This window comes from Mixophyes fleayi, chromosome 3 (assembly GCF_038048845.1).
Source record: "Mixophyes fleayi isolate aMixFle1 chromosome 3, aMixFle1.hap1, whole genome shotgun sequence".
Classification (NCBI taxonomy): Eukaryota; Metazoa; Chordata; class Amphibia; order Anura; family Limnodynastidae; genus Mixophyes; species Mixophyes fleayi.
In genome coordinates, this window is record NC_134404.1 from 144,581,486 (window position 1) to 144,869,843 (window position 288,358).

General features: G+C 40.1%; 4 protein-coding genes across 9 annotated transcripts; 1 reads left to right on the forward strand and 3 right to left on the reverse strand.

The window, feature by feature from the left end:
* Positions 1-10,138: 10,138 nt before the first annotated feature.
* CILK1 (ciliogenesis associated kinase 1) lies at positions 10,139-59,272 on the reverse strand. Of its 5 annotated transcripts, XM_075202498.1 has the most exons (15): positions 59,159-59,272; positions 58,931-59,070; positions 48,707-48,937; positions 42,484-42,538; positions 40,646-40,767; positions 35,653-35,732; positions 34,636-34,768; positions 33,077-33,248; positions 26,282-26,449; positions 24,466-24,774; positions 19,901-20,094; positions 19,517-19,665; positions 19,119-19,229; positions 18,702-18,815; positions 10,139-13,275 (listed from the first exon to the last, which is right to left on the reverse strand). In XM_075202498.1, the coding sequence occupies exons 3-15, from the start codon at positions 48,805-48,807 to the stop codon at positions 13,118-13,120; spliced, it is 1,866 nt and encodes a 621-aa protein (XP_075058599.1). In that variant the 5' UTR covers positions 48,808-48,937; positions 58,931-59,070; positions 59,159-59,272; the 3' UTR covers positions 10,139-13,117. The 5 variants fall into 5 exon arrangements, 4 of the variants coding, with proteins under 4 accessions (XP_075058599.1, XP_075058601.1, XP_075058600.1 ...); XM_075202500.1 differs by lacking the exon at positions 59,159-59,272 and having other exon boundaries at positions 19,901-20,073; positions 58,931-59,084; XM_075202499.1 differs by lacking the exon at positions 59,159-59,272 and having other exon boundaries at positions 19,517-19,662; positions 58,931-59,077.
* A 26-nt stretch (positions 59,273-59,298) lies between these two features.
* On the forward strand, positions 59,299-105,712 carry FBXO9 (F-box protein 9). Of its 2 annotated transcripts, XM_075202502.1 has the most exons (13): positions 59,299-59,480; positions 66,709-66,786; positions 67,471-67,623; positions 77,029-77,086; positions 85,516-85,615; positions 86,623-86,753; positions 87,157-87,271; positions 89,984-90,102; positions 91,358-91,448; positions 91,625-91,720; positions 95,958-96,051; positions 96,582-96,736; positions 102,542-105,712. In XM_075202502.1, exons 1-13 carry the CDS (start codon positions 59,478-59,480, stop codon positions 102,648-102,650), a joined length of 1,302 nt encoding a protein of 433 aa, XP_075058603.1. In that variant the 5' UTR covers positions 59,299-59,477; the 3' UTR covers positions 102,651-105,712. The 2 variants fall into 2 exon arrangements, with proteins under 2 accessions (XP_075058603.1, XP_075058604.1); XM_075202503.1 differs by lacking the exon at positions 66,709-66,786.
* Positions 105,713-108,665: 2,953 nt separating this feature from the next.
* Positions 108,666-157,884, reverse strand: GCM1 (glial cells missing transcription factor 1). The gene is made up of 5 exons (XM_075200401.1): positions 157,786-157,884; positions 146,419-146,671; positions 138,844-138,956; positions 120,180-120,308; positions 108,666-111,064 (listed from the first exon to the last, which is right to left on the reverse strand). Exons 1-5 carry the CDS (start codon positions 157,882-157,884, stop codon positions 110,510-110,512), a joined length of 1,149 nt encoding a protein of 382 aa, XP_075056502.1. The 3' UTR covers positions 108,666-110,509.
* Positions 157,885-175,289: 17,405 nt separating this feature from the next.
* ELOVL5 (ELOVL fatty acid elongase 5) lies at positions 175,290-213,760 on the reverse strand. Its single transcript, XM_075202504.1, has 8 exons — positions 213,679-213,760; positions 211,631-211,697; positions 206,281-206,468; positions 188,674-188,751; positions 185,696-185,867; positions 179,744-179,868; positions 179,026-179,160; positions 175,290-178,007 (listed from the first exon to the last, which is right to left on the reverse strand). Exons 2-8 carry the CDS (start codon positions 211,686-211,688, stop codon positions 177,876-177,878), a joined length of 888 nt encoding a protein of 295 aa, XP_075058605.1. The 5' UTR covers positions 211,689-211,697; positions 213,679-213,760; the 3' UTR covers positions 175,290-177,875.
* Between the last annotated feature and the right edge of the window lie 74,598 nt (positions 213,761-288,358).

The following is a 288,358-nucleotide window of genomic DNA, read 5'->3' on the forward strand; positions in this document are numbered from 1 at the left end:
GGCAGCTGACAGGACATAACCACCCCGTCAAAAAAAAAAGTTAAATGGTTAAATAGCACTTTAACATGGAGGAAACTAGTATGTTGCTTACTTAGCAGAGGTAAAATTATACATGAGCCACAGACTACAAAAGGAGCAGTAACCCAAGTGTCAAAGCTGTCACAGAAAACCGTAGAATACCTGCTTTTTCCAAGCAACAAAATTTGAACAAATCATCTCCCCGTATCACTAACAATAAATTCTTATTCACTATAATTTTACTTTAAGTGACATCAGTATGTCAGGGATTTGAAAACTCCATGCATATGTAAATTACCTCATCATGAAAAACTCCACATGTGCAAGGCTGTGTCAGTGGTGGAACATTTAGGGAGGCTTCAAAAACACATTGTATTCAAGGAGACTTATCTGCAGGTTCTACTTACCTTCAGCTGAGCTTTACATCCAATGCTGTCTGGTCTGATCTCTTCACTGGATTGCTATGTTGCTTATTGGGATTACCCTACCTGCCAAATAGAAACCTAAAGCGCAATTTAGGAACTTTTTGATTTATTTATATGGTGCATTCTGTAACAATTTACCAGCTAGACTGCATTCATTCTCTTTTATATATAGCTGCATTTATATTATTTGCTCAGCTGGAGTGATATGAAAAATCAGTGTGTATGTACCATTTCCCCACCTGACAGCACATTAAAATATGTGCCCAACAGCAGAATCCCAAAAATTCTGGGCATTCTGTATGTATAGCAGATGTGACTGTGTGAGTATAAGGCAGGGTGCTGTGCATTCACATTAAAACATTGAGCTGTGTGGGCATAAGATATAAATAGGGTGGGTATGAGGCATGTTATGATAGGTGCTTGGTACATATGTCTGTTGAATTTGGCCTCTGCTTTGCAACAAAATAGAATACACAAATATATACCTCTTATTAAACAGCGTTTATAGCTGGAAAATAGCTTAAGCGGATATTGTGTTACACCACTCGCTGATCATACCTGGGGTATCCCACACTCCTAGTATCCCAGTTATATGGACACTTACGCCTGGCTGGCTAGCACTGGGGCTGGTCATAGCAGTTGTAATGGAGCAAAACGGATTTATTTTTGTATTAACAGTGCTGATCCTGCCTCCATAGGTTGAGCGGGTATTGAAGCACTGCTCACCCTCTCAATGAAATAGGACCAATGCTGGTAATAAAGACAAAAGATGATCATCACCACCACACACTTATTTTATTTCTTATAATTGACTCAGTGGTTGCAATCTGGGGCAGGTAATCATAACATGGAACTTTGCAGCTTTGCAGCATGGGAGGCCCAGTTATAATTCTAACCAGCATTCAAATTCTCTGGTTGTTATAGCCTCATCCACTTTACTGTCTACATGTCCATGTGTACCATTTTAAAGAATGAATGCAATAGGTGTTCTGACCCTAATAAAATACTGCAGCTAGACTCTTACAGAATCAATGTTTTTACACACACAGGAAACCATAATGCAGCACACATTGTTTTTTGCTATATGTTGAAGATTTATGAAGATGTATGAAGATTTTTGTACTTACGTTTAATCTTTCTCCGATTACAACTGGGGAACACTGCTACCACGGGGTTGTATGAGGGCACATGGAGTTTGCTGTTGACTCCTCCCCTCTGCAACCCCACAGACCTCAGCAATACTAAAGTCCCAAGAAAAGGGCTCAACAACACAACAGTAGAACAGCAAAAGGGAGGGGGAACACAGTGTCCCCCAGATGGAATCGGAGAAAGATTTAACGCAAGTACAAAAATCTTCTTTTCTCCTTCATCCACTCTGGGGGACACTGCTAGCATGGGGACCTTCTAAAGTAGTATAAAAATGGTGTGCACGCTCTTTGAGCGGGATCATTTTTCTTTCAACAAGAAGGAGAGGATTTCCTTTTAGGAACTAGAAGAACCTTCTTCTTCGTTCTTGTTTTAACAATTGGCATTCTGCTGGGTGCTTTTTTAGCATTGAAATCAACGTTATATCTAACCATATCAGCACAGACTCTGGGACCGCTACTAAGTGCCTGTCTGCATTATAGACAGCCAGACATTCCTGCTTCATGTGAGTAACGGCTACCAATTTTATTTTGCTTGCACTTTTCATCATCACCAACATTTTTGATTTATAACTCTGGACATTATATTTCCTTTTTGCGGTTCATATCAATTGTCATTGCATATTATAATAGCTTGCAAATGCACTCTAACCCCATTTGCAATCACACAGAGTTTGCCGGAGCGTATTGTGGATCTATCCATAATAAATTGTTATATCTTTCCTTTACAAGCGCCCAGAACCTGACCATTTTTATACGTATCTAACATTGTTGGGAGTTTAGGGGTCCCCCACACATTCTCAGGTTCGCATTTGGCTACTTCATATATTTGGAGGAAGCGCAGCCTATCCCTCTTTTTTCAACCTTCTAAAGTAGTCCCTAAGGCAGAGAATGCTCTGGTCTACCAGCCCACAAAACACTACGGCCGAAACGGGCATCCGCAGACGCAAAAATGTTCAACTGGCAAAACCTTGTAAAGGTATGAACTGAGGACCCAGTCGCCGCCCCACACAGCTGCTCTGTAGATGCTCCATGGCGAGCAGCCCAGGAAGCCCCCACAGCACGGGGTGAGTGACCAGAGATTCCTCATTGAATCCATTTCTTTCATTTTGTCACAAAACCATTTTTTATTTGAGGGTAACCAATACCTCCAAGTTATGGGGACGGCCATGGGGACGCGCTTTGCCCCCAGCTATGCCAACCTATACGTGGGAAGTTTTAAAGAGTCCCGCGTGTGGGCTGGCGAGTTTGGGGCGGACCTCGTCCTCTATGGCCGGTTCATAGACTATTTGTTCTTTATCTGGAGGGGGGGGGGGGGGGGGTGAATCACGTGCACAAGCTTTTGTTGAATATATGAATCAGAATGATTGCCATTTGAAATTCACATATAAATATCATAAAACCAAGATGGAGTTTCTTGATTTGTTTTTGGAGATTAGTAATGGTATGATCTCTACCTCAACGTATTTCAAGCAGGTAGACTGTAACAACTATTTACACTATTCAAATTCTCATCATCCCAAATGGAGGAAGAATATCCCGAAAGGACAGTTTTTACGTTTACGTCGCAACTGTTCAGATGAGGTAGTCTTTCTCCAACAGGCTGAAATTATGTCAAGAAGTTTTCTTGAACGTGGGTATTCCCCATCTTTAATTAATCAAGCACTTGATGAAGTCACTAAAGTAGATAGAACAACTCTATTAACTTATAATGGATTGAAAGCTGAATACAACAATACAGAACCCAATTCCTCTATAGCCCTAAAAAAGAATTCCAATAGGAGGATGGAATGGGCATTTATCTCGAAATATAATAAAGCATCCTTTAAGATTCAACAAATTATTAGATCAAATTATTCTATTTTACAACAGGATCCACTCTTAAGGTCACTGCTACCTAAAGACCCAATAGTGGTTTTTAAAAAAGCTAACAATTTAAAAAACGTATTGGCCCCAAGCTTTCCGAGACAACAGGATAGTAGTAAGAAGAGAAAATCTGGAATGAAACCATCTGGTGAACCAAATCCGAACTGGATTCCTTCCATCCCGGATGGCTCATTCAGATGTGGGGGCCAACAATGTATTACATGTAACTATATCTGTAATAGAGTTACCTTTGTAGAATCAAAAGAGGATGGAAGAAAATTAAACATACGAGGATTTATTAATTGTAATTCAACCTTTGTTATCTACTTGTTGAAATGTAGTTGTGGTTTGTATTATGTGGGACGCACGACCAGAAAATTAAAAGTAAGGTTTAATGAGCATAGAAGGAATGTTATGAAGGGACTCAGGACACATAGTGTGTCCAGATATTTCTGGGAAAAACATGATTGTAACCCCGAACATTTGTCTTTAATGAGTTTGGAGTTTATAAAACCCACTCCGAGAGGAGGTGATAGGTTTAGGGCTCTATGCAAACAAGAAGCCTATTGGATTTACCTGTTGAATACACTATCCCCAACGGGTCTAAACGAGTCAATAGAACTAAACCAAATAGTTCAACTACTGTGATCTTTTTTGATAACATAGGGTTGATCAATAATAGCTAAGCTTAATAACTTCGGTTGGTCTATAAGCAGAATATGGACCTTTAGACGCAGATATGTGCTTTTGCACGTTTTGGGTCATCTACTAACAGGACAGAACAAGTGATTATAACACACTCTTTCCTATTACTGGAGGTTGATTTGTGTTTATCAACTGTTTTGATATTTATTATGTATAAAAAAACTAATTATTTAGAATCAATTAGAATTTATGTTTATATTTATGTTTGAATTGAATATATAACATTAGAAATTGCTTTTTGTTTAAGAATATGCTATAATGTTAGATGAATCAAGCTAGATGCTACTGATCAGAATGGCAGTTGGAAGGATTTATATTATCTATATTATTTATATATATTATATATTTTTTTTAATATATTCCTTCCATATTTTCTCTATCTGATCCGGTCCCATGTGACAACCGAGAAACAATTATTAACTATGAGCCGCTATATTGAATATGATTGAGTTCCCCCTATGGTATGCTATTTCCGCCACACTCCTTACCCATCTTCTGGATGCATAACGGATAATTGTTGTAGATACTAGGATTTTGTATCCTGGTATAAATTATAAACTATTAATTCTCTAACAGAAAGAATTGGTGCTAATTATATTAGTCTGAACTTAGTGTTAAAAAGACTAAGCTAACGGCATACTATCCTGATACCTTTGTGTACTCTCTAGATTTCCGAGAGGGTTAATAGGTTCGCATGGCTAAGATAATTGTATTATTCGATCTCATGTTGTTACATTTTAAACACCAAGTAAACATTTGTGACTAATATGTTATTAAACAAGATACGAGTGAAGAACTCCTAACGAAAAACATCAAGCTAAATGTATGGTTTTGTCATCATATGTTAGAGGTGCACTGCCAGCAAGCGGTGTTCTTTTTAGTGGATTGAATCGGTCTTTGCAATGTGGATTGATCGCTAATTGATGTCAGGTGAATGTGATGTAATGATTTTTAATTATCTGTATTTAGACTATTTAACATACGAATGGACAACTAGAATACTATCTCTGAGGAAGTTGTATTAATACAACGAAACGCGTAAGATAGGTGGTCTAGGACTCCAGAGTGACCGCTACTCAAATGCAGAATTGGCATATGGATCTCACACTAATAGTAGAATAAATATTGGAATCTCAACTTTTGCACAAAAGGTTTATTAAGGATCTTGGAGCGGGGACCATTGATGCCAAATAGCACCGCAAGAGACCTTCATCATTAACCACATATCTTACCAATAGGACGGAACGAAGACTCCCGACATATGTATATACTTAGGAACCAGGATCCTGGTCTGTAATGCGGGAGAAGGATTCCAACTGTAACACACCGGCGGCACGCTGGTAACGGCGAGAGCAGCGCCGATCGAGCGAGATATTTTAACCTCGGCATCTGGTAAGCTTATGCTTTCTACACTACGGATGACATTTGTCTGTATTTCTATGGTTATACATATGACTGTCTTGGATAAAGACATATATACCACTTAACACATTAAATATTAACTAGATTGGTTCAGGGCATTTATATCCTTAATTGGTGACCAAAAGCGCGTGGTTACTAAGACATCACGGATTCAATGTGTATCCAGTATATTTCTATCAATTCTGAATCCATCACGATACGAGTAGGACTCAATATACTGTGAGCTCATATGAACAATTTTTGATTCAATATTGGTTTGTGACCATATGTATATCTAACAAATTTGGGGAATCAATGTTACTACATAGGTGCACCTAATGTATGAGTTTCCTCTGGTCAAAAATAGGAATATATTTGCATGTATTTTTAAGTATGTATATGAATTTTAAATTGTTTATTAAAGTTTTAAAAAATCCACATTGCATTCCCTGGTTTTTGGAGGACTAATTAAATCTACTGCATCTTTGTTTGCTGTATTATATTGATGTGACGGGGACGCAGACCCCGTGCAGTAGATTTTTGTCCTTCCATCTTTGCCCCAAGAGTTTTACTTTGTTGTTTTTGATTGGACTAACAGAGAAATAAGGTCCAGAAGGAGCAATTCCTTCTATAATGGCCGGAACTACCCTAGGCAAGAAAGTAGGTTTGGTCCTATGAACCGCCGTATCCTCATGGAATGCCAGATAAGGAACCCTAAAAGACAAGGCTCCAAGCTCCGACACCTGTTGAGTAGATGCAATGGCAACCAAAAACACCGCCCTTCACGTCAAGAAACACAGATCAGCCGACTTCAGGGGTTCGAATGGAAGGCACTGAAGAACCTCAATAACCAGGTTCAAATCCCACAGTGCCAACGAAGGAACGTTGGGTGGCTGATAATGAATCAATGTACAAACGTCAGGGAGGAAAGCCAACCGATGCTGAAAGAAAATAGAAAGCGCAGAGACCTGAACCTTCTATCAACTCAGTCTTAGTCCCATCTCTAACCCATGCTGAAGAAAGGCCAGAAAACGGTTAATCTGAAAGAGGTAGGGTATGACAATTCTTCTCGCACTACTGTTCATAGATCCTCCACCCCTTGTGATAGATACAGTCGTTCCGAGCCTTTATGAGGGTCTCCACTACCCTGGAAGAGAACCTCCTCGACCACCAGAGGTCAGCTTCAACAGCCTCAAATGGTTCTTGACTGAGATCGGGCCTGAGAAGAGTCCAGCAGAAACAAGATGTTGGCAAATCAGAGCCGCCTGAGCCAATTCGGTGCCACCAGAATGACCGGAACACCTTCCAACATACCCAATCTCATGGACATTACATCCACCTCCACTGCCAGAGAAACTCTGGTTCTTGCGCAGAATCTTGGAACGTAGTGATTGTCTCTGGATGCCATGAGATACAGATCGGACAGGCCCCATTTCCAGACTAACTCCTGAAACACCTGAGGTTGCAGTTCCCATTTTCCCGGAAGAATTGCATGCCTGCTGAGATAACCCACTTCCAGTTGTTCATTCCTGGAATAAACCCTGCTGAAATTGCTGGAACGAATTTCTCCGCCCACAAGACCAGTTCCACTACCTGCATAGCTCTTGCACTTCTTGCTCCTTCTTGGCAATTTATATATATATATATATATATATCACTGCAGTGGCATGGACGGATTGAAGGTGGACTGGTTTTCATTGAAGGAGAGACTGAGCTCCCTGGAGGGCTAAAATCATGGCTCTTGCTCGAGAACATCTATAGTCTGAAGCACCTTCCTGCCTGTCCAAAGACCCTGGAGACGAAGCTGGAGAACAATAGCTCCCCAGCCCTTCAGACTGGCATCTGTGGTCACCAGAATCGAAGACCACAGGACAAGACATTGGGCCATCATCAGAAGCTCTTGAACTAGCCACCATTTTAGATGTTGATGTGTCTCCCTGGAGAGTCTGATTCATTGGGTCTCCAGATGAAAAAAGGGTAAGCCAACCATTGTCTTAGTGAATTCCACAGGAATGAACAAGAGTGGAAATGACCATATGGGAGGGTTTCGAACGTCGATACAATCAACCCTAGAATTCTCATGTCCAAGCGCATGGAAGGACTCTGGAGACAGGTCTTTTGAAAAGTGGTAGCTATTATTAACAACTTCCTAGAAACCTCATCCTCTGTGAGGGCATCAACTGGTATCTGGAATAATTATCAAACCGTGCTGCTCCAGAATTCAAATAGACAGGGTCAGATGCTGATAGAAAAAAGGATCTGATAAGGATTTGAGGAGAAAATAGTCCAAATGCAGAATAATGTTCACTCCCTAGGCATGTAAATGTGCTGCCATTAATGCCATAATCTTTGGGAAAACTCTCTAGGATGTGGAAAGCCAAAGGGGAACGCCCTAAATTGATAATGGGAGCTTTCTACTGTAAAAACAAAGGACTGATCCCATCCGAGACTTGCCTGCTCATAGATGTCGGTTTAGCCCCTTGAGGTTCAGAAGTGATGGAAATGAACCGTCCTGTTTGGGCACCAAGTGTTTCTGCCACTCTGGACATGATCCCCAAGATCCAAATATCTCTGGTGGACCCCGCTCACTAATATTTGAATAATTTTAGGTGGCCCCCTACCCCAGCTGTCTCGAGGAGAGGAAGGTCCCGTCGTGCAGATTATTATTTTATTTTTTGAGATCCTGCGATCTGGACGTATTTTGGTGTAAGTATCGCTTGCGACTGTCCTCCGCGTTGAAAGGGGTCTACCTCTATTGTTGGGCTGAACTTTATAGCCCGTGTTCACAAGAAAGGCTTTCCAAAAAGACCCAATACAAGGAGTTTGTGGTTTAGGGACATTCACCGGCAGGAAAATACTTTTACCTCCAGTTCCTTGGCTATTTATACTGCCCTCTTCTGGACCAAAACAGAGAAAAAGTTTCAGTTAAGTGCGCATACATAGCATTATGAGTTTATATAAATACACATCTCCTAACTCTACAGGGCTAAAAACACAGAATTGTACCCCAACATAATCTTGTGTTAATATATACAACAGAATAATCCTCACAATAGAAGAATCTCAACAATAAGTTGATAACTTGAAGGAATCAGTAAAAATTCTATAGATATCTATTTGTATAGATATGTGGAAGGCAAAACTGATGTAAGGCACTCATCCCTCCAGAACCACGTCTAGTGCAGAGTACCCGCAGATAGAAAGCAACCTGTCAGTCACACACAGTATACTGCTGATCTGTAGCAGTGTCTGTGAGGTAAAACTGCTCAGGAGTTTTATCAACTGTCCAGTTTTGTGAATTGGCTTCAAAGAAAATACCATTTTGTGAAGGGGGAGCAGTTCCTCCTCTGTTTTTAACCACTATAAGTTATTATTTAAAAAGAAAAAGACAGACCATAAACAATCACAGCACAGAGATAATATATTGTATAATCACTTTAAATACAGTAATTTACATTATTACCACAGATATTTATAAGTGGAACATATTGTGAAAATTCACCTAAGTGCAGATAGAGTCTAGTTACAACCCCATATGCCCTTTGCAAACACATATAAGCATACAAATCAAATATATACACACATATAAATATTTGTATGCTTATACGTGTTTAAAAAGGGCATATGGGGTTGTAACTAGACTCTATCTGCACTTAGGTGAATGTTCACAATTACAGCTAAGCCAGCAGCAGTTGTATTCTGCATTATTTCAGTCAGGAGACCATCTGAGGTAAAGTCTAGCTGAAGTGTGTGTGTGTGTGTGTCTCTACATTACACTCCCCGCACTGGAGTGTTTTGCTTTGGGGAGGATTAGCCTACCCGCTCACTGGAGGCTTTTGCTTATTATAGGTTTCCTTTGTTTCTTTTGCGTTGCAGTCTTTTAATCTGTGCTCAGAATGTGGCCAGATGAAATCCAAGTCCCTCCCTCCGCCTCAGCGGGAGACTTGGTATTTCCCTGAAAATGGATGCTCCTCAGATGAAGTCCCCGTGCTCTATGCCTGAGGAAGCTGTCACTTCCTGCAGGCTCATTCTTTTCTATCTTCTTCTTGCTCTTGTTTTAATAAACAAAATTTTCACTTAAAAACTAAAGGAAGCAGTATAAAACATAATACTAATCCACTCCTAACCTCATTGACATGTCAGTAACACTAAGAAAATAAAATCTAATCTAGCAGCAGTACTAAAGCCCAACTCCTTAGGCACTTAAACAAAACCGATGTCTGTGGGGTTGTAGGGGGAAGGAGTCAGCAGCAAACTTAGTTGTTAACTATTTAAGTGCCAACTCCATGTGCCCTCATACAACCCCATGGTAGAAGTGTCCCCCCAGAATGGATGAAGGAGAAACAAACATTTTATAAGCCAGGGAATGGTGAGCAATGGGTTAATTATAGGATGGGAAATTGTTAACCTAAAGCTTTAGTTGAACATCAGTCAAGCCTAGCTATCCATAATCATGAGACTAGCAAGTTTGGGTTAAAAGAGAAAACATGTGAGATAATGTAACCCAAAGAACTGTTTATAATAGTATTTTTGTGTATGGTTCTGATATGTAACTATACAATTTACAAGTGAAACACCTAAGCAAAAAACAGACGACTTTTATTGTAAGATTTGTAGAAAGTGACACATACAATATAAAACATAAAAAAAGAGTCATTGTCTAGAAATGCAAACTATCAAAGGGCAGTTGAAGTGCCACCATACAAACCAGCTCCTCCGGTATAAAGACTACACAAAAACCAAAACAATTAGAAAGTATAGACACGTAATGCATGGTTATTGTCAATGTCATCAAATAAAATGTAAAAGTTTTAATAGTAGGTAAACATAATCATGATTGTCATTACAAGCCACAGCATCATTAACTCATATCTGGTCTTTTTAGGATCTTGGGGGGAGGCACAAAGATTTATGCTTGCTTATGTTCCCTTAGCTGGTCAATTTGTATACTTGCCAACAGTGAAAAAGGCCAATGAGAAAATCCAATTTTTAGATTTATTCTGAGTGGACACTTTCTGCTCTATTACTATAACACCCCCCCAATAAAAAGAGAATGCAAGGAAGAAATATCCCCGCAACTGTTCAATAATGAATAGTAAATGTACTATATAATTCCTTAATTGCTAATTAGCACAATAAAAAAAAATGGCTGGCAATATGATTAATACAGAATATAAAAGCATTTGCCTTTTAATTTTAGTGCCAAATATCTAAAACTTCAATTGTGTCCTGAAGGACTGCTGTTGCATATTAAGCCTGTGGTGTGAACAAAAAGCAAATATTTGGCAATAAAGTCCTGTAGCTAGTAAAAAGAACAAAACATAGGTTTTATCCATTATGTAAACTTATTATAGAACTATATAGAAATATTTAAACAATAATGCATTAGTTGGCACATCTGAAAAAAGCAATTCATATACTTGCAGATTTAGAAGTATATAATGAAATAAATATATTCCTATGTACACATTTTGCATCTGGCTACTTATTTCATTTTACAAGTTGTCATGTTAAGATACCAGCTTTGTCATATGCCTCCATTTATTAAGTGACACAGCCAATATATACAGTTTAGTGTCTGAAAAAACCCCAAATAATCTTTATTTAAAGCCATTCTAATCTGGCCCTCTTCATTTATTACAGGTTATGGACAAACAAATGCCAAAACTATTCACTGCTTCATGGAGAATCTGATTGTAAAATTTAAGCTAATTGTAAGGAAAAATCCCAATGGCACTGCTTCAATTAATGTTTTGTTAAGGTCATTTTAAAATGAGAAAGTGTTTAGTAATGTGCTATCACTAGTTGTATGTACCTAAAATAATAAAGACCATTGGATTCTCCGTTTATTGAAATTGTGTAAGAAGGAAAAACAATATTTACAGTAAGCTTGAATGCAATAATGCTATATGGAATAATATAGTCAAGGTCCTACTCTACAATAGAGGTCTGTGCAATGTAGTCTCAACAAAACAAATTGAAAGCATACATAAATCTGGAAACACACACAGTATATGCAATTATCGTGCAGATCACACATTTCATGACCATTTGTTCAGATACTGCAAGTGTGTGTACACTACTACAATCATGTTTTATCGTACAAAAACACACTGCATATGTTAATTTGTTTTTCTAAACTCCTAAAAAAATCACAAATCGACAATGTCAAGCAAATGTGGACGTACTAATGACCGTCTATCCAACATATTGCGCAGCGTAGGCAGATATCTTTTGTGTGTGTACGGAGTCCCAATCTTTTCAGCAAATGGTTATGAGAGATGAAGATCACAGGTCTGAAGGCAAATCATGCATGCTCATTGGGACATTCAATTGTTTGTAAAATAGCTACAGAAATTTCATTTGAAGTAAGATTGCATAGGTGTGTACCCAGCTTTAGGTTACTTTTTATTCCAAAGACCTTTAGACACCACCTATATCAATATTAAAGTGGAGTAAATACATTGATTTGATTGTACTTTGCTTCAGGCCCCCTGAAAAATAGTTAGTGCACGTGACGTTTGGAGACATATAAACTAAAACAAGCAAAAAAAAAAACAAAACTGTGCAGTTGATGTATAAAATATATTTTTAAAGACCATTCCTCAAAATAAAGCACTTCAGGTCAAAGAAAATTGTTAGAAAAACAAAAAGAAAATACAGGCTGGCTACTAGTTTTTTTGTTTTTAAATATAGGGTACATGTAAAATATGTAAAGTCAAATAAATTTTTTTTACCTGGTGCTGACCTTTTGTGGTCAAAGTACTCCAAGTGGCTCATCACAGCCTATATTTACAGCCGAGAGATACAACATAATCTCACAGAGTTAGTGAACAACTAGTAATCATTCTGATGTTTACCCTTATGATTTTGTACAGTTTAGGTCTCAATTGTGTAGAGGTGAATCGTATAAGCCAGTGGTGTGACTAATTTTTTTTTTTTTTTTAGCTCTATAAGGATCTGCACTGCATCGTCCAGCAATGTTCTGCAGACCATTAAGTACTGTGAAATTAAAGGACATCCCTGAATATAAAATATTATTTTTAGGTTTTTTTTCTTTACCATCAAGTACAACAATAACCAGATTACTTTAATTGCTTCTTGCTAGGAGTGTATTCACATATGTATTCAAAGCAACCTGCCTACCTCTCTCTTGGTGATAGATGCATGTATGGAAATCCATGCCTGGTAATAAAGGCAACCATATGAGAAAAACATTATCCCCTAAAATAACACTATATATTCTTTTAAAAACAAAAACTTATAGAAACCTTTGGGTTGCAAAAATATAATTTTTACCAGCATGCATTGTATGAGATGCTCACATGAGCGCTGAAAAGCTATTCCCTATCTTCTTTCATTCACTTTGTTGCAGTAGGGAAGAACTCCAACGGTGGCGTGGTGTCCCGCTTTTAGATCAGTAACGTGTGTATCAGTGATAGGAGATCGGTTTTATCAAAATGTGCTTTGCAAAAAATAAATAAAAATAAGGTCGCTTCTTCAAAAGGGTAGATACTGCAAGTTTGGCATTCGGAATATAAAAAGTGCTTTACTTTGCTATCTGCGGCCACCATATTTGGATATCCAGTCTGTTCTTCCATGGATTGGCTGTAGAGGGGGTGGTGGTTTGGGAGACCGAGTAGGAGAGCTTTTGGATGAAGAGTTGAAGGTAGACTGTCCTAGACACAGTCCAACAGATTTCAGAGACCCAAACTCTAAATAGAAAAATAAATGAAATCATGGTTTTAAAAACCGCATTGATGTATTTTTAACTTTTATTCGGTTTTAGGACTTATTTTGTTAAAACTTTATTGATACATGTTATTGAGTACCAAACTCTTTGAAATAAATGCAAAAAAAAAAAAAAAAAAAGATTCAGTAATAAACCTTTCAGTACAAATTTTCATGCAATGTTAGTAAATGATACCTATTAAGAAACATAAGATGAGCTAAATGTGTTACAAAAACAAATTAAAAAAAGCTAATTGATTTACAGGTATTCAATACTTTTCAAAATCCTCTTAATATGAATACACATTTGAGGAAAAAGTTTTTGTATGAAGTGATATGAAGATGTATGTTCACCATCACTGATAAATACATTCCACTGCGCTGGCACATTGTAAAGTATCATAGACTGTCAATTTAAAAAAAAGGACAAACTGACAAAATTCAAAATAAAGACAAATGTATCTGCTATTGTTTCCAGACAAAAATTGAAGGTCAAATTCCCAGTCAAACTTGAGCAGAGCTTGGGAGAACCTCGACTCTCAAGTCACTGCAAGAGAATCCACTGCCTCACAGACTCATTAGACAAGTTGCTGCCATAATATGCAGGCTTAATGATGTAGGTCACAGGTGCCTCAATTTGTAGTATACCTAACAAGAGTAAGTTACACAGATTTTGTGAGTACATATTAAATTTAACTCAATAACAATTTACTGTATTATTAAATTCAATTGACTTTTTTTTTGAGTATCTTATTTTTTTAATAAGGATTAACTGACCTACAGGGTATCTTAATGTATATGTACACACCATTAGGGGTTCATACAAAGTAAAAATGAAAGTCTTATTTTAATTGTTGGGAGTGAACTTTTTCATATTGCTTCATAAGATCAAGACAAACTATGTGACCTACCTACTACAGAGTGGAGCTAAATGACTGCAGGCAAAGGAATTACTAGGTCCTAGCACCAAAAGCCAGACTTTGGGTCAACTTTAAAAGAATAGGATTTTTGGACCCACTCTAAAATACCTTTTAGTTCATTGGGGTATACTGCAAAACATTGGGGTATAGTAGGTGGTCCCGGAATCAGAGGCGCTTTAAAAACTTAAAAGAAAAAGAAAAAAAAAAAAAGTGTCGAGTGTAGCCCCACACCTACTATGCCCCTCTCATAGGAAGATACACTTTATTTATTTATTTATTTTCTTAAAATAACACAACCCAAAAGAGGGCCTACCAAGGTCAATAAGAACAACAAAACAGGCAACCAGCACATAAACAGAGCAAGGGTAGGTGCGCAGTTTCCCCCAATGAACTAAAAGAAAATAGAGAAAGGGATTTTACAAGGAGTACAAAAATATTATCACCTTAATGGGGGACACTGCAAAATATTGGGGAGATTCCAAAGCTGCCCGAAACAGCTGCTCGCAAAACCTTGTAGCCAAAGCTAGCATACTGAGATGCAAAGCCCTACAACCTGTAGAATTTCCCAAAAGCGTGAACAGACGACCAGGTAGCATCCCTGCACAACTGTTCAGCTGAAGCTCTGTGATGTGCCATCCAGGAAGCACCAGCAGCCCTGGTCGAATGAACTGTCAAGCCCCCTGGCACCGGCTTAGCCAACTGAACATAGGCCAGTCTGATAGTTGAAGTGATCAATCTAGCAAAGGACAGACGCTTCTACGCATAATACAGTACAAACAAAATCAGTAGTTTTGGGAACCGCCGCAGTACGGTCCACATAACACTGAAGAGCCCAGACCAAGTCCAGAAGCAACAAGGATGGATCTGAAGACCACGAAGAAAAGGTCAGCACCACAATCTCTTGGTTTAAAACAAACCAGTAGACCACCTTTGGGACAAAAGAAGGGCTTTGTGCAAAGCACAGCCCGTTCCGGATGAAACACCAGAAAGGTGGAGCACAACACAATGCCCCCCCCCCCCCCAACTCAGACACTAGGCTCACTTAAGAAACAGCCAAAAGGAAACCAAACTTCTAGGCAAGATAACTGAGATCCAGAGACTCTAAAGGTTCAAATGGCTCATTAATAAGGGCCCTGATTACCAAGTTAAGGTCCCATGGCTCAATCGTGTGTACAAAGGCAGGTTCAGGATGAAGAACCCCCTGCAGGAAGGTCTGAACATCCTTCATACCAGCCAACTTGTGGTGGAAGACAACTGACAACGCTGAGACTTACAGCTTCAAAGAGGGTAAGTGTAAGCCTTTATTTAGACCTGCCTGAAAGAAGGAGAACAACCTGGAAAGATTGAATCGATAAGTGTGGAAATGTAGCCCCTCGCACCAGAGTACATACACTTTCCACACCCGATAGTAATTTTCAGCACAAGGAGGTTTCCTGGGCCTGGTCATGGTTTTCACGACCGATGGAGAGAATCCACCGAGCCCGATCAGGGTCTCTGTAATCACACCGTCAAAACCAGTTAACTTAACAAGTGGCAACGAAGAGGTCCTTGTATGAGAAGTCAGGATGGAGAGGCAGCTGGAAGGGAAGACCTACGGCTATCCCTAGAAGGTCCAAGTACCATGGGGCCAGTCTGGAGCCACTAGTATGGCTGCCACTCATTTGCTCTTCAAATTCTAAAAAGAGGTAAACAAGATGACAGCACCACTGAATCACCATGGCATAGACAAACCCTGTGGTGGCATCCCAGGATTTCACGCAGAACAGAGGAACCTTGAAGTTCAGACGGGACACCATGAGATCTAGGTCTGGCTGACCGCAGCGCTGAACCAGAAGCTTGAACACGTTCCTGTGAAGGGACCATTCTCCCAGATGGATTCTGTTGCAACTGAGATAATCTGCCTCCCAGTTTTCCACTCCTGGTATGAAGATGGCCGATATCACCGGAAGGTGACCTTCTGCCCAAGACATAATCTTTGACGTCTCCTTCGTGGCCATGGTGCTGCAGGTGTCCTCCTGATGGTTCAGGTAAGCCCCTGCTGCAACATTGACTGGACCTTCAGCAGCTTGCCCACCAGAAACCTCTGGGCTTGGATAAGCACGTCATGAACTGCCCGAAGCTCCAGGGATCCAAAGAGGGTTACTCCATCAAATGATAATGCCTCTGGGGTCTGCTTGGAACCTGCATTCGCGGACCAAAAGGCAAGCCACAAATAAACCGACATGCCACTATAATTAGTGATGAGAGTTTGGATGCGACCAACATGGCATCCAAGGACGACTGACCCAGAAATTCACACACCTCTCTAATATGAACTACCAGTACAAGTTATCAGCCTGTGGGGCTGTCGTCACAGAGACCCTTACTGTTCATGCCTGAATTGCATTGTTCACTCAGGTTGTAGACATGCCAGGTCTGAAAAGACTAACTGCAGCTTCCTAAGCCGAGCAAGACATCACATTTCTTGTCCGTAACGTCCTTAAGTGCGAATTCACCCTGCACCATGATAGTAGTGGTCCTAGTCAACCGGTCAATGGGTGGATCTGGTAGAGGATAAAGGGATCTGAACATTCCTGGTATATGAAAACGGCAGTCCGGCTTTTTCCATGCCTCAGATATCATATCCATTAGTTGGGGAGGTGGAGGGAAACAGATAACCTGCTTCTTTTGCCTCTTGAAGAGGGAGAACCCAGCTGAATCAGATTTCTGGGACCGCAAAAAACCTAAGGTCTGGCAAACTCCTAAAACAAAGTCATTCACGCTCTGGGCGGTGAATGAATCCTCCATACTACCCGAGTCCTACTCCTCAGAACAGTGGCGGATCCGGGGGGTGGGGGGGGGGGGGGGGGGCGATCGGGGCAATCGCCCCCCCTAGCAGACACTTGCTGCCGACAGCTGCACAGTATGTGCAGGTCCGTTCTGCAGTGACAGGCAGGGACAGTGTGCTGCCCGGCTGCTCTGATTACACAATCAGAGATGCCAGACAGCACACTGTCCCTGCCTGTCACTGCCGAACGGACCTGCACATAGCGTGCAGCCGCCGGCAGCCTTAGGTGTCAGAAAGGGGGCGGGGCCTAAATCGCCCCCCCTAAATCGCCCGGGGTACAACAGTTTTCTAGATCCGCCCCTGCCTCAGAATCCCTTATTAATTTGCCTTTCATCTGAAGAGAGATCAGAAGTAGAATCTAATGCCAGAGCCGCTTGTGGTACATGATGTTTACTCTTCATCCAATGGAGTGTGCTAAGGAGATGTTCCAGTTAGAAACAGGCCAGTAGCTAAACCTTGGTCGAACTCAGCGAGGGACTGCACTCCGCTTGGGACACATCCGAATTGGGGGGTACCAACTGGGAGCTTGGAATATGTGGTGCAAAAATAGAACTGGAAGAATCTCCTACCTCATAGCGAAACATTACCCTTGTGAGTTCAGCTATAGACGTAAGGGAGTGAAGCAAAGCTGTTTCATCAACAACTGCCGGCTTAGACAGAGGCAGCCGCTGTTCTCGGAGTGCTGCCTCACACGCAGCACATGTGGACAGTCTGACCCGTAGGCCCTAAGACAATTTAGCGTTACACTTTGCACACGTATAATGCAAAACAGACTTTACAATTACAGGATAACAGAAAAAGGGACTTCCAAGAAAGATTCTACTGCAAACACCAGATGCACACAATATATGTATGCTATAAACTATATATCTACGTGCAAGCAAAATTTTACAAATGGCTGGTCACACTATTCTATAAACCATTGTTATGTATATTAGCAGGCTCACTCACAACACTCACATATTGCATACCACACAGCGAAAGTATAAAGAGTGTTAAAAACTGTCCTATAAGGAGGAGCACATCAGGTGAGACATGTAGATATACTGTGTCTTGTAATATGGCATCTCCGCTGAGGAAGCAAGCCAAGAGGAAAGGAGGAGGGAGAGAGACCTTCCCTTCCTATCATCAACTGGAACTGGCATGTGATTGTTGTCAAGGGGGGACATGACCATAGCAGCTGTCACTAGGCCTGCTGCGGTCACGGCTGCCAGTGCTGGCCGCCTGCACCGAGGACTGTACGGATGCCATGTAAATGCAGCTGTGCAGAAAGCCCGCAGAGCTCAGGGAGCCGGAGTGGGAGAAAGCTATCCACTCCTGGGAAGGTATTCCTGAGCCCAACACAAAAAGTAAAAATAAATTAAAATGAAAATAAAAAGGTCCAGCCCTGAGAATACACGCCTATCTCCCAGGCCACTTAAAATAAACTGAGGAGTATTTTCCTATGGGAGGGGCATTGTAGGGGTTGAGGTACACTCAACACTTTTAAAGATTAAAGTGCGTCTGACTCCAGGACCACCTACTATTATTTTAATTGTTTCAAACGCCAATAGGTACTAAGGAAAGAAATGTTTGAGCGTAATGTAGTAGAAAATAACAAAACACCTCTACAAAGAGTTAGCAGACTCCACGGAATGCTTTGTTTTTTTGCTATAAAACTTACTGGGAGATGGCTCGGTAAGAGGTGCTAAACGAGTCCTCTGTCCAACACAACTCATTTCTTGCTTTAAGAAAGCAGGAATGTAGCCAGTAACTGAGCCGCTATCTCCAGACTGCCCTGAAATGAGAACAAACATGTTTATCTCCCAGTCTGCCATTGCTAATCAAGAATGCACACAGAAAGGGGTTACAAAACTACAGACTATTTACAAAAGGTCCCCTTTAGTGTGTAATTTTACAGGTTTTCAAGAATCCTTTAAACTACCTTAATATAGTTTGGCATACAGAGAAAGATGCCACTGTTCTGCCCTTACAGTGTTGACAAAACATGAGAAAGTATGTCTGTTATTCAAAATAGTTTACTAAAGTATATATTGAAGGATATATATATATTGATGGAGAAATAAGTACAAGGTTTTACCTGCTGGTGCAAGGGGAGGTTTTATTGGCTGATTAATGTTTGGCCATTGGGTATATATATTAATTGCATCAGTACTTGGGGTTTTTCCAACACTGTTCTTGATGGTGATCCCTAATAAACAAGACATAAAAAGTGGTGTGAGTATGCTAGAATAAATTTGTCACATGAACATAGCATAGTTTGAAGCCAAATTAATTATGCAACGAATAAGAGATCTGTCCATGTCGCATCAGGTTGCAAGGCAATAAAGTTTCAACCCGAACTAAAGTAAATAGTCTACTAGAGAAGGTTGTGACTTTTGAATACATTTCAAATAATAAAATAAATCCTATTTTAAAAAGAGGGAAAACAGGGTATAAGGAATCATTTGCTGAAAGAACCAAAATAGTTGTACTGACCAGGCAAATACCTGGCGTGCTTCAGATAATGTTGCTTAGCCGATGTTCTCCTGGATGCTGCAGTGTCTTGCCGAGAGAATGAGGAATGCACCGGTCCAGCTGTACCAATGTGGTCCTCCTGCTTCAAGTCTAAAATGCTCTCAAAGCTGCTTTAGCGAATCCAAAATAATGAAATAAAAAGATAATAAAATGATGTTTTAATTTCAAGAATACTTAAACTCCGAATCAAAAATAAACAACCACCCATATATCATATTCCTTGCCTTCCTAGAAAAGAGCTAAGGCCAAGAGAGCCTTCACCTTCTGGTCACACACAAATATTTAGATCTATATACGTAAGGAAATAAATAAAAAAATGAAAAAAAAAAAAACCCCTCTATTTACCTACAAAGACCTTCATCACTTGGTCTGCATTTGTCATTCTTCATGTCAGTTCTAGCAATAGAAGAACGAATATCCAGGTCTTGCATGTCGTCCCATTCATCGGATCCTTTCAGTGTTCTGGTTACATATCCCCATCGTCGCCGATTCTTTGTGTTCAGATCCACATTAGTATTCTGTAAAGTGGAGGCAGCTTTCTGAAAATGGAAACAAGTTGTTTCGTTTTCTTTTTTTTTCTGATTAATCTATAATATTTGGCTATGGGTTGATCACATTTCTAGCAACAGATTATTTAGCTTTTTGCAAAGATCATTCTGAAAAGTTTCTCTGAATTCATCGGGGAACACTAGGATATAGACGCTTAGCTGGCGTTTTGGCACTTTAGATTTCGCTCTAAAAAGTCTGAAAGCCTGTCCCTCTATATCGCCGCTGCCTGCTGGGTTGCTCTGTCCTTTTGGGGCTTTGTTAAAAAAAAATAAAAAAAAATTACTGAGCAAAGGAGGAACCGAACGAGAGATGAAACAATGTTCTCCAACAAAAAACAAAACGTAGAACTCTTTTAGAAAATAAATAAATAAATAAATAAAAATGTAGAGATTGGGAGTCCAATATCCCCCAGTGTACTCTGTAGAGGTTTAATGAAAATATAAAAATTCTGCTTCCTACTTCATCCTTATGAGGGACAATGAAACACTGGGGGTGACCCAAAGCTGCCCATACATGCTTAGACGTTGTAGAGTAAAAACAGTCAACTTTTAATACAAAAATAATGAATTTGTAAAATCATTGTGAGGCAGACCCACTATGGGCCCTTTGCCATGTTGAGAATAGCCATGTAACACAACTTTCTTGGCAAGTCCAGTGCTACCAATATAGCCTTCTGTTTACGTTCTCTACGACCTGCAGAAGCAATGCTTCCAAAGAGAACAGGGAAATCAGACGAAAAGGCCAAAAAGACAGACATGGCGTCTACCCACCATGCCTTAAGATCCCTTGTCCTTGAGAAGAAGCACGCCACCTTTGTAGGACGGAGATGCCACATGTCTACATCTGCAGACCCCATCTTTCCACAATCTGCTGAAAGACTTCCTTCCAGGTGAATTGACCATTCTCCAGAGTGTGGGGCATGTCTGTTGAGAAAATATTCTTCCCAGTTTTTCAGACCCGGAATGAAAACTGCCACAATAGCGGGGACATTCCTCTCTGCCCTCCGCATGCTCCTGCCAGCTTTCTCATGGCAAGGGAGCTCTTGCTGGTCACTAAACTGCCTGAGGTTGCTGTCCTCTCTGCAGACGAGAAGCAGAAGAGTGTCTTCTGGAAGACGGAATTGTAGCTTTCCTTAAGGAATGAAAGAAGAAAATCAAGTAGCATTGATGGATAGAAAAGAATGCATTCTTCCAATGGCCATGTTATTAACCGTATCCAGTTCTGGACAGAAGACCTTCCCAGAGAAAAGTACAATGTTTAGCATTGCTGAGTCACAGCGCTAAGGTCCTGTGTAAGATTCCAACCAGGGACCTATCAATGTGGAGTTTGCATGTTCTCCCCGTGTTTGCGTGGGTAACTTCTCACACTCCCAAAAACATACTGGTGGGTTAATTTGCTTTAGACAAAAGTGACCTTATATGTGCAGGATAGGGAATTTAGACTAAGCTCCAATGGGGTAGGGGCTGATGGGAATGATAACATTCTCTGTACAGAACTGCATAATTTGATATGCACTAAATAAATTTGATTATTTACTATTAATAAGGGTATGGACTGCAACGTCCATTTGCATAGCCCCAATATTCCTTGCATCCACAGCAGTTTTCTCCAGGTATTTGGACACCATGCCAAATGTGCTCAACCAAAGTTAACAAATTTGATTAACTAGTAGATGCGGTAAGGCGTTCTAATTTGAAAAGTGTGTGCCGAGTATGATCCGAGCGGCTGACAGACGGACATCGCTCAAGAAGGAAGGAGTCTGCATTGCTAAGTCCTGGAATTTCCTTCACAGGAATCTATAAATGCACATGGGGAAAGGCTATTAGATACTGAAGAAGGGGAAACTAAAGCAAAATCCATGACATTTAATCCTGAAATAGTGGACGCATTAAACATATTAATAAAACTATGGCTATGTGTTACGAGCCGCGGCGATGTCCAGCCGCCGCGACTCTCCTACCTCCGCCCCGGCCGTCGCTATGACGACCGGGACGTCACTTCCAGGGGCTCGTCGGCCGCTGCCATAGCAACGGCCAGACGCTCTTCTGTCCAGCACCGTGTCCCGGCATTACAGATCAGCCGGGCACGTGCGCAAGAGCGGGGCAAGCCTGCGGGCTAATACTATTAAGGGACAGCCTGTGGGCAATTAGAGTATTGGGCTTTCATTGGTCTGTTTCAGTATTTAAGGCAGGGAGGGCTTAGCCTCCCTGCCGGTTATAGCTTCCAGTTCCTGTGTCGCTGCCTGCTGTTGCTCTCCTGTACCTTTGGTGGTAACCTTTTGAATTGATTTCTGCCGTGTATGACCTCTGCCTGTTTCCTGGATTTGCCTGTTTTGCCTGTGCCCTTGACCTTCTGGCCTGTACCACCGTTTCTGCTGTATTGCCCGTGACCTCGACCCTTGGCGTGCTTCTGGACTATTCTTCCTAGTAAGTGACCCCTGACCTCGGCCTGACCTTTGGAACTGTTGCCTGCCATTATCTCTGCCTCTGGGTTCCCCACAGCTGATACACACCACACGACCCTCTGTAGTCTGCAGCCAAGTCTGTCCCCACCACTAGGGGCTCCAGTGAACACCTGACTATAGAGTAGACTCCGGGTGGTGTTGTATTGGTTGGAAGGGTTCCTGACACTATGGATACACAGATTTAATAACGACAGGCTAATTACAAAAAAAAAAAAAAAAAAAAAAAAAAAAAAAAGGCCCGATCAGCAGGCAGCTTCATGTGTACACACTATACCTGATTTTTTTTAAAATGAGCTTCTCCCTATGTACGTCAAATGCAAATGCATCCACCTCTAAATAGGACCCGTAACCTTCACTATAGCTAGGGCTGGTATATTTTACAGGATCAAAATAATAATAATAAAAAAAAATTAAAAAAAAGGTCAATGTCTATTTTAAATAGCAAACATAATAATCATTAAAATCTCAGCTGAATATAGGACAGTAAGAACTGTTTAAGCACCTAAGGTTCGAGTTAAGGGAATGGACCTATCAACTTAGTTTCAGGAGATATGAAGAAGGGAGAGTAATCAAGTAGTGAGTAAAGCCAGTAGGATGTTGCATAGGAGAAGGTATTAGTAGCTGTTGGAGGACCACTTTATGGATTACTGGTAAGCCCTCATATAGGAGTACTGTGTAAAATTATTGAGGTCCTATCTCCAAAAATACATTAATGAAATCAGAAAAGGGTTACTAAAATGGTGCATGGGCTGCATATCAAAACTTAACTGGAAAGGGGCAAACATTACAAAAGTTTTTCCTTATGCTGCTTTTCAGTCTTTCAAACAGAAAGGTTGATAAATCCATGAAACAGTCTATTGGCCCCCAAAAAAAAAAAGGCAGACTAGGTAGACCTTTGGATTATTTTCTGCTGCCATCTATGTATCTATAATGTGCTCCCTCAGGAGAGAAGTGGTGAAAGTCTACCCCAACGCTGTGTTGGTATCACCAGGCCATTTTTCGCCACAAAAGTGAAGTTTTGGCTGACTGTTTTCTGGAAAGTTAGAGCAGTTCTTTAGGAAGGATAGTGAAGTATTTTTTCATTTATGGGCAATTTGCAAACGCTGTAAACAATAGGGGAGATGTAGAGAAGCTGCTCTCAGTCTTCCTTTCTACAAGGAAACACCAGTGGCAGCAGAGGAAACCGCAATCTCGGAGAAATTACTCTTTCTGTACTCGGCAAGAGAACAGGTGTCCTTACTATATTCGAACTGGGAGTCTCCCAATGATGTTAATCATGGTCACTGAGCTTGAGTGAGTCTGTAGGGATGTAAAATATGCCCCAGCAACCCTCTAAATAAGCTACATTTACTTCGCTCACAGAATTAAAAGTAGTGCTTAAACAAGTGTGGAGCGGGAAAACTAGTGTCAAATGCGCCTTTCTGAAACAGCATTCATACATCAGTTTGATGGAAGCCTCTCATCAGTACTCTGTGCTTTTAGGGAACCCCGATTCTTCTTCATCTAAATAGCTTGTCTATTTGGCTTCCTGCTTGCCTCCATTCTCCACCATGACACTGCACACTCAGCCCTATGCTTCAAACAAAATAAACACTCATCACCTGCTACTGTTAATATTACAAGGCTATGATTGGCTACAGGTTTGTCTATCCATGCCCAATTCAGAAAGTAGGACATACCAAACAAACAGGAGATGAAGATTGAACATAATAAGTGTGCCCAAACCCTAGTGAAACATAACTTATGTGCATGATAAAAGTATATTTTTAAACATGAAACTTAATATACCAACTACAAAAGAAGTATAATTTGATTAATTACATTCGGATTTACAATACCATCATAAACTGCCTGGATGGTTATGGTTGCTTATGCTATATGATTATCTGCTACTTACAGAGGGATGTGCTCTGTTACTTAATTCAGGCAGAAGTTGGTGGTTTACTGAACCGTTCCCTTGGGAGACATCAGCAGAATCTGTCATAGATGTGTTTAGCTTGAAAGGATGTCCACTTGACTGGCTTTGCTGTAGAGTGCGAGTTGAAAGTCGAGCATGATATTTTGGTGGCGGCTGAGGCGGTGGTACAGGTTTGATATGTAGTGGAATTTTTTTTTCTTGAAAGTCTTTCTGGGGTTTAATTAACTCTTGAATTCTTTGAGGTGTTCCAAGAGTCTGACCCACATGAAAATAAGGGTGTCTAATGGCCTAAAAATAAATAAATATTCCAGAAATTATATAAACATGTATGAGTTGAAACAGGTCTTTGAAAAAAAAATGGATAAATTAGACTATGCACTACAGAGATCCTTTAATCTGAAAAGCTTGGCACACAGTAAGTACTTCAGCTGTATATTATATGGATGCTCTGAAGCTCTTCCTGTGTGTTAGAGAACCTGTTAGGGGGTCACAATGGGATCTTCAGGAAGCCGTAGATGGAAAACTGCAGCATTTGAACAAACCCATGCAACATCATCCTTAAGCTTAATGAAAACCTCTGCTCTCTGCAACATGGTACAGCATTTATCACTTCCCCAGACACAGCAAGGTGCTGTTTCATTCACTGAAGTGGCTGCTGCTATGCAACAAGTGAAAACTATGTGATTTCAATATAAAACTTCAGAAGGTTCATAACATTAAACAACTGTGGTTTAATTGGTTAAAACAACCCTCACATTTTCTTGACAAGGCCAGCAATTTCAATGAAATAGCGCAGCATCCTTTCCATGGTCTCTTCACACCCATGTTAAGAAGTAACTTACACTGAATGAAGGCATGGGGCTGTAGTGGTTGTGACAAGACAGAGAAGTATATAGGTGGCACAAAATAAAAAGAAATTGTTGTAGGGGGCTAAGTGATATGCCACAAAACAGTATTTTTGTGGGCGTGGGAGGTTACAGGTGGGCACAGCTATATATAGGTGGCACAGAACAGGGCTGCTCTGTGCAATATACAGTAATGATGGTCATGAGGCAGGAAAGGTGGTCACATGGCTGTAATGGTGGGTACAGGAGAGTACTGTGGTGGGTGTAAGCTGGTTACTATTACCATGTCTTATGCTAGGTAAAGTACAGTATGGTGATATGGAAATGTATGTGGTGGACATGAGAATCTATTTGGGCAAGAAACTGATGAAAACAAGACTTTTTAAATTTAGGTATGCACCAATTACATAATTTTGTATTTGGCCAAACACCCAATCCTACTGCAAAGGATTCTGCAGATTTCTGTACAAAAACTGAAATCTAATTTGCATATTCAAGTTACCTAGTGGCAGCATAACGGAAATTTTTTTTTTTTTTTAATCTCTGTAAAAGTGAAAATTCTGTGTATCACTTTCAAGTATTGGGGAAGATATTAGGATTCAGATTCTGTTGGCTGAATCCTGGATTTGGTGCATTCATAATTTTTATTTACAAAATAGCTAAAAAAGTCCAAGAATATTTATGGCAAAACCATATTACAACAATGGTATTCTATATTTAGTTTCTCCTGTAAACTAAAGCCCAAGACCTGATGTTCTGCTGGTGCAAAACCTAGATGGCTTTATGAGATGATCCTCATATCTGGGTGTGATCTGCTTTCCGTCCAGGAACATTATTAAAGACCTGAGACGCCTGACATTTTAAAGTCAGATCACCTGTATCTTAAATTGGCAAGCAAAAACAAACTAAGCCTAGGTTTATTATCTCTGACTAAGGGGAACAGTGCTCACCTTGCTTGCTGTTGGTCTCTTTTTTGGGTCCCATTGTAGCATATCTCGCATGATCTGGATGCCATCAGAGCTTGCATTGGGGATTAATGTCTTTAGGTTATTTGGTACACACTGAGGCCAGCGAAAATTCATTGCACTGGCAAGCTGGTAGCCTTCGAGCCAGTCAGTCTGTATAAAATAAATTGAATTAGGACAAAAATTAGGCAAGACGCAGTATTTTATATGTTAGATAAGTCTGTATGTATCAGAGCATCAAAAAATAGACAAAAACCAAAAAAAACACAAACTTATTTGGCCTTTAACCAAGAGAAATAAATGTGTAAAAATTAAAAGCTCATTAGATTTCAAAATGAAGAAAAACAAAACAAAAAGCAACTCATACAACAAGTTTGAATATGAGGTTTGTTTAAGCTTTTTGCCAACAGGGGGTCTTTGCCAAATTATTTTTTAAATTTTTAAGCTACACTAAGCTGCAAAAAAAATAAAATAATTTTGTAAATTGTCAGAATAAAATGAGGATTTTTATACATACAATAAATCTGTTTCTCCAATTCCGTCTGGGGGACACGGCTACTATGGGGTTGTATGAGGGGAATGTGGAGTTGGCACTTAACTTGTGAACTGTATTTTGCTGACAGACCCCTCACCCCTCTCCCCTATGCAAACCCCTGTAGCTCCTCAGTGTAATTCTAAAGCCCCAAGAAAGGGGAGACAAAAAACAAATACCAAACAGCAGAAGGGAGGGAAGGCAGTGTTCCCCAAATGGAATCAGAGAAGCAGATTTATTGTAAGTATAAAAATCCTATTTTCTCTTTCATCCAATCTGTGGGACACTGCTACCATGGGGATATACCAAAGCAACCCCCCTTAAGGGAGGAATCGCTCCGACACCCCTGCACGTAAAGCACTATGGGCAAAGCTGGCATCTGGAGCAGCGATAACATTGAACTGATAATATTTGGTAAAGGTGTGGACCGAGGATCAGTTGGGCGCATAGCAGAGCTGGCCCACAGAGGCCCTATTAGGCGCAGCACAAAATGCCTCTACCGAGCGGGTGAAATGGGCGGCATTGCAACTGGACTGGTCCGTACTAACAAGTATGCTTGATGACTGATGTAAGCCATCTAGCAATAGTTTGCTTAGAAGCCGGTCAACCCAATTTATGGGGATCAAACAGTTAGAAAAGAGAATCTGTGCAGCTAATGCGTGCAGTCCACTGGATGTAAATGGGTAGAGCCCTGACCACAACCAGGGACTCCAAGCGGTTAGGTACCCAGGATGTAGATGCCTCCTAGAACACCGGAACCACAATTTTTTTTTGATTGAAGTGGAATCTCAAAACCACCTTCAGTTGAAAGGAGCACAGTACTGCCCTATCGTAGCGAAATATAAGGTAGGGTTCCTTACAGGAAAGGGCCTCCAAGTTCTGACACTCTAAAGGCCGAAAAAATGGCCAACAAAAATGCAACCTTCCATGTCAAGAACCTGAGTTCAGCTGACAGTAACAGTTCAAAAGGGGAACCTGAAGCATGCTGAAAAAAGAATTATGAAGCATGCTAAGAAACAAGTTAAGATCCCAAGGTGCCGTGGGTGGAACACTGGGGGACCGAATATGCAGAACCCCCTTAAAAAAGGTCCGAATGTCCAGCATGTCCACCAGACACAGCTGGAAGTAGACGGAGAAGGACGATAGTTGAACCTCCTGGAAGCTGATGCGAAACCTCCATCTAGACCAGGGGTAGGCAACCTGCGGCTCTCCAGGTGTTGTGAAACTACAAGTCCCAGCATGCTTTGCCAGTAGATAACCAGCAGAGAGGTGGCAAGGCATGCTGGGATTTGTAGTTTCACAACACCTGGAGAGCCACAGGTTCCCTACCCCGGATCTAGACCATCTTGAAGAAAGGCCGCAATCGGGGGAAGGAGAATGGAAGCAGTGTGGCAGACCCGCCGTTCACACCATTTGAAGTAAGTGCACCATATCCTGTGGTAGATATGCACTGAAACGGGTTTCCGAGCCTGCAGTAAAGTGTTCACAACCCTAGAGGACCCTTAGACCACCAGAGCTTGACTTCAACAGCCATGCCATTAAATCCAACCAATTGCGAAAAGGTCCATGGCGCAGGAGGTCATCGAAGGGGCAGAAGACACTCCAGACCCATCACCATGAACAGTATTATCTGCGTACCAGACCCGGCACGGGCAATTGGGAGCCATCAGTATTACTGGGAGCCCTCCCTGTTTGATCTGCTGGAGCACGGGTCAGGGGGACGACATTAGAGTTTGGAGGAAAGATATCCAAACCGGAATTCCCAGCTCATGGTCACGACGTCGATGGCAACCACCAGGGGTACCTTGCCCTTCAGCAGAACCTGGGAACAAGACGATTGTGTCTAGATGCCATAAGCTCCAGGTCTGGAAGACTCCACTGCCAGACCAGCAACTGAAATACCTCAAGATGGAGTGACCACTCCCCTGGTCGCACCGCGTGCCATCTCACGCAATGGGCCTCCCAGTTTAACACGCCTGGGGTAAACACTGCCGAAAGTTTAGGAGACATATAGTTCTACCCAAGACAAGATCTGGGGAGCCACTCGCATCGCTCTGGCACTCCCTGTCACGCCCTGCTTGTTGACATATGCCATTGTTTGCATTGTTGGATTGGAGATGGACGAGGGACCCCTCAAGAAGGGATGGAGCCCCTTACAGGGCCATCAACATGGCTTTCAATTCCAAAATATTTATCGTAAGGGAGGCCTCCCTTTCTCTCTAAAGGCCTTGAAGGCGGAGATAAAGAACCACGGTGCCCCAGACTTGGAGGCGCCGGAGCAATAGACCTGCCTACACCCAGGTGGTCCTGGACAGTCCACCACTGCAGGGATAACAGAGCCTTGTGAGATACATCCTATTGAACTCCCAACAAATCAAGTTAAGAGTCTGACCACTGTCTCAGGAGATCCCACTGAAAGCATCTGGAGTGAAACTTCCGTAAGAGATTTTCTCGAAGGTCAAGACCATTTTCCATTAAAAAAGAGTCTCATGCAAAGGATCATAGATGAGTTGGCTAGAGCCCGGCTCACTGTGGAATGCAAGGACCAGGACTTGTCCTCTGGAAGGAAGTTTTTCTCTTCTCTGGTGTTCATGATGAGACCCAAGAAAACCATTCGCTGGCATGAAATGAACTGTGATTTCTGCAGGTTTATAATTCAGCCATTGCACTACAGAAACCGGATGATGAGAGCCAGCTGCTGATACAGAAGGTGCTCTGAAGGGGCCTTGATGAGAAGGTCGTCCAGGTAGGGCACTACCCCCATGGAACGAAGACAAGCTGCCATGACCGCCATTATTTTTTATGAACACTCTTTGTGCCATGGATAGGCCTTAAGGAAGCACCCTTAAAGGATAGTAGGAAGCACCCACGGTGAAGCAGAGCAAGTGTTGATGTCCCTCCCATAAGGGGATGTGAAGGTAGGCCTGTGGAAAATGTAGATTCCAGGAATTCTCCCACTTACAACCCATTGATAACTGATCGAAGAGACTCCATGCAAAATCTTTCTACCCGCAGGTGCAGATTTAGAGACTTTAAGTTTAAAGTGGGTCGGAAGGAGCCGTCCAGTTTTAAAGTCAGATAATTGGATATGGTCATCGCAAATTAATATCTAACAATCCAACTGTCTATGTCTGAAGTTATGCAACTAGTAAGCTATGACGTGGAGGAGCGTAACTAACCACAACACATGCAAACACTTGTGCATGCATTTACACGAACACATACACATGTAATTAGCTCACATTAAAATTAGTTGCAACACATAGCTATTTGTAAAGAAATATAGCAGAGTTTATGGTTTAATATTATAATGTTATATACAGGTTAGTGAGATCTAAGGTTCAAGTCACAGGAAACATATCATGTCTGGTATCATTCTAATCCCCTATTTATCCGCAGACGTCTGTTTCAAATCGCCGAAAGGATCGCACCTTGCATATGCTAGTTATGGATGATAGGGAATAAATGATCTGAAATGGTATTGTCTGTGTAACGTAAATAGACCAGTTTGAACTAGTTCTTGGCGGGAAGATTAGTATGCATCTTCTAGAGAGCGGACTCCCACTCTTGGATGGAATCGTTTGAACTGACCAATGACCTGCATTACAATGGACTTTCCTTAAGCCTGAACCTATGGAAACATGCCAAATAATCTGTATTGTTTTCACTGTGTCACCGAATGTATAGAAGCAGGGGCCTTGGGACCAGTATTCAGTCACTTTGACCACAGATTTCAGGACTGAATGACTGTATGCTGGATCCATAGCGCCTGCAATAGGAACAGCTGTACTTATTTTATTTTGCGTTATTACTCTGCTACTTTTTGCTATTAAATCACATTGTGCTTTGGAACCACATCACTGGAAGTGGACAATCATTATTGGATAGCCACTAGACGCACATAACACCAGTTTGGGAACGGGAACAGGAACAGGTGGAAGAAGAATTTCTGGAGACTCTGACCTACTGGGACCGGGCAGATGACCCCCGCGTAAAGAAGAGAAGGGATATAGTGCATCATCAATTGTCTTGTTGTGGGGTTGCGGGGCAGGGAGGTTGCAAAGAACAGACGAGAGTGCTGACTAGAAAGCTTGATCATGTAGCCCCTTGTCATGATCCCCTAAATCCAGCAGTCTGCAGAGGACATTATCCAATGATCCTTGAACCACCACACGCTCGTGGAGAGAAGGGTGATAGTCAGGCAGCCAATTTCTCCGGGAGCTTGGGTGCGGGACGCCTGGTGGGGTAACAGGACCTGCCTCTTTGGGAATGTCCTCTGGAACCAAAGGATCTGCCTCTGGTCACCCAACCTCTGGCGGAGAAACCACCCCAAATGGGATGGTGAAACAAGAACTGAACCTCGGTGCCCTTGGTTTAGGTACATTAATCGGGTGGAATGTGCTCTTATTACTCATGGTCTGACAAGTACCCAGCCGAAAAGAACGGAGCCCAAATAAGGAAGGGTCTCCAGGGATCTCTTTGATTTGGCATTCCAGGACCTAAGCCAGAGAGTCCTTCTGGCTGCCACTACTGATGCAGACACTGAAGATGACATTGGGGTTGCATTTTAAGCAGTCTTGTACAGATATCCTGAAGCCTCCTTCAGGTGCAGGGCAAGGGGAAGCAGGTCTGAGTTCTGTAACCCCATTGCCAGCTGGTCAGCCCGTGTTTCCATAGCCCTAGCAACCCATGCAGATGACGTGGGTCTGAGGGAGACGCCTGCTGCCATGTAGATGGATTTTAGAAATGCCTCCTGAAGGGTGGTTGCACCTGGTACTAGGAGAGTGATATGCCACGGCACGCCAGACGAGCCACAGCTGTGTCCACTCTTGGTACTTATTCATAACAAGCCAGAACTCCTCCTGTAATGGGCACAGGTCCATGAATCTCCTTAGCACTAGAACCTTGCGGTCCGGCTGTTTTCAGGTCGATTCCGCAATATCCTTCAGTTCTGTTGATGGAGGGAAGCAGAATGAGTGTCTGCTAATCTTTTTAAAAAGACCTTGGTCCGCTGCTCTGTGCTCCTCTTGGTCCAAGGCACTGTCAGCACAAGGTCCTCAATGCCTTGACTTCTGTGAGAGTCGTCCAGAACCGTAACCTGTGTGGAGTCTGGCTCAGGAATAAGCTCACCGTCCTCTTCAGTCGTTCCTTCTAAATTGGAGCCCAAAAGAAGAGGCTGGGTTGTTTCTGGACAGCGGATATCTAGAGGAGTCCAAAAACCAGTTTAACCTGTCTAGGCCCTGGAATGAAAATGCAGACCATGCAGGTTCTCCCACTGAAGGGTCTTGGGAAGCGAGCAAAGATGAAGGACCAGCCGGTCTCAAGTCTGCATTCTCAGTTACTGCTGATAACATTACCCCTGCAGGGTGAGCAACTACCAAGGTAGAGGGGAAAGCTGCAACAAGCACTATAATTTCTGCTGGATGGGGCGAGAAGCTGTACTAGTGTCGTAACTGACTGCACCAGAAACATTGCCCACACTGGTTCCTCCACCAGCAGTGGCGTACCAGTAAGGGCCTGCATGGCCTGGGGCCTTGTCTCTCAGTGCACACAAAGCTCCCCCGGGTTCTGTTGTCCACTGGGTAATTTAACTTTGCATTTGGAGCAATTAAAGTATTTAGCTCTACATGGCTTTCCTTTGTCAGACATTTTCTCAGCAAGAGAAAGTACAGAAACAGAATAATGCAGGAACAGATCAATCACACAACACATGCTAGTTTATCAAGGATACTATCTTATCTCTGACTATTAGTAAAAAGATGTATCTCAATAACTTATATGAAGTGATATATATATATTTACAGTATAACCCAGAGAACCCATTTTGAGAGCAGAATTCAACTTTATATGCTGCTAGCACAAAAACGAAAAGATACAATATACCTATGTTATTAAACAGTATTGCCTGTATTTTTAAAAGTATGTGCAAGAAATGAACATCTCATCCTCTATTATTCTCCTAAACATGGCTTCAAACATGGCAATAGGGACAAAGGGATGTTTCAGTGATTTTTTTTAATTTTGTGCCCTCGATCAGCAATCTTTAATCCAATGTCTGTTGCTGCAGGATATAGGTTTAGATGTTTGTTATGATGTAGGAGAAATTCTCCAGTACTTAATACTTAACAAAACTGTAAAGGGAAGTCAGTGATGGTGCATATTGGTTTCATATATAAATACTTTTTGCTTTAGTCATTTCAAGTTCAGCAGACAGAGCTGCAATAATGTAAATACTGAATTGCTCATACCTTCTTTGGAGTCCCTAGAACCTGACAAATCTTGAATATTGTATCTATTTCACTGGAGCCTGGGAAGAGAGGCCTTAGAGTGTAAATTTCAGCCATTATACAGCCAACAGCCCAGATATCGATGGGAGAGTTATAGCTTGTAGATCTAAGTAGAACCTCCGGTGCCCTGTACCTGTGAATACAGTCGAAATGTGCTATGAATGGGAGTATCTTGTTATGTGGGTATAGTTGTGCTAGAACAAAGTAATCAACAAGACTTGTGGTTGCAACATTAGAGTAATGATATGGGATGGAAGTGGAGTCTCAATGGCAATAAATACAATATGGGTAGGATTGGAGTACATTAAATGGAACAAAATTAAGTGGGGGATCTACAACAAATTATAGTAAGATGTGGGGGTAAAAAAAAAGCAACGTTAAAAATAATATTTTCCCTTTTTACAGAAAAATTTACAGCAATTTTAATTTTACATAGAAAAAGCAGTTAAAATACAAGAAGCCTTTTACTAAGCACATTAAGAGTCATTCAACAAACATATAAAAGTGCATCCTGCAGTACATGCTATTTTAGGACATCATGAATCTAATTAAGCTCCAGTGGAGCATGTGAATGAAACATTCTGTAATTGTAAAGCGCTCCGTAAAATATTGGTGGTATAAAAAAAAAACAACAAAAAAAAAACGCAACACACTAGGTGCAAACTTGAGTTTGAACAGAAGGGCTTGTAACTGAAAGTGGTCCTTTCCCAAGTCAAACCTCAGATCTATGGCAAGTATCTGAGGCAAGTTTGGATGACAGAGGAAGAAAATCAGTTTTGAATTTCTTCTGCTTCAGGCAGACAATGAAGGTCTTGAGGTCCAATGAATGACTTAGTCTTCTTTGGCAAAACAAAAGACATGTCTGTAGAAAATGAAACAGCACTCATGCAGGGATACCACGGTTATGACCTGGGACTCTTGCAAAGATTGGAATGGCAGACTGCTTGTCCGATTAAAAAAAGAAATGGATAGAAAGCTCTTTTAACTCCAGAAGAAGGAAAGAATTGCAAGGAACCAGCAATCCTCTTGTTAGCTTTCTAAACACCCTGGAGGAGCCCGTTTAGTCAGATGGACGTAGGAGAAAATTTCTCACAAGAAAATGCATTGGTTGGGTGAACAAATGTCTTCATATAGTAATAATATAATTATATTGTCAGAGCTACTACTAGTTACCGGGTTAGTAGCATATTAAATGAAGAAGTTCCACAAGAAGCAGATATGGGGAGGGGAGGTACATCTAGACAAGACGATACTGCCATTATTACGGCTTCAAATTATGGGGGAGTTAGACAAGCTTGGTGTATGTTCAGCTGTAAGAACATATTGTTATAGCATCTGGCGATACTAAAAGTGACAATTATAATATCTCCCATCAATCTCATCAAATTGAAGAATACAGAATGAACATGCGATTTTAATGGATAATTCTTCTGTTGAAGCGCTCACCCAAAAGGCTGGCATGTAACATAGATATGAAATTTCTGTTACTTCTATTACTTGCTATTTACTTAAACATTTACCATCTAGTTGACACATAATCTGTGTAAGGTGGTCGCGATCTTGTTTCTCGAGCTAGTCCAAAATCTGCTATTTTCACAAGTTCTGGTCCCATGCAAAGGAGGTTTTCAGGTTTTAAGTCTCTGTGAAAGAACCCTGTAACTCAAAAAAAAAAAAAAAAAAAAAAATCTGTCAAAAAACAAAACAAAAACGGACCACCATCTTATTAAAGCAAAGACAATGCAAAGCAGAAATCACTACAGAAAAGGTTTCTAGGCTGAATGACCACGATGGAAGTTTTAATTCAGCAACATGTGACAAAATAAAAAAACAGATCTTTAATAGGATATAAAATGTAATTTAACAAATGCTTGCCATTATGCTGGAATCTGAAATGTTGTGCAAGCTTTTTTTGGGGATAAAAACAAAGGAAAAATAACTAGACAATATATATATGTGCTAGAAGAATTCCAATCTTCCTTAGGAATTAAGAGGTTTACGATCCTGAGGCTATGTGGTTATTTAAATCTTTCTCCTGCCTTCTGCTGTTTCATGACTCAGACCAAAAGGCAGATGTGCACACAGGCTATTAAATGTACACACTAACCATTTAAGAAGCTCAGACTGACCAACCAACCAGACCGGCAACACAGACACCGAACCATGCAAACCCACAACCACTCCAACACAGTACGCAATGGCAACAACAAGCAAAGAATTATCTTTAGCCTGCCCTTCAGGTAGCCAGATTTCAGTATGATTAGCCATACACATACCGGTATGCACAAATATGACAAATCTGGGTGGAGCTATATTATCCTTGTTGTACAAGCAATGCATATATGGTTACATGATGAGTGTACAGAGGGCGTCCTATTATATATGGCACGAGATGTAGCCCATTCACTGTAAAAATCTGCATGCATAACTGTTGCGCAGTAACAAGTCTTATTATGAGCCATTGTGGCATATAAGTAACAACCAACACAAGTACAACAGTTTTTGAATTAGATACTAACATTTTCCCCAAAAAAACTTACCGTATTTGTGTATAAAAGCAAGCCCTTGAAGTATCTGGTACATGATGTTACGGATGGTAGATTCAGGAAATAATTTGTTCCTGTTGAAAATCAAAAAGGAGCCTACAATTACTGTAATGGCAGAGATATCATTGCTCTGAGAATGGTTATATGAAATATGCTACTGGTTATAAAATAGATTTTTAAATAATAATAAAAAAAAATAGTCCTTTAAATGTCTAGATATGTGGCATGGATGGATTCACACAAATATGATGCTTCCTTGTGTGATTATTATTTAGCTGGCAACCATCCTAATTTTCCAGTTTTTATAGATTCCTGCAAATATTCCTACTGTTTAAAGAATAACTGCAGAGTACCGGTTCATTTGTTCTATGTGCAATTCTAAAAATCTGTTTACACATCAGTTAATTTGAGATGGTCACATATGAAATGCATGAAAAAAATAAAATAAAAATGGAACTATATGCCGATCTACCACACACAAACAGTTGCAAGTGTTTTCACAGTGCAAATGCAGCCTGGACTATTCTTATGCTTTTGGTGATGTGAATGTATTGAAATACAACTCATGAACACATTTAGATAGCGGCAGCAAATTAAGTAGCGCTTTACAACCGAGGACGAACAGAGTAATAAACAATACTGGGTAATACAAAGAAAAGGCTCTGCTTGCAAGCTTACGATCTATGGGACAATGGGAGTTGGATACATGACGTTGGGTCTACATATTGTATTTTTATCCAGGCATGTAGAAAAGGTAAAAGTGATTTGTATGCTATATGATCCAGTCACACAGCAATGTTGGTCAGGGGTTCAGAGGGTTGTTGTCTTGTGTGAATTGAGTAAAGGAGGGTAATAGGATAACCTTGTGAGATTAGGAGGGTGGTTGAGGAATGTTATAAGCTTGCCTGAAGATGTGGGTTTTTTCAGAGAATGGTTGAAGATTTGTAGACAAAAAGGAAAGTCTTATTGTGCAAGGGAGGAAATTCAATATAGTGGATGCAGCTTAAAAAAAAAGTGCTGTGATCGGGAATGGGAGGATGTAAGGAGAGCGGAAGAGATGAAGATCTTGTGCAGAACGGAATTGTCGAGCTGGGAGATGTTTTGAGAACAGATGTGTAGGTGCCGCTTTGTTTATAGCCTTGTATGTTAGTAGAAGAAGTATTTTATATTGGATTCGGTAAAATACAGGCAACCAATGTAGCCAGATTAACATAATGGCCTTTCTGGGCTATACCTCAGGGGCCTTCGGCAGCTGGGGGCCTATAACAAAGATTTTTACTTAATAATATCAGCGATCTGGTTGGGGGTGGCCTCGCCTCAGACTGTCACTGCCTCCTATTCATTCAAACTTAGGCAGGAGTAGCTCAGTGGTAGTCATTCTAGCGATGACCATCATGCCGACAACAACTACAGCCACAAGCAAATTTCCGAATGGTCTAATTTCAACAGGGAGTTAATACAGATATGTGAAAAAAGTGACTCACAAGAGTTCCGGCATCAGAACATACCACCAGTGAGATTTACGTCGCTTCAAAGAGCGACAGTTACATTCATGCTATTAAGGGGGCAATGCGGGGACCTTTACAAATTACTGGCAGCCTCACAGTATCCTTAGCCCAAGGGAATACGTTGTCTTAATCCGGTCCTGAACATTGCACCTTGGCAAAATCATGTTGCATTGGAGGGGAAAGTAAATTTAAAATGTGGGGACAGATTTATAGTTGGGGTAGAGCATGTGCTAGATCAACTTTAAATTTTCGTGTAAAAATAAAGCTATCAAGTATTTGTGTGCTACATGAAAAAGCAGACAGTTTTTTCCTTAAATGCAAAATATTAAACTCATTTGCACTCCTTGCACTGTAACATGGTTTGTCCAGGATCAAATTTACTCCATTTTTTTTGTCTTGCTCTCCATAATGACTTAGGCCCCTAGTGGTTCAGCAGAGAAAAAATGATTTACAAGGAAAAACAATCTAGCTGCTGCGTGCAAAATAGATTGTAGGGGTAAGAGTCTGTTTTGGGGAAGACCAGTAAGGAGGGAATTGCAAGAGTGAATGCAGGAGATAAGTGCATGAATTAGAGTTTTTGCAGTGTCTTCTGTAAAATATGTGCGAATTATGGAAATATTTTTTAGATGTATGTACCAAGTTGAGATCCCAAGATGAAGTGGGCGGAACATAAGGTGGTTGTATATGCAGGACGCCCTGCAAAATGGTCTGTATATCCGGCATATCCACCAGTCGAAGATGGAAAAACACAGAGAGCCGACAGCTGCACTTTTAGAGAACCCAGGCGGAGGCCTGCCTCCAAGCCATTCTGGAGGAAGGCAAGGTGAAAAGAAGCCATGTGACGGGGTCGACTTTCACACCACCTAATATAGGTGCACCAGATGCAGTGGTATATTTTTGCAGACACTGGTTTTCGAGCCTGCAACAGTGTGTTTAACGCCCTGGGAGAGAACACTCTTGACTGCCAGTGGCTGGCTTCAAACAGCCACGCCGTTAAAGCCAGCCAAGGCAGGTCCTGGTGTTGGTCCCTGAAGAAGGTCGTCTCGAAGAGGCAGCTGAAGTCCTTGATCCACCGCCATTAACAAAATTTCTGCATACCAAACCTGATGCGGCCAAGCGGGAGCCACCAGAATTACTGAAGAAGTCCTCCCCTGCTTGACCCGTCTGAGGACATGGAAAAGCATCGGAATGGGGGTGAGGGGGGGCAGGTACTGCACCCCGAAGTCCCAGGGCATGGTCACGATGCCGACGGGCACAGCCAGCGGGTCCCTGGCCATTGAGCAGAATCTAAGAACCCGCCGGTTGTGTCTCGACACCATGAGGTTCAGGTCTACGAGACCACACCTCAGGACCAGCAGCTGGATGACCTGGAAATGGACAGCCCACTCCTCCGGGATTATCGCAGGAAAGCATAGATAATAATCTGGAATTATGCCCATGCTAAGATCCGAGATGCCACCCTCATTGCTGCAAAACTTCTGGTCCTGCCCTGTCTGTGGACGTAAGCCACTGCCGTGGCATTGTCGGATTGCAGACGAACTGGGGATCCCTGAAGGATGGTCTGGGCCTCCTGTAGGGTTGGGAGGGAGGTCTCCAGACGCGACCAACGACCCTGAAGCTGAAGATGAAGGACCACAGCCCGCAACCCCTTCAAACTGGCGTCTGTGGACACTATGATACAGGAACACGGGGCAAAGGACCAGCCTATCTGAATGTTCCTGGACCATCCACCACCGAAGAGACACCTGTGCCGCAGGGGACAACCATATCAGGTTTTTTTTTTTTTGGTTTTTTTTTTTTAAGAGGTCCCACTGGAAGCAGCGGGAATGTAACCACCCGCAGGGATCATTTCGAAGGTGACAACATTTTGCCTCGAAGGCGCATGGATGGTCTGCTGCAGGCCAAAACTTGTGATGTTGTGTTCTGTACTGATTGGATCTTGTCCTCTGGGAGGAAAACTTTCTGGACGCTGGTATACATGATGAGCCCCAGGAAGGTCATCCTATGACAGGGAAACCAACTGGGATTTGTGCCAATTGATTATCCAGCCACGGCGCTCCAGGTTGTTGATGGTAAGTGCCAGGTGCTGGTGTAGCAGTTGAACTAAGGTAGCCTTGATGAGCAGGTCGTCCAGGTATGGAACTATTCTCACTCCCATTGAGTGAAGACAGACAGAAATGACCGACATTTTTGCAAATACCCTTGGCGCTGTTGAGAGGCCGAAGGTTAGCTCCCTGAATTGGTAGTGAGAAGAACCCACTGTAAAACGAACTAGGGCCTGGTGTCCCTCCCAAATGGAAGATGGGTATCTGTGATGTCTATTGACTCTAGGTACTAGCCTGCTCCCAACCCATTTATTACCAATCGGACGGACTACATGTAAAACATGTTCACCTGCAGATAAAGCTTTAGCAACTTTAAATTTAGAATAAGTCGGAATGTGCCATCCGGCTTGGGAACCAGAAAGAGATTGGAGTAAAACCCCTGTCGTTTCTGGTTCCCAGGAACAAAGTCGATGACCCCGGATGAAAGAAGAGAAGCGAAACAAAGAAACATCTCCTGTCTTCTTTCCAGGTCGCAGGGTGGTTGTAAAAAACAGACGAGGGGCTGGACCTGCAAGATCTATTATATAGCCCCTTGTCATGATCACGCGAATCCATCAATCTTTGGAGGACACTGATCTTTGAACAGAAGTAGACATCCTTCCACTCCCAATACCATGACAAGAGGTGGATGAGAAGCAGGTTGTCAGCTTCTCTGGGAGCTTGGATGAGGGATGTCTCGAACAGTAGGAAGACCTACCTTTGAGAGAGTATCCCCTGTTTCAGAACGGTCTGGTCTTGGTGGCTTGGCCTCTACCAGAGGGTCCCCCCGAAAGGGCTGTCGAAATGAACCAAATCTTTGTGTTCTTTATTTAGGTACATTTACAGGAGGAAATGTACTTTTGCCACCAGTGGCCTGGCAAACACTATTCTCTAATTCAGGACCAAATAGAACGGCGCCTGAGTAAGGCAGAGTTTATAACGATTTCTTTGACTCTGTATCTGCATTCCAGGACCTCAACCACAGGGTCTTTCTGGATGCTACAGCCGACGCAGATGTAGAGGATGAAATGGAGGCTGCGTTTTGGGCAGCCTCGTATAAGTATCCTGAAGCCTCCTTGAGGTGCAGGGCAAGGAGAAGCAAGTCTGAGTCCTGCTGCCAACTGGTCAGCCCATGCTTCCCTAGCTTTTGCAACCCATGCAGATGAAAACATGGGTTTTACGGAGATGCCTTACTCATCTCCCTAAACGGTTGAAAAATTATTTACACTTACATCCAGACTAGAGTAAATGTAAAGATTCTCACTATAATTATGCTGTAACATATTTTACAAAGTAATATTGTGCATACCACTGTCAAATAGCATAATCTCTTTATATAGTGTAAACAAAACAAAAAATAAAAATAATGGGTAATCAAGTTTTAGAAATACATACCGATCTTTCATTAGCTGGTACAGATTTTCCTTCATGTATTCAAATACAAAATATAGGTGATCATTTTCCCTGATTACTTCCTTCAGTTTAATGACATTGGCGTGATTAAGTTTTCTCAGTGACTAGAACGAAAACAAATTAGTCAACCAGCAAGTAATTCACAATTACCATTGCTCACAATTAAATTGATACTATTGACTGAATTATTTGTATTTTAGTATTTTTTTTTTTTTTATACACGGCCTGCATATTCAGCAGAGCTGTACAATGAGGTAATTGAATTCAGGTTTATCTATTGCTACACAGATGAGCTCACAATCTAAATTTCCTGATCACAGCAAACATACACATATGCTTAGAATCATGGAACAGGAGCCAGCTGACGAGACCTTGAAGAAACGCCATATAAATACAAACACCCAGCGCTGTCCTAAAGCAATGCTAACCACTGCTCTGATCTCACATAATAAATATGCAATTTATATTTTTTTCAGGAAATCTGGTATACTATGCTAATACAGTTATATTCCTGTCTTCATCTCTTCTAAGACAAACACAAAACACCCATCCTGTAACATGTTTATTTGTGCAGATAAGAATTTATGTTTTAAAATGATCTAAGTAAAGCATTCAAAACATTTGTATTACAGTTCTCAATGTTGAGGCAAAGCAGAGGTTTCTGATGCCCCCAAGTCCTTTGCAGGGAATGATGGGGGGGCGCACACACACACAGATGTCCTCTTGTGTGGAGTTGACTATCCATGGGCTATATAACATCTATTAGCACAAAGAATGTTTTATTTTAGTTACTACTTAACTACAAAATGCAATTCTATTTGTTTTATTTATTCCTCGGCCTATACTTCAATATACTTTTTATTTGGCCCATCATAACTGGACCTGAATAACACGCCTACTTCTGGTTTTCAGCATTTGAAGATATATACTGTGATAACGGTGTCTGGTGCGGTGCATGAGAGGATTTTTATAATTTTATTAAGTCAATTTCTCCGATTACATCTAGGGGATACTACAACCATGGGATATAAAAGGCAATGCTGGAGCTGGACATTTAGGCACTAACTAACTAAAAGGAAAAGCTCCTCTCCTCTATACACCCCCATTGAAGGATACACAACTTTTTACTAACAAAGCCCAAAGAACAGGACGATTAAGGAACAAGAGAAACTCACTATCCACAAACATAACCTTGGAACAATATAACTGAACCAATGAACATAGAGGGAATGCAGTGTCTCCCTAATGCACTCCAAGAAATGGAGTGCATATGTACAAAAAGTCTTTCTTTTATTCATACCAGAGGACATGGCAACCATGGAGATATTCCAAATCTAGGGAAGGGTACCCTCAGACAAAGCTGCGTAACAAAACCTTCTGTCCAAAGCAAGCATCAAAGGAAAAATGGTAGAATTTTGTAAATGTATGATAAAATCCTGTAACCTACAGATAAGAACGAACCATTTAATCAGTCCCTTGGCTGTCCTGTCTTGAATACTCTGCCTGCTACCCTGCAGTAATGATCCTAAGCAAGCAGTCTGGAGGAACTGGCCACAGTAAGACACCATAAAAGAGGTACTGCAGCAGCTATAAACACCAAAATTGGATCCAAGTGCCAGTAAAGGAGCCTGGTGGCTGCAGAAACTACTCTCCTACAACTGGTGTGCAGTTGGCGAATGTCTCTTGGCTGAATAACCACAGTAGGCATGGTCAGTAACAGTAGGTTACTGGTGGTAAGAGGGACTCCAAAATCAATCAGTAAATCCATGCTGTCACACACAGATTAACTGAAAAGTCAATAAGCTAAAATAGAAGATCACCTTTAGCTCTCGAAGATTCATACATTCCTCCCAGGAGTAAAATTTTCTTTTCATTCTGTTGTGTAAAACAAGGCATGAATTAATTTTTGTAATACAAACATACATACATTCATTGTAGAATGGCCGCATAGTTAGTGTGTATAGCTCTAAGTGTATAGTTACAAGTGTAAAAAAAAATTAAATAGCATAATTCGGAGTTCTAACAAAGTTAAACAGGAGAAGAACATTCTGCCTATTACCACAGCAACACAAGAACAGTCAGTATTCACCTGAAACTCCATAATCTACCGCTGATGTTTCCATCTCTCCCTGGCTACAAGCTTGACACAATATGAAGAATGTTTTGGACTCTGATCTTATTTTGTTCTCACCTCATGAAAGTTTGTTTTATCTTTCAGTTTATTTTCACTGCAACATGCCCTCTGTTTAATCAGCCTGCTGTACTACTTGCTCAGTCACTCCCTACCCATGTTACAGCTGTTTCAGTCCTCTATCTCATCATTACACTTTCAATTCTATTCAAGGCTTTCTCTGCTATCACAAGTATAAAGAAATTAAACTGAGTTTGAACCAGTCTCCTCTCTCACAACTCTGCAAGAACTCATCTACTGTATCACCTGTGCATTATTACTCTCCATTCAACACATCCACCCCCTCCCCCACATCATTACAACATGCTATACAGACATCAGGGAATAAATTACATCTACTGGAGCCTCACTCTGCACTACTTCTCTGATTGCACAGGACATTGCAACTAGGTACTCTTTTATTTTACTCAAATCCCAGTGTTTGCCAAATTATTTTTCTTCCTCTCCTTTCATGGCATTATATTTAGGACTATATCATTCCTCACCCATCCTGCAACACACACCTCTGTCAACATTGCCCCTTCATTACTTCACGCACCTCTAGTTAACAGTCATGAATTGTTGTCCTATTTAAATTCAATAGTTTTAAACAGCCTCACCTTGTCGCCAGAAACTAAAAGGACACACATCTTCCAATCATCTTTCCTATCTTTCTTCCTCCCTGCTTCTATTAGCTGGATATATATCACCTAATCCAGCTCCCCCTCACTTCTCCCACACATATATCTGAACGCTACAGAAATCCAGCAAACCTCAAACGCATCGCCTCTCCCCTCTCTTCCAAAGTCCTTTAAATTCCTTCCTCTCAAACAACATCAACCTTCTAGCAAGAACAGAAACATGGCTCACGCAATAAGATACTGCCTCATCTGGAGCCCTTTCAGATGGTGGCCTCCATTTCTCCCACACCCCCACAGTGCACCTTCACAGTTCTACCAAATGTCCCATCACTCACGTTCACATCTTTTGAAGTTTATACGGTTAGGATTTTTAACCCATTCTCTATGTGTATTGCTGTCATCTATCGCCCCCCTGTACCACACAAACATTTTCTTGAACACTTCTCTGCATGGCTCCCTCACTTCTTATCCTCTGACATCCCCACCAGCATCATGGGTGATTTCAACATCCCTATTGCTAATCCAAGTTCCACTGCTGATTCCAAACTATTCTCTCTAACATCCTCACTTGACCTCTCCCAGTGGATTGAATCCGCTACTCATCAGGATGGCCACTGTCTTGATTTTGTTTTCTCTAGACTATGCTCAGTTTCTCATTTCCTTAACACCCCTTTCCCCCTCTCGGATAATCACCTTGTTAGCTACTCGCTCACCCCCAGGTCTTTACCCTTCCTAGTGTCAAACTCTTCCAAGTCTCCTCACACCTGCAGTAATAGTAACTCTAGTGATTTTCAACAGTTTTCCACCTCTATTCAACACCTTCTCTCCCCAATTTCTACATTCTCCTCCCCTGATGGGGCAGTACCTCATTTTCACCAAACCCTAGCAAATGCCCTTGATCAAGTGGCTCCAGCGACTCTCCATACTCTGCGTAGACTTCGTTGCCAACCGTGGCACACTAAAGGTAACACAAACTCTACAAAAACTCTCAAAGCAGAACGTCACTGGCATAATTCTTGTACCTCTAATCATTTCATCACATATACTGCTATCTACCACTCCTATCGAAATGCTCTGGATGCTGCAAAACAAACATACTTCCAAGCTCTCATTGATATTCAGGCTTCTAGCCCCAAATGCCTTTTTAACACATTTAAATCTCTTCTCATTCCTCCCACCCCAAGCCCTCTGACTACTATCAGTGCCCAGGATCTTGCTTCCTATTTCAAGGACAAAATAGATAAGGTCAGACTTGAAATGGTATTATCTCCCTTGACAAGCAGTCAGCTCAATTCCTTTGTAGCACCCTCTGACACACTCTCTTCATTTGATCCCACAAATGAAGAGGAAGTTTCTACTCTCTTCTCATCTTCCTACTCTACCTCCTGTTCTTTCGATCCCATACCCTCACAAATTGTGGAATGAGCACTTTCTTCTGTGCCCATTCCACCTCTATCTAAAATCTGTAATCTCTCTCTCTACTGATATTTTTCCATCACTATTTAAGCATGCAGTGACTACTCCTATTTTGAAAAAACAAAATTCTGACCCAAACTCTCACTCAAATTACTGCCCCATCTAGCAGCTCCCATGCCCCTCCAAGCTTCACTAGAGAATAGCCTACACTCGCCTAACACACTTTCTTACATCAAACAACTTACTGAATTCTCTTCAGTCAGGCTTTCGCTCCCAACACTCCACAGAGACTGCACTGACCAAGGTTTGGCAATGATTTGATCACAGCAAAAAGTGAAGGCCATTACGCTCTTCTAATTCTTCTGGATCTCTCTGCTGCATTTGACACTGTTGACCACTCACACAAACGCTATAATACCTAGGTCTTGAAGGCACTGTCCTATCCTGGTTCTCATCCTACCTATCTAATCGCTCTTTCAGTGTTAAAGGAGGTGGATCCAGAGAAATCAGTTGGAGTACCACAAGGCTCAGTCCTAGGTCCTCTGCTATTCTCCATCTACACCACTCTTGGAAAACTAATAAGCTCCTTTGGATTTCAATATCATCTCTATGCGGATGATACACAAATCTATCTATCCACTCCTGATCTCTCACCATCTGTGTTGTCTAGCGTTACCAACTGTCTTTCTGTCATTTCATCTTGGATATCTTCTCACCAACTCAATCTTTCAAAAACTGAATTAATAATATTCCCATCCATAAACAGAAGCTTCCCGCCTGACATTTCTATCAGACAGGAACATGACCATAAATCCCACCCCGCAAGCTTGCTGCCTAGATGTAATCCTTGTCTCACAACTATCCTTTGTTCCCCATATCGACTCTATATCTAAATCATGTTACTTACATCTAAAAGAACATTTCCAGAATACGCACATATCTCATACAAGACACTGCAAAAACCTTAATTCAAGCACTCATCCCTTGCATCAACTATTGCAATTCTTCCCAAATTCAGACTTGAACCCCTACAATCTATTTTGCACGCAGCGGCTAGATTGATTTTCCTTATAAACCGTTCTTCCTCTGCTGAGCCACTCTGTCAGTCTCTACATTGGTTGCCTGTTCTTCAATGAATCCAGTAGAACAGTCTTCTACTAACATATAAGGCACTCAACAAAATTGCACCAAGATACATCTCCTCACTTGTCTCAAAATATCTCCCAACTCGACACTTCAGTTCTACACAAGATCTCCACTCTCATCACATCCTCCCATTCCCGGTTACAGGACTTATTTCAGGCTGCACCCTCCTTCGCACAATAAGACTTTCCTCTAGTCTTCAAACCTTCAACGGTTATCTGAAAACCCACCTCTTATTAACTTATGATATTCCTCAACCAGCATCTTAGGCTACCTAGGTTACTCTATTATCACCCTCTACACAGCAGACACAAGACAAAAACCCTCTGACCAACATTGCTGTGTGACTGATCACACAGCCCACTCAATACTTTTTACCTTTGCATTCTAGCTGGTCCAATATGAAATATGATGTAGCACATGCCCTTGTGTTTCAAACTCCCATTGTCCCATAGATTATAAGCTTGCGAGCAGGGCCCTCTTACCTCTCTCTCTGTCTGTCTTACCCAGTATTGTTTTATTAATGTTTGTTCCCAATTGTAAAGCGCTACGAAATTTGCTGGCGCTAAATGTTGATGATGATACATTTTGAGTGATTTATGGACAAAAAAAACCCCCAAAAAACACAACACCCCAAAAGAGTTCTGAAGGAAAGCCATGCAGGGTAGACTTCCCATAAAAAGGTTTAGCATTTGGCGCTAGATTCAGTCAAATAGTTATTAATCTCAATGGATAGTATACAACCTCCATAAAACAGTCCAAATAAGAGATGTAATCTGCTTTTTTCTCTTTTATCTTCACACCTCTAGAGCCATGATATTAATTCCACATAAAAAGAGGAACATCACATATAGTGAAGTACAAATAAAATGTTTATGCTTCCACCTTGAGAGGAATACCATCTTTCCAGTGTGTGCACCCAATAATTGTGACTCTCCTTGGGCCCCCAACGGTATGATGTCTACATCTAAGCCAGGGGTAGGCAACCTTAAACACTCAGCCATTTGGACCCGTTTTCTTGAGAAGAAAAAAACCTCGGAAGCCACAAAACACTTATTATGCAGCCCCCTCTTATATGTCCCATTTTTATTAGGACCTACAAGAGGGGGCTACTTTTTTTTTTTATTATTATGTAGCCCCCCTCTTGTAGGTCCTATTTTTTTTTATTATAATGTAGCCCCCTCTCGTAGGTCCCTTTTTTATAATGTAGCCCCCTCTCGTAGGTCCCTTTTTTATAATGTAGCCCCCTCTCGTAGGTCCCTTTTTTATAATGTAGCCCCCTCTCGTAGGTCCCTTTTTTATAATGTAGCCACCTCTCGTAGGTCTTTTTTTTTTATTATACAAACTTTACCTCCCACTATTCATGAACAGGTTAGCGTAACAGGGGGCAAACCTGGTCCCCATGACAACGCCAACTTCTTGCGTGTAGAATTGTTCTTCAAAATAAAAATAATTAGCAAGGCTAAATCAATCCCCTTCTAGAGAAATTATTTCAAATCTTCCTCATCTCCAAGGGTCATACTGACTGCCTCGATTCCCTTTTTTGGGTATAAGTTTTGATTTTTACCATTGTATTTTCTCTCTCTTGGCCATTCTAAAAAAGAAAATGAAGAAAAAGCAGGTTCTCTCCACTCTTCCCCAAGACAAGCATATCTATTGATGTAAAAGATGTTGTATCATCCCTATAATTTATTCTCTACCTTCCTCCCTACGGTCAAAATCTTTATATCGATAATTTTCACTCCATTTGCTTTTATTCACATAATCATCTCCCCATTTTCTCCTGTACATCTAATTATCAGTTTGATTATCTATTTTTCTAAACCCATTATTATATTGAACAGATCCTTCTCCTGGGGGTATATTTATTAAACTGTGGGTTTGAATAATAACCTCCCGCCATATTTCCGTATGGTCCTTCGCTTCCATTATATCAAAGTGTCTTTGGAAGATCTAACTTAAATTTTTTCCGTTGCCCATTCCAAGAACCTGAGGAGAAGGTTTAAGAAAGGAGGAGAAACAAGAAAAACCATACATTAAGACTGAATCTCATCTGCTTAGATGTAGGCATAATACCATTGGGCGCCAAGGAGAGTCACCACTTTGTCACAAGTATTGGTTACACACACTGGAAAGGTGGTATTCCTCACAAGGTGGAAGCATCAACATATTATTTGTACTTCACTATATGTGATATTCTTCTTTTTATGTGGAATATTACAGCTCTATAAGTGTGAAGCTAAGAGAAAACAAAGCAGATTATTTCTCTTATTTATTATTATTATATGTAGGATGTGGTAAAACCTAAACAAACATGCCAATTCTTGGCTAAAGGTCAATACATTTTTCACTTCAGACTACATAAGCCAGATAATAAAATCTATTTAAAGAAACTTCATATACCCAATAGCCAGTAAAAGTTGGGTATTTACATATGATTACTGTATCAAGCAAACTAGTTAGGAATGGTAGGAGATACCCAATATAATTTACTAACATAACAAAAACACAAATTATAATAATGGCAATTCAGTATGCACAGATGGTTATTTTTCCAATACTGAAATTAATAACAAGTAATATAAGTAATTAAAAACGATATGGCAACTTGTAACCAAGACAAACTAAGTATATTCCCAAGAATACAATGAATTGAAAAGCCAATGGTTTTACTTTTTAATAGCGACCAGCTCTCCAGATTCTGTGCTTCTTGCAAGAAGAACGGAACCATAGGTACCATCTCCAAGCTGTTTGAATGTTGTGTAACGGTTCATGGTGGCAGATCAGGGATGGAAGGGACATTTCAATAGGAACAACGTATTCCACTAGCGACGCAGTGAATCTTCTGAGTAGAATCACAGTGAAAGGAGGCAGGTTGAATACAGGTAGTCAGATATAGCCATTCTGTAAATAATAGTTGAAAAAGGATTAATTAAAGCTAACAGATATAAATTAGCTCACTAGTGAACAATTACCGTGTATAATTTTTATATATATATATATATATATTTATTTTCTATCTCACACACAAAAGTTAAAGGTTCATGACTACATTGAAAAATATTACTTCAAAGCTGATTAGGTCTACATTGCCATATACAGGATGTTGCATGTATAACACTATATTACAGTATAGAATCAAAGCCACTGAAACATTACTTATATTAACATTTCCTGTTTTACTATTTACCACAAAAATAAAACAGCTAAAACAAATAAATGAAAGGAAAAGATAAGAAAAGCTGAAAATTGAAAAGGAGAGCAAATTATGTCGATATCAAAGGGAGGGTTATTTTTCAAAGATTAAAAAAATGACAGTGCAAATGTGAACAGTGCATATTGTTTAAAGTATTACCTTAGGTTTGGTAACATACTAGACATGAAGAAACAGAGCTGTACATTAATATGTATCTGACTTGCTGTAAAAGAAATCTCTGTGGAAACCAAATAGCACATTATGTGTTGCCTCACTTAGCAACGCATACTTTAGAATAAATGGAATACTCTTGGGGTATGAACATCAGCCAAAGTCAATAAGGAACAAAGCAAAGTACATTATTTATTATCATACATTTGTAAGGAGCCACAGTGCCGCGCAGCGCCGTACAGTAGGTAAAACAGGACATACAAGGTAGACAAAAAAAATGCAGACATGAAAACACAGGGTATTAAGGACCCTGCTCATTACAGCACTTACATTCTAGTGGAAGAGGGCATACCTGAAATAAGAGGAGCAAATGTGGTTCAGAGTGGATATAGGGACAGTTATGGGGGCGCATTAGTGTGAATAGTGTTATCGGTTGATAAGGTCTCCTCTTTATAATAATTATTAATAATAATAATAAATTATTATTATAAAAAAAAGGATAAGGATGCGTTTTCAATGAGCATTTAAAGATATGAAGGCTGTGGAAAGTGTGCTTGAGCATAGTAGGGAATTCCATAAGTGGGGAGCAGCACAGGAGATGTCTTGTAGGCGGGAGTGAGATGTGGTTACCAGAGACAAGGCACAGGTCATAGGTAGATCTAAGAGAGCGGGTTTTTGACATCAGATTTGAGATGTATACAGGGGTAGTGTTGTTGAGGGCTTTGTAGGCAAGGGCGAGTAATTTGAATTTCATCCTAGAGGACACAGTGAGCTAGTATAGGGATTTGCAAAGTGGTGCAGCAGATGTGGAGTGGCGAGAGAGGAAAGATCAGTCTTGCAGCAGCATTTAGGATGAATTGAAGTGTGGATATATGGGTGTCAGGAATGCTAAATAGCAGTAGGTTGCAATAGTAAAGATGGGAGAAGATGAGAGAATGGATAAGAGTTTTGGTAGCATGTTGAGTAAGAAAAGGGCGTATTCTGGTAATGTTTTTAAGGTGGGATCAACAGGACTGGGAGAGAGTCTGGATGTGAGGAAGAGGAATACAGTAGAGGGCGAAGTTAAGTGTGACACCAAGGCAGTTGGCTTGGGAGACTGAGGAAAATGTGGTGTTATTGAGAGTGAGGGAGATTTGAGGGCAGGTAGTACAGTACTTTAAATGTGAAGAGCACACTTACAGAATCTCAAGCATAGTTAAACAATGTATGAAACATTCAATATGAAAGGTTACAGTTGAGAAAATAGGGCTGCAGAGAAGCAGGTGGCATTAAAGTAGAAGCAGAAGCCTATATATTAGACTCCAAAAAAGTACCGGTAATTTTTTCAGCTAGTCCATATTCAAACACTTAATAGGCCCCAAATGCAAACCTTTAATGGGTTGCATAAAAAAAGATGGTACATATTTTGAGTTGTCTCACATAGTGAAGGCAGCCATTTCAATGGCTTAGCTAATATTCATGAAAATAAAATCCTCAGTACTTTCACTTGTTCCTAGTCATTTGAAAGGCTGCACTGTCAAACACTGGTTCAGCATTAAGGAGAGATTTAAGAGTAGAGACGGGGGAGTTTAGACAGGAAAAGGTTGCAATAGTCCAGGCAAGAAGTGATGAGAGTGGATTAATGTTTTGGTGGCACAAAGGGTCAATTCCTTTTGAAGCACCAGAAATGAAAGACAGGAGTTTGAGAAGAATTGGATGGGGGGGGGGGGGGGGGGTGTCAAGGCTCATTCAAAGGATTTGAGGAATAGAGAAGATTGTAGTGTTGTAAAAAGGGAGGGAAAGTTGGGGAGAAGTGGGGACTCCTGAAGGATAGAAGACAATGAGTTTTGTTTTGCCCATGTTTAGCTTGAAAAAGCATTGACATCCAGAAGGAGCTGGCGGAGAGATAGTTGGAGATCTGCAAGAATAGGGAGAGGGAGGACAGGTATAGCTGGGTATCATCGGAATAGAAGTGGTACTGTAAACCAAAGAATCGGATTAGCTTACCAAGAGAAGAAGAAAGTGGCAAGATGAGTGTAGATGAGTCTCAAGTATTTTTGAGGCAAAGGGGAGAAAGATTGCAAAAAGGTAGTATGACTATTGCTCCATCCCTAACCCAACATCAGTATCCACATACTGTTTATCCTAAACATTCATTTGGTTTCCATATAGACTACCTGACAACAAAAAGGTATAAAACTAGGCTTGCTCTATAGAAACCAATTCTGTATGTCTGACTACTACTGCCAGACAGCACATTACACAACAGTGCCAACATCAAATACAGATTATATATGTATTTATAAAACATGTACATATTCCTTAGCAAGCTACAAACCATTAAGTGTATGAAATATACAGAATTAATAGAATGTAAAGACCCTGACAAAGTGTGGGCTTTCCATCTACAAATACAATAGGGGCTAGACAAACACAAACAAAAGGGAAAACCAAAACAATGTTGTACTCAGTATGAAATGATGTACATAAAATTGGGTTTTGGATGAAAGCTGTTCAGCTGGCAATTTGAACAATTAGCAACTTTCACTTATTAAATAGTTGTCATCCCCTCCACCCTACTTAAATGTGCATATTAGACCAAAACCTCTAAACTAGTTTCAGCAGCTATATTCTGCTCTACATCAGTATCTAATTAACAAGTTTAGAACCATGTTTGCCTCCATAGATGGCTCCCTACAGTCATATGCCCAACATTAGTGGGTTTACACACACACACACACACACACACACACACACACACACAGCAACAAAAGTGGCGTTATCCTTTAAGAATAGTCTTTTCAAAGTTAATGATATTGACTAAAGATAAGTCCATGAAATCAACCTTTCCTAAATTCTATTTTCAGAAAATCATTTTACCAAATACAATAATATTGCCTAGTTTTGCTATGTCTTTCAATTTAATTCCCCTTATTACCAGGAGAATCCATTTACATCTGCAAAAAAAAAAGTCATACCTCCAACATTACAGCCACATCGGATAAAAGTGTCAAATTTTACTTGAAATAACATTTAATAGGAGCACTCCCAAGCAGGTGACTCTTCTTACTTGTATCCTGAAATGGAACCAGGAGACATCTAGAGCCAGAGAGTTTGTGTATATAATTTGAGGAACTAACATAAAACACTTGCAAGTACCTGGGTAAATATATAACCAGTTTAAAATGTGGCTCAGCAAACATTATTTGATTGTAGACTGACCCGCGCTATCTCTCCTTCCTCTGCACAGGTTCCAGTGGTAAAGTGGAGAAGAGTGAAAAGGTCTGTAAGGGGCATGCTGACCATTTATGACTTTTTTTTTATCCCCACTTCAACAGCTCTCTACCCAGCAAGTGTGGATGCGGTAGTAGTGCGAGTTAACAGTCCTTGGAACGCACCTCCAGTGAACATAACAGTAAGCGAAGAGCTGTGCTTATTTGATGATTATGAACATTTTAGAAATGTTCAATTTTTTCACCACCCTAAGCAGCGTTAGACACGCCGCCTCCATGGTAGAGTATCCCTTTTTAGAAATGTACTGTCCATACCTATACGAACCACTTAATTATCATTTCTATTTTTTCTTTATTTCTCTTTTCAATATTTTATTATTTGTTGTACTAGCATTATTTTTAAAAAAAAATTAATTAGGAGGACCCTGTGTAAGCTACCGTCCCATCTCCATTCTTAATGCGGACATTAAGATATATGCAAAGATCCTTGCTACCCGTCTGAATGGAGTCCTTCCGGATCTAATCCACTATGACCAGGTGGGTTTCATCCCGGGTCACCAGGCTAGGGATAATACTCGCCGTGCGATTGAACTTGTCCTAATTATTAACCAAAGACGCCTCCCGGCCATGATGCTCTCACTGGATGCCGAGAAGGCGTTTGATCGAATTTCTTGGGACTTTATGACCCTTGCTCTAAAGGCGTACGGCTTCACGGCTGAATTTCTGACCGGGGTATCTGCCCTGTATAACTCTCCCTCAGCTAGGGTCCTGCTTAATGGTTCTCTATCCGACCCTCTTTCCCTCTCCAACGGGACGAGACAGGGCTGCCCCCTTTTGCTCTTAATCTTTGCACTAGTGATAGAACTCTTGTCGGCGATGATCAGACAGTCGGCATCGATCTCAGGCGTGACAGTGGGGCCGTGGGAATTCAAGGTTTCTCTCTTCGCAGATGACATACTTCTTTCCCTGACGAACCCTCAGGAGTCTTTACCCGCCTTATATGAACTTATGGATGAATATGGCCTCCTTTCAGGCTATAAAATTAAATTTGTTAAATCAGAGGTCATGCTCCTCCACACTTCCCCTTCCCTTAGGTTCAGTTTACAGACCAATTTTGCACTACGCAGGCAGTCAAATAAGATCAAATACCTTGGAGTTTATATCACTTCGACCTATGATAGATTATATCGGGAAAACTCCCCCGCTTCCTCCCTTCTGTCTAAAATTAAACAGGACTTGGAAGAGCTATATCATTTCATGGCTGGGGAGGATTATCACTATTAAGATGAACTTGGTCCCTAAACTTCTTTATCTTTTTCAGACTCTTCCGGTGAGGGTTCCCGACTCTGTGTTTAGAGCATTCCTCCTTCCTAAAGTTTATATGGCGTGACAAGCCCCCTAGAATCTCGATAGCAGTGCTCAAAAAGCCCAGGACTCGGGGAGGCAGAAGCTTTTCAGACATTAAATTTTATTATTTGGCATTCCATCTGACCCATCTAAGCAACCTATGCCCCTTACAAGTCCATAGCATGGATGGACCTGGAGACCCACTATGTTGGGGTCCCTTCTAAGGCATCACTCTGGGGCCTGGCTAATGTGGATAGACCACCAGCGGCCTCCTCTCTTCAATCTCTTAAATTCCGTTTGTCCCTTTGGGACTCATGCCGGGTCAAATATATCACCTCTGACTCCTCTTTGGGGCAATCCATACTTCCCTCCTTGCAATTCAACACAGCAATTTAAACATTGGATGAGGGCGGGAATACAGGTGGTTTCGGACCTGGTGGTCAATCAAAATTGGGCTTCTATGTCGGAACTTCATCACAGTTTTGAACCGTTTCATCTGCCTTTTTTTTTTTTTTGAGTACTTCCAGGTCCGAAACTTTGTCCCCCCAGAAGGTTCTCCGGGCCCTCTCACTAAAAGGGATGATCTCCCGGATCTATAATTGGCTTATAGACTATACTTTCGATACCCCAGGCCATCATGAGCGGGAATGGGAGAATGACCTGGGACCTCCTCCAGATGACTCATGCTGGGAGGTGATCAGGGAGGGGATTGCTAAGAGCTCGATCTCTACCCTAATTAAAGAAAACAGCCTACAAAGTGTACTATAGGTGGGACTATATTCCTGATAAGCTGTCTCGAATGTTTCCTACGGCCACTCCGAGCTGCTGGAGGGAATGTGGCCAGAAAGGTACGATGCTACATATATGGTGGACCTGCCCTCGCATAGTTCCTTTTTGGAACATGGTTTTTACACTCAAACTCTGTGTCAGAACAGATAAGCAAGGACCCCTGGTCATTCCTTCTCTCTCGCCCTATACCTAATGAGAGCGCGTCTTCTAACAAGCTTATCTCCCATATCCTGGCAGCTGCTAAATCCCTAATAGCAAAACATTGGAAAGACCCGAGGGCTCCCTCTATGCAGGAGTTACGGTCTTACATAGGGCATGTCGCAAGCATGGAGAGTATAACATGCTACCTTCATGATAAATCATATCATTTCGATAGGGTGTGGGCCCCGTGGTTAGTACTAGAAAGCTGCAGCTGTCTATCCAGTACGGCTCTCCCCCCCCCACCCCGCCCGCAGATGGAATATAGCTCTTGGGTCGTCTCCGGATCCCCTAGGCTGGATACGGCGTGCTGCTGGTGAGTAACGGTTGTATGCTACTTTTCTTTTTGGTGGCTAATGCAATAGTGTAGCCTAGCTTTTTCTAGCAATGTTCCAGGTTGGCTCGTTTACTTATTAGCGATGTTGTTAACAGTACTTGTGCCTTTCTACCTCCCATCCCTCTTTCCCCCTCCCCTCGCCCCCATTCCCCATCGATATAATTGTATAAAATTACAGAGGAGACACTTTGAATACGAATACTTTTATGTCAAATATGTTGATTGTATTTTTCCTGTTGTTTCCTCTTTAAATAAAGATTTAAAAAAAAATAATTTTTTTTTTTAATTAGGATGCATACACAGTGTTCTCCCCAGAACATTTTGCCTCCGGGTGGCATTAAGTAGCAGTCAGGTGGGGGCAATTGTAATACTATGCAATAGTATTGAAACATTTTGGAGGTTATTGCCCATACCTGCCAGGACTGGTCTCACTGGTTTAACACACACACTGCTAGCTGTAGTGCTCACATTGTGCCTGTTCTAATAGGAGAAACAACGGTTTATTCTAATAGAACTCCAAGAGCCAGGTGGCAAGTAAAAACAACCAGGTGGAGCACTCGGAAATAGGTGCTGGGGAGAACATTGATACATATTATTCACAATGATTTGATTTAAGTCTCTGGCTTTCACTTCTCTAGAAATTAATTTGGTACATTAAATTCACATTGATATTTTTTAGAGTTAATTTGTACTGAACTATATAACCCAAAGTAAAGGATTGTAATATTTTACACTCAAGCTAGTATCAATTGTTATTTTGCATACAGTAGTGGTTCCAAAATTTGTTTTTTTATTTAAATTTAAAAAAATAATAATTCAGCAATGTGCAAAAGAATGTGTACACACGTTTCTTGCTATTAAAATGCATGCGCACAGCAATCACTCATGTCCTTTCTTCTGAATATCTCTCCATTACATATAATTAATCTTAAACGATAGCTTTTCACAACGAGGCTGAAGGTAGCTTCTTATTCAGCCAGCTTCTTATTCATTTCCTATTCACTTCTTACCGCGTTTCCCCGATAATTAGACCTACCTCGATAACAAGACCTAACCCTACTTTCCCTGTACGCTCCAAATTAAGCCCAACCCCCGAAATAAGCCCTACCTAAATCCCCATTTTGTCCAGTCCCTGTGCTTCAATCCTATGCCCCCAGCTCCGCCCCCCGCATGAAATGGATACAATAAGCTCAGTCAAAAGGTGGATGAGGGAAAAGCTAAGAAGCGCAGGTCTGGATCAGGTCGGCAACCCTTATATCCAGAGCTGGAAGACATCATTGGTGAAAGGTGTTGCTTGTGCGCAGGGCTGATATTCAAGCATTTGCCCTTCGAAATGGACCCACAAGGATTCAAAGAATCACAACACTGGTTGGACGGTTTCCTTCAGCAATATGAACTGTCTCTAATAAGATCAACAACACTGTTTAAGCTGGAAGATGTTGAAATAATTAAACGTGCACTTGCATTAAGTCCTTTGTTGACGGGATCAACTTTTCTAAATACCACACCTGCAATATGATTGTTATGGATGAAACTGCAGTGTTTATGGGTCAAAGATCTCAAACGACAGTTAATCACAGGGGTGCCACGTCAATCTACATTCCCACCACAGGCTACCTGTGTTTTGGCAATTTGTCTGGATGGAAAGAAAGCCACACCTCTAATAATCAGTAAGGGCAAGAAAGATAAGATTGAACGTGTTTCAGGCATTTACGTTCCTGAAACCGAAAAAGCCTGGTGCACACAGGCAGTTATAAGGTAGCGACTGCATTCAATTGTGCCACTTGTTTTGCGAGGTGACCAAAGAAGTCTGCTAGTCTGGGATTCAGCCAGCACTCAACGTGCTAAAGACATGAAGATCTTCCTTGCAGAGAGAATAGATCAAGTGATGATCCCCGCAGGAATGACTGCCTATCTCCAGACTCTTCATACTGCAATAAACAAGCCATTCAAGGACCATTTGCGCATGGAAGTCAATGACTACATTGAAAATAGAATGGAAAGAAATCAGCGTAGAAACTTTGTGAAGCCCCGTCTGCAAGAGGTCATCCCTTGGGTGAAGAAGTCATGGGATAAAATTACTGACAGATGTGTTGCCAATGCAATACGAGCAGGCTACCTGGACAAGACATGCTCATTTAAGGAGAGCTATATTGCTGGACATGACAGATTGGGTCCACTTCTTCTGCAGGAAATGGAGGTGCAAGAAATCCAGGCCGGAATTCGGGGTATGGACACTTATGATGATATTGTTGAAGAAGATATGACCATTTTTGAAGTTAGGTTTTTTTGTTCACACTTACCTGTTTATTGAAATTGCTGTCAATGTTAAATAAAATAAGACCTACCTGGAAAATAAGCCCTATACATTTTTTTGGCCCTTCAAAAAAAAATAAGACAGTGTCTTATTATCGGGGAAACACGGTTGTCACGCTCCAGCTTCTTATTCAGAAAAGCTTATTTTTAAAGGATTAAATCAATTTTAATCACTGATTTCACATCAAATTAACACTAAAGGGGGTCCCTTATACAATATGCATTAGTATTTTGCCTGACCCAACAAGGTTATGGGCATGAAATCATGGGGCAAAGTGACCATATTTTATCATTTTGAAGAAGTAGCTGCAGTTTTTCAAGGGTTAAATGCCATCGGGTCAGCAATTTGACAGTGGGAATCAACACAGGCATGGTCAGTTACATATAAAACATGTCTTTTGCCTGGCCCAACGCTGTTTTGGGCATGCAATCAGGTGGCAAATTGGGCACATATAGGATTTTTAATAAGTAGCTGCAGTTTTGAAAGGATTGATTTTTTTTTTTTTTTTATTAAAAATTTCAACAAAAATAATTCCCAAATCACTTTTTCCAAAATAAAATAGACTATATACAACATCAAGGTGTAAAATGGACCAATAGGAACAAAACTACACATCATAACACCCAATTCTCCTACAATCCCTCCACAAATGAGAATTATATACATCAAAGAAACATGACATCTTTTAACACAATTCTCTGCATTACACCCTGTTACCAATCTATATTACCACCCACACACCCTTTACAGTCAGGAAATGAAAACAAACTTTAAATGTATGTAAGCCTTATTAAAAAAAAAAACAAAAAAAAAACAATTTCCACAAAATCTGATAGTGAAAGAACAAGATAGATAGTGAAGAATTGAGAGACTGCCAGATATTAGCTACTGACTGACTATCCCTGTGTTGATTCCCGCTGTCATATTGCTGGCCCAATGGCATTGAAACTGCAGCTACTTCTTCAAAATGATAAAATATGGTGACTTTGCCCCCTGATTTCATGCCCCTAACCTTGTTGGGTCAGGCAAAATACTAATGCATTTTGTAGAAGGGACCCCCTTTAGTGTTAATTTGATGTGAAATCAGTGATTCAAATTGATTTAATCCTTTAAAAATAAGCTTTTCGGAATAAGAAGCTAACTTCAGCATCTATAACATGTCTATGTTGTTAAAACCCAATAAAAACTTAATTCATAAAAAAAAGAAGCTAACTTCAGCCTCGTCTTCTCACATGCATATATGAAAAATCCTGAGGACGAGATGCAAATAAACATTGTGTGTATGGAACAACAGAAACACAGTGTTTACAGAGTGAGCTCTAGCACTTACCTTGTGTAGTTCTTAAACAGTTCAATTTCTCTTGTCCCTTCACCAACTCTCTGGTTCCGGTGTGCGGCTCTCATTCCTCCTCCTCTCTGGTTCCGGTATCCCTTCATTACTTCATCGGTTCCATGTCTCCAGCTGCGGAGCTATAAACAAGTCGCATTGTGTTATTAGACGTTGCAAAACCAGAGACCAACTCCGCCTCTCGGCATACACCCCGGGAGCCAGTCCTACCTCTATGCGTTGGACACTTGTCTAGTCAACCTTCCTCTTTCTCGCTGGTTCCGCAGCGGGGCTCTCTTACCACTGGTTAACTTTCTCTTTGGTTCCGGCGATTTTATCAGTGACAGTTTCTCCTCTCGCTGGTTCCGGTGTCTTCTCTCCTGCGTACAGTGGTGTGTGTCTGCTCTCGGTGCTGTCTTCACACTCGGCTCCCGGGTGTCTCCGCTTAGTCATGGCCGCCGCCCTCAGGTCCCGCTCAGACTCCCGCTGCGTCCTGCGTTTCTCTGACCGAGAACTGTGCTGAGCTACGAGGAACCCGCAGCCGCCCAACATGGTAATTCCCGGGGGAGTCAGCTGTAATGTATCTATAATAGAGCGGTGTGAGGCTCTCTGTGTACCAAATACCCGGTACTCACGTGATGAGAACCGTCCAATCAGCCGCGGTAAAGGTGCTGATTACACCCGTGTATGTGAGTGTCGCTCACTCTGTTTATACTGAGGTGTTGTGACAAACCCAAGTGTCTGAAAGAGTTATCTCTGTACTTACTGTCACTTTCTAATGCCGTCAGTCAGTCACAGGCGCCCCCTAGTGGCTTTATGCAGTCTCCTTTTGAATACACTTTAATACCTGCCAACCTGTTAAAATCGTTATCAGCGACACTTTGCTGCTCAGGTGGACATGTGAGCGCTACACTCTTCATGTAATGTTTCTTTATGTGGATTTTTTTTTTTTTGTGGTGTTTTGTACATCGTGTAAACTCCCTCTGCCACCCTTTTCCCCAAAATAAACTAAAAAAAAAATGCAATAGGATAGCATTACATACGTAGAAAAAGAGACCTTTTACTGCCAATATAGAAAAGGGACATCATTGCCAGGCATGAATCTCTAAAGCCTGGAAGTTAGGGACTACAGGCAATGATAGAGTTTTGATGCAGGACGGGTTTTGCACATTTGAAATATGTTTATCTTTGTAACAAAGATTCTTACTAGTTAGCTTGCTAAATTGCTGAAATTTTTAAACTGCACTTGTCGCCTAAAGACAGAATAGGCATCCCTGATGTATATAAAAATACAGCCTATCCCTTCAATAGAAAATGTATAAAAATACAGCCTATCCCTTCACTAGAAAACAGTGCCTCAAGAAGATTGGTTTTAAAGTGCATCAGCAATGTTGCCCCCCAGCATTGAGCTCTAAAAAAAAAAAAAGGTGTGGATAGTGTGGTCTAATGAACAATGTCTTTCTGTTAATCAGAAAATTGAGAACTGGTTAACTTATTACGTACATCTTCCTGAACGTGAGTAAACAACCCCATTGCCCCTTTGCTGCCAGAACAGTTTGGGGGGCATGTATTTCACACAGTGTCTTAATGTACAGCTATTTGGATTCAGGTATAATCAGGGGCGGGCTGGGCAGGGGGTTATTGGTCCCTTGGTCCCCCCCTCCCCGGGGATGCATGTTTTTCTTTCATATTACTTGCGGCCGCATCACAAAACAAGCGATGTGGCTGCGTTAGCGCACAGGCGGCCCCATCACATGACAGGCATTGCGTGTCATGTGATGCGGCCGCCTGTGCGCCAACGGGCTGAACTGTGCCAGCCCACGCCTGGGTATAATGTATGGCAGACAACTGTATTGAAGATGCAATCCCATCTAAAAATGAGGTGTGTTTTTTTAACATAAGATACATGTAGTTGTTTGTTTTTCCTAAGGGTTTAGATTCAAGCTATTTATGGTATGCAGAATGCTAAGTGTTATGTGATTACTATAGCAACCATAGTCACATGACATAAGATGGCCTGAGCAGAGAGTCTTTAGAACATTCATCAAATAGCTTGGCAGCAGAATTGCTCAGACGAAGATCAGATTATGCTCTCCTGGGAACAAGCAGAAACCAAATGTTTCCAGGAAACATCGTTTTTAGGGATTTTTTTGTGCATTAGGAGCAATATAAATGGATGGTTTGCAAAGGGAGAACCTCATCAGTGTTCTCCCTAGTACATATTTTCAAGGTACTCCACTCGGCTGTTTTTACTCGACACCCGGATCTTGGTACTGTAGGGTGGCAAGTAAATAAAACCAAACCATTGTTTCTCTTGTTCTTACTGGAACTATGTGAGCACTACAGCCAGCAGTGTGTGTTAGACCAGTCCAGGGAGGTGTAGGCAATATCCTCTGACATTTTTCAATATTATTGCAAAGTATTACACTGCCCCCACCTGGCTAGCATTAAGAAGATGACCTTTCCCTTTATGTTAGAAAGTTACACAACTTGATTTTAAAAAAGAAACAAAAAAATTATCTGTCTGTAGGTTTATACTTTTAAACTGAATCCACTTTCTTCTTCCTGAAACCATGCCTTGCCTTTAGTGGTATAGAGCATCATTTTACAAAAAAACAAAACCATCTATAGATAGGAACTTCATTTGCAAAGGGTACACATCCTTGAAAGATTTCCTTTTACTTATGTAAAAGAAATAAGAAGGGGATATCATGGAAATACATCCTACACTGCCAACATGCTTTGATAACACTTGGCAGTATGGGTGTAAGCACTAGTTGTTGTTTGCTAGATTTTATTTGGCTGAAGCTCCATTTTAAAAGATCATGGATAATGTCAAGTGTTAAATCCCTGTGTTGTTACTGTTCCTTATATACCAATTCCAGTATGTTTAATGCCACTCCCAGGCTGTTTTCAAAGTGGCTTAATCATTTGTCTTGTCCATTCTTCTGAATTGTGTACCCACATGGTCCATTGGTACAAGTCTACCTCTTTCAAATGGCATTATCTGCACATATGATTGTTGTCAATCATTTCTTGAGTTGTTAATTACATGGGAAGACCTTGCCAGGTACTTAATAAATTAGTCACCTCAGGGTGATGCCAAGTTGGACATACGCCTGTTTGTGCAGCGTCAAGTCCCCAAGCCACACACTTATGTTGGACATATGTACACGTGTGCCTCCTTACACCTGAAGAGGCAGAATGGGGAAGGTAAGGGGGGTCTAATGAGACACAGTACAGTAAGGGCGTGTTTGTGCAAATGCAGCTAAGGCAGACCAGCACAGAGGTCCTTACACGCCCTGTCAGGAGGCGTTTCTTTTACACCTGCTAGCGGGTAGATGCAAACTAAAACTGATGATGGCAGTGACCAGCACTGGCTAGACACTGTTGATTGAAAATTCACCTCTGAAGCTGAAAGGTGCTTTATTAATTAAAAGTACATATATTATAGGATTTTGTGGGCATATTTCAAAAATATATATTTTTGCTTATTTCTTTCTTAGGTGAGAAGGAATGTTATATCTGCTGTGTTCTATGAAGCCAAATAATGAATGTGTTTTTCACTATCAAAATAAATGTTAATACACTTTTCTTGTGCTTATTACATGGTTGTGTGTATACGTGTGTGGGTATATGTATGACTGATGTAAGCCTCAATCATACCTGGTGTGTATGCTACAGGTGCAGAGCTGGATGCATCTTGAGATGCTGACTACTCAGAATATGAGTGCAAGTACGCTTTTCTTTTACAGCTGGCTTTTTTGACTGCAGATTACACCCAAAATGTGTCCAACTTGGCATCAGACCCTCATTAACAAAAAACATACAATGTCTATCCTATGTTCCTGGTTGCTATTTTAAGTTAATAAATCTTCCTATTAGCAGCCATGTGTGTTGCACCCGGCTAACCTCTTTTGACTGTTTATGTTTAACATTAAAAGTAGATGTCATCCTTTTAATAATGTCTCTTGTGGTCATTAGTAGTGTGACATACAATTCTGTAATAGCCTTACTGTAAAATATTTGCCTAGTTTTCAACTTTTATTACCTTACTAAACCACAGCCTCCCAGCTGTGAATGCTTTGCTTGCACCTGGTTACATCCCATGCTGGTCTGTGTGAAAGAACAGAATTTGCTTCCCTGTACAGTGTCACAAACAGCACACACTAAGCCTGTGTGCTTTTCATAATGCGTTTCTTCTAAGTGTTCTCTGTCACACGGCTGCCGGCTCACTTAGTGTATTCTGGGGGCTGTACTCCCCAGGTATATATGTTATATGCAGTGATGTAAAAGGCAGCTCATCTTGTTCACCATGGTGGTCACTTGAAAGTACACTGTGCATGTGCTGAGACAAGTGAGTTTCTCAGTATTCAATTATACTATATGAATTCCATGTATTTTTCCAGCTTGATTAAATTGGGCTAAACAGTGTTTAAAATCAATTATTTAGCCCAAATGGAAAATAAATTACCAAATTGGAGAAGACCATTGCATTGAGTGAAGCAGGCTATCTTGGCAAGTGTGCTTTAAGCACATTAAATATAATTGAAGTTATCCTAGTTTATAAGTGTTACTAAACATTTGAAAGAGCATAAAGTAAATATGGGGCCACCAAGTAATGAAAAGTTGACTACTCCTGCAGGCCATACCCAACATGCATAACATTAGCTATCTAATCTTCGCTTTGTGTCTATAGACCACCTAGACCCAGTACACAGTTTCTATTCCATTATTTACTAGCAACCATGGTGCACATGTTTGTCAGTCCACCTCTTATTGTACTCTGCCTTTTATTAGGAAGGTGGGTCAGGGCACCCCCTTCATCCTCACACACCTCAAACGTAATATTCTCAGGGGACAAGCAATGAACAGGATCCTGCCTCCCATTGCTGCCACCTCCTGGTTTCTGCTGCAGAGATTTGCGCACTTGCTCAATTTCTCCCCTTGATCTCTTTGGCTCTGATTCTGGACCAGCAGGGGTGCCGCATGATATCATCACATTAGGCAGCTTCATGCTGATTCCTGGGGGTTGATGCTCTTTCCTGGGCCTAGGATCACCTAAAAGCCAATGGAAGGTAGTCTGCCTACTTCTTATTTCATATGTCTGCACTTCTGGCTGATCGGATGCTAGGACCTTCTGCTGTTAGTCCAGTACTCAATGCAGTATGAACATGGACTATTCTGCCGCTGTAGCTTATAGGATACTGATGTAGACTTCTGCTACTCTTCTATAATACAGATTGGTACCATCACCCACACCCTTTTTCTCCATTCTTACTTCCTTCCCTGATTTGACTCCCCTGTGTATGTGTGTGTTCACTTTTCAGGACACCACACCCAACTTCAGAATGAAACCTTCCAGCATGGATCACTTTTCTTTTTTTTTTTTTTTGGTACCTGGCATCATTGTAAGTTTAAGCTGCTCTCTGGCCAATATGACCACTTGGTACCACATTAGAACAACCTCAACCTGCACTGGCTGTTGATTTCTCTGACGTTCCGTAATGTAGTCCTTGGAAGTTCCCTGTGGCCTCTCCTAGCTATCTGATTTAGGGTGCTTGATTATTTGACTGCTGGAGTACCCCTTAAGGTTATCTGCTCACCTTACCTAGCCATTGCATAAGAGGTAACATTTTCCTCTTCCATCGGCTCATGTCACTGTTGGATTCTGGTTCTGCGGAGGAAGGTCTCAACCCAGAATGTGGACCAAACTATAACTCTGAGATCCTGTCTGAGGCCGAACACAATGCGGACAAATCCCCAATGTTATGGTGGTGTTTGAGACCCTAAATGTGAAAGACAGGTAGTCTTCTGCCAGCATTGAGAAGGTTATGTTAAAATAGCAATGGCTTATTTTTTACTTTTTTTTATTTTGTTTGTTTTTGTTAACAAGGAGGTAACCAACATCACGGCAGCTAAATGGACATTATTTTCAGCCTTTTTTTACCCTTTTTGATTGTAGTGAAATTTATGGAAACACCAGTTGTCAATCCTTCTATATGTTAGTTGTCTAATAACACTACCATAGTTGTCCCGGATACAGTGGCCTTTAAAGGCACTGTGACCAAGTGCATGGATACATTCTATAAGGATAACTTTTCTCTGCGTTATTGCCCCTCATTTGCCATTGCCTGCATTAGAAACTCATTTGGGCTTTTCAACTTAAGTAAGCCATCTGTAATGCGGTGCCCCTTCTCACCTGAGATCAAATTGTGGAGACCAATCTCTATAGTGTTTTGACCTGGACACCCTCTTTTCTCAGGAGGCAGAATATAATGTATAGCCATTCAAGCAGTTCGAAGGTTCTCTTTGTGGTGGGATGTCTTGGTCTGTTACATTTTGGATCTGAAGTCTCCTGATGTGTTTATGAGGACCTTCAGGTTCAAAATAGAATCTCTTTGCTCTGTTATGACATCCATAGAGCAAGGAGGTATTCCTTTTCTGCATCAAAATAAAGAAAGCCTATTGTCATGTCCTAGTCTGTCCAGTGATTTGTTTTCTTGACCAAACACATCCAATTCATGGCCTTTCAACGACGCACCCATTGTAAAACAACCCTGCAGGGTAACTTGGAGCAAGTTTAATCTGACAATGCCACTCAAGTAGCTTGCATTAACCACCAGGAAGGCAAAAAAAAAAAAGCAGGAAGGAGATGGCTACAAGCATTCTCTGATGGCAGTGACAAGCCTCCCAATGATCTCAGCCATTTACATCCTAGGGGTGGAAAATTTGATTTTGAAGTCTGTTTAATTTGACAAATAGCATCTTCATCCAGATGCATTAAGGCAGCTCAGTACCAGGTGGGAGGCACCAGACATGGACCTCATGGCGTCTCTTAACAACAGCAAAATTCTGCAGTTTGTGATTATGTTGTGACTATGGTTATACCCTGGAACTGTCAAGAGTTTGACAGTGCCAGGAGTGAGACTGTCTCAGCAATTCTCATAGTCCATGTGGCCAATGAACTTCTGGATACTCCTATCTTTACCAGAACTATTAGCCTTGGGGGCAATTGTCCTCCCCAATCTATCACTCATGGCTTTAACAGCATGGCCTTTGACACCATGGTCTTAAATGTTGCTTGTCTGATGCTGTGATTAAATATATGCTCAGAGTGAGGAAATAGTTGGCCATATAATTGTGCCACAAGGTTTGGAGTTCTTCTCTTGGTGCAAACAGGAATCCAACACACCTAGGGCTTTTTCCTTTTTGCGCCTTTTGGAGGTCCTTCAGGTTTGAGCCTTAGTTCCATGAAGGTTCAGTGCTGGCAATACTTTTCCAGCATTTTCTCACTTCTCTGCATCATGTTGTCATCCCATTGATTGATACTTCTGTCTCTAATTATCCCCTTAACTGATAATCCTAGAGGTTCACATACTTTTTCTGACAAATTTAATATTGGATCATTTTCATCATTAAATGAATGAATAAGTATATCCTTTATGTGTTTGATTTATTGGGTTCTCCATCTTTTTATGACTTTGAAGGCGAAGAACTGAACACATTTATGGTCATATTTATATAGAAATTCTTAAAGGTTCACAAACTTTCTAGCATCCACTATTCTGCAACGTCCAAAATTTGTTCTGAAGAATGCAAAGTTCAGTGGGTTGTATATTGACTATACAAGTATCAGGAGTGGAACCATAGACATCCTTCAAATACAATGGGGGGGGGGGGGGGGAGTTAATGTAGGAATTGAAGTGTCCCATTAAATAATGATTGACTAATTAAAATATGGGGATAAAGTAATTATAACACTTTAATTTAATTGCTAGGCGGAAGGTGATGAAGAGTGTTATCCTGACATCCTGAAGGCTGAGGAAAATAGAAGATCTGGAGAAACAAATCTTCAGGTTATTTGCCTTTGTTTTCACCTCTCCCAATGCATTAACAATTTTGTGTATTTCAGAATTAGTATTACTTGTTTGCAAATGCCAAGGTGCATGAAATACTTTCACAGGTCAGAGAAGGAAACATTAAGCATAATTCCACTCAAAACTGAATTTTCAATCCTTAGTAAACCTATCCCACAAGATTTCTTACCTGGAGCCTAGAGTTCACCTGATCCAGCTTGTCTCCTGATGTCTTGCATGAGCCTGCCACTGCCTAACTTGCTTCTACAGGCTCCCATTAGCAGTGTATTGTTTTTGGACAATACTAACTGTCTGAAAAAAGATTGGGTTAGCAGAAACAAGGAGCATGTGGCAGACATTGCCGTATTATCCCTGCTCCTGTTGACCAGGACTTTTTTCAACCAGGCATCATGTTGTCGACAACAACAACGGCAAAATACCTAGATTAAGTAGAAAGTAAGCTTTTGTGACTGGGCTTTAGTATATTCTACTATATCCCAAATAATTTTCAGTTTTGCCTGGACTTATTATTTACAAAACTAAACGTAGTAGGGCCATGTCGACTGATGACAAAATAAATTCTACTTACTATAGTTTTGTGGCTCCAGGAGCTACATGCACACAACAGAATAATATATAAATACCTATTATTTTATTTTATTCTTTCACCTGCATGCCCATCAGGAAGAGCTACAGATGTTCCGAGCTCGTTGGATGTCTGAACTTGCTCCAGGAGTGAGTTCTTCAGGGACAGAGCTTCGCAAAGCAGCAGTGAGAGGGTCTTTTGGGAAGGCCTCAGATACCAAAGCAAAGCAAGAATTGGCTAAGGAAGAGAAGGTAATTGTAATATTTTATTGGTACATAGCTTATCATGGTACAGGGATTTGTTTAATTGCTTTTTTCTTTCTTTTTCTTTTTCAATTCAGTGGGTGTGCATTGCTATACTATATCATCCTGCTTGTCTTGACTTTATTTTGGTATTTTCTTTTTTTTTCAATAATGGTTTGTATTAAAGCTTTTAATTACAGGGTACACACATAAAAGAAAAAGTACACATTTTAAAGAACAAAGGGTAGGAGGGGAGGGGAGGGGAGGCAGTACAAATCGATACATGTCAATAGCATAAGAAAAAAAAAATGTACAAATCCCAACATCGTAATAAATTACCAATTGTTGAATATATAGCCTGGGTAACCACTTCCAGATATTACTGTGACATATTGTGAGGGGGCCTCGAAGCGGTTGATTAAACTGACGTTTTGGAGACAAATCGGTTCCAATCAAACCATATGATGTGGGGAGATGAGGCAGAAGAGGTGTAGGGTATTCCCATGGTTTCCATGTCACAGCTTAGCTGGACCTTAGAGATTATTTTAGATATGGAGGGTAACGTAGTTGATTTCCATGCTTGTGCTATCACTGCACGAGTAGCTTTAAAAATGTGGCCTATGACATATCGATTCCCCCAATAAAACTTGTGGAGGAAAAAAGTGTAGAAGTGCTACTTCTGGAGTATTAGGGATCAGAGTTCGGGTGACCTTAGCTACCAAGATATATACCTCTGCCCAGAGAGCACGTGCCACGGGACAACTCCAGAAGACGTGGAATATGTCCCCTATTTCCCCACATTCACGCCAACAGGCCCTAGTCTGGGGGGCAATCTATCAGGGGTCATATAAAGTCTGTGGAGCAGCTTATAGAGCATCTCCGTGTGGTTCAAACACCTCGACATTCGATGGGCAGTCTGATAAATTCTATTCCATTGATCCGGTTCAAATTCCCGCCAAGATCTCTCTCCCAGGCTAATTGTGAGGGGGCTTTCACCGCCTGTTGCCTTATGTTGAGGTGAGTGTACCAAAAGGAGACAGCTGCTTTGTTAGTTCCAGTTGAGAGTCTGGAAAACAAGAGGGCTGGAGGGTGTTGTAAGGGGGTGTCTTGTGTGCAGACTGCATGTAACCAATGCCTCACTTGGAGATATTTATAGAAATCTTGATTAGGGATTTGGAATTTTTCCCTCAAATCAGAGAAAGATAATATGGATGTGTCAGAGTGAAGCTTTTTGACAGTAGTAATGCCCCTTGAGCACCACAAGGATAGATTTAAATTAGGTATGAGTTTAGCTAAAGCAAGGATAGAGAGATTAGAGGTAGGAAGGGAGACGGAATTAGATGCCTTTAGAAATTTGTCCCAAATTATAAGCGCATCGCTCGTAAGACGTGGTAGGGTGGCCTGAGTGGGTCTCCAGGACTTGGGGATCCAAAGGAGATCAGCCAATGGGAATGCATGATTAAGGCCTCTCTTCAGGTCAACCCAGGGTTTGTGGGAACCTGGAAGAGACCAATCTCGGAGCTGAGCTAAGATGGCTGCTTCCTGGTATTTTACCAGATCCGGTAAGGCAAGACCCCCCTGTCTTTTTTGGACGGGACATGGTAGTATGGTTAAGTTTAGGTGGTTTACCCTTCCACACATAGAAGGTAAGTAGACCACGTAGTTTATCCATGTAGCTTTTGGGCAGCTTAAAAGGCAAAGTCCTAAATAGATACATCATTTTGGGTAGGAGGGACATTTTAAACGTGGCTATCCTGCCCAGCCAGGAGATCTCATGATATTGCCACGATTTTACTAAAGCGTTTAGTTGTACCAGCAGTGGAGTGTAATTAGCCTCAACCAGGGAGTCTAGGAGGGGAGTGATCATAATCCCTAGATAGGGCATAGAGAGGGACCTCCAGGAATATGGATAGGCCGCCTTCAGTCGTACCAGGAGAGAATCTTCTATATTGATAGGGAGGGCGTCTGTTTTGGACGTGTTCAGTTTGTAAAAGGAGACTCTTCCGAATTTCTGTAGCAAATCATGTAAGGGTGGCAGAGAGGTCTCCGGACTAGTCACATATAGCAAAATGTCATCTGCAAATAGACATAGTTTATGGGTGGTTGCGGCTAAAGTGATGCCTGGGAGTTGAGGGTGTTGTCTAATTTGCTCAGCCAGGGGTTCAATAGCTAAAAGGAAAATGAGAGGCGAAAGGGGGCAGCCCTGCCTAGTACCGTTAGAGAGTGTGAATTTATCTGATGTAAAACCATTGCTATAGACCGCTGCAGAGGGGCCCCTATACAAAGCTAATATAGATTGAAATATTTCACCGCAAAAACCAAATCGAGCAAGGACCTTCCCCATATAGCCCCAATGGAGCCTATCAAAGGCCTTTTCCACGTCTAATGACATAACTAACAATTCATGGTGATATTTATTGGCCTGTTCTATAATATTGATAGTTCTACGGGTATTGTCTGATGCTTGTCGACCGAGGACAAAGCCTACTTGATCTGGATGGATCAAGGTCGGAATGAGGGGGCTAAGCCTATTAGCGATTAGTTTAGCATAGATTTTTATATCTGTATTAAAAAGGGCGATTGGTCTATAGTTCTGGCATTGGGTTGGGTCCTTGCCCGGCTTGGGAATCGTGACAATGCGTGACTCTAGCATCTCTGGCGGAAAATTCCCTTGGCGAGTGCCTGCGTTATATAACTGTTCTAAGAGTGGAGTGAGTTCAGTCTGAAATGTAGCATAAAAATTGTTGATGAATCCATCTGGTCCCGGAGCTTTATCTTTAGGAAGGGATTTTATAATATGCACAATCTCGGACTGTGTCCAAGGTGCATTCAAAGTGGTTAACGAATCAGTGTCCAGAGATGGTAGTTTTAACTCACTTAAAAACTCTTCAATCAAAATCGAAGTCTGTTGGGGAGAGGAATCGCAGTCACAGAGATTATACAATTTAGAATAGTAGGCCGCAAATTTATTAGCTATATACCTCGGATTAGATGTTCTAATACCCGATTCGTCAGTTAAATATTTAATGCGGTTTTGAGCCCTCTGACCTCGCAGTTTTCTAGCAAGCAGTCTCCCTGCTCTATTTCCTGATACATAATATTTCTGGCGTAATCTACTTAAGGCCTGCTGGGTGCGGAGGAGTAATAATTTTTGTAATTGATTCCTGGTTTGAGATAGACGGGCCTTAAGATCTTCTGAGGGATGGGTTTTATTTTGAGACTCAAGAGAGGACAACTCCGCCTCCAACCTCATCTGATTACTCAGATACGCCCGCTTAAGTCTGGCTCCAGTCTGAATGGCTGTGCCACGCATTACCGCTTTGAGGGTGCACCAAAAGTTAAACACGGATGTGTCCTCAGGTGAGTTAGTGTCAATAAACATGTCAAGCGTTTCTTTAAGAGCAATCTTTGCTTCAGGTGACGTCAAAAGGTATGGGGCCATACGCCATGAGCCAGGGGGAATTACCTGCTGAGGATATCGCCAGGTCCAGACTACCGGGGCATGATCAGACCACGATATGGGGAGGATCTTAATTGATCTGGTATTCTGAAGAGACCATTTATCTGACAAAATCAGATCAATTCTGGAATAAGAATTGTGCACAGAGGAGTAATACGTATAATCTCGCTCCATTGGGGCATAAGTCCTCCACACATCGTAAAGTCCGAACTCTGCCAGGAGCTTAGCAAAGGTAGCTGAGGGGCCAGTTATATTGTCCATTGTACGGGTAGATGGTTGCGATGATCTATCTAGTTTAGGATCAGTTACAATGTTAAAATCTCCCATAAGGATAAGAGTACCCTGTTTATGCTTTTCAATATCTCGTAGTGTGGTTCTAAGGAAAGGAATTTGCCTTGAATTGGGAGCGTATAAAGAGACAAGCGTGACTAGCTTATCATCTAGCATACCCACTACAATAAGATATCTTCCATTTTTATCTTCGAAACTAGACTTGGGGACGAAGTTAACTTTGGAGCTAACCAGAAGGGCCACCCCATTGCGTTTGAAAGGGGCATTTGCTGTGAAGCACAGCGGGAATCTGTGGTCTTTAAAGGTAGGGGGGGGCTCTAGTCAAAAAATGTGTCTCTTGGACTGCGACAATATCTGCCTTTTGCTTATAGAAAAAGGAAAGTGCTAAAACGTCTTTTAGTCGGGGAGTTGAGTCCCCTTACATTCAAAGATAGGAACTTAACCATTTTGGCTTACTGAAAGACTCTGAAAACCTCAAGCAGACTTCAGGATTAGTAAGGAGAGAAAAGTACTTGCCTAAGAAGGGGAGGGGGCGGCGAGGGAAAGGAGAGGAAGAGAAGGGGGGGGAGGATAACAAGACACAAAAACAAACATAAATAACCCCAAAATTGGGATTAAAGTAGTTGCCAGAGGGGGAAGTCATCTGGCAAAATCAGTAACTATGGGGACATGGCCCTAGGAATGAAGCACCCACCCAAAACCACAACACAATTGAATATTATGCAAATAATCAGCAAAGAGAAACCTAAACAAAACATAAATAAAAAGTCAAAGGTTATCACCCGTAAAGTTAACATTTACTAGAAACATAGGAAATCTTGCTATAACTTTGAAGAAGGTATACAGAGTCTAAATGTAATCATCATATAAAGATATCAACTAACTGTAAATAGGTATAAGGTATCAGCAAGAAATACCATATAACAACATTCGAAAAATCCCAATCAGCGCTGGAACTGCTCACCGACCAGAGATCCACGATCCAACTTCCCGCAGGAGTCTCGCTCATAGGATAAGTAAGGTCCATAGTTCACAGTAGTAGTGCCCCGAGAGCCTAAAGGGCCTAGCGTAGAGCTGAGACACTCCAGGATGCAGTCGGTCATTAAGTAAAAGCAGTATCAGAAGTGAAGAGTTCACCTAGCCTTTTCCAATCCCAGCTGACTAGACAACTTGGGATCAAGACCAAGAAGTTGTCGCTGCCATAGAAGTTTGAATGTCCCAGGACTGCAATAACTCACTGCCATCTTCTACCGTAGCTATCACGTGGGTGGAGGTATTGCGCTGAATAATGAGTTTGACTGGAAAGCCCCAGCGGTACTGAATTTGGTGTTCGCGCAGTGCTCTCGTGATAGGTTGAAAGGAGCGACGCTTGGCTACAGTGGCTGGGGAGAAATCCGGGAACAGTTGCAAGTTTTGCAGGACTTCTTCCGCTGCCTGCGATCTGGCTGCACGTAGGATCTTTTCTTTAATATGGTAGAAGTGGACCCTCATAAGTGTGTTGCGAGGTGAGGACTCCAGTCCCGCTCTCGGTTTCGGAAGTCTGTGGATACGGTCCAGCAGCAGATCGTGATCAGAGGCTTCAGGGAGGAGTTTTTTGAACAGGTTTTTAGCAAAGTCTGGAAGTTCTGAAATGGAGACAGATTCAGGAACACCCCGCAGCTTTAGATTATTCCTCCGGGAGCGATCCTCGACGTCAGCCATCCCAAAGACATAATTTTCAGGTTTCTCATGAGACGTGATGAGCGCATTATGGGACGCTACAAACTCCTCCATCTTGTCTTCAATGTGAGAAGTTCTCCCTCCCATTTCCGTCACTTGCGCCTTAACTTCTCGGATCGAGGAGCGCATTTCGGATAGGACCACAGTTTTAAACGAGTCGAATAAAAATTGCATAGACTTAATGGTAGCTGGGGCATCTTGGGCTGAGGAAGATGGGGACTGAGTCGGATCTGGCGAGGTTGCTCTAAATCCCGGGTCTTCTGGACCTTTGTGTTTGGGAAGCGCCCCTGGAGATGGGGAGGACTGGGGTTTAAAGAACTGTACCGCAGAAGGCGTCTTTGTGGATCTGTGTCTTTTAGGAGCCATCGCGAAAGCAAGTCTCAAGAAGCGTGGAGGTGGGACTGGATAGTCTAGGTAGTTCAGAAGATCGCGCTGGAGATTTTTTCGGCAGTTGAATGTTGTGAGAGGCTAATCAGGCATGATCGTGTTAGAAACGATACGGGTGATAAAAGGCTTACGGGGTCCCGGGTGGGTGATCATCTCACGGTCTCATTTAATACATCTCCATGTATATCGTGTTTGCAGACCTGGTGCCTCTATATAGAACCTAGATAGGCGTGTTGAAAGGCTTAGCAGGATCGTAACCTTTTACTCTCCAGACAGATGGGGACCAGCCCTCACCAGTATGATAAGCAACAGCAAACCTGCAACCGGAAGTGCCCGACAGGGACCTCAATAAGCGGTCTCCCTCTTATGGTATTATTGCATCAGTGATAGTAGCAGTTGTAGCGAACACTGTAGATGGCACTGTAGTCAGGCTCTCAATCGTGGGCTAAGGCAAGAAGACAACTTGTATGCCCTTTCAGTATATTCCACGCTGGCACATTTGTATATTGATCCCAAGGGACCCTGATTAATATTTAGTGTGGGCTCCCTGCAGACACCCCCAATGGAGCACAGCCGTGCACTGACCTGAGAGGGGGGCACTGGACAAGTTCCACAGTGGATGCTAGGTGCGCTGCTCGTCGCTACTCCAGCCCAAGCGCCACCTGTAAACCGGAAGTGCGGGAGCCAGGGACTTCTGGTTGTCGCTGCCGGGAGAAGCGGTGTCCAGAGGGCCTCGATGGGACAGAGCTGTATATTGCCCTGACCCAGGTCCACAACGAGGGAGAGGCGCTGTGTTTCTAGACTCCGGTGCGAGTGCCACCCGCGAACCGCTATTTTGGTATTTTCATCATCTTAAAATGTTTTACTTTGGGTGAAGTTAACTAAGGTGATAAGTTATATTTGCCTTTGATGCAGCATTTCCATGAGGCAATGTTAGGCTTGGTACACACTAAACAAAATTTCTCCCAATGCGATGTCCTTAACGATTTTATCAATGAGCAAAAAAAAAACTAATCCCAATCAGCATGCCGATTCATGTGTACACACTCAACACATTTTACACGATTTACCTTCAGATCTGTGCTCTTTATCTGTCATAACCATCGGCTGAAAAGTTTGTGAGTCTGCACACTCCATAGAGATCTATGGGTACTGCTAGTCATGCGTGCATGCACACTGCAGAATTGGAGCAATGTTGTTCCATCATTAAATGAGATTTTTAGTTCAGTTCAAAAATCAAATGAAACGATGCAATAAGCTGCAGCCTTCTTCTTAAGGCTTGTACATATAGAGCCTGATTTTGAGTTAGAAGCAAAGAAAAGGAGCAAATTTTGCACCTGGACAAACCATGTTACAGTGCAAGGGGTACAGATTGACTTATTTTTTTGCATGCAAGAAAAATGCTGGCTGTCTTTTCATGTAGCACACAAATACTTGATAGCTTTATTTTTACACTGAAATTAAAGTTTATCTATGACATGCCATATCCCAACTATAAATCTGTCCCTACATTTTACATTCACCTCCCCCCTAACAGGTGTTTCTCTAGCATCCATGGGGGACACTTGAACACTGACGTTTAGAGTTTTGCCATTGTGCAAATTTGCTCCTTTTCTTTGCTTTGCTCCTACCTTAAAATCAGGCTCATAGGCTTTAAATCAGGCAGTCAATATGTGTTTTTAAAGCCTGCTAAACACCGTTTAACATTGATAGTCCAAAAAATAATGCAAGCGTTTGGACCCATAAACACTCGCTTTCTGACAAGCATTCATTGCTCTGCATCAAGTTAATGTCAATATTACCTACAGCATTCACGAACTTTAATGCTTTCTATTTATGTTTTGTGAACATGCTTGTAACGCTCTGTTAAAATATATATGGTTTTAACAGGTGTCTCTCTATCATCCATGGTGGACACTGAAGTAAACTCCAGTGTCCACCATGGATGATAGAGAAAGTGCGAAAGCTGGAGCATTGGACACTTTCAAATTTATAACTACATTAAAGCTCCTCCCCTCTATACACCATTGACTGTTTTCCAATTCTCAGTCTTTTCAAGAGTGGGGGGGTGGGGAGAGATAGACCCTACTGCTACCTGCTCCTGCTGGAAATAGTGACTGGTGATCCCCATGCTTCCAGTGCCATCAGAGGCACGGTAACAATGGAAGTGGTTTAGTGTTTGCGATCCAGTCCCTGACACCAGGACTGGGTAAGGGGGGTGCCCTTGTTTCTAGTTAGACACTGTGTCCAGGTATGGGCTTCCTTTCAGCTTTCACTAGGCACTGGCTGGGTAAAAGGACCGTCTGTGTACAGTAGCCATCTTTGATGCTGGGCCCTGGGGGAGGTGAGATCCATTCAGCATCCCTGCCCTAGTTGGTCTTCCTAGCTGGGCAAACCCACCTTTTGTTCTGTACTCCTGTTGCTGTCCTTTGGGGCTTTGTTAGAAAAGTACTGAGGATTGGAAAGCAGCCAATGGGGTATAGAGAGGGAGGAGCTTTAATTTAGCAGTAAATTTGCAGGTGCCCAATGCTCCAGCTTCCCACTGGTTAACCTAGTGTTCAAGTGTCTCTCTTTGGATTCATCAATTTCAACATTTATATAGTGCCAGCAAATTCCGTAGCGCTTTGCAATTGAGAACAAACAGTAATAAAACAACACTGGGTAATATATACAGACAGAGATGTAGGAGGGCCCTGCTTACAATCTATGAGTTCAGAGAAAAGGGACAAAAATCCTATTGTTTCAAGGCTTATGTACAAGTCTTTATTAAGGTAGTGTTCCTTTTGAGGGACCTGCTATATTGGGAATAATGCATACCTTACTGTAAATTGTAGGGATATTAGGGGTCACCAAGGAGATTGCAGTTTGTTATTGGTAATTTCTTCCAGCTCCATCCAAATGTTGAGCTTTATTTATTTGCTGGTTTTGTGCTACAGAACCAAGATGGTAGTGCAGCTTTGCAGTTTTAGGTGGAACTCCTTAAATAGAGCAATATTTTGATGTGTAATTTGCATAATTAGTAATGTCCATTCATTTTGTGCTATTTTTTTATTGCATAATTTTTTGTCCTATCAAAAAGAGCTTGTGATAGTACAGTAGCTAGAAAGGAACTAAATTAGAAACCGTGCTTGTGTGTTCCAGTAATTCAGTATTTTTAATGTATGTCACCATATGTGTTCTTGCATGGATGAAGCCTCTGTGCTGCAATTTTCTCATTATTTTCCTACCTATGTTTCCACTTGGCACCGTTAACAAAACTTTAAGTAGCTATAACTTTAAAAGCATGTTGTCCTTGTTAGTATGACTGGTATTATGTGTTTTTATATTTTTTATTTTCTTATAAATGTGAGCATTATTATTATTATCTTTGACTTATAAGGCGCCACAAAGGGTCCGCAGCGCCGTACATTACATATACAGAAAACAGAGAACCAAGACACAACATGATACAAAAATATATACAAACACAGGTGGCAGGGGGGGTTTAAACTATGCTTCTAGTGTCTCTTGACATAAGTATTTATTTTTAATGTTTTTACCCACTTCTTCCCATACAGGCAAGAGAACTTTTTCTTCAAGCTGCAGAACAAGAGCAAAATGGGGCTCTCTATGAAGGTATTTGTTTAATTCATGTATATAATGTAATCACTGCACTGTGTTTTATCAGTTATTGTTCTAAGGAAAATAGGGATTGGATAAAATGGTGTGGGAAATTGGCAGACTAATTCTCTTGTCAGTTTGCACATCTATGCAAAAAAGATAGCTACCATGCCTACATGGTTCTTGTATATTGCCCAGCTATTTAAGACGAATGTCAGCATTTAGCAATCATTCATATAAGCACAGTTTGAAATAGTATTTTTATTTTCAATTTCCTTCCTCTTCCTTTTCTTGTATTATTGTCACCCTTCAGCTTTCAAATCCTTTAAGGTGTCTATGATTTTATTTGTAAAAAATTCATACATTTTACAGTAACTGTAAAGCTGTCTTTTAGTATTTACCTTTTTATTTTTAAAATCTTAGTACTTCTTGTTTTGTTCCAAAAGCAGTCACTGCCTTTTCTCTCGCTGCCACATAATTTATCCAATAAGGGATTTCAAATGCCCAGCATGTACATTTTTCTTGCAGGAACTTGGAATTAAGTTACATCAGGTGAATGAAGCAACATGCTTTGCTGCATTGAAGAAAACAATATTTCCTCTTTGCAACGATAAGAAGAGTTTTTACTCACCTTAAAATCGATTTCTCTGACTCCATTGGGGGACACTGCGACACATTGGGTGTAGTAGTTGGGACTAGGAGTTTAGGCACTAACCAAGCATATGAGAAAAAGGCCAGCAGGGCAGAAATATAACCTTAAAACTTACCAACAGAACCTTTTACAGAGCAAGGGAGGGTGCGCACTTTCCCCCAATGGAGTCGAAGAAATCGATTTTACAGTGAGTAAAAATCTTCTTTTCTCTTTCCTACCACTGAGGGACACTGCAAGACATTGGGCACATACCAAAGCTTTCTCTAAGGGAGGGATTGCTCTTGAATGACAGCGCAATACCCTGCACCCAAAGCTTGCATCCGCGGATGCGAAGCCCTGTATCCTATAAAATCTTGAACAGGTATGGACAGACGACCACGTCTCCACTCTGCACAACTGCTCCGCTGAAGCGCCATGACGCGCTTCCCAAGAAGCACCAACAATCCTGGCAGAATGAGCTCTCAAAGTCACCGGGACAGGCCCGCACATAAGCCAACTGAATGGTGGAAGTAATCCAGCGAGCAACAGACTGTTTGGAAGCTGGCCAACGCTGCTTATGCGCATCATAAAGAACAAAGAGATCCTTAGTCTTAGGGATTGAGGCTGTGCAGTCAACATAACGTTGAAGAGCACGGACCACATCCAGTAAATGTAGCAAGTCATCTGAAGAAGGACGAAAAGCGGGGACCACAATCTCTTGATTTAAATGGAATCTGGACACTACCTTCGGAACAAAAGAAGAGTTGGTACGAAGCACCGCTCTATCCTCATGGAAAGTCAGGAATGGAGGAGTGCAGATGAGCGCTCCAAAATCCAAAACCCTATGAGCTGAAGCGTAAGCCAAAAGAAACACAGTCTTCCAAGTAAGATGTCGTAAATCAACTGAATCTGGACGTTCAAGTGAAACTCGGGTAAATGTATTGAGCACCAAATTGAGGCCCCAAGGCTCCACAGGATGAATGAAGGGGGGGTTGCATGTGGAGAACCCCCTGAAGGAATGTCTGAACATCCCTGTAGGCCGCTAGCTTGTGCTGAAAATAAATGGAGAATGCCGAGACCTGAACCTTAAGAGACCCATGGTGGTGCCCCTTATCCAGGCCAGCCTGCAAGAAAGCTAACAGTCGAGGAAGGCTAAACCTAGATGTGTGGAAACTCTGGGATTCACACCAAAGAATGTATGCCTTTCAAATTCAATGATATATATATAGCCGAGGAAGATATCTTTCTGGCCTTGATTAGGGTACCAATCTCCTCCTGCGAAAAATCCTGGCTGTCTCCAGCATGGCCCCTACGCTGTGAGTTCTGCCTTGGTGATTTATGTAAGCCACGGCCATGACATTGTCTGACTGAATCTGTAGAGGTCTTCATGACAGAAGACTTGATAGGGAGTGTGGTTTCCTGGGGGGGACCAGAGACCCTGGAATCTCAGGGACCCTGTTACCCCACCCCAACATAACAGACTTACGTCTGTTGTAACCAAGGTCCATGACCAGGTTCGAAGAGACTGTCCTCTTTCCAGATTCTGTCTGGATAACCACCACGCCAGGGAAAGGCGAGTGGGTCTCGACAGGCAGATGATCTGCCTGTCTAAATGTACCTGGGAACCTGACCACTTCTGAAGAATCTCCCTCTGAAGAGGGTGTGAAGGAAATTGCGCAAAAGGTACCTCGAACACTGATGCCATCGTTCCCAGGAGCTTAGTGCAAATAAGGAGAAAGACTTCTCTGTGTCAGAAGGGACCTAGTTTTGCGCAGTTAAATATGCTCTCTGGGCCAATGTGTTGAATATGAGTCCCGGGAATCGCATCTGCTGCGCCGGAATGAGAGATGACTTGGGTAAGTTCAGAACCTGGCCGTGTGCTTCCAGAAACTGAATTGTGATCTGGATGTGATGTGTTAAGAGCGATGCCGATGGAGCTTTCAGGAGGAGATCATCCAGATAAGGAATTATCTTGACTCCTCTCTGTCGTAGAAGCCCCTCCATGATGTTGGTGAACACTCGGGACGCGGTCGCTGGACCAAAAGGTAGGGCCCTAAACTGAAAGTGGGAGCTACTTGCCACAAAGCGGAGAAAACTCTGGTGTCCCGTTCATATTGGAACTTAAAGGTAGGCATCCTTGATGTCTATGGAGGCTAAGGACTCTTCCTGCTCCATTCTGACTATTAAATTTTTAAAGTCTTACCTGCTTGTTTAGAGACTGCAGATTTAAAATGGGACAGATGTCCCTTCCGGTTTTGACACCAGGAAGAGGTTGGAGTAAAACCCCTGACCTCTTTCCCACTGAGGGACATGGACGATAACCCCGGCTGCCAGCAACTTCTGGATGGCTTCCTGAAGTGCCCTGCGCCTGAGGGGACAAAAGGGAAGGGCCGTGGTGAAGAACCTCTGCGGTGAAAATTGGACTAGGATTACAACATAGCCCTGGGACATAATTCCCCGTATCCAAACATCCGTGGTGGATGCCCACCACTGGCTTTGGAAGTGAAGAAGATTCGTCCTCCACCATAGGTTCCCCAGGAGGAAGTCTGTAACACTCTGGGTTTATCAACCGGTCTAGCGGATCCTCGCCTAACAGCGCCCCTACTTCTGCTATACGTTCACCTGGGGGCAGAGGACTGACCTCTCAACGAGGTACCCCAGTATTCCCCATAGTCTATGGGGAATACCCATCACAGCATGGGAAATCCCCATAGACTATAAATAGACCTTGTGGCTGGATTCTATTCAGTAGCGTCGGTTTGCTTGTACACTGTACAAACAGAAGTTTGCATCGTCTGTAAACTGGGTTTATTATTTTTTTCAAGCATGTTCCGCATTTGGAGTACAAATATGGGGCCCCTCCTGGACTGAAGAAAAGAAGACTGCAAGCCACAAGGGGTTCTTTGGCCAAGAAGAACAGAATATATTTGCAAGCAGAGACTTTTCAAGCTGGACTTTTGGAATTACAATTTATTTGGGACATTTCAAGCTGGACTTTTGGAATTACAATTTATTTGGGACATTTCAAGCTGGACTTTGGAATTGCAAAATATTTGGGACATGGTTCAGGCCTGGACTTTGGAATTCCAAATATAATTGGACATGGTTTTCAAGCATTTTTGGATTAAAAGCTGCTGACGAAAGAAGCAGAATTCAGATTGGTCAGTATTTGGAGGTTTTCTTATTTTTAATAAATTTATGTGGGTGTGTATTGTATTTATTTGGGTTTTATTTTTATTAAATGTATGTGGCTTTAAAGAGGGTGTTTGTGATTTTGTAAACATTTTGCTTGGTTGAACTACAGGTCTCAGCCAGCCATGGGTATCAGGGCATGTTGGCACTTGTGGTTCTCCATGTGCCAGCATGCCCTGGCTGCCATGGGTATGGCTTGTAGTTGCACAAACATCAGCATGCCCACACTGTTTATGGCAGCCCGGGCTGGCTGGGACTTTTAGTTCCACAAAACAAAATGGCGTCTTTTTTTTTTTTTTTTTTTATACATTCTATCGCCGTTATTACTCTACACCCATCGCCCAGTGGTGTAGGAAGATCTCTAGTGCTTTTAGCACTGGGCTGGGTGTCCCTAGAGGGGGTGCCCGCTCATTTTTTTTTCCGGCGAACCCCACTCCCTAGGGAATCCAGCTGACAGCCTGGGGTTGGTTAGTCATTATGGCAGGGAGATCCCTGCTGCGTGTCCCCCTGCCATAGTGCCACCCACCCCAGGCTGATTTGTCTAGTGCTGGTTATGTCAAAATCGGGGGGGGACCCCACGCAAATGTTTTCCCCGATTTTCATGTAACCAGCAGTAGGTTAATTGTGCTCAGACAGGGGTAGTCCACACTTTTTTTTTTAAAAAAAACAACAACAAAAAAACCCCTTTTATCTACTTTTAAACATTTGACAGCTGCTAGACCTCCGGCTCTACAGGTAGGGACAGGGTAACAGTGATGTGTTTACAATCATGCTGCAAGGATGCAGCGTATTGTATGTAGCGATTTTTAAAGCAAACTCGGGAGAGTTTGCTTAATCGCAGCTTCATACATTTGAGACTTGTATAGCTAGAGTGGCAAACAGTCCGGACTTTGATCTCTATCGATTTTGGAAATAGCAATTTTGACAGAAACACTGGCGATTTTACATGAAATCTCGGCTTCATACATCAGCCAGTTTTAACTCTCCTGAGAAAATCGCTGGATTTGCATAATCGCACCTTGATACATTTACCCCCAGATCCTCCGCATCCACTGACTGGCAAAATTAGCCAATAATTCTTTATCCCCAATGGAATAATTCCTCTCTGCTGGTAAAAATTTACGGGAAAAGAAAGCACAAGGATAAAATTTCCCCTGAATAAACTTCTGTGAAAGGAGAGCTCCAACTCCCATCGTAGATGCATCAACTTCAAGAAAAAAAATGGCAAGGAGAGATCAGGTTGCTTTAGAACAGGGGCAGCAGAAAAAGTCGTCTTGAGAAAAGAAAATGCTTCAAGAGCTTCTGGAGGCCACCTTTCTTGGTAAGGGCCACTAATGGAACCACAATAGTAGAATATCCAGAAATAAAATGGCTGTAATAATTGACAAAACCCAAAAAGCTTTTTCAGGATCCATCCGCAGGCCAGTTCCAAACACAATATACCCTAAAAAAAAAGGTAATTCAGAGGCTGCTTCAAAGGAGTATTTTTTTCAGTTTAAAATACAAATTATTTTTCTGTAAGCAAGAAAGAACTTCAGTAACTTGGAGACGATGAGACTGGAGATCCTTAGAAAAAATTAGTATATCATCGAAGTGCACTACTACAGACAAATACAACAAGTCACGAAAAATTTCATTAACGTAACTTGGAAAAAATCTTGGCACCCTTGATAAAATCAAATAACTCAGTAATTAATAGAATAGGAAATCGGATTTTTAAAGTGATGTTATTCAAACCTCTATAATCAATACAGGGGTGGAGTGTTCCATCTTTTTTCTTTACAAAAAAGAACCCAGCTCCAGCTGGAGAGGTCTAATAAAGCCTCTTTGTAGATTTTCCTTAATGTAATTAGTTGTAGCCTCTGTTTCAGGCAAAGAAAATGGATAGACACGTCCTGTGGGTGGCATTTTATCCAGAATTAGATCAATGGGACAATCCCATGGACGATGAGGAGGCAACCGTTCAGCATTAGATTTATTAAAAACATCAGCAAACGAAGAATATTGTGGTGGCAACGTCATTTTAGAGTCTGATGCATGTAGAGTACTCAAAGGCTCAACTTGGGTAAGACATCTCCCTGTACAGGCTTACAGGCTTTCCCCCATACAGTAATTGAGAAGAAGGCCAATCTAATTGTGGTGAGTGAAGGTGAAGCCATGGTAAATCTAGAACAATCGGACAAGTAGCCAAAGGTAGAACAAGGAAAGAAATCTCCCGATGAAGGGCTCCTGGAAGCTGAAGAAATGACCCGTCCTGGTTCATCAAAAATTCTCCTAAAAGTAGAACAGTCATTATAAAGATTATCATTCCGTTCCCACAGAGGGGAAGCCCAGGCCAAAGCTTGTCCAGATAAAAGAGAAATAATATATGCAACTTTAATCCTTGAGGAAAGAAAATTAAATGGAAGCATTTCAAATTGAATGAGACATTGATTCAGAAAGCCTCTGCAAGCTTTAGGATTGCCATCAAACTTAGGAGTTGTTGACAAGCGTAAAAACCTTTGCATCCGAAGAGATCTGGAAGTGGGCCTTGCTAAGACAACTAATTTAATACAACCAAACAAAAGGAGAGCAGAGCAAGTTAGAATATTCTTTGTCTCAGAGACTCTTTCAGAGTTTTGCCTTTTTAACAGCCAGAAAATTGGGCAGACATATGGAAATCCACAGGTAGACCTTTTTGGTAATCCTCCTCCAATGCTCAGATCCCAAGTTTCGAGACCAGATTGTGGTCCCTAGGAGCATAAAGGATGGACGCATTGTAATTCCAATCCTGCACAAGCTGCCCCCGTCAATGTTGATTGTGGTACTGCTGGGTTGCTAATAAAGGGGCCATTAGCTTCCCCTACCCAAAATTAATTATAAGATTCCCTCAGCCCATGTACTACATCCAAATACCTCAGCATTGTTCATGAAATCAGTGCTTAGCAGAAAGACCATAACAGATACCCTCATCTTTCTAAGAGGTCACTTCAGCTCGCTATTTCTTGGCTAAAAGTTTTATGAGGGCTTGGCAACGTCCACCCGTAGATATTACAGCATCCAATTTCCTAAGTTGACGGAAGGATGACTTTACATGACGCTAATAAAAGAGGAGTCCCTTTCCGGGGCAGTAGTACCCAAGTTCTGAAGTACATGGGATTTTGACATTTTACTGTCATCCCTAGAGTCCCTTGACAACATCTCCTTATTGATAATCTTACTCGCTATGAAGCTACTTTATTGGCCTTCACACTGTCTGGCAGAGGTGCTGAATGGCTCCTTATACATATTATGGACCCATCATCATTAATTTTTATTTATATAGCGCCAACATATTCCGTAGTGCTTTACAATTGGGGACAAACAAAGTAGTAAACAAACTGGATAAAACAGACAGAGGTTATATATTATTATTATTATTATTATTATTATTATTATTATTATTATTATCTTTTGTTTATAAGGTACCACTAAAGAGCTGCAGCGCCGTACCAGACTACTAATATGACTACCATATTATTCTCAAAGGTAGAACAAATACATATTAGCAGAATCAGCCAGTTATTGAATTTGACCTTGTTACAGATCCCATTGAACTGAGCTTGTGCATAGTGGCATGTTTAAGCCCCTATTTACAAAAAAAAAAAAGCAACCACCATGTACTGGCTATTCTATCTGTATTTGTAGGTGTATTTGGCAAGGGGAGTAATAAAATTATGGCAACTGGATTCAGCCAACTCACATGTGCCTCTTCCAGCAGAATATAGCAGATGGCATTACACATTTGTTATTCCTCTGCGAGGTTCACATTTCCCGTTACTGATTCCTTGGAATGCCTGATCTTAGGCTAACACTATTGGGAGAGAGGGAGGGCACAGTTGGTAGGTGGCAGTTCCTTGTTTCCTAGAATAAAAAGAGTTTGCAGATTGTAGATTCCTGCGTACTCCCTTTTTTTATGCCTAATTTATGCCTCATGAATATTAATGGAAAAGTTTTAATTATGTCGCTGGTCCCTGTAAAGCCAATAGTCTATATTATCATAAATATTGGTTAAGCCCACAAAATGGGTGCCTGTGACTGTTTGTTATAAGTGCACATTACCAATTATAAAGTGCTATGGAATATACTGGTGCTGTATAAATAAATGTTGATGTTCAAATGCACTTTATATCAGTGCTTTTTTTTTTTTCTTTGAATTACACTTTAAGATTTAAATGGTCATTGGGAAACATTCAATTGTAGAGGTATGCTGTATTGGAAATCATTGTATTTCATAAAATAAATAGAAACCTAATTAATGTAAAGAAATAGGATTACTTAATATTAAAATATACATTAGATGTGTTGAAGCGTTTTAATAAAAATGCCACAGAGTTTTACTATAGAAAGTATTGTAAGGGAAAATGTAATTCTTGATTACTCACCGGCTTAAGAACCACCTGACTCTGAGAGAAGTTCATACTGCCCTCATTAAGTTCAATGTGTAATCAGGTCAAAGTTCTATAGCCTCTCTTTTATGTACACTAGTTCTGTGTTCCAGGAAGCACTTCATACACAAAATGAATTGATCGGTAAGAGCTGTTATGTTCTATGTATTACCTAAAATGTATTGAGCTTACTTTATTCTCTTGTATTTTTATAGCAATCAAGTTTTATCGTAGAGCCATGCAGCTTGTGCCCGACATTGAGTTTAAAATTAATTACAACTGGTCTCCGGATGGTGAAGGAGTAGGAAAAAAATTGTATGTACCAAAAACATACATTTAGTGTATTTTTATTCCATGTAATATTTTCAATTGTGTTTTTTAATCAAGATATTTTTGGCTTTATAACTATAGCTTTCATTTTGTCTGTTTTTTATTGTTAAATCTTTTGTAATTTTCTAATGTTCAAGAAGTGTCCTTCACTGATCTGATCATAATTTATTAATCACTCTGCTTTAATTTGTGAGGTCTGCTATACAGGTAAATGCTTGAATGTGGGGTATTTAATTGTTCCCTTGTAAACTGTTATAGTGGTGTATTCATGCCTATTAATAATACAATGCGTCATTTACAGCAGTGATTCCTATAGGAAAACAACAATTCTCAATTGGCTCTATAGAGAGATGACCGTGCAGTGCACATGTACGTGTTGTCAAAGTGGGTGACAGAGCAGGGATTAGGGAAAGTAGAACATGTTCTACTATTTCCTTGCCCCTCTCCACAGAGATGATCAATGATCTCTGAGTAACCTTTTATTTACCTGTCAAAAAGCATAACAGATGAGACTTAATTACTTAACACCGTGTGCTTATAACCTAAAATCAAAAGCAACACAAAGGTAGAAAAATTAGACATTTTTTTTAAACATAAGTATATTGCTCAATTTAATTCCTATTTGGATTCTAATTAACTTTCCTTCATTTGACATATCCTAGTATGTTGCCTGAGGAAATATTATTTTAACATATCAGATATGAAACCTGTTCTACAAGTAACACTAGAGTGTAGATGGTGCTAATAGCAACCAATTAGGTTTTGTAGTTTTTAATACAGTTTAGAAAATAAAAACAAATGACAAGTAGCTATAGGCAACACCACCTCTTTTACATGTGGAACCACATTCATTAATGTCCCTCAATAATGTTCATATGCATATTATTCTGCAATCAGGGAAACATTTGATTGTTTAACAGACAGAATGTGTTTCTCATGAGCTTCTTGTTTTACATATAAACCCCATTATCTGTGTTAATTATCGCTTACAGCATGGAAGATGCCAATGACGACAGCAAGATGGCTGATCTGTTATCATATTTTCAGCAGCAACTGACATTTCAAGAGTCCTCGCTTAAATTGTGCCAGCCAGAGTACGATGTCAGCCAGGCTAATATTTCAGGTGTGTTTTAGCTTTCTTGTTTTTCCAGTTGTATGACTTTCATGCAGTCTCTATAGTACTACCGCTATTTCAATACTTTTCTCAGAACATAATGAAAATGTTTTGGCATGCCCAGTAAGCTTGGTCCATGAAAAGTGACCACTTAGTGTCACACATGCCCTATAAATCTAACCAGGGGCGTTCTGTTTGATAATAAGCAACACAATGAAATCTCACTTGCACTTCCTAACCAGAGAAGGTTGCAGTACACTTTAATGTAGTATTGTTTATTTTGCTTCAGTTTACCATCTGTGTATGCTTAAGGAGAAGATTATGCAGTGCTACTAAACCTTACAATGGTATTGCAGGCGAATGACTTTCTGTAGTGTGAAATGTTTTCTGTTTTTCTTTCTGTGTGCCTTAGTGCTCCCTATGGAGGTGCTGATGTATATTTTCCGTTGGGTGGTTTCCAGTGAGCTTGATCTCCGATCATTAGAGCAACTATCGTTGGTCTGCAAGGGCTTTTATATCTGTGCAAGGTATTCCACTCGAGAATAATAACATTGTACGTGTGCAGGTGCATTTGTGTATAAAAATAACTATATTCCTTTAAAGAGCAAATAAAGTGACTATTTGACATTAATATTAAGTAGGGGCTTAGTATTAGAGAGCTGAATAATGTATATAGGTTGCAAATTTTTGAGGAATTAGATGCTTCTCTGAAGAGCACGTAGGACGTGAGTGACAGATCTGCAGGTTTCTCTGCAGATATGTTCTGTGTGGAAATATAAACAAGGTTGGGCAGTGATGTCACAACAGCTTAGACTGTTAACCTGTATTGGATCCAGTTAAGACCTTAAAGATGTGATAGTGGTATTAACTTTATGCAATCGAGTATTGAGGTAATACTTAACTTTTCAACAAAGCTGGATTGGAATGTTTACAGGTTTACAATTAAGATTGTATTTTACCTATGATTCTCGACTTTAAAATTAGATCTTGGGGTTTAGTGTTTAATACTGTGCATTTCTTAGCGGGTTTCCATTGTCAGATTAGTTTAATAGCTTGTGTATGCCCCCGTGCAACCTTTAGTATACAAAGTACATTACTTTATCCTCCTTTGCTTTTCAGCCATGTATTTATATAATCAGATTTGTTCTATTTTTTTTGTCCAGGAATGTCATGTTGCAACCCTTCTATTCAATCATATTCACCCATATGATCATTAGGCCAGGCTTATTGCAGAACCTCCTCCCGTGGTTCCAGTAATATAGATTACACACAAAAAGAACCAAGAAGCCACAACTCAGTCAGATGAAGGAAGAATGGCATTGGTTTTATTCCAGCCAAAGTGTATAATATTTTTGGAGAATTTTTTTCCTTCATCTGGAGTTTGTGACTTATTTGCTCTATTTATGTGTAATTTTCCTGGAATTTGGCACAGCTCTGCTGTTTGCTTTGAAAAGAGTTTTCCACCGGAATTAAAAAAATGTAAATGTAAGCAGTGTATCTTACAAAAGCTGTAAAAGGACATATACAAGCCATTAAATGAAAGGCATCTGAAGGAGGGAAATTAGATTTATGCTTAATCTCTACAATGTTGATTAACTGCACTGACAGTGTGGGCCGATGAGAAAGATTTAACGGCGAGCATAAATCTCTTTCCTTTAATGGATCAACCTGTCACATGTTGGGAACGTGGTAAAGCAGTCTAAATAATAAATAAATAGGGTTGGACAAAAAAAGCAGAATGGAACATTTAAAGAGAAACTGCAATGTGCTTGTGTTGATGTGTAGTGAAGTCTAAAATGTAGAAAACATCTATAAAGACGACCAAATGAGTGCATAACAAATCTACTCATTTGAAACCTTGCATAGCACTGAGGGAATGTTCATAGAGCAAGTGGAGTGAGCGGTAACATAAAGGAACTGAATGACCAGGAATAAGCAAAATGTATTATATCAATAAGATAGAGCCCTGACAGGTCTTTTCACTAGTGGAAAAAGGACATGAAAATAGAGTGTGGCTTCCTGAAAAAGTGTCCTGTGTATGAGTATTTCAGAGCTCTCACCTCATCCGGGGAATATGGTACAGTCTGTAGCACCACATCATCCTAATTAAAACACCAGCAATGGGGGTTTACAGGAAAGAGCACTGAGTTCACACACAATTTGCAGAACATATTGTTACCATGAGTAAAACTGCCTCAGCAAGATGTATGAAACCAGATTGAGGTCACACAGGGGATTGGAGTACACCTACACTAGTACATGTACATATTTTTTGTGTTGTATAAGTCAAAAACAAAATAGATGTGAGATGGTAGGAATTTAGATGTTTTCATGCACATAACAGTAAATGTTACTGCCTGGAAGAATACATGCACGGTCCAGAGTTTGGACTGAAGTTTCATATAGTCAAACATAGCCCTGGAAAATTATCATTAAGGTAAGGTGGGGTGGAGTGAGGAGAACTGCATACCATAACCAGAGTGATAAGTATGGTCTGTAAATCTTACAGCCTCATCTTGTTTGTTACCTACGGGAGAATGGGAAACAGAGGAATTAAAAATACTGCTAAAGTGCCAAGTGAGAATTAACATACTGTTGAAAGCCACCTGAGGATTTTTTTGTCCTTGTATAATAGACCGAGCAGATAAAAAAAATTCTGGGTAGAGATTCCATTCCCCTGAATCTCTCTGAAGGTGGATTTCTTTTTCTAGTCCCAGAATAAAGATGGCTGAAATATCCAGATTAGTAAAACCTGCTCACCCGTACAAAAGAGAAAAGGAAGGGGAATGAACAATATATGATCACTATAGTACAATATATATGAGGATACCATCATAAGACCTAGTTTCAGCTGGTACACTGTGAAAGTGCCAGGTGATCAGTAGCAACCAAAGGAAAAGTCACCAACATGTGTTTCTCAACACTTTTAAAATAAAGTTTTTTGGGTACAGTGCAAAATGGTCAGTATGTTTTACTGTTTGCAAAGTGCCTTTGTATATGTCTCTCAATAAATATGAGTTTTGGTGTTTCAAAACCAATTTAAAAAATACATAACATGGTCTCTATTTTGACATATTTTAGACATAAGAAGGTATGGCTTTGCTAAAATTTGAGATTATTCATTTTTAAGTATAACTTCATCATGTAACCTGTATAGAAGGTTCAGTTATGTACATGTTGCAATAAGACTCCTGTCTGACCATTGCGCCAACAAGTTTTTTCATCCCCTTATGTTTCAGGGATCCCGAGATCTGGCGCTTGGCATGCTTGAAAGTGTGGGGCAGAAACTGTGTGAAACTCGTACCTTACACCACGTGGAGGCAGATGTTTCTAGAGAGACCACGTGTCCGATTTGATGGTATACCTTAATGTTATGTTTTCGGCTTGGTAATGCTAATATAATCATGTTAATGGCCTTGGTATTAAACATTTGTTTATTTTGCTTCTGTCAAATTTCTTAGTCTAATTTGTTCACTAGATGAATCCCCATAAGTAACGTGATTGGGTCTTATGCAGTTTTCACCTATAACATTCCACCTTTGCCATAGAGCACAATATGCTTGCAGGTTCTTGGATGCCCTCATGACCTGAGATCACAGTTGTAGGGACTTAACCAAGTTTCAGCTTAGGAAAGGGATATTGGAAACTAAAATAAGGTCCCAGACAAACTGTGGTCAGAGTTGTAAACCACAATCAGGGCTGACTATGAGCAAGAGAATAACCAGGGACAAGCCAAGGTCAGGGCAGATGGCAGAAAATGATTATCCAGTAAGACAATCTAAAGATCAGAGCAGATAGCGAACATGGAAATCAAGTAAATTTAGCCTAAAGTCAAATCGAGCAGAACACAAAGCAGAGGTCAAGAGCCAGGAATACAGAAGCAGCAGGATCAGCAGCATAGTTGCTATCACTGTCAGAGAGAATCTATAAAGGACAGGGAGCCAATCACAGCCCTGCTATGCCTATAGCCAGGCCATCTGAGAGTTGTCGTCAGCAACCTATTGTAGCCTGGAAAGGAAGATGGCGGCAGCTCACCTCTCTCTTTATGTGAGCTGCTGCTGGAGCAACCAGTGTGGCAACTTCTGACACTGACCAATTCCCCCTCTGTGAGAAGAGATTGAAAAGCATTTTTATGTTCCTCAATATCTAGTCATGAAGATCTTCTCGCATATAAAATGGTAAACATTTATGGAAATTGATGTTGGAACTAAAACAAATGTTGCACACTACTCGACTAACACATCCCACCTACTTTCTTGCTAGCTCAACTACAGCCGAGCTTAGCAGACATACAGCAGCATCTACAGGTTCAGATATATTTTTAGTAGATTGTGGAACACAGTTATTGGGAGCTACTTATAAGGAGATATCTATTTTATATCCAGAGAACCTGACAGAAACTAGGTTTCTTTAGCTATATTGAGAAATCTCACTGTGTCAAAAATGCATGTTGACTAAAGCTCCCCAAAAGCCCTCAAGGCTGCATTATGTTTTTTTAGGGTTTTTTATTCTAAAATGCGCTGAAAATATGTATATATTAAAATAAAAGCTTTTACAAATATCTCACATTTACAGTTATATATAAAAATAAGAATGATGTGATTTTCAAACAGGTGTGTATATTAGCAAGACCACATACATCCGCCAGGGTGAGCAGTCTCTGGATGGATTTTACCGAGCCTGGCACCAAGTGGAATATTTTAGGTACATTTTCTGAACATTTTCTTTTTCTTAAATTCTTTACCTTCATTAGTTATAAATAACCGTTTTGAATTCCACATTTAATTAACATGTAAAATGGTACGAACTGTGTATTTGATTTTTTCATTTTCTTCTTTCGGTGTTCTCCAAACCAATCTTTTGTAATATATTTACCATAGGTATATGAGATTTTTCCCTGATGGTCAAATCATCATGCTCACCACACCAGAGGAGCCCCACACAATTGTACCTCGTTTAAGGACAAAAAATGCAAGGTATACTCTCTCCCCCCCCCCCCCCCCCCCCCCCTTTGTCTGAACCAAAAAACATTCTGTGTGCATGTGACAAAATTACATTTAAAAGTATATATAAAGTATAAATTAGGAATTGTCGTAGAATTTCTTCTTTTTGGTTCCATTAAAGAAGTTTGCAAATATTTTGTTCTGGCCTGTTCCTTCTGGCTGCTCAACCACACAAGTATACCAATCTCTCAATAAAAGATATTGCTCCTTAGACATCATTATCATCATAATCACCATTTATTTATATAGCGCCACTAATTCCGCAGCGCTGTACAGAGAACTCGCTCACATCAGTCCCTGCCCCATTGGGGCTTACAGTCTAAATTCCCTAACACAGACTCACACACGGAGACACAGAGACTCACACACACACACACGGAGACACAGAGACTCACACACACACACACGGAGACACAGAGACTCACACACACACACACACGGAGACACAGAGACTCACACACACACACACACGGAGACACAGAGACTCACACACACACACACACGGAGACACAGAGACTCACACACACACACGGAGACACACACACACACACACACGGAGACACACACACAGACTAGGGTCAATTTGTTAGCAGACAATTAACCTACCAGTATGTTTTTGGAGCGTGGGATGAAACCGGAGCACCCGGAGGAAACCCACGCAAACATGGGGAGAACATACAAACTCCTCACGGATAAGGCCATGGTCGGGAATTGAACTCATGACCCCAGTGCTGTAAGGCAGAAGTGCTAACCACTTATCCACCGTGCTGCCCATGATATCTGAATAATGCAGCCACAGCAGTCATACCTATTCACTGGAGGTCCCCTGCTCCCCCTTCTCTTAGACAGTGGATAGAAATAATTGACTTCTATATGATGATGGATGATCTCTCCCTGTTTAGTACTGATCTTTATACTGATTATGTTTCAACCTGGGCTAGTTGGTTTGACTTTAGAGATTCCCAAGAGTCTGATCCCCTTTCTGCAACATGAGACCAAATTTGAAATAAGAAATTGTGCAGTCTCTAGGGCATGTTTGGTGGGATAGCTGGCTCAAGCTCTGACGGTTCATTACTATTATATCATTTGTACACCATTCTACCTTATTTGCTGATTGGATACCACACTATTCTGTGGCTCAAACCCTTCCCTTCCTCTCCCCCTTTCCCCCATGTTTTACATATTGTGCACTCTTTTTGCAGACTGAACTGTATAGAGTTCTTATGTTTGTCTTGCTCTGTTTTGTAGGATGATTATGATGTCTCTATGCTGTGTTATGTCTAGAATGTATATCTTCAAAAAAAAACAGATTATATAAAACAGAATAAATTATTCAAAGAATATGAATTATCCATAGAATATGAATACAAAATTAGTTTAGACGAAGTGATTGTAGTATCATTTGTCTATTGGTTATGAAACATTCTCATAAAGCCCCATTGTATTATAGACTAATTTAAAATAACTAATAGATATGAAAAAATCATAACCACATACAGTTTGCAGAAAACTAGCTATAACAAAGCTATCATCATCTATTTATATAGCGCCACTAATTTCACAGCGCTATACAGAGAACTCACTCACATCAGTCCCTTCCCCATCGGAGCTTACAATCTAAATCCCCTAACATACACACACACACAGACTGAGAGAGACTAAAGCAATTTAATAGCAGCCAATTAACCTACCAGTATGTTTTTGGAGCGTGGGATGAAACCGGAGCACTCGGAGGAAACCCGCGCAAACACAAATAGAACATACAAACTGCACACATTTATAAGGCCATGGTTAGGAATCAAACTCATGACTCCAGTGCTGTGAGGCAGAAGAGCTAACTACTCTGTGTGTTTGTTAAAACCTCAAATTGCACTGGTCTACTACACCAGTCCAATTACTCAGAAAAATAGTAGTTGATCTGTCCAGTTTCTAGTATTAGCTACTGCATAAAAGCAGATTTTGCATGAGCAAAAAACGGCACCAGGCAGATAGAAATGTAGTGTACATTCATCTCTGTATATTGAACTCTGTGTTTAATGGGCAAATACTATGTATGTCTTTTATCGAAAACCATATCTTAAAGAAGATGGTTCACCCTAGTGTGTAGTTGTGGTAATTGGCATAAGTTACTTTTCTTTTTTCTTTACAGTTCTTAAATTGATAAAAAACTGTTTGAACCTTGCTTGCATCCTATTAAGATCTTTACTCCTACACAGACTGAAAAAGCAAGGGTTGGTCCTTGCTAATGTCCTAATTACCTCCCACATTTTTCTTGAAATGTTAGTCAAAGTTTTACCCTTCCATTGCTGCAAACCTGTGTATTTGTTTACACAGCATACATTAGAATCATTATGACACACAATCCCCCTATTTCTTTGGTTCCCAGTGATTCACTGACACAGTAAAGATAACATTAATTTACTGGTAAACAAGTCAATAACTACAGTAAAGATAAAGGGAGGCAGACCTTTACTATTCACCTTCCTGAAAACACTGCAATGGCTGCTAGCCTTGCAGAAATATCTGAGCGAGCACAGTCCATATACTGTTTTGTGTCATGAACATTTTCACCTTTATGGGTAAGCTTGTGGATTTGCTGGCCAAGATGGTAATGTCTGCAGGGATGCATACATTTACACTATTCAGTTAGAAGATCATGGAGTGTTCCTTACTGAATATATTGTAAGCTTGCAAGCAGGGCCTTCTCACCTCTTTATCTGTTTTACCCAGTTTGTTTATTAGTTTACTATGTTTGTCCCCAATTGTAAAGCGCTATGGAATATGTTGGCGCTATATAAATAAATGATGATGATGAATATAAATTGGGCACATGTGTGCACCTACTTTTGCACCCACATTCAAAAACAAGATTTCATTAGCAGGATGAGATTATTTAAATGAGATCAAAGGACGGCGAGGGAGTATTTATGGAGATGTTCCCTGTTTTGCAGGAAAACCAAGCTAGTTTTTTTTTCTCCCCGCAAAAGGATTTGATTTTTTATCATCTGAGCTGGCAGTGATTGGGGTTCATTGTATACTTTTCTTTTTGTAACTTCCAATTGCATTTTTATGAAAAAGCTTACTTTGTCATACAAACATTTCAATAATAAACATTCCTCATATCCCTTCACTCTCATTTGTTTAAGACATAAATGAAGTTAAACTGAGGTGGGTTTTAGGAGAAGATCATAAAACATGAAATTAATGAAGGTAGTGGTACATTAGTTTTTGTAGGCAGAACTTTGAAGTGAAGTTTTCACTGTATCCACCATAAGATAGATCTGCAAATATCAAAACTAGACGCATCGCAGTTCCAAGGACCAGAAGGACCAGGACATGGTTATACACCTTGCAATGCACTTACCATGTTAACATGCTCACCAGTTACTTTTTCCCAGTTATGTGACCAACTCTGAATAAGGAGATGCTGGTCCTGCTCCTTTAGCTTTAAACACCCCTTGCAGTTAACTGCTTTAACGATTTCAAATACTCCCAACAAAATGCTGGATAGCCTTATGTATTTACTAAGTGGGGAAATAGCTGGTGGAAGTAACCTTGCCTTATTCAGAGCTAGGGTTATTGTAGTATACAAAAAAGATGAAGCTAACTAGAATAAAGAATTTTATTTTATTTCCCCTTAGATTGTACGCTCCTCTGAGCAGGGCCATCTCTCCTCCTGTTTCCACCACTTCTAACTCTGCTCTTCAGCTACTTAGCCCTCCTCCTCGAGGGTCCTCCACCCCACGTCCACTCTCGCTCCCTCCTCCCCCCTGGGGGTCTCCCTGTCTTCCGCGCCCTCCTTCTTGGGCCCCGTCGTTTGCGGATCCTCCCTCCCCCTTCCCCGCCCTCTCTAGCTGTGCATTGAGCTTACTGAGTTGCTGTGCTTACTGTTTACTGTACTGTGCTGTCTCCGATTGTATTGTAATTTGTTTGTCTCTGTACGGCACTGCGGGCGCCTTATAAATAAAAATTAATAATAATAATTGTCCTAAATATTTTATTACTGGTTAAGAACATATGGTATGTTGGACAACTGGGCAGTGAAACTTTTTATTGTTATTAATTATGACATTATTTGATTTTTGTTTTCCTTTAGTCTAAAAGTGTAACTTTTCATATTGTCTGTTTCTACCAGTGTGCATTGCTTGCATCTCCTAGCCTGCAAGTGGCTATGTCTGCAAAATTGATGGTAATATTTTATATTCCATAGAACTGATGCAATGTTGCTTGGCCATTACCGTCTGTCCCAAGATACAGATAATCAAACCAAAGTTTTTGCAGTCATAACCAACAAGAAGGATGAGGTATGTGTAACTGTGATGGCTTTGATATGTATTTGCAAGAAAGTAGCAGTGAGGTACAGGAGCCACTAGTCCACAAGAAATGGAAATTGGTGGTTAAATAACTAAATAAAATGAGTCAACCACACAAAGATGTCTACTATACAACGAAGAAGAAAAGAAAGTATGAAAGTGCAGGAGAAAAGCAGTGAAAAGTTTGCGTGTAGACCTTTATTTTAAATGTCCCCTTCTAACATTCCTCCATTACTCTTTGCTTCCACATAAATTCTTGCTCACTTTTCTTACTACCCCTAATCCTGTTTCTCACCACTGTATTTTCAGCTATTTTTACTATTTAATGCAACATTTGTTTCATGGAATATACCTGGGTGCCAACTAGTGCCCCTTTCTTTACTCCTATTTTAGTTTTACAAGCATTTTGTTTTTTATAATCTGAAATATAAAATATATCTAAGGATTGTACTCTGTGTCTGTTAACAAAATCCATATGTTTGTTCTGTATTCTCACATTACATATTCTATTTTGCATGCAGAAACCAACAGACTACCAAAAGTATCGTTATTTTCGTCGTTCCCCAGTGCCGGAAACTGACCACAGTTTTCATGTGGGGCTTCAACTATGCTCAAGTGGTCGCCACAAATTCAACAAAATGGTTTGGATTCATCACTCTTGTCATATTACTTATAAGTAAGTTTGAAAAACATAGTTAATCCATTTGTGCAACGTAGTGAGCAGCCCTACATTTCCATGGCTGTAGAAAGACACTGAAAACATTACAAACTCTAGACTTACAATAAAGTGCTTTTGGTTAGTTTAAGTTATTATTCTAACATATTCCAACATATTGTGCAACACTGTAGACTGAAGGGATCATGTTACAAACAAATTACAATTACATGAAACTGAAGATAACCATAACCTGCTAAGACAAACTTGCAATCTAGAGTTTGGGGAACACTTGATAATTAAGTTAGGGAAGAACATTTCTAGCTGCTGGTGGGGAAAGTGTGAGTGGCTACTGTAGGTTAGAGCAGAGTTGGTTATGGAGGAGAGGGATGGCTGAACTGAAGAACAAAGTCTCTAGGGACCGATTAAAGATTCTGAAGGTTGAGGGGGAGAGTCTTATAGAGTGAGAGAGTTCCATAAAAGGGGTATCTTGTTGGAATTGTAAAAAAAATGTGTTTTGGAGATGTTGTGCAGATAAAACCAGCATAAATTGAGAGGTTTTCAGAATGTGAGAAATAAAGAAGAGTACGGAGTCATGGGTACCGTTACCTTGTGAAGTAGGTGGAACGATGGTGCCACTAACGGTTGATATGAACAGAGTTTTTTTTATCTATTTAACTTTTTAAATGACTTTGATACCCATGAGCAGATGAAAGGTAATCTGAGATTGTTTGTTTATTAACATTTATTTATAGAGCACCAGAACAAAACACAGTAATAACACAAGGTGGGGTATTCACAAATAGATAAGATGACCCTGTTTACAAGTTATAGATGTTGGCTAATGTAGAGGGAGTGAGTTCAGTTGTGGGAAGGGAAAACTTGGTGTCCCCCGCATGTAAGTGATACTAGAGTCCATATGTGGATATCTGTCTAACAGGAGAAGAGGATAAACAAGAGAGGCATATGGAAGTGGAGAAGTGGGTTAGTAGGTAGAAAACAGCACTGTTTCCAGGGTATTCTTTGAGAAAGTGAATGATGATTTCATGTTTGAAGGCAGAGACAAAATACCTATGGAGGGGGGAAGGTTGGCTAATTTTCTTCTACAGTTACTAGGCTGAAAGAGCTGAGCATGGAGTTGTAATGCAATGTCATGCCTGAAGTGTGATATATGTATATATTTGTTTCTTTAGTTGTTTGTTTTCTTTTTGTTAAAGTTGTATGTGGTAGTATATCTAGAAACCAGTAAGCAAATTTGTCTGGCAGATATGACCAAGCGGTCTGTAAATGTCTGTAATTATGACTAGGGGTGCCTAGATTTGTATTGTGTGAACTTAAAAAGAGGAAAGTATAACTTCTCAAAATAATTTTGCTGGCTCACTTCACAGTAAAAGTGTCACAGAAAAAAATCCTCAAGTATGTTTGCAAGGATTCTGTCTACATGTACTCATTAAACAAGCCCCTCATTTGTGTCACAAGCAGAATGCCCTTTCTGATCCCTTTCTGATCATTGCAATTAACCTCTGAGCCAAGTTTGGCACTTTTGTGGGCTGATCAACACCACTGTCCTTAATTTGTTTCTGTGGTACCCACACAAATTATACCTTAAGTTTTTTGGGGTTTTTTTTGTCAGAAAACTTTAAATTTGTAGAAGATCCCAGCAGTTTGCTTATATTCTTGCCACAGAATAATAAAAACTACCCAAAGTGGTCGAAAAAGTGTTTTTTTGTTTTTTTTTTAATTGAAGTGCAAGATCTTGAACTAAAAGCAAATGTGTGTATTGTATTTATGAACACTACCAAGAAATACTTTGTGGTTCTTGTTTTGGCATTAGTCTACCTTTCTAAAACATCAAAAAGCAGGGTCCTTCCTTCTCTCATTTAAGGATAAGCCAAGCCAAGATGAGGAAGTTCTGTGCTATCCTCCCATATGCTTGGACGTCTTCATTATCTCTGTAGTGCAGGGGTTATTGTTTGTGATCACACAGTGTAATCAGATTAAGATTAACTAATAAGGAACTATCTCATTAGGAAGCGGGTATTTTCTTCTTTCAAACTAGGGTGCTCCTGAGTTTTTAGTTACCCTAATGTGGAAGATATGGCACTTTTAGTGCCCTTTCTCCCATTCCTTGGCTCTTGATTATTTTTCTGTAGGCAGTGAGACAGGACTAAATGACATCATCATGTGATAATGTGATTATTCCATTAAGCCCCTCCCCAATCCACTACCAGCAAGAAATAGCTGAGGGGGACATGTAAGTATAATTTTAACTTCTTTTGAACCCCCTGTGTGCTATTGACAAGTCCCACTTGTCCTTATCATTGATGGGGTTAATTCTAACATATATTATACCCTAGAGCAGTGCTCTGCAACCTTTTCTCACCTACGACACACCATTGCACAATATGAAACGTTCTATAGGAAGTGACTGCAGATGTCCCTGTTCCTGTTGCCGCTGCTTGCCAACGTTGTTGTGCTCTCGATTTACAGTTATTGTGGGAGAGAAAGGAAGAGACGGCAGCGATCAGTGGTTAAGAGAAAGAGATAGATAGATATATATATATATATATATATATATATATATATATATATATATATATATATACATACATACATACATACATACATACATACATACATACATACATACATACATACATACATACATAGAGAGAGAGATATATCTCATAATATATGAACATGAACTCACCAGAACGGGATAACCACAGCAAGTAACAGGAAAGGGGCAGTGCTAGCTCCATACCCAGGGAAAGGATGAGGAGGGCAGCACTTCTGGGTACAGTTGGAGGGGAAGTTAGGAAAGGAACATACGTGGGAGAGAGGATCTTGTGCTTTTTTTCCTGTTGCACCGACGCTGCGCACTTGGCAATATCACTGTGCCACGACACACTGCTTGTAGAGCACTGCCCTAGAATATTATATGGTGTACAATAACATATTTTTAGATAATGTGTAGCTGTTTCCAGATCTAAAAAAGTGTGTACCCATTTTGTAATAATTAAACAACCAAGCAATCATCTTCAGCTATTTATATAGCGCCACTAATTCCGCAGCACTGCACAGAGAATTCGCCCACATCAGTCCCTGCCCCATTGGAGTTTACAGTCTAAAATCCCTAACATTCTCGCAAAGAGACTAGGGTTAATTTGATAGCAGCTAATTAACCTATTATTATCATTATTATTATCTTTGACTTATAAGGCGCCACAAAGGGTCCGCAACGCCGTACATTACATATACAGAAAACAGAGAACCAAGACACAACATGATGCAAAAATATATACAAACACAGGTGACGGGGTAAAGCAAATCAGATTATTTCTGGGACAGATGGTGAAAGGGAAGGTAGAAATCAGCGAGAAGAAAGCCGAAGCTTAAGAAAACAGGGAGACCGGGGCTAGCGAAGCAGGCCAAGAGGTACAGAAGGTGATGGAAAAGTAGAAGGAGCACACAAGGAAAGAGGGCCCTGCTCATGAGAGCTTACATCCTAAAGGGAAAGGGAAGACACAAATAGGGTGGTACTAACTGGGGGAGAGAGCCAGGACAAGGAAGTTATGAGGAGGACTGATAGATTTGAATAAAGAAATGAGTCTTAAGGGCACGCTTAAAGCCTTTGAGAGTAGATGCTAACCTGAGGGAACGTGGAAGATCGTTCCACAGCAGAGGAGCAGCCCGGGCAAAGTCCTGAAGACTACTAGAGTGAGAGGAGGTGATCAGTGAAGTAATGAGGCGGTGGTCACAGGCAGAGCGGAGGGGGCGGGCCAGAGTGTAGGAATGGAGATGAGATTGGAGATGTAGGGAGGGGAAGATTAACTAGGGGCTTTAAAGGTGAGGGTTAGGAGTTTAAATTTAATTCTGTAGGGTATGGGGAGCCAATGTAGTGACTGTTGGAGGGAGACTGCAGAGACAGAGCGGCGGGAGAGAAAAATGAGGCGGGTAGCAGCATTGAGGATAGACTTAAGAGGGTCAAGGCGAGAATCAGGTAGGCCAGAGAGAAGGAGGTTACAGTAGTCAAGGCGAGAGATAACAAGCGAGTGAACAAGGGTTTTCATAGCTTCCGTGGTGAGAAAGGGACGTATCTTAGATATTTTCCGAAGGTAGAAGTAGCAGGATTTTGAGAGGGACAGAATGTGAGGTTTGAATGAGAGGGAGGAATCAAGGATGACCCCCAAGGCATCGGACTTGGGGGTCAGAAACGAGGGTAGTGCTATTAACAGAAATGGAGAGGGGGGGAGGGTGTAGAGTCCTGGAAGGGGGGAAGACTATAAGCTCCTAGTATGTTTTTGGAGTGGAAGAAAACCGGAGCATCCAAATGAAACCCCCGCAAACACGGGGAGAACATACAAACTTCACACAGATTAGGCCATGGTTAGGAATCAAACTCATGACCCTAGAGTTGTGAGGCAGAAGTGCTAACCACTAAGCCACCATGCTGCAGTGAAGAGTGCTTCCTCTAATTCATCAATAAAATCCAAAAGTTTAAATTAGTTATCTTATATATGGCCACTAAGTGATAATTAGTGACCATTTATATATCTGCCGATTGAAATTTATAGCTGGTCCCACTTGTGGATCTGTTTTGCATCCAGTGCAGGAATGTCAATCTGTACCTAATAAATGGCAAGCAAAAACAGACCATAAATTAGATGTTAGTGTGCCTATCTCCACATTTAGAATGACCGATATCCACCTATTCCACTGGCTAGTTCAGACCAATGCAGAGACGTAGATGCAAAGTTCAAAGCTTGTTCCAGACGTCAGTTGTGAACTTTGCTACTCTTTCTGTAATAAAAACTTGTTCTATATACGTTTTGAACTTTACTATACCTTCTCTACACTGTTGTTCTCTGCAGCATACTGACCTAGCCACTAAATAGGTGGATATCGGTCATTATAACTATGGAGATAAGCACTAAAGTGTAATATATGGTCATCTTTACTTTGGATTTAACCATTTTCTTTTTACTTTTCTACCATATACCTTATTGTACATTTTATTACGTGGATAGTTTGTCCTTTGTCCATACTTCATATTTGGTAATAAAAAAAACATTAAATAAAATCAATATCACCCATGGGATAGAATATCAAACCTATAAAAGGTAATATTTGTGTTTTATATGTCTGTGACTCCAGAACTAGTCTATGGAGAAACTGGGTGCAATAAACTTTAGAAGAATTTAAAAGGTTTGTATAGATGTTTCCCAATAATGCAAAAATATTACTACATTCCCTTCAAAATTAAAGTATAGTCCCTGAAAAGTGATTGGTTTACAAGGTGAACAAATGACCGAAACTATAACATAATACAGTGGTGAGGGAGAGGCCCATGTGACCAGACATGCTATGCAATGTTGTGACTTAGGTGCTTTGAAGTGTGATGTGATAACAGTTCATAGTTTTAGAAGGCTCCTTGCTGTCCCACTTTCCATGTATATAATATAGGTAAAGTCATACCTTTTTCAATTGTATATACAATATGGACTTTGACTCATCATCTCTCTAAATATTTGGCTCCTGTTGGAAAACAAAGATTGTGTATTTTAATTCTAATGCACACTACCTGCATAATATATAAAAAATTAATTTTGCGAAGCACGCGATAATGGATTATTACTGGATCATATGATGAAACATATTCATAATTAAAGTACCTAGTGTTTGGAGTAAAAACATCTGTATGTTTTAGCATTTGGTATCATCGGGCACACTACAGCCCTAATTTTAATGTTTCATGTAATTCTTCATGTGCATTGTATTTTACTTGGAATGGTACTCTATTTTCATTAATTGTTTCTCTTACAGATCAACTGGAGAGACATCAGTCACAGCATTTGACATTGATAAAATGTACACACCACTGTTCTTTGCTCGTGTGAAAAGCTTCACTGCTGTATCCGAGAGACCTCTGTAAGGTCTTTCTTTCTTCCTTTCATTCTTGCATGGGTTATACTGTTAAAAAATGAACATTGGAGCATACTGCTTAGATTTATATGTGACTTTTGCTGCAAATAGTAGGTGCTTTTGATTTTGTTTTGGGGCATGTAGGGACAGACTTGATTTTCTAAACTTGAAATATTGTTTTTAATCATTTGTGCATTTTGTAAAATATTTTGATATTTCTTCATTTGTTTCGCTCACCAATCTTGTGTACACTTCTTTTTCCCACAAAATTAAGGCTAACGAACATTCGTATTCTCCAGTCACCTTTTAAAAAAAATTGTCAGGGCTAACAGGAAAGCAGCAAATGATTGGATAACCAATACACACATTTTGAAAATTCTTCAAACATTATGCCTAGAAAATAATATTTTTGTTGTGTTACTTTGGTAACAGATGGTCACAGGACCCTTATGCTGCAAAGAAGTTGGATTGGTAACTAGAAATGTTTTTTATTTAGGAATGTCAGTCAGGAATTGATAAATCCTCTGCATAGCCCCCAATAATAAATTCTAAACTAGGGTTGAGAAATATATAATATATATAAAATTGCATTTAAAATGTGGCGGTGGTCAGTAAATAACTATTGCCCTTGGAATATATGAACACGGTTGTGCACAATATTCCCATGGTTTCTAAATAGAATCATTGGGCAAAACAAGCGAGGGTTGTCTTTAGCCTAGCACGGGCTAGGAATTCATTTTGCCATGGAGCCTCCAGTTATATTTGTATGTTTACTTGCCTTTTGTTACCTCTGCTTGTCATTTCCAGATAAGGTAAAACTATGGCTCTGGAAGGGAAAGTAAGACTTGAACACAGTTACATGGTTCTTTAACTCACCAAGGGCTGTTTTGGAAATATTTCACATATAATATTTTCTTGCTGTTGTTGTCATAGGTTAATGTTGCTCCCTTTTCTGGAGTACTAATTCTTAAACTTGTCTTCAGGTCTTGTTCATGTCCATGTTTTGTGGCTGTCCTCATAGAAGCATAGAAAAAGAACAAAGAAGAGAGTAGTGTACCTCCTTGTGTAGTAGTTTAATATTGAAATAATATCTCCCTTTTGGATTTAGGTATTTAGCCTCTTTCAAAAGTAGAAACATCAAAGGGTACCTCCATCACTCTAGGCCTTTTGGAGACACTAGAGGGTTTTATATGTGCCCTGGATGTCTATTACAGCCCAATTAGATTTCAGCCCCCATACCAGAAGTGTGTATACCTCTTTGTTTGTTACAGGTGTGAGACTTTTGAGAGCTACATGCCTATTGAATTTTTACATTTCTTTTGTGATTTATTGAATACTTCTCTATCCATTTTTGAATGAAGTGATCTGGTGCTAATTTTTTTGTCTATGCTGTGAGGAGATCCACAAAACATGCCTTGTTGCTGAGAACAGGTTTGAGAACCACTGCTCTGGGACATATAGTTTGATGTATATTTTGTTGTGACTAATGTGTAATGAGCACACACCTTTTAGATACTATGCAAAAGGCCTGGACTAGTGCCCTCTGACTTTACGTTGCTCAATCTCATACTTTCTGGTGACACTAAATAGTCATTAGGATAAAATGTCTTTATATCCAGATCACTTAAGAGAGCAGTTAAAAACAGTATATAATAAAGTTGCAGGGAAGCATTTTACCGTACAAGGAAAGAAACCTTTTTGTTCTAGGTGGTAAAATGAATTTGATAAATCGATTGACATGTATATGGCAAAGATTATCTATTATAATAATGATATAAAGGCAGATTACCCAAAAGTATCACAATTCTTTTTTCTTTTTCTTTTTCTATTTTTGTTGTTGTGTACTCTGTAATCTAAACTTGCAATAGAACACTGATAATTATATAATAATGGAGGAAAATATGTAATACTATCTGTAATTTCTATGGCTTGTGCTTTATAAGATTAATATGGTTTCCTGGTGCATGTTTCAGAAATTAATGTTTCTTCTCATCCCAAAACAGCTAGAAATATGAATAAGGAGCAGTAAGGTGTAAATACATTATCAACTGAACTCACTTGGCCTAAAACCTTGATGACAAGACCCAGTTCTTGAGCTCTATTAACAGGCCCAGGTTAAAATACATGTCTCACTGGCTATGGCCTCTTGTTTTTTATTGATCTACATATGCTCGGATAGTGATAGAATTCATTCCTGTATATGCAAGGAACTGGAGTTTTTCAGCACTCATTTATAGCAGTGGTTCTTAAACCGGTGTGGAACCTTAAACAGAGTATGATAAAGCTGATGGTACTTACCCCAACAAGGATTACCCGACCGTCAGTTTTCCTACATACTTGTGAAGCTGAATGTTTATTATAGTGATTTGCAAGAATTCCGATCATATAACAGGGCAGCAGCTGTAATTGACGTAACTTATAAACCCGAAAGCATTATTTATGCTCTTAAAGGGATAATTTACCCCTTGTCGGGGTAAGTAGTATCGGGTTGGTGGTAGTCTGTGAATTGACTACCACCGTCTTAAACTGTGAGGCCTGCTTTAATCTTGGGTGAGGCCCGTATGCCTTCTGTAAATAGCAATGCCCAGACTGAATGCCAAAATACAATAGATAGACACAGAGCTGAAATGCCGAGAAGCAGCGATGGTATAGGTACAATATGATTTATAAATAGTGATTCCATGCATATAGTGTGTGTCTTCATGTATTAAGAGCCCATGTCTGAAGTATAAAAAATATTCTGCTATGTACAGACACTGCTGCATCTGCTAGACAAGAGAGTGATTGTATTTGTACACGCCTGTAATTGTATCGCTATCATTTAAAGTGACTTTTAATAGGGTGCAGGTGCTGAAATTCATGGTGATGCGAGTGGTCTGGTGAAATAAGTTTGAGAACCATGAACCTGTAGGATGCTCCTGTTAAAATGAATCTGTACTTAAAATAATAGAGAATTTAATTCTCAGCTGGCATGTGCATCAGGTGTTTTTGTAACACAGTTCAGGTAAATCCCTCTGTCTGTTGAAATTGTGCTTAAACTGTCAATTCTACAATAAACTTCCTTTAAAAACATGTCTATTCTTTCTTTGGTATATGATCATTTAATCAGCGCCTGTAAGTGTCTTTTAAGAACATTATTTTCCAATTATAATTATTTAAGTAATACACTGCAAAATGATTAGGATTATATCACCCTATGCCATTTCACACTACACAAACCACATGGGTCAGCTAAACTACATTTGTGCTACTAAAGAATTGGGTTATTTTGCATGGGAGTGCTAAACATTGAGGGTTCATTGCAATGACCAGCCTAATCCGTCCTTCTGGTTAAATTCATTAAGAAGACCTTGATTTACTGATAATCTTTGCTTGTGATGCTCACACAATAGCATCCGGTTTGACAAAAAAAAAATCTTCAGAGTTGCTGTTTTCATTGCAAAATAAAACACACTCCAATGTGTGAGATAATTGAAAACCTGAGATGGAGAATAAATACTTTCTTAAAAGAAATGTGCATGGTGCAAGGAAAATAGCTCACCAGCAACAAATTGCGGAACTTTGGAATACTAGCAGTTAGTAGTAGACACTGACACATCTACAGAAAGGTTTTTGTCCAATAGCATTTGATGTATTTCTGTACACTCACATTAATACACAATTGAGGAACGCATTTTTAATTCGATTTGTTTTAAAGCAAATGGCAAGTTAAAAAGACTGGTTGCTTCACACATTACAGTCTTGGCTTGATATAGAAAGACGTTTTTTGTATTCCAGGATGTATAACTGTTGTATGTTCATTAGATTTTAATTTGAAAAATATGCATACTTCAGTAAGCATCCATTTGATCACTTTTGGATTAAATTTTCTACCAAAAACAATGAAATAATTAAAAAAAAAAAAAACCAGTCTGAATGATTAGCATATAACGTGGTTTGACGCATCATTTTCACTTTGGCTTAATTTCCGCTGAAGGCAAGCCCAGCTTCCACCACCAGTGCATCCAAATTGCCCGTATTCCCTTTTAAGGAGCGAGAGGCTCATTTAATTCAATGACTACTGGTATTCTAAAGTTATTGCATAGTGGTGGTTTAACCTATATTTGTGGTATAATGCTTTGGCATGACAATTTAGCAAATGTCAGACCATCGATTCTGCTTGTTACATTCATGATCAGTCTGGGGTTTGTTTTTTTTAACCACCATGCATATAGAAAGTGTTTGTCATCAATTGATCACTGTTTCCAGTATACACCACTCAGGGCAATTCATCACTGACAGACGTAAACTGATTGAGTTTGTACAGTTATAAAATGCCAGTTTGAAAGCAGGCTAAAGGATTGGTAATTATGACTTTTTGAACAATAGGATGATGGCAGGGGGTCAATACAAAATGCAATGCTATAACTTGAAGAATGACCCCATAAGAGTTTGCCTATGGGTATACCCATTTCTTATGGTGTCACATGCCTGTTTTATATATTATATAAAATTATTTCATACAGCAATTAATTCTGAGCATTGACCTTTGTCAAAAAGTAAACCGTTCATTCCACTACAGCATTTCACAAACTTTATCATTGGAGAGTAGTGCTGGATATACGAAAGGTATGTATTTGAGGGTTTACATACAATTTAAGGTTGTTTGTCAGGAACAAATGTGTTTTTTCTCAATCATCCACTCTGGGGGACACTGCTACCATGGGTTGAATGAGGGCGCATGGAGTTCGCACTTAAATAGTTAACTAAACTTGCTGTTGACTCCTCCCCTCTGCAACCCCTACAAACCTCAGTTTAATTTAAGTGCCCAAGGAGTTGGGCTGTATTGGTAAGGCTCTGCAGTAATTGCTGTTTGATATAGGTTTTTTTTTTTTGTTTTAAACTTTATTTATAGCTGTTGTTCAGGAGATATAAGTGCTGCCCTTCTGCTCCACGGGAGGTTTCTGTCCTCCCTGAGCTCGCCTTAGGACACCTGCGAACTTTTCTGACACCTCCTGCTTAAAACCCAAAAAGTCAGACGGATCGTGAGGCCCCGCTTTCACGGTCTGTATTCATACTGAAAATCAAGATCAAGCGAGCTTTTGCCCTTTGTCTATGTGGATAGGACTTTGTCTTGTAGAAGGGGCGGATTTTCCTTTTGTCCTCTGAATACCAGAAAAGGGGCTGGTCGGCCACAAAGCAATCTATTGCTTGTTGGATTAGGGCTATGGTAAAACTTGCTTCTGTAAGTTCGAACCAACCTGTGCCAGGGAGGTTTACTGCACATTCTACTCATTGAGTGGGGACCTCTTGGGCAGTTCTATCAGTTTAATGTTTTTGCGTTTTCTGATGCAGGGTTTGGGCGCAGTGTCTTGCGGCCCTGCTATCAGAGCGGTCCCTCCCTTGGGGGACGGGGGGGGGGGGGTGCTTTCAGAGGCAGAACTAGTGAGCTGTGGGCCCCTATGCAGGGAAATGGGGAGGAGGGAACCTGGGCCCACAGCTTGCTTGTTCCCCGTGCAGCGGGGGCCATTATCTCCATTGGCCCCGGTGCACCAATGGTAGTTCCGCCACTGGCTGCTTTAGAAAGTCCCAATGGTAGCACTGTCCCCCAGAGTGTATGATTGAGAAAAGAAGATTTATGTACTTGTGTTTAAATCTCATTCTTTGAATCCATCTGGGGGACACTGCGTTTCCTCCCTTCTGCTGTGTGGTCCTGGTTGTTTTGCGCTCTTTCTTGGGGCTTTAGTATTATACTGAGGCTTGTAGGGGTTGCAGAGGGGAGGAGTCAGCAGCAAGTTTAGTTGTTAACTATTTAGGTGCCAACTCCATGCGCCCTCATACATCCCATGGTAGCAGTGTCCCCCAGAGTGGAGTCAGAGAAAGATTTAACATATGTACATAAATCCTTCTTTTTTACACCTGCAAATTCCCAAAATATACATGCTATCAGATGCTTTAAGAAACGAGATTACGGTACTTGTATAATAAGTATATCCAGATGTGAAAACAAAAGACAACCAACTTTTTTTTTTTACCAAATCTTTATTTCAATTCTGATTTATATCAGACCACACACTAGGAGTAAATAAATGCTTTTCCTATATTCTAGTCAAGAAATATTTACTCAAACACCCATGCCCCAATGCTATTTAAGCGTTTGTACATGGTTTTCACATTACATTAATTCTCAAGCTGTGGATACACTTTATAAAGACTACAATCTATCATCACTTATCAATGTCCCTTTAAGTAACCACGTTTTTAATGAATTTGATCAATGTTCTGCAGTAATCGCATTACTAGCCAGAGAAGGTAAGAGCCTATTTATAAGACAGACAGAGGAAAACTTGAGAGGGTTCAGAATCTGGCTTTTGTCTATCAAGGGATTTAAATATAAAGAAAGTTTAGACAAGCTGTATTGTTATATACTGAAAAGGTGCATTAGAGGTATGCATAAATTTAACTAGGATCAATTCAAGAGCCCATAGGGAGCTGGTTACAAGACAATGTTCACTGCAAACAGGAAAAAACTTTGTTACAGAAATGAATTTTTTACTGTAAGACTGATCAGACTATGGAATTCTCTACAGAGCAGTGGTGATGGCCACTTCATTAATTGTATTTAATAGGGTCTGGATGTTTATCTTACAAAAAAAATGGCATCTCTATTATTAGCTAGCAATATTGGGATGATTCCGAGTTACAGGGTCAGGAACAGAATTTGTTGCCACAAGTGTAAATGTTAAGTTGGTGACTGTCTTGTTGGGTGTTTCTGTTGACTTCCTCTAGATTACGGCTAGAGTTTAGAAATCTTGAGCTTGATTTTATTTGTTTTAACCGTGCTGAGTTTGAGTTCTGACTATGTCAATAAATATACATTACACCATGCTTGTATTTGTTTTCCGGGAATGTGCCTAAATATACTGCAATTCATGCCTCCTTTATAGGCTAATCAATGTGATTAAATGCATTTGATGTACCTTAAAACAGTTCCTGCATTACACTATTTAGACAGTAGATGGCACTGTAAAGTAATCTTAAATCCTACTTTCTGAAGGACTGCATGTAAGAAAAAAATGTACAGGCTGTTTTATGTGTATGTACTTGAGGCAGTAGGAATATAATGTACAGTACTTGCTTGTAGATTCACTGCCTATAAAAAATATTGGGATTTGCCTTTGGATAAAGCTTTTGCTTTCTTTTCTTTTCCAGCATCCAATATATTTTTTAGGTTTCAAAATACTATAAGAAAACTATTGTATTCCCATACATTCTCACAATGAAAGAGACCTAATGAGTCAAGATTACATTTTAGTGACAAAAAAAACTGTTCTAAAAAAACATGTGAGTCCCAAGGTGTGGGGCATTTTTGTACAGTTTAAATCCTCATAATTACTAAAAGGGGAACTGCACTGCGAAATAAAATCATTTCTCTAAAACTACAATTCCAAAGTATCAAACCATACATGTTAAAGTGATCATGGGTCACACTGATCTCAGTCAGTTTTGCAGTATCTGTATGGGAGCTGTAATGATGTGCTCTATATATTTATTAATGCAGGTTCTTATTCCCTGCAATCACCAAAAATTGTACAATTCCAGAAATGCTTTGGTCAGAATGTGTGTTTTTGTAAAATGCTGGTAAAAAATAGACTTTTAAAGAACCAAATCAACATTCAGCACCATGGAGTGAGCAACTAATTAGTTTTCTGATTATCCTGAGATGTTGTGACATTCAATAAGTGGCAATACAATGCAGTTTACTTTATCATAAAACATCAAAATATTTTTTGACTCTTAGTCAACTCTGTTATCTGTCCAACAGGTCAAATGAATCAACTGCTATTCCTTGCTAAATAAAACGCCTTCATTTCCATGACTGTTCCAGTCCTATAAAGATGGAGATAGTTGAGAGCTGTATCTGTACAGGTAGGACTCCTCTTGGCTGTTGTGGTAGACAGTTGATAGGTGGTCATTAGAATTCAAGCTGACAACACCGATTTTTGATGTAGATTCTAAAACTGGGGTTAGCTGGTTGTTTGGGTGATGGAAGTTCTGCAGAGGTGACATTTCCCAGAACAGACTTCCAAGTGGTTGTGCATAGTTGAGATGTGGATCTTTTCCAAAAAGTGGTATGTTCCCTGCTTGCTGGTCCTCATCGCTATGCAGATCAAAATCCATAGCAGAAGCGATCCAGTCTCCTTCATTGTAGTCCTCACTATCATTGATACTGCCACTCCTGGGGTTTTTACTCCACTCTGCATCACCTAAAGTGTCAGTGAAATAGTTGTAATGCTTTGCCTGGGACAAGCAGTTATTCAGCATGTGCTCAATTGATGACTGATCCATCTTCATATCATTGAGTTCATAGGAGGGAAGACAGCCTTCTTGACTTAAGCCTGTACTTGACAAGTTCTCCTGATTCTGTATATCACCTGTGAGTGGCTGAAAGAAAAGTGCTGTTCAGTATTAGTAGTAAAAAAAATATTTAGCATATTAAAGTAATCTAGCTGAAATATATTTAGCAAGTACTTTGAACTGTAGGAAATTTCATAGGAAATATTCAATGCCAGACAGCAAAAGAGAAGCAGTCTCTGGCAAACAAATTAACAGAATCACTGAAATACATTTTCGAGAAGAAACCACATTTGTTACATTGCAGATCTCTCTTGGGACAACTTGTAAATCTTGATTTTATTTATTTTTTTGTTTTAATTTCTTTATTTTTAATTTTTAAAGTAACAATACATGCATGCCACATCAAGAATCAACATGATGTCATTTAGATGGGTAAATAAGCAGAAGAACACATACCAAATACAATAGAACCAATTGAATCCAAACAATGGCTGAGACAGTTTATGTACTAACAGTTACCGACACTTACATGGTAGTAAGTTGTGTTTATGGGGAAGAGGGTGGATGACGGGTGAGGGGGAAGAAAGCCTAGAGTTGGGGCCTCTTGGTGGTCTGAAGGGCGCAGTAGTGTTAATGCATTGTCTGAAAAGAGAGTATGAATTATATACTATAGCCAGCATAGTGGAAACTAATGTAAATAGTGATAGAACAGCAGGTCTGACAGTTCTGGGGTTGATGTAACCTGATAGAGTGGTGTATTGAAGTGATCCTATAAGCATCACATTTGGGAGAATATATGGGATTTATTATTGAAGTAGGCTGCCATTTTTTCTATTGGGCCTGATTCATTAAGGAAAGTTTAAGCAAAAAATTGAGTAATTTTTCTGGACAATAGCATGTTGCAATGCAAGGGGTGCAAATTAGTTTATTTACAAACTAGAACAAATTCTGACAAACTCCAAGTATTGATTAGGCAAGAATGGGCGACCATCAGTCAGTATGTGGCCCAGAAGTTGATTGATGGCATGCCAGGGTGAATTGCAGAGGTCTTCAAACAGAAGAGTCAACATTGCAAATATTGACTCTGCATAAACTTAATGTAATTGTCAATAAAAGCCTTTGACACTTATGAAATGCTTGTGATTTTACTTCAGTATACCATAGCAACATCTGACAATAAGGTATAAAAACACTGAAGCAGCAAACTTTGTGAAAACCAATACTTGTGTCATTCTCAAAACTTTTGGCCATGACTGTAGAGCATGTTGAGCTTGAAGTTGTAGGACACATTCCCATTTACAATGTTTAGTGTGTTTTGGTCTGTGTGTATGTATATGTATGTGTAATAAAGTATTTGGCCACACCTGTTAATTATTGAATTGAGGTGTTTCAATCAGACCCGTTGCCAGAGGTGTATATAAACAAGCACCTAGCCATGCAGTCTCCATTTGCAAGTATTTGTCATACAAAATGGGTCGTTCTGAAGAGCTCAGTGACTTCAAGCGTGGTACTGGGATAGGATGCCACCTCTTGCAATAAGACTGTTCGTGAAATTTCATCCCTGCTGGATATTCCACGGTCAACTGTAAGTGATATTATTAGATAGTGTAAGCGTCTAGGAACAACAGCAACTCGGCCACAAAGCGAAAGACCACTTAAAATCACAGAGCGATGTCAATAACTTCTAAGGCTGATCGTGCGTAAAAGCCGCCACACTCTGCTTATTAAATAGCTGGAGAGTTCTGAACTTCCACTGGCATTAATGTAAGCACAAAAACGGTGCAGCGGAAGCTTAGTGGAATGGGTTTCCATGGCCGAGCAGCTACATGCAAGCCTCACATCACCAAGACCATTGCAAGCGTCGGATGGAGTGGTGTAAAGCATACCAACACTGGACTGGGGAGCAGTGGCAACTTGTTTTGTGGAGTAACAAATCATGCTTCTCTGTGTGGCAGGCAGATAGGCGTGTCTGGGTTTGGTGGATGCTGGGAGAATGTTACATGCCTGACTGCATTACGCTAACTGAAATTTGGTGGAGGAGGGATAATGGTATGGGGCTGTTTTTCATGGTTTGGCTAGGCCCCTTATCTCCATTGAAGGACAATCTTAATTGTCGTGAACATAGAGAACTTACAGTTCTTTATAAGGGTTAACCCATCACATAATTGTGGGGAATAAGGGATAAATCATAACTGCAGTGTAAATATGTTATATCAAATGAATCCATTGATACGTTTAGCTACTAAAGTGTAAAACGTAAAGACAGAAAGTCTGATGTTAATGTATTTGATGGCTTTGCACATTCCAGTGTGAGAAGATAGGAATGTCACCTGTGGCAGCTTCAAAGAGCTCCTGCTGTGAGATATACCCTGGCCTGGAATGGAGTTGTGACACCTGAATAGACTTTTAAGAACCACTTGACATGTCTGGTTCAAAGAGGTCATGTACTGACTTAGGCTATATAAGATATAGACAAAAAGAATTCAGTTTTAAAATATGCCACTTAAAATCAATAAAAGTAGTGATCAACCACATATTCCTCAATAGCATGATGAAGGGCAGCTCATATGTCAAGTTAAGAATTCTGCCCCACAGAGAAGTTAAGGAAATGAGTGTAAGCTCTGCGAATACACTGTATTTAGGCGTGTTTGGTATCAGAAGATGAACAGAGTCATAGGGGATATATTAATAATAAAATTGGGTCTGTGTGACGCTCCACAGAAAAGTTAGGTCACATAGTAGAATTGAGTAGTAAATCAGACAACATGAAAATAGTGATTGAAAAAAATGTCACAAGCCACAACCCCTGGTGGGGTAGGATTCACAGAGCCGGATTTAGACTTCATGGGGCCCTAGGCAAGATACTGGTTTGGGCCCCCCTCCCTGAAACAATCCATAGCACTGTATTTTTTTTAGCATAGCATATACTCCTATAGTTAAGTAGAAGGGTAAGCTATGTGTCGCCGCACATCACGTTGCTCCTCCTGCATCACACTGGCCCCTCATTACTGTCCCTCTCACCATACTGTGCTCTCCTTTATCATTACACTGCATCACACTGTGGTCCCAGCAGTTAAAGAAAAATGACCTTGGACCCCATATTATGTCAAAGGACCTAGTAGAATTTTGAATTATACTAGTCATATACTCCATACGATGAATATTAAGTTCAGTGGTCGAAGTGGAAATTTAGAAGTGGCGGTATGAAAAATGTAATGGGAATGTAAACAAGTGAATGGAATTTCATTATTTTACAAAGAAGGCAGTATGAGAAGTAGCGGTAGGGCATACTACCATGTACACCCCACTTTCACCACTGCTTACCTTTCAATTTACACAAATTGTACCTTATCTTTAACTGAAATTAGGTATTAATCATAATTAACATGTCAAGAAACTGCAGTTCAGGGTTATCAAGCCCAGTAATAAACAAACAGCAGTCTCATATCACTACCACGTCACAGACCGTCCGCCACTACAGTTACTGACTGCAGCCCTCTACCTACAGATACATATTAACATGGATTATTACATTCCAGCACTTTTTCATGTCAGTCTTCTGCATGAATCCCATAGTGCAGCATTTAAACAAGTCCGATCTCCTCATAATATAAATCCCACCAGATTCAGGATATTTGCCAAATTGTTCTGTTCTTTCCTACCTGTTCTTGTCACTTTCACCATCTGTGGCTGCTGGTGTCTTTAGATCAGTTGCTGCTTGTCTGGATCCTGGAATGTTGGAGGTCCTATTTGGGGGAAAAAAATGGGTACATGAAATTTAGAAAACTCCAACTAGCCCCAGTGTTAAATCAATATAACACCCACATTTTATAAATAGGCCTCCCTCCAACCCAAACATTAATAGCATACACATTTAATAAATAAGACATATTTCCCTCCCACATTAAATTTAATAGTGTTCCAATTTAAAAAATAAACCTATTTCCCTCCCACAAACAGCCCCTTACACACTCACATAATATAAATACACTGGCCCCTCCCACACACATAATATATATACACTGGCCCCTCACAAACACATAATATATATATATATATACACTGGCCCCTCACACACACATTATATATATATATATATATATATATATATATATATATATATACACACACACTGACCCCTCACACACTCACATAATATAAATAAACTGGCCCCACACACACACATTATATATATATATATATATATATATATATATATATATATATATACATACACTGGCCCCACACTCACACATATAATATATATACACTGGCCCCTCACACACTCACATAATATAAATACAGTACGCTGGCCCCTCAAACTCACGTATTATATTAATATACTACCCCCCAACTTACCTTGTTCCATCCGTGCGCGCTGTGCTGTCTTCTTTCTCTTCACACATGGGACGGCACCTGTCACGTGGTGCGCGTCCCATGTGACACTGAGCAGGCCAGACATAGAGAAGGGAGGGAGGGGACCAGCCACCTAGCAATATAACACTCCCCCACCCCCCTCCGTGCGACTCACTGCTTCCTCCTGTGTCATAACACCAGCAAGTACCATCCCCTGAATCTACGCAGGTGCATAGGTTGCCTAGCAGTAAATCCGGCCCTGGGTAGGAAAAGGTGTGGAAGTGTCTTTAAAAACCTGAGACCAGTTACTGCAAATTGTCAGACTTTGGGAAATCAATTCACATTGATAAGCGGTCTATCTTCCAAGTCAGTTTCCTTTGGCCAGAAAATGCAACTCATGTAACTTAATGTAAGTGCTACTCTGAATGTAACCCCTTTTATTTTAAACTGCTTTGCTTGTGTATGTTATGTGAATTTATTACTTTTATTAATTGTTTTTTTTAATATCTCAATGCCCTGTACTTTTGTATATTAAATCTATAATTTAATATGTTGCATCCTTGATACTCTAACGAATCCATTAGCCCATTGGTTCCCAAACTGTGTGCCTAGGCTCTCTGGGGTGCCTCGGCATTCTCACAAGGGTGCCTCGGCCAGGGCCAGTGGTAAGCAAGGCGGGGGACTACTTGGTAATTATTTTGGCTTAGGGGTGCCTTAAAAAAATTATGGAGGCCCTAAGGGTGCCTTGAACTGATAAAGTTTGGAATCCACTGCATTAGCCTGTTAAGAAGAAATAGCTTGACCAAGTTAACCCTTTGAATGCCAGTGTGTGATTTGTTGATGCATTTGATTAACAAGCTTAGTGTGTGCTTGCATTTACATTTGTGTAACAGTCTGGCGGTGTAAAGAGTTAACCCTTTGTTCGCTGGTGTGGGTCTTGCTAGTCTGTGGATAGCTAGAAGCCTTGTGTGCCAGTGTGGGACAGTATATTTGGGTCCTATTGCCCGTATTCAATAGGTGGTGGCAAACCTGAAGTGTGTGAGGTGTGAGCGCTGTTTGGGAGCGATCCAGTAGGTCTATAACCTGTGTCATAGGTAGAGAGAGACTGCGGGCTGGACTCGTGTGTGTGCTCATACAACAAACACCCCAAAGTCACAGGAGCTGGGAGTGTGTCCTAATCTTCAGTGCTTCAGCATAGGAAGTGATTTTGGACAATGCTGTGAATGGGATAAACTGGAATGGTGATTGCGAGCCAGGCCTCCTCGTCCAACATCAGTATTCAGACGCTTGACCATTACACACTGTTGGTGTAATGGTCAAGTGTCTGAATACTTTTGTCCATATAGTGTGTATGTATGTATGTGTGTGTATATATATATATATATATATATATATGTGTGTGTGTGCATGTATATATGCTGGTGTGACAGATTTTCATCAGTCAGCCCTAATATTAGACACAGCTCCCTTTCTCCAAATTGTTAAGAAGCAGTGTGTTGCTTCTGAACTCACAAAGCTTATTTTGTGAGTTAAGGACCAACACTATTTGCTTACCTATAATGACAAATAGGATGGATTTTTATTGTCTAATCAAACTTTTAAAACAATGCGGTCCCTATTCTAGCAACTCAATTGAGACAAAGGGCAACGTAAAAAAGTGTGGCCCTCCAGGGTTCAGAGGGGCCGCACAATGCACAACCTCCTCTGAGTATGCTGTGTGGCCTTCCTGCACTGTGCAGAGAAGGTCATGTGACCTGGAAATTGGCTTCTCCCATTCTCATAAGATAATACATGTCCATGATTTGTGATTATTTTTTTTCATGCAGTATTTAGTTACAGCTCTGGTACTAAATCCTATGGGCTTTGTCTTTAATAAAATTGCCATTTTAAGAAAATACTACCACACTGATCACCACTTCCCATTCCCGCCTCCAGTACTTTGCTTGTGCTGCTCCTCTCCTGTGGAATGCTCCATCACATCAGATCAGCCTCTTTTTTTCAATGTTTCAAGCATGCCCTTAAAACTCATTTCATTATTCAAGCCTATCAGCCTTCTTAATTCTCCTCTATCATCTACACTCCCCCCACAAAATGGCACCCAAGTTGTGCCTTCCCTTTTCCTTTAGGATGTTGGCTCCCAGGAGCAGGGCCCTCTTTTCTCGTGTTCTTCTACTATTGTATCATCCTTTGTACTCTAGGCCTGCTTCCCTAGCGCTGTTTTCTTGAGCTCAAGCCTACTTCATGTTGAACACTACCATCACTCTTACACTCAGTCACGTGAATAACATGATCTGAATTTCCATGTTATCTTTGTAATCTGTTAACTAATAGATGTCTGATATTTGTATTATGTTTAGTCTAATAATCTATTATGTAATGTAGTATTGATCGTTGCTGTTTTTTTATTGTATACTACTGTAAATTTTATGTGTGGTGCTGTGGACCTTCTGTGGCGCCGTATAAATAAAATATAAGGATAATAATACTATGTAGCTCAGTGAGCAGTGACTGTCAAAGTGCCAGCAAACAATTGCCCATTGGTGGCAAATGGAATAGCAGCAACAACAACTGGCAGCAGCCATAATCCTCAGACTTATTGTACCTTGATTCTTTTTGAAGTGTAACGTTTTCTTAATGTTATGCAATATCTGCTCTCACTGTAATCGATCCTACACACCCTGTAACTTGTTATTTTCAGTTCAGGTTAGGAATAAATTACCATTGCACAATTTGATCAATGTAAGTCCCCACCAGATGGAATAGCATCTTTAATATGGTTGTGTGTTTTCTGATGTTCCACTGCTTCACAGCCTGTTTAAACTGTTTAAATTGTTTGCCTTTACATTTCCCTGACTTGAGTGCTACACATTACTGATCAGCACAATAATCAGTAATGTGGGTTTATTAGGCTGTCAGCATCATTCACTCGTTGCCTGTAATAGCGTTAGATTGCCTAGGTGTTTGAGCTTTGTTTTGTTTTGACATCTGCTCATATTGACCCTGCCCATTTTTAACTACTCCTGCCTACCTCCAGCCTTGACCTCTGCTTGTTAACATTTATCCTTGTCTGCCACCCGCCCTGACCTACTATTCTGTTGGCTGCCTACCAGATTTTGGATCGCATCTGACTATTTTTGCCATTTTATGTCGTTTGTCTTAATCCTAGTATATCTTGTTATTTATCACTATTTACTGCTCAGGATTTAGTATTCAAAATATTGTGGTATGCTCTATTCTTCATATGAACCTATACTACCACACAAGACCTGGGGTCAACTGGGCACCAGTGAGCACATTATGTCCTATTCGAAATTGGAGCTGCTATTGTGATTTGAATTTTTAAGCCCTCTCTTGACCTTCACAATACCAAAAATTGCAAACAGGGAGGTCCCACACTTGCCAGCTTATCTCCTTTCTGAAATCTGGAGGTAAGACAGCAAATTTTACCTAGCATGGTATATTTTTGCTTTATTACAAAACAAAATAAAACTTGAGTTAGCTGAAGTCATCAAGTCTATCTCGCCACTACATCAACACTTATATTAGAATTTGACCCATCTGTTCATGTCAAATAAAACCACAGATCTTAAATATGGGTCTGATTGCCACCAAATCTATGCCCTTCTCAGTGTTTGAAAATGCACTAAATATTGCTGTACTTGAAATTTGGTTATGCTGTCAATTTTATAAATCGTTACAGTTTAAAATTGTTAGATTAATGTTTAGTGTTATCTTCCATATTACTATAGGTGGCCATTTTGTGGGTCCATCTAACACAGGGGTGGGCAAACCTGTCCTCAAGGGCCATATCCAGTTCATGTTTTTAGGATTTCTGTCTGTAGAAACAGGTGGGATAATTACTGACCCAGCCAAATAGACTAATTCTAACATAATTGAAATCTTTATTGAAAATGTAATGTAAGGTCTAAAACAACTTTTTAATATAATGATGCACATCATACCACAATAAAGAATTAGCAAAAAACCTGCAGGGGCATGATAGTCCACCAGTGACAACAGGATCAGGGAGGGAAAGGAAAGAAAGTAGGACAAAAAAATTAAATGGAGGCAGAGTCTAATATCATCCAAGGTGACTCTCAATCCGATCAAGAATATTGAGAGGCACAGACAAAAGCAACCCAGGTGTTTGTAAAGACCTTTGGACGACCACTGCAGCTGGAGAGGCGCCACAATATGGTACATGTACAAATGAGTGGGGAAAACTTGCATCCTGCTCACATTAGTATAACACTTTGCCTCAGATGTAACATGCCAATGAATGCATGGCATCACTCAGTGGTTCATCCAGGGTAAACCGAGATACCTTCCCCTGACTCCTTCTGTCACTTCCTGTAGGTGCAGTCCTCAAACTGTCAAAAGTGCCACACATTACCTGTAATCTTGTTAATAAGTTAAAATTACACGCTTAATGAAAAATACACCTATCTGTAATAATATATCGGCAGACATTCTATTGTAAGACAAACAACTGTTACAAGCTACAACAAACATCTGACAATTCAATACATAAGAGCATAAAGCTGAGAAAAGGACCAACGAGGCCTAAAGAAGGAAAGATCTGTGGCCACAAGGGAGGGCTCAGAGGGCTGAATGTGCTGTTGCCAATCACTGACATTTTATGTCGAATAAACGTGTGGAAGTCAAAAGTGGAATGAGTTAAATATTCCATGGAATTGTTTGGAAAATATCACACTGTTTAGAGATTCTTTGGGAATAATTATTGTATGGTGCAATAAAAATTTACCTGTGACTGAGTACATGGTATAATGTCCTCTGCATGTTAACTGTAAATAAATAATATAAATATGTATAAGGAATACAGTACCTCAACATTCCTGTTTCGTTTATGTTCCGTGGAGGTAGATTCGATAGATGTACGCTTCTTGTGCACAGTCTTTCTGCTGTCTGACTCTAGTTTTGTTTCTGGTTTGGGATGGTCATGATTACCTTTTGTCTTAAGAAAAATAAGAGAAAACATAAGCCACTACTATTTATAAAAAGAAAAACATTAATAATGAACATTTTTGTTAAACACTTTTTTTTTTATTAACTTTTTGTGAGTGCGTCAAGTAAGCAGAGGTTGGCAGTAGTTCTTTTTAAAAGCTGTGAATGTTCAGGAAATTAGGAGTTTTTCTACAAATGGGAATCAATCCTGGTAAGAACTTTTACAAAGTTTTCTGAAAAATGTGACTGGAGGATCAACAGAAGAAGACAAAAACATCCTAGTTCTTTTATTTCCCATACTTGTGGATAATAACAGTGGTTGATACATAATAAAACACATGCCTGTAGGTACCTGCTGTTGATCCACCCACTTTAACAATTTGCTTATGACAACCTCTACCATCTTTGATGTGGATTTACCCATGTCATTTATAACTGTTGTAGGTCTCCAGCAATTAGCGTTAGCAGTATTGCTTAAACAATGCTGCAAACAGTACCTGAGTAAACGTGTAAAACAAAGGAGAAAATTAATTCTTTAGCTGTTATTGTCTTACAATGAAGCTCATAAAATTGCGGTACTAAACAGTTTAAGAAAATAATGGTTTACATCGTGTACAGGATTTACAACAGGCTAACCAATTACACCATGACCTTCAGTATATGACGACACATTGACTGTCCGTCCACCTTTTCTGCCTTATAACCGAGGGAAGCAGAAGCTGTAGGAGAGGGGGTAGCAATTGTGTCAGCCCTCTTTCACCCTCCATCATTATTTGGCATCCCCTTTGAACACCATTGGCACGGGACTGACTCTTGTCTGACATACCAGCCAACAGACAATTCGGTTGAGATGGGCAACATATCTGGACAGTGTGGTAACACTTCTGAGACAAGTGAGAAAATATCAGAATACCTGGATTTGTCATACAGTCATACACATGATGTATATCAACAGTTTCAAATCAGCCTTAGTTATACTCCCAGGTCCTGGGATGTGAGCCAAAGACAAACTTAGAAAAAAACTGCCCTGGTTAGAAGTGCTTACACTAATTTTGATGACCATCAGTGCCTTCTATAACAAACAAGCTGGACTGATCCCATGTGAGGTGATAATATGTAAATCCATGTCAACCCAGCGGTCTGACACTTTTAATTTAAAGGGGGCAACTGTGCATTGTGTGTCAAGTATTATTATTGTTTATATGGTGCCACAAATTCCGTTGCTCCCAGCCTCGGACTGGCCTGTCGGACTTACCACCGGTATGCCCCGCCGGATGAAGCTCCGCCCCCTCAATTGTTAGGGCGGAGCTTACCGAACAGCCTGTTCCCGGCGGCGGCGACACTTAGGGTAACCACAGGTGCAGAGAGCACGGTAGTGTATTTTTCCACTTTGCGCAGGGGAGAAGGAGTTCCTGTCCGCCCAGGGGAGCAGGAAGAAAGGACGCTGGCCGGAGATAGATTGATAGAACAGCATATTTCTTCAAAGTTTTCTGCAGCCCACTAGACCGGTAAGACTGCTCTGTAAAATGTTCAGAACAAACCTGGAACCGGTCATTAGTTTTCCCCTCAAATATTTTTCCCCTCATTTTTTTTTTATACATCCATATGGCTTTAAATGTTGTTTTCACTTACTTTGCTTTCATGTCCATTTCTTGCCTTACCTCCCACCCAAAAATCTCAATAAATCCTGTGTGCTCTCTCCCCTTTACTGACCCCCAGGTGTGCGACATCACCGAGCTCATCAAACCCAGCTCCTATTTTTTCGCCATATTCCCCTCACACCCACTTTCTCCTATCAGTGTATTATCTCCCAATGCCTAACCACCCAGAATGAAATCTCCAGCACTATGAGACCATACCCATTCATTAACTCTGTGTGCACTTTACCCTATAGCACCCTTATATCTATCCTGTAACCCTTATACCCCCATATGTATACTATCCCTCATTTCATGCCCAACACCCCAGGATAAAGTCTCCACCACTCCATAATGTCCCCTCCCTTTCATCAACCGTGTGTGCAGAGCATTGTATGCCTTATCCCTCAGCTGTGACCCTTACACCCCCAGTTTACGCTAAAGGTCTACTTACATGACCCATCTCATTCAGTAATCTAGTGTGCAAAGCATGACACACTTTATCGCTCAGCCACCCTCATACTTTCCTGTACCCCTTTAACCCCGATTTACCTATCAGTATACTTTCACCCCACCTTATTTAATTTTATCTATCAGTATACTTTTATTTTACCCCCCGAATAAAATCACTACCACTACTCTATGCCCCCCTCCCCTTCATTAACACAGTGTGCAAAACATAGTACACCTTGTCCCAAACACCTATTTTCCTTTCCAAGTGTCCTTTACACCCCATCTTTTCTCTATGAAAATCTACACCACTCCTATGTGCCCCCTCTCCTTCATTAACACTGTGTGAGCAGAGCATCACACACCTTATCCCTCAGCACCCTTCATTTCATGCCTATCCACCTCCCTGAGGAAGAGATGACTCCTCTCTCAACCCTGTGTGCAGATCTGCCCATCTGTGAACAAACCCCGCTCCCCCATATAATTTCATCCCTAACCAGAGCCAGAATGAAATGATCACGGCTCCTAGGTCCCCCTCACCCCTTTTATTATCCATGTGTGTGCCTTCACCCACCAGGATGAACTTTCCATTCCTCCATTGTGCCCCCTATTCATTTACCCTGTGTGCGCTGTGGGTAACGATAATAAAACTACCGTCCCGTTCCCTGAGCGTGACCCAGCCAATATCTCACCCGTTGCTATGGCAGCCGGTCACCCGGGATCGACCCAGCCCAGCGCTTACTTCTTATATACTACGCTTTATATACTACACTATGGTGCTAGCTGTCCTTCGTGGGCTGACCACTTCCCCTCTAGTGTCTGGTCTCCCCTCTTTGATGGCTGGCCCCACACCCTCTGGTGGGCCCCTAGCGGTGCAGTCCCCCGGTGGGCCCTTCACGCCCCAGTTTGACACTTGTTGCTCCTGACATAGTAGTACAAATATGAAATAGATGAAAGCAGTAGACTTAACAAGTACATGGGTACAGAGCAGAATAATACATATATGAATGCAATTAACAGAACAAATCGCATGACATACAGAAACAATTTAGCATCAGATATGGCAGGGACAAACAAAAAAGGCAGAATGGACACGTGAGACATTGAGTAGATGACCCTACCAATGAGAGCTTACATTCTAGAGGGAGGGGGGGGGGGGGCGGCAGTGAGAAGTCATAGGAACTAAAGGGATATTTTTTGCATTCCAGGTGGGTAGGTGGGAAGGAGGATGGATTGAAGTGGCGTAGAGTAGGTTGAAGTAGGTGAGAATATTGGGCTGGGAGAATGGGATAACCACACTTTTTTTTACAAGAAAGAATTAAGGCTTACCAAGTTCCAGCCTGCCCATAACATCCAACATGGTGATTGGACCTATTCAAAATGTATATGTGGATATCACCTCTCCAAACCCATTGGAATTATCCCTTTCAAGTGCCACTGATGACCACCACAATAGTAAAATAAATAAATGTTATTAGATCAGAATGAAAAGTAGATTAGTAGAACTGTGGTTATCTACGGAATAGTTTCTTCCTTTTGCTGACATGCATTATATATATGCATTAGGGTTTTGCAGGTTTCTTCTCCATCTATTGATGCCAAGCCTATTACTGAACCCTGTTCTACTGATATCCGTGGAAGACACTTTAAGGTCAAATATAGATCGGTATTACAATAATACATATTTTCTTTTCAACATTACACTTCTATCACAAATGTCTAACATATATAGTTTTTAGTAGAATATGGAATGAGAGCTAGGGAACACCCATGCAGGACCCTTCACTTGACTAACACTTTGCCCATGGTCACTGTATGAAATGTATGACCCACTAGAAGTATGGCCTATTACTGTACCTAAATCCTAGAAAATATAGACATCAGAAGGAAGGAGGAAATGAGTAGTCCCTAAGACTCTGCAAAACCTTTCAAATGGAGAGATGTGTGTCACCCTATTTGTCCAAGTTCTGATTATGGTATATAATCTCAAGGCCCAGCCAAACCCCTGATGAAAAGGGTATACCAGGCAGGCTGAGTGGAGTAAAATAGGAGAGTATAAAGACTATGAATTTAGTCATCTTGATGAACTATCAAAAGGGAAGAAAATTAGGTTACTTGGAGATTTTGGAACTGTTAAACTCAACAGCATGGCATTGTCTAATGAGAAGGGGATGAGTCTGGAACAAGTAGGGGAAGAAGGAGCTTGATTTAAGAAAGAGACACTTCTGCCTTACAGCACTGGGGTCATGAGTTTGATTCCTGACCATGTCCTTATCTGGGTGGAGTTTGTATGTTCTCCCCGTGTTTGCGTGGGTTTCCTCTCACACTCCAAAAACATAATGGTAGGTTAATTGGTTGCTATTAAATTGACCTAAGTTTCTCTCTCTCTCTGTCAGTGTGTATGTGTATTAGGGATTTTAGACTGTAAACTCCAATGGGTCAGGGACTGATGTGAATGAGTTCTCTGTACAAAGCTGCAGAATTAGTGTGCAATATAAATAGCTGATGATGATGGGTGGCAAAAGGGTTATTACAATTGAACCAGGTTATGAGACTATACCTAGAAACACAAATTTTAAATTTATTTTGAAACCTGCAAATTGACCTTACCTATACTATTTCTATTGCACATCTTTATGCTATGAACATTTATACTTCTAACTGAAGAAGACTGGCTATATAGTTGCAGTAAGTGCCTCTTATACCTCTTATTTGGACTAATAGCTGCATGGTAGAGGGTAAGATTGTGTACAGGTGAGAGAGATCAATCATGCCCTCTCCTACAAGAGGCTGTTCCAGCATACACTCTGGACGTGTGATTTGATTATACAGTGCACCACACTTTTATTGATAAATATACTTGGCCCTTTTTTAATTTTAATATAAAGATGGTTGCAAAGTGTAAGCACATGTGAAGTAGACATGTACTTATCCAAGCAGCGCTAGTATGGGCAAATGCCCCACCTACTCAAATGGTTTACACGGAATAAATAGCACCTCTAGTCTCAGACTTACATATAAACCTTCAACACCTCAACTTACTACCCATGGTAGCTTTGCTAATTTAACCCCCTGTCACTTGCGTGGGTTCTGACTAGAGATGGGCGGGTCCGGTTCTCCGAGAACCGAACCCACCCGAACTTTGGGTATCCGAGTACCGAGCTGAGCAGCTCGGTACTCTCCCGCCCATTCCGAATCCAAATCGAGGCCGAACGTCATTGTGACGTCGTCGGATCTCGGGACTCGGTTCTCGCGATACTTCAACTTTATAAATACACGCCTCCACAGCAATCCATCGCCATTTGACAGAGGGAGAGAGCAGGGTGTAGTCATAGGCTAATTAGAGCAGGGACAGAGAATACCATATTGTTCTTGCAATTGCTCTAACCAAAATCGCTAGTGCAGAGAGGAGGATAGAGGTTTATTATTTTTTCTTCATATTTGGCACTCCCCAGCGCTTTTGGGGTGTCCCCCATAATTGTGCATTAATATTTCTGGCTGTCAAAAGTCATATCTGTCAGCATTATCTACTAAATAATTTGTAGCACACCTCAGTGTTTTTGGGGTGTCCTCCCTAATTGTGCATTAATATTTCTGGCTGTCAAAAGTCATATCTGTCAGCAGTATCTACTCAATAATTTTTAGCACTCCTCAGTGTTTTTGGGGTGTCCTCCCTAATTGTGCATTAATATTTCTGGCTGTCAAAAGTCATATCTGTCAGCAGTATCTACTCAATAATTTGTAGCACTCCTCAGTGTTTTTGGGGTGTCCTCCCTAATTGTGCATTAATATTTCTGGCTGTCAAAAGTCATATCTGTCAGCAGTATCTACTCAATAATTTTTAGCACTCCTCAGTGTTTTTGGGGTGTCCTCCCTAATTGTGCATTAATATTTCTGGCTGTCAAAAGTCATATCTGTCAGCAGTATCTACTCAATAATTTGTAGCACTCCTCAGTGTTTTTGGGGTGTCCTCCCTAATTGTGCATTAATATTTCTGGCTGTCAAAAGTCATATCTGTCAGCAGTATCTACTCAATAATTTTTAGCACTCCTCAGTGTTTTTGGGGTGTCCTCCCTAATTGTGCATTAATATTTCTGGCTGTCAAAAGTCATATCTGTCAGCAGTATCTACTCAATAATTTGTAGCACTCCTCAGTGTTTTTGGGGTGTCCTCCCTAATTGTGCATTAATATTTCTGGCTGTCAAAAGTCATATCTGTCAGCAGTATCTACTAAATAATTTTTAGCACTCCTCAGTGCTTTTGGGGTGTCCTCCCTAATTGTGCATTAATATTTCTGGCTGTCAAAAGTCATATCTGTCAGCAGTATCTACCAAATAATTTTTAGCACTCCCCAGTGGTTTGCGCTCAGAATGGATTCAAAGCAGTCCACATATGATCTGAATGAGCAACCAGGTTCTGTCACCAGTCCTGATGTTAGTGTTCCCAGTACGTCATCTGGCCAAGGCGATGTCAAACAACAGAGTGTTTCCAAATTAGTGCAAAAACCAAAAACCCAAAAAAAATGTACTGTATTGAAGCGGAAAAGAAGTGTAACTGAGCAAAAGTTAAGTGACGATAAAAAAAAAATTGCAGGCATGCCATTCTACACACGCAGTGGCAAAGAGAGAATGAGGCCTTCACCTTTGGGTATTAGTGGCAGATCCCAAAAAGTTACCCAGCCTACAATTGGTGCACAGCTACTGTTACGCGTCAAAGCCGAGCTGCAAGATAACAGTGAGGCATTACAGGAGAATATTTGCTCTGATTCACAAATGACAACAATTCCTGTGGAGAGTCCATCCAACAGTGGGATGTCTAATCGTGAGCATTCTGCTGATGTGTGCCTTAATAGCCCGAGTGTAGCCGGTGATACCCAAATTGAGGATGCCACTTTGGAATTAGAAGAGGATGAGGGGGAGATTTGTGTAGGCGACGAGGGCGCTAATGATGATGTTGATGATTATGATGCAGACAGATACCAAATTGCCTTTCTCAATTTCTATTTATATTCTAGATTATATAACGGCTGAATAGTTTTCTATTTTACTCCTAGTGGAGAGAGGATCTGATGCAGACAGATACCAAACTGCCTTTGTCCATTTCAATTTATATTGTACAGTCTATAATGGCTGAATTGTTTGGTATTTTATACAAGTGGAGGGGGGCCTAGAGAGACAGAAACCAAACTGGCTTTCTCCATGTCAATTAATATTGTACAGTCTATAATGGCTGAATTTTTTGGTATTTTATACAAGTGGAGGGGGGCCTTGAGAGACAGAAACCAAACTGGCTTTTTCCATTTCTTTACATATTTAACTATAAGTGTAGGGTGTAATATACATTCAAGACGATGGCTGCATTGCCAATATGCATAGATGGAGAGGAAGACAATCTGTTTTGTGTGTAGAATAGGCCTACCAACGAAGAATTAAACTGTTTTTTTGGATGATTTATTACCTCAACAATTAGATTACTTGTCTCTAAAACAGTTGGAGCACTAAATTGGGTTAATTTAGGCCCAAAAACATGGATTTTCCCAAAAAATAGCAAAACAAAACCAAACAAAACCAAAACCAAAACCAAAACACGCAATGGCGGTTTTGCAAAACCAAAACCAAAACCAAAACACGACGGTAATCCAGATCCAAAACCGAATCCAAAACCAAAACACGGGGGTCAGTGACCATCTCTAGTTCTGACACTTAATTACTACTGTTCTCTCAGCCCTTCAATGTATACAATGCTACCTCTCCACTCCCAGCAGGATGTCTCTACTTTCACTCACTCAAATGCTGTGTCTCTCAGTCATACAGTATGCAGTAGGTGAACAACTGTTACAAGTTGTGGCACAAGAGAGGCTGAAGGTTTCTGGAATGATGGGGGGTTAAAAGTAATAGCTGTGCTTATATGAATTCCTCTAGTCTTCAAACCTTCAAGTGTTCTCTGAAAATCCACCTCTTCAGGCAAGCTTATAATATTCCTCTACCACCCTCTTAATCTCCCTAGGTTACCCTATTACCACCTTTTACACAGCTAACACAAGACAACAACTGTCTGACCAACATATTTGTGTGACTGAGCATACATCCTACTAAATACTTTGTAACCTTTGCTTTCTATCTGGACAAATATTCAATATCATGTAGCACTTACCCTTGTGTAGCAAACCATTGTCCCATAGATTGTAAGCTTGTGAGCAGGGCCCTCTTACCTCTCTGTCAGTATTACCCAGTATTGTTTTAATACTGTTCTCACTTGTAAAGCGCTATGGAATCTGCTGGTGCTATATAAATAAATGTTGATGATCTATAATTCCTATGTGGAAAATCACTTGTTGCTTATGTAAACTTATCCACCTACATATGCATGCGCTGGTGCAAGCTCAGTAAAGCCCCTTGTGGGTGTTACTGTACCTGCTCTGTGCATGTTCAGAAGAACTGTGTAAGGGAGTGGGGGGGGGGGGGGGGGGGGGAATGTGTCCCTGGCACCTGACACCCCACCACAAATGTTACTATGGCGCATGTTCTAACAGGCACTGCAAATACTTGTCTCATAACACTATTCAAATCCCAAACCACCAAACCATTGGTGTGGTGAATGCTACGAGAAACTTAGTGCTTTGACTGATCTGCTTTTTTTTTTGCATGGACAGCCAAAAATTAGACACATTTTTATTACTAGGGACAATAACCATATTGTAAGAAATGCTTTGTATTAGATGTCTTAAAACCCCTGATATGTTCAAGAGATGCAGTGAAACTGCCAAACATATTGCCATCAGGGTCGGACTGGCCCGCTGGGGGACCGGGCTATCCCCCGGTAGGCCCCGACCCTGAATCGCTCCCCTCTTCGTTGGTGGGGCGAGTGATAAACTTTTAAAAAAAACAAAAACCCCACGTGACCGCGGCGCCGGCTCCGTTCGCACTGAATGTCGGGCGTGACGTCATCACGCCCGGCGTTCAGTGAGGAGCACCAGCAAGACAGAAGAGAAGAAAAAGAAGAAGCAGAAAAGATTAGTGATAGGGGAGCATGGCAGAGTGAAGGGGGAGCATGGCAGAGAAGGGGGAGCATGGCAGAGTGAAGTGGGAGCATGGCAGAGTGAAGGGGGAGCATGGTAGAGAAGGGGGAGCATGGCAGAGGGAAGAGGGAGCATGGCAGAGAGAAGGAGGAGTATGGCAGAGGGAAGGGGGAGCATGGCAGAGAGAAGGAGGAGCATGTCAGAGTGAAGGGGGAGCACAGACAGCATGGCAGAGTGTGAAGGGGGGCCAGGAGAAGGGGGGAGCAAAAGCAGCATGGAGGGCGCAGTGTGATCATAAGGAGGCACAGCATGGTGATGAAGGGGCACAGTAATGTGTGTGATGGCACAACGGGCTTGTGGAAATGTAATGTGTGTGGTAGGTGGTGGCTAAATAATGGGTGCTATTTTCTTTGTAGGGTGAAGATGGGGCAATTTAATTTTATAGTGGGGACTTTTAATTTAAGATGGGGTGGTTTGAGCGCTATTAATTGAATGTGGGGCTGAGTTTGAGGAGCATGAGGTATATCTATTAAATGTGAATATTAATTATTTAATGGCAGTGACGGTTGCGGGAAATAGGTATATTTATTATACATAAATGTGATTAATTTATTGCAGGGGCTGTCTGGAGGGAGGGAAATAGGTTTATCAAATGGGAATACTATTACTTTTATGTTGGGGCTGGAGGAAGGCCTAAGTATTAATTGTGGGTCCTATTGATTTACCGTCAGGGCTGGTTGGAATTTTCTAAATGTACCCATTATCTTTTATAAATAGGGCCCTCAACATTCCAGGATCCAGACAAGCCGCAACTAAAGAAACCAGCAGCCACAGGTGGTAAAAGTGACAAGAACAGGTAGGACAGTCTGTCAAATGTTCTGAGTCTAGTGCAGGTTTGGCTAACCTGTGGCACTCCAGGTTTTGTGAAACTACAAGTCCCAGCATACCCTTCTAGCAATAGGCTGCTATATATTGGCAAAGCATGCTGAGGCTTGTAGTTTCACAACATCTGGAGTGCCACAGGTTAGCCAAGCCTGGTCTAGTGGGATAATCCCAATTTTTGGTGACTGTTCTGCCCAATCTAAGGTGCAGGTCAAGACTGTGTACTCTTTATACACACACTGCATTGTTTATATACTACACTATGGTGCTAGCTGTCCTTCGTGAGCTAACCACTCCCCCTCTAGTGTCTGGTCTCGCCTCTGTGATGGTTGGCCACACTCGCTCTGGTGGGCCCCTAGCGTAGCAGTCCCCCGGTGGGCCCTTCATGCCCCAGTCCGACACGGATTGCCATGTCAGGAGTTCTGGCAAGACGGATGTATCTATTATGCCACTCTGCCAGATTGGGTGAGCGTTATTGATTTGTGCTTGATCTTGATCTATCCATACCAAAAATACCAGGGAACACTATGACTTGTAGCTCCACAGGTTGCCTACACTTGGTCCACACACCTTTAATTTGGCTCCCTTAGCAAGTATTTAAAAGGTGTCATTTCTAGCTATCAGCCTGCCTGCCTACCTATCTAGTACCTGAAGGCTGAGGTCCCTTGCATCTATAGCTCGTGACCATTTGAAGTGAATAAAGTGAGCTTACTGCTGACCGGAGGAAGACAGTGACACTCAACCAAGAAGAGTTGTTGGGGTGTTGCATGGCATAACTGATTGGGGGCTCATTTATATATATGCACCAGTAAAAGTGATAAAAAAGCATGAAAATTGAAGTACACATTATATGTCAAGGACTGGGTTGTTTAGAACTCTACTGCATACAGAAGCTGACAAACATCGGGAATAACTGTCCTGCCTCAGTTTACAGCAGTTAGCATGATACTACAGGCACACTGTTAAGTTGGGTACACAGTTATGCAATCTTACTTCAGCTGCGATTTCTGTGAGGATTTTACCAACAACTGAATGCCCCAATGACCATACTGATTCATGTGTATACACCTAGGCAATTTACTGTCAGATCTGCATCTCTCGTAACCATCTGCTGAAATGATTGTGACCTTATACACACTCTCCAGATATCAGCCTACCCTACAGCAATATGCAAACCTAATTTAAATAATGGTCTGAACCTCACCGCTCACAAACACATACACAAACATCCAGGAACAGAAAGTAGTATAATCGCCATTCATTGTGTTGTGTACAGTTAATGTTTGATCCCCTCCCTGCAGAACTATACACAAGCTAGGTTTTATTGTTATAATGAGCCTACCAAATAAAATAAAAATCTTGGGCTTATTTGCTTGTCGCCATGGCGACAACACTGTAAACAACAGGAGAAAAAGGAGAACTAAAAATTTTAGTTGATCGACCAAGGACTGGGAGAGAGTCCTTTTCACACATGCCACAATGGGAGACGGGAGATATTTATATATATATATATATATATATATATATATGTGTGTATATATACATGTGTGTGTGTGTGTATATATATATATGTATATATATATATATATATATATATATATATATATATATTGGCAATTGGGACATTGACACCGTGTAATATTGGAGAGAGTGGTGGGCTATAGGACTGTTTACTTCTGTGAATGTTTCATTTGATTGCTGAATACACTGCCAAGACTGTTTATCCATCCTGACAAGTAAATAAGCATCAAAGTGCTTCAGCAGAAACCTGTGTGAGGAGCCATCTGTTTGCACACTTTTCACAGTATATATATATATATATATATATATATATATATATATATATATATATATATATATTTGTGTGTTTATCTACTATGCCACTTGCTGGTATGTCTTTTTTCTTCTTGAGGGACAGATGAGGAACTTGATTCCCCCTGGGGCAACTTGCCTTTAGATGGTCAGGCAACCTGATCCACTGTGAACTTCAGGAGATCGAAGTACCACAGCCTTGGTACATACGCATCTTCAGCCGCTGCCCCAGATCTTTTCGAAGCCTCCATCCTATATAATTCTTTGCGGAACACAGTACACATGTTTGTATCTTCCCTCTGACCCATTCTGCTGTGGCCTCAGGATAGTGAGGGAGGCTGACTCTCATAATTTCCTGTTAAACCTTCATCCTCTTCTGCTTGTTGCAGTAGTCTTTTGACTTGCTTTGCCACAAGTAGGGATGAGATCTGTAGACCTCAATGAAATCCTTCATGTGCTCTACATTATTATCAGATGCCATGATGACATTTCTGAAATTAGATAAAACATGTAACATTTCCATCCACACAATAGTCATATATAACAAAGTCAGGTATAATAAAGTACTTTCCTTGGTATAATAGTGGTGAAATGAAGGAGATAAATCATGAAATCCGTTTGGAAAGTACCAAACTGGAATCAAGGGTCACAATGCTCTGAAAAACATCCACCGTCGACTAACCCTAATGGCGGAGAAACTTTTGCGCACTATGTTGCTAGAACTGCCATGATTGGTCCATACCAATTGTATAACCCACTGGTGCACAATAATATTCTGGGTAAACACAGAGGGGACAGACTGTCGCCAGTCGTATATGAGACGATGGAGGGAGAGAAAAGTAGTGAAGGAGGAGTGGAAGAAAGGCGAGAACAAGGGATGCCATTGGATGATGGGAAAAGAACAACACCAATGAGTCAGAGGAAGATGGAGATAATGGTCAGAATTCTGGCCCATCATGACTATGATTGCTTAAAACAAATGACAAAACAATAAATAAAAGAAAGGAAGTAATAATGCAGAGATTTATTAATATGATAAGAGATAAAGTGGGAAAACGAAAAAACAAGTTCCAGATACAGAAGTGATGTCAGATCACATGTATGCGAAAATACTGCTGGAAGGTTCTATCCAGCAAATGTTAAATTCTCAATATAGTTCAATCATAGTTAAATCAAATATAGCATTCTATCATAGTTAAATGATATAGTTCAAATATGTGGATTTTTAGACTCTTCTCTGAAAAGAGTGTAGCAATTTGTTAAGCACCTCACTACATCATTGATGGCTATACAACAAATATGTATGGTTATATGCATTTATAATGTGAAATAAAACATTGTAAAAATCATATATATTTAAGGCATACTTATAGGACCACAGTAGAGAATACATGTTGTACCCTGTGCACAACATTTGTACTTGAAATGATCATATATGTATGCCTAAATGATTATATTGATATGATAAATAACTTTTTGGATGCTGTATAGAGTATTGTGAACATTTCCTATATGTATATCTTGGTATGTATCAATCATTGCATTCTATATTAAGAAGAAGTTTCAAACACAAAAACAATTTCTCTGTTTGAAAATGAAAGTATTTTGAAAGAAAACTCTGACTTATTTGATGGCATCCCTTGATAGGCATGAAATAAAGGCCTACACAGTTGACATGTGATGTGTTACAGATGCAGGGTGTAAACAGTTGTACTGTGGGCTTGTCCAAATGTTTTAAACTTATTATTATAATAGATAATAGGTTATAATAGGTAATAAAAAGTAGCTTCACATTGGAACAGTATATATATATATATATATATATATATAAAATCATCATTTATTTATGTAGCACCAGCAGATTCCGTAGCGCTTTACAATTGGGGACAAACACAATAATATATAGTACTGGGTAATACAAAGAGTTAAGAATGCCCTGCTCCCAAGTCTACAATCTAAGGAACAGTGGGAGTTTGATACATGAGCTTAAGTCTATATATTGCATTTCGGTACAGCCAGATTGCAAAGTTAAATGTGATTTGTATTCTATATGATCTAGTTACACAGCAATGTTGATCAGGGGGTTGTTTTGTGGGAATTGTGCAAATGGTGGTAATAGGGTAACCAAGAGTGGTTAAGAGGGTGGTTGAGGAATATTATAATCTTGCATGAAGAAGGGGGTTTTCAGGGAAACTTGAAGGTTTGTAGACCAGAGCAAAGTGCTATTGTGCGAGGGAGGGAATTCCATAGAGTGGATACAACTTGAGAAAAGTCCTGTAACTGGGAATTGGAGCATATGATGAGAGTGGAAGAAAGACGCAGATCTTGTGCAGAACGGAGGTGTCAAGTTGGGAGATATTTTGACACAAGTGAGGAGATGTATGTTGGTGCAGTTTTGTTGATGGCCTTGTAGGTTAGTAAAACTATTTTATATTGGATTTGGTAAAAAACAGGCAATCAATGTAGAGACTGACGGAGTGGCTCAGCAGAGGAAGAATGATTTGCAAGGAGACAATCTAGATTGCAGGGGCTTGAGCTTATTTTGGGGAAGACCAGTAGGGAGGGAATCGCAATAGTCAGTGCAGGAGATGATGAGTGCATTATATATATATATATATATATATATATATATATATATATATATATATATATATATACACATTACACTAGCTGTACCCTTAATTAATTACACCCAGGTGCTTCAACTGTGTTCCTGTGCTGTGTGTGTGGGACAGTGAGCAGACTTAACCTTGTCTGTAGTCTGAACCTGCAGATTCCCAGAGAAACTATTAGAGCTAGATTTACTAAGCTGCGGGTTTGAAAAAGTGGGGATGTTACCTATAGCAACCAATCAGATTCTAGCTGTCATTTTGTAGAAGGTACTAAATAAACGAAAGCTAGAACCTGATTGGTTGCTATAGGCAACATCCCCACTTTTTCAAACCCGCAGCTTAGTAAATCTAGCCCTTAGTCTCTTCCTTAATTGCATGTGGCAAACTGCCCCTATTGCCACTATATATATAGAGAGAGAGAGAGAGAGAGAGAGAGAGAGAGAGTTAGCCTTCTCACCTCTTTGTCTGTTTTACCCAGTTGTTTATTAGTTTACCGTGTCTGTCCCCAATTTTAGGGCGCTACGTAATATGTTTGCGCTATATAGATAAATGATAATATATATATGATATATATAAAAAAAATTGTATATATATATATATATATATATATATATATATATATCTATATCTAATATATAAAAGAGAAAATTTGTCCTTCTGTCTGTCTTTCTATACAAATCCACATTTTTCAAGCGAAGATCATGAAATTTTGCATACGAGTGTATTAAAACATGACAGAGGCAACTAAAAAAATTTAAAATTGAAATTCATTACGGGGTGGGGGTGGTGAGGGGGGTAACACCTAAAAATCATCGAAAACTACCATAACTCTGGAATGTCTGGAACAATTTACACCAAACCTGGTACACATATGACTTACAGTCTGACAACAAATATTGTGGGGGCAAGGCACCCCTAGCAATCCTAAGGGTGGGGGTGTCGAGAGGGGTAATACCTAAAAATCATCGAAAACGACCATAACTCTGGAATGTCTGGAACAATTTACACCAAACCTGGTACACATATAACTTATAGTCTGATAACAAATATTGTGGGGGCAAGACACCCCTAGCACTCCTAAGGGTGGGGGTGGCGAGGGGGGTAACACCTAAAAATCATCGAAAACGACCATAACTCTGGAATGTCTGGAACAATTTACACCAAACCTGGTACACATATGACTTACAGTCTGACAACAAATATTGTGGGGGCAAGACACCCCTAGCACTCCTAAGGGTGGGGGTGGGGAGGGGGGTAACACCTAAAAATCATCGAAAACGACCATAACTCTGGAATGTCTGGAACAATTTACACCAAACCTGGTACACATATGACTTACAGTCTGACAACAAATATTGTGGGGGCAAGACACCCATAGCACTCCTAAGGGTGGGGGTGGCGAGGGGGGTAACACCTAAAAATCATCGAAAACGACCATAACTCTATAATGTCTGGAACAATGTCTTGGAAGAAGTTCCAAAAAAAAGGGGAAATATATTTTTTCTGGATGCACCCGGAAGAACAGGCAAGACGTTTCTCATCAAGTTGTTACTTGCTAAAATTCGAGTACATTCCAAAATAGCTATTGCTGTCGCCTCTTCTGGAATTGCTGCAACTTTGCTCCCTGGTGGAAGAACAGCACATTCAGCTTTCAAGTTACCGCTTAATCTGGCCCGAAGTGAAACTTCTGTCTGCAATATCACTAAACGAACAGAAAAAGCTCAGATTCTGCAGGAATGTCAGGTCATTGTATGGGATCAATGCACTATGTCCACAAAAATGCTTTACAGGCCCTCAAACACTTCAATTTTTAAGAGGCAATGATTTACTAATGGGTGGAGTCACTGTTGTATTGGCTAGAGATTTTCGACAAACATTGCAGATGTATTGTATAAGCGTCTACAATTTCCAGTTCGTTTAGCTTTTGCCATGTCTATCAATAAGGCCCAAGGACAATCTTTACATGTAGCTGGAGTCAACTTGGAATCACCTTGCTTTTCTCATGGACAATTTTACGTTGTGTGCTCAAGAGTTGGATCACCAAGAAATTTGTTTGTATTTGCCCCAAATGAAGAAACGAGAAATATAGTTTATCAAGCTGTTTTGAAGTAATTGTTTATCGGTTCGTTCCATCATATACAGTTTGACATTTTCACTTTTCACCTTCTACTGGTCCAATTTTAACATGATATTTACATGTATGTTTAATATTTAGATTGATTTTTGTAAATAAACATTCTTTAAATCCCGGGCAACACCGGGTATTCTGCTAGTATATATATATATATATATACAATTTTTTATATATATATATCTATATATATAATAATAACATATGTATAGCTATCTATTAAGAAATGTACACATAGCACTTAAATGAGAGTTTACTGAGACTCTTTAGGCTTATGTACATGTGATTACATTTCATGATCAATACACTTTTGCCCACTTGAGATGTGCTGTGGTACATATGCAAGTGCTAAGCAGGTGTACTGAACCTATTGACTTGTCTATATGATTTATACTGGCCATAACAGGTATTCGTGTGTGTGTATGTGTGTGTATAAATAGATAGATAGATAGATAGATAGATAGATAGATAGATAGATAGATAGATAGATAGATAGATAGATAGAACAAGATTTAAGAAGTTTTCACATAATAAATAAATGAGACTTTATTGACAATATATATGTGTACATGTGTTTACAGTTAATGTTGTAGACACTTGCATACAGGAACAAATAGATGACATATAGAGTATGTAAAGAACGTTCACTATCGATTTGCAAACATCACTGTATTCACATGTGCTTATGTACATTTACAAAACACAACATATAGGAGACAACATTATAGATTTTAATATGCACACCCACAAAGGCTGAACTGTTGTTGGAACTATTGGCAGAAGTATTGAACAGATTGTTTGTACGCACACACTTCCAAATTTTCACAACATTGTTCCATCATTGATCTTGATTTTTAGGAACCTTAGAAAATTCAAACAACGTGGTCCGCTAAATTGGATCGTGGGAGCATATACATTCTCGCAATATCTGACCAAACGGATGTTTATCATGTGGTCTGCACAATAATTGCATGAATGTACCCAACTTTACTCAACTGCTGACTGACAACCCCTAGAGTACCCGTGCAGCAAGAAAGCAAAAGCCTTCTATAGAAGCAGAAAAGGAAGAAGGGTTAGTTAAAATAAATGGTGCAGGACAGTTATGGTTGAAAACAGCTGACTATTTTAAGATTTCTACAGTGACTGATTCATGTCTCTGCCTTCTGCTGACTCTACTCATTCCAACCATACCTCCCCATCGGTAGCTGCAAAGAAATAACAGTTGCCAATGACTTATAATGCTGCTGCTTAAGAATAGCCATATACATTTTCAACACCAGTAGCTTCAATTCTTCTATCATATGTATTAAGTGTTCCCCACACCTCATATTGTAAAGCTCATTTGGGCAGAGCTATCTTTGCCTTTTGTTTTATGTCACTGATTGTAATGTTTCATGTTCCAATCAATGTACAGCACTGTGTAAGATGTCAGTACTTTATAATAAAAGATAATAGTAACTTCTATTGTGGTGCTACAGTTTACTCCTGAAGAAAACATATCTAGCCAGTTTTTTATGAATGTTTTAAGCATTTTTTTCATATTCTATTTTCAAAATTATGTAAATAAATGAACCTACCATTAAAGTTTCTTACAATGGATAGTAAATGGATACAATATCTTAAATAGCCTGTATTTCCTGAATTTTAAACTCATTTTTATGAATTGTTAACTTACATATTTTAAGAACAGATAGTGAGAGCTTTACCCAACAATTGAGAAATGCTTGTCAACATTAACAACTTGGATGTATCAACTTGGACTTCATTTCATGCAAGTTTGACAGGAGCCTCACATCACTACTCAATGACACTGGGGGAACATGCACATCAAATTCTCAGTGGTATGTTGCTTGTCCTACCCCTCATGATACAGCTCCCGTCACAGACCTGTAGCCCCGCCCTCTTTCATTTAGTATTAACATATTAATTATAACACAGCCATGAGCTTCTATAGCCCCAGGTAAAACTTCTTACCTCAGGAAACGTTGCTGTTTGTCACTGACCTGAAAATATATGAATTGCCCCTCATGCCTCCAGAAGTTGGTAACTGGAAATCCACCGTGGCCACGACAGGACACTAGTTTCAATGTTCCTCTGCAATTTGGACATTGTTTACCTGAAAGGTGAAACCATTAAGGAGAATTTATAAAATCTACTATCTTCTAATATTTTGTCCTTTTTTATAATGAGGCTCTGGTTAATTTAATCCAATATTTCATCAGAACATAGTGGGGTTTATTTAATAACATGTTACAAAGAGCATTGACATGATGTGCCCAATACGACCAATTGAATATCATCTTTCAGGAATCTAATGTAGTTTGTCTAATGAAAGATCATATATGAATATTTGATATGGATTGCAGCATACCTGCACTATTTGCACAATTTTATTAAATAACACCACATTAGCATGAATGAATAACAAATAAATTGTACAAAATATATGGAAGATAGGCACTGGTGGCAAGACAGTCTCATACAATTACAATCCATATAAATGCATTACAAATAATTTAGCATGTATACTAATATACCATGCAACACTAAGCTATTAAAGGCTCATTAGAACATTAAAATAGGAACACCATTATACACCAATATAAAGTCACTGATTATGGTGTTCAGCCATCATTTATGCACCGTGGCCTTGAGCAGGAAATATACAGCACATCTTCCACAAGATTGGTGCTGCATCATGCAGTCTCAGGTGATGTTCCAAAATATACCATAAATGCTCGATTGGGTTCGGACCTGGTGACTGAGAAGGCCATGACACATGGATAATATTAGTATAATGCTCACCAAATGAGTTCTCACTAAACATATTCTACTAAATGGTAGAATTCTACTATTCTACTATAGAACTAAACGGTGAATACTACAATTTAATATTCACATATTCTCAATTTCAAATGAAAAATCACCTTCCTGGATTTAAATATCTCAATCACGTAAGTCACAAAGGATGCATTTACCCATTTCAAAGAAACTAACATAAATTCTCACTTAGATCCTACTAGGTGTCACCTTTGGACCTGCATATTTAATATCCCTTTAGCCAAATGCTAAGGATTCAAAGGAAGTACTCGTCTAAGTAAATAATTTATTTATATTTATTATTAATAATAATTTCATTTTTATAGCACTTTTCTCGCAATAGGACTCACAGTGCTTTACATTTTTAGATTAAAAACACATGATATAAAACAAACATAGAATTAACAGAGTATAGAAAAGAGAGCTAAGCATTTGGATTGTTTTTAAATAAAGGGTCATTAATGGAATGCTTGAGTCAACAGGTACGTCTTCCAGTTTCTTTTTGAAGATTTCACATTGTGCAAGGCAGGGAGTTCCAGAGACTCGAAGCCGCAAAGCTATAAGCTTAAGCCCCAAATGAAGCGTGTTAGATTCTAGGTACTGTTAGTAGTTCTTTATCTGAGGCTCAAAGTAAGCCAGTGGCAGTATAAGCAATCAGAAACTGCTTCAAGTCCCTAAGACCATGGTTATATAGGGCTTTGAATATCAATAAGCCAATTGGGAAACAGATTCGCCATCTCACAGGCAGCTAATAAAAATAATGAAGAACAGGTGTTATGTGGCAGGAACAGGGATGGTTAGCTAACAACCTAGCTCCTGCACTTTGTAACAGCTGCAACTGGTGCAGTTCTTTTTCTGGGATACCTGGGTAGAGCACATTGCAGTAGTCCAAGCATGAGGACACAAACGCATGTATGACTGTAGGAAGATCGTCTGGGGGCATCAAATCCCTTATTCTTACTATGTTTCTCAGCTAAAAGAATGAAGATTTGATCATGGCTGAAACCTAAGTTTAAGTGTAAAGCCACAATCAAGGACAACACCAAGATTCCGCACATGATCATAGAGAACTCCAAACTCCCAAGCTTAGGCCCACTTGGTTGGCCCAGCTGTGTCTTGTTATTTGACAGGGAGCCAGGCCCGGCGCTCCCATTAGGCAAGGTTAGGCACTTGCCTAGGGCGCCGGGCTCTGGAGGGCGTTTGGAGGGCGCCACAGAACCGGAACCGCTCACTAGTGTCAGTGAGTGGAGGGGAGGAGACGAAGCAGAGAGGCGGCGGTGGTGAGACAAGGTAAGAAAAGACGGGGTGAGGGGGGAGGAGGGAGGAGGGCGCCGATTTTTGCGGGGGGGGGGGGGGCGCCGATTTTGCCTAGGGCGCAATGGACCCTAGCACCGGCCCTGCAGTTGTACTTGCTGTTTTAACAGGATTCAATCTCAGCCATCTGGCACTCATCAACTTCTGCAACTTATCTAGACAGGCATTTAGGACTGATTTTGAGTTCTTAGTACCCTGAACAAAGGACTTGTACCTTTGAGTATCATCTACATAGCAGTAGTAATCCAGGCCATGACATCTGATTATTTCACTCAAGTTGCATGTATACTGCAAATAGCAAGGGAGATAGGATAAAACTCTGTGGAATGACACAGGGCACTGGTGGAGATGACAATGCTCGCGAAGACACACTCTGTGACCTTCCATTGATAAATGATTTGAACCAGATAAGGACTGTGCCATCTCTATGCTGCAAAAAGGTCCATGAAAATTAAAATTGAACAAACACCTCTGTCTCTTGCTATTAGATTGATAAGCACATGCACCAGGACTGGACAAGAGCGATAGTATCCATTGCAGCGTTCACATCCTATTTTAGCAATAGACATGAGAACAATGGTCCTCACAGGTACCCATTACATCACAGATATCCAGCTTTGCGATCAGAGCATGGAAAGTAACGTCCCTCATTTCATTAAGTTCTATTTTGAAGGGTTACGACTGAGAATCAAATGGGTGGTGGTCTGACTAAGTAACTGGCTTTATCATTGGGTCAGAGACTTCTAATCTAATTGAGTGTGTGGCCAGTTTTATGTGTAGCAGAGAGAATAACTTGTGTGAGACCCAAAGTATTCATTGTGCAGAGGACATATTGGCCAATGTGTGAAATCTCCCCAGGATAATTAATCTGTGATGCTCCAGGACTAGACCAGCAACAATGTCTGCAATTTCCTGTAGAAATATCTTCCCATCTCCAGGGGCGGAATGGTGAAAAGGTCTCTGAGACCCAAAGCAGAGGACAGTTCTTATAGGGCATACCAGAGGGCCTGAGGTAGTTTTCTGCATATTTAGTGCAGGGTCTGTGTTATTTGTTGAGCTGGGCTGCATTCTTGGTTTTTTTTCTTGTTTACAGAGATAATTGTTCAATCAACTATGTGTGTGATCCAAATATGATAGCGGGGTGCAGAGTATGAATCATATAGAATTTTGCTGTGTCCAATCTTTTTTTAAGTTCTCTTTACCCTAAAAATATATTTTGAACTAGGGAATATTGAACAAACCAGAGTGAGTTTCCTATATTGTTGCTAACAGAGAGTCACATAAATTTGTCCAAAATAAAGCAGTTGGGCAAAGGTGTTCTACTGGGGGAGGTGTGAGATTCCTTGGTGTGAGACTCCTTTGAAGTGGACATTCCACACAAGAGTAAAGTCAGAATGTCTTGTGGAAAGTAGCTGGAGTCCACAGTTTTTAAATGTACAGTATTCTTTTACAAACAGGTCCAACTACTTGAGGGGAGATTCCTAAAAAATGGTTATCCTGAATTAACAGTACAACAAGTAGAACAGGCATTACTAACTAGATAGACAAGAGTTGATTCAATAAAAAAAACTAAGAGACTAAAAGTAAAGACATTTAAGAACTTTTTTATCACTTCAATAATCAATACCTTCATATAGAGAAGAGCTTGAATATATTTTTGTACAATTTGTTAAGGATCCAATTTTAAATCATCAAATCTGAGGATAATTTATCAAAAATGCTCCTAGTTTAAATGTATTTGTGTAATGTTATATAATAATTGTGAGAAAGTGTCCCTCTTGTGCCCTGGTGAATCCATTTTTGTTCAATACTTGTGTCTCCAAGCAATGGTTTCACAGAATTGCAGAACTATTTTCAGAGGCAATGCTGACTTTATATCTTTACAAAGTGTTTATACTCCTTGTGTGGTGAAAATAGGGGGCAGGGCATATTAAACATAAAGATTAAACACACGTGGCATCGCCTCTCACTGTTATTTTATTCATGGCTATGTATGAATTTGTGTGGTATCTGTATTTTGAGGCTTGATGTTTTACATCATTTTTAATTATCGCCAGATGGCTTCATAAATATAGCACGATTATTACTACAGTGTGCCTAATGCAGTAAGTATTGGCATGTTTTTAAGATAGTTTGAAGGAAGGAAGTCAAAGAAGTCCTATGTAAATTTGTTATCTCTCTTCAAATAGAGTAAGGGGGGTAGCGATTGCTTTAGTAACTGCTTCCTGGCATAGCAGGGAACCTCATGTGTATCATTTTCGCTAGGTAAAAATCAGTGTGGAATGTCCAAAGAATACCATTCTCTGTTAAATTGCTGATTACTGTATATTTCTTATAAATTACTGTATATTGTGTTTGAATCCCAATGTGAGATAATGCAGTGCTCCCTGAAGCTATAATTACCGCACAATGCTAAACATTAATAAGTAATATCTATATAATATAAGATAGGGCAGCACGCCTTACAGCACTGGGGTCATGAGTTCAATTCCCGACCATGGCCTTATCTGTGTGGAGTTTGTATGTTCTCCCCGTGTTTGCGTGGGTTTCCTCCAGGTGCTCCAGTTTCCTCCCACACTCCCAAAACATACTTATAGGTTAATTGGCTGCTAACAAATTGACCCTAGTCTGTCTGTCTGTGTGTGTGTGTGTGTGTTAGGGAATTTAGACTGTAAGCCCCAATGGGGCAGGGACTGATGTAAATGAGTTCAGGGAAGAAATGAGCTTTTGTACTTATCGGGACTGTGCCCTTGATCCAGTCAATCTAGTCCAGACTGGTAGGCTCATCTGCGAGACTGACTTCCATGGTCAAACCTCCTGTCAAGATTGGTGTAGTTTTCAAGGGAAGACATGCGCTCTGGATCTATATAAAGCGCACCTGCTGGCAGAGGGGTGAACAGTGTGGTTTGGTAATCAGGACAGTGCTCCAGGGAACATGGTGAATATAGTCCCTTTAGGGAAGCGTTGAGTAGTAGACCCTTGTGCGGTGAACACCCTTACTTTTGTTAACTGTGTTATATTCCTGTGTGATTTGTAAATATGCATATATCTATTTTTGATATAAATGTACATTTGTATTTTTCCAGTTGTTTTGCCTAAATGATTCCAAACTCACGGTACCCTCAGCCAGCACAAAAGTGTGCCTCAGGTAGACCATCTAGGCTAAGTGGGCAAAATTAGCTACACATTGTTAGGAACTCCCAAGCCAGTACAGTGAGACTCGGGGTCTACTATGAAGGCCCGGTGTTCGCTGGAGCCCCTAGTGGTGGGGACAGACTGGGCTGCGGGCCGACCGAGGGTCGAGTAACGTATACTGACTTAAAGGAGTACCCAGGAGTGGAGTGATTGGCGGGCTGTAGTTAAGAAGAATCCTAGGTCAAAGGGTCACAAGCACAGATGCAATATCCAGAGACAAGCGAAGGGTCAGACACACAGGCAGAGAAGCAAAATCCGAAATCCAGGAAAAAAGGTTGAGGTCAGAAGAGAAGGGTCACAGGTCCAAGAACAAGCAGGGGTCAAAACACGGGTAGTCAATCCAAGGTAGCAAGAACCAAACAGATAGCACAAGCAGGCAGCAGGACTGAGGACAGAACGCTATAACCGGCAGTGAGGCTAAATCCTCACTGCCTTAAATAGTACTGATGGCTAATCAGGACACAGTCCAGAATGTGTCCTCAGCTGCAGCATAATAAAAATGCAGATCCTGCAGCCAATGGAAAAGACAGAGTGCCAGCGGTAAACTAAATCCTTAATCAGCCCTGATTGACTGATCTACAACAGCCTTGCACGGCTGACTCAAACTCTTCCTATGCGCACGCGCCTGGCTGTTTGACAGCTGGCCGGGCGCGGCGCCAGAACTCCCCTGCGTCCCGGTTGTTGCCCAGGCAACCGGGACGCTGAAACCGGAAATGACACCCCGGTTGCCGTAGCAACAGACGGGGCGTCCCCAGAGAACCCAGAAGAGTCGCGGCGGCGCCCGCGGCCGCCGTGATCTCTAACACACATAAGTCCAGTATCTTCTCATCATTGCATCCCATACAGATGGCATTTGTAACTATGTAGTAGAATGAGAAAATTAAGGCCAAGATGATGAGCAAGGAAAGTGCATGTTCGGGGGGCTGCAGGTAGAGTATAGCTCTGATCCCAAATGTCAACAAGATAGCTCAATATATTGTGGTACTCACTCATTGTAAGGAAATTCCTGTCTACTTTTCCCTCTCAGAGACAGGATAAAATGACAACTTTCCCACAGAGTGGTTGGGAGGACATCCTTTTACAACCATGCCAGTGATCCATGAAATACAGGGCATCCCCTGTGTGTACTCTTCTCAACCAGGCTCCTTGGCACATGAGAGGCATTTTTACACTTTTTGCTGTTGATAATCTGGCCTAATTAGATAAAAACTACCATAAGCCCTTGGTGGTGCAGGCCCTAATGAATATATGTATTTCTTGCTAGAACACCTATTAACTTGTTATTTGTCAATATCCATTCTAGAACACTTTGATTAATTTTTTCAAGAAAACACATTGCAAGCCTGTAGATACTCAGTAGGCCACATACTCATTTATGCAACAAAGAGCAAAGAATATATCAAACAAGTTCTTTGAGATATACAGGGACCCTTCACCCCAAGCTTATTTTATCGTTTGTCAAAGTCAGTATTTGCAGCTCTGGGTTTGAATTGGGAAACCAAGGCCCCCTTATATCCCTAGACCCAGGCTACCACCCCAAACACTCCTATTACAAAACGTCAGTGGCTTTCAACATAAAGGAACGGACACCTTCCAGATATAAACTAGTGAAGATTAAAATATGAATCAGCAGACACAGTAATACCTTATTACCGTCATCACCTATCACTAGTGCACATGTACTGTTGGCAGCACGGTGGCTAAGTGGTTAGTACTTCTACCTCACAGCGCTGGGGTCATGAGTTCAATTCCCGACCATGATCTTATCTATGTGGAGTTTGTATGTTCTCCCCATGTTTACGTGGGTTTCCTCCGGGTGCTCCGGTTTCCTCCCACGATCCAAAAGCATTCTAGTAGGTTAATTGACTGCTATCAAAATTGACCTTAGTCTCTCTGTGTGTGTGTGTGTGTGTGTGTGTGTGTTAGGGTATCTGTAAGCTCCAAAGGGGCAGGGACAGATGTGAATGAGTTCTCTGTACAGCGCTGTGGAATCAGTGGCGCTATATAAATAAATGATGATGATGATGATATCCTCTTTTCCAGGCCTCTGTGAAGTCAGTTACTTAATCAAAAATAGTTAACTGAAATAATATTTTTGCTGAAGATAATGGTATAACAGGATGTCTATTCACCTAGGTAATAATATTTAAAAAGGCCTAAAGTGAACCTTTATTCACCTCCTTTACAATGTCACGGTTTTGCACCGCTATGGCTAGACAGTCAGCGGAGAATCAAACACAGCCACTTACTTTGCTGCTTTTGCCGTGCTTTGTCACATATGGCAGGCCTTAGGTATATCTTCCTACCATGTGAGGTGGTACAATCATTACTGCAGACAAGGACACCAAGGCAGGACTTCTTCAAGATGCGAGAGTTGTGATTGTTGGTATTGCGCATTGCCCAGCCACTTAGGTGTCTCTGTGCATTTTTATCTACAGAACTGTAGATGTGCTTCACGGAGGAGTCAGGCCACTCCTGGAACCAGTCTGTCTTCTCCAAATCCTGAAATAATGCCAACAATGAACCCGTGTCACATAGTTAAATATTTATTTGAAATAAACAAGTTGTCACTTTTTACCTGTCATTTTCTCCATAATATATTTGATAATGCACTGTAAGGATATCAGAAATCACTGAGGAATTCTGTGATCATAAAAAAAGCACAAGGGGCAGATGTACAGCTTTTATAGTCACAGAATGTCTCAGTAATTTAAAATATACTAGCAGGACTTGCCTTATTCTACATGATAGTAGTACTTTTTAACAAAGAAAGTTGTAGTATTTTTTGTTACAATTAGCTTAAATTGTTTTGTTATGTCTTTTTTAAATATGTATTTTCTTTCATTAATGATCAAATGGGTGCATTGTAACTTAACAAAATGCGTTTCTCAACTCCCTGCAATAATAGAATCTTTTTTTTTTTTTATAGGTGATGAATAATGAGCTATTTACAACATAATTGAGGGCAGCACTTTAGTAGAAAACAAATTCAAAGTAATTGGAGTGTATCACATTTTATAGTAGACACTACTTTAAGACAACTTTTTAACTTCTCCAGACATGTGCATTTCTCAGACCAATCGCATAATATCATACAAAGCGTCTACACATCCACACTATGAAAATGCAAAACACAGGCATACCCAAATATCTGTTCAGCAGACACCTAGGCAAAGCTGCGATTTTACCTTAGTGGATAGAGTTTCCAGACCAGATATACAACAGCGGTTTATTTGGAGCACACATACTGAATATTTCAATTGTAAAAACTCCAGGGGCCTGAGTCATTAAGGAGAGTAAGGTAAAACAAAAAGGAGTAAGTTTAATCCTGGTCAGATTTGTTTATTATTTTGCACATGAAGAAAATACTGCCTTTTGTGTCATGTAGCACACAAATATTTGATAACTTTATTGATACACTGAAATTTAAAGTTGATTTAGGACATGCTCTATCCCAACTATTAATCTGTCCCCACAATTTAAATTTACCTCCCCCTTCAATGCAACATGGTTTTGCCGAGGTGCAAAGTTACTCCTTTTTTTTGCTTTGCTCTGCTTAATGTCTCAGGCCCCAGGTTTACAGCATGATCCATTTAACCCAAGTCACATTGCTCTTCTGCTGTCTTTATCACCAATTTATCTAAACGTGAGAAGCCCTAGAGGGGTGATTACTCTGGTGAGAGCAGGGCCGGATTTACCGCTAGGCAACCTAGGCACCTGCCTAGGGCCTAGCGGCTCTCGGGGGCACAGCTGGGGGGGACAGGAGCAATTAAAAAAAAAATAAAAAAAAATTCTGCCCCTCCCCCGACTTGCGGCACCCCCCCCCCCGCGCGACTCGTGCGGGGGAGCGCGCCGGAGTAGAAAGGCAATAGAAAGGTAAGTAAAACAAGGGACAGAAGTGGTGATGGTGAAGGGGCACAGAAGTGGTGATGGTGATGGGCACAGAGTTGGTGATGGTGAAGGGCACAGAGATGGTGATTGGCACAGAAGTGGTGATGGTGATTGGCACAGAAGTGGTGATGGTGAAGGGCACAGAGGTGGTGATGGTGAAGGGGCTCAGAATTGGTGATGGTGATTGGCACAGAGGTGGTGATGGTGAAGGGCACAGAGGTGGTGATGGTGAAGGGGCACAGAATTGATGATGGTGATTGGCACAGAGGTGGTGATGGGCACAGAGGTGGTGATGGTGATGGGCACAGAGGTGATGGTGAAAGGGCACATGTGATATTGTGAAGGGGCAAAAGTGACAATGAAGGGGCACAGTGTGATGATAGAGGGACAAAAGTGACAAGAGCACATACTTGGATTTATGCGTATTATTTTTGCAAACAACTTAAGTAAGTATTTCTGCCGTGACTTCAATATTTATTAAGTTGTTTTGACCCAACTACTTAAAAAAACGGGACTGCTTGGTAATTATTTAGGGGTGCCTTTTTCTGCAGCAGGGTGGCCTTGCTCTTTTCACATGTTAGGTACGCCCCCAAAGATGCAAGCCACGCCCTCACCTCCTTTGGCAGCGTGCCACCGCGCGGCGGCACATGCTTTCATATCTACTTAACTATAGGGGTATATGGTAGGCATGCGGCGGCACATGCTTTCATATCTACTTAACTATAGGGGTATATGGTAGGCATGCGGCAGCACATGCTTTCACTTCTACGTATCTATAGGGGTATATGGTAGGCATGTGGCGGCACATGCTTTCACTTCTACGTAACTATAGGGGTATATGGTAGGCTGCAAAAATATAGTGCTATGGATTGTTTCAGGGAGGGGGCCCAAAAACAGTATCCTGCCTAGGGCCCTATGAGTCTTTTTCTTATTAATGCATTAAGCGGCAGTAAAATAATGACACATATTGCAGCAATAAATGCTTTAAATAGGCCCCTAATAAATTCCCAGATGAGTTAACCTGGACTGAATGAAATAAGTGATGTTTAGACTAGTGACACATGGGGACTTTTCATGCAGTGTCCATTATTAGCATTCATGGGACAGGAACTGAAAGCTACAATATGTGAATACTCAAAGCTGTTACTGTTACTGTTACTGTTAATTCAGTAAGGAGATAAGCATTAAAAACAGGAGTAGAACAATGTATTCCACGTGAAACGAATCATGTTGACAGCAATAGTATTTTATATATGGCAGCACTGAAGGTCCAGCCTAGCAGCCCATTCTATGACAGAGTTCCCAAGGATAAACTGTATAGTAGCATTATATAAAAAATGAAAATACTCCACATTTGCAATATAACTCTCTTTGGAAACAATCAAATCCGAGCTACCTCTCAGCTATATATTTTTTATACAAGACCACACCTTAGTTATTTTTCAGTAAATGGACACCAGAGAATGTGCTGTGCATGTAAAGAACTGGTGTGACCGGTTTTGTGAGGAATGAAGTTGAAGCCGACAAGTGAAGACAAATGGAGTTGAGTATATGGAGTGAACCAACCATCTGTATATTGCAGCTGATTGGAATGATAAAAAGGTAGAATGGTGACATTGACTATTTTACTGTAACAAGGGACACGTCACAAATACTGCTGCCTCAGTGAATTTATCCTGGTACCAAAGTTTAAATGATTACTGAAAAATCAGACAGCACAAGAAATAAACTGTGTACAAGTTTATTATTACTTACAATATTTCTGTGTTGAACAATTAAACAGGAGGTTGATGCACTGATTTGCGTGCATTGAGGCCTAGGTAGCAAAATACTTGAATTATATATATCTTTGGTATCACCTATTATTTGATGCATTTGTATCATGCATCATTTGCAGAGGTACTTCTTTTTTTGTTCTTGATGATGGGCGTATAATAAAAAGACCGTGGGCCTGATTCATCAAGGAGGTCAACAGTATGCCTGTATTCAACAACAAGAGGATCTCAAGAAATGTTTCTAGTTGAAAACGGATATAAGTACTTTCTGGCTACACAGCACTTGCCGTATGCAACCCAATGCAGGATATGCAAAATGCATATGTAAATAAAAAGACCCATCAGAACAAACAGATAAAAAAATATTAAAAACATTAACTCATATTAATAATATAATCATTAATAAACATACAGCAAAACAAAAAAGTTGTTTTTTTTCATTTTTTTTACATGAAATACATATATCATTTTTTACAGTTGCTCTGGAATGCAAACACATGTCCTAGCATGTATACGCAACCATCATTACTATCAGTCAACATTTATACTTATGCTGTAGCTGATGCAAGTTATACTTCTAAAAATCGCACACCTGAGATGCCCAGAGCTTGATCGGACAGATGTGCATGTGCTTAGCCTCGACACACCCTTACTGTACATTGACTACGTGCATACCCCTTCCCTCCCCTTCCTGCCCCATACCCCCCTTCGGCCCTTGAAATTGTTGGCTGTCAGAAGTGTCCTTTGTGTTTGAAGATGTATTGGATGCACTTGCGTTCACAGCCATATATTCCCTTTCTGAGCATGCACAGAGAAATTTTAATCAAAATACGGCACTGAATTACATTCCTTAATGAATCAGGCCAGGGCCGGATTTACCGCTAGGCAACCTAGGCACCTGCCTAGGGCCTAGCGGCTCTCGGGGGGCACAGCTGGGGGGGACAGGAGCGGGGGGGGGGGGGGTGCCGCAAATCGGGGGAGGGGGGGGGTCGGGTGACGCAAATCCGGTCCCGGCAGCCTCTTCTCCTCTCAGTGTCTCAGTGATAGAGAGAGGAGGAGAGGCTGCCGGGACCCGACGAGCGATCACGTGACTCTTTTTTTTTTTTTTTAAATCTGGACTGACCGAGGAGGAGCAGCGCGCCGGAGAAGAAAGGCAGTAGAAAGGTAAGTAAAACAACGGAGGGACAGAGGTGGTGATGGTGAGGGGGCACAGAAGTGGTGATGGGCACAGAGGTGGTGATGGTGAAGGGCACAGAGATGGTGATTGGCACAGAAGTGGTGATGGTGATTGGCACAGAAGTGGTGATGGTGAAGGGCACAGAGGTGGCAATGGTGAAGGGGCACAGAATTGGTGATAGTGATTGGCACAGAGGTGGTGATGGTGAAGGGCACAGAGGTGGTGATGGGCACAGAGGTGATGGTGAAAGGGCACATGTGATATTGTGAAGGGGCAAAAGTGACAATAAAGGGGCACAGTGTGATGATAGAGGGACAAAACTGACAAGAGCACATACTTGGATTTATGCGTATTATTTTTGCAAACAACTTAAGTAAGTATTTCTGCCGTGACTTCAATATTTATTAAGTTGTTTTGACCCAACTACTTAAAAAAACGTGACTGCTTGGTAATTATTTAGGGGTGGCTTTTTCTGCAGCAGGGTGGCCTTGCTCTTTTCACATGTTAGGTACGCCCCCAAAGATGCAAGCCACGCCCTCACCTCCTTTGGCGGTACATGCTTTCATATCTACTTAACTATAGGGGTATATGGTAGGCATGCGGCGGCACATGCTTTCATATCTACGTAACTATAGGGGTATATGGTAGGCTGCAAAAATATAGTGCTATGGATTGTTTCAGGGAAGGGGCCCAAAAACAGTATCCTGCCTAGGGCCCTATGAGGTCTAAATCCAGCTCTGATCAGGCCCAGTGATTTTTCTATTACTTTTCCACAAATGTTATCTGTTTTCTTTGCTGTGTCTAGGTGCATAATATAAAGTATGTACAAAATTCTACATAGCAATTAACTTTTTTTTAGTGCAGATTAGACAATGAAAACACGTCTAGTTGTCTATTATGGGTTTAGATTTACACCTTTGAGCAATTTTAGTAAATAATTGTTAGTATATAGAGTTCCATTAAATAACATGGTAAATAGTAGATGCAGGAGATGGAGAGAGGTAAGCAGAGCCAAACTAGGGCATGACATACTCCCTGGTATACACCAGCCCACAACTGTATAGGTGTCAAGAATAAATTTTACAAAAAAACAGCCTAATCTTAACAAAGACCACTCTTTCATTCTTTGGGCAGCTTATGATTGTGTCTATTGGTAAAAGCCAATAGGAGCAAAGTACAGAGAGGTCATCAACTTAGCACATGACTATTTGATCAACCCTGTTCTTTCCCCAAGCTCGATGACATCTTCTTAAAGACTTCATCCCTGCTACACTCAAAGCTCTAAATGTTAAGCGGCTTAACATCCCCATAGACACTTTTAAAAATAACTGCGGACATAATCTTCCTCCAGAAGACCCAAATCAAAGACACCAATCACCCATTCTCAGTCTCCAAATCCTACCCCAAGGTTTGCCATTAGTGAAACAAAACACAATGAAGTAGCAATACTACTATGTAGCTCCCTTCCTTTTGAATTATACTCATGTCACAAAGACAAAGAAGACCACTACATCATTATAACAGGGAGGGCAAGGCAACTTCTTTAACACATTCTTCACCTCACTCCGCAAGGTACGTAAAGGTTTTGTTCTGACAGGTGGAGACTTCAGCACCTTGTTGGATCACTCTTTAGTTCGATTCCAACACCACCAGCAATTCACCACTACAGTCATGCTCTAAAACCCTCAATATACGCATGAAGGAATTAAGTCCATTTGATAGATGCTGTACCATACAAGGCCTATTTGAGAATAGACTTGGTCTTGGATTGGAATAGCATAATTACTGGACACCAAAATACAGACGAACCCATGGTCAGACCACTCCTTAGTTGCAAACTGGTAAAGCAACTTGGAGATTAAACAAAACCTTATTAAAAATTCCACAATACCAATCAACAATCAACAATCATCTGATTATTTCTCTAATAACCTACAAAGTGACAACATTCTCTCAAACACTCCCACAAACAGAACCCCACAAAAAAATTCCCCAAATTCCTGTCAACCAAAGGAGAACTCAATAATATATCTGAGAAAAAAAACAGAAAAGTTTTTCTGCTGAATAGACCAGTGCCTTTATTAAAACAAGGCTAACACCATGTTAGCAAACAGACTCAAGAGAATCTCATGTAATGCAACTGCAAAGGACACAAAAGGCAACAATGACCCAAGTAAGATAAATAAAATCTTTAAAATATACTACAAAACATTATACAACATACATAAAGGCCAACCTGTTAGTGACAATTCCTCAGGACAAATTCATGAGCATCTATCCTCTCTGACCAAAATAGATATCACCACTTCCAATAGGCATATCAAGGACATTAACAAGGCAGAAATAAAAGATGCCATAAAATCTCAAAAAACCTTCAACAGCTCCAGGACCTGACAGCTACCCTATGTTTTATTACAAAATATTTTTCCCAAGCCTAATTCCTCACAAGAAAGACCTTTAACTGCATCCTAGACAGTAAGTACTTCCATCCTGACACAACCAGAGCCCGTTCACAGTAATCCCGAAATCAGGCAAAGACTCCTCCAACTGCACCAATAACTGCCTAATTTCCCTGTTAAATACAGAAATTACCATTTTTACAAAAGCATGGCAAAGAGATTATCACTTTACTACCCAAGTTGATGCACCAGGTAGGCTTTGTTCTTTTCAGACAATCGCTCAATAATGTAAGAAGAACAATAGATACAATATACTACCTCTACTTTCCAGAACACCTAATAAAGCTCCTAAAATTTAGCATTAATTTTAAATGGAAGTTAGAGTCAATAAAATACCTAGGAATCAACAAAATCCTATGACCAACTCTATAAAGCTAAATATACAGACTTATTTAATAAAAATGGTCAGGATTTATGCACTGAAATAAATTCTACATATTCTGGATAGGTAAAATTAACATACCAAATATGAATGTTCTCCGTTACCTGTTCCAGACCTTGTTAGTCAGTAATCCAAGGCAGATCCCATGTCAAATTAATTCCGGCCAAACAACATGCAATAAGTTTTTTTGGAATAACAAAAAAACACATTTAAAAAAAGCTATTTCAGCCATGGCACCTGTGGTAGGGTGGGTGAATGGGACCCCATTGTTAAGGAAAACCTCCCTTAACTACATCCCTTGACTTAAAAGCAGCAAATATATCCCCTGCTTTTCCGTCGTGGCTCTTCCATTAAGTATGTGGGACAAAATCAACAGAAGTCTCTGCCTGTCGAACCATCCCTCACCAGTACCTATATGGGCTTATCCTATATTCCCGCCGTACAGAAATGGCATCTACAAGGTGCAATCTCCTTCCTCTTCCACACAACGAGCCCCTGAGATGTCAACATGTGAATCCTATCAGTTAGTTTGGGAAGCTGACCAAGGAACACTCCTTGAAGATAAGGCTTGGGACTAAATTTGAGCAAAATAAAAGAAAACTCACAGAAAATACTCACTGGGTGATATTTAGTACCAGAACGACTCCATCAAATGTACCTACAAATCCCAAACCAATGCTGGTGACTGAGTGGCCAGTTCAGCAGTTTCCAACAAATTTGGTGGTCCTGCACAGAAAACAGTCCCTACTGGAATGATTTCCTAATATTAATCTCTAACATCACAGGACTGTCCTCCAACCCGACTCTCCCAAATATACTACTATATGCACCTTTAGAGCAAATCAATAAATACATACATAATTGTAATGCACAAATGCTGTGCAGCTAAACATCAGATCGCACACTTGGAAGATAATAGATCCTCCCTCACACCAAGAAGTGATAGATCGCATCTGCGGCCTGATTCATTAAGGAACTTAAATTGAGAAGTTTCTTATTTAAGTCTCCTGGACAAAACCATGTTACAATGCAAGGGGTGAAAATTAGTTTTCTGTTTTGCACATAAGTTAAATACTGACTGTTTTTTCATGTAGCACACAAATATCAACTTAAAATTTCAGTGTACAAATAAGCTATCAAGTATTTGTGTGTTACATGACAAAACAGTCAGTATTTAACTTATGTGCAAAACAGAAAACTCATTTTCACCCTGTAACATGGTTTTGTCCAGGAGACTTAAATAAGAAACTTCTTAATTTAATTTCCTTAATGAATCACGCCCCCGGTTCATATCGAATATAGAATACATATATAGAATACACAACCAGTTTGCAAAATAATATAGTAAAAAAAACGTATAACTCCACTTCAATACCAGGCACTGGATAATAATACAAATAAACAAAGAAAGAAAATTAATAGGAATAAATAAAATCAAGTGCCAACGGTTTGATCATCCCCTCACTACTATCCACTTATTCCACTTTTTCTCCCCTGTTTCCCACCATTTACACCCAATTCTCCTAATGCTGCTTTCCATATCTCACCTCTCAAGCCACCACATACTATAGCTGCTACCTCCTCTCCCACTCTCACTTCTCCACCCACTCAAAGTGACAGAGTGACATAATACACTCAAAACCTCTCCCCATTGCAAAATATCCTGCTTACTGTAATCAATCAGCTCTACCATGATTTACCTACGAGCTATATGTACAAATGTTTCTCCTTTCACCATGTAACATGTAATCATATTTAAATGGTGGTACTTGTATGTAATACATTAAATAAACGATAAATTTAAAAAAAGAAAGGGAGACTGACTGACGCTAAGCAACATATTTTAAGGAAAGATTTTGGATCACAGATCAGGCCACTAATAAAATAAAGACAGTAGCCATTGTTGCCAAATTGCCCATCTGGGCCTGGCAATTTCCAAGAATACTTTCAGGCGTCACTTTATTTTTATATACCATACAAACCAGGCGGAACTAGCGAGCTGTGGGCCCAAGTGCAGTGAAGCAGGGAGGAGGGAACCGGGTAGAGACAAGCCCTATCTTCAGTGAAAACGGGTGTCTTCATAGGGCTTTTCCCTAAGTATCAAGTATCAAGAGCGTGCTATTACAGGCGAAGAGATTCACTGTGTTTCTTCAGATAAGGCTTCCCCATGTACCACCACAATCTTCTTTTCACTTTCACCATCTCAGGTTGACGATAGCAGAGGATATTAATAGAAACAACGCTCTAATTAAATAAGGATTTTTTACATTTGGAATGCCAGCAAAACACTTTCTTTTCTTTTTTTTTTTAGATTTGACGTATATTTTTTACACTTCAATTTTTTCTCTGAAATGGAACTAAAATCCCAAGTTAGGGCTTCCATGCGTGAATCGGCACGCGGGCTCATGAATATATAGATGCATCCAGAACTGACTGACGAAGGAATAAGATTACGCTTACTGCTGCAAGCCATTATCACCAGGCAGATGAGTATCACTGTAACTACTCCAAAGATATTTTATTAGTAAATGGCCGATTTATCACCGCACAATAGTCAATAGATCGGTTTGGATTAGGTTTGGATTTATTCTGCAGTCTATACACTATGTATTTTTACGTTTTATTAAGTCTGACATGTAACTGTTTTGATGCCAACTAAACCATTATAACAGTATTTGTTACTTCTAAAGTTTTAGAGGTTGAGTAGGGCAGAGTAGAGTGGCAACTGTACTCAGCTCTGACTATGCCTAGAGTGATAACTCTTATAGTGTCCTTTTGGATCATTTATGGAATACATTGGGTCTAGACTAAATGTAGAACTTTAGTCATATAACAATTTGCTACATCACCACTGATTAAATCTGCATTCCAGTGAGCGAGTAATGAAACCCCAAGACAACATCCAATCAAATCAGATTCTTCCATCACTCTGCTCGGTTCAAGAATATAATTTTTATATATCACACAACGCTACTAATTACTGCATTTTACCTAAGTTTAAAGTGCACAATATTTGCAATTATATACACATGATTGTAGATGTCATATTATCATATTTTATGTTGAAGTCCGAAACATAATTTATGAGAGGTATATTAAAACTACTATGGTCCAAAAGCGGTCTCAATTTCACATGCTATTTCTATAACTGATTACCAATTGAAACACATAATAAATACGGTGTACCAGATTTCAGTTTGCATTTTCATTTGGTCTGCAGGAAAGCACTTTAACCCAAGTTTTTATATATGCAGCACACCTTATACACCCAGTATTTTTCAATAAACAGTAATAGAATGTCTCCAATTTTATTGGAATATACAACAAATCCCTCAACCCAATCTGAACTTATCTTTTCTGCAGTCTAGGAACGAGGAATTTCCGTGCTCTGTTACAGCCCAAATACTCCTGTGATCCAACACTGGAAGATATAGTTACCTTCCAACCTGACCCATTTCCATTGAGAGACTATTGTCTGTTTCCCTGTATACCCACCCAAATGAAAGCTGAGGTCAATTAAATAACTATTAAATATGTGTATGTTTTAACATTGGTTAAATGTTCAGCTAGACTTATAGCAACTGAAAATCTTGGATAAATGTAAGATTTAGCATTGCCTCACATAGAAATCAATTATTTTAAAGCATGAATATATAGAAATACTACATATAATATCCAGAGAATGTTTCAATATGTACAATTAAGTATGCCCTGTGTTACTTAGATAATCATTAGGCTGCATAGTATGAACCTAAATTAGGTTAATGTTCAGCATTTTGAAACCCATAACGACAATGATGTAGAGCGAAAGATAGAGAAGAAAATTAGCTGCATTTTCTAACCTCATGTGACATCAGTCAAAGACGAGACATTATAATTACTTTGAACAATGACTTTTATATAATTTACAGCTTAAGTATAACATACCATACCTGTGGAAGCTTCATGTCATTAATGTCCCAGTTAAAAACTTTGGTTGGAGAAAGAGAGGCCTTTTGTTCCATGGCAGAATCACATGCAAACCTGAGCATGATACAACTTCTGGGGTCTGAGCAAGGAGCTTGCTTCAAGCTAGATCTGACCACTTCCAAGCAGTTGTGACAAGGAAGTCACTTCCTAAACCTACTGAAATAAGTGACACAAACAAGACAGTTTAAGGGAAAAAAAACCCATCTTGCCTTGCCAGAAAAACTTGTTTTAGAAGTTGCTTCACAAAATTGAAGCAAAAGTACAGTTAACCATAGAAAAATAATGATCAAATGGAACCGAAAGATACAGTTGGGCAAATCTGTAACTAAAATACACAGTGGAGTGGTATGTAACATCTATTAACTTTATCTGATATTTCTTTGTAGACCTTCCTTCCCATTACACAGACAGCTGACATTCAGAGCAAGCTAGAGATATATGCATGACTAAAAAGTTCCTTATTTTTACATAAGCACAACCTACATATGTACCGTCATCAGCAGCAACTTATTACATTAAAACTTATTAGTTTGCCAAAGTAAATCATAATCTGTAGAGAAAGTTACCCATTGAATTAACAGAAATGATTATAAACAGAGTGATCCCCATTTTACATTGATTTTACACCTTTAATTTCCTAGTGCTTGGCAATGGACCAAATTCCTTGCTTTTAAAATACCACTTTTTTTACATTTGACACCAAAAATGTTCCCAGTTACTTTGCTGTACAGTCATTTGTTTCTTGTTGTGCATTACTGTATGTGTTCAGTACAGTACAAAATTCCATGAGTTGCAAAATATTGTACATAATACAATTATGATCGATAACATTTTATTTTTCTGTACAGATATTTTTGATGGAAAGTCCACCATGTGTTTAACTTGTACATGCTTAAGCAAAGCATTTCATAATATACTAATTTCAATATTTTTTAAATTTTCCCAGATTTTACAACAATTTGTTTTGTGATTTCTTAAAAAAATATAAAATTGGAGTTTGGCTGTAATACTATTTTGTTATTATTGACCTATCTTAGGTTCAATCAGGCTATGAAGAGTCACCCAGGAGGAGAGGTTAAATGGGAGACAGTGTGAGCAATGGTAATTTTTCCAGTTTTATCCTATGAAATAGCATATTCATCATCATCAACATTTATTTATATAGCGCCACTGATTCCGCAGCGCTGTACAGAGAACTCATTCACATCAGTCCCTGCCCCATTGGAGCTTACAGTCTAAATTCCCTAACAAACACACACAGACAACAGAGAGAGAGACTAGGGTCAATTTTGATAGCAGCCAATTAACCTACTAGTATGTTTTTGGATTGTGGGAGGAAACCTGGAGCACGCGGAGAAAACCCATGCAAACACGGGGAGAACATACAAACTCCACACAGATAAGGCCATGGTCGGGAATTTAACTCATGACCCCAGCGCTGTGAGACAGAAGTGCTAACCACTTAGCCACCATGCTGCCTGTGAGTTTTCCTAGCTAAGTAATTTTTATAAGCTAGAACACTTTTAGGCAGAGCCGTAACGACGGTGGTGCGGGCGGTGCGACCGCCCCGGGCGCAAGCCCAAGTGGGCGCAGCCGCCCGATACCCAAGCAACAATCGATTCCTCAATACTTGGAATAGCTTGGTGCTTCTGCCCGCAGTGGAACGCACCGAAAGCAGGAAGTTCGGCATTCAAATGCCGGACTTCCTGTCAGTGGAAAGCACATGCGTTCCACTGACAGGAAGTCCGGCATTTGAATGCCGAACTTCCTGCTTGTTCCACTGAGGGCAGAAGCGCCAAGCTATTCCAGGTATTGAGGAATCGATTGTCAGTAACATCTGTTAATATAACGACTTGTGCCCAGATAAACACGTAGCACCCCCCCTGTGTGATGTCCCCCCCCCCTCTGGAGAATGTAATATGTATCACAGTTGTATTTATCCCTCCTTTGTATCTCTCCTACCCCAGAGGTAGTTATACTTCACTGCGGTCCAGAGATACAGGAGCCTCATTGGCTGAGACATAATGACCCGCTTTAAATTATTTAATTAATCCCTTTAAATACATTATAGTAGAATTAAATTACTGACGATTGTCAAATTTTTTATATGACACCTACAGGATTATTTCAGTATCTTTTTGATGGTATAGTTAATTTTAACAAAATGGCAATTGGTCTCAGTTTATAGATTCACTTTTGATTTGACCAAAATATATAGAGCCCAGATAAGCAGAAGTGTGCCGTAAAACATCACAACTGCTGTGGAGCAAGTCACGTAGCTTAGGTTGGTTGGTTAAAATAGCAGAAATAACTGCAATATGCCCTGACATGTGTGTGACCAGGGCCACCTTAACTACTTTCTGGGCCCTTGGTCAATGCAGTGTACCGGGCCCCTAAAAAAAAAATATATATATATGTATATATATATATATATAAATAGTGTGTGTGTGTGTGTAAAAAAAATATATATGTATGTAAAAAAAACCTTGATTATATATATAATTACTTTTTTTTTACATATATATATATATATATATATATATATATATATATATATATATATATATATATATATATATATATATATATATATTACTAGAACAAAGCACAGGCAGGGCGTCTCATAGGGTAATACCAGGACAACAAAGGACAAAATGTGTATATATATGCGTACCGTCAGGTAAAGATGTATGATCTAGACTCGAGTGGATCCTCTTGGAGAGCTGTAACACTGGATCTCAACTCGGGAACAATCCAGGAATGTGGAAAAAGGCAAACATAGCATAATATTGTAATGCAAAAGATAATGCACCACGTGAAACACCACAGGATATTCAAAGGGTGTAGAGTTCAAAATTCACCAGGGTATATATATAAAAAGACGTAGCCCAGAAAAAACACACACCACTTTATGTGTAAGCAATAATTTATATGCGTACCAGAAATAGCATAATAGCCAGAAGATGTTTTCCTTATAGGCAGCTGTATCTAGTACATGGACACCCTTCCAACGGCGGTATAATAAATGAAAGAGGATACAATGTAAAAAGCAATACAAATTTAATAAACAAAGTAACACTGAACTCACATATAGTTCACCAGGTACAGCTGATCAACAGTGAGGCTCGACGCGTTTCGTCTTGATGATCACAAGACTTCCTCAGGAAGTGCTCCTGAAAAAGTTTGTCCCTTAAGCAGCAAACATTGGCCAAATTTACAGTACAATTGCTGTTATTCTGCAATGCTAACCACTGTGCCGCCCAGTAATGATAGTCTCTCTCTCTCTCTCTGTAAAGTGCTAGCCACACCCACACATTAGGTTGGCCACGCCCACTTGTCAATTGCCACTCCCACTTAGATGGGGGGCGCCGGTGCCCTGTCTCGCCCAGGGCACCAAAATGTCTAGTTACGGCACTGCTTTTAGGTACCCTGTTGAAAAAAAAGTCTAACAAGTGCAATAACTAAAATAAATGCTGCAACTCTTCTTGTTAATGTGGTCTTATGCCTAACATTCAGTGTTTATATCAAATGACCCACTACCTAGAGCAGGACTATCCATTGCATAACCGTCACCATAACACCCATAACACTAAAAAAATAGTTGCATGGTATTATTATTAATGATGTTACTGATGTGGTCATTAGTGCATATAAATACTCCATGATAAATAAAATATGAAATAAAATATCTATAACTTCAGGCAGGGGAGGGCTGGCAAACTTTAGCTGGGGGGGGGGGCAAGACTTGACTCAGCAGCTTATTAGGAACATTTTAAAGAAAAGCAAAAATGCATCTGGCCCAGTGACCCAGTCCTAGGTAGCCCACTATGGGACCTCCCCGCAGGGCAGATTTCCCCCTGCCCCCCAGCCCTGCCTGTCTCTGGCTTCACGGTTAAATTGTCCGCTAAGCACATTCCAAGATACACGTCCTAGAAAAGAGCAATGCACCTACATTTGTGGATGCTCCAAAATTTGCACATGGTGGAAGCACCCCATTCTTTAATATAAATTTTCTCTTTTTGTATTCTAAAATACCGATCTCAAATTAGTCATAAGAATGAGGTCACATAGGGAATGTCTTTATTACATGTGTTCTGAATGTTCCTATTACATTGGTCTAGAAGTATGTTTTCCTGCAGGAAACCAACTGGAAGGTATAAAATGTGCCCCATGGAAAGTCTCACTTTTGCATTTGTCTGCCTACTGCGCATGGAATACAACCCATCCGCCCAGCTCTCCCAACAGACGTTGACACCTTGGTTCACAAATTAATGTACTTACATGTATAATAGGTTCATCTGTGTAAAAGAAAGTGTGAGCACTTTGTACAAATGATCTCATTTCATACCAACTATTTGTCATATAACTAAATAAAAAAAAATATGTTTAATTTGTCTATTATGTACAGTAGATATTTTATAGCTTTTACACTCTAAAAATTAACTGAAGAAATGTTCTTCATACACTTGGATAAATAACCATAGTTACCAGATGCTGGGGACTCTGAAACATATTTCAGTTTTCCCATACTTGTACCTTTAAGTATTAAAATAAGCAGTACTTGTATCATTGTAACATTTTGACGGGTATGAATAGGTTTGTTGCTTCTACAGAATAACTTTACTCTAACTATACTCCCTAAATTCATTAAGTATAAGAGGACATGTAGCAAGTGGTATTTAGATATGGCAACTACACACAAAAGTATTATTTGCAAATGAAATCAAAACCCAATGTACTACACAGTCAACCAAAACTGGAATAACCCTCCTGTGATGTAAAGAGCTCTAGAAATGTTGTCTTATCCCTTAATCCTTAAGAAAAGTGAAAGTTGAGCAGTACTGTAGGTTAAATAAACATTCTCATTTTATTGTGTATGACAATGATAGAAAGCTTAGCCTGTCTGCAGTGCAACAGGTTTGTCAAATTCTACATACTTTCACCTAGTTTCTAAATTCAGATTCTAAGTTCAGAGCAGTGTCTGTAATGAGTATTGATGATCATATGATATAAAGATCACATTCTTACTGTTTTCACACCAAGAAAATAATGAACATAATGTACACTCAGTACAACCTTCTGTTCCACCACATCCCAAAGGTGCTATATTGGAGTATACAGAGTTCATTGTTATGTTTGTAAAACCAGCTTGAGGTGACATGTGCTTTGTGACAAGGCGCCTTAACCAGAGTTAGATTAATTAACCACCAAATGCATGAGTCTAATCTAACTGCACAGACTCCTTGGAGTGCTGTCTGAGTGTTCCAAGGTGATGTCAGGCAGCCCCACAATGCAGTGCCTAGAGAGGAAGTGTGTTATGTGGTGGTCGAGTACTGATGGGATTTCCTTCCCTTACCTTGTCCTCCAGACACGAGTCAGGTTCTTTTTTGGTCGGATATCCGGTGGTCAGGAGATAAATTCTTCAATGAAAGGGACAAGGATTGGTCAAATAACTTGGGTTTATTAATAATGCGGTAAAGATAATTTTGGCCACCGCGCCACTGACCCCTTCAACTCAATGGTAATAACAAAATATTCATTTGATCAACATAGAGCACAATAGCATTTAACATATAATATTCAACTGGTGAGTATAAGGCACAATTGCGATAAAATCTTCAATAACAATAAATCAATTTTAGATAAATCACTTAACATTAACATTCAACTAAAACATTTGGTGCACCAATATTATCCCTGGTAACGTTACCATATTTTACACTCGGTCCTGGGCTGACCTGTGCACAGGAATTTTGTAGTACATTAAATCCGTCAGCATGGAGGAAAGCAAGTGGAGGAATCTGTGACAAAGGTGATTTGCAGACCTACTGTACTTTCAACTAGAGTTCCTTCATATGATCGACTTCCAGCAGTAATACCTCTTATCTCTCTCAGCCTGTTCCTGAGGTAGTGAGCAGCTACATGGAAAGATTCAACTCAGATTTCTTATCTCTCGGTCTGTCTTCTTGTCACTCATAAACCTCATCTCTCTCCCTCAGAAGTCTAGAACTTTCCTCTTCCCACTGCCTTCTGGGAGTTCACAGTTATTACCAAACTTAGTGGACTTGTTGCTATGACACAAACTCCTCCTTCCTGCACATCATCCTGGGCAGCCTCTTCAGTTCAACTGTCAACTGTCATTCCCACTGTGTCTCTCTCAGCTTAAGGCTAAGTATACATTACAGAAATTTTGTCCAGATGCAACATCATTAACAATTAGCATTCAATTTATGTGTACACACTATACATGTTTTACACAATTTACCTTCATATGTTATAACCATCGGTTGAAAAGATGGTGACTCTGCACACTCCATAGAGATCTATGGACACTGCTGGTCGTTGGTGCATACACACTGCAGAATTGGAACAACATTGTTCCATTGTTGAATGACATTTTATAGTCCGGTTTAAAAATCAAATAAAACGATACACTGTGCTTTGGAATGATAATCATTCATCGTTGCAGTGTACACACTAGTGCAATATCATGCTTGTCATTTATTGTTGATTGGCCTGATAATTGGATGAAAATATTGTAGTGTGTACCCAGTGTCACAGATGTGACAGAGTCACCACGTCTGTGGGCTGCTATCTGATAATCCAATTTCCATCCTGCCATCAATCTAGGATAACTATCTAAAAAATGTTTTTCGTAAAGGCAGAGGGATATTGGTATTTAAATGTGTTAAACTTGTCATTGAATAAGGTGGTGTGGGGAGTAGGACTTTTAGCGAAATCAGACATTTTGGCTATAAAACTTAGAAGTGACAATTCCTGGTGAAGTGTTCTTAGGACAACAAAGGAATAAGCTTTGCTCCTCTAAGTGACATCACACAACGGAGGCTGAAAAAGATAAGGGAGTTTAAAAAACCATTGTAAAACTGTCATTTGGAGTCAATTTTTGGGGGAATCCATTAAATTGAGAAGCTGTCCATCTTTGCCATTCCCCAGAATGGCAAAGGTAATTTAGAAGTAATAGCTGTTAGTATGTAGGGAGCACAGCGCTCCGTCCCCTGTCTCCATCTCCATGGTAACCACTGTAATCCCCGGTGGTCTAGGAGGAAAGTAAATAGGGCAGAATGACACTGTCCGATATGCACTACTGTGCATGCGCCAGTATTAGAAACTGGAAGTTCAGCTTTGCGCAGTTACTTCCATTAGAGACCTGATACTGAACGGATGTAGCCTCTATAGCTGTGCTCCGTATACATAGAAAAAGCCCTCAAAGTCTTTTAGAAGGTGACCGGAGACTCCCTGTATAGTACAGGAGTCTGTGCCCATGAATACAAAAAGCTGCACAGACGTGCAGCATAACAGTGTGTCAAACCTGCATCTGTATACCAGCTATGCATGGCCATAAGTTTTGAGAATGACACAAGTATTGGTTTTCACAAAGTTTGCTGTTTCAGTGTTTTTAGACCTTTTTGTCAGATGTTGCTATGGTTTACTGAAGTAAAATAGAAGCATTTCATAAGTGGCAAAGGCTTTTATTGACAATTACATTAAGTTTATGCAAAGAGTCAATATTTGCAGTGTTAACTCTTGTTTCAATGCTTGGAGTTTGTCAGAATTTGTGGGTTTGATCCCCAAGCCACTTAGTTATCACTTTTGCCTTATGGCAAGGTGCTCCATCATACTGGTAAAAAGGCATTGTTCATCTCCAAACCAAAACCACCTTAACAACATTATGGGCCCCCGGGCAAAGCAGTCAGCGGGGCCCCTACCTTTATATATGTGTATTTTATATACGGTATATATATATATATATATATATATATATATATATACTATATAAATGCCTAGTGGCGTGTGTAGGAAAAGAAAAAAAACCAAGCTGCAGCGCCACCTGCTGGGCAGAGTTATACACTGACCTATATATTTCTTGAAGGAGAAGTGACAGTTGGGAGTGGTTGGTGGTTGCCGGGGGTGACAGTGGGGAGTTTTTAACACCTTAAGTAGCTTGATGAAGGATGTGGCGATGAAGATGAAGGATGAGGTGATGGAGAAAAATGATGAGGTGGTGACATGTGGACAAAACCACGTTAAAAAAGGGCGCTTGCGTCGGGAAGTAACGCTCTTCCCCTGAGGAGGCCTGGGCTAGGCCCAAATGCATGACAAGAACCTTTTTAACACCTTAAGTAGCTTGATTTGACTAGAATGCATGAGTATCATGCACGGATTAACTTGTGTATATATATATATATATATATATATATATATATATATATAGTTTCTGCAAAGAGTCAGTATTTGCAGTATTGATCCTTCTTTATGAAGACCTCTGCATGGTCCTGGCATGCTGTCAATCAACTTCTGGGCCACACACTGACTGACGGCCGCCCATTCTTGCCTAAATAATGCTTGGAGTTTAGCAGGATTTGTGGGTTTTTGTTTGTCCACCGGCCTCTTGAGGATTGACCACAAGTTCTCAATGGGATTAAGGTCTGGGGAGCTTCCTGGCCATAGACCGAAAATTTCAATGTTTTGATCCCCCAGCCACTTAGTTATCAATTTTACCTTATGGCTGTTAGTACTCGCGGCGGCCGCGGGTACCGCCGCGACTCTCCAGGGTCTGCTAGTGACGTTCCGGCCGTTGCTACGGCAACCGGGGCGTCACTTCCGGTTTCTGTGTCCCGGTTGCCTGGGCAACAACCGGGACGCTTTAGTATCTCAAAACTCCGCGCTCGGCCAGCTGTTTAACAGCCAGGCGCGTGCGCACACGTTGAGGCCAGCCCTGCACACCTGTTGGAATCAGCTAATCTAGGCTGATTAAAGCTGTAGTTTCTGCTGGGACTTTGCAGATACGATTGGCTGCAGGCTCTGCTATTATTCTACAGCTGACATGTTCTGGACTGTGTGCTGATTGGCCATCTGTAATATTTAAGGCAATGGGGACTGAGCCTCATTGCCGGTTATAGCGTTCTGCCCTCAGTCCTGCTGCCTGCTTGTTCTATCTGTTTGGTTATTGCTACCTTGGATTGACTACCCGTGTTTTGACCCCTGCTTGTTCCTGGACCTGTGAACCTTCTCTTCTGACCTTGACCTTTTTGCCTGGATTCCGGATTTTGCTTCTTTGCCTGTGTGTCTGACCCTTCGCTTGTCCCTGGATTTTGCATCTGTGCTTGTGACCTTTGACCTAGGATACCTCTTAACTACAGCCCGCCAATCACTCCACTCCTGGGTACTCCTTTAAGTCAGTATACGTTACTCGACCCTCGGTCGGCCCGCAGCCAAGTCTGTCCCCACCACTAGGGGCTCCAGCGAACACCGGGCCTTCAGAGTAGTCCCCGAGTTTCACTGTACTGGCTTGGGAGTTCCTAACAATGGCAAGATGCTTCATCATGCTGGAAAAGGCATTGTTCGTCACCAAACTGTTCTTGGATTGTTAGAAGTTGCTCTTGGAGGATGTTTTGCTACCATTCTCTATTCATGGCCAGTGTTCAGCAGTCCAATCCCTGTACCTTTTGCAAATATCAGTCTGGCCCTGATGTTTTTCCTGGAGAGAAGTGGCTTCTTTGCTGGCCATCAGGCCATGCTCCAAAAGTCTTCACCTCACTGTGTGGGCACTCACACTTGCATGTCGCCATTCCTGAGCAAGCTCTGTACTGGTGGTGCCCCGATCCCGCAGCTGAATCAACTTTAGGATATGGTCCTGGCGCTTGCTGGATGTTCTTCGGTGCCCTGAAGCCTTCTTCACAATGATTGAATGTCTCTCCTTGAAGTTCTTGATGATACGATAAATGGTTGATTTAGGTGCAATCTTACTAGCAGCAATATTCTTGCCTGTGAAGCCCTTTTTGTGCAAAGCAATGATGACTGCACGTTTCCTTGCAGGTAACCGTGGTTAACAGAGGAAGAACAATGATTTCAAGCACCACCCTCCTTTTAAAGCTTCCAGTCTGTTATTTTAACTCAATCAGCATGAAAGTGATCTCCAGCATTGTCCTTGTCACACTCTCACCTGTGTTAATGAGAGAATCACTGACCTGATGTCAGCTGGTCATTTTTTGGCAGGGCTGAAATGCAATGGAAATGTTGTTTATGGGATGAAGCTCATTGTCATGGCAAAGAGGGACTTTGAAATTAATTGCAATTCATCTGATCACTCTTTATGACATTTTGGAGTATATGCAAATTGCCATCATAAAAACTGACAGAGCAGACTTTGTGAAAAATAATATTTGTGTCATTCTCAAAACGTTTAGCCATGACTGTATACAAGTGTGTACTGCAAAACTACACCTGTGAGTACCTGCATATATCTACTGTTATTCAAGTTCAATAAACAGCAACCTGTTTAAGTTCAAAAGCGTTGTGGCTTCCCATCCACATAAACACCGTTGACACCTTTAATAACATCAGAAGATATAACCAACAGTAGCAACTTATATGTAAGTTGCGTTTAGAGCCAGTTAACAGTTTGAGACCCACCATATTATTAGGCCCCCCACAACCAGGATACCCAATGCTTTGCACTTATGCAATCATTTTTAATGTGACACCAGCAGGTTGGTTTCAACAATGTTGAAGTGTAACCCAGCTGCATTCACACAACAAATTAAATAAAGTATAACTCTGCCGTCTAGTGGTCATTTGAATGATAACATTGGTAATAGTCCAACTAAAAAACACCAGTTTATCATCTTTTACTTAAAAAGTAAAGAGACAGCATATTCTGCAGGACTGTACAGTGTGACATGCTGCATACTGAGAATTATTTTTGTTATTTTGCTTATAGTATTAAAAACAAAGAAATAATAAGGGACATGTATAAAAAGGATACTGAAAACCAATGCAGCAAAAATATAATGGCCAAAACTGCCGATAAACTGCACTGAGTTGTTATAAATTCCCCCCACTTGTTTCACACCAGTTCTGACTTGGAATAGGGTGAGTACCAGTTTTTGGCACATATGCTAAATATCCCATCTTGGTCCCACCAGTAAGCTCCACCTCCTTTTGATAAAGCCCTGTCCCTTTTTATCACAGGAAATTTAAATTTATTGAGCATCTTGATTTATAGATGGAGTTTAACTATGTACCATATCAATTGTAAGAATTATGCACATATATGTAAATGTTTTATTGGATTCTAACATCTTCTTAAAGCCTACACTTGGCATTGCTATGGATGACATTTACAATGAAGATTCTCTTACCATGTGGAAACAACAGAAATTATTTCTGCAACATAACAGATCCCAATGGAAATTTAACAACTATATTTTCAAAAGCATTCATTTGTAGAGCTGTTAATTAAGTGTGCCTGATGTTTTATTCCATACAGCACCTAGGGACCTGTTTATTATTGCTTTTTTTTTCATGAAATTCCCCCGAAAATGGCCTTTTCCGGAAGAGGGGGGGGAAGGGGGCAACGCACATTTAAGTAACGTCCACAATTATTAACAGTGTATCATAGCGGATATCATAGGGTCAAGTCTATAGGGGCTGCTCTATTCTGCAATTTAACAAGTTCCCCAGCTCAGGCTTTCGGACGACACATGTGCCCATGGAGTTTCAAGGCTGCAGGGGATCACACTTGTCATCGGGAGAGAAGAGCTAGTGAAAAGGTAAGTTTTACACTTTGCAGGAACAGCAATTTTTCGTGATTGCTGTTACTGTGGAATATTTTTAATAAATAAATAATATTTAAATCCTTATCTTTGAGATAAGGATTGAAAGGGATTGTTTTAAACATGCTTTGAATAATAAATAGGGGCCCTAGACTCTTACAATTGTAGATCACGACAATGACATTACAAGGGGCAAATCAAAGCAGCTGTTGTTTTAAACAAGACATGTAACACTTGCTAATGATAGAAGTATCACAATTTAGGCACTTCTCTCATAACAGTTAATATTATTACTATTGTACTATTAGCAAAAGTGGTAAAAATATTACGTACAAGTAAAGGAAAGTTTAAAGAAGGCCTGGCTCATGACAACTTTTAAATTAATACCCGTCCTTACACATCTTATAAAATGTGGATTTGCTTTACACAATTGGGATACAGCTTTAATGAATTATGGAATCAGACAATTTCCAAATAGATGTGGTCATTCATCATCATCACCATTTATTTATATAGTGCCACTAATTCGGCAGCGCTGTAGAGAACTCGCTCACATCAGTCCCTTACAGTCTATATTCCCTAACACACACACACACAGACTAGGGTCAATTTGTTAGCAGCCAATTAACCTACTAGTATGTTTTTTTTAGAGTGTGGGAGGAAACCGGAGCAACCGGAGGAAACCAATGCAAACACGGGGAGAACATACAAACTCCTCACAGACAAGGCCATGGTCAGGAATTGAACTCACGACCCCAGTGCTGTAAGGCAGAACTGCTAGCGACAGTGCTGCATTCCTCACTGATTATATTATAAATTCCTCAATATATACCTACAAATATGTAGTGCCTGTGTATTGAGAGCCTACAGGCAAATGGATTAGTTGCGTGCAATAAGTCATTCCTGTTTTTGACAAAGCTAGCCACAAAACTGGATGATGGTCCTGTGTATAACTGCACCCAACCAAAAACAACAATGCTCTACAAATACTGAGAGCTCCCAGTTTTCTCAGGATTCCTCTAGTTTTTCTCACTGTACCCTGATTAACCAAATAAGTAGCTGCAGAATTTACAGGTTTTTTAAATTTACAGTTTGAACACCAGTCAGTCTTGCGGTGGGACTGAAACCAATGATGGACCCCACCACCTGCTACTTGTGCCCAGTTGATAATTATACTCTTACTATAATTAAAATGTACTGAAATTCGAGAAATTAAAGCTGCTCACATACAGACATACAAGCCTAACAATGTGTGTTTTGTCCAAATGAAATGTGATATGAATTGATCAGAGTTTGGAGCCGGAAAATGCAAATGGCCAGAGCCAGTATGAGCATGTGTGGATGGCCAAATTGCATGGGGACCCTGTGACCTAGTCATTTGGAGTAAGCGCTGAACTGCTGAATCTCTGTAATCTGGCTCATTATGGGCCTGATGCAGAGTTTACCACAATTGCTCTCCAACTAGCAGATGCAAATTATGCTCACTAAAAATTGTGGGCTTGTGTAAAGCTACAAGATACGTTGAGGTGTGTGTTTACACCAGGCATACGTCATATACACTTACACCCATGTTTATAACCATGGGCCTAATTAAGCAAGGCACGCATTCTGAGAGCAATCTGCATTTGGCTTAAAGCGCACATATTTCGGCTTTGCACATGCCCAAATTCATCAAGGCATGAATCTCAAGATTCGTGCACTGTTGAATTTGGGTGTAGGTCTGCTGTACTCTACTACACAAGACACTGCAGGATGTCCAATACCCATGTGGATTACAAATTTGCAAAAGAACGCACAGTAAAGTGGAAAAAAAGTTTGTTTTTTTCTCATGAAATTTATTAGTACGCTGTTTGACTTCTGAACACAAAATACATTTTTACAGTTGCTCCTGATTGCAAACACATTATAGCATTCATATGAGACTGTCATCAGTACTGATCAGAACTACGGCAGAAAAACAAGCAAGTTTGAGATGCTGAGCTTGATTTGGGCGTGGCTGCGTGCACTTGAGTTTGGAACGCCCTACTGTAAAGTTAAAATCATAACCTGAGAATAGTGTGCTTTGTGCTCGAAGACTGAGGGGTATATTTACTAAACTGCGTGTTTGAAGAAGTGGAGATGTTGCCTATAGCAACCAATCAGATTCTAGCTGTTATTTATTTAGTGCATTCTACAAAATGATAGCTAGAATCTGATTGGTTGCTATAGGCAACATCTCCACTTCTTCAAACCCGCAGTTTAGTAAATCTAGCCCTGAGTGGACAGGGCTGTGTTTAGTTGTATATAGTCCATTTTTTGTGTATTCACAGAATGGTTTTGCATACAATACGCGCAAAATTGGCAGATATGTGGCTTGATGAATGAGGCCTCAGCACGGTGACTTCGTGGTTAGCACTTCTGCCTCACAGCACTGAAGTCATGAGCTTGTTTCCTGACCATGGTTTCCTCCCACAATAAAAAAACATACTAGTAGGTTACTTGGCTACTATCAAATTGACCATAGTCTCTGTCTGTGTGTATGTTAGGGAATTTAGACTATAAGCTCCAATGGGGCAGGGACTGATGTGAGTGAGTTATCAGTACAGCACTGCGGATTTAGTGGCGGTATATAAATAGATGATGATGATGTGTTTTGTTTGCAAAATATATATTCGTTATTAGACATTGACAGGGAAAACCGCCTCTGTCAGTTCTCTGTTCTGATAACTGATCAAATAATCAAACAGTCATACATCATCACCTTTATTTTATCAGGAAACTGCTCCTGACTACTGTGTATCAAAATAGATAGAAACCACAGCGCTGATAAGGATATATGGCAGCCCGTATGTGGCTACTCCTATCCACAAAGGAGTAAAAAGGGATACAACATATATAATATAGTGTCACAACTAACGGCGCCTAATATCGTAGTATACAAACTGTTCACAGTAATCACAGCTAATACATTAGTCTTGAATGATATCAGCTCTACAAGTCGTTTAATCCCAAATGTATAACTCTTTTTTTGTAATAATACATTTCATCCGGATCCAAACGGAAAAAATCCCCCTCAGGGAGATGTACTCACCAGAAGTAGGTAGTACATCAGCGTATATCACTCTCCTACGGACACTCCGTTTATGCCGTGAACTCCTCCACAAACTGCGATCAGGATGACGTCCTCTATTGTAAATCCAATCATCGGACAAGGGCAGAAGGGAGGGGGAGTGGTCACGTCTCCCGTTCTTTAATCGATCCACGATCCTCTGTTTTTAAACCGCTGTTTTCCTTAAATGACCTCAGCAGATGTAATATATATATCTCTCCCGCAATCACTTGCCTCGGTTCGGGTATACCGAGTCCCCCGCAGTGCAGATCCACCGAATATGATGTGAAACGGGGAATACAAGGAAATGCTAATAGTGCATTAACTCTTACATAAAAAGGTTTATTCAATTAAAAATGGACATACATAAAATGTGTAATACAATAAACACTCCTCTCATCCAATGTACCCTTACCAGCATAAGATGGTATATATGCAATATATATATGTCCTTGGAATCACCGGCAACTCACGGGAACGGCTATATAAGGTAAGGGACATATACAGTGAACCTCCAGCCAACGCGTTTCGATTCGGTCTGAATCTTTCTCAAGGCTTCTGGAGGGAGAAAGATTCAGACCGAATCGAAACGCGTTGGCTGGAGGTTCACTGTATATGTCCCTTACCTTATATAGCCGTTCCCGTGAGTTGCCGGTGATTCCAAGGACATATATATATATATATTGCATATATACCATCTTATGCTGGTAAGGGTACATTGGATGAGAGGAGTGTTTATTGTATTACACATTTTATGTATGTCCATTTTTAATTGAATAAACCTTTTTATGTAAGAGTTAATGCACTATTAGCATTTCCTTGTATTCCCCGTTTCACATCATATTCGGTGGATCTGCACTGCGGGGGACTCGGTATACCCGAACCGAGGCAAGTGATTGCGGGAGAGATATATATATTACATCTGCTGAGGTCATTTAAGGAAAACAGCGGTTTAAAAACAGAGGATCGTGGATCGATTAAAGAACGGGAGACGTGACCACTCCCCCTCCCTTCTGCCCTTGTCCGATGATTGGATTTACAATAGAGGACGTCATCCTGATCACAGTTTGTGGAGGAGTTCACGGCATAAACGGAGTGTCCGTAGGAGAGTGATATACGCTGATGTACTACCTACTTCTGGTGAGTACATCTCCCTGAGGGGGATTTTTTCCGTTTGGATCCGGATGAAATGTATTATTACAAAAAAAGAGTTATACATTTGGGATTAAACGACTTGTAGAGCTGATATCATTCAAGACTAATGTATTAGCTGTGATTACTGTGAACAGTTTGTATACTACGATATTAGGCGCCGTTAGTTGTGCTCCTGACTACTGTTACCTGTCACAAACCGTACTCTGCGCCCTTGTGACTTGGAAGTTTACTATAAAGGGGATACACAGGATTCCAGCCTAATCCTTGAAGTCACCTATACCTTAGGGTACAGATTCAACTGGTCCCTTCCCCAACACAGGCACTCACTTCCACACCTCTCCCCAACTGCCACCATCTACGTATAAGGCCCGTAGAAAACCTATGACGTAATTACCCAAGTTAACTCTTCCCACACTGGTATTTAAAGGGTTAACACAGCCAAGCAAAAAACCTCCTCTAAATAGGCAGTGAATTCATTTAGAGCAATAAAGACAGCCCTTATTAAATTTTAGGACCCAATTTTATCATTAATAAATCCAATACAAATCTAAAGATACCAAACAGAGATAGGTAAAGTGTATTAGTTGAGCTGATACTCATTTCCTCTCACTCCCTGCCCATGCTTTATTCGGCGTATGGGTTTCCCATCCTCATCCAATTTATGAATATGTGTTTGATCACTAGTTATATTGATTGTAAGTGACATTGTGGATATGGAATATGTGCCTATATAAAATATAGCAAGCCATCATGTGGTCACAGCACTTGTCTCCTGGTGTAAGACCCCCATGCTGGGACGGATCCCTAACGTTTCTTTAGGTGCCAAAAACCACTCCAGTACCAGAACATCGCTCACCACGTGAGGTCTCAGAAGCTGTTCATTTCCCCCTAAAGGTGACAATGTTATCTCGTAGTCTTTGGTTCTGCAGAGCTACAGAATAAACACAGGACTGTATTTCTGGCCTCACATTTTGCACATTGAGTTAGGTCCTATTTGTAAGTAGCATTTACTGACCTTTAGTTTACCTTAAATGAACAGTGAAAAACATAAGCATTATTAAATATGAACAGACAAAGCTACAATATTTATTGTTTTTTGATCCTTTCAGAAAATATTATTAGTATTACAATTAATAATATAATAGTATACCTGATCCAAATATTTACCTTCTTTTACCTGTAACTTTTCAATACCACAATTTCCACTGCCTGACAAACTATTCCTCAATCAAGTGCACAAAAGAAGCATCCAAACAAAAAAATATAATAAAAAGAGAAATAACTGCATACATTACAATGGCAGCTGATTCTCAATTGGATGAATTGGACAAGGCTTAGTGGATTTGTGTTTAGAAGTTAGACAAGAGCAAGTAAGCAGGCATGGTTTTGATAGATGGGAATTGAAAGGTCAACAAGACATCGCTTCTTATGCACTGGACACATTCACTTCATCTTTTATGTGATCAGCAGAAAAAAGTGCAGGTGCAAATAGTGCTCCAAGGTCTGGATTTTCATACTCACTCACTCCAACCTGAATGTAAGAAAACCATATCATATCCAGCCCCCAATCTAACCCATGTTGCAGTCTACCAGACCCAATACAAGACATTACTGTGCAGTGTTGAATAAAACAGTCATTGCCATGAAATAAATATTTTCATGTTTTTAATATATTAACAGACACATCTGACATGTGAATTACTGTATAAATGACTTTGCCAGTGGTGGACATTAGGCAACTAAAGAAATGAAAAACACAAATACGTTCATACAACTTCCTTGGCATCATTATGACTAAACTGCTCACTGCAGGGACTATGACATTAAATGCATTGTCCTCCCTTATTGCACCGAGTTAAAAAATAAAAATAAAAATGAGGTCAAAATACACTGCTACTATAACAAAGCCAAAATCTTAATTCAGCAGCGAAAGGTAACATGGATATTTTAAAATGCACCTGTTGTCTTTACAGTGAAGGCAGCCATTATATCAGCTGTACCAATGTTTTACGAGAATGTAGCCTATTATGAGACCAGGAACGAGTGGCAACACTGAAGTGAAGTTCATCTGTTATGTCCTCTTCACCCAACACTACTAACCACCAATCCCCAAACTGTCTCAGTGACACTGGTTCAAGCGACTTGACGAACTGCAATCTCATGACTATTCATCACCCCATATAGCTGCATCCACAGTGTGCATGAAACAAATACACTGTAAAAAAATGAACATAACAGGTTATTGTACTGTCCATCTAGGCTTTTATTACAGTTACGGCAAGTAGCCTCAAGGAGGCAGAAGTGTTATGGAGTGAAATATTTCATGTCTTTAGTGCTTTGGCCAGGCAGTAGTCTTCTGTAGGGCATTTTGTAGCAAGTCCATTAAGTAATAGGTCAAGTGTTGCTGATGGACAAGTTCTTTGTTGTTGTTGTTACTAGGTGTCTATGCCACGGTGACCCACATACATTTGAGCACCTTGATATATACCTGTATGGTTTAGGCCATAAGCTTCCCTTGAGTGCAAAATCTTATAACATGAATTATACAAACAAGTAGCTTAAGCACAGTTTTAAACAAAACACAAAACTGTGATACAGTAAAAACATTTACGGTTACTCATTAGGGCTGCAAACACACTCAATTAAATAATACACAATGAAATGTTTAATCTGCAGGAATTGTTAACTATTTTGCAGTCATCTTCCAATTAAAGAGTACCCGTGGCATACTGTGGGATAATCCAATAATAATGCTATTCATTCACTAGGAACTAGTAACGTGACTTTGTGCCTCATGACTCAGTGATGTCACTGGATCCTAGTGAGTTAATAAGACAGAACATATGTCCAATCTACAACATGGCTGCCTCTACTGTCAGCAGATGACGATTACACTTCAATGTAGGTACAATACAAATAACGTCTATAAAAACTACTTAAAAGTTGATTTATTTTTCTTCTAACCCATAGGAAGCTGTGGGCCCTATTACCTAAGTGCTATCTTATTAAGGCATGTTCATTCAAATGACAACTACAAATACATGGGTATCCTGCAGTAGAAAATGAGTTATATAATTCTTGGTAACTATAAATTGCTAGTCAGCACCTATAATATGAAACTAGTAAGGCAACAGCAGTGTTATATACTACAATAATACTTTTTGTATCCATGGTCTATATCAAGGGCACATGAGCACACAGCAACTGACCCCCGAAAGTGTCAAAGTGATCTGCTATATTGCTGTACATTCTGCCACTAAAGGGGGGCTAAGCAGCTGCAGTTACTGTCTGGGGCTTCCTACATATGTAGCAATGTGACGAAAGACAGACACTTCCACATATGTGAAGCATGTTTCTCATATTTACAGAATTACTCTTGCTTCAATCCCCATCCCTGTTCTAGGCCCTTGATCTTAGATTGAATGTGTAATTGGGAGTTTGAGTCAAACTGTAACTTTAAGCACGTGACACTTTCTAGATGATAAATGACTATGCTAGCTCTCACCCAATAGACACTATACACAGTCCTCAAACAGCATGTTATTTGATGGAGTCTAATTGTTTCCTTGTTCTATCTCATGAAGGACAATTAGAAAATGTCCCCATAACTGTGAGGTGTGCAAAATATAGGATGTTACTCATCTAAAAAGTGTCACAACAATAAAAAGTATGGATTATAGATTTTTAAAAAACAATATACATAGATACACTTTGGAATGACCACAGGCTGTATTACTGATGGCGAAGCCATCCTCCACAAATCTGGATTTTCACTTTGGATAATGTGGTTCAATGGCATGAGGAATAGTCTAAAGCAGAGGTCAGCAACCTGTGGCTCTCCAGATATGGTTTCTATGCAAGTCCAATCATGCACTGCCAGAATGATGCTAGGTTTGTAGATTAACAACAGCTGGAAATCCACAGGCTGGCAGGGCATGATGGGACTTGTAGGTAGTGGTAGGGCATGTTGAGTCTTGCATCACTTGAATCACAGGTTGCTTAAGCCTGATTTAGAGGGCAGGACTAAAACATTAACTGCTGCTAGGTTTGTGAGCAATTTTAATGTCTCTATGGCATTTCTATGATGGGTGGAATTTGTTAAGACCTATGTTAATCACATTATATTCACTAGGAATAGTTACAGTAGCTGTAAGGGTGTCAGTGCAGATTATACTGTGTTTTCAATTTGATATTGTATCATCTGGCATAGTGAAAAGGTGGCTGGATTTCCTGCTCAATCCCTTCTTTGTTTACGCTGCTTGACACTGTCCTCCAGGGAAGAAAAGCCGTTTGTGTGTCCATTCACTGCGCTCACTGAGCCATTTTGGTAATCTTTCCTCCGGGAAGAGGTTTTCTTGTTGTAAGTCTGTAATACAATTATAATACTTTATGCCACTTGTCGCAAAAATATATCTTTATATCTAATAGAGAACCCTCAAGATGAAAACATACTAAACACAACTCACCTTATAGATTTAAAAGGAATAGTATTTTTTTTTTGTTCTGTGACTCTATAGATTTTAATTAATTGCATTATTATCGTGCGTGAGCCATCCCAAGTGTCCAATTAAAAATTGCTTGTCTTTAAAGAAATTATTTTGAACTCTTTAGAATGACTTCTGTTTCTATATAATGCTCTTATAAGGACAGTAAGGGCCTGATCTACAGTTGGACATAAATCCAACAGAGTTCTGCAAAAAAATAATCTCCTTTTCTGTACTGGGCATGGGTAGTAAAATGTGGTCAGATTTTAAGTTTAAAGTAACATATATTTGCAGCCCGCTACACCTGGATAAGGGGACTAGGCACAGACAAACACACATAGTAGGGGCATGCACACATAAATACGGTGGTTAAGTTAGACTTGGTGGCATCTCAGCCTAGTTAGAAGGAAAACTGCCCGGTGTGGACAGGACTTTGGGCCGCTTTCACATCACATTGCGGGTCTCAATGTTATCGTTTGCCCAGTCCCGCATACCCTGGTGCTGCCTGCCACTAAAGCTCAGCTTTATACCATATTATACTATATACTATATTAAAATTAAGTAGAACAAATATACTCTTCAAGTAAACAACACATGTCTATCCCTAAAATTAGTAACCAGTAAAACAAAATGGACAGACAAGCTAATGGGTTTTTCTCTGACACCAACATAAGTTTTGGACAAGTATTTCTTAGATTACTTTAAAACCCATGTACGTAAAAGAGGATTATTTACAGTACTCCGTTATAACAACAGCCAGCAAATATCACATCACTCAGGAATTCTGCTAATCTCAGTTAACAACGCTTAAGGATTCTAAAGAAAAACTCTACTGCCTGCACAGTCATTATAATAATCAGTAATGTGCGAAAGAAGGCATTTCTAAGGAGGTGCCTTTACCTGAATGTAGAAATTGGAAAAGAGGATGATGAGAGAGATCATATAACAGTTCTGGAAATATAACCATCCCATGGGAAACGCACAGGGCCAAACCATCGCACAGCTGGTCTGAGTCATTGTCAGGACAAACTGAGTCTGCAATAAGGAAGTACAAAACAATGTATATTTATAGAGTATCATAATATCAAACACGAATGGTTCATAAGATATATTCAAGATGAGCTTTGCACCTGTGCTTTACCGAAAATGAAGCATATTATTGTTTTTAAAGTGTGTATGGTGATTCAATCTCTGTAAATAAAGAAGGCGCTTTTACTGAAAAAAACATAACTAGAAACCTTTTTCAGAAGCTGCTGTGTCACATTCAGAACTTCATTATACAGATATAAATAGGAAATTGCTGATTAACAGTGTAAAAATAGTGGGTAGAAACATGCAAATAACCACATTATTTGCATTCTAAACGTTCAAGGCAAGCTATAAACACACCATATAATATAATACAAAACAGGCATTCATGTGAAGCCATCACTCCACAAAGTAAGCCTTATTAGGTTTCAAGAAATATGGTTTCTGACTTCTATTCTTAAGCTAAATTGGTGACACAGACTTGATAAAATTCCCTCTGTGGGTGGGGGAGTTAAACGCTATGCAAATATGGTAGATGTAAATTTATGTCTGTATGCTCTGCCAAGCGACAAATGAATGAAAGGCTTACCAGTTGGCACTGAGTGATGTATTTCTTCCACCACAGATATGGACGCAAGGATGGAATAGCTGAGAGTCCATAGTAGGAATACATCAGGACATGGATAAAGCTATTGAGAGTGGCACCAAAAAAGGCTGTAAAGAAAAGGAAGGTAAATTAATACATCTTCTGAATAAATAGAGCATGTGATTTAAAATACCAATAAACCTAAAATTCAGATGTATCCAGTGAGCCAGCTAGAGAGGGGATACCTGTTGTGGTTGTCACTAGTCATGTGAACCAGACCCGTCTCTCGCCAGAGTAGGGCTGGTTTCTTATAGTACAGTTGATGTGGAGTGTAACCCACTTCTAACTATTAAATAAATGTAGCACTACATTGGTGTTGATGGTGGCTAGTTCTGCTAAATAATCCCCCTCCCTAAAAAAACAGGCAATTAATGTGCTGTCTATGATAAAAGCATAAAAACTGGCCTGTACTGTCATGGCCAAAAGTTTTGAGAATGACACAAATATTATTTTTTACAAAGTCTGCTGCCTCGGTTTTTATGATGGCAATTTGCATATACTCCAGAATGTCATGAAGAGTGATCAGATGAATTGCAATTAATTTCAAAGTCCCTCTTTGCCATGACAGTGAACTTTATCCCATAAACAACATTTCCACTGCATTTCAGCCCTGCCACAAAAGGACCAGCTCACATCAGGTCAGTGATTCTCTCCTTAACACAGGTGAGAGAGTTGAGGAGGACAAGGCTAGAGATTACTTTGTCATGCTGTTTGAGTTAGAATAACAGACTGGAAGCTTTAAAAGGAGGGTGGTGCTTGAAATCATTGTTCTTCCTCTGTTAACCACGGTTACCTGCAAGGAAACATGTGCAGTTGCACAAAAAAGGCTTCACAGGTAAGGATATTGCAGCTAGTAATATTGTACCTAAATCAACCATTTATTGGATCATGAAGAACTTCAAGGAGGAGAGGTTCAATAGTTGTGAAGAAGGTTTCAGGGCATCCAAGAACGTCCAGCAAGCGCCAGGACCACCTCCTAAAGATGATTCAGCTGCAGGATCAGGGCACCACCAGTGCAGAGCTTGCTCAGGAATGGCAGCAGACAGATGTGAGTGCATCTGCCTGCTGGATTGAACTGCTTGAACTGCTGAGCACTGGGGTAAATTCATTTTCTCTGATGACTACTTGGGGCATCTGGAAAAACGCTTGTCCGGAGAAGGAAGGGTGAGCGCTACCATCGGTCCTGTGTCATGCAAACAGTAAAGCATTATGAGACCATTCATGTGTGGGGTTGTTTCTCAGCCAAGGGAGTGGGGTCAATCACAATTTTGCCTAAGAACTAGAGATGCTCAGGCTCTGTTCCCTGAGAACCGAACACACCCGAACTTAGCAGATCTCGGAATTGAAAACGAGGCAAAATGTCACCGTTACGTCGTCGGATCTCGCAAGCTTTGAATTCTATAAGTACCCGCCCTCCATGGCGATCCAGCGCCATTTCACAGAGGCACAAAGAACGGGTAGCACAGTTCTTGGCAGTCTCTAGTGCAGTTGGGAAGCGTCATAGGTAGAAAAGAAAGAGGAGAGGTAGCAGTGTTCTTCAAAGTCTCCAGTGACATTCAGGAGAGCTCCATTGCTAATTGTCATTGCAGAAATAATAGGTCTGGCAGGCTTGGTCTTCTAAATCTGCAATCACATTGTACTGTGTTTATATAGATAAAACACAAAGAGGAGAGCTCCATTGCTGAAATAGTAATAATAGGGCTGGCAGGCTTGGTCTTCTAAATCTGCAGTTACATTGTACTGTGTTATATAGGTAAAACACAAAAAGGAGAGTTCCATTGCTTCATTGCTATTTGTAATTGCTGAAATAGAAATAATAGGGCTGGCAGGCTTGGTCTTCTAAATCTGCAGTCATACTGTACTGTGTTATCAAAATGGATTCACAGCAGTACACAGAAGACCAGGAGCACCCAGCAGCTACTGGCACCAGTCATGATGATAGTAATCCCTCTACGTCATCTGCTGAAGCCTATGTTAAAGCGCATAGTGTTTTTAAGTCAGGGAAACAAGAATGAAGCCTTCGCCTTTCGCTATGAGTGCTAGTTCTGCAACTGTCACCGAGGCATCTTCTTGTAAGGTCAGTCATGACCAAGCAAGACCTTGTCATTCAGACTCCAAAAGTGGTGTCCAAATACGTTTACGTGTAAAATCCGAGCTGGAAGAAAACAATAAGGCATTAGAGGAAAATGTAGGATTTGATTCAGAAATTACACAAATCCCTGAGGAGAGTCTATCCACGAGTGCTATGTGTAATCCTGACCTGTCTGAGAGTGTACCCATAATGAAGGCCCCTTTCAGCATTTTTGCAGATGTGTGCATGAACAGCCCAAGTGTAGCCGGTGATACACAAATTGAGGATGCCACTTTGAAATTGCAACAGGATGAGGGGGATATTTGTGTAGCTGATGAGGGAGCTAATGGGAATGTTGATGAGGATGATCTTGTTTGTGTAAGTCCTGCACCAGTGGAAGAAGTTCTTGCACATGATAAGAGCAGCATTATCATACCTGGGCATAACACCAAAAAATTCACCTATGTGTGGAATTATTTTACCCAAATCCTGACAACAGTTGTCTAGCCATTTGTAGCGTTTGTAAAGCCACAGTCAGTAGAGGTAGGGACCTTAACCATCTAGAAACCTCATCCATGTTACGCCATTTGAAGCGAGTTAATGGCAAGCTGTTGGGAAAATTGTAAACTTCTGCTAAACAAATAACAACAAGCAATCCTCCATCACCTAGGTCCCTTCTCTCAGCTAGATCCCAACACCTGCAATCTACACCCACAACACCATCCTCATCAATATCCTCAGTAGCGATCAGAGATAGTCCTGCATCCAAGTTGCTAAGGCTAGATGACTCCTCCACTATCATGGATTCCTCAGAAGAATTCTTGAGCATTAGTCCCACTGCTGCTGCTGCTGGGGGTGAATCTTCATCCCAGAAGCAGACCAAGATGAAGACTACTAGTAGTTTACAACAATTGACTGTTAAACTATCCTTTGCAAGAGGAAGCAAGTATGAAAGCTGTCACTCAGTCGCAAAACGGATCACAGATGCCATGGCGACTATGCTAGTATTAGATCTGCGTCCAATATCCACTATTTATGCAGCTGGTTTTAGACAATTACTTGAGGTCTTGTGTCCCCGTTACCAAATTCCATCACAACACCATTTTACTAGAAAAGCTATTCCTCACCTCTACCAGAAGGTTCGTAAAAATGCAATTATTGGGCTACAAAATGCCATTCTACCCACTGTACACTTAACCACATACATGTGGACAAGTGGAACTGGGCAAACTAAAGATTATATGACTGTGACAGCCCACTGGGTTGGTGATTCACCAGCAGGAACAGTAGCAGCTTGTACCCAACTACGTCACATTTTTCAGAGGCAAGCTACTCTTTGTATCACCGACTTCACTAAGAGGCATACAACTGACAATCTATTACAAAAACTAAGGGATGTCATAGAAACATGGCTGATCCCGCTTGAACTCTCCTCAGGATATGTCATTTCTGATAACTCCACCAAAATTGTGAGAGCATTACAGCTGGGTGAATTCCATCACATTGCCTGTTTTACTCACACAATAAACTTGGTGGTGCAGAGCTTTCTAAAAAAAATGACAGGGACATGCAGGAGATGCTGTCTGTGGCCCATAAAATATCTGGACATTTTCTGGCAACAGTATGTAGGAGATTGCAACAAGAGCCATTTAATTTGCCCTGCCACCAACTGAAGCAAGAGGTGGCGACAAGGTGGAAATCCACCCTGTATATGCTTCTGCGGATGGAGGAACAGAGAAAAGCCACAAGCCATGACATTGGGAAAGGTGGGGGAATTTTTTTGAACGGTATAAAGACAACAGTTTTATTAACAAACAACAACGTTGCTTGCAGAAGTAATGTAAGCATTGATGTCTAAATAGACATGTATAAGTATTACCTTCCACTTTGCTGATGTTTCATCAGTACTGTAAAGTGTTTGCAATCTGCACTTTCCGTCAAAGGTACCTAACTACATCATAATGTTTTGGGAATTGAGGCTGATTAGAAGCTCAGTGATGAACTTGCTTTTTGCTGTGAATTACAATGGCTCTTATTAGTGCATTGTCTGGCACCCTGGATTGGTCTGGCTCTCATAAAAGTATGCTTCCCTGGGGGAGGGGGGCAGTGTTCTACACCATGTATTAGCTGTAGAATTACCACAGTTATCCAAGGAACGTGTGGGGCGATCAAATGAACCATAACTTATTTCATGATCCAAGGACAATTCCATCTTGCACCACTTTTCTTTACCGACACTGCTGTGTGGCTTTGTTTCCTAGATGTGCTAGGAACTGCCGTGTGTTTGAGTCATTACTCTGTCGCTTAGCATCCAGCCAGGTCGCTGCAGTCTTTGTTTGAAAGTGTATGAAAATAATATTGTGACCTGTGAGGTGGTCAAAATTGACTGCAAATGACTTGAAATTAGTGTTACTGAGGTTAATAATAATGTAGGGAGGGAAAAAAAGCAAAAATATGTGATTTTAGCAAACAAAAAAAAAAGAGAAAAAAAAGGGATTTTAGGGGAAAAATCAGGATCCAAAACCAAAACAAGCAAGGGCGGTTTTGCCAAAACCAAAACACAAAGTTAATCCAGATCCAAGACCAAAACCAAAAACAGAACACGGGGGCCAGGGAACATCTCTACTAAGAACACAGCCATGAATAAGGAATGGTACCAAAACATCCTCCAAGAGCAACTTCTCCCAACCATCTAAGAACAGTTTGATGATGAACAATGCCTTTCCCAGCATGATGGAGCACCTTGCCATAAGGCAAAAGTGATAACTAAGTGGCTCGGGGATCAAAAAAACACTGAAATTTTGGGCCCCTGGCCAGGAAACTCCCCAGACCTGAATCCGATTGAGAACTTGTGGACAATCCTCAAGACGCCTGTAGACAAACAAAAACCCACAAATTCTGACAAACTTCAAGCATTGATTAGGCAAGAATGGGCAGCCATCAGTATGTGGCCCAGAAGTTGATTGACAGCATGCCAGGGCGGATTGCAAAGGTTTTTAAAAAGAAGGGTCAACACTGCAAATATTGACTCTTTGCATAAACTTAATGTAATTGTCAGTAAAAGCATTTGACACTTATGAAATGCTGTAATTTTACTACACTATACCATAGCAACATCTAACAAAAAGTTCTAAAAACACTGAAGCAGCAAATTTTGTGAAAACCAATATTTCTGTCATTCTCAAAACCTTTGGCCATGACTGTACTGTAAGGAAAGTTTAAAATAAAGATTAAAAACTATTTTACAGAGGAGCTCAAAATGTTTGAAAGATGGAAAACAGATGGCTAAACTCTGCTTATTGGGTCATTATCGCAGAATGTGATTAAAATTAGAAAATTGTTGTGGAGTAAATGGTCTGATAAATGCAGTCTCTATTTTTATTTGCTGTCAGGGTTGGATGGATCCAGGAGATACTCAAGAGTTCTGGGCTTCCTAGTGTTGTTGCTTCAAATTTTGTCCCCTAGTTTTAAATAATATCACAAACTTTTATTCAAATATTTACCTTGAACTGCATCATGGCCCTATGGGAAGCACCAACACACCACCTTGAATGAGTTTTATGCCATATGTAACTTTTGAGCATTCATAAAAAGACTTCCCTATTCAGGTCTTGTGAGGAAGCCTTGACGTGCTGCCATGTGCCACCAGAACACAGCAATGTTAAACTAGAAGGCCAGGTACTTAGGTGTCAAGGCCTTGTGAGACAAGGCAAGGCTCAGTAATTGTTTATAGTAAAAATAAACATCAATTAATTACACAAAAGATGCCACAACAAAATACAGCTTTCCACTGGTGAAATAACCAAACAACTAAATTAACTTACAGTGTCCACAGGGTACCCAGTTCATAACAAACCACCAAATATTAAGCATGGACGCATGGTGGTAAACATGTAGGACGGTAATTTGGTGGTAGTTTTTGCGGAGGATGAAGAAGAAAGTATCCATGAATTCAATGAGTTTGGAAAAGTAGTACCACCACAGGACTCGAACTATCTGTGAAAGAGACACTGAATTTCATTCCCATACAAATGTATGAATACAAGTGTAATGTGTCAAAGCAACAAAACATAAAAATGGCAAAACATAAGGGAATGGTCCATCTACTCTGCACTATACTGAATAGCTTTGTAAATAAACAGGGTCATTATCAGGCCTGGAGGAAAGTGTGCTCGGAAGATAACAGCTATGGGCCTTTGTGTGAGTTCATCAGTTAGCAATGAAGCGGTAATGACGATTTCGCTCAACTAAAGCAGCCGGAATTAGCAACCTGTGTTTTTAGCCAAGCTGAACAATGATCCTATACATGGTCATCTTTAGAAGTAGTTTTAACTTCATTTTACAACATAGTTACATTTTATAGAACTGTGCACACAAAAAAACACTCTATGGGTTTAATAAAATCTTATATGGAGCCTTAAGTGACTTGTAAATGTTTTATAGGCTCATACATTGTCCATTCTGCTCTAACGAGACTATCCTTTGTGTTCCATTCATCTTTCCCCCGATAATGACACAGAAAACTCTGCACATAAACAACAATGTAGTTTTGGTTTCTCTTTAGAGCATGGGTGACAGTGAGGCACCCACACTAATTGCTTTGATACCACAGCAAGACAATTTATATGTCTATGGTACAATCTCAAGAAACAAAAACATACAAAGCCATGTATATTCCATATAGCAAGGCTGGGTAAGTCTCAAAACAAGTAATGTTCTAATGGTTCTTCATTTTTGAGGGGGGATGTCTACAGTTATTAATAGTTGCACAGCTACCTTTGTTCCCTACAATGACTTTAAGTTTTGTTGATAAATTATGTTCATCCTTGCAATAAAGAAGCATGAAAGTGCTAAAATAGATTTAGATTTAAATTTAGGAACACATTTAAAGATTTGTAATTTGCTATTAGTTAATATGTATTTTTCTAGAAATGTCCAGTCAAACATATTTAGAAAGGTTACTCAGTACAGATAACTCATTTTATTGGCAAGTTGGAGTTTCTAAGCTGCTTCCTTGTAAATCAACCATAGACTCTAAAAGGACATCCCCCCCCCCCCCAGTGACCAGTTTACAATTGTACAATGGATGTATCAAACATCATAAGACAATTCTGAAAAACTGTACAGAAAAAAATGCTTTAGCCCATAGCAACTGTCATTCTGTATTTTATTTAGTACAGTACAGACAATTATCTTGGTTTTGAGGCATGACTAATACATATAATGGGTAATACCTGGGTGACTATTGGGTCATTTGCAGGGGTCCTGAAGGAGGTACCTACATAATATTACTTGGGTATGTCATTTTTGGTGGAATTAGGTTCAATAAGTTACACTACAGAGAATCTGCTGCTTGGTTCAGTTAGAGGCACTGGAGTACTGCAGCCGCTGTGTTACCTAATTACACTCAAAACTATTTTTTTTTACTTATGGGGGGAATTAATCACAAAATAAAAAAGTATACTTGTAGGGAGATTGTATTTCACATTTGAAGTGGAACTACATTACAAAAGGAACAACACTTCCCAATTTGAGACAGCTCATCATTATCGCTCTCAGTCAGGTGAGGCAGAATGTTATATCATATTATGCAGTTTTAAAACAAGTCCTTTATTCTTCTGACTATAGTTCCACTGTAAACATATAACAAAATGATTCAATAGGCATGCAACAGTTGCTAAGGATATAGCTGTTTTGCAATCACACAATTCACAGGTCTAGAAATAACCTGTGTGGAAAGCGGAAGTCAATGGGCAGGATGGAAAGTTATAGCACTTAACAGATCTGTCATTTTCACCTCCTATTTTCGTTGTTTCCTTGTTCTGCTGCACTCTAATCTGAACAACAAACAACAAAGTAACCTGCTTTTCGCAGGGTTTCCATCCTGAAGGAGGCTTCATGCTGACAGATGACTGATTGAATGCCATTGCATCAGCTATCCCTTGGCTGCTATACTGCAATAAATATATCATTTTTTAATTGTGTCAATAGAAAAAATATAGAAATGGACAAAAAAAGACAGAGGTTAATGTATTAAGCTGCGAGTTTACGACAGGTTTGAAAAATGGAGATGTTGCCTATAACGACCAATCAGATTCTAGTTATCATTTTGTAGACTGTACTAACTAAATGATGACTAGAATCTGATTGGTCGCTACAGGCAACATCACAACTTTTCAAACCTGTCGGAAACTCGCAGCTTGATACATTTACCCCCAAGGGTCACAGAGGACTAAAATACTTCACTATTGGCAAATTTCTCCATAACGTAGAATGGTGCCTAGGGGGTATATTTACTATGCCGATTTCCTGGCGCCTTCAAGTCATTTTTTTTTAAAATGCCACTTTTGTTAAAGACAAAGCCCATTGTGTTTTGTGCAAATAATGTAAAACAGAGATATTTTGGTGTCCAAAGGTAGAATAATGCTTTTCTGTGATAACTGGCCAAGTTAATTTTGAGCTTCTGCCATTAATCCTATCAATTTGTGAACATTAGCTGTTGCACACATCTTCTAACATATTAAACTTACACACTACATCAAACAACATAAAAATCATACTAGGCAGTGTAAAATATCTTGCTGTGGGTGACTGCACTTTATTTTCTTTTTATAGTATTAAGCAGAAGGTGTGTCATATTAGATTAACCCAACACCACTGCACCTTCCATTGTAGAATTACACTTCATAGGATAACAAGTGCTAATAAATCATTATTTTCAATGTAAGAATAGGGAAGTCACTGTGATGGCAATATTTTATGTTCTATTAGTAAATTAATAACAATAAACCTGTTATCTTACCTTCATGTCTGCATCACCTCCACTGTGAGTATCCTGGCAGAAAAAGTTGTAACCTCCTTCCCATACTCCTGTTACAAGCTATAAAAAATCAATATACACTGGTTATTGTGATAGCGGAATACAATGATCACTCAATGAGAATGTAATCCAATTTAGAAGTGTATTTTTAATTAATATTCTAATTAATCAGTACCTAATTTCCTCCCTTGCTTACTGTAAGGGTTATATAAATATGGCAAAAGTGCATAACCACAGAGCAATAAGAGATACATAAGAGGATAGTGTGCTTTTACAGTGGGTTCCCTAGTTTGTGTGAAGGAACAAAGCATTTTACCCTTCAAAACAACACATTTCTGGTACCTCTGAGCTGCTAGAAATACTTTAAATAGGATGAATTTTACACCGTTTAGTTGCACTTCTGTGGGAAAACACATTTCTAGGTGCACTTCCACCAATGTAATAAAAACTTCACAAACAAAAGGTGACACCTTTAATAAAAACAGTCATTTTATCTCCTCACATTCATGATTCATTTCATTAAGGCTATACCAAGGTTACATAAAACGTGTAAGAAGGTTGGGCTTTTCACTATTTCCAACTGTGTAATATATTCCACAAGTCCCTTGTAATATGATAGCTGGTAACCTAAGCTATAAATGAGTGAATGTGTACAATCTTCCAGAGTTAAGCTGGGTACACACTACAGGTTTTTCCACCACACAATAAACGACTGTTAGGTCCAATATCACATCCCGCAATTATATTTTAGCGTATCAAAGCACATCGTATCGTTTGATTTGATTTTATAAACTGACTAAAAATCACTATCAACGATGGAACGATGTTATTGCCATTCTGCAATGTGTATGGACTCATGATCAGTAGTGCAGATCTCCATAGTGTGTGCAGACACGATCTTTTCAGCAGATGGTTATAACAGATGAAGAGCACAGATCTGAAGGTAAATCCTCTAGGTGTGTACATTGCATGTTTATCAGGACTTTCAGTCGATGGTAAAATAGCTACAGAAATCACATCTGCAGTTATTTTCTGTAGTCTATACCCCCAGCTTTACTCCTGGTTGGCTACTCTCCCGAAATGTCCGGGAGACTCCTGAACCTTTGAGAGATCTCCTGGGCTGCCGGGAGAGCAGGGCAACCTTCCCACTTTGTTAGTGAAGTGGATGGGGGCGGGGCTAATTGTGTCATCCTGGCCACGTCCTCTACGGTAGTAGGCCAAAATTGGTATATTTTGACAGAAGGGGCAGGACCAGGGTGACTCAATTCACATGGCCACGCCCCCATGACGCAGCAGCTTTGGAGATCTCCTGAAGTGGAGATCTCCAAAGTTGGCAAGTATGGCTTTACTTGTGTCAAAAATTAACAGTGAACAACATGACAATACAAATGAGAGCATTCTTCTTGATAAAGGAAACAATTGATTATTCCAGTAGTTTCAATAAAATGCAGAAAACCTAAGCACCGCTAGTAAAACAGGATTTCCTAGACTTCCAGCATACAGAATTTAAAATACAAAATATTTTGGTATTATTATTTATTACATTGCCTCAAGTATGATATGTTGAAAAAACTTGTCTCGGGCTACAAGTCATTACACATGAAAACTTACATCCAACTTTAATGAGAGCTTTAGGTTGTAAAACTAAAATGACATGTTTAAGCAAACAGAAATATGATCTAGAACGAAGCATGCTTAAACATATAACTTCTATAAAAACTATATAGCATTCTGTGCATGAGAAACGTATTTAAACTGCAAGGGATATAGACAGAGCAAGTTATATTGCTTAGATTTAATTTGCAAAGTTTTACAAAGTTTTACAGCCTCCAAGTGGGGCTAATTTTAAAATGCCTGGAGAAGTCGTAGTAATCAATATGCCAATTGTTATTATCATGAAATGACAATGAGTGAATCAACTACTGCATCTTCAAATCAATAACAATAAATAAATAATACTTTATTATGTTACTTTCTCAAGGGGATAGATTGCCAGCAACGCAGTAATAATGTATTTCAGCAAGAATCTGGGTGCAGCTGTTATGGATGCTTCTGAGCTATGGTCTATCTCTTAACTCCCCCACCCACCACCTAATTCAGCATGATATCAAATGTTGTAGTAATCAATTGCTATTAAGTGCCGTTACATGAAAATCAGTGAATTAATGCAACTGTTAGCAATAACAATAAATAACAAAAGTTGAAAGTGAAAGTTTTCTTTCTATGTCTGTCCGTCTATGTGGAAGATTGCCAGCAATGCAGTGATGATGCATTCTAAAAAGAATCTGGGTACATCAGTTAGAAAAGGTCTATTTCCTTATAACTGTAATCCCTCTCTTCCTGCCGCCACCTCCTCTTGCTGGAGTGATTCTAGTCATGTCTGCACTTTATCCTAATAGTACACTGTAATGTCTTCCTATTTATAGAGACAAGGCAGTCTCTCTAAACTAGTTGTGGCCAACCTGTTAGATTTGGGGGGCGGGGGAGGGCTCACCTGTTGACTCCACCTCCTTCCATAGTAGTTTTATTTAGTTTTTAGTTTTAGTTTTATTTAGCAATATTAATAAATATAAAATGTGTTCTTGTTATTCAGTAGCATAGAGGAATTTCACGAGCTCACTTGGCATTGTAAATTATGCCAGCAGTAACAGTGATATGCCACCTACAGTAGTAATGCCCAATAGTATCACCATTACTAATAATGTAATACTATTGAGTAGCCAGTCACTATTGATAGTAATCCCACTGTCCAACCACCAGTAATATTCATGACCAGTGAGCAGCCATCAGTATCATTAATGACCAGTGAGCAGCCATCAGTAACATTAATGACCAGTGAGCAGCCATCAGTAACAGTAATGACCAGTGAGCAGCCATCAGTAACATTAATGACCAGTGAGCAGCCATCAGTAACAGTAATGACCAGTGAGCAGCCATCAGTAACAGTAATGACCAGTGAGCAGCCATCAGTAACAGTAATGACCAGTGAGCAGCCATCAGTAACATTAATGACCAGTGAGCAGCCATCAGTAACAGTAATGACCAGTGAGCAGCCATCAGTAACAGTAATGACCAGTGAGCAGCCATCAGTAACATTAATGGCCAGTGAGCAGCCATCAGTAACAGTAATGGCCAGTGAGCAGCCATCAGTAACAGTAATGACCAGTGAGCAGCCATCAGTAACATTAATAACCAGTGAGCAGCCATCAGTAACAGTAATGACCAGTGAGCAGCCATCAGTGACATTAATGACCAGTGAGCAGCCATCAGTAACAGTAATGACCAATGAGCAGCCATCAGTAACAGTAATGACCAGTGAGCAGCCATCAGTAACATTAATGGCCAGTGAGCAGCCATCAGTAACATTAATGACCAGTGAGCAGCCATCAGTAACATTAATGACCAGTGAGCAGCCATCAGTAACAGTAATGGCCAGTGAGCAGCCATCAGTAACAGTAATGACCAGTGAGCAGCCATCAGTAACAGTAATGACCAGTGAGCAGCCATCAGTAACATTAATGACCAGTGAGCAGCCATCAGTAACATTAATGGCCAGTGAGCAGCCATCAGTAACAGTAATGACCAGTGAGCAGCCATCAGTAACAGTAATGACCAGTGAGCAGCCATCGGTAACATTAATAACTAGTGAGCAGCCATCAGTAATAGTAAGGGCCAGTGAGCAGCCATCAGTAACATTAATGGCCAGTGAGCAGTCATCAGTAACAGTAATGACCAGTGAGCAGCCATCAGTAACAGTAATGACCAGTGAGCAGCCATCAGTAACAGTAATGACCAGTGAGCAGCCATCAGTAACATTAATGGCCAGTGAGCAGCCATCAGTAACAGTAATGACCAGTGAGCAGTCATCAGTAACAGTAATGACCAGTGAGCAGCCATCGGTAACATTAATAACCAGTGAGCAGCCATCAGTAATAGTAAGGGCCAGTGAGCAGTCATCAGTAATAGTAATGACCAGTGAGCAGCCATCGGTAACATTAATAACCAGTGAGCAGTCATCAGTAATAGTAATGACCAGTGAGCAGCCATCAGTAACAGTAATGACCAGTGAGCAACCACCAGTAATAGTAATGACCAGTGAGCAGCCATCAGTAATAGTAAGGGCCAGAAGTCATGTTTCAAGTAGTCTTGTACGACAGAAACCCACTTCAAATATAGAGGTTTTTTTGTTTACAAATGTTTTTATAATACACTGCAAATATTTATTTTATTTATTAACAGTAATTTAATAATATAGTTATACAAATATGATATAATTAAAGCTAGGAAGGGTTGGGAATGGATAGGAATAGAATTATGTTTAGAAATTATTCTGGGTATTATGGGGTCTATATAACAATGCAAATATGAAGGGCAAAGCTCTTTCCTTCCTAGTCACCTCTGGACAGGCACTTAGTACAGCTGTGCATTAGTGGCGTGGCTGAAAGAGTCGGATAGAGTGGGGGTGTGCACACGCTGTAATGATATCACTAATTGCCAAAATCCTCTGTCACCTCTGAGATAGCAGAGATCTGTTTTGCTGCGTTTTTTGAGCAAAGATGATTTAGAAGCAATAACTAAATAGTATTAACTAATAACTAAATATATGGAGTCGCTCTGTGCCAAAATGGAGCACTGGGGCTCTAAGTACTTTAGTAAATATAGCTTCAAGTTTGCTTAAAAGCGATCAAGCGTGTGATTTAAAAATAAATAAATTAAATACAAGCCTCTCTCTACATCTATGAAATGGGCTGTTGAGATCAAAAGCATTTGCATGTTAGCCTTGGCATTGTTCACCCTATGCAAATTTGTCTCTGCTAATGCCTATTAAAATCTAAAAGAAACAACAAGTAAAACATGCTTTATGCCTGCATTAATGGTTATGTACTAAGTAGTGCCGTGTTAAAATTCTAGAATGCAATGGTGGGAATGAGCCCAAAAGAAGCCATTCATTCTATGTTTAGGTGGTAGTGGATGAAAAGTGTATTAGCAGTGGATAGGTCCAAAAGAGGTTATCCACTTTGGGCAACTCCTCTTCATTGTGACCTGTACCATCCTATTTAACAAGTGGGGAGGTGCTCCCTCTTCCCAAATCCTTAACCAGTCCTAGTGCTAGGTAGCAAAGGTTGGTTTGCACTATAACAGGGAGACTATGAGTGTGTGGTCTCCTACTATAGTGATGACCTATTACAGGCTGGTCAGTACAGAGCTACTACCTCAGTGGGGAAAAAGGTCACATTTCTGGAGCCCCTGGGCTGTGGGGGGCCAAGGAACTTAATAAATAACACTTTTCATATATTTTGCCACCCAGATGTCCCACTAAGATTAAAAAAAACAAAATCTTTAATTGAATTAAAGACATCCCAATTGGCGGCATTTATAGAAAAGCAGAAGTTTAAACAGGTCGAAGAGAAGAGTGACGCTGTTCCTTGCTAAATAGGGAAAAGGTGCATCGGTGCAAAGCACAAGATTATTGAAATGAGTAGAATGGATGGAGAGGGTGTGATTTTAGAAGAGTTCCTCCTTGGGCAGAGGTGTGCATTGACATTTTCACCACCTCATATCCGGTGGTCTCCAGGTCTTGCTATATACTTTTATTGGGATCCTTTTTATGCATACATATTACACTTTAGCAGAGAAGTATATTTCTAAGTGTGCTCCAAGCAATGTAATAAACAGTATTTGCACAGTGTGCCTCTACAGATTCTAGTACGTCTGCACCTTCATGTATGCTGGGCGGACCAGCTAAGTGCATCAGTGTACAAAGGTATTTTCCATTGTTCTTTGTAAATGAAGCCCAGTACATTTACCAATGTGAGCTTTAAATTAAGCAAATTGGAAATTAAACAGTTAAAAGCTTGATCTAATAACAAGTCCACCTTAGGTGGGTTACATTGAGAATCTTAAAGGTCCATAACACCTAAAAATATAAGTCCCTTATGTAAAAGAGCTACTAACTACTATTTACAGCTTGTTTACTTCCACTCCCAATTACCCTAAATAATATTGCCTCTATTAATGTACTTGTAACTCCTGGACCATGTGCTCACTGGTATAGGAGAGGCCAAGTTCCAGATAGTTAAAATATAGGGGTGGAGTGGCCACTGTTAGGATGAAGTCCAACGCGCATCCCAGTATGCCTGAGCAGCAAAGGAGGAAATTACATCAGAGCCCACCAGAAGCAGGGAGATTCATTGCAAAGCAGAGGAAGCAGAAGGGCATGGACGGAGGTAAGCGCAGGGACCCTCACCTCACCATGCAGAGCCGATGGTAGTCCACCGAGACTGCCAGAGAGAGGAGAAGTTGCTGAGAGAGTGATTACTGTGGAGTAAAGGCAAAGACAGAACTAAATTGTATCACTATTACTGCATGATATTTACATCTTATGGTTACATTAACCTCAATTTAAACTTTACAAAGGCAAACTCTTTTACCCTTTTTTTTCAGGTTATGGACCTTTTTTGACCTTTTTACATGGTCATTTAATAAGTGTGTGTGTGTGTGTGTGTGTGTGTGTGTGTGTGTGATCGCCAGACATTTATGGTGAGTGTGCCAATATCTGCAAACCGGAAGAGAGAACATTTGAGAAGAGAGGACATTAACCTAACTGAGATTTACCCCCCTCCCCCTCCAAAGGACTTGTAGGCACTCAACTTCACGGGGGCTACATACTGTAAGCAGACACATTTTAAATAAACTTTACACTAAGAAATCTAAATAAAAGCCTACTAATGACATCTATACACATATGTAAAATTTCCAGGTGCCTTTCAGTACTCAAGACATACAGTTGTATTCATGCAGAAAAGAGATTGTGCTGTGTCGCTAAGCCCATTGAAGGACAATGCAGCCAGCCTCTTTTAGCCAGAGCATACATTTAACAGCATTAAATTACTGATAAGAGCATCCTAATGCACAGCAAATGTAAACATGTCACAGGTTGCAAGTGATGTCAATGTAAGGATAAATTTGAATATATATATATATATCTCTATCTGTATATATGTTGTGACAGAGTCACTGGAAGGAGGCTAAATGGTAGAAGTATGTGTCCCAGGCTTCCAGCATTGTGTACGTTAAAACACCAGGGAGAATGTGTAGATGTGTGGGTAAAGCTTCCTACAGAGTGTTTCCATGTGGTAACAAAACATGGTAAGGGTCCCTGGTGTTATGTATGGAGAAAGAGAAGGATGGGCTCCATACAAAACGCCCAATCCGGGTCTTCGGGTCTGTCAGTCTCTAAACAGACTGATCAGGAGATGCACCTGGGAGGTGCCTGTTAAAATGCATCTAGCATGTGCAATCAGTGTCTCAGACCTGGGGAGGAGGTGAGTTGCCTCCTGAGACACTCTGCTGTGGTGAGCAACAATATGTTGACTGTGTGTTTGGACACAAGGCCCAACACCTGAGAGAGGGTCTTGTTAAAATGTATTAGCTAGTAGCCAGACGGCTAGGATTTTGTTTATGTTTTGTTTGCAAGCTGGTGAATAAACTAGCTGTTGCTTTTAACCTGAAACCTCTGGACTTGTGGTTTACTGCTGCTGTTCATTGTCATCTTCCCCCAGGAGATGGTACCTATTCCCTTGATGGTCACACACATATATATATATATATATATATCAATTTGCATTGTGGACTTTTGCTAACAAGTTGAGTTTTCAACATTAGCCTTTTTAGATCCAGCAGCAGTTTTCCTTTGTTACCTAAATAAAAAAATGTATTTGGCCCAGGGAGCACAGCATGCTCCAAAAAAGTCATAGAGGAAGCCTACAGCAAATACGTGCAGGGAACATAATACATTTTATGACAACCCTAAAATGCAGATCTTGTATTTGCTGCAGGTGCTGCCGGCAGTAATAATTGACAAAGGCCTTTGGCAACAACCAAATGATGTAACTCTAGCATAAAACTTTGGTATGAGCTTTCATTCAGAAAAACATTTTCTTAGACTTTGTCCATGCTTTGTTCAGGAGAAACATGATATAAGAAACCTACACCGAAAGTTTTGTAGGCGCTTAGATCCACTATCAGTTCTGCTGTTCAGAGCTGCACAGTGGAACGCCTAAAAATCCTGAAATCAAACCCTAACGCAGTAATGACAAAATGCAAATCTATTGCTGTACAACAAGTTCAGCACCTTTAAATTACTATTATGTGTGCTACATAAACTAGTATTAAAAAGCCAAAAACACTTTTCTTGTTAACTAGTCTGACAGTGAATATTCTGTTTGTGCTTTTCACCCTAATTTTCCAGTCCCAGTAACCAGCGTTACATTTGTTATCTGATGTTAAAAGGGCATTAGCAGAGTATTAGCTAAGAGTGAAATATCCCAGGCATGGTATAGTCATAGTTTAGCTATATTAATCTGAGATAGTGAATCTGCTAAGTAAAATGACAACTTCAATATGCAAATAACTGTCTAGAGGTAACTGGAGCATTTCGAAAATCTCATTTATCATCAATCACCCAGGTAATGATTAGTACACTCTGGCAACCTTATTAGGGTGAAAGAGTACAGAGGAAATCATTGTACTATACAGAGCCCAGCCTAAAAATTGGTTTTGTCTTAATTGGATTATATAAAGGGGATGTGGCCCTGTGTACAAAGCTAAGCCCAGTCCCTGGCGGCCAAGTGGAAAATAATGTAGTAAAATACACAAGTGTTCTGCAAAAAAAATCAATCCTTCTTTAAGGCTCTCATTTCCTCCTAATCCTCCAACCCGTCGCACTTTAGCCACCTTCAAGTTCCTCCGCTCCACCTCCTAGCGCTCCGCTATTAACTTTGCTACCCACTTCACCTCCAAAATTGAATCAATATGTCTTGACATCTGCTCCCAGCAGTCCCTTCTTGCCCCCCCCCCCCCCCCCTTCCTACCCACTTTGTCCCCCCTACAATTCTCATCTGTGGACGCTACCTACTTCCCCTCCCCACTCGCTAGCCCACCCTCCTTCTCTTCCTTCACTTTGGTATCTGCAGATATAAATGCTAAAAGCAGCACAAAATACACTGAATTTGTGTTTATAAGGCACAGAGCTTTATTCTTTTGTACACATCTGACATTCTGCAATGCTTTATTTAACTGAACATAAGGAGAACCATACTGCAAGTTTAATTAGTGTCCTACATGCTATAATTACAGTCCATTTGTACAGTGCAAAATCATAGTAATTTCACAACACTTGCAATCTGGTGTAAGAAGTGTCTACTATACTAAACTGGTAATAACAAATAAAACACATTATAAGGATCCAATATTATCATTGCATTTGATTCTTTTTTTTAAAGATGACTGTATAGTGTAATTACAAATATAGACACATCAATATCCAGCATATATGCATGGGAAAGATATGGACAAGTGCTTGTGTTTATGTGGTTATACCCTATAGCTCTACACCCACATGTTATAAATAAAGGGGGTGCTTCACGTTGTGTCCATTAGATAATGTTATTGTAACAAAAATGTGTTCAAGTTTCAGTTTCTGCAAAAAGCATAGTTTTATGAATAATGATAACTTTTTAATTAGTGTAGGGACTGGCCAGATCAGGGTTGAGTCCAAAGCAAATGACCTACCAAACATTTATAGCATTATATAGAACTAACAACACCTGCTAAGATACAGTGCAGATGCAGGCATCTTAACATGTCAAATGTCTAACGCTAGACACCAATGTGAACAAAACGGTAATTTTTACTCAAAATCCAAATGTTTTGTTATGGTTGTGGTCACTCAACGGCCACATTGTCTGCCTAATTTAACCTAAAGCTGGGTACACACTACAGAGTTTTCAACCAAATATCGTGCCGATCACACAATAAATGACTGTTTGGTAAGATATTGCAATAGTGTGTACGCTCCCATGATCATTAATCGTAAAAAAGCACATTATATCATTTGATTTGATTTTATAAACTTCCCAAAAATCACAATCAAGCATGGAATGATGTCAAATATGGAAGTGTGCATGCACACCCATCCAGCAGTGTAGGCAGATCTCTATGGAGTGTGCAGAGTTACCATCTTTACAGCAGAGTTATGGCAGATGAAGAGCACAGATCTGAAGGTAAGTCATGTAAGTGTGTACACATAAACCTTCATGCTCATCAGGACTTTCAGTCGTTGATAATGTCAGGTCTTCAATAATAAAATGTGTGGCCACACTGGCCACAAATCTGGTGGTTAATGACTTGGGTTGAATGGCTAGTTCTTCACATTTGTGGCTAGTTTCAGCAGGTGGTGCCTCACACGGTTCCCAGACATGTGTTTGTTGTGATAACAAATCACACTATAAGCTTATTTACAGAAACATTTTTTCTAGCATCCCCCCTTCCCTACTAGAGGAGCCCGTTTCTAGAACTGGTCTGCTGAATCGGTGCAACATTTTAAAATTAGCTGGATTTTCTTGACATTTAGATCAGTTCCAAAATAATTTTAGCTAAAGTTGAGCAATTCCCATAGGTTCAAGCAGGTTCCATCAAGTAAGACCTTGTATCCTCATTAGGGAGAATTTAGTTTTTATATATTAGATTCATTGTTAGTTTATGTTAGTTAGAAAAAAAAGCCATAACACACAATTGCTCCTGGTGTTATGTATCTATCTCAAACTTTGCAAAAAGTGTATATACCAACTGGTATTTCAATACTTGGGAGAGTTAGGCAATAAAAAAAATCGGGGTGATTTTCAGGGGCTGTGCTAACTGTGTAAAAGTAATTAAGGGATGAATTTAGCAAAAGTGTAATTTTTTTGGTGTAATTATGCCCATGTTTCCCTTTCGAATGTCCATAAAATAAAAAAAAAATACATTTAATCCACAATGCCCCCAAATAAAAGCTGCAATTTTGAATTTTCAGCGATTTTCTCAGGTGAGTTTAAAATTGCTGATTTATTATCAGGCAATTTGATGTAAAATCTCCAAAGAAGTTTTTCTTGCAAAATCGCGGTCTCAATTTTTCCCCACTCTAGCTATACAAATCGCCAAATGTATGAAGCTGCGATTTTGCAAACTCAACCGAGTTTGAATTCAAAACCACCAGATACAACACGCTGCTTTCTATAGGTGAGATTGGAAAATGCGTCACTGTTACACTGCAGGGCAATGTTAATATAACAGGAGGCACAATGGAAGTTTAAATAAACCATCTTTTTTGTTGTAGAGGGACAAAAATAATAAGTATTTTTTTTTACGGGGGACAATTTATGTTAAGAAAAAAATTAGTGGCCCAAATGTAATTCTAGATTAAATGTAAATTTTTGTTTTAAATTACAGTGGCCTACTATGTAATCACCAGTGGGGCAATATTTATATTTTTATGATATGGCAACACTTAAAATTTCCTGATGGGGACACCATTATAAGTACATAATGGTGGCACTACAAGTGTCAGCATGCACAGGAGCACTTGTAGTGTCACAAGTCTGTACTTTTAATGGTGTCCCCATCAGGAAATTTTAAGTGTTGCCACATCATAAAAATATACATATTGTCCCACTGCTGCTGAAAAAAAAATGTGTTAAAAAAAACCCCCAAAAAAACCCAACAAAACCACTTACATTTAATCTATAATTACATTTGGGCCATTAGTTTATTCTTAAAATAAATTGTCCCCTGTAAGAAAAATCCTAATAATTTTTACCCCTCTACAACAAAAAAAATGGTTTATTGAAACTCCAATTGTGCCTCCTGTTATATTAACATTGCCCTGCAGTGTAACAGTGATATATTTGCTAATGTCGCCTATACAAAGCAGCGTGTTGTATCTGACGATTTTGAATTCAAACTCGGGCGAATCCCGCAAGTTTGATTATAACATGGAAGAAATATGTGTTTTAAAAATCGACACAAATAGCCAGAGATTGGATTTAGGAAAGTCAAAATCGCTGATTAATACATATGACGATATTGCACTTCAAATCACCGGTTATCTCTCGCGATTTGCGGCGATTTTAAATCACCCAAAAAAAACGCAGCTTGATACATTTACCCCCTGATCTTTTCTTGAATAAAACAATATAACATTTACTCACATAAATTTAGTGAAATAGACACAGAATGAAACTAGAAGCATAGTTATGGTCAATCTGGTGCAAATTAGCTCTGGACATAGGGGTAGGTTTATCAAACTTTCTAAGGAAAGTGAAGGTGTTGCCCAAAGCAACCAATCAGATTGTAGCTATCACTTTATAGAATGTCCTTGTTAAATGATAGTTAGAATCTGATTGGTTGATATGGACAACAGCTCCACTTTTCCTTTCTGCTATATCTATTCCAACAAAGAGGTAAGACAGGAAGTCCAACTTTTACTAACTGTAAATATTAAGTACCTATTTAATGTTTAACACTATTCTCTAATAATCACTTACCTCAATGTAAGAACTGGGTAGTTAGAGTTGATATAATGTATCCTAAATAGCTCCCTGCAGTGGGAATGTCGTCCTTGATCTAAAAAGATACTGCAATCTGCAGTGTGAACATTAGCTCTCTGTGCGGCATCATACACTGATTGACTGTCCTAGCTGGATTACCATTATTAATGCTGGGGCTGTTATCCAATAATTACAGGAATGTTTGCAAAGGGGGCCACTATTATCAGAAATACTGCTTTGACCCTCAATCAGAATATGACGCTGCAAAACAGGTGGACAACATTTTTGGTAATATCTCTATCCCTGGCAACTAAGGTCAACATTTCAACTGTACAGACCTATTAAAAGATTTTTTTTAAAAAACCTTTTGCTATGAATGATTGCTGAATAAATGAGCTTTCTTAAATAAATAACTAAAAGTTCGTGACCATCTTTATTCAGTGTGGCAGTTAGGAAATATGTAAACAATCCTTTTATCACATCCCTCTGCTATCCTGTGCTATTCTAGGATACTTGAATGCTTGGTTGACAAGGCAATATTTTTCAGACTGATCATGTTAATATTTACTCATGCTGATCAAGTGTACTTTAGTCTGTAATCACACCATGGTATTATAAGCTCAGCCAAGTGCACTTTAGCCCATATCCATAGAACTAGTGTTATAGTAATAAAAGAGAGCTACTGTTATATTCCATGAAATAATCCTTATTGAGATTACTAATATAGCTCAGATCTTTCACTCAATATAGTTCTAGAGGTTAAGGAAATGCTTTGCCAAGGACAATGTTTTTATTGAAATTAAATAAAATGCAAACCTTCCAATGAAAATCCAGTACAATTATAATATGCATCTTAAAGAGAACCTGTCACTAGGTTGGGGATTGCGGTTCAATTTATTCATGCTCAGTGCATTAAAAAAAACCAAAAAAAACCAAATGTCTCTTAGTCTGGCTTCTACCGGACTTCACAAATCATGGAAGAGAGCACAGCACATATTGGAAACAGAGTGGGGCAGTATGGATACTCTCTCGTGACACATGGGTATGAGGACACTGTTATTTCATCAATAAATACAGCACTATATTAAATAACATAGCACTCCCCAGCCATGAAGCAGGTTCTCTTTAAATTAACTGCTCACCAATGCACAGTGCAGACAGCCATTCTGTAGGCTAAGTTAATATTCATGAGAATGTAAGCCTACCAATTCACTAGAAAACAGTGACATCACCGAGCTACAAACCACTACAGGTTTAAAGGTTATATTACGTTACATGTCACCTTAGATAATGACAATTAAGCAAATGGTCTGTGCTCAGTCATGAGATATGTCTTGTACACCGAAATGCTTCATACACGCTGGCATTTTTCCTTCCTTTTATTTTATACGAATAAAACACATGCAAATGGGTGCGACACAAGAAATCATTGATTCTAGTGTCACCATACCCACTGGAGTGTTTACTTGCACTGTGTTCCATTTTTGTGCATATCACTGCAAATAAACGCATTGGGGGGAAAAGTAAGCCTACCTTTTTCCTTTTTATGAATTGAAATAAACTGATCTGCATAATGTAAGTAAAAGATCTATTAAAGGGTTCTATTACAAATTTAAAAAATGAACTAGCAGAACAGAAGGTGGGGGCAGACATAGCTGCATAGACCAACCAGCTGGCGCCTTACTGTAAAGGGGCTAACTAAAAATGAATCAGAGATGGATACTGGGTAAAAAGTGTTCACAGCTTTATTTACCAATGAAACCATAGCAGGAAAGCGGTGTGCAAGGCCGATATAAATTTACCACATTCAACAACACTGGGCGTGTTCTTAATACCAGGTAGGCACAACAACCATGCCCTCAGAAGACCAGTCCCTTGGCGTATACAACCTTTTGACTTACTGTCCACTGTGATCTGACTGTTATATCTAGAGCCTGATATTATACATGGTACCAGCTGCTTGGCAATATAAATGTCCTATATGTATATAATACAAAAAGACAGTTGTTGTCGGCACTTGTCCTTAACACTGCTTATGAGTGTGTATGTAGCAAAACAACAAGTGTCTTTTTGTTTTGTATACATTTACGGCACTTATATTGCCAATCAGCTGGTACCATGTATATTATGGGATTGACCAAACGCAGGCTTATTTCTTCTTTTATGCAATTACAAGGTATCAATAATGGCGCTCAGTCCAGTATTTGGAATAACACAGTCTATATTAAGTCTATACTCTGTGTATTCAACACCTCCTCATGTACAGGAGGCAGCCAGTCTTCAGAAACCAGATGGCTGATCCAGGTATAATCTAGAAAAAATATATAGAAAACGGCGCCTTCTGTTGTAGTAAATTAGATCTAGTAAATTAGTGACGCCCAAAATAATCCCTAACTGAAAAGCTCCAGTGATATAGGAAAGGTGAGATATTATATTGACTTAAAACACCACCTTCACCTAGTGTGTGTTTAAGCGTACCAGATATATAGGTAATGTCAGCTTATCTGTAGTATCATATCATAGGCATCCAATCAGTTCAGAACAGCATAGAATAACAGCTTGTCTGTAAATGCAGCACCTTAGTTCCACTGTTACAGTTAGATCACGGTTTCCCTCTTCCTGCATTCACTTGCTGGTAGGAACTCACACCAGTGAATTCTGAACTGATTGGATGCCTTTAAATAGGCACACGATATGGCACAGCCCATTGGCAAGTATTTGTCTACAAAAAATAGTTTAAAGCCATCCGGGAACCGTGGAAAGAGGTGAAATGCTGACTCTATGTCTAACTTTGCTATTAGGGCCAACTTGCCATACCTCTTAACCACCCTGCCAACCCTATCAAAGTGATACTGGACTGAACACTGCTTAACAGACGGCCCTTCTAGGAAGGACATGCACTGGATGAGCCTAAACTTCACAGCCACCTTCTTGGGCACCAAGCCCCAAGGTGAAATCACCAAATCTAAAATGACCTAACAATATTTTCCAAACCACATTTGTCTGTGCCTTGATGGACCTCATATTTCTGCTGGAACGCTCTTTGTCACAGGAACTCATCTTTTAAACTTGCAAGCAATAATTCGGCTTCCTTGCACATTGAATACCTGGCCAGCCATGTCTGCATCCTGCTCAAGTTCACCTTCCTTCAGTTATCCACTCTTACAAGTCTTGTCACCTGTTGTGTTATTTCAAAAAGATCCATTGTAGAGCGCAAATAATATTACTAATGATTGTACTGCAGTTAACAACACAGGAACCATTTGACACTATTCATAAAATAATGCCAACCAAGATCTGCCATTTAGCATTTTCCTCTCACAGAATTAGGATTCCTGACACACCTAGATTAACTGAACATGTAGATATATATTCCGAAGGCTTTAAGACAAAAAACAGGCAAGATGTCTTAAGTATTTCTGTGTAAAAATAACATGTGTCCCTGGGGGAAAGAACAATAATTGCAGTACATGGCACTTCTGTATATAAAACAGGCGCTAGGATATACAAAGATCACACAGTAAAAATAGAGAATTTCACTCATATTTAGTATTTAAGTCACACCAGAATACTTAACCATATCCCATCCACAGCCTTATAAAAGAAGGACACCTACGATGTTTAATGACAAATAGCCTGACATACAAACATTCCACTTGTCTAATACACTCCGTAATCAAACCGATTTGGGCAGTTTCTGCAGCAATCCTTTACAGACAGCCATTAAATAATGCACTATTTTTTCAACCTAGACTGCAAAAACACGCACTGGATTGCTAAGTAGATTAAATTATGTGAACCTTTGGATCTCAGAAACAAAGAGCAATGTGTTTCCAAGACAAAAATTCCAAATCTATTTACTGTTCTGGAGTGCATTCCATTGGCACTTAGAAAGAAATGAACTCATTAATGCCAACAAAAGGTCACTTTAGAAAAACGTAAAATACTAAAAAGCTTTACATTGATACGGACACCTAGAAGGGAAACAATTACATATATGGTGATGTCAAAAGCTAGCTCAGCCAGATGCAAACAAGGTATAACAAACCTGACATGTATAACTGCTCTCTTGCGATCAAGGATAGGATGAAAAAGGTGTTTTTAAGGCACCGGTTGATTAAATAGTGTAAAGATAAACATTTTGTGAGATAAACCAACATTGCAAGAATGCTGCCGACCAAAATATCAGTGATACCGCTGGTTACTAGGGATGAGCTGCATTCTCAGAAATTTTGGTTGGGCTCAAAAAATGACATGTCTTTACATTATGTAAGCAACAGGTGCCCACGTGTAAGAAGCAGCAATACATGGCATAGGCTTTGAATGATCTAGTGTAAATCAGGCAATGAAAGCAAATCATGAATCTTGAATGAATGATATGGGTTTATTTAATATTGTTATTAAACAACACCCAGGGCTAGATTTACTAAGCTGCGGGTTTGAAAAAGTGGGGATGTTGCCTATAGCAACCAATCAGATTCTAGCTTTCATTTATTTAATACCTTCTACAAAATGACAGCTAGAATCTGATTGGTTGCTATAGGCAACATCCCCACTTTTTCAAACCCGCAGCTTAGTAAATCTAGCCCCCAGTGTCAACTTTAACAAAATAATGCTTTTTCTGTACCAAATTTTGCATTTTTCCACAAATCTAAACTATTAACTAAACAACTGTACCCTCATAGCTTGAGAATGAGTTGTTCAATTATTAGAGCAGGTGTGGGAAATTTGACACTTTTCCCACTTACATCAATTAATAAGATGTATTTTGAACATAGAAAACAGCTGCAGCACCAACAGATTATAGGGACACTGCCATGGGCAGGAACATCATAACGCTCTGTCTCCCAGCAGTAGAAATTATGTCTTACTGATCTTATACTGCAGTGGTTCTTAGATTCACAGTCTGTCTTTTCTAAAACTATTGAAGTCAAATCAGTAAGCATATCATCCTGAAAAAAACTGCTTAACTCACACATTAAAGTACCACTCCAGTCCTTTTACCCAAGCCCCCCACCCCCACCTAGTAGAACCAAGCAGTGACTTCTAGAGAAGGAAGATCAGCAGGAGTTCCGGGCACAGGAACCTATGAATTTACTAACTGGAAGTAGGGGGGGGGGACTTAAGCTACACAACTGAAGACTGGAATTGTTCTTTAATACCCTTGTGGTGTTCTGAAATATACAATATAATACCTCTGTGTATTGACAGCTTGACATCTTACCTCGTAAAACATGTACAGTGAGAGAAGTGTAAGCCCAATGTTATAAACCACTAGAATCCCTCTGCATGAAACTGGTGGCCTGTTTTGCATGTACTTTGGTCCTATCCATACAAGAAATAAATACAGGACAGTGCAAATAACTGTGGGGATGTAATTCTCCAGGAGGAGCCATCCTTTCACTCGTGGGTCTGAAACAAAATGAAAAGACCAAATTAGAAAAAGTAGAATAATACAAGTCTTTAAAGCATTCTTTTTTCATTTCTGGTGTGTTCCTATCTCTACTGAGACCAGAGTTGTTAAACATATTTTTATAAGGTGACAAAACTGGGACAACACAATACATACATTTATGGGAAAGTATTAGGTAAGTCTACACAGGTATCAGGTAAGTCTACACATTAGCAGCAAGGTAGTTAAGCTGTTGAGAAAACAATATCACCCAGATGTGGAATAACTTGCTAATCAGTGTGAATGCACTGCACTCGTCCTGTGGATGTATATATCGCCCTGTGGATGTATATCGTCCTGTGGATGTACATCGTCCTATGGATGTATATCGCCCTGTGGATGTATATCACCATGTGGATGTATATAGCCCTGTGGATGTATATAGCCCTGTGGATGTATATAGCCCTGTGGATGTATATAGCCCTGTGGATGTATATAGCCCTGTGGATGTTTATCACCATGTGGATGTTTATCACCCTGTGGATGAATATAGCCCTGTGGATGAATATAGCCCTGTGGATAAATATAGCCATGTGGATGAATAACTAGTAAGAGTGACAGAAAATGACTTCGGGTCAGAAGCAACACAGCAAATCCTTCCAGAGTCATATGAATCCTTTAGGTAGCATATTGATTTCCATTTATTTAGGCTTTATTTGTGGAAACATCCACGCTATGAACACTGAAGATATGGGGGGAAATTCAATTCCCACGTTGTCCTTTAATCGCACTATTATCGTTACTACGAGCAAACATCTGCGTTAAAATTACTGTAGAAACGGCAATTGAGCGTGGCCCGAGTTATACTTTAGAACAACACAGGGAACTGAATTCCCCCCTTAGACTTTAGAGTCTAAACCACTTCCCATATGAGTAGATAAGTTACACGGTTTTACCACTTCAGGACCGAAGGTAGCTTACAGCTCTATGAACCTACCAAGTTTCAGAGTTCTGCACTGCATCACTTTTACTTGGAATTGCTTTTTAATGCCTTAATCTACTCATGTTTCTTCAGGCAACATATAGAAAAAGGAAGTGTTTTATTTTATGTCTATTAGCTAGGGGAAAACAGACAATCATACAAAAAAATACTGTTCCATAATGTTCCCCTTTGCTACTTTTACATAATCACAGCAATCCAAGAAAATTGCTCTAAAAGGCATTGGTCTACTTTATAATACCAAATATATATACTTGTAATCAATAAGGCTAATTTACAACAAGAACCTGTGGTGTTTAATTTGCACAATGGCACCTATTTGTACACCAAGTGCATTTCAAGGTGTATGCCTGCTTATAGGAACTACTCCTGCAATATCAATCTGTGCCTAGCTTTGTGGATACACTTACACATTTACATAGTGGAAAGGTTAAACATCACATTACAGCCCAACCTAATAATTGTTTCCTCCTAAAATAATGCTATGCTTACTTATAAAGTGTGCAGAGGAGCACAGTTTCCCAATCTCATTCACAATGTCAGTATGTGGTACAGAACTGCCAGATATGTTTTTAAACACCATTTGGTGTGAAGGGGTTAAAATGTTTCTGGTGTAGTGAAATTTTCAATGAAAGTGCCTAAAAACTGCCATTTTCCCATAAATACACAAGCCACAAAACCATCTCATCTCTTATTTTATAGGATTAATGGTTAGTTGTTAGAAAACAGTAAAAACAAATGATAAAAATTATGTTCCAATGCTACTTCTTGATGCCAAATTAAAATGGCATATATAAAGAGGCAATGAATAAAGTTTAATGTACTTTTGTGCAGAGAATACACCTGGTGGTAAGTGAATATAGCATTATAAATAAGAATCAAGTGGGAACACTGTCAAATAATTTCTATTACACTTTCCCAGTAACAGAGTCAGTCTGGAATCCCAAGTGAGAGGTTACGATTTTTGACACCATTCAATATTGATATTAATATACATTTATTTGTCTTTTAAAAAAAAAAACCTTTTGGAAATTTTAAAAAAACTGCTCGTGTTAAAGAGCTGCTCCTAAATAAACTGGATACTGCATAAAGTGGGAATGACTGCCAAAAATACAGAATCCTCTCATATATAACTCTATGGGGGGTATTCAATTGACAGCGGGATCGCCGAAAATCCCGCGCTTGAAAAATATTACCGTTAATACGGTAATTTACTCGCTGGATTTTAGCTCGCTGCTCCAGCAAGATATTAACGTATTAACGGTAATGTTTTTCGAGCGCGGGCTTTGTGGCGATCCCGCTGTCAATTGAATACCCCCCTATGATTAATAACACATTTATAAATTAAATCATTATCTAATTAATGAATCAGCCAGCTGTAAGAAATACATTGTTGTATCTTTAAACGGATGTTAGTTCAGTTTTTAGCAATTTATGTATGTAGATTTTTATGTGGGTTTCTGGTAGTTAAAAAGTACAACAAACATACGAATGTGTGTAGTATATTTATCTACAATGCATATTTGAATAACTAATATTTACATACATTCGCATTGTGTTACAAGAGTTTACATTGTAATGTTCAAAATACACCATAGTTGTAAGAGGTATGGTTGCTGGTTTGATTTGGTTCAATCTTAAGGGGAATGGAGGAGGAAATACTCTACTTACAACAATATAACGTGTGTGTGTGTTCAATTAAGCATGGTAGCATAAGTTATTTACAGATAACATTAATTTATTAACAAAAATATATGGCCTCTGAAGACATAACTTGTACTTGCAGTGCTTGGAGCTATTGGAGTCCTGGTTTTACTCGTTTTGTTCTGTACGGTTGTACCTTGTATGATCTACTGTATGTATGTATTTTGTACGGCGCCATATAAAGGATAATAATAATAATAATAATAATAATACCTTCCAACTTTTAGATATCCTTAATCGAGAAATCTAGAAGGAGGACATGGTTTTGCTAAATGAGGTTTGGCCCAGTCATGTTGGGTGCATACCATGTCCACCAGCTCCCTTCTCAAAATCCACGCCTTAAATGCCACATGTACCAGTCACTAGCTTAGGGGTCCCACATGGCTCTGTTCTTGGCTTTTTACTTTTTCATTCTACACCTCTTCTCTTGGGGAACTTATTCGCTCATTCGGCCTCCAATACCACCTCTACGCTGATGACACCCAAATTTATATCTCTTCCCCGGACCTCACTCCTTCTGTACTATCTTGTGTAACCAACTGTCTTTCTGCTATCTCCACATGGATGTCCCAACGGTACCTAAAGCTCAACATGTCCAAAATAGAGCTTATTATGTTCCCTTCTGCCAGTCACCACCTGCCCTCAAATCTCCCTCACTGTCAATAACACCACAATTCCGCAGCCTCCCAAGCCCGCTGCCTTGGTGTCACACTTGACTCCACCCTGGGCTTTATTCCTCACATCCAAACTCTCTCCCAGTTCTGTAGACTCCACCTTAAAAACATTGCAAGAATACGCCCTTTTCTTACGCAACATGCTACCAAAACTCTTATCCATTCTCTCATCATCTCCCGTCTTGACTATTGCAACCTCCTGCTATCTAGCATTCCTGACACCCATATATCCACACTTCAATCGTTTATAAATGCTGCTGCAAGACTGATCTTCCTCTCTCACCGCTTCACCTCTGCTGCACCACTTTCCAATTCCCTACACTGGCTCCCTGTGTCCTCCAGAATCAAATTCAAATTACTCACCCTTACGTACAAAGCCCTCAACAACACCCCTGCATACATTTCAAATCTTATATCAAAATACTCTCCCACCCGCCCTTTTAGATCTACCTCTGACCTGTCCCTTGTCTGGTCTCTGGCAACCACCTCTCACTCCCGCCTACAAGACTTCTCCCATGCTGTTCCCCACTTATGGAACTCCTTGAAAACCCATCTCTTTGTGACATTTAGGGCCTGATTCATCAAAGCATGCATTCTGATCTTAACCAAGGGGAAACTCCCCTTGGTTTCCCTATGCTACCCCCACCTATACTATTTACACTGGTACACCCTCACAATTGTCTCTCTCTGAGCCACACTTGTTTCTCTTGTCTCAGCTGTGCTGTTTTCCCACTAGATTGTAAGCTCTCTTATGAGCAGGGCCAGCCCTCTGTTTTCACATCTGCACTTATTTTGTCTACCTTTTATGTTCTTAACTTATGTATGCCCTGTTTTCCCACTCATGTGCCATACAAATCAGCAACAATAATAATAATGTCTTATCAAAGTTGAAGACATCTCCAGGATTTTTTTTTAATTCAAGTTCCAGAACAAAGAAACCTTAGGCTATAATACATTCATCAGGATTATATACATATATACATGTGCATTAGCAATAGTTCCTCCTATGGAATGTGAAAAGAATGTTTACTACACTCTTACAGGTAAAAAAAATCTTCAGGCTGATATGGCCATTGTCAACCTATAGCAAAGTCATTAGGGGCCTTTATAAAGATGTATATTTTTTGTATAGACCTAAAGTATTCTGGCATCATAGGAAACCGAGGGGGGTTTCCTAGTGCCTGGAAACCCCCCTCCAAGCCTCCATGTATATTATAGCGATAGGAAGAGTTGGAGAGCAGCCAAGCACTGTCTAATATTATAGCCATGCCCCCATGCATGCTGGTCACGCCCACTGGTGGCGTGGTGTGAAGAACCCCCTCTACAAATCCTGCGTTTGCCCCTGTCCCCTTTACCGAGACCTATCGCCGTCTTCTGAATTTTGCGGTTGCCACAGTCATTTCTATTTCATATTCCTAGTCTTAGGATGTCCCATACTCCAGCGGAAAAAAAAATACATTATAAAAAAAAGCATGTTAGCTGCAAAATCTCATATACACAATCACATTTCTGTTTCATTTGTATTATATTTATATTAAGTGCATGATGATGCCTCTAAACTATAGCTCTATGATTCCCAATCAGTCACTAGTCTCATACTTCTGGTCTCCTGCAACAATAAGCAATGCCTGATGCTGCAAACCATACCACTAATGATACTCAGTCACCTGTTGAATCTGTAATGTTTGCCTACTTCTGGCATAATCAAGACAGGAGAAAGATACCTTTAATTTCAAAGAAAGAAATGATAAATTGCCAAAGAAAAAATATAGAAATCTAGCATTTATATGTCAAAAAATCTTACCTCTAGGTCCAAGCAAGTTATCCAAATATCCATTTACTGCTTTGTCCATTTCCTCCATCTTTGCAACCTAAAAATACAAAAAAGATTACAAATAGGTGCAAATAGGTTTACAAACTAGCTATAAAAAATAACCAGCAGACACCATGCTAAGAGATAATAGTTCTGAAGTGTTTTGGTGAAAGTGATATGTTATTTCTTGACTTGATTGCAAAAAAAAATGTAGCACCCGTTTCTATATATAATTCTGATTATTTCACAACCAAGAATTCTTTGTCTCTGCAATCAATGACTGTGCTTTTCTATGTTTTAATAACTGATCATAGCCTATTAGATGATTAATGTTCACATTTGCAACCTCACTGATACTTTTGGTGAACTGAAATGTTGCTGCATTTAGTAATTCTTCCTGTTTTAAAGATTTATACTATATGGATGGTAGGTTTTTGTTTAGTTCTCTTCTGACAAGAAACATAATTTATATTTACATAGCTTTGCATTTAAGTGTGAATATCTGCGTTACTAGTTCTTCCTACGTCCACAGCAAGTAAGTGCTAGCTCACTACCTGCCAAATTGCAATACTGCCCACACTTTGATTACATATAATAGTGTGTCTGCCTCTGAGAAGGGACAATGTGTTCTTCCTTCTGCACAAAATAACACTAGAAGCCAATCTAGCCCAAGACACAAAACTAATGCACTTTCAATAGCTACATGATGGGTGCAAAACAAATTGAACTGATACCAAGGATCTCAACACAATGCAGCATTTACTTTATAACATGCAGTGACCTTTCCAATTAAAAATATGATATTGTTACATACAAAGAAGTAGCAACAATGTTTAAACAATGTACTGTTGATAACAAATGCAACAAACACTAGGATGCCAGCAGAGTTAGAGATCACTGACAGATAATAAATAATACATTCATACATGCACACATACAAGACTTTGAGAAACAAATTCACATTACAAAAATCTTCTGGTACAAAATCAAATTGACATTAATACATTCACTGTTCACACAAGTATGATTAATTCAATAGCCAGGAAGACACTTTTGGGATACCCATCATTGATAGATAGGTATGGAGAGATAGAGACACAAACAACGCAAATGTGGGTGAAAATGGATTTTTTTAAATTGGGTTTAAAAGGGGGACAGATGTTAGGAAAGATGCACAAAGAATATTCCAGAAGAAAGAATATCAAGGAGAGAAAGGAATAAAGAGGAGGGGACATATACAGTCAAAGAAAGCCTGGGGCACTTATGTTCTGTATGCAAAAAAAAAAGTTTGAGGGAAGGGGTTGTGAATGAGACTGGAAAGAAGACGCAACAAAAAGTAAGGCAGGGCACCTGTTAATGGTGTATTTACGGAACAAATAAGGATGCGCAAAAGAAAGAGGAACAAGTGGTACTGACATATGAAGAAACTGATCATACACAATGGGTGAGCAACTTGAAATAACCGACAAATGACATGTGGCAAATATATGCAACACTTAATTATCATTGGCTGGAAAGAAAACACTTAAGTGTCGAAAGGGACAGAAGTGTTGGAAGGGAGGACCCCTAAAAGGCAGAGGAAATGACAATGCTACTGGCCATATATAGCGATGAGCCCATGCTCCTGACATCACTCAGCCACAACACGTGAGTGTGGATAGACACATGTAGAGTGAGGACCTCGATGGCTCTGATCAGCCCCCCATACACTGATCAGCCCCCCATACACCCCATACACCCACACCCTGACATAAACACTTCACTCCCGGTATATACTCAGGTGTCCGACCCGAAATGTTACCCAACACAGCAACACTGTGCGATCCTGTCTTTACCCCACACGAACAGATCATTGATGTATATTTACAGACTTCAGGCGACTTTACTTTGTACTGCGCCCTCCTGTCACAAGACAGCACTAGGGTCTGAGTGACACCACAGTGTTCCTCTCTACCAATGTCATGTCCCCAGCATCACCCCCAGGCGTCGCCCATCCTCCTCCCGCGCCCTAGCAGTATGTCTATGTACAGCCCGGGTACCGTTAGGTCTGGTGGTAGCTGACTTTCCTGTACGAGTCCGGGGCTGGAGGAGGCTCTGGTGTGCGGCTCCTTCCTCTCCTCCTCTCGGGCCCGCTTTGGCAGAGTGTTTCCTGTAGCCCCGCCCCGGGGCGGAGCCCGGCCGCTCCCAGCCACACACAGCCGGAGACAAGAGACGCGTGAGGAGGCTCGGCTGATGGGAAGGAGGAGGGGGGGATGTGAGAGAGGGAGAAAGGATACAGGGATGATGGGGGACCAGAGGGAACAAGACACGGCAGGGGGAGTAGATCGCTGAGACTATACCAGGAGGGCGGGAGGAGTACAAGAAACTGAACAGCTGATGGGAGGCAAGAAAAGCTAAGAAGTGAGGTCAGAGGAAGGACTGAGCTGTAGGATAGGGGTTATTAAGTTATTAGGAGAGTATAATAAAATACTGTGCGTCATTCATGGAAATACGAATATATAACACATTACTATTTTGTGTATTGGGACTACGATGTGTCCCAGTTTTATCAGGATAATGCGCTCTTTATTGTAGTTTTTTCAAATGCAGACTTTTGATCCACCCGATTTAGCAGAATGAGTAGGAAAAAGTTGATATAACTGTTCAACATTGGCATCCAAAAGGATGTATGGTTTAATTTTATGTCCTGAGCAAAACTTCAGGTGACTTGTGTGTCCTGAAGGTTTCATTTCAAATTTATGGGGACTGTACCTTATGGACCTCATTTAGAGTCGGACGCAAAGTCCGTTTTATGCGCATGCAACAAAAAAACACGACCACGCATGTGCAGAAAGCTGCAACCCGCCTGCATCTTGGATGCAATTAACACTTGCGACAGATTGCGACTCACTACAAGAGAATGGGAGGAACGCGGAATTGTGAAGGCGTGACCATGTAAATACATCCTAGTCGCGGTGAGGCACAGACGCAACACACGTCAAAACAGGGCTAAAGCTGTGCGGAAGGAATTAGGTGGCGCAAGCGTTAGCTAGCTGCAGGAACTGCTCGCAGCTCGATAGGGTATTACGAGTGGGATGCAACTGGGGTTTGCTTGCAACTCGTAATACCCTACCAAGCTGCGGCACACTCCCACTTCTACACCCCTTACACGGACTTTGCGTCTGACTCTAAATGAGGTCCTATGTGTCTGCCATGCCCATGTAAGGTATCTGTAGCATTGTCAAGATGAGACACAACCAACAAGAAGGATTCTAGTTTTACATCTTATTCCTTTTTTTGTCTTAGGTAACAGTTTCTGGTAAGAATATTTTATTAATTTAGTAGGACTGGGTGCAATACAAGTAGCCAACAATGAAACCTTTTGCAAAAGCAGTACAACCTTGTGCAAATTTGTTATTTTTATTTTTTTAAACAAATATATTTTTCCTCGGAAATACATACTATGATTTAATATTTTAGAATTGACCCACTATAATGGGATTATAAAACCAATTTGTACAGTTAATATTGCTGATGATACGTTTGATGAACTGCAATAATACAGAACAGATAATAGGCTCTATAACAAATGCACCCAACATTCCAATTGGTGGATGGCACAAGCCATTCACCAGAGTGTCAGTTTACATTGTGTTACCACCAGATAACTGAAGTCTATTGTGTTCTGCCAGCAGATATTTGGAGGAGAGGGATCTGTGTTGCAAAGCTACCAGAGCTCTTGGGTCTGCATTGTTAAATTCATCAGATAATCAGGGATCTATGGGCAGCACAGTGGCCTAGTGGTTAGCACTTCTGCCTCACAGCACTGGGGTCATGAGTTCAATTCCCGACCATGGCCTTATCTGTGTGGAGTTTGTATGTTCTCCCTGTGTTTGCGTGGGTTTCCTCCAGGTGCTCCAGTTTCCTCCCACAAGCCAAAAAAACATACTGGTAGGTTAATTGGCTGTTATCAAAAAATTGACCCTAGTCTCTCCCTCTCTGTCTGCCTGTCTGTGAGTGTGTGTCTATATTAGGGAATTTAGCCTGTAAGCCCTTAATGGGGCAAGGACTGATGTGAATGAGTTCTCTGTACAGCGCTGCAGAATTAGTGGTGCTATATAAATAAATAATGATGATGATCTGCATTACTATTCATTCCACCATATATCTCAGGTCTGCACAGTAAAGTCAGCAGTGATTTTAGGGGTCTGCATTGAATGGTAGCTTCCTGAACAGAGTTAGCATTTTATAGTAGTCACTAGTATGCACTCTGTTTTGTGTAATAGCCACTAGAATGTTCTTCTGTATACTGTACACTAGGATAGTTTTCTGTATTGTTGACTGTTACTGGAGTGGTCTCTTTTGTAACACTCGTTAGAATGCTTTATTTTAAAGTGATCACTCCAATTAACTATTTATTGTATATAGGTCACTAGAATGCTCTTTGTATCATATGGAGGTCACCAGAATGCACGTTGTATTGAATGTCAGTCACCAAAATGCTGTGTTTTGTCATTGGTCAAGTAATATACGTTCTGTACTGAATGCTGGATAGATTGGGTTACATGGTATTTGATTATCTTTGAAATAACAATCTTTCATATATTTGATGCACTGTATAAAGCCATGTCCACCCCCAGACAAACCACACCCACATGGTTTGACCATGATCACTTTTTTTTTTTCAATTGGTGCAAGTCCCTACAAAAATCTGGGCTGTTTGCTCCCAAGGCTAAAAGAGGACATCCCTTCTCCCCGATACAAATTACTTATGAACCACTGTAGTTGTTTGTTTCTCAAAATATTTTTTACTGAATTTTCTGTGGCATTCGGAATGAATGAGAAAAAAAGTGCCTATACAAAATTAGTATAGGGTTTGACAGTCATGCACAAGCAGTTCTTTTTCTTGTGCACATGGATATCTTTTCACCCATCAACATTCAATTGGAGAGCAGGGGCTTAACTATGGACAATGCAGACCATATGGTTGATATGGGGTCCGACAGTGAGGTGGGACCTGGCTATGTGTAGCCAGAGCAGTAAGTATTACTCTATTCTTCTTATCATGCACAGCTTCTAATACCCGAGCAGTGGAGCCCAGTTTGGGGTTTAGGTTCCACTGCAGAATAGGAGCCTCTGGAGTTTGGGGTCATCATCAAAATTTTTCTCCCTGATGGAGGGATTGGGATGCTCACATAGAGGTTATGGGTCTCTATGCATGAATGGACTGACAGTGATAGTGAAGGATTTGGTATATACAGATATATGCTGAACACCCTATTTAAAGAAAGAGGTACAGAAAATCACCTGTGTCAGGTATGGTGGGATAAAATATAAGGCGTATGTAGAGAAAATAGTGTTGATAGCCAAGGGAGGTATTTGTACAGAGAAAGGAGATCCAAAACATGAAAACATTGTTTGTACTTCAAGTTCTTATGCTATTGCTTTGCTCCAAAAAATATAGGTTTGTTTTTTGTGATAGTTTGATTGGCATCTGGTAATTGTGGTTGTATAAACATCCCCCCAAGGCTCATTAAGTTAGCACAAGCTTTAAGAGTGAAAAGTGGCCCCACATTTTATCACATTTATTTTATCTGCAGTACTTTACCTTGTTACATTTATTTTGCAATAGTGACTGACTACTTAGAAGAGGAGACAATCCTGATTTTGTGGTGGCCCCTGAGTTTTTAAATTGTACAAAAAGCCTGTACTTTACCATCACTTGAGAGGTAGCTTTATTAACCAATTTCCCACTAATATGTCATACTTCCATTGATTCATTAAGGTGCACAATATAACGCATGTGCATAATATTGTATATGTACAGTCATGGCCAAAACTTTTGAGAATGACACAAGTACTGGTTTTCTGCTGCTTCATTGTTTTTAGACCTTTTTGTCAGATGTTGCTATGGTATACTGAAGTAAAATTACAGGCATTTCATAAGTGTCAAAGGCTTTTATTGACAATTACATTAAGTTTATGCAAAGAGTCAATATTTGCAGTGTTAACTCTTGTTTCAATGCTTGGAGTTTTTCAGAATTTGTCAGGTTTTTTTTGTCCACCCGTCTCTTGAGGATTGACCACAAGTTCTCAATCGGATTCAGGTCTGTGGAGTTTCCTGGCCAGGGACCCAAAATTTCGATGTTTTGATCCCCAAGCCACTTAGTTATCACTTTTGCCTTATGGCAAGGTGCTCCATCATACTGGTAAAAAGGCATTGTTCATCTCCAAACCAGGGCCACCTTAACAACATTATGGGCCCCCGGGCAAAGCAGTCAGCGGGGCCCCTACCTCTATATATGTGTATTATATATATATATATATATATATATATATATATATATATATATTAGTTTCTGAATGTGTTCTTGTTAATCTGCAGGGGCCACTTATTGTTACTGAAGAGCTGCATTCCTTGAGTTTTGAGACACAGCTTTGCCAGCCAGGATTAGTTGTGGATTTAGAGACAGTATCACTTCCCATTGTAGTGATTTCCAATGTGAGCCAGCTTCCTAGTGGCTGGGCCTCTGTATTATGGTACAATATACTGACTTCAGAGACAAAGAATTTGTCCTTTTTCCTAAACCCACCAGCAGCCACATGGGCACAGCTGTCTGAAGTGCTTAGTTGGCAGTTTTCCTCTGTAACTAAACGAGGACTTAATGCAGATCAGCTAAGCATGTTGGAAGAGAAGCTCTTAGCCACCCCGGAGTTGCATTTCCGATAACATCATTGGGAGGATTATCTATCTGAGTCATCATTTGGTGTTCCAGTAGTCCACCATAGACGGTACCTAGAGAAGATCTACCAGCGTATTTACTAAGCTGTCATTATTTGGATCTCTGGTACGGGAATTTGCACACATGTGGTAATTATTCATTGTGATTTACATTTAATGCACTATGTTTGGCGCCCCTTCTCTTTTGTGTGTATGTATATATATATATATATATATATATATATACATACATACATACATACATACAGAGAGAGAGAGAGAGATAGACAGATATGGATATATTTGCAGGATTTTTTATTCTTTTTTGCAAGATTATTTATTTTACTTTAGAGCCCTGTCTATGGGGCCCCACCGGGCACCTGCCCATCATGCCCAATGGAAAAGATGGCCCTGCTCCAAACTGTTCTTGGATGGTTGGGAGAAGTTGTTCTTGGAGGATGTTATGGTGCCATTCTTTATTCATCTCTGCGTTCTTAGGAAAAATTGTGAGTGAGCCCATTGGCTGAGAAGCAACCCCACACATGAATGGTCTGAGGATGCTTTACTGTTGGCATGATACAGGACTGATGGTAGCGCTCACCTTTCCTTCTTCGGACAAGCGTTTTTCCAGATGCCCCCCAAACAATCTGAAAGGGTATTCATCAGAGAAAATGAATTTACCCCAGTCCTCACCAGTTCAATCCCTGTACCTTTTTCAGAATATCAGTCTGTCCCTGATGTTTTTCCTGGAGAGAAGTGGCTTTTTTGCTGGCCTTCTTGACACCAGGCCATCCTCCAAAAGTCTTCGCCTCACTGTGCGTGCAGGCGCACTCACACCTGCCTGCTGCCATTCCTGAGCAAGCACTGCACTGGTGGTGCCCCGATCCTGCAGCTGAATCAACTTTAGGAGATGGTCTTGGCACTTGCTGGACGTTCTTAGGCGCCCTGAAGTTTTCTTCACAACTATTGAACCTCTCTCATTGAAGTTCTTGATGATCTGATAAATGGTTGATTTAGGTGCAGTCCTACTAGCAGCAATATCCTTGCCTGTGAAGCCCTTTTTGTGCAAAGCAATGATGACTGCACATGTTTCCTTGCAGGTAACCATGGTTAACAGAGGAAGAACAATGATTTCAAGCACCACCCTCCTTTTTAAAGCTTCCAGTCTGTTATTCTAAATCAGCATGACAGAGTGATCTCCTGCCTTGTTGTTGTCAACACTCTCACCTGTGTTAACGAGAGAATCATTGACCTGAAGTCAGCTGGTCCTTTTGTGGCAGGGCTGAAATGCAGTGGAAATGTTGATTTTGGGATAAAGTTCATTGTCATGGCAGAGAGGGACTTTGAAATTAATTGCAATTCATTTGATCACTCTTCATGACATTCTGGAGTATATGCAAATTGCCATCATAAAAACTGAGGCAGCAGATTTTGTGAAAACGAATACTTGTATCATTCTCCAAACTTTTGGCCATGACTGTATACAATTGCATTTAAACATTTAACGTTGATAGATACAACATATAAGAACCAGGATGTTTCTCATTATAATCCTATATAAAATAATAGCTCCCAGCTTAAAATGAGGCTTTCTATTGTTTAAAACTGAAACAGAAAGTGATATTATATATTCAAATATATGTTTATTTAAGTATAGTCAGAAAGAAATATTGGGAGCCAGAAACAATATTAATGTCTAGCTCCAGTGCCAAATCTGGCTCTAGATTACATTTTAAAGTTGGAAAAGGTTGTGCATCTTCAGAAAAATGCCTGTGATAAATTGTAGTAAATTCCAGTATGTTGTCTATCAAGTCAGAACAGGCACATATATGTAAGTATATATAGCTAAAAGTTCATAGCAATCCATAAGCCATGAGTCAGTACCCTGGAAGATGGCCACCTGACATTCTGTTATGTAAAAATCAAAAATTGATAGGGCAGTGTTAATATTTGGTAAAGGTGCAACAGGTACATCAATGAAGCAGAATTCCATTTAATAATGTGATCAGGGAACTGCCTAAGGTGAACCCAATAGCCACACATCACAGTGACCTCTATATACACTGCAAACCTGGTAGAAGTTCTCAGAAATTGATCTGGTCAATTGATCTTTAATCCTCTGTTATATTGGCTAATGTTAACTTCGCACAATGCCCTCCAGTGATCTCTGGTAGCAGACTTCAGTGCAGGACAGGAAGCTGACCTGGCTAAAATTGTTTGGTTACCCGTCCTCCACTGAACATCGGGGACTGGGCTCTTTTATGCATGCTGGGCTAAATAGTGTATATCATTATTTATTATTATTTATTTATAAGGTGCCACAAAGGGTCCGCAGTGCTATACATAGAGGATACAGTAAAGCAGGCAAGGCAAAACAGGGCATTATAGTAAAGGCAAAAACAGTGCACTACAAAATAGGAAAAGCAATAGAATACACAGCAAACAAAGCCTTGGAGGGAGATGGAAAGCCCAACTGGCAGTACAGGTAATAGCAAAGGCAGACAGAGACGTAGGACCTAGGAGGCAGTAGAGTGAAGTACACAGACCAAAGGAATGTATAGTCTAATGGAGGTCCAAGGACCATATCTTGCCACAGAGACTGTGCTCCATATTATACACCATCCTCCTGACTTCAATAAATTCAGGGGTACCTCATTTCAATGATGAAAGTCCCCTCTTTCAAATGACGTAGCCCCTCAGTAGTTATTGTTTGGTGATCACCAGGCAATAACACACTACACTACAGAAAACACTAAGCTGCCCCCTGGATGGGGGATGGATATTATAATGAGTATAGTCCCTTTTTTCAATCAATGTGCCCTTTATTAACTGTTGTCTGGTGATCACCAAACAATAACCCCCTACACCAGCGGTTCCCAAAGTGTGCGCCGCGGTGCTGTCACAGGGGTGCCGCGATCCCTAGCAAGGAAAAAAAGAAGAAAAAAAAACGTACCCATCATCCAGCGCCGGATCCTCCTCCTCACTGACTGCCGGGCGTGACGTCATCACGTCCGTCAGCCTCAGTGAGAAGGAGCAGTAGCAGAGAAGACGTCCAGGAAAGCAGGTAAGTAAAGGAAGTGAAGGGGGGCACAGAGAGACACCATGAAAGGACACAGACAGACACCATGAAGGGACACAGACAGAGACACCATGAAGGGGGACAGAGAGAGACACCACGAAGGGGGACAGAGAGAGACACCACGAAGGGGGACAGAGAGACACCACGAAGGGGGACAGAGAGAGAGACACCACGAAGGGGGACAGAGAGAGAGACACCGCGAAGGGGGACAGAGAGAGAGACACCGCGAAGGGGGACAGAGAGAGAGACACCGCGAAGGGGGACAGAGAGAGACACCGCGAAGGGGGACAGAGAGAGACACCGCGAAGGGGGACAGAGAGAGACACCGCGAAGGGGGACAGAGAGAGACACCACGAAGGGGGACCGAGAGAGACACCACGAAGGGGGACCGAGAGAGACACCACGAAGGGGGACCGAGAGAGACACCACGAAGGGGGACAGAGAGAGACACCACGAAGGGGGACAGAGAGAGACACCACGAAGGGGGACAGAGAGATACACCATGAAGGGGACAGAGAGATACCATGAAGGAGACAGAGAGATACCATGAAGGGGACAGAGAGATACCATGAAGGGGACAGAGAGAGACACCATGAAGGGGGACAGAGAGAGACACCATGAAGGGGACAGAGAGAGACACCATGAAGGGGACAGAGAGAGACGCTGAAGGGGGACACAGAGAGAGACGCTGAAGGGGGACACAGAGAGAGACGCTGAAGGGGGACACAGAGAGAGACGCTGAAGGGGGACACAGAGAGAGACGCTGATGGGGGACACAGAGAGAGACGCTGATGGGGGACACAGAGAGAGACGCTGATGGGGGACACAGAGAGACTGATGGGGGACACAGAGAGGCTGATGGGGGACACAGAGAGAGGCTGATGGGGGACACAGAGAGAGGCTGAAGGGGGGGACAGAGAGAGGCTGAAGGGGGGGACAGAGACGCGCTGAAGGGGGGGACAGAGACGCGCTGAAGGGGGGACAGAGACGCGCTGAAGGGGGGGGACAGAGACGCGCTGAAGGGCGAGACAGAGAGAGACACTGAAGGAGGGGGATAGAGAGTCACTGAAGGAGGGGGACAGAGAGTCACTGAAGGAGGGGGACAGAGAGAGACACTGAAGGAGGAGGGAAGAGAGAGACACTGAAGGAGGGGGATAGAGAAACACTGAAGGAGGGGGACAGAGAGAGACACTGAAGGAGGAGGGGACAGGGACGCGCTGAAGGCGGAGGGAAGAGAGAGACACTAAAGGAGGGGGACAGAGAGACGCTGAAGGAGGGGGACAGAGAGACGCTGAAGGAGGGGGACAGAGAGACGCTGAAGGAGGGGGACAGAGAGACGCTGAAGGAGGGGGACAGAGAGACGCTGAAGGAGGGGGACAGAGAGATGCTGAAGGAGGAGGGCAGAGAGAGACGCTAAAGGAGGGGGACAGAGACGCTGAAGGAGGGGGGTCAGAGTGTGAGCTGATGAAGAGGGACACAGAGTGTGAGATGGCGAAGAGGGGGACACAGAGAGGCTGAAGGGGGACACAGAGAGGCTGAAGGGGGACACAGAGAGGCTGAAGGGGGGGACAGAGACGCGCTGAAGGGGGGGACAGAGACGCGCTGAAGGGGGGGACAGAGACGCGCTGAAGGGGGGGACAGAGATGCACTGAAGGGGGGGACAGAGATGCACTGAAGGGGGGGACAGAGATGCACTGAAGGGGGGGACAGAGATGCACTGAAGGGGGGGACAGAGACGCGCTGAAGGGGGGGACAGAGAGAGACACTGAAGGAGGAGGGAAGAGAGACACTGAAGGAGGGGGATAGAGAGACACTGAAGGAGGGGGATAGAGAGACACTGAAGGAGGGGGATAGAGAGACACTGAAGGAGGGGGACAGAGAGAGACACTGAAGGAGGGGGACAGAGAGAGACACTGAAGGAGGGGGACAGAGAGAGACACTGAAGGAGGGGGACAGAGAGACGCTGAAGGAGGGGGACAGAGAGACGCTGAAGGAGGGGGACAGAGAGACGCTGAAGGAGGGAGACAGAGAGACGCTGAAGGAGGGGGACAGAGAGACGCTGAAGGAGGAGGGCAGAGAGTGACGCTAAAGGAGGGGGACAGAGACGCTGAAGGAGGGAGGTCAGAGTGTGAGTTGATGAAGAGGGACACAGAGTGTGAGATGGCGAAGAGGGGGACACAGAGACACACTGAAGGGGGGGACAGAGACGCGCTGAAGGGGGAGACAGAGACGCGCTGAAGGGGGAGACAGAGACGCGCTGAAGGGGGAGACAGAGACGCGCTGAAGGGGGAGACAGAGACGCGCTGAAGGGGGAGACAGAGACGCGCTGAAGGGGGAGACAGAGACGCGCTGAAGGGGGAGACAGAGACGCGCTGAAGGGGGAGACAGAGAGACGCTGAAGGAGGAGGGCAGAGAGAGACGCTAAAGGAGGGGGACAGAGAGACGCTAAAGGAGGGGGACAGAGAGACGCTGAAGGAGGGGGACAGAGAGACGCTGAAGGAGGGGGGTCAGAGTGTGAGCTGATGAAGAGGGGGACACAGAGTGTGAGATGGCGAAGAGGGGGACACAGGGTGTGAGATGGCGAAGAGGGGGACACAGGGTGTGAGATGGCGAAGAGGGGGACACAGGGTGTGAGATGGCGAAGAGGGGGACACAGGGTGTGAGATGGCGTAGAGGGGGACACAGGGTGTGAGATGGCGTAGAGGGGGACACGGTGTGAGATGGCGTAGAGGGGGACACAGGGTGTGAGATGTCGTAGAGGGGGACACAGGGTGTGAGATGGCGAAGGGGATACAGAGTGATATGATAAAGGGGCACAATGTGATGGTGAAGGGGTCTAAATACATCTTACATCATTTTGACCCAACTACTTAAACAACGGGACTACCCGGTAATTATTTTTGCTTAGGGGTGCCTTGGAAAAATTATGGTGACCCTAAGGGTGCCTCGAGCTGAGAAAGTTTGGGAACCACTGCCCTACACTACAGAAAGCGTTCAAAAATCCGGGGGTGGGGGGAAGTGATTACCCTTGTTTGATGCGATTGGTTGTATAGTTTTCAAAATGGTATGCCTTGTTGAGCTAACTATATTTATCCTATATATTTTCTGCACTTCATTTTTGCTAACTAAAAAATTGTATTTTATTTTGAAGTGCAGATTTTACTATGAAAACCTATGTGCAGAATCCTGCTGTTTGCTTTTTTTTTTAAAGGTGGTTTGATGCCAAAACAAGAACCACAAAGTATTTCTTGGTGGTGTTTAGAAAAAAACTGTTTTTAGTTTGTTTTCTTGCAATTTAACAAAAACAAGTTTTTGATCAGCTTGAGTAGTTTTGATTTTATTTTGGAGGTATAGACAAACTAATGGTATTTTCTGAAAATTCAATATTTTTAGGGGCGCACGGAGGATTGTCGGGGGGGGGGGGTTTCTCCTCGCCGACCCCAAAAAAAAACCGAGAGAGAGCTGCTGCGCATGCGCCCGCGCAAGCGCATCAGCTCCGTTTCACCAGCGCTGTCCTATACAGCAGCCGCAGCGCGCTGTATAACAAGCGTCCTCGGCGGTGCTGTATACAATACAGCACCGCGGCGGACGCTTCTTTGACAGCGCCGCGGCTGCTGTATAGGACAGTGGCCACTTAGTTAGCGCAGGGGGGTTTCTAGAGACTCATAAACCCCCCCTGCGTGCGCCACTGATCTTCTGGAAAAAAAAACAGGTTTACTTTTTTTCGGATACTGAAGACTGCATTGTGTTTGGATATCAAATTGCACATAATAATATTGACAATGAAATGTCAGTTGTAAGTTTAGAATTAACTTTTACTCTGTGCTTATTTTTTCACTGCTTCGGAGTTTAAGGGCTAGATTTACTAAGCTGCGATTGGCATCATTTTGTAGAAGGTACCAAATAAATCAAAGCTACAATCTGATTGGTTGCTATAGGCAACATCCCCACTTTTTCAAACGCGCAGCATAGTAAATCTAGCCCTAAGTGTAGGATTCCTCGGTTTCGGAATTGTGGTAATCGTGAAAACGATTACCAGCTTCTCAGGATATCTCTCAGGTTTTTCATAAGTATTACACGTGTCTACAGCCTATACTACAAGGACCCTACACACAATGCATCAGCTCTCTTTCCCCTAACATCTGAGGTTATCAAATCCCTTGATGCTGCTCTGACTACGAACGAAATTGTACTGGAAACGTCTGGTCCCTGTCAGCTTCACTATACAATACTATAAATAGTACCACTCCCTATTAACCACATTCTTTATTATAACCTTTAATTCCTTGGCAAATTGATCTTCTCTTACACAACAAGCCATATAAGCAAATATTATAGTAATACCTAAGCAAAGATCTAGCACCGTGCCTTAGCTACCTAATACATGAAGACTAGGCAGGATATGACCTACACAAGAAGACAATATATACATTAGCTTTACAATCATAACTTAGAGGAATTTTCTTATGTTGACATATGCTGCAAATACCTTTGAGGTGAATTCCTGGCAGTTCCTATACTTCTCTCTGCAATGGCTAGGCTCGGGAGAATGCAGTTTGAGCTAGATAATTGTGTCCTATTCTAACCAATCTGCAGGTGAAAGAATAAACCTTTATTTATTTTTACTGAAATCCTACTTTAACTATGTTTATAGCTCCTCTGACACACCTCTGTTGTGTTTAAGTACATCAATGGAGCACTTGGAAGGACTTCTGGAATTATCTACAAGTTACAAAATGTAGTTAGAAACATCATAAAGCAATAAGATACATAGCAATATATTGAGTGGGTACGATTATAATTTTATTATTCAAACAGGCAATTTGGTAGCATACAGAATAAAGTATCCTATATGAAAGACCTAAAAGAGACATTCAGGAAGTAAAATGCAGACACAGGAGGAATATCTAAAGGACTACTAAAAACCAACAGTAAAAATTTCAGATGAGCAGGATGAAAACAATATACACAGATCAGTGTTTACATTTGATGGGCTGCCGAGGGTCTACATCACTACGGGGCATATTTATTATTAAACGCTTTTTAAACATGATCTATTTCAATCCTTATCGCAAAGATAAGGATTGAAATATTGTGACTATTAAAAATCTTCACTAGGAACAGCAGTCACGATAAACTGCTGTTCATGCAAAGACCTGTGTCCTATATCCTCTATGGTCAATATTACCTGCTCTACCCTCCGGTCCTTTCTGGCCAGCGAACCTGGCCACTTTGCGATAGTGACCGGAGGGGAGAGCAGGTACAGACACAAGCATCCAAAAGAGATTGGTGTCTGCATTTATAGTTTCCACCAAAAAATGGATCTGCATTGTATAGTGGACTCCGGAGAATCTGATCTGCATTGTATAGTAGTCATCACAGTTTGGAGTCTTTATGCAAAGTATCCAACAGTGATTTAAGTTTTGCATGTATAGAAAGCATGAGCGTTAGGGTTTTTTCTTAGAGAGTAGCCGACAGAAACATACTTTGCAATAAACACCAGCGATTGGGGTCTATATTGCATAGTAGACAGCAAAGATTGGGGTCTGTATGGTATTATAACAACCAGATTGAAGGTCTGCATGTTATAGTGATAACCATTTGGATTACATTGTAGAAAGTCCACCAGACGATTATCCATTGTAGAATGGTCTCCTAATTAGGACCTGCAATGGGCAAATGAGTCTGCATTATAGTGGATTTTAACTCTTTGAAATAGTATTTTGGCTAGGTAATATCATCCCCATCATCAAGGAAAATTTACAGCACCAAGTAAAGAGCCGGACTTAATATGACCTATATTGAATGTGTTGCAATAAATCATGAACACACGGGGTTCTGTAAAGAACCTTTTCTGTTAAGCCATGTAATACACTGATGACATTTAGAGGGAAGTTCCCACATATTTTTATAGGGTGCTAATTATTTCACGCATAATGTTGTGAGAAGAGACTGTCAGTGAGGCCTGAGGACAGGTTTAAAAACCAGTGATTTCATGCAATGGACCTAAACAAAGTCTAGCCTCTTTCCTTCAGCATATCAAACCATTTAAGCACCATTGCATCTACTAAAGAATGAGGTCAGCAGTAGATCAGTATTCTGCTGTACTCTGTGTTTTCATATAATTTTTCTGTTCTATAAAAAGCAATAGCATAGTAGACATTATTATGAGAGTACAGAATCAAGAACATATTTTATCTAGACTAGCACCATTATGAAATTGCTGCATACTAAGCAAGCTATACAGCAACGTTTACTAAAGTGTCATGCAATTACAGTATAAATATCTCCTATGAATTTCAGAGCCGTTTAGATAGAAATATGTATATAATTGATCTTAAAAGTACTTGCACAAATTTATATTTAAATAGTCTGGGCCTGATTAAGAGTTGAACAGAAAGATTCCCTGTTTTGCAACTGAACACTATTATTTCAGTGTCTGTATTTAAATTGCATGCATGTGCCACCTTAAATATAATGTGTGCATACATCAAGAGGAAAGATGCGACAAGCATCATCAATTCCAAAACTTGCACCCTCTTTATATAAGAGGAAAATGTACATCTTGTAGCTAACGTATTTCAAGATCCGTGTAGCTCAAAATAAGAAGCTTCTCCAAGGGGCACTTAGCATGCATCTGATTGCCCTCACTGTACTGCACTTGCACGTTAGCATTTCTGAACACAATGGACTGCAAGTGGAAGATACATACCATTCTAAAGTTGGACGTAAAGTGTGCACACACAATGTGTCAGTGCATCATTTAGTCTCGGGCGTTTTATGAATTTAGTGGGCCTCAGTGCAAGAATAGAGCTTGGGCCCCAAAAAGTTAAATTTGGCAGCACAAAAAAAGCAAATGCGCTGCTGTTCTTGGAGCTCTCTGGAAGATGAAGTGACACAAGTCAGGATCAATATACTTGCCATACTGTTTCTCCACTTTTCCAAACCCGCAGTTTAGTAAATCTAGCCCCAAGTCTGTGCTTTCAGCTCCACTGCACATACATGAACTGCCTAGACAAAGCTAGCCCAGCGAAGCGGTAGGTTAACACTTACTGCTCCAGGCCAGTATCGCCAAGGCAGTTGAGTATTGCTCAGTTGCCCCAGTGATATTTCATTGATAAATTGGGACGGAAGGTGATACAAAATATAAATCAGCCTTATAGTTGTATATTAGTAAAATTACCTCTCACTCTTTCAGTTATTAAACGTATTTCAGGATAAAGAAACAATTGGAGAAAAAAACGTAATAATAACAAAGGTGGATATTTCAAATCTGATATATACAGAAAATCTGTGTTGAAAGTTTTCAGTGTAAAAAGTGCATTTGTATAGAGACAAATTGAGACCGTCTCTGAAACAGTCACTTATATAAAGGATATGACCCTTATAGCAACTCACATCACCCAAATACAGGGTAACCCATCCTGACACTTTTCCAAGGGGCATATTTAACAATGTTCGCATTTTTAACACGATCCCTTTCAATCCTTATCGCAAAGATAACGATTGAAAGGATCTCCATATAACAACAATAGAATGTGTCGAACTGATGAGCTCAGGGACTTTCAAAAGTGGCACCGTCATAGGATGCCACCTTTCAAACAAGTCAGTTTTTCAAATTTCTGCCCTGCTAGAGTTGACCCAGTCAACTGTAGGTGCTGTTATCGTGAAGTATCGGAAATGTCTAGGAGCAACAACAGCTCAGCCACAAAGCAGTAGGCCACACAAGCTCAGAGTACAGGACATAGCGTGTAAAAATCATCTGTCGTCATCTGCAACACCCACTAGCGAGTTTCAAACTGACTCTGGAAGCAACGATAGTAGAAGAACTGTTGATCGGGAGCTTCATGGATTGGGTATCTATTGTCGAGCAGCTGCATACAAATCTGCGATCACCATGTCCAAATGTCAGCTGTAGTGGTGTAAAGCAAACCGACATTGGACTCTGGAGCAATGGAAACACGTTTTCTAAATCATACTCCACCATCTGGCAGTCTGAAAGATGAATCTAGGTTTGGCGAATGCCAGGAAAACACTTCCTACACAAATGCATACTGCCAACCTTAAGTTTGATGAAGGTTGATGTATACAGTTTGGTCTAGGCCCTTTAGATCCAATAAAGGAAATTCTTAATACTACAGCATACAATAATATTCTAGAAAATGTATGCTTCCAACTTTGTGGCAACAGTTTGGGAAAGGCTGTTTCCAGTTTCAGCATGGCAATGCCCTGTGCAACCATCAGAAAATGGTTTCACAAGTTGGGATGAACTTGACTGGCCTGCACAGAGCCCTGATCTAAACCCCATCAAACACCTTTGGGATGAATTGGAATGCTGACTTTGAGCCAGGCCTTAGATGCATGAGATGTTCAACATGCACAAAAGGATGTAGTGTTCGCACATACATTTGGCCATGCAGTGTATCATACTTATCATGCAACTTTAATTCCTGCATGTCTAGTCTGGAAAAAATGCAAATGTCATCATCATTGGTTCATGCCTATAGAATAAGTCAAAATTGGATGCATCTATAGGGCCCTTACTGTACGGAGCCTGTTAATCACCATAGTCTGTCTTTTCAAGCACAAGTGGATACAAGATACCCTCAGTTGAAACTGTGGGTGTAAGTTGTAGGCATACGCACTGCAACAAATGGCCTTACACCCAACTCTAAATCAGGCCCCATGTGATGTGTATGTACCATCACGCCATGGCCGATGCTGACTGCAGCCAGCTGGTACAAGTGAATTACAGACAAGAGTATGTCTGGAGATTATAAGGTTTATTATCAGGTTCTACAGGTCATGTGCAGGAATGAATTAAGAAATATGCTTTAACAACAGGATCGACAAGTGCATTGAGCAAGACTTAACATTACTTGGCAAGCATGATATTTGTACCGGATGCACAACCTGAGAATGTGACCACAAAGGGCCTGTGCAGACACTGCTCCAGCAAACTTTATATAAAAAAAAAATTCACACAAATTTCTGTTAACTGAAGTGCATATGTTCCAATAGCTCTTGAAACGTGCTGTGTTAGAGTAGAAAACCTGTGGTTTTATGTATATGTATACGAAGGAAAACAAAATAAATAAAATAACAAAATAAATAATAAAATACTTTGGATTCAGAGTTAGCTGCAAGTCCATGTAAAAATACTACTTATGAAATAGTGTGTAAAATTTGTTCTAGTGCAATTGTACACTAATTACACCTATAATTTGAGGTGAGGTTTTACTTATACCCAGGGTTGCCATCAGAAATTGGGAGGTCCTCTACAAATGAAACAGGCAGCCCCCCCTCCACCCTCCTCATCAATCCACGTCTCACTTGGCCCAGTAGATGCAGATGTGTAGCATGGAGCCATGCTGACCGGAGCAAGTACATGCTACATGCCCCCCACCCCTCAACCCCAGTACTGAACTGCACCAGGACCAGCATGTGGGGTCGAGTTGAAAAAAAACAATAGTTGTTCTCTTGACAAACATCAGCTGAAAGAATAGTTTTGACTTATGCGAGAATTAATGGTTTGGCTCTGACCTTTGTCCCTTTAGTTGATTCTCATTGTCCTATAAGTCTGTGGAGAGAGGGTAAGATGAAGATAATGGGGCTACGTGAAGGTTACAGGGAGGAGGGAAGCGGTGAGTAAGATGGAAGGCAGAACCACAGCAGGGGATTGGACAGGAGATTGAGAAAGGTGAGAGATAGAGGACAGCTAGGGAGAGGGGGAGAAAACATGGAAAGGTGAGAAAGTGCAAGAGAGGTTGGAAAACAAAATTAAGAATGCTAAAGGACTGTTGTTGAACTGTGTTGCTCTCTCCTGCCTGTTATTGCAGCTTTCACAACCTGCTGGTGACTTCTTGTCTGGATCCTGGAATGACCTGTTTGAAAAAGATAAAATTAAATGAAATATGGAAAGCACAAAATGCCCCTACATACCTCTCACTTGCTCCAACATTCCAATTCCCGCCATTCCGGATTCCCACACGCTCCAAAATATCCCCATATTTCCTCAGACCCCCATTTGCCACAAAACGCACCCACATGCCCTCCGACTTGCACAAACTCTTAGATCCACGAAGGTCTAAAGGTTTGATGCAGATAGTCTCTGGTACTTGGATTTATGTCCTCCAATAGATAAAAAGGAAGATGGCGGTAAGTGAGTATGATACAGTATATATTAAATGTAATAAGGTACACTTAACAATAGGTGTTGCAACTTCTCACAATATTCCTCTCCTGTTATGGATGGGTATGAAAATAGGAAAACTCCAAAACACTGCTATGTTTTTGCTTCTACAGCAGTTGTCCTCCTCATTAGGAAGTATAAGCCTAATGAATATGCAGTACTTGGTTGGATACAAGAAAAGCCAACAATTCTGATAAGTACTACTAAAAATTGGTGATTTATTACCTAATAATGTAAAAGCTTACATATAAGTTAAAGTAAAAGCATTCCTTCTGTATTTGCTGTTACCATTGTCTCTAACTGCTCGGGTGTGAAGCAAGTCACAGGTTTTAAAGAAAGATAAGACATAAAAGGTTAATCCATTTTCTAAATAGTCAATCAGAGTAAAAATAAATCTTTATAGACCAATCTCCAGCTTTTACCAGGATACTTACAGTTAAGAGGACAACATTTATATCAGTTATTTAGAATTGCTGGGCTTATAAATATATGGATAATTTCCTGTAGCATAATTGCACTCAGGTACAGTTACTAGCGCATTATTAAGAAAATTGCATACTAAGCAGTTACTCACGGAATATTGTGGCACTTGTTCCTGAGTTGGTGCTCACCTTCCTACACGAGTCCTGCTCTGTCATTTGCCTGCTGGCCACTATATGCTCACCTCCTACCCCCCACAAAAAGAACTTCAAACTTGGGGCTCCACTCAGAATGAGTGAAGAATTTAGCAGAATGTTTAAAAAGGACAGCAGTGGCGGAACGGGTGAATCAGTCCTGTCTGCGGGATCATCAATGAGCGGCACGCCCCCCGGTGAGTCCAGGCTCTTTACACCAGTACCCTTTGTAATCCCCCCTGATGGTGGACCTGCTTATACCAGTCCTATTTCTGTAGGTGTCATTATTATTGATTGAGTTCTGAGTTTTCTCTAAGTAGGATTGTCAGGTAAATATGACATATCTGAGTTTTACATATCTGAGTAGAGCCTCAGATTGACTCAGAATTTCCTGTGGTTCTCAGATCTGAACGCGAGGCAAATAGTCATTTTCACATGATCGGATCTCACTAACCAAGACTTTGATTCGATTTTAAATAGCTGAGCTTATGTAATGCTGTTTATCAGGATATTACTGATGGTAAAAAGAGATAGGAAACGATTATTCAGAGAGATATATTATAGTCATTGTGCTTTTAGGTGATCGGTTCTGCCAACAAAGTAGAGGGTAATGTGACAAATTATGTCATAAGTCAGGAATTGCCTTGAATAATAGAAAATTATCTATAAATAGACTGTAAATTAGTGTAAATGCATGTACATTACATAAATGCTAATGCAGGAAAAAAATAGCTTAAAATTACATGATTGTATGTGTTTTTTTAAACATTTTTTCCCATTATAGCTCCATTGTTGTTAAGTAAGTGTAGATGATTTAATTACATTTTAGTGTTGTTTAAAGTATTTATGGGAGTGTAGGTACTTGCGAGAAGTCAGGTCAATTGATTTTGAGTTGCAAACCAATATCTTATATTTATATTGTGTTAAATCATACTTGCCCACTCTCCTGGGATGTCCAAGAGACCCCTGAATTCTGGGTAGGTCTCCCAAATATGGCTGAATATGTACAGTGCATAAGTGCTGACAACAACTGTTATATATATATATATATATATATATATATATATATATATATATAATATATATATATATATATAATATATATATATATATAATATATATATATATATATATATATATATATATATATATATATATATATATATATATATATATATACACATACACACACACACACATACACACACACACGGTTGGTATGATATACCTCGTCATTTTACTTCCAACTTTCACAGAAATATGCATACATATAATCTGACAGAGGGGGTAGCTTGGTGAAACAGAGGAAGTGGGAGCCTGGTGACAGTAGGTTGAGTGATGGAGAGGCGAGGGCCAGGCAATGACACCAAGTCCTTGCGACATACAGCATGGGCAGGCACAATCTGGGAGGGGTTCCAGAATGATACACCTGAAGATATTTGAACTCTCCTGATGATGATCTAATGACCCTAACTGCAGGGGGCGCTGTGAGTAATTCTGTCCTGAGGGTGAGTTACTCATACATTAACTACTCGACAGACAAAACTGTTCGGAATAGCAGCATTCAGTAGCTCTAATCTCTCTGGGTTTTCAGTATCTCAGAAGCTTATTATTTCGCTAGTCCACTCTGAGAGCACCTGCTCCTCTTCCTGTTGCCAAGTCAAACAGCCTCAGGTTATGCTGCCTTTCTTTAATCCTGTCTTTACTTGAACTGTACCCATCAACTGGTAACCTGTGGCGGAATCTATAAACATTTATACTGCAGTCATATATGACACTGACAAATATTCTTACTGCTAAGGGTGGTCGATTATCATCCCTGCAAGCAAAAAAAATGAATGTTTAATAGCATTACTATGCTATAATACTATCTTATTGCGGAAACTATACTGTGCTAGATGGATTACAGAAATATTTAGTTTAGGGTAACAAAGGAATTGGACCAAGTAACATTTCTTTATCAGTATCAGTATTTTACTACAACAGGGCAGGTTGTACTTTCAAAATGAGTGTGTTTTTTATTGAAAAATATTTGAAAATAGATAATTAGTTCAATTGATGTTTTAGCCTTTCTTAACTATGTTGCAGAAGCAGGTGGGGAGGGAGAGAAGGGGTTATCTGACATGAAGTTAGGGGCATATAGCATGAGTGCACAGAGGACACATATAAGGTAAAGGAGAAGGGATCCATGGAAGACACAAGGATGAAACACAAGGAAACACAGGGTAGGCATTATGGAAAGTTGAAGAGACACAGATTTGAGGGAAAATGTATTGTAAACAAAGGCGACATGAGAGAGATGTAGGAACTCATAAAACATTGAGTGAGTAACACAGGACACATGAGGGAGAGGTGGAAGGACATGGAGGAGAGGTAATTAGTCAAGGTGGGGGACAAGGACAGCAAATTTTGCATTATTTAATATGTCTTATACTATATTAAATAGTGTTAAAAAGTATCCAAAATGAATTTCACACTAACAAAATCCCTAAAGCTTCTGGGGTCCTAGGCAATCCCTTACCAATCAGTTCAAATTTCCATACTAACACTTCTAAATTTCCACTTCGACCACTGCATATATACATATAGCACATTTATTTTGTTGTGTAGCTAATCCTCTAACAAAATTTGGTCGCTGGCATATTTCCTTTCTATATTGCTTCTAAGTATTGTCTTAAGTTGTTTAGCTGTTGTCTAGCCAGCCTATAAAGGGCTATTTTGGTATATTTAAAAAAACACCAATTTTGTCACATTTAGGGGTCTATTCGGCTAGTGCGCAGCAGTAACTATCATTTTGCATCACTGCATATCGCAACAACACAAAATGTACTACTACTGTTATTTACCATGCTAGGGCTAATTGGGAAGATCTGGCGAAATACCACCTCCTAAACAAACAAAGAAAACCTTCACCAGCAGCTAACACTGCTGGTAGATGGCAGAAATGACCCTCTGTGGCCAATGAGCATGTATGGCTAAGGTCTCACATGTGAATAGCAATGGGACCTGGCGATGGATCCACAGCAGGTTCTCCGGCTAGGATAGACAGCCCATTAAAAAGGTAAGCTAAGCCATCTTGAGATGGTGTTAGTTTTTATTGCTAGCAGCCTTGTTAAACGAGGTCTATGACACTGCAATAGGCAGCGTAAAATAGTTTAAGGCAAGAGAAATCTCTGATTTCTCCTGCTGTAACCCCTTGATGTATTGGGAGAAGAGTTTTAATAGCCATTCTCCAGATAAAATAGCTGTTCTAAAAACTCGAAAAAGTAGAGGGTAGTCTTGCACCTTGAAGTCTGCAGAAGTACTTATACAAAATCCATGTGTCTTGAATTGTGCATCTGGGTGCACTTAATAGCTCTACTAAAGAATGGGAGTCTAGTGCACGTCAACAACTTAGCTGCATCCTGTGAGTTTGTGGTGGAGCTGGCTGTGACATGTCTTTTTAGGGTTGTGTGTGAGCTTGGATTTATCCAACCAAACTGCATCACTAGTAAAAGTAAACATTTCATATAATATCTGTATGCATTGCCCTGCAAACTAGGGCCATCCAGAACATTTTACTTTGTTTCTTTTTGTACTAATAATGTGCAGATCATTTTGTGCTTTTTAGAGATCTAAAGAACATTGCTGTGGTCCTACTATCCCTTGACCCATGTATATTACATTCCATTTGATAAAACAGTATAGCATCATTTATTTTGTTTGAATATCTGATGTTCCCAAGGCAACTCGGTTCCTTAAAATATTCTCAATTCGTTTTGAGCTGTGAACTGCGCTCACAACAACACATAACACTAAAAAAATGGAAAGAGTTTCCTGCACTATTGCCTGTATACACATAGATTTGATAGCCCAAAAATTATATATAGTGTAGTGATAATAAATCAAAAACAATACTTAAATTTCTCTGAAGTGTAGATCCCTTTTCCAGTGGCTTGTAATATCCACTTCTTGAAAATTGCTCCTGGTGGTGTTAAATATAAGAAAAAAATTGAAAATATAATATAAAGTGATATTGTTTCAAACTTATAAATGTAAATTTTACATCCTAAACAGTTCAAAATTAATTAATTCTTTCTTGTAGGTGATATATCCATGTCCACCACTGTTTCTCTCCTATAGAATATTACTTACTAGACTGTCTGTGAATTCATCGTTAAAAAACATTTATTCAATAAACAATAATATGTTGTGGTCTTCTTCCTTCACCTTTATATCACCCTTGGTGCTTGCACCTACTAGCATCAAAAGTATAACAGGCGTGGTATTATTATTATTATTATCCTTTATTTGTTTGGCGCCACAAGGGTTCCGCAGCGCCGTACACTGTACAAAACAGTAGACTATACAGGGTAAGACATTACTGAACAATAAACAATAAATACCAAACTTCAGAGGCTCCAGGCAGGCTAATGCAGTAAGGACGGAGCAGAAGAACAGGTATGGATACAGGAGGGAAGAGGGCCCTGCTCAAGTGAGCTTACATCCTAAGGGAGGGTAAACAAGACTCAGGCACAAAGGGAGTCAGTTGATGCATATGGGAGGGAGAAGGGGCCGGAAGGAGAGAGGGGAATATGGGTTAGGTGGAAGGATGGTAGGCTTTAAGGAAGAGGTGAGTTTTAAGTGCTCATTTGAAGGAGCTTAGATTGGGAGAGAGACGGATGGAGCGAGGGAGGTTGTTCCAGTGAAGGGGGGCTGCACGGGAAGAGTCCTGGATTCTGGAGTGGGAAGAGGTGACCAGGGTGGAGGAGAGGCGATGGTCATTGGCCGAGCGCAGGGAGCGGGCAGGAGTGTGAATGGAGAGGAGGTTAGAGATATAGGGGGGAGTGGACTGGGAAAGAGCCTTGAACGTGGTGGTCAGGAGTTTGAAAAGGTTTCTGTAGGGGATGGGGAGCCAGTGAAGGGCAAGGCAGAGGGGGGATGTGGAGGAGGAGCGGCGAGAGAGGAAGATGAGTCTTGCAGCTGCATTGAGAATAGAGCGGAGGGGGGCAAGGTGGCAGAGGGGGAGGCCAGAGAGGAGGAGGTTGCAATAATCGAGGCGGGAGATAATGAGTGCGTGGATGATGATTTTGGTGGCATCCTCAGAGAGGAAGGGCCGGATGCGGGCAACATTGCGAAGCTGGAAGCGACAGGCTTGGGCGAGGGATTGAATGTGGGGTGCAAAAGAGAGAGAGGAGTCGAAGGTAACGCCCAGGCAGCGAAGTTGGGTGACAGAAGAGATGGTGGTGCTGTTGACGGTGATAGAGAGGTGGTATCAAATCATTTGATCATTTTCTTTCTTCTTTGGTATTTTGATTGAAGAAAACCTGAGGATTAACCATATCAACACCAAAGGTTTCTTTAGATGTGGGGACTGTATAGGCTGCAAAACTAATAAGAGAAGTGTTTCATAAACCCAACAATTTGAATATAAAGGAAATATATATAAAATCAATGATTTTATTACTTGCCATTTATTGTCATTTGGAGGCTCCTGGGGAATGTCTTGGTCAGTTAGCTCTCAATTTAAAAACAAATGAATGTGTGGCCCTATATATAGAGTTTAGAGTTAGGACCACCCTATTAGCAGGATTGCCATGACAGGGCGGGTGGCTTACCATACATTTGCAAATTTGTGTAACTGAGAATTCTGCATTTTTAAGTACAAGTATAATAGCAGCTCTTTTATTGGCTCACACTACTATTGCTGGTTGATTTTTCTCTGAATTATCCTACATGTAAGTCACATAAAATATCTTAATTAAAAGATATTGACTTGAAAAGATCATTCAAAAATATATACAAGCTTTTATGTTTTGATTGCCCAGTAGTTGAAAACAATTGTATTGCTATGTGTGTGAGCAGATTGAACAATCATTACAAAAAAAACAGTTTTTTTCCTGTACAGGCTGACTATATCAAATGTAGGAACTATAGAACATTTTGGGTGTATACAAATCATTCAATGAAAAGATTATTTTTGAAACAAACATGGGGAAGTCTATTTATCATGTACAGCAGCAGTATGCAACTGTACTTCGTATCGCAGGATGGCTATAGCTAAGGTGCTGAACAGGAAAATATATTTATAATTGAAGAAAATCATTTTTTATTATGTGCTGAAATAAAGCTTATTTTATTTATTTCATTTTTTATGTATTTTTTTATACAATGTTTTTATTTTTTTGTTGTTGTTGAATCTGGAACTGGAAGTCTAAGTCTGGGCTTTCAGTTCCAATGTGCATGCCTCCTAGACTGGCCCTGCGAGCAAAGCTTCCCTGGTAAAAATGTTATTTATAAACTATGATAAAGAAGACTTTCTATTGTTGCAATAAGCAGTAAAATGAAAGCTTCCTTGACACTGGCTCTATATAAATAAATCCATTATTCTGTTAGTTAGGTTTGTGTCTGAAGATCATTAAGTCCTTCATCTATCGAAATGTTGCATTCAGCATATTCATTTTGATTACATTTTTTTAGATTATTAAATGATAGTTAGATTATTAGATACTTGCTGCCTCCAAAGAACATGAATTAAATTTTACAGTGTATGGACATATGCAATATAAGTATCAAGTTTGATTATTGTCTACACATTAAATGAATTATTCCGGGTTAGACTAACTATCAGTTCCTGTAGGTGGTTGAGGTTTTTTTTAAAGACTAGTGTCAGCATTCCATTTATGATACGTAAAAGAATTTTCCCATGACCTTTGTCTACTAGTGATTCTCAAAGCATAATTAAATTGTAGTCAAATTTAGGATTAGTCACTTATTGTGTTTTGCATTTCTGCAAATAACATCGAAGAGAAAAAAACACACAGGTCCTGATGCTGAGCGGGATGTACAGCTGTTTTTGTGTGGTAAATGACAAAAATGTGCACTGCATGACCGCACAGAGAGCATATGCATATGCATGCTTATAGCTGCGCGCTTCTAACTTTGATTGTCAACTCACTTCAGAAGCTGTAAGTGATTTCTGCATTGATCTTGCTAATATTATAGGATTTTGTGGGTGTATTTTACAATGCTACTTTCATTCAAATGTGAGATGGAATATTATGTTTGTTTTATTATATAACGTTTAATAGCTAATGTGTTGTTCACTATCAAAACAACAAACGTTTCATCTGCTTACGTACTCCTGACGTATACCTGACATATATGTTACAGTTGCAGAACTGGATGCGTCTTGAGGTGTCTACGAATTAGTACATGGAGTTATACATGCTATTGTAAAAGTGTAAAATACGCCCAACATGCGTCAAACTCTGCATAAGGCCCACAGATAGCTGCAATACAGAAACTGCATCTAATTACATACATTCCGCCTACAGAAAAGATTAAAATATTGCCTATGTTACTAGTATTAAGGAGGACCGGGTTGAGATTGGGACAGCTATGCCGGTGTATTAGTGTGAATAGTATCATCAGGGATAAGGTAAGCTTTAAAAAAGAGATGGGCTTTCAGAGAGTGTTTAAAGATTTGAAGGTTGTGGGGAAGCCTGACTGGGTGTGGTATGGAATTCCATAAGTGGGAAGCAGCACGGGAGAAGTCCTGTAGGCGGGTGTGAGAGGTAGTTAACAGCCATGAGACAAGGCGCAGGTCAGAGGTAGATCTAAGAGGGTGGGAGGGAGAGTATTTTGATAGGAGATTTGACATGTATGCAGGGGTGTTGTTGAGGGCTTTGTAAGTAAGGGTGAGTAATTTGAATTTGATTTTGGAGCACACAGGGAGCCAGTGTAGGGATGTGCAAAGTGGTGCAGCAGATGTGGAGCAGTGAGAGAGGAAGATCAGTCTTACAGCAGCATTAAGGATTGATTGAAGTGTGGCTATATGGGTCTTGGGAATGCCAGATAGCAGGAGGTTGCAGTAGTTAAGAGATGATGACAGAATGGATAAGAGTTTTGGTAGCATGTTGAGTAAGAAAAGGATGTATTCTGGCAATGTTTTTAAGGTGGAATCGACAGGACTGGGAGAATGAATGTGAGGAACAAAGCAGAGGGCAGAGTCAAGTGTGACACCAAGGCAGCAGGCTTGGGTGACTGAGGAAATTGTGGTGTTATTAGCAGTGAGGAAGATTTTAGAGGAGGTAGTGACTCTGGTAGGGGGGAAGATGATCAGTTCTGTTTTAGATATGTTGAGCTTTAGGTAGCATTGGGACATCCGTGTAGAGATAGCAGAAAGACGGTTACACAAGATAGTACAGAATTGTCTTCACCAGCCATGAAGCTTTGATAAATTCGGAGAAGCCCTAAATCTGGCAAAAACTCCTCCCAGTCAGGAGAAGAGATATAGATTTGGATGTCATCAGTGTAGAGGTGGTACTGGAGGCCGAATGAGCGAATTAGTGTCCCAAGAGAAGTGCAATGAAAAAAGTAAAGGACCAAGAACAAGACCTCCTCCTGCACTTTACTTTAAGTCAACTGTTCTTTGTAGAATTACACCAGGTTGATCCTGTTGATTAGAACAGGATGGATTCTGTCCTAGCTCACATTAGTGCATTCTCGATTCACACTTAACTTATGCTCCACTATAACTATTGAACATGTTATCACAGCAGGTCTATTTGTCAAATAGTAGTGATATTTCTCACCACTATTTATCAATCAATTTGTATTGGCCGGCAGCATTAAGGCTATGAGAATGCAGGAATTAGCTTGACAGTTAACACCTGCACAATGAGAGCCCAAACTTGCCCTTTCAGTTCTACTTTGCAATACAAAATAAATAAAGTTAAAAATATATAAAACATATACAATACATATTTCATGTATTTATGAAAAATGCTTTATTTAAATAATAAAGCATTTATTTATGTGTAGACAGTCTGCTATCGCCATTCTGAGATGGTGATTGTGATAGGAGGACAGCGGCAGCACTTGTACTTACATACTTTGCATAAAGAAGCTTCGCCAAGGGTACTGGTGAAGGTTATCACCATCAATTGTCTTCACCAGCCAGGAGTTTTTGATAAATTGGGAGAAGCCCTAAATCTGGCAAAAACTTCCCCCGTTCTCAGCACCGCTAACCTAATGTCTCAGGTGGGATGTCCAGCATGGGGCTCACCACTGAACTGAATTTCTCCAGGGGCATTACTTTGTTTTTGTTTATATAAGTGTGATCTTCCCATAGCCTCAATATTAAAACCAGTTTTTTTTACTTCTCTCAATTGTGCAAACACTATCCTGTTTGGCAATCTATTAGGATGTGTGTGAACGGATGGGCTTACATTACCAGCTGGTCTGTAGGGGGAAGAAGAGGAACCGAGGGATGTCCTTCCTGCACAGTTTATCTGGGTTTCCTTCTCACCGTCAGTAACCAATTGTTACTGACCACTCCTACTGGTGTCAACTTGGCACCAGACACTCGCCGACTGCAAATGCCAACTGCGCAATAGTTGTAGGAAAATCCGGCTGCCCTCACTGGGCTCCTTTGCGGCACCCAGAACCATGTACTTCTGAGGTAGCTGGTATAGCTGCTGTAATGCCTCTTTGCTCTGGGTTGGCTGGTACCTCTTGACCGCTTACTATGGATTAGGACTGCTGGGTAGCGGGCAGAGCATTGACACAGAGACACAGGACAGCCGGGGAATGGATTAGAGTGTAAGCTGTTATCTGTTTGACCTAGGATACAGCAGGTAATATTCGCAAGCAGAATTTTCAAGCAGTGATGGTTTATTACTTAAGAGTCCTGACAAGGACAGTTACATACACTAGTTTAAGGTACTAGTGATCTTCCATAAGTACAGATGGAATATGATACATTTCATGATCAAACAGTACTCCTTTTATACAGATTTACACATATGTTGTCAGGGGTTAGCCCAGCCCCCTGATCTGACCAGGCACCAAAATATCTGATATCCCATTAGATAATTTAACATCAGAATATAATCTAATCTTGCATCAACATAATTGAACTTTCACATCAACCTGATTTCCTCAAATTTGCTGTCTACATTGTTTCCCGTCTCTCTATCAAGACATGCCAAAGCAGGTGTTTATCACTTATGAGATGAAAATAATTAATTAACTTAATTTAGGATTTCCTTTCCTCCTTTATTACTCAAACACATTTCCTCCACCATGTCTACTGCATCAGAATTCAGTACATTGCCAATGCACAAATATAATAGAGTATCAAAATCAATACTTTTTTTTTACAATTTATTGCACAAACATTGATTTATTGTCATTTGTTAATTGTTGTCAGAGATATGTGAAGACACTCAGTGACGCAGGATACTCTTTATTTAATACATAGATTTATCATTTTTAGGAACATTTGTGTGGTTCCCTTAAGAGGTAACAGCATCAACTGAGAATAGCGCAGCCCACCATCTTTTATACATAACTTTTATCAAAACATTATGACCACATCCTATTCTTTACCTTATTTTTTTCTATTATACTTAATCATCATATTATTTTTTTTATTTAAAAAGGTATTCTTCCTGTTCATAATTCTGTATTGTACTATGTGGTAAGTTGAAAAGAAGCGATAAGGGTCTCCTTCAGATTTGGAGACAATGTATGAATGTAGGGGATCCATGTTTTAAAGAAACTGTTTCCATCCAAACCATATGAAAAAGGCAAGGATTCTATTAATCACCAGATTTATATTAGGGGTGTCATATGATATCCATTGAGATAATATAGCCTTTTTAAATGCTGCCGCTATCATTTATATAAACATATTTTACCCACTGTTAAACATTGATTCCTATCCTGGGCATATATAGTCCAAAAAATCCACTCACTAGTATTCATGAAAGAAAACTGTAGAGTACATATAATGTAGTCTTGAACAGCATTCCAAAAAACCTTAACATTTACACAAGACCATAAACAATGTAATATATCTGCATCTGGTTGTTGACACTTATAACAGTGTGGGGCGGAGTCATTAAGGAAAGTAAGGCAAAACAAAGCAGTAAGTGTTCTCAGAGATAAACCATGTTACAATGTGGGGTGCAAATTAGTTTATGATTTTGCACATAAGTTAAATACTGGCTGTTTTTCCATATGGCACACAAATACTTGATAGCTTTATTGTTACACTGAAATGTAAAGTTTATCTAGGACATGCCCTATCCCAAATGTAAATTTGTCCCCACCTTTTATATTTACCTCCCCCTCCAATGGAACATGGTTTTGCCCAGGTGCAAAGTTACTCCTTTTTTCTGGTTTGCTCTCCTTAAAGACTCAGACCCCGTGTATTTAGTGCAGTACCAATAATACATTATAACTTTGGTGTTAAAAATGCTTTGTGGAAAATGTTATAATTCATTTCTCTATATAAACTAGACACAAATTGTTTGTTCATCTTAACAAGTGCTTTCAGAATATTATAAAGACTCAGTGTGGGAATCTTTCTGGCCGATTCAACATACCCCCGTTATATTTTCTAAATTCTATATTTTTTAGTAGTCATCATTTTGTGTGTGTGTGTGTGTGTGTGTGTGTGTGTGCGCGCAGACTTTACCTCTTTTTATTCTTTGCTTTTGTATATTCAAACACACTTATGTCAATGGAATGACACTGCAGGGATTGGTGACAACAACAGAGGCAAGTAAGGCTGCATTTACTGTATATAACAGGGCTACTTGGCAAATGACTAAGATCAGTTCGGGGACCATAGAAATGTCTATTTTTTTTATTTACTATTTCTTTAAGATTTCTTTATTTTTTACAAACCAGATATTTCCCTTGCATGAAATAAGAAGAGTGTTGGTTAAAGGACCATGAGCATGTTAAGTGTAGATTTTTTTATTTAGTGAATATTCACTCATAATGCCTATAGCAATGTCATATCTGAACATGGTCTTGAATTACAGGCATCTATACGTCCCCTCAAGGCCAGAAAGACAGAATGATCTCCTTAACCCCTTCACAGCTGGGCTGTTTCCAATATTTTTTATGTACCATCACAATTTATACCTTGACTATTTTTAGAAGACTTTGAGTTTTCAGAAAATAAATACCATTAGATTGCTTATACCTCCTGTCACAGAATAAAATATAAAAAAATGGTCTAAAATTGTTTTTTATTGCAATTGCTAGAAAGTGAACCCAATTCAAATGTGTGTATTTGGGACTTAATACCTAATGTTGATGGAACTATGCCATTATGCCCCTCCCCTGTCCTCCACATGGGAGACAGGTAAGTATAGGTAAGTATACTTTTAACTTTTTTGAACCCCCTGTGTGTTAAGAATGAGTCTGGCTTGTCCTTAGCACTGAAGGGGTTAATATATGAAAATTATGTACAAGATAAAGAATTTATATACACACCGCAGGCAATGATTCAAGCAGAAAAAAATTCAAGCAGCTGCCTTAAGAGGTTGTGGAGCATCTAAATATAGAAATAAAATATTAACAAAGGACTGCACTAAAAACTGATCATAAAAAATATACAAATGTATCAAAATAAGTAAAAGTTGCAAAACATATTTATTATTTTTATGATCAATTTTTAGTGTAGTTCTTTCATACTATTTTATGAAATTTATGTGTTGCACTAAAATTTGTAGCACAGCTGAAGCACTTGTCTTTGCAAGGCAGAATATATTGATGATTCTTCCATGTTAAGGAATGTGTTTGCTATAGAAATATACACTCCCCAACTTTTATCATCATCATCACCATTTATTTATATAGCACCACTAATTCCTCAGCGCTGTACAGAGAACTCATTCACATCAGTCCCTGCCCCATTGGGGCTTACAGTCTAAATTCCCTAACATACACACAGACACTCAGACTAGGGTCAATTTGTTAGCAGCCAATTAACTTACCAGTATGTTTTTGGAGTGTGGGAGGAAACCGAAGCACCCGGAGTATATGTAATATTATATGTGTTCAGAATCTGGACCATTCCCTCTTCCCCACCCCTATTATTATTATTATCCTTTATTGAAATGGCTCCACAAATGGTTCACAGCGCCGTACAGAGGGCAAACAACAATACAGTATATGGTGTTACAGAATAATACGGTAAACAAATAACAATGGAACTCTCAACACAGCAAATAATAGCCTAAATGGGCAATGGAGTGCAAGTGGTTTATTCAGCACAGCAGAAACCTGTGCCCATGAGCATGGATGCAACTAATAGGATGACAATCACGGATAGGGGTGTGAAGATGGAGGAGGTGTGCAGTGTAGCTGGTGAGCAGAAATTGTAGGTAATGCAAAGAGGAAGAACAGGAGGGAAAAGAGCCCCGCTCAAGAGAGGTTTTAATCTAAATGGACAGGGGCAGACAAACAGTTGACACATGGGGTGAGACAGTGTAAGGAGTCAATGTAAGGAGATCCAGAAATCAGTGTTGAAGTGAGAGTCAATGAGATAGAGGATGGGAGATGTTGAGGTATACTTTGTAGGGTAATGGTTAAATGGTGGACTGGTAGGCTTTAATGAACAGGTTGGGCTTCAAGGAGCCTGTGAAGCTTTGCAGGCTAGGAGATTGTCTGATAGAATGATGGAAATCGTTCTCTAAATGCAACCCTTTAATGTCTTGCACACCTGCCGCAGGTATGTGCACTGTTGTAGAGGTATTGAAGTTGTTCCCTGATGCTAAAAAACATAGGGGGTGTTGTAAGTGCTCACTTCAGAAAAATGTTCTTTGTGGCATAAGAAAATCATTACAAATGATTTTGGACTAAAGATGGAGTTGCTCCAACATATAAAAGTAGCAAAGTGGCCCAGTCATTGTCATGTGTGACATTGTTATAAAAAGGTTCCCTTTAGATTGTAAGCTCCTGTAAGCAGGGCCCTCTTCCTTTTTGTCAATACCCATGCCTTCTGCACGCAAGCTATGTTTCGCAATGCCACCCTAGTCACAAACTAGGGTCCATTTAAGTCTGCAGAGAATTACTCTACTGCAAGTTTTTGGAGTGTGGGAGGTAACCTGAGCACTTGAGTAAGCCAGGTCAAACAATGGGAAAACATACAAACTCCCCACGGATAGGGCCATGGTCTTTAATCAAGCTCTTGACTCCAGTGCTGTAGGACAGCATTGCTAACCACTATGCCACTGTGCTGTCCCATAATAACATTTCATAAATACCCATGCCATTCATGCTGCATAGATTCCATTGCCAGCCATTGTGCACAATCACATTTCTAGTGCACAAATCACAGTGCACTGTCAACATCTTTGCACAAATCCCATTTTCAAATCCAAATCTACAAGTTCCATTTTCAACTTCAAACAAAGTGAAGGAACTTAGCTGGACGTCTATCGGGGAACAAAGCTTATCAGGGAGAATGTGAATGCCTGAGCTTAATAAAAAGCCTATGAGGGAGCAGTGCTTCTTGCTAAAATCTCCAAGAGGAAGAGCTGACCGGTATGTGGATAGAGTTTGAATTTCATTATGTGTATGAGAAAACATAGAGCAGCAAGTACTATATGTGTAAAAGAGCAGAGGGTAGTGGGAAACTGAACAATGCAGGCCTGTAAATGCTTGTTGTGTGGGTGTGAAAGGGTCAACAGAAAAAAAAATCACATACAATACAATCAAGTGTATATAATATTTTCACTGTTAAACAAGAGTTTGCTTTTCTAGTGGTGAGGAGCTCATCAACTGTCTGACATATAAATGCAGCAAGCTGTAACCAATGATTTAATTAATCAAATAACATTTTATTTAATTCTTATGTATTTTATTTTTGTGCATTTAACAATACGCCAGAGTAGCTTCCATAGAAATAAACCACAAAAAGATAAACATATACAATGTTCATAGCAGGACAATACAAAGGACTACACTGTACTAAGCAGCTGATGAGTCAGTAGTATTGTACAAACCATTGAAACCATGCAAAAATGATACATGGAATCTGAAAATATCAACGTGCCAAGCTTGTCACAGTGCAAGTCATTGTTTTGTACTTGAATCTTACAAATGCAAATACAATTAGAGGGAATGAAAAATGGATAATCCATGACATTAAAATATGTGGGTTGCATTTTGATCGGTGGTAGTCACCTTAACGATGCTGTAAACACCGACAGTGTTTACAGCAACCTTAATAATCCGAATGTAAAAACAGCGACATATTAAAAACACTGACTTATGTTTACACAGACTCAGACCAGTTCCGATGTGAGGAGACCCCGACAATTTAAAATGACGTCACTTTGAACCCGGGATTTGAATATTTAAAGTGGCAACGGACCCCTTGTATGATCATGGAATGATCGTATTTAGGCCTCAGCAAAGGTTTCTCCCTCCTCTATGACAGCACCCACTGTATCAGCAGATGCACAGAACTTCCGATTGATAAAGCTTGTGGTCATTTGATTGCAAGTCCATGAGTGGGACATTGAAATCTGCTTCTCTATTTTAACAGGTCCTGAATGCTGTTTCAGTATCAGAGGTTTCCCTACCACAGCTCCTGGTTTCCATTTCACTGTGATACCAATTCCTGATTATTGTTACTGGAACTCCTGTTTGACCTTGGCTTGCTATTTGATTACGCTTTTGGATATTGATTTGGCACTTCGATTGTCCGTCTGTGTTCCAGACCCCAGATTGTTGACCTTCCCTTTTAGCAGCTGTTCTTCATTACGATTACCTCTGTTACATCAGAAAACAGTCCAGAGGGCCGCAACCTTCAGACTACTGTGGGGAACCCTGGGACTTGGCCAGGGCTGCTGTCCTGGAGGGTTTTTTTTGGCCCATGCTTTTGGTTATTATACCCAGGTTTTGATAGTCATTAGGACAGAACATCATGTGGCCAGTTGATTGGGTACTGTAGGTGTGACCCTTTTGGTTATGAGGTATGTTATATGAGGCTTGTGGGGGCAGTTGGTTGCAAGGTAGTCCTGACCAAGTAAGAAATAGAATGTACAATTAAATAAAAGGCTTTGACCATATTTTTAACCATGTTTGGTGTCATGTCAATTATGGAATGAATGATCATTGGTTGATAAGCATATAATGCGCTTACCTCCCCTTTTTCTAGAACAATGTGTGGAGGCAATGCCACCAAGCCCATAGGGTATGGGTTAAAAAGGAGGTAAAGGTAGGATGTTTTTTACTGCCTAATTATACTGTTTTTGTACATTGTATGCTGTTAATATTATAATTGTTTTTTTTTAAAAAAAAGAAAACATATATGGAATTGTTTAAAAAAAAAAGAGAGAAAACAAAATAATATGTAAAAAAAATACAAAGATGCCCTTAAGTCTTGTTTTCAACTTATTAATTACTACAATCTAGAATTGTTTACAGGACGGACCTCTTTCTAATCATTAAAATTCTGTGAAGCACATATTTAGTCATAAACCTTAAAAGAGGGTTATCCCTGGAGCAACAAACACAGGAAAAAACATGTGCAATACATTTACATTATATATTATCGACAGGTTACTATAGTTTTGTTATTTAGATGTTGATTGTCGTCAGGACAGATGATTGGGTGGGCAGTTGATAGGGCACTGTGGACATGACTCTTGGATTCTGGTTATCGGGCACTGTATGTGTGGCCTGTGAGGGAGATTGGTTGCCCAGTACACCCTTCCCCTTATGATTTAAAATGTAAAATTTAAATAAAGGGCTGTGGACGTATTCTCTCCTCTGATTAGTGTTGTATCAGTTATTTAATGTGCAATTATTGGTTGATTGTGGGACAGAGGAGCAGATAATGTCCATGTCTAAAGTCATGTTTTCATCCACAAACCTCAAATGTCATTGTTTCTGGCTGCCCAATAGGAATCACGAGAAAAAACATAAATACTACAAGAACTACCAAAACTCACAAAAACACACCAGAAACAAACACTGTGCAAAACAAGGGGAAAAAGAGAGGAGGAGGAGTTAGGTGCAGAGGGGAGAGTAGTCATCATCGTCATCATTTATTTATATAGTGCCAGCAAATTCCGTAGCGCTTTATAATTGGGAACAAAAATTAATTAAACAATACTAGGTAATACATACAGACAGAGAGGTAAGAGAACCCTGCTCGCAAGCTTACAATCTATGGGACAATGGGAGTTTGAAACACAAGGGCATGTGCTACATCATATTGCACAATGGACCAGCTAGAATGCAAAGGTAGAAGTATTGAGTGGGCTGTGTGTGTACCAATGTTGGTCAGAGGGTTGTTGTCTTGTGTTAGCTGTGTAGAGGGTGGTAATAAGGGAGATTAAGATGGTGGTTGAGGAATATCATAAGCTTGTCTGAAGAGGTGGGTTTTCAGAGAATGCTTAAAGGTTTGGAGACTAGAGGAATGTCTTACTGTGCGAGGGAGGGAATTCCACAAAATGGGTGCAGCCCGAAAAAAGTCCTGTAACTGAGAATGGGAGGATGTGATGAGAGTGAAAGAGAGATTAAGTTCTTGTGTAGAACGGAGGTGTCGAGTTGGGAGATATTTTGAGACAAGTGAGGAAATGTATGTCGGTGCAATTTTGTTGACGGCCTTGTATGTTAGTAGAAGAATTTTATATTGGATTCATTGAAATTTAGGCAGCCAATGTAGAGACTGACAGAGTGGCTCAGCAGAGTAAGAACGGTTTGCAAGGAAAATCAATCTAGCCGCTGCGTGCAAAATAGAATGTAGGGATTCAAGTCTGACCAAGGAAAAGGAGGAAATCCAGGTAGATGCATCTGAAGAGTGGGATGGTGGCATGGCAAGCTAAGACTGCACAGCTCTAGTGAGCTCTGAGATTATAGAGAAGTCATCCAGAGATACCAAATTGTTGTGTGTACAAAGTTAAATTATTTACATAATTTAGTGCATGAACTTTTTTGTGTGGTATATCACCCAAGTTTTGGGAATCGGCATTTGAGAGTTAGAGTTATTTTTTTTTTTAGTTTCTTTCCTAACATTACTGAAAGGTGCAAATCTGCACTAAAATTATAGCAAGCGGTTAAGTATTTCTTTTTCATTTTCTCCACCTACTCTAGACAGGTAAAAACTAATGTCTGATGGGGTGCTATAGTGTTATTGTGGATTTGCACCATTTGAGCAATGCTAGTAAATAACCCTCAGTGTGGTCAGGGCTTGTTTTTGTGCTTTACACATTTACATTTTTGCATTGAAATGTAAAAAAGACTGTAACACACATATTCTTATATATTCTGGATCATAAGTGTGTAGAACTGATATGTCATTTCTTAATCTATTACAGTCACACACGCACAAATGTAGTGTACTTCCACGTGTTTCAGGGCGAGACAGACTATACGTAGACTCTGGTTTATTTTGTTGATTAGCCTCATCCCATACAGCAAAGATCACCGGAATGTCAGACCATTTTTGACCCTGACTGAAAGAACAGTCAGGACATGAATAATTCAGATAAGCAAGAACATTTTTTTTCTCAACAATTCAAAGTACACTGGGCTGATTTCCAACAGCTGAGTCCACTGAGTACAGTATGCAGAAAACATTATATCTTACTGACTTTTGTTACATGCATGCACAATTGGGGTAAAAAATACTGGTGAAGATAGGAAGATTCCGATGTAACCTCTGCATGTGAAGATTCGCCCAGTGCTTCTCACTGTGTGGCAGACAGAGTGTACCTGCTTCCTACATCATTCACTTGAACTTCTATTTATGTGCATGCTGATGAGTGTGTATGGAGTATCTCAAAGAGCAATTTCTAAATAAAGTACAGAAAGATGAAGCTCTCGATTATATTCTGTGTAATTTTCTATTCCACAAATCCTTATATTACAAAGGGATCTCAAAATGATTCTACTACTTGTGTTATTTAGGAGCATATATATACGAGTTCAGATGTAGTTTAATTCTCCTGGACCCCAGCGGGCCTGTTGAAATGTCCTCATATTCTTTTGCCAGCTACCTCACTTAAGAGGCATGTTATGTTGATTTGCATATCATACCATGATAGCAGTGGATAAGACCAGATAAGGAAGGATTGTCCCCACCAGTAGATTTTTTTTTGCTGAACTTTTTTGTTCATGAGAAAATCAGATAAGTATAAGTCTATTTGTAGATAGTAACAGTGGAAAATACCCTTGGATCACACTGGGTGTTACCCTTGAGTATTACGTGGGTGTTGCCAAGTCCTGGGTCTTTAGCAATACTATAGTAATACAGGTCAGTGATGCATAACTCCAATAGAATATTCCTAATAAACAGAAGCTTTATTTTATTAATAACGGGCCTGATTCATTAAGGATCTTAACTTAAGAAACTGCTTATTTAAGTCTCCTGGACAAAACCATTTTACAAGACAAGGCGTGCAAATTAGTATTCTGTTTTCCACATAAGTTAAATACTGACTGTTTTTTCATGTAGCACACAAATATCAACTTTAAATTTCAGTGTACAAATAAGCCATCAAGTATTTGTGTGCTACATGAAAAAACAGTCTGTATTTAACTTATGTGGAAAACAGAATACTAATTTGCACCACTTACATTGTAACATGGTTTTGTCCAGGAGACTTAAAAAAGAAGTTTCTTAAGTTAAGATTCTTAATGAATCAGACCCAACATTTGTAACTTTATACTCTGCATGTGAGAATGGTAGGAGTGAAATGTGATAAATTTGGTTTTGGGCTCGAGTCCCATGTCTTCTGAGAACCTAGTAGTAATTTGTACAAGCCAAGGATGGTTTCTTAAGAGAGAGAGCTCCCAACATGCCATGGCATCTGGTGACTTTTAGTTACACCCATGCATAAAGCATCCCAATTGAAATTGGCCAGAAACATTTCCCAGCTCTTTCTGTGTTTAGTACACCTACATTCCCTGAATTTGTCATCTTTGATACCAACGATATGGCTGCAAAACTGCTGAAATAATTTCAAATATGCCTGGACCAGAAATGGCTTTAGGCCTCTGATGTTGATCTTGACTCAAACATCTCCACTCATTCTGCATTCTCTGCTGCCTCAAGTGAGCTGAAACAGGTTAGCCAATCCATACAATCTATGTTTAGATAATAAATAAATAAAGAGGTCCAGGTTCTTGACAAACAAATCAGGAAGATAGGCCAGAGAAACCATGCACTGAAAGACAAAACTGATTCCATTATTAATATATGAAATACTCATTGAACTGACCAAGCAGTAGCTGCAGCTATACAAGCTCCAGTAATGAAATATGCAACTTTGAAAACCGGTATTTGAGGCCAAATATCCAGATAAGGGGTATCTCAGAAGATATGCTGGATGACAGTGCCTATGCTACCCAGATATAAGTGACACTGCTTCCAGAGGTGGATCCATTTGAGTTCTGTGTGATGAGAATTTATAGGGCTGGACAAAATTTGATGTATCCAGTTTTTTTTACAAATGAGGGACACAATTCTTGATGCAGTGAAGGCAAATAAGGACCAATCAGAGAATACAATTGTTTTCTGATTTGGCTACTACTATAATAATATAATATATGGATTCATAAATGAACTGACATTTCAGAACTATTACTACAGCTTTGAAGGAGGAGAAGAAAAGTTATATTTGGCTATAACTATCCATAGCCTGCATGTAGGCCTTAATATGCTACAACCTCTTGGAACTACTGCGAGTTCAGGATTACTGCACCCTAACACTATGTCAATTCTTTCAGGACAACGTCCAGATTTCTGGGAACATGGCTTACCTGTATACTATGAGTGGAAAGTAGTCACCAGCCTCATAGTATGTAAGCCCGTTTCCAGCCCATAGGCCTTCCACTTGACCAAATAATGGAGCTTGCTTCTCTGGTGTACATTATTTACTACATATCGTAGTGTCCCTGTAATATCGTGGAGACCTTTTCTGAATACTAGGCTTTGAAGTTGGTTGTAGATAGTTTTATATAGCTGTTTTATGTTTTCATATATCTAGATGAAAGTTACATCTATTTGGCCCATTGGTACAGTTCTTCTGAGTGTGTGAGAATGAAGGTACTCTTTGTGCTCTGTTACAGGTTGATTAATTCGGTGGTAATCATTTTGACAGTGACGAGAACCCAGACACGCTTGACACCTACAAAGAAATTTCAATTTGACAAAAAAATGAAAAAAATATAAACAGACTTACCTGAAAACCGAAAATCCAGATTTCCGATGGAAAATGTCTGGACCGTGCAGGTTGTGTTTAAAGACTTAGCCTGCAGGGTCCACATATTGCCACTTTAAATTAACAAAAATGTTGGGGGTACTGACGTTGAACTGAAGTGCCGGACAGATGGGTCTTCGAAAAGACTGCCTGCCAGTATTCCGCTGCCATTGGAAATCTGGATCTTTGGTTTTCAGGTAAGTCTGTGTATATTGTATTTGTGTTTTGGTCATTCGAAATTTTGTTTGTAGGTGTCAAGCGTGTCGGAGTTCTCGTCACTGTTATGATGTACCGAACCCGACTCTAATCACAACTCCTTCTTGTTGACTGTGTTTCTAGAATGGAGCACTGAACTTTTTTTACCAGTTAATACCCATGTGAACAGGAAACTATTTGGCTCTGGAAGACATATATTAACAGATTTGATTTACAGATATGTCGGGTATGGAATATTAAACAGTGACTGTTCAATTAAATTAGAACTACAATTTAGCGTTACCACATATATTTTATTATCTGTTTATTACTGTGTATTATTAAAAAATTGCGGCTTTCTGTTTTGATATGTATTAATTATATTAAATAAATTGTTCTTTTCCATTTTAAATGAATCGATCCAACTTCATTTATTGTAGACATTTTTATTGTTTTGTGATATTTGGATTGCAAAAATTCATTGATATTTATACTCGTTCATCCGATATATTACTAAGTACTCCACACCATTTTCTCTTCTATGCTCTTGCCTCAGTCTCTGATCCTGGCTAATCTGTGTACATGACAAGAAGGGAAAAGTATTGCTGACTCTGCTCAACTGAGAAGCTTCTGTAATGCACAGATAGTGTTCTTGACCTTTCTGCAGACACTCTATATACTTTTAACTGCATATACATCATTACAGAATGTCCCTTTCTGTCTAATTCTGCAATAGGTCTAAAACAGGTTTACTCAGCTAGCTTTAGTAAAGGTCCACTTTCCTGGGTCATGTTGTAGGGTCTATTAATGGCACAACATGACCCCTTCCACCAGGTACAAAATGCTGTGCAAACAAGCTTCCCAATTTGCTATTATAGTTATCTATGCTGAATTAATTGTTGACAAGGGTGTTTAGTTTACAGCAATTATGAATTGTAATGGTGGATCACCAGAACTAGGGGCAGTTCTCACCTTTCCCTCCTTGCCAGCCTGCTCCTGCTATATCATTATGAAATAATGGTCTGAGTGTTTTATTCAAATTGTCTGAGGGAGATTAGAACTTTACGTGGTTATATTTACTTGGAAAGTGCTGCACTACAAGCCTGTACCCTGAGAGTGATCGGGGGTGTTTTAGAGAGTGTTCTGAACAGGGCACTATCCTTTATACATTGGGAACATCCTAAGTGGTGAGATCACTCTAGATCCAGATATAGAGGCTTATCTTGGAATTGGAATTGTAGTACATATATTTTCTCTAAGCCCTAAAGTATGCTACTAGGGAAAAAAAACACCTGATGTTAAGGCATGATCCAAATAAGTTGGTCAAATTTGCCATACTGACTGCAAAAAAAACAAAAACCATTGCAAACATTTAAATGGAATTAATTAGGGTTAATGAATACATTGGTGCAAAGGTATCTGATTACAATATATTAAATGATGCTCACATTTGTGTGGTCCAGATGCACTAAAAGTTTTGATAATTGCATTTTTTGGCAGGGGTAGAACTATTATTATTATTATTACTTGAAGTCGTATCAACTAAACAGTTTTTGTTAACAATTGGGGAGAGGCAGGATGGATCTGTTCAGATCTGACTTTATTGATAGTGAGATAGTGAAATACATATGTACTCCAGATTATATGCTAAGCATCAAATCTTTTTTCAATATAAATGAAACCTGAATTCTACACTATAGTTGGCAAATCCCTAACAGGGAGCAGACTAAGATGAGCAAATATTGTGAGCCCATACTTATTTTGTAATCCTTAAAAAACAATCATGTTCTACTTTCATTTGGCTGGCTTACATGAGGAGCTAATACCTTACGGTTACAAAACAGATTTAACTCGTTTTCTCTATTTGTTCCAGAAATGTTCTCTTTGAACTATTTGTATTGATTTCCTTTGTGTTTGAAAATTACACATTTATTGACTTCAGGGAAAACTATTTCTTTTATATATAGCAGAATATACAGTTTTCCCCTCAAACATCCATGAGATGGGACCTGCAAACCTGACACGATGCAATCAGGATGACTCCATTACATTGTCTGATTTCTTAGTGTAAATGTGCTTTGAATAGAATACATGTTGATAAAAGCCTGAGATTACAAAGTTCAGTGAGATATGCGGCTTTATCATGTACTTTTTTACAAATCATTCTCTTATTTCATCTTTTTTTTGTTATAATTCAAAAGCAATTGTACCCGAAAGTGTTTTGGAGGGCACTTAACACCATTGGTAACCTGTTAGCTGTAACCCCTGGGCAGGTGTTGTAATGGGGTGAATATAGAGCCACTTACTTATTTGCATACTTGCTCATAAGAGGTCAACCATTGTATGGGGGGGGGGGGGGGGGGGGGTGGGACAAACCAGTGTGCTTATTATTAGTCCAGCAACTCTCCTGGTTGTTCCAAAAGTCCGAATTTTTTTTCCTCATGGGAAACTGCAATTTGTAAGACTATTTTACCAGAATTGAGATTTGTGATGCAGATAGAGTAACCCATTGCCACGATATAACATTTCTAAATGTCATATTTGGCGGTGCCCATGCTACAAATTGACATTTATAAATGTCATCATGGGGATAAGGGGTGGGGGGTCACAATCCTGCATGACTTATCTTCAGACCCAGTTGTCAATGACAGTTTATGAGGCCAGCGATGGGGCCAGGAAATGTTCTACCATAGTCCTGGCTCCCCGAAGGGAAAAGTGTGCTTTTCCCTGTCTAATGCCCCTAAAATGAACAAGAAGGAAACCTTATATATTATATCATGAAATGCAATAGAAAATTTGTTTTGGTAGAGAATGAAATTAAAAACTTATATCTAACAAAACTAATGCAGTGCATGAAGGTGAAAATGGATCTGGGCACAGAGACATAAAAGACCTCTGGTCATGAAGAGGTTAGCAGAATTTGCTGCAATAGATTCATATAGCTTTTTTTTTTTTTATTATAGTATCCACAAAGGGAGCATGTGGTGGCTTTTATTTACTGACCACTTTTCATATTGCATACATTACGTGTTCCTGTATTATAGTTATTTGAATATATGGGAGCCCTAGTCCCATGGCACATACGAAACTGGGATACAGGACAACTATCTCCCTGTTCTACTCTAAAATATGTGTATGCAATATATGTTTTATGTAATTATTATTATTATTATTATTATTATTATTAATTTTTATTTATAGATCGCCACAAAGTATCCGTAGCGCCGTACAGGGACAGACAATGGCACAGTACAAGGTGAAACAGCACAGTACAAGTAACAGTAAGCACTATAACTCTGGGGGCTCAGTCACAGCAAGAAAGAGAGGGAGGGGAAAAGTGAGTACAGGCAGGTAACTATGGCCCAAGAGGGTGGGCACGGATGACAGGTAAAGAGTCACTGAGGGGAGCGGAGAGAAGCAAGAGGAGACAGAGGGCAGAGGGTTAGAGAGGAGGTGAGCTGAGTAGCTGGAGAGCTCAGTTAAAAGTGATGGAAACAGGAGGTAGGAGAGCCCTGCTCAAAGGAGCATACAATCTAAAGGGAGGGGAAGACAGACAGGCACATGGATGAGACGGGAGAGACGGAGACGGAGTCGAGGAAGGGGGAGAAGGGAAGAAGGGATGAGAAAGAGAGGAAGCCGACCAGTGGGAGTTTAGGCATGAGACTGGAAGGCTTTTAATGTAATGTTTATTATTATTATTGTCATTATTATTATGTTTCATTTATTTCTCAGTTTAAGCCCACTTGGCATTCCCTCTCACCAGTATAAATTATATTATATGGCTCTACTTATGTTAATGGGTTTTTTAATGTTATATCATTACAAATGTCCTTAAATGTCACCAGATGTATTTTAATAGGCAGCACTGTAATATATACCATGCAAACTAAAGGCGTTATTGTCTCTTGGATTCATTGCTATCCCCAGGCTACTGACACCACAAAGTTTGTTAGCATATTTCACAGGTAGTGCCTGGGAGTATAATTTCACAACAAATCTGGAAAGGGTTAAATCAGGATGCTGCTCTAGACACACAGATACAGTAGTAAACATGCTTTATTGTGTGGACAAGTGAAATCCCATTGTTTAATATCACAGTCAAGCAGACTTCCCAAAACCTAGAACTGAAGTGAAACCCTAGCGAACTAGCCGAATGCCTACGTTTGGGTTAGAAGGTCCAGTACCACAAATAGCAGACAATGTTATAAATAAAAAAGCAATCGGGTACTGCTATTCAGCTGGATGGTGGCAGTAATCCTATACCAATGATATGACAGATAGGTACATAAATGAACTCTGATAATAAAGATTTCAATCGCCACAAAATTTCCCTGAAGTCAAAATGTGCAACGATGGATGCAAAATGCATATAAGTGCTCAGTGGCAAAATAACAGACTGTAGTTCAGTATGCAAAGTAGACAGGGTGCAAATATATACCTGTTGACTGGCATAGATCAGACGTCAATGCTGGTGCCAATGGATATAGATCAATATGTGGTCTCTAATAGTAAAGAGTTCAATCATCACATATGATACAAATATGAAGTATATTGGACATCAATCTGTATAAAGATATGGGTTCCCAATAAGAAGGAGTCGGTGTTCACAGTTTATTGGACCGGTTAGTATTCTTCCATATGGGCCTCGTGAGTATGCACGATATAGTCCCTGGTAGGTACAGATATTGCTGTGACCGACGAGCCTTCCCAAACTGTAGTTGAATGTAAAGTATGAATGATCATATGTTGAAGTACTGCATAGACAATAGTGTCAGTGTGATAGTGAAGTAATCTTGCATTTGTTTAAAAAATCACTGGGTGTGATAACCATAGGTATATCCTGCGTAGATTGACCCAAATGTTAATAGCGAGGACATGATGTACTGCAGTGATGCAGTTATCGATAGACTCCAAATGGAATAGTTTTCCACTGCCAATGGATGCCGGATGAGAGGGGACTTACCCGATCCCGGGTGAAGTGGTGGACTCTCTCCTATCTTGGATGCCTCGCAGGGATGAGATACTCCCGGTGAGGCGATAGTGTGTCGGCGGAAGTGATGTCAAGCCATGGCCGCAGCTGGGTAAACTTCCAATGTCGATCCGCGCATGCGGCTAAATGAAGAGAATGTAATCTCCGCTCTGATGTGACAGCATGTGATGTCCAATATACTTCATATTTGTATCATATGTGATGATTGAACTCTTTACTATTAGAGACCACATATTGATCTATATCCATTGGCACCAGCATTGACGTCTGATCTATGCCAGTCAACAGGTATATATTTGCACCCTGTCTACTTTGCATACTGAACTACAGTCTGCTATTTTGCCACTGAGCACTTATATGCATTTTGCATCTATCGTTGCACATTTTGACTTCAGGGAAATTTTGTGGCGATTGAACTCTTTATTATCAGAGTTCATTTATGTACCTATCTGTCATATCATTGGTATAGGATTACTGCCGCCATCCAGCTGAATAGCAGTACCCGATTGCTTTTATATTTATAACATTGTCTGCTATTTGTGGTACTGGACCTTCTAACCCACTTGTACTAATAAAGTGGTTTTGCTACATCTATACTTTATTTGTTATTTTTGGCGCCACGGGGATCTCTAGTATATCCCATTACATTATTTAGAGGGTGGAAGCCTACCCCTCAATCCTCTCGAGGCAGCCTAAAACCTCCACATACCCAAAGGAAGCGCAGGCCCCAACCCACCTCCATACGAATGCCTACGTTTGCCCAGTGGTTGCACCGGCCCTATCAATAGCTGAATAAGTGAGAGGAAACTTCAAAATGAACTATCTAATTATTGAGATGTAATTTATTAATATTGTCTGTTCATTGGCCAACACTGAAGGTACACTCAAGGCCATCTGTTACTCCAGTGAATGCTCTTGCCTATTAGAGCTTCAAGCAATAATATATTTGTTTGTCCATAGCCATAGAGAGCTGCTTGTCAGTGACTCACTCTCTAGTCTTCCCCCTCCCATGCTCTTAACTTCTTCCAACTCTTCTTTATATATACTGAACCATATATTTTCCCTCTAAGTTCTCCCACTCTTCCATCTCCACCTAAACACTCGTCACCATCCACCTATCACTATCCCCCTTTCATCCCTGTGATCAGCCTAAAGTCTTCCCATGTATCCCCATAACATCTATTTTCATGTGAAGCGTCAGAGTGCCCGATCCAAAAAAACTCATCTAGTATTCATGATATCAACTCTGGCATCTCCTAGAACTTCACCTGGAACTGCCTTCTTCAGCTATACTCCCTCATCCACTATAGACCCCAGCTCCTGTACAACTCCACAGCGCCAACATTTGACAAGAAGCAGCCCACAGTTATGGTCAGATAGGTATAATGGTATTTCTAGGTCTACTAGGTGGCAGAACCTGTGTTTGCTTCGTATATGCACCCGCAACAACCTAGTGCAATTGTACATCCCAAACTGTAAGCCAAGATACACAGCTGAAAGCACATGTGAATTTTTTTCTGCCCTCTAATGTTCACCTGTTTAAATCTCATAACTGTTTTAAGTTGTTGTATTGTTATAAAATTCTTCAAACTGACTCCCAGTGCTCTTGTTTCTTTTGTGACTACTCTAAAATATGCCTTGGATCTGCCATATTAGGCATATATTATGTATGCTTACCTATGGACATCTATCATCATCATCATCACCATTTATATAGCGCCACTGATTCCGCAGCGCTGTACAGAGAACTCACTCACATCAGTCCCTGCCACATTGGAGCTTACAGTCTAAATTCCCTAGCATACACAAACAGACAGAGAAATAAAGAGAAAAAGAGAGACTAGGGTCAATTTTAATAGCAGCCAATTAACCTACTAGTATGTTTTTGGAGTGTGGGAGGAAACCCACGCAAACACAGGGAGAACATACAAACTCCACACAGATAAGTCCATGGTCGGAAATTGAACTAATGACCCCTGCGCTGTGAGGCAGAAGTGCTAACCACTTAGCCACTGTGCTGCCCATGATCTATGGACATATGCTAAAATAGATATAGTGAATAATTTATAATAAATATCAAATAGATATAAATTGCAGGCACATTTATGGTGCAGAACAGGGCAATTGGAGGAAAGAAATATAATTTGAAATGTATAGGAAGCACACTGATGGTCAGTGAAAAGCTCATAGCTTGGGACATGTTACAGCGTATAATAGAGATACACAGATAGCTCCAAAGAACAATACAAACAAAATGTGGAAAGTAGAATACAAATTAAAGTTACAAATAACAATATTCTACATTTAACTATGCTTCATTTATTACAGTAAGGATTGATTTGGAAATATGTAGTTATATAGACCAGTATGCAGTCTACACTGAAGATATGTACGGTATAAGGTTTTGTGCCTGTATGAGTTCATGCACTAAGGTTACACTAGGAGTATTCTCTTTTATCAGTAGGTCATTAATTGTATAGATTTTCTTATAATGATTAACAACCTTGTTACTTGTTTACAGCAATTTGGATTGAGTGAGCTCTCTTTGTATAATAGGCAGTGTTCTATCTGCTGTCACTGCAAGGAATTGACCTAGATAGTTTTCACTTGATATGTCATTTCACAGCTTTTCTTTCATGCAACCGAGTTGCTTTGGTGTCATTTTTATTGCATCTCAGCTCATCTATTTAAAAGAGAGATCACATTACTGCTGACTGCAGTAAGAGAATATTATTGTTTTACTGGATTAATAAAGAGCAGGTTAACTGACATTTTTCTATATTAACTCCTGCTTCCCTACTAAACATCCAAAATGTGCTGCAAACAGGCATCAAGATCTGTGTGTAGAGATGCAGCACTATGTACTTAGTAATAAAGTAATATAAATTATTATTATAAATGATACTTGCCAACTCTCCTGGTATGTCCGGGAGACTCCTGAATTCCTGGTAGCTCACCTGGACTCCCGTGAGAGCTGGGCATCCACCCGCAGCTGCCCACTTCCTAGTGAATGGGCAGGATTAGAGCTACCATGACGCGATTCTCAGGGAATCATTCTGGCCCCGCCCTCACTGTAAAATGATGCGTAAGCATCATTACATCATGAGGGCATGACCAAAACGATGTGATTAATCATGCGCGCACACTCCGTCCATACACCTCCACCTATTCCCTGGGAATTCCCACAGGGGAACATCAAAAAGTCGGCAAGTGTGATATAAATAAGGAAAAGTGTCAGTGATAAAATTTCCGAGGACAAATATTTAAAAGTGTAACTGGGCATCAAGAACAGTTGCCAACTATGCTATACCTATGTCACATCTGTTCTCGTGTGGTGAATGCACTTTCGATCGAACAAAAATATGTGCTGTTGATACCTGTTACAATTAGACAATCAGTACACATTGTTTTCTAGACCATTTGTCTAGTCAAACTCATTAATAAGGGGCAAGCAATTATCGTGAGCAAGTTAAGTGCATAATACTAAGTCTGCAATTTCAGAAATGATTTTCCACATCATTGGCACAAAAATGAAATGCTAGTTTTTATAGTGACTGAAAGAAACAGTGCACGTGGCAGAAACTATTTTTTGCTAGAGATGGGTGAAGCAACTGAGAAAATGTTGAGACTTTCTATGTTTTAATGATTCAACAAACAATAGGGCCTACTCATGAACCTCCGAAGAGGTTTAAATCCCCTGATTTGACACAGGGAATTGGCACATTTTAAAGTAATTAGGCTATTTATATTAGCTTATAATATTTATATTAGCTATTTATATTAGCTTATAATATTATATTTGCTACGGTCCCAGCCCATTAGATCGCATAGCATTTCTATCCTATGGGGAGAGCATCGCAGGAGAGGGATCGTCCGATCCTGCTCCTCTCCATCACAAATTGTCCAAGGCCATAAGAATCTGTAAGTACAATGATCGTGACTGCTATCACTTTACTATCCATTACTATGTATTATTCACGTAACCGCTGTCCTGGCTAATTCATTTTAATTAATTGCCACATTAATTCATTCCTTATCATTGCGATAACAAATGACAATTAACGTGAGAAATATGCAATGGGTCATAAAGAGACTTTCTGAAAAAAAAATCAAATAAAAAATGTGAATGTAGTGTATCACATACTTTCATACTTTAATAACTGTAGTGCGTCTGTTTTTACTACAACAAGTACCACTGACATTAACCACCAGCCTGGCACATAAATTCTGTAATAAGTTTGAAAAGCTACAAAGGCAAGTTAAAATAGCCAAAGGGCTGAGTTGGTATGACTACACCGTATATTTTTAACCACTCCTACAGAGACCTAGATAAGAATAAGCAGTGAACTATCCAACTGCCTAGGCTCTGCTATCATCAACCTCATCTTTAGTTTTCAAGCTTATATAATCCAGATGTATGTATTTAGTGAGTTATAACATTTTACAGTATCTGCTATTTTGCCATTATTACCTTTATCATACAATCCATAAAGGCTTTCCAGGCCCTGTGTTTGCTTAGCAGCATGGACTCAAGACTGTCAAATACTGATCAATTTATTGCAGTTCAGTACCTTAGACACTGCTTCCCTAGTCACCATTGTCCCCACACATGCCAGTGCTCATCTCTCTAGATGAACAAACCTCTTGATTTATGGATGCTCTATTCTAGGCACATCTTGTGATGTACGCCTGGTCATGATACCCGTCATGGTAGTTAAACCAGCCAGTCCCTTGGATCAGTTTCTAATTAACATTGCAAGATTCTACTTCTCTGATAATATAGTACTTCTTCTGACTACCCGTTACAAAACTGGCATGCCTTTGACTACATTTGTTTTATGGTGACTGACCTCAGTTTCGCTGACTTTGTTTCTTAGCTGACTGCTCAAACACTTGGCCTGTCTTCAAGGTCTGATTAGCCAATTGGCTAACTAGGCTGCAACCCAGGGCGCAAAGCATTTGGGGGCGCAACATTTTTGGGGTGCAAAAATGTGACACTTTTACTCTGTTAATCTTTGCAGATAAAGGATACATGTATCTAAAATATAATTCAGTATGTTTATTTTAACAGTATGTTTAAAGCTCTCACTAAAATATATATATATATATATATATATATATATATATATATATATATATATATATATATATATAGTTGTTAAATAAATAAGATAGATAGACAGATAGATATACACTGAGATTTTTTTTAATATACACACATCAATATAAACATTTTTTAAGACTACAGTCGATGCTGCAAGCACTAACCCTATTGCTAAAAACTACAGATTTAGTTTCTTGTCTGCACCGCCCCATCTCTCTCCTCTTCTTACTGCAGCATCACTCCATGACCATATTAAATACACTGGGATGAAACCTGACCACACCTGTCGCTACGTGAATCTAAGCCGCCAACACCTTCTATTGTAACAAGATGCCCTTCCAGATGGCAAATGAAAAAGTTATTCTGACTGTTCTGAATCTTGTTGATTTATACATGTCATGCTCTGTATTTCCAAAGTAACATGCTTAGGTGAAATTGCAGCCTGCTCATTTCCAGATTCTTGGGACACCTGTTAGGTAGAACAAGGTGGGAAATAAGGTTATCACAGACCAGTAACCAGATCATCAAGAGATGGTACAAGACAAAATGATGCTAGTTGCCATATTGCAAAATGAACACCTAGAACCTGGCTAATTGTGGTCCTCACCTTTAGCAGCCACCTTTCCATTAGAGCAGGGTGTGCTCATCGGTACTCATTTGCCCTCATGTCTTGTGCACATTGAGTTGAAGCTTATTCTGAAATGAGCACCAGCACCAGAAATACAGAACATAAACAAAATGTGCACACATGACATAAATCAGGTACTCACACAGTCCAGAAATAGACGGAACAAGGTCCAGAGTCCAGGCAGAGGATAAGGCAAGTGGTAATCCAGAGAACAGTCAGTGTCCAGGCAAGGGTCAGGGTAGGTGTCAATCAGAGTGTGGTTAGTGTCTAGGCAAAAGGTCAGGGTTGACGGCAATCCAGAGAATGGTTAGGTCCAGATGAAAGTTCAGGGCAAGCAGCAGTTCAGTGAGTGGCCATTATCCAATGAAGAGGTCAGAACCAGGGACGAATCAAGAGACAGGAAAAAACTGGCAACAAAACGGTGCTAGGGAAATTACACCTATAATGGCCACCTATGACTTTTACTATGTACAAAGATCTAGTTATGCCCCTGGCTGGTAGAATGAGAGTGATATGACTGTGGAGTGTAACAGCCCCAAGTGCTCTTGACAAACAATCATAGTGACGTGAGAAGACCTAGTACAGTACAGTTCACCTTCTACAACATATCAAAGATATATATTTTAATTTATGTTCTACCAGAAAGTCCACTATTTAACACATCAGTGTGCTATGTCCAAACTAATTTTTATCCTTGCTTAGAAAACCAGTATATTTCAAGTCTAAAGCTTTGCTGAATTCTCAATTGTAGTGTAATTTATCATTTTTAGCATTAGAACAGTATTTTTTTTTAAGATGTTGAGTCAACAAAAATATCTTCCTGTAATAACAAGCAATATTTCATTGCCCCTAGGAGTACACAGGTGACAACACTTTGGCCATTTTTAGCAACAGTTTTTGGTTCCTGCAAAAGTACAGATTTTTATAACATTTCTAATTGTAATTAATTAAATAGCAGCAAATAATTTTTCTTGTAGAGATACTGGTTCTGAAACAAAGTTAAAATGTGGTTGGCATCCACCGTTGATAATTCAATTGCAGTGCAGCTAGATATTTACATTTTTCATTTAGTTTGCGAGTGGTGCCCCTGGATGCTTCACTAATATTTGTTATATCCTTGGTTTCTTATGAGTATTTAACAATAATCAAAATTCTCTAAAAGGGTATTAAGTCACAATTAATTGGCATTGGTTCTGGCCACAACTCTTTATACACATAGACATAAACATGCATAAATTCATAATATAAATCAAAAGTATATTGATAATGGTGATTACCATTGATTTTCCTCTTTTTGCTTTGAAATAAGTCTTTACTCATACTGTGCATGCGCAAGCATCCAGAGAGCACAAAGCTGTTCTCAAACTCCCGAATACCAGCAATCGGCGCCCCCACTATAGAAGGGGAGGTAGAAGGTACGATCTAGTATGTGAATTTATACAGACAATTCTCCAGTGCGAGGCAACATCAAGCATATAAGTTATACTCCAATTGTATTTACCGATCCTCTACACGGACAATGTGGAACCATTAAGGACCAATTTCTTTACATCAACTTTATATGAAGGGACATTTTATACCTATTACCTTTATAGACAACCCAATCAAGAAGGACCCATAACAGACATTGAACCTTGGACTTATTTCAAAACAAAAAGAGCATAATCAATGGTAATCCTCACTATTTTCAATATACTTTTGATTTATATTATGAATTTATGCATGTTTATGTCTATGTGTATAAAGAGTTCTGGCCAGAACCAATGCAAATTAATTGTGACTTAAATAAATACCATTTTATAGAAATTTTGATTATCGTCAAATACTCATAAAGAACCAAGGGTATAATGAATATTAGTGAAGCGCCCAGGGGCACCAGTCGCAAATTTTATCTTTTTGATAGGGATACTATCTATTCGCCACAGGCAGCATTACGAATTGAGTATAATTACTCACAACACCTATAATATAGGCGCTGGGTATATTCTCTACCATTTATCATTTAGTATTTAAATCTCCTAACTTTTTTGGCTAGGGCACATAACTGTAATATTAGACATGCAGAGTGAAAGTTGTATAAGAGCTCCAGTATAGACAATCCTGACCTCTGGCAGCAGTTGAGTGTTATTCTTTGGTCTCTACCTTTTCTTTGTTGATAACCTCTATAGCTTACCAACATTTTAATACCACCCATTTATCCTATACACAGTGTGCTATTGCGCTGCTTATTTTCAAACTGTAGTAACCTATGATTAACTGATGTTACACATTTAACAACAGTTGATTCATTTAGCCCTGGCACTTCTTAGTTATTACTTTATCAACCTTGAGTAAATTTACAAATTATGTAGGAAACAAAGTACAAAGGTACAACATAAAGAGGTTGTACATTAGGACAAAGTAGGGTTCACACATGTCACTATTTTCCCATAACAGTCCCTGTTTTTTTTGCCATTAAAAATCATTCAGTGGGAATTCCAGTTTCCTAAAATTCAGATTGAACCTGGAGTATAATAACTAGTGAATGTAGATTTTTATCACATAGTAGCACATCTTTTACCATTCAGAGTTCAATGCGTCAAAATCTGTTTTCGACAGAGGGTGGAGGAAATGCTTATAATGTATTTTGGTTACAGTGATGAAACTGATGGCTGCCATTGACATCATGGGTGCTAAGGTTACTTAAGGGTGACCCTGGGGATATATATATATATATATATATATAGATATATATATATATACATATATACAGCATGTGGTTAGCAATTCGTTAGGATGGAGATATACAAAGAGTATACAGAGTGTCACACACCAGACTCTCAGGTTCTGTCACTTACCTCTTTGCTGCCTTTCCAAGTTGTCCCTGCGGTCCTCAGGCTCTGCTGGTTTCAGACCTCTCTATAAGTTGCTGTCCAGTCTGTCTCCACTCCAGAGATCCCTCCAGAATCAGAGTAGGGGCATGGCCATCTTGGATTCAGTCACATGATTCCAGTCAATCAGGTTATAACAGCCTCCATTTCAGATTCTCTTTAAAACCAGCTGATTGCAGTCTCCAATCAGGAATCAACAACAACTATGAAAGGACTTCCTGGAGCCCTTACCTGTTGCTAGTGCAATGTTGTATTTCAGATGCCAACCTGGTTCCCAGCACTTTGCAGTCTTGCTATTTATCCAGCTCTGACAGAGCAGTCTGCATTCTGTTTCCATTCCAGTTCCATTTCGGTCACAGCATTCCATTTACAGTCCGATCCAGCATTCCAGTTCCAGTCCGGTTCAGCAATCCAGTTCCTGTTTGCTCTCTCCTGCTAGAGTAATCACCATCTGCACCGGTCCATTCACTACATGCAGATGAACATTATCAGGCCCCGCAGCTTTGTCCATGTAGTCACCAGTCCAGCTCCAGAGACACAACCCAGTCTGGGTACAGACGGATCCTCAGGCGTGACACAGAGTAGGGGTACATTAATTCCAGTGTAAAGTCATGCTAAGGCTGAACAGTGGATTTTACTTTCATGATTAACAGTTGAAATGTGTAACTTTTGGTGACTGTAAAGGTATCTGTAAATGTAACCTGAGACACAGATTTGAATTTCCTTCATTTCTCTAATTTGGTAGGTCTTATGGTTATTGAGGGTAATGCTAAAGATGACTGAAAATGTTCAGGCACTGATAAGACAGACACACATTGTTCAAGGCTTTAGGTTGTCTGTAGATTAAATGATCTGAGATGTTTTAAAGAACCATACAGAAGTCGAAGTTGCTCAATCAATTTATAGGATCATAGCAGGTGCATGAAAGGTTGGGGATATCCTGAAAGTAACAAACACAGAGAAAAATTCCCCAGCACACTACTGTAGCCAGCAAACTGAGACTTTTGTATTTTGATGTACAAGTAGAAATGGCAGCTCCATTTCTACTTGTACATCAAAATACAAAAGTCTCAGTTGCACACATTTGCAAATGTATGTTAAGCCACCCGCCACTCCATGGTGCTTTTATTTGAGAGGCATGTTGGTGTCAGTAGCTGAGGGGGAGTGCTGATGCTGTATAGCCATTTGAAGGTTTCTGGGGTACCTCTTGGTAAGTTAGCTCTCAATTTATAAACATATATATGTATGGCCCAAATATATGGGACTCTCACTGTTCATAGTTAGGACCACCCTGTTAGCAAAAGCTCAGAGGAGTGAAGGGTGACTTAACATACATTTGCAAATGTGTGCAACTGAGACTTTTGCATTTTTATGTACAAGTAGAAATGGCAGCTCCTTTGCTTGCTATAGCAGTGTGCTGGGGGATTTTTCTCTGTGTTTGTGCCTTTCAGGATAACCTCACCCTTTCAAACACCTGCAATAAGCCTATAAATTGATTGAGCAACGTCCACTTCTGTATTGTTTGTTTGAGAGGCATGTTGGTGTCAGTAGCTATGGGGGGAGTGCTGGCGCTGTATTGCTATTTGGAGGCTTGCGGGGTACCTCTCGGTAAGTTAGCTTTCAATTTAAAAACACATATATGTATGGTCCAAATATATGGGACTCTCACTGTTTAGCGTTAGGACCACCCTATTAGCAAAAGCGCCGAGGAGTGACGGGTGGCTTAACATATATTTGCAAATGTGTGCATTGAGACTTTGCATTTTTATGTACAAGTAGAAATGGCAGCTCCTTTGCTGGCTATGTTTTAAAAAAACGTATTCTCTACTTTGTTTATTAGTATTACAGGGATATATATGAATGAAAACGGATACAACATGTATAACTTGACAACTGTTAATTTTCCTATGTTTGACTCAGCTCTCCTCTTAACCTTGTAAGAAGGCTGGAGATAGAATTTAATATGTTTATTTAATTGGGTATTAATTCAGAGATGAAGGATCCAGACCATAAGTGCATTTATGTATGTTGGTTCTAGTCTGGCACATAGGAGGTTAATCAAGAGATGTGGTTAGTAGTGGAAACCAGATGTTCAGGGATAGGAGGAGGGCTGTTTCCATAAATGTGTGTATGCAGTTCTGTGAAATGTAGGAGCCAACAGAAGACATGGATTGCATATTCAACTGGTGCCATAATCCAAAATTCAAATGCAGGTGCACATTTTAAAGACAGAACAAACACAAGATATGTGCTAAACTCTGCATTAATTCCATCATACACCACAACAAGGTGACCTCATTCAGATGGAACCTATAATAACAATTTGTATTTATGTCTATAACATGGGACTTACCGCTCTTAGTGCCTCTAAAGTACAAATCATATTGTCAGGAACTAGACCAAATGCTATCTTTTTAGGTCATACTTGTAATATGTCCTTTAGCTAAAATATAACCTATAGTCCTCTTTAGATGCACCTTCATTGAGTTGTTTGACTTCCCAGCAGATACACTGAACCAAGGAATTTCAGTAGCAGCCCAGTTTCAGTACATAGGAAACAGTTTTAACATTGTTAGGGTGGTCGTCACAAGAACTGTAAGAATCTGATGATAGTGCTGCAGTCAGATAGCGTATACATACAGGTCCAGGGTCTGTTTAAGGGTACTGCTACCCTAGGTTAATATGCTCGTAGCCCCTTTTTTCCTTCAATGTCGGGAACGGATTATTACACAGTAGCATATTGATGTCACACCCTGATTCTTTATTTACCACTACACAGTTCCACTGTTGCTTCATGCCAGTCAGTTCACCTCACACCTGAGAACATTCCACTATCAGCCCTTCCAGGCACTTGCCGACCGCAACCTTACATTAACTCTTCACTGCTGATGTGTTTAACCATATATAATCAATGTACTATGGCTGCAAGCCAGATATGACTGCATTAGCTAGTGTGTATAGTTCTAAGTATGTTTAGTTACAAGTGTACTAGAATTATATAGCATAATTCTGAGTTATTCCTTATTTAAACAGGAGATACAAAGGAGAAGAACATGCTACTCAATTCCACAGCTACAGGAGGTCATAATCCTACAGATCTGAGATCTTTTTGTTATTTGATATTCAATTAATTAATAGTTTGCTTAATAATTGATGACTTTCTTTGTAATGTGCTATTAGTAAGGGTTAATTCACTTATTGAACAGACAGAGGCTGTGTCAGCCAGTGTGTATTTGTTACAAGTATATACAGTGTTGGACTGGAGCATGAAGGGCCCACCGGGGAATGCAACATTAGGGGCCCACCAAAGAGGGTGTGGTCAGCCATCATAGAGGCGGGACCAGACACTAGAGGGGGAGTGGTCAGTCCACGAAGGACAGCTAGCACCTTAGCGCAGTATATAAAGAATGCACTGTGTGTATAAAGAATACACAGTGTTGACCTGCCCCTTAGATTGGGCAGAACAGTCACCAAAAAACAGGATTGTCCCACTAGACCAGGATTGCCTAACCTGTGGCACTCCAGGTGTTGTGAAACTACAAGCCCCACCATGCTTGGCCAATATATAGCAGCTTATTGCTGGAAGGGTATGCTAGGACTTATAGTTTTACAACACCTGGAGTACCACAGGTTAGCCAAGCCTGCACTAAACTCAGATCATTTGACAGACTGTCCTACCTGTTGTTGTCACTTTTACCACCTGTGGCTGCTGGTTTCTTTAGTTGTGGCTTGTCTGGATCCTGGAATGTTGAGAGACCTATTTGGAAAAAATAATGGGTACATTTAGAAGCGTCAACCATCCCTGCCATTAAATAAACAGCACCTACATTTAATAATTAGCTCCCACACTCAGCCCCACATTCAATTATAGACCCAAACCAACTCGGCATTAAAGATCCCATCACCCCCTCCCTATAGTTTGGCTTTCCATTCTACTCCTAGATTAGTTTAACTTTAAACTACTAGAATACCTACTTCTTACACTAATGTCATATAATTGTCATCATTTATTGTCAATTTAACAACTTAAAAATGGAAGAGATAGTTTAAAGAAGAAAGTAAGCATTTTCTGGTCTAGCAATATATAGGTAGTATTAGTCTATGATAACATATTAATTGTTAACGCATATTTGCTAAAATTCTAAAATAATTTTCTGTGGACACCTTGCTGCAGAACAGATGCACCAAACCCTATCATGGTACAGTGTAGGTGAGCATTAGTGAGCTACAATTAGCATAAAGATATGTTCACTGACCTTAGTTATAATGTCATGGTTTCTTACTTGAAATGGTTCTAGGCAAGACATATTAGCTTATAAAGCTCTGGAAATATGAATAGATAATAAAAATTGCATTTACTTTACAGAAAAAGAGGCACTATACTGCTTACTTGGTTAATCTCGAGAAAACAGGGACATACACAGACAAATTTTTTTAAAAAAGAAATAGGCTCAGCAATAACAATGAGATGGTCACACTAGAACCAGTATACTTACCCAAAACTTGATTGCTGCAGCCACTCTGCTCTTCTCCCTTCAGCAGCGCGGGAACATCAGCTGCGATCGCAATTGAGCAGGGGCGACGCAGCGGGGACGATGTGAGGGGCCTCCAGGTAAGCCCCGCCCACTGGTGAAAGGGGGTGTGGCCATACGGTAGCCTGGCCTACCGGTGGTTTAACCGGTAGTCCGCTGGGTCAGTCCGACCCTCAGTATATATACCATTTTGCATTGAAAAATAAGACTTACACAAGACTTGAACAGGAGGGGAACATTCTACAAGGAAACACTGCTACACAAGGACAACATTCAGCATTCACCTGCAGCTCCATAGATATACTCCTGATATTTCCATCTCTCCCTGGCTGCATGTTTCACATCTCAAGAACTCTGTTTTGAACTTATTTCCTTCTCACCTCAAGAAAGTTTGTTTTATCTGTCAGTTTATTTCACTGCAACATCCCCTTTGTTTAATCAGCCTGCTGCTCTAATTTGCTCCCCCTACAACCACTGTTTCAGTCTTCTATTTAATCATTGTATTTTCAAGCCTTCTCAAGGCTTTGTCTGCAATCACAAGTATGATGAGTTGAAACTGAGTTTGAACTGGATTTGGACTGGACCATGGACCACTCTCCTATTTCATGAGGTCTCAATTACTACACCTCCTGTACCTTATTACTCTCCATTCAATACTTCCACCCACTCCCCCACATGGCTCCCCACATCATTAATCCATTCTACAGGCTCAAACTTATCCCCTATATCTGCTGTTGCTCCCCCACTCCACCGCATATCACCTTGTCCCCCTCGAACATTCAATCCCGCCAATCTTCTTCCCATCCTGACTCTTACCTTCCCCTGTCCTTTGCAATCTGGAATGCAAGATCTGTCTGCAACAAGTTCACTCACATTCATGACCTCTTCCTCTCTCATTCCTTTGGTCTCATAGCCATTACAGAAATGTGGATCTCCCCCTCTGATACTGCTTCCCCCAAGCACCACCCCATTGGGGTCTCTCCTCCTCCCACACTCCCCGTCCTGGCAGTGGCCAAGGAGGTGGTGTAGGTATCCTGCTGTCTCCTCACTTCACATTCACTATTATCCTCCTGAACCCTCCCTCTCCTTCTCCTCCTTTGAAGTTCACCTATCTGCTTCTTCTCCCGTCTCCAAATTCGTGTTGCTGTCATCTATCGCCCCCCTGGAACTTCCTCCTAACTTCTTGATAACTTTGCCACCTGCCTTTCCCATTTCCTCTCTTCTGATCTTCCCACTATTATTATTGGGGATTTTTAACATCCCTATTACTACTGCTACCTCTAAACTCCTAGCCCTCACTTATTCCTATGGCCTCTCCCAATGGACAGCTTCTGCCACCCACCGTATGATCACATCCTGGAACTAATGTTCTCAAATCTCTGTGACATCTTCAACTTCTCTAATTCTGTTTTCCTTTTCTCAGACCACAATCTCCTTTCCTTTACCCTCTCTTTACCCCTTGCCCTCCATCTCCAACCTAAAGTCATTCACGCACTGTGTCCCATTAACAGCATTGACCCCATCATCCTCCTGCAAAGCCTTGCTCGCTCCCATATCTTCCCTCTCATGCCCCAGCACTGTCTCTCTTTACAACTCCACACTCGCTGTCGCCCTTGAAACTGCAGCCACAACCAACCCCTTCGGCTCCACCAAACTAATTCCCAACCCTGGCACTCCCTTCTTACTTGTCTCTTCCAAAAGTGCTTCTATTCCTCTGAACGCCAATGGAGGAAATACTGCTCCTTTGCTGACTTCATTCACTTTAAATTCATCCTCTCCTCTTACTATTCTGCCCTCTCTCGCCAAACAAACCTATTTCACATCCCTCATCTCCTCCCTGTTCAATAAACCCAGACGCCTCTTTGTTACCATTAATTCTCTACTCTGTCCTCCCTCCTCCATCACAGCTCTTGACTTTGTAACCTACTTCAAAGACAAAAATGACTCTATCATCAGACTTGCCTTCCCCTACCTATCCTCTCTATCACTCACTCTGCCAGCATTAGCTCCTACCCTCCTGTAACTGTGCCTGAGATCCTCTATATTCTCTCCAGCTCTTCTTCTATAACCTGTCCACTCAGCCCTGTCCCCTCCAAGCTTCTCTGTTCCCTCTCTCCCAAAGCCTGTTGTCACTTTGCTCACCTATTTAACCTCTCTCTTCACTGGTATCTTTCCCTTTGGACTTCAAGTATGCTTTCCTCTCACCTATTCTCAAGAAACCATCCCTTGACCCATCCTCTTTCTCCAACTATTGCCCCGTATCTCTGCTTCTGTTTGCTTTTAAAATTCTCGAATGACTTGTCTTCAATTGTCTGACCAACCTTCTCTCCTCCCACTATATTTTTGACCCTTTGCAATCTAGCTTCCATTCCCTTCACTCAACTGAAACTGCCCTCACTAAAGTATCAAATTACTTGCTCTCAGCTAAGTCCAAAGGTCACTTCTCCTTTCTCGTACCCCTCAACCTCTCTGCTGCTTTTGACACCATTGTTCATACGCTTTTCCTCACCAGCCTTCACTCCCTGGGCCTCCGCAAAACTGCTCTCTCCTGATTTGCCTCCTACCTCTCTGGCCGCTCTTTTAGTGTGTCTGCTTCGGACTCATTCCTCCCCCCTCTTTCTCTTTCCATGGGAGTCCCCCATGGCTCTGTCCTTGGTTCTCTGCTCTTCACTCTCTCCACCACGTCTCTCAGTGAAATTGGCCTCCAATACCATACCTATGCTGATGACGCACAAATCTATCTTGTGTCCCCTGACATCTCTCCCACCTTCCTATACCAGGTATCTAGCTGTCTGTGCTGTAACTACCTGGATGTCACAGTGCTTCTTGAAACTCAACATCTCTAAATCCGAGTTCATCATCTTTCCTACTGCCATTGTTGCTATCCCTCCCAATATCTCCCTCTTGGTTGACAACATCACTCTTTCTCCTGTCACCCAAGCTTACTGCCTTGGAGTCACCCTTGACTAAACCCTCAGGTTTACCCCTCATATCCAGTCCTTCGCCTAATCCTGCCACTTTCTCCTCTGTAACATTATGAAAATCTGTCCCTTCCTCTCTCAGGAAACAACCAAAATCCTGGTCCATTTACTCATCATTTCTCATCTTGACTACTGCATCCTCCTCCTCACTGGCCTTACTGACTCTCAATTTAATGACCTTCAATCCATACAGAATGCTGCAGCTAGGCTCTTGTTCCTCTCCCACCTCACCTCTTCCACTACTCCTTTGCGTAAATGCCTTCAGTGGTTCCCATCCAATTCAGAATTCAGATCAAGCTCCTTAACCTCGCTTACACAGCCCTTACCAACACTTCTCCTCCTTACATTTCTGACTTTGTCTTGAGTTACATACATACCCAGCCATTCTGCTCTGAGTCTGCTTCAATTCACCTCCCATCACCTTCTCCCATGCTTGTCTCTAAGACTTCTGTCATGTTGCCCCCATTCTTTGGAACTCCCTACCCCATCTCACTTGACTTTCCCCCAACCTTCAGTCTTTCAAATGCTCACTCAAAACTCACCTTTTCAAGCTTGTTTATCCTACCACCTCCTATCCATCACCACCTCTTCTTCGCCTCAATTTTCTCCCAGTCAGTACTACTGTGTCTCACCACCCCTCCCTCTAGAATATAAGCTTTCGCAGGCAGGGTTATCTCTACCTATTATCCCTTGTCTGTCTACTGTCTAACTCCCTTGTACGTCCTGTCTTGTCTTTAGCTGCACTCTGTATGATTCCCCATAGCATTGCTCACATTCATGTGTGCTATTTGTGTATTTTCTCATCTATTTGTTACTTGCTTCTGTATCCGGCGCTACGGAATCTGTGGCACTTTATAAACAATAATACTAACTGCCAGCACTCACATCATCTGACCACTCACAGACGGTGGTTCAAGCCTCTATCAGATGGCTTCCCCACATGTTATCACTAGAACAGGAGTGTCTGTTCTAAACGTAGATATTTCTGATATTTAAGCTCCTATTTTTATATTTAAATACATGGTAGTGTAATTAAAACAGCAATCCCACATAGACATGTAACCCCTGGACCTAGCACACACCTGAGGGGGAGGGGTGGATCCCTGTAGTTGACTGACACAATGGTTGGAGGTACCGGCAGTAGGAGGCAGTGTAATATAGCCTCATGTGATAGAAACTACAATTTTCCAGCATCCCGAGCCGTAAGGAACTAGGAATTGACACCAGATCCCGAAGAAAATGGGAATTTTGGTTCCAAAACAGGAGGAAGAGAAAGAGAAATGCAGGATAGTGGCAAAGGAGGAGGTAGGTGAGGCCACACTCAGTAGGGTCAAATGGGTGTAGGGAATACCAGTTAGGAAATGGTTGCATTAGTCTTGGCAGGAGATAATGAGGCAATGGATACATGTTTTGATAGCATCTTTGATAAGAAGAGGGATTATTATAGCAATATTTTAAAAGTGAAGGTGACATGACTAAGATATTACATGTGAGAAGTAAAGCAAGAGTGACACCAAGTCAGAGGGCTTAGGATACTAAGGAAATTGTTGCGTTGTTGATGATGAGGGCGATTTTCCGGGTAAGCAATGATTTGGGAAGAGACAAGATAATAAGTTCTGTTATGGACCTTGGATGTGTTGAGCTTTAGATAACATTGGAACATACATGTGGAAATAGCAAAGAGACAGTTGGTCACATGAGATAGTAGAGATGGAAGAGGTCAAAGGAAGAAGGTAGATTTAGGTGTTATCTGCATAGGCGTCATGTTGGAGGCTGAATGAGATGATCAGTTCTCCAAGAGAAGATGTGTAAAGTAAGAAAAGCAGAGAGCCAGGAACAGAGCTTGTGGATCCATAACAGACAGTGACAGTGAAGGAATGGTTGGATAGGTAAGAAGTGAGCCAGGAGAGAACTGTGTCATGGAATTCAGTAGAGTTATGGGTATATAAAAAATATGGTGAGCAACAGTGTTGAAAGAGAGTTCCTGATGGATGAGTATGGAGAATTGATCCTTAAACTTTGCTGTTAATAGATTGTTGATCACATTTGTGAGGGCAGTTCAGTAGAATGTTGGAGATGGAAACCTGATTGCAGAGAGTCAAAAAGGCAGTGAGAGGAGGGAAAATGAGATAGGTGTTTGCACATACGTCAATTAAGTAGTTTGGAGGCAGAGGGAAGGATAAAATTAGCCATTTTAATAAGACGGTCCACTACCACTAGAATTGTTGTCATCCCTGTAAATTGACTGTGAAATCCTTAGAGATAGAGCTCAATGGACGAGATGTAATAGAAAGAGGTTGGAGTAAACTCAGTGGTGAGGTGCAGGGAGTCTTGTTTTGGGCATGTCAGGCATTATGAAACTTACCTTTAGCATCTTTTTAAAATTTGGCCACCAGAAGGAACATGCCAACAATTGTTGAGTCTTATATGCTCCTAAATATCCAGCAGGTATGGAATCATGGACTAATTTGAATACTTCTACTCGTACTAACTCAGGTACATAAAGGCAACGAAGATGAGTCCAGTAGCCATTTTGAAATTTTAAATCTGTAGAATGATTTCTGAGGAAAGGAAAAGCGTCATAACCATTCTTCAATAGACAGAGTAAATTTGTAGAACCAGTAACCACTAAGAAGATGTGCTCAAGTAGAATTATTTTTTCCAGATTTTTGTTCTAGATGAGGATCGGAAATCATTCTAGAGAGTGCATCTGCTTTGCCACAAGAAATGATGAAGTTAAAATGAGGGAAGAATAAAGTCCATCTGGCTTTGTTTAGCAGAGCATAAAAATTCCAGATTTCTGTGATCAGTGAGAATTGACACTGGATAGACCTCAAGAAGGTGTCTCCATTCTGAAATCGCACACTTGATGGTAAATAATTCCTTGTTTCCAATATCTTATTTCTTCTCTGCTGATATGATCTGATGAGAAAAATAAGAACAAGGATGCAACAACATTTTCTCACCATATATTGAGAAAGAATTGCTCTTACTGCAGAATCAGAGGCATGAACTTGAGCAACAATGAGTAATTCAGGATTTGATGTATCTTCTTGCTCTTCAGGTGACCATTCAAGAGGAACTGCCTTTTTGGTAAGTTGCGTAATAGGAGAAATTATTCCAGGAAAGTATCTTATGAATTTCTGGTAGAAATTTTGAAAAACAATAAACTGCTGCATATCCTTTCATTTTGGTAACGGCCAATTAAAGACTGCATCAACATTACTGGGATCCATGTTCAGACCATCAAGATAAATTATATATCCTAAAAACTGGATTTTTGCTTCTTGAAATTTACACTTTTGCAATTTGATATACAATTGGTTCTTCTGAAGTTTGCAAGTACAATATGGACATGTTTGCGATGTTACTCCAAATTATCGGAGAATATAAGAATGTCATCCAGATAGATGACAACAATTTGATCTAATAGAGCTCTTAAAAAGCCATTGTTGAAATGCTGGGAAGTTGCATTTGCATTACATAGACCGAAAGGCATGACCAAAGACTCAAAATGTCCCTATCTTGTCCTGAAGGCTGGTTTCCACTAATCCCTAGGTCGACTATGAACAAGAGTATGTTCCATGTAAATCAAACTTTGTAAAGATCTTTGCCTTCTGTAGCCTCTTAAACAATTCAGGAATTAAGTGGAGTGGATAACAATTCTTGCTCATAATCTTATTCAGTTCACTATAGTCAATAAATGTAGAAGGTAGAGTTTTTCTTTTCAACAAAGAATAAGGCTGCACCAGCAGGAAAAGTAGAGTGGTTAATGAAACCTTTTCTTTAAGTTTCATCCAGAAATACCCGCAAGACTTTTAACTCTGGTTCAGACAGAGAATAATGCTGCCCAAAAGTTATTGATGATCCAGGTAATAGCTCAATGGGACAGTCATAAGGGTTATGGGGAGGTAATATATCTGCATTCTTTTTATCATAGGCATCACAACATTCACTAAATTGCGGAGGCAATTTCAAATCATTAGAAAGTTCAGTGACCTGCTGGACTTCAGATACCACAGTTCCAGATAGGGAGTTTAATTTGTAATACTCAGAAGGGAAGGACAAAGTGTGAATATATCAGGTGACAGAAGAATTATGTGTAGACAGCCAGGGGATTCCCAAAATTATGGGAAATTTAGGTGAAGCAATCAAATGAAAGCTTATTGTTTCATGATGCCCTCGTTCTATAGTCATTTGGAGCTAGATTGTTTCATAAGTTACTGGCCCAAAAGACAAATGGGATCCATCTACAGTCTCCAAATTCACAGGAGCTTGTTTACTCCTTGACTCAATACAGTTTTCCTGTTCAAAGGTGATATCCATGAAATTGCCACCAGCACCCGTATCAAGCATGGCCCAATTGCCGAGTAGAAGAGACCCAGAAGAAAGCGTTATTGGGATTCAAAATGGGATTGTTGAGGCAGAAGGTCTTTTCCATGAGTCAAGGGATTTAGTGATTGCGAGTTGGAATTTGATTGACTAGATTCCTTTTAGTCCTTTTGCTTAAAGTCTGTCATAGCAATGCTTTAACAAATCTTATTTGGGCAACAGAATGCATATTGTCCTTGACCACCACAATAAAAACAAAGTTTCTCATCACAACATCTCTGTTTCTCATTTAAAGCTGAGTGGTTTCCTAATTACATCAATTTGTATTGGTTTGGGTGAGACATTAGGATTATCTAATGATGGTGTCTTCAATGTTGTAGGTCTATAAAATTAATGCAATTTATTGCCCACTGAAAAAGTTCTTAATCTTTCATTTATCCTTTCACGTAGTCTTTGCAGGCAATGGTGGATGTGAAATTTGTGCAACAGCAGCATTAGTATTTTTTAAAATCTTCCTGAAATTTAGGTATTTGTTCATGTTGAGTCTTAGCAAGGGTTTCTAGTTCTCTAATCTTGTTCTGAGAAATGCAGGTAAACTCTATTTTTGTGCCAGATTATTTTGTAATGGTCCAGAGACTGAATAGGAGTCCATTGGCCAGAAGGAAGGCAGGCCACAAGAGGATTATATAATAAAGAATGGTCAACAGTAGCCGGGTTCGGTACACAATAAGGTAAAAAGGCAAAGGGTTCAGGTAGAGGCATAGGTGAGGACAATCCGAGATCAGTTATGAAGTATTAGATAACTGGAGGCAGAATGCAGGAACGGGAACAGAAACTAGAACTAAATTACTTTCAGGGGCACAATAATCTGGCAAGGAAGACAGGAACAGGCCAGGCTTTTATAGGAAGTCAAGGGGAGGAGCTAGAACATGCTGGAACATTAGGAGATCATTGAAACTGAGCTAGAACACATAGTAAAGGCAAGGAACTGTCCAGCAGCCAGAACTACTCAGCAGTGCAGCTGTCGCCGAAAGTAGAAGCCCTGGGTTCAAATCCTGACAAACATATAGATTTGTTGCACCTGAATGTTTGCTATGTACACAGTAAAAGTAAAGGGTGCTGAACAAGTAATTGTGTTTTGTCAAAAATGTAGTAAACTTGTGAACATCCAAAGAGAAGTTACCATTGGAAACAAAGCACTCTACCTGGGCTGAGAAACAAACAGTTTGTGGCACAATTTTTGAAGTGGTTCATTTCACTGTTTTAATGTGTAGGATAACCCAAAAAAGGAAAATAACTTGGTGACATTTTAAAGAACACAACTTCTCTGTTTGATAAATAGAAATATGATAACAGTATTCTTTTGTCTGTTATCTTATTACAGTATGTTTTTCACATTACAAGCACGTTAGTATGCATTTTGACAAACTGTACTGCTCTCTGGTGGCATAGATTGGTTTTGCAATGACTCAAGCCAGGAATATCTTAGTGGAACTAAACTCAAACATATCGCTGGTATAACAACATCTTCACTATTAATACTTTCTGATTATTGTTATTACTATACATTTGTGATGATAATATACATATAAAATCTTACAACTAATATCTGTATAATCAGTGAGTTCGGATGTGTGTTTTTATTAGGAAAATGTGTATGTTTTAAGGAATAATGCACCCCCAACTATTAATTATTACGGATGGCATCTCAGAGATCCTTTAATTGTATAAAAGCATTTGGCCCTAGGTCTCCTTGTTGACTTTTAATAATCTTATAATCTACAGCAGGGAGTGCATTATGACAAAAATCATGATGATGAATGATGCTGTCTTCAGTGGCATTTATGCATTTTTTTCAAATGAGCCACGTGTCACAAGTCGGTGGAGCTTGTTTTTACAGGCACCCTGTGAGGTCATTGGGTAAAGGTACAGTTGCATTTTCAATACCATTAATATATTTTGTATGTTAAATTAAAGTAGTACTGGGTTTAAACCTTCTACTGACAGGGGTCCATGTCAAATTTGCACCACAGGAAGTCACACCATTTTTTAACCATTTTTGCATTTCATTCGTTTAGTTGAGAATAGCTTTTTTTTATCTGCCTAAATTAATTCTGCATTGATTTTTGATCAGACAGGGCTTTCTTTTGGTACCATAATTGAGTAAATTTTTTTTTTTTTTTTTTTTTTTCATTTTAGGCATTATATAGGGAAAATTTCTCATGATGAAATATAAAATTCTGAAAAAAGAAAAGGATCCCCATGGATTTAGGGGACTAATTAAATAGATAAAGAGGGATTGGGAGAGGCTTCAATTAAATAAAAAATATTTTTAAGCAGTCTTTTTCTATGTGGCAGTAGAGTTCCCAGCGGGTCCTGGATGATAGGGCATGCTGACACTTGTAGTTCTACCAGTGCATACCAAAGCAGTTTGTAGCTGCCACAATTTTCCGTAACCAGTAGTGCCACATACAAAAATTCTATCTATTGACTCTATTACAGTATTACTCTAACACCCACATGCAGGGGTGTTGGGAAGAACCCCAATGCTTTCAGCACTGCATTGTGTTTTTTAGACTGGAGGGCAAATTTTTATTTGAAGGCCAAATTCTTCTAGGGAACTCAACCCCATGCTGTACAGGTTGGGGCTGTGTCACAATATAACAAGGGGACTCCACGTTGTAGGTTGCCCAGTTATAAAATGACAAACCTAGCCTGTCATAGTTTAGTGCATTTGTGACGGGACCCCACGCTCTTCGTTACCTTCCCTTCCCAATTGCCGCAACCAGCCTAGGTTTCTTGGGTCACTTTGGGGTGGTGGAGAGGGAACGCAGCTTAATTTATTTATTAATTTAAGAGGGTTTTTTTTACTGCACGGTCCGTCCTGATGATGATCATCATCATTACAGATCTTAACTGCAGAGGTAGAGCACCCACAACAGATAACTATCCTTTAAGGTGTATCTGCGGCTGTGTACATTGCTAACTATAGAGCAATTTTGTGAGCTGTACTGGGCCTACTCTTATACACCACTTCCACCCAGTACAGCCTTTCCAGATGCAAGAAGGCACAAGTCAGAGATACTCAGAAATCTTAATATGCCGATCTGCACTTATATGGCTCTGCACAATGGCATTATTAAATAGTTCATAGACAGGGATCAAAGGAGTTTCTTTCTAATATTCGTTCTGATATAACTAGTTTGATAGCTTTCAATTATATCTGTAAATGTGAATGCCTCTTCTGTTTTTTACCCAGTTAATCTTTTCCAATTATTTTTGGGATTCTCCCTTAAATGGATATTTTTCAATTGTTTGAAAGCGATTAGAAAGATAAAATTCTACATTCTATGTACAATTATACTTAGGTTGTGGTACTTTATTATTGTAAATTGGGAGATATGCTGAAACCTCTGTAACGTATGCCGTAGGCCTTTGTACCTTTCCCACTTGATTAAAAGTAGTGGAGTATCTGATTCTTGGTAAAGAAGAAACCCTAAAAAATTCAAAGAAAATATGGAAATGTGACTTAACCGACAAAAAGGGGGAATTCAGTTGCTAGCAATGAGCTGCCAAATGTCACCAGGATGTCAGGCTGCGCTCATTATTGGGTACTGTGGCACAGATTTTGCTGCGCATATTTATGGGGTGCAAGGAAAAATCTGTCTGATCCGAAGTCACTCTGCAGCACATCACTAGTGTCATGACTGACAGAGCCAGCTTACCTGTATTCTGATTCTCATTGCTTTGCTTTTCCTGCTGCCTGCCTGTGCATTAACCTGGCTTGACCTCTGAGTATGGTACTGTCTCAATCCTTGGAACCCAGCTTGAACTGCTGTTTACCGGTGTATTGAACCAGCTTGACCCATGACTGTGCAATTTGTATTAATACTTGGAACTTTTGCCTATACTGCTGAGTTACTCATGTACTAACCCAACTTGACCTTTGAACCACTCAAGTACATTAATCTTGGTACTTTGTCTTTTTGTGACCATTTACTTGCCTATGGACTAAGTTAAGATTATCCTTGCATTTGCTACTATCCTAACCCTGGGTATTCATCATCACTGTCTATCGATCACCCTATACAGTTGAATGTTAATATAACGCATCCAGTGCTGTTGGTTCAAAAACAGCTGTTGGGGTCCAACTATTAGAGTACAGGCAATAAATGTATTACACAGACGTGACAGCTAGTAACTAAATTCTCCATAAAGAACATTAAAAGTAATAGAAGGTAGTTGTGTAAGTTTGGTAAGACCAGTGGGCATGTCTCTTACATCCTACGGAAGTGGCAACCACTAGATGACTGACAACATTGCTAGAGATGTGGGTGTTCGCACAAAGGTACGGTAAGATTTTATTTTTGTGTCCTTATCTGGTCTGTTATAGAGCAACAGTTTTGTCTAGAATTCAGATAAGAGACACCAACCAACAATTGGTCCTGATGTGGCATAAGTGTATGAAATCCTTTGACATCAGAAAAACTGAAAGGAAAAGACAAGAAATGAGATGACTTTAATTATGTGGCTCAGACACCACTGCGCAATTGCGTATTCACCAGGATAGGAGAAGTACTACCTCTCCCAGCAAGCTTCACTGCTGTTGGGGAGAGACCAGAGAAGGAGTTAAGTCAGCCCAGTGTATATGCCTGCTCAAAGGGAAAGAAAAAAGTGCCAAAACAGGGGGTCAGAGTTAAAGTGTGTGAGGAGCAATTTGAGGGGAAGAAAAGTGAAGACAGAGAAGCTGAGGGAGGAGGACACCAAGTTTGTGAGAGCAGAGGAAACAGAACTGAAGAGAGACAGCAGCAAAGCATTGAGGGAGAGATATTATGAAGAGAGAAAATCAAAAGCCTGAAGCTACCATTTGGCATAGATTGGAAGATAGGAGCTATTGACGTAAAGTTCAAATGAGGAGCTTTCTAGTGGAGGAATTTCAGATAAGTGTAGCTGGTTATATTACTTATTTGCTGCTGGACTGATATAGTACTCTTTGAGTGAAGAGTATAAGGATAGTGTGGGGAGTCCTGAAGATGTGGATTTGTGCTATGTACTTTTGCTAGTGCTGGACTGAGACCTCTTTTGCAAAGGAGTTGCTATGTTTAAGAAACTGAGTTTGACCTACTTATAGTGATATAGAAGTTTGCTGAGCTAATAAATCACTACAGTTGTCAGAAGTTGTAGCACTACAGGAAGAATAAAGCTGCTGAGCAGAGATGCCCTATTCCAACTATAGATCTGTCCCCACTGTCGTGAACATAGAGAGCTTGCAGTTATTTATAAGGGATAATTCATAACTGCAGTGTAAATAGGTTGTATCAAATGAATCCATTGATAAGTTAAAGTGTAAAATTTAAAGGCAGAGAGTCTGATGTAATTGTGTTTGATGGCTTTGCACATCCCAGTGTGAGAAGATAAGCTTGCCACTTATAGCAGCTTCCAGGATCTCTCCCTGTTAGCTTTAGACACTTGAATAGACTTTGTGGGGCCGATCACAGCTGGAGATCCTGGTAGGCAGCATGTGAAAGCCTATAAAGGTATATAAAAATATGACCTTCAAAGGAAAATGTTGTCATAGTTCATATTTTGGGAAATGTGGGTGGTACTCCATACTGAGGAGCAGAAAACACACCAGGGTTGTGAATGACAAGTATGGGGGGTATCCGTGAACAGCTAAAATCACATATCTTTGGAAAAGCTATGTCCCATTGTCATAATTCCATCATGTTTGGTATTTAAATGTGTGGGAGATTATGACCGGTTTATTGAACAGGGAGTTATTTCTCTGGGAAATATCTGTGAAGAATTACCCACAGGTCAAGACTTTGGGAATATTTGTGAGCAAAGTATAGTGACACCCAGGGGACATCCCTGCCCCCTATTAGCATTAAACACTGGCCCTGTGAAGACCATCCCATATCTTGTTGCTTAAAAACCGGTGTTCTGAAAGAACAAACTGTCAGACGTTTTGGGGAAATCAAGTTACATTGATAAGCTGTCCATCTTCCTAGCCAATTCCCCATGGTACACATTATGCAACTCACGTAAGTGCTATTCTGAATGTAACCTTTTTATTTTAAACTGTTTTTGCTTGTATATCAATCTATTAATTGTTAATCATTATTTTATGCACTGTATTTTTTTATATTAAATCTATAATTTACCTAAGTTGCGTCCTTGATACTTTAACGAATCCATTAGCCTGTTTAGAAGGGAGCTCGACCAAGTTAACCCTTGGAATGCCAGTGTGTGATTTGTTGATACATTTCATTAACAAGTTGTGTGTGCTTGCATTTACATTTGTGTAACAGTCTGGATGTTTGAGGAGTTAACCCTTTGTGTGCTGGTGTGGGTCTTGGTAGTCTGTGGATAGCTAGAAGCCTGCGTGTCAGTGTGGAACAGTATATTGGGGTCCTATTGCCCGTACTCAATAAGTGGTGGCAAAACCTGAAGTGTCTGGGGGTGTGAGAGCGCTGTGTTTGGGGGCAATTCCGTAGGTCTATATCTATGTGATAGGTAGAGAGAGACTGCGGTCTGAAATCGTGTGTGACCTCATGCAGCAAACACCCCAAAGTCACGGCTGCTGGGAACGTGTTCGTGACACCCACATTTGCAATTTATCTCCCCCTACAATGCTACAAGAATTTGCCCAGGTACAAAGTTACTCCTTTTTAATGCTTTACTTTCCTTAATGACTCAGGCCCAGAGTGTTCAACTCTGCTATTGTTTCTAAGGAAGAGTGATAACTGGATCACCAGGGAAGTAAGAGGTCCCTTTTCAAAGGCACCTGTGTAAAGTACTGTGTCAAAGATATATCAATCTAGTTTAGACATATGCATATACTGTGAAGGATCACAGTATATGCACCAACAAGAGATCTAAATGTATTATTGTGCAATTACATGTTTATAGGGTTTGGGTGTGGTACAGTATGTTGAGAACTGCGTTTAATAATGTAAAATTATTGCATAATCTGTGTAAAAAGTTAAACTACTAAAGGAAGTACTGCTGCAGGCTGTTGTTCTATCAAACCAGCTAGAATAATTAGAGTACCTCATCTGTTGGCATTAAATGAGAGGTAAAGGTAGTCTATTGGCAATTGCCGTAATATATTCATGATAAGCCTGTCAGCTTTTCTGAATGAAATGTTGTCATAAACTGTACTAACATCCTAGCCAATTAAGATGAGTAACAAATCACTTGTAACATTTGCTCTTTTGAAAATGGTAAACATTAGTGTCAGATCTAAAAATCTGTTCCGAGTTTGCCTGTTGTGTCAAATATATCTGAAAGTGCTTCAATTAGCTGGAGCGAATAGACACAGACCAAGTTCTGTATACATGAAATATTCTCTGTTTATTGATTCAAAATTTTATAGCCTTGTGAATATATGACTCCTACGTCATAAGCATACAATAGTCTATGGGATGTGCTGTGGATTAACTATTTCACGTATTCTTGTGGTGTTTAACTTTCTCGCCCATCTCAGGCCAGATGTGCCAATTATTCTTATCCCAAGGGGTGCTGGAGGTTTATCTCCTGTCTGCCATGTCCAAGGTCATGGGTGCAGCTACAAGCTGATAATGAACCCACTTGTTGTGTATGACTCATCTAGACAAATCTTGCTACATCCTCACAGGAATTCTCTATGACAGCTTAACCTCAAGGCCGTGGGCTTACATCTTGCAAAACTGTATTTTAGCAGAAAATGAATAACCTCTCTTTAGAAAATAATATCTATGCTAGTTACAAAAATGGCTGATCAAAGGCTTTATGAGGCCTTAACAAAAAATCATATTTAAAATTAGTGATAATAGTATCTTTCTAACATAAACTATAGTTACACTAATGAACACAGTCTATTTGAGATACCATAACGGTTTCTAGTCAGCTTATGCTGACCTCACAGTTCTGTTTAATTAGAGCCTGGTAGATACCAGGTAACTTTTGAACACAAACATAATTTCTTTGCAAATTTTTATAGACTCTACTACAGACTCTTTCCAACCATTATATGATATTGCAAAGATACACACTATTTAGTGGCATTGTTGTTCTTGTTATAAAAAAATAAACAATAAAACATAAAAAATAAAAAAATAAATAGCTAATAATAAAAGTTTAAATATATAAATGTATAAATATATTTCTTGAAACCACATATCTGAAATAATGTGCAGTCAAAAGTGAATATATTAGAAGATATATACTCAGTGACAAATAGTCACAGATCCAACTCACTATACTTCAAACAGTACACTGAAATATATTGAGTTATAGTGTACAGAGAGTTACTTCCTGCATGATATATTTAGTGCTAGATAGCAGAAACTGTGGTTGGTTAGGTTAGGTCCCAGATAAGATGTAAAGTCAAGACAAACTAGTTGGTGTTTTGATATCTTTATTCACAAATATTGATTACAACAATAGACCATTCAGTACAGATGCTCTGTAATAGATAATATTTGATAATAATATTTGATAATAATATTTGACAATTTGTAATAATATTACAAATTGTCAGGGAATATATACTCAATGACTAGGTCCATCCAATTAATCCTGCCTTTTTTATGATGAAATATACTCCATTCCTCCTTAGCAGAACCCTCGAATTGTTGTTTATACAACTTTTTATTACACAATTATTTATTTTGCACCTTTCTTACTTTATTTTTAACACAAAGAATTAAATTAAACATTTATAAGACTGTTGTGGAAGACTATATAATCTATTTTTAGTTACTGTTTAAATATGGAATATTTTTAATTTACAATACTTTTGTAAATTCTAGAGTGCCCCCATTAGAAAAGTACTTTCTTCTTTCTTTCATTATTGACCCAATATTTGCAAATATACACCATTGTTAAAGAGACAGAAAAAAATATTTGTTGCAAGAAAATGATGCTGTAAGAAACTATTACATTGCACATAAGAACAATGCAGCTGGACATGCAGAAAATGTATGTTATCAAGAGATGTCTATGCAACATTTACATAATAAGCAGATCCAAGACATTTCAGTGAAAACTGAGAAATTTAAGGTTGAAAAGGAGAAAGAATTAGATCCTTCTCGGTGGAACTAGTTAGAACACACTTTTCACCCCTTCACGGCTGAGGCTTTGCTTACTACATTTGGGCTCCTCACATATTTATTTAATGCCTGCTGATCACAGAAGATCAGCAGCCAATAACTAAACAAGAGTATCATCTTATGAAAGAGGGGGCTTCCGTCTTTTAAATAAGTGTACCCCCAGCTTTCTAGGAGCGTCCCTGTATCCCTGCCATTTCCTATGAACACTGAGATGAGCTTGTACATGTGCACGCTTGTTTCTAATGGATGAAAGATAACTTTTCTCCGGCAGCATTAGAAACCCACAGATCATGGTGGGAAGTGATATGTGGGTTCTCTGTACCCCTTAAATGCAGAGGATGAGTGGGTCTTAGCAGTTTAGGGGGTCATGTAGAAGAAAAGTCCCACTCATCCTTAGCTTTC

Coding starts and splice junctions, on each gene's coding strand:
- CILK1 (XM_075202498.1), bottom strand. CDS start 48,807: ATGAACCGTTACACAACATTCAAACAGCTTGGAGATGGTACCTATGGT. Junction 20,095..24,465: donor GTAACAGAGCACATCCCTCT/GTAAGTAGCAGA, acceptor TTCCATTTTCAG/AAAGCTGCCTCCACTTTACA. Junction 13,276..18,701: donor TCTTACCGAGCCATCTCCCA/GTAAGTTTTATA, acceptor TTTTCTATTTAG/AGTTTGGGTCTCTGAAATCT.
- FBXO9 (XM_075202502.1), top strand. Junction 87,272..89,983: donor GGCTTTTATATCTGTGCAAG/GTATTCCACTCG, acceptor CTTATGTTTCAG/GGATCCCGAGATCTGGCGCT. Junction 96,737..102,541: donor TCTTGTCATATTACTTATAA/GTAAGTTTGAAA, acceptor TTTCTCTTACAG/ATCAACTGGAGAGACATCAG.
- GCM1 (XM_075200401.1), bottom strand. CDS start 157,884: ATGCTCAGGTTTGCATGTGATTCTGCCATGGAACAAAAGGCCTCTCTT. Junction 146,672..157,785: donor ATGACATGAAGCTTCCACAG/GTATGGTATGTT, acceptor GCATTATTTCAG/GATTTGGAGAAGACAGACTG. Junction 138,957..146,418: donor AGCACGGCAAAAGCAGCAAA/GTAAGTGGCTGT, acceptor TTCACCTTTCAG/GTAAACAATGTCCAAATTGC.
- ELOVL5 (XM_075202504.1), bottom strand. CDS start 211,688: ATGGAGGAAATGGACAAAGCAGTAAATGGATATTTGGATAACTTGCTT. Junction 185,868..188,673: donor GAGGTGATGCAGACATGAAG/GTAAGATAACAG, acceptor TCTCTTTCACAG/ATAGTTCGAGTCCTGTGGTG. Junction 178,008..179,025: donor TTTCCAATTTCTACATTCAG/GTAAAGGCACCT, acceptor ATTGTATTACAG/ACTTACAACAAGAAAACCTC.